Source organism: Phycodurus eques, chromosome 16 (assembly GCF_024500275.1).
Source record: "Phycodurus eques isolate BA_2022a chromosome 16, UOR_Pequ_1.1, whole genome shotgun sequence".
NCBI lineage: Eukaryota > Metazoa > Chordata > Actinopteri > Syngnathiformes > Syngnathidae > Phycodurus > Phycodurus eques.
Window position 1 is genome coordinate 21,401,278 of NC_084540.1, and position 209,577 is coordinate 21,610,854.

The 209,577-nt window shown below is 44.5% G+C and overlaps 3 protein-coding genes across 4 annotated transcripts; all 3 read right to left on the bottom strand.

The window, feature by feature from the left end:
* Positions 1-18,878: 18,878 nt before the first annotated feature.
* LOC133415156 (peripheral myelin protein 22-like) lies at positions 18,879-58,091 on the bottom strand. Of its 2 annotated transcripts, XM_061700993.1 has the most exons (7): positions 58,019-58,091; positions 39,564-39,744; positions 22,264-23,755; positions 21,612-21,701; positions 20,867-20,960; positions 20,645-20,785; positions 18,879-20,016 (listed from the first exon to the last, which is right to left on the bottom strand). In XM_061700993.1, exons 4-7 carry the CDS (start codon positions 21,687-21,689, stop codon positions 19,859-19,861), a joined length of 471 nt encoding a protein of 156 aa, XP_061556977.1. In that variant the 5' UTR covers positions 21,690-21,701; positions 22,264-23,755; positions 39,564-39,744; positions 58,019-58,091; the 3' UTR covers positions 18,879-19,858. The 2 variants fall into 2 exon arrangements, with proteins under 2 accessions (XP_061556977.1, XP_061556978.1); XM_061700994.1 differs by lacking the exons at positions 18,879-20,016; positions 20,645-20,785; positions 20,867-20,960; ... (1 more) ...; positions 39,564-39,744; positions 58,019-58,091 and adding an exon at positions 35,200-35,328 and having other exon boundaries at positions 22,270-23,755.
* On the bottom strand, positions 45,077-58,107 carry LOC133415155 (cdc42 effector protein 4-like). Its single transcript, XM_061700992.1, has 2 exons — positions 58,019-58,107; positions 45,077-46,943 (listed from the first exon to the last, which is right to left on the bottom strand). The coding sequence occupies exon 2, from the start codon at positions 46,857-46,859 to the stop codon at positions 45,870-45,872; it is 990 nt and encodes a 329-aa protein (XP_061556976.1). The 5' UTR covers positions 46,860-46,943; positions 58,019-58,107; the 3' UTR covers positions 45,077-45,869.
* Positions 58,108-62,884: 4,777 nt separating this feature from the next.
* LOC133415213 (protein sidekick-2-like) lies at positions 62,885-184,476 on the bottom strand. Its single transcript, XM_061701104.1, is given in 48 exon segments — positions 62,885-63,407; positions 65,703-65,832; positions 69,765-69,909; positions 71,422-71,562; positions 71,650-71,814; positions 72,079-72,204; positions 72,288-72,449; positions 73,648-73,714; positions 73,716-73,786; positions 76,709-76,895; positions 77,327-77,442; positions 77,533-77,634; positions 78,028-78,084; positions 79,192-79,231; positions 79,233-79,328; positions 79,424-79,494; positions 80,303-80,406; positions 81,357-81,558; positions 81,647-81,841; positions 82,892-82,990; positions 83,200-83,389; positions 83,593-83,708; positions 83,785-84,022; positions 84,122-84,272; positions 84,953-85,062; positions 85,151-85,272; positions 85,970-86,161; positions 86,260-86,358; positions 86,461-86,656; positions 87,966-88,081; positions 90,948-91,129; positions 92,904-93,044; positions 94,808-94,955; positions 96,045-96,181; positions 97,089-97,265; positions 98,359-98,461; positions 99,099-99,266; positions 99,791-99,907; positions 100,477-100,671; positions 100,756-100,839; positions 101,573-101,763; positions 101,949-102,060; positions 108,135-108,192; positions 108,194-108,269; positions 112,377-112,524; positions 113,300-113,406; positions 115,839-116,001; positions 184,158-184,476. Coding segments are annotated over 48 exon segments (6,744 nt in total). The 5' UTR covers positions 184,363-184,476; the 3' UTR covers positions 62,885-62,981.
* Between the last annotated feature and the right edge of the window lie 25,101 nt (positions 184,477-209,577).

The following is a 209,577-nucleotide window of genomic DNA, read 5'->3' on the forward strand; positions in this document are numbered from 1 at the left end:
TGGCCTTTGTTTTTGTTTTTTTGCGCCGTCCCTCTCATAATGGGAGTGTGTGACTTCACAAGTTTGGCAAAGGCTGCTCTAGATCGACCAAACAATTTTATTCCTCAAAGCACAATGTTGTTACGGGTATTTCAAGCTAGGACATTTAGATTTTTTTTTAGCCTTCATTTTCAGGTTTTGTGTCAGTTCTTTCCATTCCTTTTTTTAAAAGCTGCTTTTGGGCTCACTTCAACCTGACTGAGCTCCAACTAGTAATAATAATAAAATCCCCTTAACATCTGCTTGACCCTCAGTAAACCGTGGACTCACTTAGTAAGGTCGATGCGGGCCTCCGATGATCCAGTGTCACTCGGCTCGGTCGATCAATACGGTAATAGCTCTTCATCACGTCAATTAGAGCCGACGGATGGCGCAAGCGCAATCGCTGGAGCTCTGCAATAAAACACAGATCCATTAATGCTCGTCAGGTTATGGCTGACCTTTAAGCCCGATTCAATTTTAGATCATAATTTCACATTTCCTCCGCTTAGTTTTGGGCTCTCAAACATTTCCACAACACAATGCATTCGAGGCTCCGGTCCTCCCATGTTGGGACGATTCCACCTGTTTTCCAAAGAGCTGCATAACGCCCGTTTGGAAGCCAAACTGAATCAATGCTTTTATCACAGGTGACATCACATGTGACAGTTACGCCCTTGTGCATGATGCTTTATTTGATGGAGAATCCACCACGTAGTCTGCTAGGGGGCGGGGGGGAAATAAGCTTTTTGTATGGTTGAGTTTTATTCAACACACAAACATTTGCTCAAATAAATGCCATTCCCTGCTGTCGTAGAGGCACTATTTTGCTGTATGCATCGTTTGAACATTGGAATGAGGCAAGTTAAATGGTGTACTTTTTTATGACGAAATAAATATGTTTTACAAAAAGTGGTACAATTGCACTTTTAGTCTCTGTGTGAAACTTCAAATCAACTTCTTCCTATTTTTCTTCGCTGGATACCTGGTGAGAAGAAGGCGAACTGCTGTGTGTAATTGAACATCTTGCACATTATTGCGCTAACGAGCTAATTAGCACGTCGCCATTAGCTGTTTTTAGCAGGCGTCTGCTGCCGCCACTGATGACATGACCCCTGCTAAGTTCTACACAAAGTGTCGGGCTCCTCACTGGGGAATGGATTATAAAGTGTGGTATACAGTATTCTTGATCCTAAAGCAAAGCTGTTTCTTTTAAAAAAAAAAAAAAAAAAAAAAAAGGTTTCTACTGCCTGTTTTGGTTCCCATTCGGCTCACCACTGGTACACTGTGCTGCCAGAACAAATCTTTTTAAATATAATGAAACTCAATGGTAAATCTAGTCATGAGGTTCTACTGTATAACATGTTTCATTTGGACCCACAAAGATTTCAGAGCTGTTGCAGCCCATGACTGGCTTATTTTATTTTTAGTGTGCTCTGGAAATACGTATGTTCATGCACGATGCACCCCAGCTAGTCGTGCGGGCAAAAGGTCGCCGTGCAAATGAGACACCAACCTCCTCTATTAACAGGCAACCTTTATTTAATGCCTGGGCCAAACGCCCTCATTTACCTGGGGCTGCCACAACTGATGAAGCCGGTCTCCCTGGTGGTGGGCAAGCAAGCAGTCTGCTCAGTCAGGAAGCTGCCCCCACTGCAATTACATCCACGGAGGAGGCCCGCGTAATTGCCAGGCTCCTGACGGGGGAATTGTTGTTAGCACACATCGCCGCGGGCGCTTGTAATTGAGGCTGTTTTGTTTGAAGGGTTGGGAGAAGACAGGGAAACTAGACACCTGGCAGGCAGAGATTGCACAAATCCACTTGGCAGCCAACGGGACAGTTTAATAATAAAGTGACAATAAAACGTCAGGGCACACACTGGCTGCTTTTCGTCTAAAGAATGTGTGCGGGATCAAGTGTGATCTGAACAAAATCTCTTCTGTCAAAAAGTGAAATGCAGGCGTGTACGCAAAATATATGAGCATTTATACATTTTGTGCTCATGCTAGTGTGATTCAGAGAACTTTATTTATGATGTTAATGTTCAATGTGCAACTATCATTTGCCAGTTGAATCGCACACACATTCACACCTATGGGCAATTTAGAGTCTTCAATTCATTTTACGTTTTGGGAATGTGGAAGGAAGCCGGAGTACCCGGGGGGGGAAAAAAAAAAACCACTGGCAGAACACGTGGACGCCACACTGGAGGGCCTGAGCCCAGATTCCAGCCCAGAACTTCTTGAACGTGAGGCACATGTGCAAATTCAGTGCACTGTAATCTGTACATTTGTGTGATTTCAATGATGACCAAACCTTAAATAATTGATCCATTATTCGCTTCTGTGAGTGGCAGATGCTTCCATAAACCGTGATGGAACATTCCAACCTACAAGAAAAGAAAAGGGGAAAAGAACCTCACTTTGGTAAACTTTGTCTCACATGCTTAATAAAACAATTGTCTACTCTCTTAGTCTTTTATTCTGCATTGTCCCATCGGTCGCTAATCCTAATCCTTTAGAGAGGGCGCCCATTAATCTGAGTTGACATATATGTGCTGACAGAGCCATCGCAAATCCTCTTCTGAAAAAAAAAAAGAGGGGGCTACTTAGCGCTGCGTGAAACCAACTCAGTTCTAGATAACTTCAAATAAAACTTGCCAGGGAATTTAGGCTGGAAAGATGAAGGCACGTGTTTTTCGTGCGGGATTCTAACAGCATCCTGGCGACGTGCGCTCGCAATGATTTGAATCGTTCGGACAGAAAAGAAACATTTGGAATGAATGGATTTGGAAAAGTCAGGCCGGTGAAGTACATCATCATCACTGAATTAAAATCAAATTCTGAGGCTGAGCGTCAACAGAAAAGGAAAGCTGCAGGAAAGTGGAGACTGTGGAGTACAATATGAAAAACATTTTAGAATGACACACACACACATACTGTATATGACAAATGGCATGTACAGTTGTGGTGAGCAAAATAGGTACCAATCAGTGAAAAAGGTGCAAAAGATGAGAAGATCATGTGCTTTGAATAGAGGACGGCGTAAGATGTTAAAAATGGATTGTTTCATTGAAACTTTTTGTATTGAATGTTCCATTTGCACTATAGTAACTTTAATGGCATAAAAACCCCAAATGAATTCATCCAGATTCTCACCAACGTCTATGCCCCGCCTTTCTTATGACATTTATTATTTTATTAAGGCTACCAACTAACTAAAACCAACAAAGACAACAACAATCAATACATAATCTCGATAGAGTTAATGCTCAGTTTTGAGGGGTATTGTTTCAAAATCTGTGTATTAATGTGGTTGCTTTTTTCTTCATTTTGAAAATACTGTATTTAATGTTATACAGGTACGGCTATTGTGTTGGATCTCACGGCTATTGTGTTGGATCTCATTAGAAGGTAGGTATCCCTAATCTTGTAGCCAGTCGAAGTACATTCTAGAAAAAAAAAATCTCGTGTCCTCGTCCACCTCAGACATGGACAGAGATTTTCCTCTTCTTATCCTGCTTTCTCCCTAATGAGGTGTGTAGAGCCCCCGACTCTCCACACGCCGATGTCGGTGTCATAAACCACGATTCGGCCATGGAGGGGCAATGCGGGACCCTGGGTGGGATTAGCGAACCGGATTGTCTGTTGTCTGTCTGCGTTAGGCGAAGGCCGAGCGTGAGGTTGCGTTAACTTTTTAGTCGCGCCTAATCTGGAGTGCGTGGTCCTGTCTGAGCCGTGTACAGCTGGCCCGAAAGCACATACATACTGTATATCTACATAATGACTATCATAGATAAGGCAATTTTAAAAGTGTTGCTATGGGAAAGACGAGCCTGTATACAATACTACACTATAGTTCTTCAAATAGTGGTCGTCCCTCTGAAAACTCATTCACTGCCGTTGACGGCAGTTGAATTCAAATATCAATGTTAAGATGGAGAACAGGCAGTGAATGAGACTCACGGCCCGTTGCTCTTGCCACACACTAAGTTCGTAAACAAACACAGTGTAACTAAATTTAACAGACATCAAGGCTAGCCGTAGGTTTTGAAAAAAAATAATAATAATCTGCCGCTCCCAGGGTTAAGCATAGTAGTTCACACTGTTTAAACTGTTACTATATCACACCGTCCTTTCTTAAAATAAAGACAAACTATTGATGTTGCATTTTCCTAAAAACAAATGATTTAAGGTCTTATGTTTCCTTTTAAGCGGCATTAAAGTATGTCCCCCGTTTACACAAAAAAAGCCGTTTTTTCTCTTACTGTGCTGAATGTGAACTGAACTGTGAACTTGGAAAGTAAGATACCAAGCGAATTGTGATTTTTGGCATCCCGCTACGCCCCTGACAATTATACTTAATCATGTGCTTTCACTGTTATAACCGGCCCCCTGAGGGCAACCATAACTACGATGTGTCCCTCGATGAAAACTAGTTTGACACCCCTGCTCTCGTAGGTAGAATTAGCTGTCTTGTGAATACACACTTCCCAGGAACGAGAGTTTATTTGTTTTATAGTTCACACACGGACGTTAACGAGTCACCCGCTGAGCTCATTTGAAGTATCTGTCAACCAAAACAGCAGCACCTACCAAAACAAAGTCTTTCAAACTTATTTAAGTGTGGAGTCTCACCACAGCTTTTTAAGGCATTCCTTTCACAGTAATCTTCTATTATGTGGAGACGGCGTCTTTAATGGCGATTAACGGTCCAGTAGAGTCTGACGTGTGGTCGCTCCACAATCTTGTGTATGCCCATTTAAATTCTGACCCGCTGGCCCGCTCAAATCTTGCCAATTCTCTACATTTACGGCAATCTTTTTTTATTTTTGCCCCCCCAACCCTTCCATTTGCAGTTGAGTATATGAACATCCCGAGCCAGTATTTGTGTAAATACAGTAATTAGCAGGATTAAATAGTGGGAGACACTTTACTAAGCGGTCGTGGATATTCATGAATAAAGTTATGACGGGGACATTACAAAAACTAATAGGCCAAAAATAAATAAATACGTCAAAGAAAATACTCTGAGATCATTTCCAGTCTGTCAGGGATTCAATGTGATTTCCTGGTTAATTGCTTCGTTAAACTTTGGCTCTGGGGAGGTGGGCAGAAAAGAAGCAGGAAATTTCCCAAGTGTAGCCTTTCTCAACAGATTCTGTTTATTTACCATCCATACAAAACAACACTTATCTTTTATCTCCAGTATTTCTGACATCTGCCACTTACTTCCAAGGTGCTTTAAACCTTAATCCGCGCATCTGGGCTGAGCCGGTGTGGGGTACGCCGTACACGTCGTATCTTCTTTCTTAACAATACAATTGGTGTTTATTACTCATACAAAGGCATTTTTGTAATTACTTTTAATTATGTGACACGTATATTACACTGTATATCAAGTGAAACCGGGGTTAAAGTCCCCATGAAGTGAAAATAAATATCTTTTACATTTTCGGGGGGAAGGTGTAGCCGGCTAGCTAACTGCACGCTATAGTTGTTGAGCTTGCAATTGATGTGAACGAAGGCGTTCAAGTTCATATAGTGGACGAGGGAGGACTCGTGTTCGACGTCGAAGTGCGTCACTGCCGTTTTAGCCACAGCCCAAAAATACCAGGAAAGCTGAAATGGTGAAAGTCAGTTTAATTACTATATCGCCACACTTCAGTGCTACATACTGTAGTTCTCAGTCTTGCCAAGTTTTCAGCAATTATCTTCTAACATGCATAATGTAGGGTCTTTAAAACAAAATAAAGGGACTATTATGACGAAATTAAGACAAACTTGGACACACACACACGACTCTGTGGAGCGGTCGCACACCAGAGTCCACTGGAACGTATTATGTGCCTGGGTAGGTGCTGCTGTTTTGTTAAGCATCAGAGTAAATCTTTGGTTACCTGCCTATTTATAAAAAAAAAAAAAAAAAAAAACAAAAGTCCAACAGTGGGCCTGATTTACATAATAACCACCCCATATGTTTATGCCCTTGACTTAAGAGCTACACTGGGTGAAGATCCAGAGCCACTTTCAAGCAGCAACAGGACTAAATTGTCTGAACTGCTACACGAAAGCCAAATGGTAAGCAGAGGTTCACTCAGGTTTGTTGGCTGGACAGATTAGCATTACATGTTAGTTTATGATAAGCAACGCAACCTTGACAGCTCGGTGAAGTTGTTAACGTGGTGGCAGTGAGGTGGGGGGGTGGGGGGTATTTGTATTTGACAATGTTTGCCACATACACGGGTCATGGTCACAAAATCAATACTCACCATTGGCCCAGAAGTACATGGGCAGGGGGGAGGGGACGAGGGCTGGCTATGATTTTTGACCCTCGAGGTAGATGGCCTGAATTAAAGCATATCAGATATTTTACTGAAACACCTGGGAACTGTTCTAAATTGAGATTCTTTAAAAATATTTTTTCTCCACTAAACACCGACTAATTGGTAATAGTGTTTCGCATCACGACAGAAATCAAAACTGAGCATTATTCACTAGCTCTTGTAATGTGCCTAATTTTAAAGTCCGGGCAGCGAGGCATACCGGATGGATTTTAAACCATGTGGAAATCAGTTCTGCTATTAAAAGCAACCAAAAGTTGTTAATGAGTGTGTTACTTTCCAGGTGGAATTGAGTGATAATAGAGGTGACAGAGTGACATCTTATTTTCTCACTTAGGCCGTTTGTGTTTGCAGCAAATAAAGGTCTTCTATTTTTTATTTTCCGCATTGACGCTCCCTCCAAAATGAGTCAGATTGTCTCAAATTGATTTCCAACATGGCCACAATCTGCTCTTCCCATTTCCTGGCGTAGAAAAGTTGCAAACCATAGCTGACGTGAAGGAATTTTGTCCTTCATGTCCCTCCCCATGCCGTCCTTTGTTGCAAAAGCAGCTAACATCAAGAGCCCGATTCGTCTTGGGTGCGATTGAGTTTGCATTGCTTGTGTTGCCATGGCACCAGCGGGTGCTGTCACTTAGCAAGATGAGACTCTGTAGCTTCTTTTGCTGCCGCCATATCTGCTATTTTCAGAAGAGTTGTCGCACCAACTCGAAACAGACGGGAAGTCGAAAGGTGTCAGACGACGTCAGAGCCGCGTTGCCGACGGTGCATCTGTCTCTCGACTCTACCGAGCAGTATGAGCAGCCATGCTGACGACAAATGTAAAAGAAATAATCTTGTAATGAATAAAATGTTACATGGTTGCATTTGCAAGAGAAAAAAAGTCATAACGTAACAAAAAAGTTGTAAAGCACGTCCCGTTAGAAGGATAATGGCAAAATAATACAAGATAAAGATGGAATGTTATAATGTTACGAAACTGAAACCACATTTGGAAAATAGTCACAATAGTTTGAAAAAAAGTCATTGTAGTATAACACAAAAAGTCACGACATTTGTTGCCAGTTGCTTTTTTTAGGAGTGTTCTTTATCCTGTGTGTGTTTTGACAAGATTTTAGAGACCTTTTATAAAAACCTTACAGTTTACTTTAAGCCTTACAGTCTACTTTAAGTGTGGCGCTAATGCTCCTTTGTAGACTTGAGACACAGATCTTGTAATGCTAACGATTGTTTTTTGTAAGATCCTGACTATATTCCCTCAATGCTCATTATTATTGTGCGGAAAACGTGGGATATTCAAGTCACAAGACTTGACTCGAGTCAGACTTAAGCCGCCAATTTCAAGACTGGTTTGGCTAAAACGTATGACCGACTCAACTTCGACTTGAATGAGCTCACTCCACGAGTCTTGCGTCTTCACATTTGAAATTCTGTATTTTCCCGGTAGTGTGCCATTTTGTTTTTGGAAGAGGTTGTTTTTTTGTGTAGTGTGGGAATCCGGCAAGCCACCAGTACGCTACGGTATGGCGAAGTGAGGCCACCGCATTAGCAAGCATCACGGAGGGAGCGCTGAAATTTATGACATTTCGATTAAAGGTTTATGTTTTTGATCAAATCGGGAAAAATAATGGCAATATGTGAGGTTAGCAACTTAAAAAAAAACTAAACAAACAACAGTAACAACATTCAACTTCGGCCGTCACCATAAAACCCTCGACGACAGGTAAGCTAGTTTGACGTCACGTTAGGTCACCGATAGCTAGTCAGGCAAAATTAGCTAACCTTCATGTCGGTAATACATTAAATAGAGAAGAGAAAGTACTAGCTAAAACAGAGACTGGTTTGGACCCATTAAAAACATGTGTTAGTACAGCTAACTGACGCAAATACAGCTGAGCGCAAAGCAGCTAATGGATGCCATGGCTTGTGACCAGGTTAAGCCAGGTAATGACTTGACTGGACTTGCCTGAAATTTAGTGGGGACTCAACTTGACTTACTTGATTTTTGGTCGCAGTGAGTTGGGACGTTAAAAATTGAGACTCGCACATGTGACTGAGTCCCACCTCTGTTGAACGGCCCTCACGGGCCTTCACGAAAGACGTTGCCGTCAATACAGTCAAGTTAGCACCTGCAATATTGTTTGGCAGTGACGCACGTGAAGTGAAAGCATTCGCAGTCAAGATGCTGTGATTGTTTTTTCACAATTGGCACACGCCTACCGCCATCCAATTCCAGTTCCCAAAAAGAACTTCATCTAGGTCAAGAAGCTATTGAGCCTTTGTTCTCATCGCCACTTGTCGCCTTCTATTCAGCGTTCCTGCTAACTGTAACGTTTACATCATCGCCGGCGCACTGGGCGTTGCGTGCAATCTGCCACTTTCGCGAGGCGACGTCGACGAGCCATCAAGGTTCGTTCCCATCAAGTACTTGCGATGCGGTCCAACGCTGACTCGTGCGCAGTCCAGCGCAGCTTGCGAATATTCATCATGTTGGCGACAGTTTGGTTTTGAGCGAACGCAGCGAGTGGAGGAATTTGATGTCAAAATCAGCAGTGTCATAAATGAAATAATAAGAGAAAGCTTGAGAGTAGCAGTAGGTAGAAAAAAAAAAAACATGCACCAATTCAGGGTTGAACGACTAAAATTTTTCTGTAGTCGACTATAATGTGATAAAAGTTGAGTGAAGTTGATTAAACGTGGACGTCGTTGATATTTCAGTACAACTAACATTAAATGCCACCAGTCTCTTCCGTCAAGTGGCGTAATAATAAACAAAGAGGAAGACGTGGTTATGATTCACTTTTGAAAATCATGTCTTCATTGCTGCCCACGTACAAACACACACACACACTTTCTAGTTCATGTCATAACACATTTACAGCAGGGCATTATCGTTGCTAGGTCCACTTATTAGCGTTGCACAGTTAAACAATTCACGTCTCCTTCTCTGGTCGTCGGCAGCGAGCGGTGACCCGTGGCTCGGGTCTCCGTGACGTGCTCGATATCAGCGGAGACAGCGCAGGCTAATTCAATTATTCCCACGCTGATACGCTGAATCGTCGGCGAAAAGGCTGCACGTGCTTGTTTGGTCTACTTTACTCGCTCGTCTTAGCTTTTGTTTCCAGACTGCTGGAACACATTACAGTGGGTTTTTTTCACAATTTAAAATCGTTTCCAGGTGTCTTGATAACATGTCTCTGACATTTTATACCCCCTATTTTGATTATATTAGCCCGTTTTGAAGGGGCGGTGCTGTCTCATGCAGTGTTTTTTTGTTGTTGTTTTTTTTTTACAAGCAGCCAGCATGTAGTGCATTTTCCATCATGGAGTCAGCACTTGATATTCCCAAATTGTTGAATTACTTTTCAATTAGTGGACACATAACCAAACTCTCCCTTCTCCACTTTTTCCTTTGTCCTCGTCCTCCAAATGAACACACACACACACACACACACACACAAAATAACATGGCCTACAGTGTAAAAGCCTGTTACGAAGCAATTAGTCTTTCCCAAAGCTTCTTAAGACAGGCAGCAAGTGTGCCCACTCCAGTTTTCTTCATTTAGTTTAAAGGCAAATGTAACAGCACTGACTCATCCTCCAGCTTTGTCGAATACATTGACTGTGTTTTTAGTTGTTTGTATTTCATCAAGGATAGGGCGAACTATGCGTGCCGGGGTTCGGTCGACAAACCTGCGGCAGGTTTGCCGTGTAGCCACCTGGCTTCTGCACAAACAAACAGAAATTAGGCTGTAAATACAGAGGAAGCTTAAAATGTCCAAAATCTGCAGGAAAGCATGCCTCATGGGGAGTGACAGCATGCGACACATCAGCAAATATCATGAAGCTTCAATTCAATGCGCATCTTTTTGTTTTGTAATGTCCCATTACAGTAGGATGCCAGTAATGGCAAAGAGGATAAATATGTCGTCGACCATGGAACCACCCATGGAAATTTTGAAGACAAAGCAGTAGCATAGCAACAAAACAAGTACGTCTGTCCTGGTCACGCTGTATTAATTAATTCAGCTTCAATGATTTCCAATGGGGTTTTTAATTGGGAAGTCAATCAGCAGCCCAGAAGGGGTTTTGTAAATGACACGTACTCCATGTAACACAGCTTTCCCAAGACAAACATTGTCTCGTTTGAGACAATGTCCCATAGAATTTGTCTGTGAGCTCCTACGAAGAAACTAGCTCTCTCAAAGACTTTGGAAAGAAAAGCTCCGGGACAAAACGTACACACAATAAGTCCTGAATCATAAGAGAAAACAAACCAAAGGTCCAGAAAGAAGAAGTCTTAGATGTTGGACCTTACAGGTTCCACTGGAGTCCCAATAAGGAGACGTGGCTGAAAAGGCACATAGTAAAGGTGTGCCTTTGTTTACTCCTTCAGGTCCGCTGCGGGGGCGGTTTTACGGCACGCTCCCATTTACGAGGCCCAGGGTGCTCATGGGAAACGGGAGGCAGGGACGTGTGACTTACAGTCCTGTCGCTGCTTAATCAACCTGAGAACAAACTGACCTCTCTGATTAACCGGGGAGCACGATGAATGCCCTCCTCCCCCTTCAGTGTTTTACAGCCAGTCTATTCTCTCTGTGAGTTTGAGTGCTCAATGAGTAATTAGTGCTGTTGTATCAAAGAGATTTCAGTTCACAAAGTCCTCATTTGTACTGCGGAACCTTCAATGTCGACTTCAATCTGTTCTGTGACGACGTGCGCGTTCTAATTTGTTCAGATTTTAAAGCAACATTTTCCATTTCGATCAATATTTGGACTCATCCAAGTAAAGGGGGTCAGTTTACGACATGCGCCATTTCAAGGCTATGAATGGCACGCCATGAACTGGTTTGCACGCTAGCGTTACAACACTGTCATGCGGCATAAGAAGGACTATTTTCTATTTGTGGCTTAAAAGGGTACAAATAAATACAAACATTTATTGAAATTATGCATTTAGTGGTGCATTAGTGCAAGACTACGGCGCATTCCTAATTGTGTGCCAATTCAGGTTGCAACACAATCGTAGGAAGAAAATGCTTCCATAAACCGAGGAGCCCTGCATGCAAGCCTAACATGAAATTGAACCACAAATGTAATGTAAAATCAAGACATAACTCTTGAACCTCTATCACGCCACGTGAAAAGCTAGCTATCGGCTAGTGTGAGAAGCTAACTCAGCAGCCTATATCTTTATTCGTTATTGTAAAACAGTTTCAGAATGTGGTAATCAAAGTCCTTTGTTCGTAGAAGCAGTCTGTGGCTATCGAGCTTGCCGCTAGCACGTGAAGCTAATAAGTTCTTTATTCACAAAAGGAGTCAGTGGCTAGTGCGAGAACCCTCGTCGAACAACACAAATAGATGGGACTCAAAGTTCCGTCAAAGTACCATGTTCACAAAAAGCTGTCAGTGGCTAACTAGCTAGCAGGCGGCACAAGAAGCTAACTTAGCAGTCTGTATCTTCATTGCTAGTCAAACAGCACAAATACATGTGACTCAAAGCCTGACAATATCACAATCCAAGTCCTTTGTTGACAGAAGCAGTCAGTCAATGGCTAACTCGCCATATACTAGTTCGAGAAGCGAAAGTCGAAGTCTACATCGCCACTTCTTGTCAAACAGCACAAACAGATGAGACTAAAAGTAACAGAATATCCAGCTCAGACTTTTTTTTTTTTTAAACAAACGCAGTCATGGCTAACCAGCTTCCTAAACAAAGTGTTTTTGTTCAGAAAAATCTTTCTAGCATTTTGGCCACTCCCACACATCTAAATAAGGTAACCAAAATATTCGGAACCTTTGATTTTGGCTGCTTGCCATTGAAGTTTGAAGCCGTCACGCTTGACTTCACAGGCCAAACAGCGTCAGTGTGTGCGCATGCGTGCGTGTGCACGCGCAGGTTGAAAGGTTAACTGGCTCATTAGCCGTTACTCTTTATGATACAGCTAATGATCGCCATTGTTTGCCAGAAGGAATCCAAAGAACGCCCCACTTTCAAGCCCCCCGCTAACAATTGTGACATTAAAGAAGTCTTTTATTTTCCTGAGTTGTAAACAGTCATAGCTTGATAGGTAGTATAAACTGCTAGTCAGGTACATTCCAGACACTTAGGGCACACCCCTTTGGAGGACAAGAATTTGTTTTTTTGTTTTTTATTTTTTTGTGGTGAGGCGTTTGAAGTGTTTCGTGCTTAGCCGCAACTCACTCACAAGTTGAGACTTTTCCCAAACGCATTTGTAATGTCTGTAGCCTTGTGCGGGCCTGTGGCAATTGCTCTGAGGTATTAAATCAGACGACGTGCAAAGGGCGCTTGTTTTCACAGCCCGCTCTCACGACAGTTTACAAGGATTGCATGCCAAAACTAATACATTCTAATTAGTAGAAAAAAAATATTGATTAACGACTGTACTTGGGGGGGGGGGGGGGGCACTTTAAAATTAGGGCAAAATCTAGAATATTTGTGACAATTTAACAGTTTAGCTGACACTACATTATTTATAGTATTTCTACATGTGTTTTTTTTGTGTTAAAATACATTTCAAATGTGTTTAAAGACTGTTTTAATAAATTTACGTGTATTTCAATAAGTTTAAATGTGTTCAAAGTTGGGTTTTTTTAAATTTTGTTTCTCCATCGCTTGGATTTTCATCTCTTGAGGGCAGGACTGGAACATATCCCCCCATGCTAAATGGGGGATTACTTTACGTCACTACAAATGAGTAAATCACCAATTAATAAAGTATTTATAAAGCCTGCGTCAGGGTACCATTGTAAAGTGGAGCCATGTTTGCACAAGGACGGCTGGGGGTCAACCTTATGTGCTATTTAACGCGGATTCCATTACAACTAAAACACACGTCGTTACTGAGCGAGATGTGGCTAATCATTAGCGAGGAGGGTCAACAAGCGCTGACCATTCTGCCTTTACTAAGTAGCGAAGGGTCGGTGAACGCGTGTTTTCCACGTCGAGCGATGTGGCCGCACTGCGGCGTAGCTGGTTGGATGACAAGATGGCGTGACTGTCACTATTTGGGGAGGGTTGGAGCGGAGAGGTCTCCCTTCAACACTGTCAGCGATGGAGGTTAACAAGATGTATATGCAGGTGCTTACTACTGTTTATAAGTTTATGTCAGCACCTTTAGAAGGGCCGCCCACACTGCCTTGGCTTTAAAGTCTGAGCAGACATTTGATGATCTTTTAAATTTGGAATTTGTGAGGGGTAAATAAACTCAACGTAGCCCAAAACTTTGCCCCAGCAGAATAAATTGGAATTGAGTCCCTTGAACCACGGAGTGTAAATCCAGCCACCGTCCATGTTTGCCAAAGGTGTAATTGGAGCTTTCCTCACTCCACACTTGACGAGGCCTCTCTGTGATGATCAGTCACCGGTGAAGACAAACAAAGGACACCCACGTCTCCGCCGTGGGGAGACTGGGACCGTCGGCCCGGGGGTTTCGGCGAGGTTGAAGTAACACAGCTACTTCACTCTGACCTCTGATTGAGCCCCTGGCCGCCATCCTTCATTAGATCTAGCACTCACGCTTATTTAACCTCCTGACACATTAGAGGCTGTAAATACCACCCGGTGTCAAACTGAAGACAACATTTTAAAGAGACAAAGACTTCACCTGAATTTAACGTGGAAGATTTTGGATCAAGATGACGAACAACACCAAAAGAAGGTACCGCATCTGTACATGAACTATATGACGCACAGAGCGTAAAACGTTTACCCTGTGAGAAAAAAGCCCAACTTAGCTTAGACCCGATCGCAAATTAAATCATACTTCGTAAACCGAAGAGATTTGTTCTCAAATCTTGCTTGTAGACCGATTTCTTTTTCGATAAGAGGGTCGTTCATGTACCGAGGTTGCAGTGTACAGATTCCAGAGAATCATCTGATTGAGGCTGGAGAAAAAGGAGGGACGATTTGCATGAATGGAACCCACCATGTAGCAATTTTGCACACAGTCCAACCCTACCGGTCTTTCTTACATCATTCACTGTATCTGTTGGATCACGCTCCATCCACAGAAACACGTGGATGACACAATCGCATTCTCTTCGCATTTAACCGCATCATGTTTTCTAGTCCTGTTCAGTCCGCCGTGTAATCGCCCCCATGAGCCAGCGCCGTACGCGTGAGCCCCGGCGAATTATCTGTTCCATCTCAAACACAAGGAACGTGTTTGAAGCATGGTTGTTTCGACGCAGCTCTTTCATTTGACTCGGCCTTTGCTGAGGCCTGACAAACACGTTGTGTAATTAGAAGGAGAAACCTGAGCGCAAAAAGCCGAGGCTTCGTGAATAGAATGTGGCGAGCGCACCGTGGCGACGTCGAGTGTGTGACAGAAGGGCTAGCAAACACATGCAGGGAAGCGCCATATTGAGGCGCCAAGTGCGTTTCACATCAAATATTTGTTTGTCAAATGATATAGCGGAAGAAATCATCAGTAGGATTTTGGTCCCCCCTAAACATCTCTTCTGGCGACAAGTTGATGCACCCATAAATCCAAATGCCACTGTTAATACTTTTTGTGACATTCGTGTTCTGTGGTGTGCCGGGAGATTTTTCTGATGTAAAATACGGGTGAGGTTGGTATTTTAAAAAAGTGGCCAGTGACCCATCTCAAAGTGAGAACTGAATGCAGGAACGAGAGCTAGCAGATTCCTGCGCACGGCGGGGTTCTGAGGCAGACACTAGTAGCCGGATTTAACGGCAGGGGAGGCGGGTCAAAGGTGCCCTCAGGTTCCACATGTGCAACTTTGCCCGGATCCTGTCGGCGCTGGCGTCAAAGCGGGCAGCGGGCCGCGCGCTAATGTGTATTAGCAAGACAAAAAGTGCAGAGAGGGGCGGGCGGGGGACGGGCTTTAATTTCGCCTGAGATTTATAGGCGTGATGAAATCAGTGCTGAAAAAGCGGGCCCGCCCTTTTTCCCCATCGTTTCGCCACTTGCGAAGGCCGCCGGGTCTGTTCCAGGGGGAGACACGGACTCCTTCACAAACCACAAAGGCCCCACATCTGAAGAGGACACAAGTGAAGGGAAGAGGAGGGCGTGAACATTCTCTGAAGTCCTCACACGTCCCATTGGAAGGAGCCGTCAGCTGGCTCCATTGTGTGCGCCAACGCATCGCTCGGCTCCGGCAAGCACAAACCCCTTTCACGGCGTTGACGACGCCGGGCATTTTTCCGTCATTTTCCCGCGTTGCAGACGCGACGCTTTTCCACCTTCGGACGTAGTGTCGGAGGCGAGTTGCCACCTGCGTTGCCCCTTTCAAGCGCCCTGTAAAAGCGCACGTATTTCTGTATCAATGGCACTGACGGGTAAAAAGGTGAGTAGGAAAGTCAACGCACCTGGCGAATTTCCTGCTTCCTCTAACAGAGCTGTGCTGCTCCTTTCAAACTGTGTGTAAATGTCAACATCGTACCATGTTTCCTCCATGGGACTGTTGTGTATGAATAGCCCCGACGCAGAATGGAGGCGCAAAAGTCGAAGTCTTTGAATTTTCAAAGTTGACCAACTCTGCGTTAGTTGTTTTACTCCGGTGCTTTTTTTTTTTTTTTTACAGGAGCTAGGCTCTTTACACCTGCCAGTTTCATTAATGAAGGTTTTTAAGATGATTGAAATTGCCGGTTGTTTCCTTTACGGGCGGAGCAGCCTCCGGGAACGGATTGCGTTGTCGTTAAACGGAGCCGCCGACCGACGCGTCCTCTCCGTCCCCGCGGTGAAGACCGAGCGGCCCCCGGTGACCCTCCCGGCGATAAATAACTCTTAAGGTTAACTACGTTTGAAATGGAGCCGTGAGGCCATAATGGATTTCTGGAGTTTTGCCGACACGGCCAATATGTTATGCGTGCCTGTGTTTGAGGTGCACGCGCTGGGGAGATGAGGCGTGCAGGCAGCCTACAGCGAGCTTGTGTCAAATCAGGCGGCGTGTGTGCGCAGATGGCGGATGGGAAGTCGCCGTGTTTATCTTACGTCGCTCCTCTTTTATTTAGTCATGGTGTCGGAGACAGGAAGAGGGAATATTCCTGCCTGTGCCACAGCTTTATATGCAGTGAAGGCAACAACTATTTATTAGATCCCTCGTTGAATTTGTATGTTGGCTTACTCACAAAGAAAATAGCAGCCTTGTAATTATGATAATATATATTATGATCATTTCTTCAAATGTGTTGCAAACTCAAAGCTCCGGCTCCCCCCACAGGTTTTCTACCGGGTTCAGGTCTAGAGACTGGCCGGACTTGAATCCGTTTCTTCTTGAGGCGTTCGTTTCGGCCCTTCTTTATGTCTTGCGACGCTGGTCGAGCCATCTTCAAGGAGGATTTCATTCAAGATTTGTATTCGCGAACGTCTCCGTCCGTTGGCCGCTCAATGCGGTGAAGTCGTCCAATACCCGTGAAAGGAAATGTTTCCAATGCCACACTTTGACTGTGGGATGCCGATCTTTAGGTCATACTCACTTTGTTTTTCCCATAACTCCACTTTTTTTAGTTTCATCTGATGGAAGCGCTTTCCACCGAGCCTTCTCCGACATCATTTCAAACTTTGTATTTGTTGATTTCACTGACCCTTTACGTATCCGGGTCAGGCCATTGAGAACAGATTCTTGTTTCCAATGCCGAGCCGGCTGCAGGCGGGACTGTACACGACGTGCTGCCGCCACGAGATTGGTTTTCTTGGTGACCGAGGTCCCGACTGCTTCAGATTATTAACCAGTTCCAACTGTGTACTTTGAGGCGGCTCCCTTCCTTAGGGTCATCCCGAGGTGAGAGCTTGGAGTGCAGCTCCACGCGGACGGCAATCGAATCCACATTCGAAAAAATTGCACCGATAGTTTTGTGAGGCATTCCGGTCTCGGTCTACAATCTCGTTGCTGTCATCGTTTGACACCTCTCGAATCTTGCCCGTGTCGGTAGACATTGAAATGGTAAAAAACTGAATCTCAGAACGGCCGTATGCAAATGACCAGCTGAGATCAGAAGAATTGCTCATTGGTTGATTGTGGGCAACGGCCAATCTCAGAGTTGCAGTGGATTCAAATACTGATTTCACAATATTTAATAGGTTTTTGATAGTGTTTGATTTTGTTTATAAACAACCATAAAAAAATAGATATATATACATTTGTGTTGCAAGTGAGAAAACATACAAATCCAGTAGGGGATCAAATTTTTATATCTCCCACTGTATTCCTCACACTTGCTCCAATTTTAATTCAGCCTCGCGTCTAATTTTGGCCCACAGCTCAAAACTCTGCAAGTTTGTCTGTGATGCTCAAAAGTGTAACACATCTAAAAAGTGCTTTTGATCACAGGCACAATCCTCTTTTAATAATCCATGCTGGTGCCAACTTGTGAGCAGATTAATGCCATGTTACTTCACTGGCATTGTGTGTTTGGAACAGCAAACCCAATGTGGAAGAAAATGTGACCTTTTGCGCATGGATATGAGCGCTGCAAATGTGTCAAACATAAGTATCACGGAACAATCTAGTCATTGCATAGTTTAAAGAAAAAAAATACATTGCTATATAGTTATGGGGTTTAAAAAAAAACAAAAAAAAAAACGGGTAATTGTGTACACGTGTGTTGCTGGCACTCTCTAGTGGCAAGAACCGCTCATTACATTTAAAAAAAAACAAGTAGGTTGTTGAATTCACGATGGAGTCCTATGCTAAAGCAGTAGTAAAGTCATGATGACAGTAATATATTGAATTCCCCCCCCCCCCCCATTATCGCCTACTGCATTAGAAATTGTCATGGTCTTGGTGGTAAATAATAATAATAAAAAATACAATGAATATAGCCATGTGGAGTGAGGGGCACTGCTCCGAAATAAATGATATGCTTTATTGGCTGTATTACATTAAGCTCATTTGAACGTATTGGACATTGTGTTTGTGTCATAAAGTCGCTCACCAGCTGTGCGGTGCCTTCAGAACTCGTTAAATCAAGTGGCTTCTGCTTAAATCCCAACGTCGTCGTCCAAACGATCCACGTGCACAGAAAAAGGAAAATAATCGAAAAACGACACGTCCGTCCGCTCAAAAAAAATTGATGCTACCATGCTAGTCTTCAATTTGGAGGCCTTGTACAAAATACATCAACTAATCCCATTTATCATTATTCCTTTTACTATCAGATTTTATTTTACTTTTCAGTCACTCTAAAAAGAAAAATGAGAAACTATTAGCTAAGTTGTCCAAAGTTTTAATTAAGTACTCGGTCGCCTTCCTTTCAAGTGAGTCGCACAAGCTGGCACTTAATTGTTATGAAAACGTTCATTTTCACACCGTTTTTGAAACTTTTGCCACGTTTCAGACAGGCCGCGTTGTTCTTCGGATGGATGATTACCGTGATTGCATGTCTTGGCGGACAAACAGCGACACCCACAGTCGGAAGTGAGAAGTACAGCACAGTCAAGCACTTGCCAGGCTGAGACCCAAATAAGGACAAGGGAATTAACATATGAAATGAATTCAGTGTCAATGAAAAACAGAACATTATTTACATTGTGTTTTATTAATTACATGCATTTTGTACAATCAGCATTATAACAGCACTATTTGGAAAATCAAATTAATCAAATTAGGGATTTAAGAACAATTCTGACAATTTTTTATAAATTCAAATGACAAATTCGACTCATCCTTTATTTCTCAGCAGTGGAAACATTCCAACTTCACACAATTTTCATGTAATAATTGTCCGTTACTGAGCGATTGTACAAATTTACCTCGTGCTTCCACATTTCTACACCGATTCAAACATTAGCATCAAATATACATTTTGCAATGCGTGTTTTCAATCAAGTTAATGTTTATTGAGAAGAATATTGACAATACTTGAAACTTTGTGCTTACACAAAGCAAATTAATCACAGGACAAGATACCGCAAAGTAGATACACAAACATGAAAGAGGCTATACATTTCAAGAATAGTTATAAAAAAAAAAAAAAAAATTTTTTTAAAAAGCACCATTTTATCATAACTAAAATGCAACATTTTTATTTGGAGTAACAAGTAACACAAACACACAAAACGACGCTTCATGATGCAATTGCTATGAGTTCCTTCAGGAAGTACAACCTTTTCAAAGCCGAGGCACATTATTCAAAGCATTAAAAAAAAACAAAAAAAAAACAACCAATAAAACTAAATATCTGGCGGACTAAGCGACACTTCTTTGGCACAGCTGCATGACGTGTGCAAGACACACACACTCTTCGTAACAACGATGTTAACAACACTATGTACAACACGTAATGTCAAAATGCTATAAATATGTCTAAAAACCACAGACGCTATGTACACCTTTGTACTGTACGGAAGCGACGACAAGTTTGGGTCTTGTTGCGCACTAGTGATGTCAGTGTGTTTGTTGTTGGTCTGTGGGCAGTAGGCACAGTGCGACGCCTCCTCCTTTTCTTCTTCTTCTTCTTCTTCCTCCTCCACTACTTCTTCCCCCCCCCTCCTCCTCCACGCTCTCCCTCATTCCTTCTTCCTCAGCACGATGTAAATGAGGCCGCTGATAAGGCAGAGCGGGAACGCCACCCAGGCCAGCACGTAGGCGTATCCGAACTGCCACTCGGGCACGTCGTCCGTCCTCATCACCGTGTAGATGATGGCGCCGCACATCACGAACAGACCTGCGGTAAGGAAAGAGGCGAGAACATGTTAGCGTCTGCAGCGGTACCTCGCTCGGACGATTTTTTATTTTTTTTTGTCTCGAGTTGCAAGTAAAAGTGGCCCGAAGCGAATTACACGTTGTGTTATTTATCCAAACCGTATCTTTAAAATGTGCATTGGTTTAATGCAAAATTGAGTATTATATTATCTGTCTACATGTGCACCGTTTGTGTTCAAATATTCTTTGCTGAAATAGTTAAAACTACCACGTCGATACTAGTGTTGTTCGCCCACCTATGGCATTTCCATTTGTGTGAGCATTAATTTCGCAGAATTTAAAGTTATGTGGTTGTTTTCAATACATGACGTGTCTTTCAAGGTGCATTTCTCTGTTTTATGTTTAGATTGAAAAAACAATCCCCATTCTTTGCCTGAACCAATGTGTCCCTGACTTATAATTTTTTTATATATATATAATTTCATTCATCTCCCCTTCCGCTTATCCTCACTAGTAAACTGCTGTTTTACAATTTAGCCTTGTTAGGCTCACTTTGGCTGTGTACGGTGGCCTTAAGTGCTCAAAAATAAGTCATTTTACCCTGCTCAAGTAACAGCAGCGACCCCGCCCGGGCACGCGAGCGTACTCACTGGCCAAGATCTGGAAGATGGCGGTGAAGAAGAAGCGTCCGCCCTTCACCAGTTTGAACAGCTGGAAGACGAAGGCCACCAGCGAGAAGAAGCAGAAGAGCACGGCCAGGATCATCAGGGCCTGCACCGCCTGGATCCAATCTATAGCCATCGCATACACGCAAAATTACATAATCCCGCGTATGCACACATTTTGATTTGCATTGGAACTGGCAAAGGAACCTTCATTGCTGGCCGGAGTGCACTGGTAGACGACGTCATTGGTCAGGCAGTTGTACCACAGGTCCTTGCTGACGTCGCTCCCTACGGTCCAGGCCTGGTCAACACAACAACATGACGACATTGGAATTAGCCCACCACAAAAAAAAAAGGGCAGTCCACAACATCTGTTCCTTAGCAACAGTTGTCAACAACTTGTAGCAATATTAGGTTTGGAAAGGAAATGAAGATATAGAATGTGCACTAAAATATATTCGAAAAATAACAATTATGTACTAATTCTATTAAGAGTGTAAACAATAATGGATTTTTTTTTTTTTTTTTTTTTTTTTACAAATTTAAAAATAATAATTCATTAGAGAGAGCAGCAACACACGTTAGAGTACAATCAATTTTAAAAATTGTAAAATATGAAACACTAAAGAGTGTAAATAAAATATTTTTGAAGGATGCTAAAAACACAGTATAAGGCTTTTTTAAAGAACTACACTGCAATAAAATGAAATTATATATTTATAATTGATATATGTTATGAACATTATATAGTGAAGAGTGTAAATACAAATAGATTTTCATTTTAAAGGATTGTTTTATTGTGGAAATATTAACATCTCCATCGCAACACTGCATTTTACAAAATAAAACATATTGCAAAAAACACATCTAATACATAATAAACATGAGAGTAAATCAAATTTCCCTTTGAGTAAGCAAAAAGAGCAGAATAAATACATGAATCCGAACTTACACTTGCTGCCGTGGACACAATGAGAAGGATTAGGATGATGAGGTGCAAGATGAGCACTCCGAGCAGGATGAGCAGCATTTTCAAGTATTTCTACGAGGAAACAAACAAACAGAAAAAGAAATCAAAACACAGGAATTCAAAACAACTGTCACGCACTCGCAGGCCTCGGACGATAGAGGGCGACATTTCCTCACTTGTGGCCATCAACCGCAATGTTTACTTCTACGAGGAAGTATCTTCTTACATTTCCCAACGTCAAAAATGCAAACTACGGGGAAAATGTCGCCTTTCAAATGTTACTTTCTATCCTAGGGAAGGTAGCAAAATATAATAGTGCAACTATCCAAACAAAAAGGAGGTTTAAAGCACAGAAGGTCCAAGTAGTTTTGGAGCGGGAAAAAAAAAGTGATGGCACTCGCCAAAACCGACGATGAGAAACGCGAACAAACCGTCGTGATATTGATGACACGATCGCCCAAAAATCATCCGTTTAGTATTTAAAGATGTCCGGAAAAAAAGTTCGAGTTAAAGTCCAGCGAGAGGAGGGAAAGTTCCTGCTGCGTGGTTAGAAGACGGAGGAAAAACAACAACAACAAGAGGAAGAAGAAGAAGACGAACAAGTCAAAAGGTCCTAAAAGTAGTCCGAGCTTACACAAAGTCAAGGTTTCCGTGAAAAGTGCTCGACTTGTTGTTGGCTCCTCTCGTCGTCGTCGTCGTCGCTCGCTGCTATTCCAGATGTGGCTCTCACGCCCCAGTCGGACTTTTTCTGGGCCGGAGAACACCGCCCTGTTGGGGCCTGCACGTCACCCTGGAGCACAGCACACTCCACTCCGCTCCACTCCAATACACAATGCAACACTTTTTTTTTTTTTTTTTTTTTTTTCAACGCCTCTTTTTCAACTCAACTGGAAAGCACTCCAAAAAGGATTTGCGTGTTCCTCCATGAAAAACACATTTACATGAGTCAAACTGTCAAATTCCAGTGTTATCAGTCATGCATACGAGGTACTCACTGTGCCTTTTTGCTCCCTTGGGAAGAAGGAAAACGAGAAGAAAAACCAGCCCTGCACACCAGTTTGACCAATCGACAGGAAATTGAGTATGCAAATCTATCGTAACAAGTCTCAAGGACCCAAGCGTGAAATTCAACACAAAGTCGTGCATTTTGTTTGACGCAGCCATTTCGGGAGAAGATTCCAGGCCTCGTTCTTTGGCCGACTCGTACTAGGCACGCTAAGTGCGCCCGTGTCATCGGTGACGCATTATTCGACATATCGCTTACTAGGGAAAACGCTCCCAAACCTTGAAATGGCTTGAATTATGATACCTCATTGACAGCAAAATAATAACAATAATAAAGTGACACCCTCCCTTAACAGGTTTAGAATTGCCTACATTAGTTTCAACCACAAACTATCGTCCCGGAACTGTGTAATGTAACTTCTTAGCTCCCCCTCAACACACAAAACTCTGAGAGCAGTCGAGTCCATGTGCCTAGTTAACATACTTCCTTGACACCGATTGCTACTATGCTAATAGCCGGGAATAGCTGAGGATAGGTTCCGCGGAGACAAAGACACAAATAGTTCACTGTAGTAAAGCTTCAGGCTTTCTGGATGTACGTACAATATGTCAGTACTTGAATGTACGTGGGGCTAGCGGCGGCGAGTCCCGGGCCTTTATCAAGCGCACGTGTCCGACGGCGAGCCGGCCCTCCAGAGGCCCCTGCGGAATGCCTACAACGCCTTGTTGCTCCCCCCCCCCAAAAAAAAAGAAGCGGGTTGCGCCAGCTCGGGGGAGGTAACCCGGCGCATCGCGTTTCGGTCACGCTACGCCGACGGAGCCGAGCGACGTCATCCGTCCTCGGCGCATTCCTGCGTGACAAGGCCCAAAACGAAACAGGCGTCTTTGGAGCCTTGCCGCTCGCGTTCGTGCCTCTCCGCTTTGCGCCATCGGCTCATCGGGTGGATTCCTGCGGTGCGTGTGTGTTTGTATACAGGCGAGGAACGCGCGCAGCGCCGCCCGGACCTTCTGTGGGTTGTCGGGTCGAGACGGTGCCCTGCGCCCTGGTACAGCCGGAGGGGGCACGCGGCATGATGTAACGCTCTGCGCTTCTGCTCTGCTCCCACCGCACTGATGCAACACTGCGGACGCACAGAGAAGAGCGGAAGACTGTCAACGCGATTGGCGTGCAGGCGAATACTAACTTTTCTTTGTAGAATTTCATTTTATGATCACTATTGTGTAATGAATATATTGGGGCACCAACTCTTTGATTAGACTACATCCAAGGATAACATTTCCAGAAGGCATCCATTGCAGTCTGGCTTTCTGAAGTCAAGAAAATATAAGAGGGGAACAAGAAGTAAAGAAAATATAAGAGGCGAACAATCCTTTACGCACGCACACACACACACACACACACTCGAAAACCAAATTTCCCAAACTGTCTCGTTTTGTTGCAGCAGCTTTGGCGAACATGAGAATTGCCCGTATTGTTTTTCCTGGTTTACAGTGCCTTGTTGCTAGGCAGATTCTGTGGCTGTCCACTCAAGTTACCAAATCTGTTACTTGTCTAATAAAAGGTCTCGAAGTTATTTGTATTCATTTTGTAATCAAACAACCACTGCAAACTATGTCAATACATGAACTGTCAGTATAAATCAAAATCATGTTTAAAAAAAAAAAAAAAAAAAGATTGTGAAGGTGTACCTAATTAAATATCAGGTGAGAGGTGACATTTTATGCAAGCTGGATAACGTGATTTGTTGCCCATAAAGCTATTGTTAATGGTTTTGGTTACTTTTTTTATTGCCCAAAAAAAAAAAACCCAAAACAAACCCCCGACTGACAACAGAATCGCTCCAAAGCAAAACACGTCTGGAAGTAACTAAAGTCGGAGTCATTGTGCGGAGAAATCCGAAGCCGACACGCCTTAACTTATTGCGGGATTCAGGCAAACCGTTGAGCCAGTTGAACAAACTGCTTGTTTTATGTCACGCAGAGAGTAGTTTTGATTTCTCTCTCAGTTGTCCTTATTGCGTGTTAGTGCAAAATTGCTTTCAGTTCTGTTGAAAAGGTTGCCTTGAGCAAAACAGCTGACCCAAAACCCAGACTCATCGTCTGTATTATTTGATGAAAGTCCAAATTGTGGTGTGATAAAAACGCAGTGCCGGGCTCTTACTGGAATTGTTCTTTTTCGATGTGTATGAATTCTATCAGAAGGCAATTTGACACCTTGGGATTATTGTTGCTAATCTGAATCTGTTAACGTCACCTGACTGCACTCTGGGTTAATGCAATACCAATGCCGCCATGAAGTCAGCGGTGAGAATCCTGTCAAGTATGTGTAACCCGGGTCTGGCGTTGAGCCGACACGAGTCATAGCTTTAGCCTGGAGTCTCCACCCGCAGGAGGGTCCACGTGAGGTCACCGTATCTGCGGGATGGTTCGGGATTGGATTTCGGATGTAGGCCTAACCTGAGATACACGGAGGAAGTCTTTAGCAAAACAGCTGAACTGGAGTGGGACTAGCAAGGAATGGCAAAACACGCGAGTTAAGCGTCCACCTGTGGAAGGCCCCGGCAATAGGACCGTATCTCACCCACGGGTCATGGAGGCCCTCATGCAAATTGGTGGCTGTTTGACTAAATCCTAAAGAACTGTTGAAAGTAGTGACTCGGCTTGCTCCGTAGAGCAGAGATCTTCCAGATGTATATTTTTCAGACTCTCGGTTCAAGGCAAGGACGTCACAGGTAGAAATAATTTTCACATCTGTTGGACAGCGGCTCATTCAAAACCACCACCACTCGTAGTAAGAGTTTCAGAGCAGAAGAGTGGACGAGTGGTGAGCACTTCTGCCTCACAGTTGAGAGGTTCTCTATTCCAATTTGGACTCAGGCCTTCCTCTTGTGTGGAGTTTGCTGGTTCTCCCCATGCTTCAATGACTTTTTCGGGTACTCTGGCTTCCTGTCAGATTTCAAAACAACAAATTGCCCATAGATGCAGGAGGGTCATATGACTCGGGTTACTGCAGCAGGGTTAACATGCGAGGGGCTCGGGTAGCCTGCAGAACGTTCGCAGGTTTACCAAATTTGGACTCATGTCCGGTAGAGGTCAAAAGTGCAATTGCAATAAGGCCAATTGCTTCCATTTGAAATTCCTGTCAACTATTGTATTCTAGCGTACAGGGGGTCCTCGGTTTATAAAGGTACTAACATGCAACGTTTCATGCTTAGGAACAACATGCAATGAACTAGTTGAGTCATCACCCAGCACAAGAAGGCACGCTCGGCCTAAAAGTGTTTTTTTATTCAAATATTCACTGTAATTATGACTTTACTACTGCAATAGCGTAAATTAGTGATCAACTACGACACCTTCGGACTTGGACACAAATTCGGTTTACGCCATTTTGTAGCAAAGGAATCCCGTCTTCAAGTAAGGACCCCCTGCAGTGCGAGCAAGAATTCTCGCTTTGGCCATTACATATCTAACTATAGCTATCTGGGTTCCACCTGCGGGAGGATTACTGTGGCTGCGAGACCAGAGTAGACCGTTCAACTGGGCTTTGGGTGAAGGCCTAACTGAGCTCCACTGAACAGCTGGACTCGGCTGTATTACTTGAGGGAATACAAAGGAATGACGGAACGCCTCATGACCCTTCACCATTGGTTTCATAGTCAAAACAACTCAGACTTTTTCTCTGTTCCAACGCCTGACTGGATTCTCAGTTTAAGGCACATCAGTCATGGGTAGAGCCAGGTTTTCACTTGTGATGGGCAGCCAATCAAAACTTGTATCACACTTTAAGGCGATGTCAAGAGTTTGACTGTATTGCTGGGTCTCTATCTGCCGATTCCACATCCACATGAGTCTGAGTTTGCTAATATAGCCCTTGAGAGAACTGAGTAAACAATTTGGAATTACGCTGGAATTGTTTTAGCAGAACAGCAGGGAATAAAAAGAATGACGGAACGCCCCGGTGATCCTTCACCTGTGGAAACCCCCGCCAAAGCGTACTGCAGTCTTTCACGGGTCGCACAGACACGCTTCTGCTCAGTCGTTTACTGCGTCCGAGTGAAGTGTCGCATGCGTTCGCTCTGTGAGACAATCCAGACCCACTCCCTCTTACATCACCTGACTGGATTCTTAGTCAAAGTACAGCTAACGAAGGGTCCACACCTACCGATTGTTAACATCTGAACCCATTTTTCAAAAATGTGAGCGACACCACAAATGGCGAGGAAAAACAAACCTTAAAGTGTGTGGTGTACTCGAGATGACAACACAGCACGCTACACGCATAACCGTATCGCCGCCGACAATCGCGACTTTCCTCCCCCGAACCAGATGTCTGTCGTAGTACCGAGACCGAACTGTGAGAGGCAACAAGATGCCACGAGGCCAGACAAGAGTAGTAGTAGTAGATGAGGTAGAAGAAACATGGGCTAAGATTGCTAGCTTATCTGGTAACTACAACTTTTCGTCAATTTTACTGAGGTCTATGACTTTTGAGACACGTTAAACAAACACTAAACACAACCAGTTGCTCCACTATTTGTAGCTCTTAATTGGCTCTCATTACGTTTCACTTCACAATCACGCAGTCCGTGGCTCAGTCCAACAAGGAGGTCGCCATTGTAAATATGCCATCGGTCAATTTTGCTATACCACTCAGCCTTATTAGGCTTACGGGTGAGCTGGAGCCGATCCCAGCTGACTTTGGGCGAGAGGCGGGCTACACCCTGGACTGGAAGCCAGCCAATTGCAGATTGTGAATATTAAACAGGTTTAACATTTATTATTGTTGGCACGAGCAGATTAGTTTTCCAAGCAGATTAGGGAGGAAAAAAAATCACTCTTCACACATCTCACGTCACAGGATAATCACTCACGATAATCTTTTGTTGAGACTTCCGATAATCTGGCCTTTGCTGACTTTGATAAGAAAGAGGGGGGAAAAAATGTCAAATGTATAGTGCTTAGTTCGTGTAAATTATACCAAATAAATGTGAGAACTCCAAGTCTAGTCAAGAACTTCCAGCACACTTGTGGAGTCATATTACTCTGTTTCCAACTACAGGACAGTCCACATTATTCCGAGTTTGCCACAATTGCGATAGCCAGTGAGGGAATGGGGTAGACCGTTCGGAATTGGACTTTGGCCTCAGCTGCACGGTCATAACGGAACAGCTGAACTTGGCTGCACTAGCTTTGGGAATAGGAAAGAATGACGAAATGCCCCAGTGACCCTTCACCTGTGGAAGACTCTTGCTAAACTACAGTGCTGTCGTTGGCTGCAGCTCACTCAGGCACCAGCTAAACCGACAACTATTTTAATGGATTTAAATGGAGTTTTCCAATGCGTTCACTCAGTTTTCTCCACTGATGAAGACATTCCAGATGTGCTCTCAGTTTTCCAGTGTGTGTGTGAGAGAGGTTGGGCGTGTATATGTGTGGCTCTGTTGCGGCACAATCCTATCCCCGGGGCCCATGGCTTAGCCCTTGGGATCGGGCTTTGGACGTCGGCCTAACCTAGTTCCACTAAGATGTCTTAGATCTGAGGTCGAGTTCTCCAAAACTGGACTGGGCTGTGTCACCTTTGGGAATACAAAGGAATAACAGAACGCTTCGTGACTTTTCACCCGTAGAAGCCCCCCGCCAATGGTACAGTAGCCTCGTGTTGAATTAATGGCTGTCTTCATGGATCCGAGTGGAGTTTTTTTTAAACGTATTTCCTCGAGTTCCTCCATTGATGAAGACATTCAAAATGTGTTTGGCTCTGGTGTCGGTCAAAAGTATCCGTGAGGCCCGTGCCCTATCCCTTGAGAAATGGAGTAGATCACTGGGGATTGGGTTTTGGACGAAGCTGCACTCAGGATATCGAAGCAGGATATCAACTGCTGGACTGGGCTGTGTTACCTTTGGCAAGGTGCGGAAGCTCCAGTAAATTACACCAGAAACCAGAGTTTTCCAACGCATTCTATCGTTTTCCTTGCATGATGATGACATTTCAGATGTGTTCGGGTCTAGTTGTAGTTCTCAAAGCTGCACTGCACTGTGATCTTTGGGAATACAAAAGAAGGATGAAACACCTGTCGAAGACCCATCCCAATCGTACCGATAAAACACCCGTAATAGCCCCCCCCCAACAATCGTACTGGAGCCTCTTGCAGAAATGACGGCCATTTTCAGGGATCTGAATTGAGTTTTCCTCCGCATTCACCCATTTACCTTCATCGATGGAGAGATTCCAGATGTGTTCTCGGTTTTCCAGGACGCATGTGTGTGTGGTTCTTGTCTATCCCCAAGGGGCCGCGCAGCCTCGCCGTGCTAGTCTTTTTGTGTTTGTGTTTCGCCACTTAGCAGCTATCAGATAACATGCCGCAAAACCACGTCTGGGTGGGGGAGCGCAGCATTGGAACCCGTGCTCGAGGGGTTGGGCACTTCCCAAGTCCTGTTCCCGCTCAACAATACTGACACCGGAATGGCCAACCTGCAGATTCACACACCGCCGTTGGAGGCTTTAGAAGCAGAAAGGGTTTGAAGCTCACAAATGAGCCGTGACCGCAACGAAAGCTCCCGGGTGTTGAATCAGATGGTCAAGTCCGAGCGGGGAGTGGCTTTCATTTCTCTCCGCTGAGCAATGGCGGGCCCCTCCCTCCGAGGCCGCGACAACACAATAAATCAGACGCATACGCTGTGACCGCCTCTTACGTTATGTGGCACCGGGCTGATCTCGAACATGTGCTCGTCATTAGCCGCTGGCTTCCTGTACGGAGCGATGTCATCCCGACTGGGGCGGCCAGCCCGTGACCTCACGGCCCGAGTGGCTGCGAAGGAGTTCAAATGGAATCAAAGCAGCGCTCCTCTCCACTTCGATGCATTCCAGGCGGTTTGGAATTCCTCTCCTCACCCTAAACCCAACTACAACTTCCGGGGAAGAAAAATCCACTCTTGTCAGCTCGTTATCAGAAGTTTTTTCCCCCCACCCCCACCAGCGGCCTCTCCCAATCGTGTGCATGTCTCCTTTTGACAGCAAACAGCCGCGTGCGTGCCTATTAATTGACATTCACGCCTCTTTTACACTGAGATTCCTGTCCTTAACTCAAGTAAGTTAAAAAAAAAAAAAGTACAGACTGTAATGTACTGAGAGTAGTCAACTTCCTGGTTGAAAATGCACTCAGCATTGATGCATTTTTGCGGTAAACTGTAGAATTTTCCTGGTTATGCTGTGTTTCTGTAGCAAAATACGACGCTAGCACGGGCAAGCATGGAATCCTTGGAAATCTAACAATTTGTGGGCAAAATGTAGCATTTTTGAGAGAAAATCTTTGTTTTCATGGACAAACATGGCACTTCACTTTCTTTGTGCTAAAAAAAAAATTCCGGTAAAAAGTGTATTTTGCAGTAAAATGAAACATTTTTGTGGTCAAATAGAGCATTTTTCTTGATACAATCCAGTTATTTTTGCAACCTATGGTATGTTCCTCTATTGCTGGCAAAATATGATGCTTCCACACCAACAATGGCAATATCCTGGGAAATCTAATAAATAATGTTTTTCTGGTTTTAAAAAACAACAACAACAATTTGTTCGAGGAAATAAAGAACAGCACTTTGGGGCCAAATACAGAATTTCCTGTAAAAGTTGTGTTTTCCCAGCTAAATGTCTCTTTCGCATGCCGTAATTGACATTTGCACGTCTTTGAGAGCGAGATCGCACACGATTGGCTGAGCGTCCGGCCTCCCCACGCACAATGCCGCCCCAGTGTGCGCACTGACGCATTCCACCGTGGGGGTGCAACAACGGCATCAGTGTTTGTCAATGAGCTGCCACACCGCTACAGAGGCTTTTACTACCTCCTCATCCGGCTTATCAGCACAACATCTCTCTGTTTATATTAGACCACACACCATTCCTGACTTTTCCGCCAATTCCCTGACCTGTTGTTCGGGTAAAACAAGGTGCGTTCTCAAAATTCAGTGGCATTTTGGACACAAAAGTTATTTTTAAAAGCATTTCATGAAAACAATTGTTTCGCTGAAAGCTGTGTCGAATATTTTCCAACTAATTATGGCGTTTGACTGTAAATCCTCCTGAATTCTTTCGAAAAGACGATGATAGCGTTTCAGTTCTCTATTCCGACAAGCTGCCTGGTCAAGTTTTAAGAAGGTGTCTACTTCTTCGACTGTGGGCACGCTTGTGTTTTCACTCTAAACACGAAACTTACAAAATAACACGCAAAAGTATGGGAAAATGTTCCATATTGTCTTGAAACGTTTAAGCATAAACAAAGCAGCTGTCGACGTTCATCATTCAAGATTTGTCCGAAAGGGCCATAAAAGAGCAGATGTTGCACGTCGTCACCTACGATGAAAGAAAAAAAAGGAAAAGCATTTAAAAAAAAAAAAAAAAAAAAAAGGGAGTTCGCTCCCACCAGTTGACACGTCCAACGTACACAACGTGTATGTGAAGAAGATGCGACAGCTGGACGCATGAGTGTGTATAAGCTTTCGGAGGGCTCGCCACGCCCATCCCAGCCTGATGAGGGATGTCGGGATGCAATGTGACGCTTGATGCCTTCCAGATGGGACCTTAGCACCCCCACCCCCCCACCCACCACCACCCCCGCCCCCGCCCCACCATTCCCACCTCCACCCAACATGTGTCCTGCTTAAGTTCCTCAGAGGAAAAGGGTGTGGCCGCCTTGAACGCATCACGTTGCGAAAAAAAAAAAAAAAAAAGCGCTGAGAATTATGCCAATGGAATGCGGCCATCCTCCGACCTCAAAAATATCCGTCAAATCCCATTTATAAATTGAAATATGAATATAAATTGAGTGAGAGACGTTGGAGCCGGCCTGTTTGCAGACGTGTGGGGGATGGTATGGGGACATTTAATTGAAAGCAGCAGTTTCTCTTTTATATGTATTCTTCCAAGCTCAGGTTATACGCTCTGATGACAATTATAAATTCCAGCGCATAATCTCCCATTTTCTGTCAAAATACAGAGAAAAGTACTGAGAAAAACATTATTATGCAGAAAAAAACGCTTTGATGGACTCCCTGAGAAAATGTGAAAAGTTCAAATGCAAGAGCAGGTATTTTTTTATGAATGGAGCAAAAAAGAGGTTTTCTGGTTTAAGGTTAAAGCTAATAACTTTTATGTAGGATATTATGGGTTAATATTAAGTGCTTAAGAGACTTATTTGGGGGGGACTTATTGAAAAGGACTTCCAAAGAGGTCGTTGATGTCATTTAATTGCAAAAGCAGACAACTCCAAGAAAAGAAGTTAGTTCAAAAACAGAAAAGCCCAAAATTTTCACACAACTACAAAATTCCAATGAATTGCTAAGTATTCTGCTTTGTGAAGAAAAATGAATAACTAACCCTTCACCTTAACTGAAATGAACCCTTCAAAGGGAGACAGAAGTCACATTGATTGAGTCGCTTTTCTTCTTCCCACAAATCAATAAATTCTGGGGTTTGACTGCGAAATGTAGCAATTTGCCTCATGAAGTCTAGCATTTGTTGTCAAAATACAGAATAAATAAATGAATATTTTTTTGTTGGAAGAGAATCATCAGACTATAACGTCGCTTTAAGTACTAGCGTGGACGCTAACATAGCGGCAGTTGAATCAGAACCGGACACGTGTGTCAGATTACGTCAGGTTTTCTATTCAAGCGGCAGCCCGTGCGAGCGCGTAGCTCTTTATCCGGCGCCTCCATTTTTTCCGGGTTATTCAGGATTTCCAAGGGATCGGACGGTCTGGACGAGCGGCTAGCTTTAGCGCCGCGCTGCGCGTGAGATCCTTTAGACCGCACCCTGTCGCTTTCCAAGGGCGGGAAAGTTGCCGGATGACGACTAACGTGCTCAACAGTAACTCGCTTTCGGGGATAACCGACGGCTCGGCTTCCCTACTACACGGCACACTTGACAACTACATAAAGCACTTCACTGCTGCACGCCATTACGCTGCACTAGAACAGACCGCGACACGACTCAGGACCACACCACACCACACTACGCTACGCTTCAAAACACGACAGTACAACACACTTGCCAACTCACGACCGCACTCTACACAACACTACGACACGCTACTACACGTCACTTCTGCCCACCGCGCTTCACTACAACACTGCTACACACAGTGGCATTTATTTGCCTGTGAGTGTGGAAAAAAGGGTTTGTGCGCGTCTCTCCGACACGAGACAACACACACAGACACACAACGGGGTCCCGCCCGCCCGCCCGTCGGTCACACCCGAGGCATCCCGAGCACGCAGGGTCGCGGCGCTCTCTAAACCGTGGGCGCAAAATGGCCGACTCGTGTGTAGCCGCTTGTAAACGGTGTCGGGGATCTACGGAGCGAGAGCTGTGACCTCAAACCCCCGACCCCCGACCCCACCCCCTCCCGCCTATCCTCGCTTTCTGGCGGGGCCCCGGAGCTGCAGCCCAGCTGGAGAAAGAGACACGATTACCTAAGCATATCTCCTTGTGTTCCTCCCCTCCCGCTCTGAATTGTACATTTGATCCGTCCTCCTCAAACGCCTCACGTACAGTACGCTTTATGGGGAATGCACGTACGTGTGTGTGTGTGTGTGTGTTGTGCCCAAGCAATGTCAAGTTCTTGCTGTTTTGCTCGAGTCACTTTTTGCAGTCTAATTGCCAACAAGTCTCACTTCCTTAATCTAAACAAAAAAAACATAAATCAGTCTGATATTATATCGTGACACAAATTCCCCATATTCAAGTTGTCAGTGAAGCTATCATGGTTTTGGAATGTGGGAGGAAGCCGGAGAAAACCTACACAAGAGCGCGGGAGAACACGGGACGTACGCACAGGGAGGCCGGAGTGGAGATTCGAACCCCCGAGCTCACAAATGCGAGGCAGACGTGGCAACCGCTAGGACCGCCGTGCGAATAGCAACAGGTCGGCTCGCAGCCGCGCCTCCACGTCACACGCGGGTCGCCGCAAAGAAATCATTCGTCGTGGATTTGAAATCAATGGAATCACGCAGGCCCGTTTCAGTCTTGTGACAAGTGTGAGATGTTCCGATAATCGTTCCCGCCACTTTCAAATGGAGACTTATCGTGCATTTCTGACCCCAAAAAAAAAATTTTTTTTAATGAAAAACACTTTACGCAAAGCATCGAGAATGACACCACACTTCTCACCGGGGGTCACCAACCTGGTGCCCGCCCCCAAGGACCACGTAAGCAGCTCAGGGGCCTGTTCTAAAAATAGTTCACCAGTGAGGAGACATTGGGATTTCCTAGGAATGTTGTAAAAGTGATCATTAGAATGTGTTATTGGAATAAAATGTTTCCTATGGACATTTATCTGCTTGCTATCATGTTAATAAAAAGAAAGTCCTATTTTTTTTCGAGAACAAAAAGGAATATTTTTTCAAGAGTGAATTTGTCTTTTCTAGAATAAAAGGCGTAATATTACAAGTTGTAGTTTGGAAAATTGTAAAAATATGGCTCTCTTTCCTTGTTAGACTTTGAGTCTTAACATTTATCACGGACAAATACAACTTTATTCTGATAAAATACCGACTTTTTATCCCGACAAAATACATTTTGATTCTCTTGGAGATTACAGATTAAAAATAAATAAATGAAAATACGCCTCTGGTCTCATAACGTTACGATTTCTTTTCTCCCAAAAAATGATTTGTTATCATAACATTGTTAACATCTTTCCGAAAATTCGGCACCTTTTTAATCTCTATGGCTTGTAGCGGGAAACACCGAAGTTATTTTGAATTGCTGTTAGGATGATGAGGAAAATATAGATTAGTTTAGTTGGAGTCATTTGAGAACTTCCTCCTCTTCCAAGCTCCAACGCGCCCTCGGGTACCCCTTTCGGGCTCGCGATTGGACTTTCAGGTAACTGTTTGCACCTTTTTCCGCATCCACAAGGCTGTAAAAGTCAACTCGGGAGCGCACTGAAAGCGATGAACGACTGGGATGCACTTTGGGAGAGTGTCTTCCGCCTCCTTGAAGCGGTCCAGCTGCGTTATAAATCACATTCACGAGGGTGTGGCTGCCGAGAGAAAACAACAACCGGGTGAAGAAGTGCAGAGTTGCCTTGAATACGACGCCGGAGTGGGTGTTGGCCCCTCTTTTTCTTTTTCTTTTTTTTTTTTGAAAGAGTTCTGTCTTAAGCGCCCAAACGCCCCTCCCTCCAGTCATGGTTCCCTTTGGGCTGAGCTGGACGGGAGCGAGGGGGCAGGTCGGGTGGGGGGCGCGGAGTTCCGGCCGATCCTTCTAGTTTAGACAACCGGTCGGAGCAGGCGAGCATAAATAGGATGCCATGTGTGTTTGTGCTTGTGTTTGTTATTTGGGGTTTTGTTTGTCTGCTCCTTCATTGACTTAAAGCGGTTGAGTCGTGTGCTTTTCATGTTAGCACATTCGCGTGTTCGAGACCGCAGATGAACTTAAAGCTGAAAAGGAATCATTTTGGTTTGCTTCCGAACCACATTCGGCCCAAAGCGGAGCCGAAATTTGTATTGGGTCGCCAATAGTCAGCAGCGAATGAAGTCATGACTTGAAGTTGGGTAAACTCACCGAAAATCGGGCCGAACTGGAGCCATTGTAGGACAGCTGGTCCTCAAAAGCGCACACCCGGCACAACCGGCGCTCGGGTAGGAGTCGAAGAAACTTTGTCATTCACATCATGCAGACATCAATGCTTCTGAAACGCCATATTCTAAATGGAAATTAAGCATTTTTAAGTGAATTTGATTTTCAAGTTAGCAGTGATAAAATATAAATGAGCACTTACCTCGCTCAAAAAGTACTTTGTGTGTGTAGCGTGAGATTACATATGATTGTGATAAAAAAAATATTTTTTTAAAGTGACATTTTTGTGTGATTCTTAATGGAGTGTGAAACACTCATCTGTTATTTCAAATAAAGATTGATTTTTTTTTTCTTAACATATGTTGAATTTGTTTTAAAAATGTACATTTTTAAATGCATACGCTTAAAAAAAAGAAAAAGAAAATGTTCAATTTATTCCGAGGATTTATTCCCAGTTGTCCGTCCACCAATTCGCGCATCCCCCTTCCGATTAAAGTCAGCAAAGGCCCGATTAGCGGGTGCCTGGGAAAGATTTTCCTGAGTGATGCTTGTTAGAATTAAAACGACCTCATGAATACTGTATGCAGGAGCTCTCGATTTGCTTAAAGATGATTAAATATTCCGGCAAGAATGAGCAAGTTAAAGAGTGTTTTTCCTCCCCGATACCGTCGGGGCTGACAAACCTAAGGGCCGCATTTTGGTGACCGGCGTAAGTTCAGACCGACTTTCTGCCACCAAATTGTCAGCTTGGCGTAGACCGGTCTGCCAAATTGGCAAACGCGCAGCCGCTTGCCCAAAAATCAGGAAACGCCAGGATTTGCGCTGCATGTTAAACCTGTCCAATATTTACAATCATGTGTTTTTGTGGGTGTTCAACACAAAGTTGGACCGAGAAGACTCTTTGATTGTGACGCGAAACGCGACGATAGCCGCTAAGGAAGCTCACATTGTTAGCGGACACAAAAAAGCAAAAAGGAGGAGCAAGTGGTTGTGTCGAGTGTTTGTAGAACGGGTCTCACAAATCGTTCACCACGTTAAGAAAGGACGAGGAGAAGCGTTGACCAACCCACCTAGCACATAAGCTAACGGTTTCTTCTATCTCCGTCTCTCACATTTGAAAAATCTGCCAAGGTGTTGAAAATCGGAACGCCGATATTATCCCTCGGCCCGTTATCCGTCACCATGTCGCTCAGCCCTCGAAGAAAATAAAGTGGGAGAGGGTGTGAAAGTTCAACGCCGGCCTTACGGCATGTGACCCTTTGCGATCCCTCACTTCCTGGCAAGCGCCGCGGCGTGGCGCTCCGCAGTGGGCATGCGGTGTCTGTCTAAAACAACGAGGGCATTGTGAGCGCCGTTGGGGTGGCGCCAACATCCTCATTGGGCCGTTCGGAGCCTCGCAGCGGGGGACTAACTTCTTCTTCTTTTGTACTTTTACTGTCAAGTCTGCAGTTCCCACGAGCGCAGGCTTGTTCGAGGAGTTTTACTGGACAAGTCATATCTAGATTTTATGGTGGATCCACAGAGCGCATTATTATCAGCACCTGCTTAAAGTGTCCGTGACTACGACCTTTGTCCTATCAGGGGTTGTTTTGTTTGGCCCCGCCTCTGCCTGTAATACCTACTGCACAGGAAAATGTCGGGTTTCACGGGCAGTATGAAAGGGAACCCGTGGGCAGTGTCCCGCCTCTGTTCTGTTTCCTCCGAAGCCGGAAACATCCCAGGTCGATTTCATTCGCCCACTTTGTCGGTACAGAAATGTTACATGATCGAAGTACACTTAAAACAAAGAGAATTAGATGTTTTATGTTTCAAGTAAATGCACTACTTTGCTCTTGGAAGGTCTGCTAGCGTAATGCTAACACACATTGCGAACCACCATACGCAGGCTAACTAGCATTGATGTTGCAGGGTCATAACCCTTCAAGCAACAGATATCGCAACACAATTCATGCTGCGTAAAAAAAAAAAAAAAAAAAATTAAAAAAAAAAAAATATATATATATATATATATATATATTACTGAGCAGTCTTTAACGTGTACATCTGCATGTAATTTTTTTATATTGCCCCCTGGTGGCCAAGGCATGCACACCAAAAGGAGCACAACAGGGGGCTGGAACGGGTCAACGGCATTTCCATTCATTTCAACGGGGAAAGATGATTTAAGACCCGACAGGGTTGAGTTTGGGGGGCGTAAGAATTCAACTCGGAAGTCAAGGCGCCACTGCATCTATAAAAACTCAATATGAAACCAATTTATTAGTCGTAGTAATTGTGAGAGCTCTGTCAAATGTTATTTTCAGTATATGCCTCGGGCTACTTGAAAATTTAATAGACGCAGACTCGAGTGGAAATTGCAGAAGGGAGGACCTCCCTGCTGTGCAACTTTTGCCCCCATGCCATACACGTGGAGGTCTCCAGCGTGTTCTCCTCTTGTCAGCGTCAGCCGGGCGTGGATGACCCCTTGATTACCCCCCCCCCCCCCCACACACACACACACACGGGCCCCACCCCCCACTGGCAGTTCCTCGCAGGCCCGTGTGCGGTCACGGCCGAGTGGAAGTCAGGCCGGACCTCGGGAGGACGGGGGCGACGCCGAGGGTCGCTCCTCAAGCGGGGACGACGCAGACAGGCGGGCAGAATGGAAAAATGGAGCAAAGTGACTCATCGTTTCTGCGCTCAAGGCAAAAATGATAATCAGTCCTATCTGCTGAATGCCAAATATACAGCGAAATGCGTTAAAACATTGCACCTACTTGTTTAGGAAGGAAATGCCTTTTTGTCACAATTTTAAACTTTTGTTTTGCTTTTGTCAAAAAACCCCAAGGGTAAAAAATGATCGACCTATTTTCACTGCATATTTCTTGCCGTGGTGAAATTGGCTCGTTTTAGGGGCAGATCTAGCTCACTGAGGTTGCGAGTAATTGATGCCCCCTAAAAAAATTATATATATATAATTGTCTATATTGATGGTTTAAACTGTAAATATACCAAAATGGCTTAATATCATTTCAAACTCATCTTATTGCATACCTTAAAAACAAATGGCTTACCATTTTTTTTTTTTAAACGCAACAAAAGTGCACAATCTGCACATGTCCATGCACATATGGTGAGTTGGAAACTGTCCATAATCTCCGCTAACAACCCAGACTAAAGTTAGCTCCTCCCCGACAGGAAGATCTTAAAACAGACGAGATGCTTCACTTTAACAGTGTTTACCTTGACACCAACTACTACTTTCCCATTAGCCAGGGCTTTGGTGCCATGTTGTGGTATGTTAGGGCATTACATAAAGAGCACAAAAATATGCAAATTGGTGAGTATTTTGGTGAATATCTGACGATGGGTTCCTAAGAGAAACAACAAGAATAAGTAAATTTGTAAATAGCGAACCACGAGTAGGCGGGCGCTTACTGTAAACTACCGTTCTAAAGTCAATCAATTCAAAATCTCCTTTTTTTTTTTTTTTTTTTTTTTTTTTTAAATGGTAACTGTGTTTTTGTTCGTTTTCAATGAGCAAAACATGAAATTAATCAGAAGACCAGTGATCATCAGGTCCAAAAGTAAGGTATCTTTGTTTATCAATCTATGCCATTCTCATATAGTGACAGGCATCACGACGAAATGTTCTTCCATTGGATGGTACAAGGGTACATCATTAACCTCGATGTTAAATACTGTATGTGGCTCGGCTCAAAGTTTGGCCAACAGTGGCTGGACATCATCATGTGGGTTTTTAAAAAAAAAAAGCGCTTTTCTTTCAAAAATGTGGACATTTCGAAGTGACCCCCAAATTTCTTTTATCACTGCCATTGACGGCTTTAGAAGTCAAATATCCATGTCAACTGGGAAGGCTGGCAGTGAATCAGTTTTAATAGTAGACTATATATATAGTACAACGTTGTATTTTCAGAGAAAACATGAAATCGTCTGGGTGACCACAAACTTTTAAACAGTAGTGTATTTAACAAGTAATAGTGTGTATTCTTGTGTTTTCTGTAATTATATATTTGTGTTAGGCGGCACAGTACGGACATACGGTTAGGTCGGGGGTTCAAATCTCAGCAACAAAAGTTTTGGCATCCTTAAAACGAAACCAATGACACGTGAACATATCCAACATATATTCCCGTCTGTTCTGGCTGTACAATATTTATAGCCCATTTCCAGCGGTTAGCAGCTCTGGTTGTGCAGGATGGAAAAAGACATTTCAACACTTGCTTCGGGCCCGAGGAGGAAAGCGATGACACAATCCCGCCTAGATGATTAAGTCGGACTGTAAAGTGCGTATGAAATATTAGCAGTCGCTTCGTTGCGGCTATGATGACGTAAGCAAGCGCACATACCAACTTCGTTTTTCAGCAGGCATCTGCCGGGGCGTCCTCGCCCCTCCCCCGATCCACGTGTGCGTGCGCCCGCGTGTGTGGTCTACAGGCTTTCCGAGGTGAAGAGGACAACGAGGACAACACCGGGCACTTGAATGTTTCTCTTCTGTGCTGCCGGTGATCATGATCCTTGCGTCTTGCGCTGCGCAATGGAACACAGTACAAACAGTACCGTACGTGAAATTACAAAAAAAAAAGAACAAGACTATAAAATGAACAATGACAAGCGTTTCATGTGACATACAGTATAAGCGGTACAAATGTAATGAAACATATATAAAAAAATAAAAATAAAACGCTGAATTATTTGGCGATATTGACGCGCTTTCCCTTGCAGGAACGATCCAAATGTGTCCGATTCTTGTGAAGAGCCCCCTTCAGGTCACCCAGCAACTTGGCACGTGGATTTAGAGCTGGGCTCTGGTTGTAAAAAACAATTATTAAGGGGGGGGGGGGGGGGGGGGGGGAACATGTTTTAAGACTCATATTAAACCTTATTTCACAGCTCTGGACAACTTCAAAATTATCCAAATTTGGTCGTTGTCATCATTTTTCACAAATCTGGACTTTTGGTCTTTTTTCTCAGGTCGTCTGTTGTTTTTATATATTATTAAAAATGTAAAGTTTTGAGAACAAATCTTTGAAGTCTCTTGGACACTTGAACTGTCTGAGGAATGTCGTAAGACATCGTTATGTCACCTCAACATTCAAAGTTTGGATGTTTTTTAGACAATATCTAGTGAAAATAGTTAGGTTACATACATTTGAGTAAGTCTAAGTTTTTAAAATAATGGCTCACTATCATGCTTCAGTGCAGAAGGAACTAGTCAGCCACAAAGGTACGCTATTGCTGTGTTTTTTTTTTTTAAATACAACACAATACTGTTGAGTGCAATGTTTCTTACAAAGAAAAAACGTAAAACGTAAAAACGGATTAATTGCTTTTCTATTCATTTCAATGGGGAAAGGTGATTTGAGATACAGGTGTTCTGCGATAAGAGCGTGGTCACGGAATAAATTTAATTTGTAAATTTGTAATGACCCCATGTGCCAAAAACACACAGTATAATGCATGAAGTGCTGCATCCATGAGCGAAAATGCTATTTTTGGCTCGCTCCCCCCCCCTCCGCCCACCAACCCTGCTACGAGAAGCCCCTCGCCTTGTCGCTCGGCACCTAACTTTGCCCGCGTTTAGCAGCGATGCCGATTCCTTTCAAGGACGAGATCGGTTCATCGAGAACGACACGATCCGAAACGATTCGGTGGCTTGAAATCGATTCGGCAACTTTTTTGTCAAAACTTCAACCGGCGTGACCGTGAAATAAATACGTGGATACTCGACAGTGCCAGTGAAATGTCCTCAATTGATCGTGTTTCTTGTCAACGGTATCAGGTAAAAAAAAAAAAAAAAAAAACTAAACGACCATTAATGGCAAATGCAATCACACTTTATTTGAATACATTTCTTAAAATAACTTTTAGCTCTCGTGCTGTCGTGGGGGGGGGGGGGGGGGGGGGAATAAATAAATACAAATAAAATAAAAACTGCTTGGAATGTTTCACCAACTGATGTTTGGCCTAGCTTGCTTCTTGGAATCGTACATCAACTTAGCAACTTCTCATATTCTTAGCAATTTGCGTGTCCGTCGTGTTTTCTCCTCGATCGTTTTTGATTACCGCCAAACCAAAACGAATCCAAACTTTTGATGAAAAGCTTGGAAGGACCTTACAAAAAAAAAAAAAACATTTAAATTGAGCGCTCTGCTCATTGAGGCGTAAGAATGCCTGCACTGCGCATGCGCCCCTCCCATGAGCCCCTGCGCACTTTACAAGGAATGATGGGACATGTAGTTTGCTTCGCAGACCGGCTCACTCAATAGTGCCACAAAAAAAACAAAAAAATACACAGTTTGATACTCCCATGATCCTCTGCGACATCACCGACAGCAAAACTTAAATCGGGTAACACGTGACAACTTTATGGTTAAAAGTGCTCAACACACACAAACACACACACATATACACGCATTCATATACAATCTGCCGTGCTTAAATTCAATGTGTTATTTTCTAGCGTCGATACAATCGATTGATGACCTTTTAGAACGATTTAAATCGATATATTTTGATCCCGGAGGCAAAGTAGCCGAGGACAGATCGATCCAATTGGGTCGTAGGATTATAAATCAATATATCGACGTGTATGGATGCATCTTGCTCGTGTCGAAACGTTTTTGTTCCTCACGTGATAAACAAGAAACACACACACACACGAGTTCGTGCCCTTGTGTTACGGGGACCTGATTTGCCCCGAAGACATACTTGTGTAACCACATTTTTCTCCCCCAAGAGTGATGAAATAATAACAAAAACACAGACACTTTCCTTTTTTTTGTTTTGTTTTTTTTGCAGTTTGTTTTTGAGCTATTCAAATAAAGGCCTGGCAAACATGCTGCTGCAAACTTAAAAGAAATCAAATGCTGCAGTTGCCAGGGGAGTGGTCTCCATTTGTGTGCGTATACCGTGTGTGTGTGTGTTTGTGCACGTGGGAGGGTTTTTTAAAAAAAAAAAAAAAAAAAAAAAAAGAGAGAAAAGACTGTATGAGCAATCTTGGATGGAGTTTCTTTCCCCCCCCCAACGTTTTTACTCCCCGTTTCGTTGCTATTCCACCCCCACTCTTCCCCTCCGCCCACCTTCCACACCGCACCGGGCAGGTTGTTTAATTCTTTCCAGATTGCGGCATGCCGTCGGCCCCTGCAAGGGCTCGCAAGAAGTCTGCTGATGGAATTTAGCAGGGAAAAAAATAAAAAAACAAAAAGAGGTTTGGCAGCGTCCAGGCTCGGGGGCGCCTGACGCAACACAGCCGAAGGCAGACAGCGCCTCCCAATGGTGGCGCTGGCAAACTACAGACCACAAGTGAACACATTTGACTTGAGGGAGCCAGAAAACCTTTTTTTTTTGTTGGAAGGGGGGGGGGGGGGGGTGTAAATGTGAAGAACAAAATGTTGCCTCATACTTCACCCTTATGGCATCATTGGTGACTAACAACATTTTACAGTAAATGATGCAACACTTATTACAAAACCATTTGTGAGGCTATGAATGAAGACATACTACAAATCTATGCCCCCCCCCCCACACACACACACCAGGTGTGATCCTCCTGCGACCACTAGATGGCAGTAGACAACAGGCAGTCCTGTAACAAGTACTTTGAAGTCGGGAGGGGGGGGGGGTGAAAGGCCACACAATCCAACAATACTAAATTAAATGAGCAAACAAGACAATAAAACAAAAAGTAGCTATGCATAAAAAAGACTAACGGCGACCAAACGGAACGATTAATTGCGCAGCTGCTGTTATCACCGGGGTGAGAATAATGACATTTTTAGCCCCCGTTGACAAATTGGATGCTGGTGTAATGTGACATCAAGAAATGGAGGGCCTGCAAAAGTGGCCTTGAACGATTGAACAAGGGAACAAATCGGAGCTTTGCAAAAAGGGGGATTCCCTGACTGGACTGTGCAAAGCTCCGAGGTGTTGGATTACAAATCCACATTTATAGTCGTGAAATTTCTGGCCCACAAAATAAAAAGGCTAAATATGAATGTTCCCTCTCGAAAATAAGCTTTTCGAAAAAGGAATAATGACGAAAATGTGCATTTCATTGGATTTGAACCCACATTAAGCACAAATTGAACATCAAGACTGCGCTTAAATATAGAAAAAAACGAATGACCCAGTTCAAATGTATTGCATAAAAATTCGACACAAAAATGTTGAAAAACAAACAGTTCAGATAGATTAATTGCAAATGTATTGCACTTGAAAGTTAAATACAACCGAACTGTGTCGAGGTAGTGATTGTTATAGGTACCACTAGAGGGAGCCCGTGTAGCAAACCTTTCGAATCCCTGCTTGAAATGACCATTTCAACTTTGACACCATGTTCAACGCTATAAAGTAGACGACGTAGGCAAAATAGGTCTGTCGGGAAAGGAAATAACAGTCATGTAGTGAGCCCAAGTGTTCATAAAAAATGAGATGGATGTTTAGTACCCAAAATGTGCATTTGGTAACATTATGCAGTTTAAACATTAGTACTGCGCTTAAATGGCCGTCCATGCATTTTCTTTACTGCCTCTCCTCAAAAAAGGGACGCTGGGTCGCTGGAGCGTATCCGGCGAAAGAAACGAAAGAAAAACTGCACCTCGATAATGATTCAATTCAAATGTATTGCACATAAGTTAAAATAATTCTATAAGGCTAAATGTAACGGTTTTGAACTTCGGAGTTAAATACAACCCAACTGGACTTAAGTTGTGATTCTTTCACATACCACTAGATGGAACTCAGTGACCTAAGATATCATTTCCTAACGTGCCGAGACGATAACGAAACATACGGCGATGAATGATCACAAATTCTTTTATTGAAAAATAGACGTTATTTTGGCTAATACAGGGAACAAAAGCTGTAAATATACAGTCGAAACAACAACAGTAAGGCAAAAGACAAACGTCCCTCATTCACACACAAAACCGTAGAACAACCTGAATTATATACGAAAGTGTTGGTGTTATTTAGTGATTATCCTTTTTAAGCTAAAACATGTTTCGAAAGCGAGTCTCCCGATCATTCCCGACAAAACAAAATTTTCTGGAATAATAATAATGACATTTTGGCAGGTCCACCAGGTAACCGCAACCACAAGGAATCCTTTTTTTTTTTTTTTTGGGGAAAGATGAAGCAACAGTCAATCAGCGATGACTCCACAAGCTGCAACCAAATCTTTTCTGCTGCTGCTTCTGCTTTTTGCAAACTCACAAAACAAACACAGATAAGAACAAATACTGACAGATTTGGATTTAATTGGGTCTGTTAGTGACACTGAATAAAGCTAATTAATAAGACAGGAAGTGACAACGCAGCGCATCTCCCCAAATAGTCGCTTGGTGAGAAAATGTTACCGCTTGATTACAATTTTAGTGAACGTGGAGTTTAAAGCCAAGTCCAAATGACAATTGTGGAGAAATTCAGCAAAACGAGCGGGGACACCTCTTCATCATCGTCATCATTAATAGTGTGCAGGGCACTCGTTTACAAGATTCGTTTGAGACGTGCCTTGTGAGGTGTTGCTGTTTTGGTTAGCAACGGGGTCCAACTAGTCTCAGCAGTTAACTAATGTCTATGTTTGAACATAGTACAATTCAAGCGTGCACCCCAAGTCCGATACTACCATCCGCTGACGAAAAACAAATGCGTCCGTTTTGCCATTTCGCCGGTAGGCTGGAGAACATCCCAGCAGACTGGAGCAATGGCGGCATACGCGCTGGACTGGTCACCAGCCAATCACATGCAAACAACCATTCACACCTATGGACAACTTGGTCTTCAATAAAGCTAATATGCATGTTTTTACAATGTGGGAGGAAGTTAAGATGATTTGTTTACTATTAAAAAATATTCGTCAGTGTTGTCAATCATGTGTATTTATTGGCAACAAACTGAGTTTTTTTTTTTTTTTTTACATTTTTTTTTAATTGTACTTATTACTTAGAGAAAATGCACAAGAAGCCCTGGAAAACCATGAACGAGATTCAAACCCAGAACCAATCAACTGTCAGGCAGATATACGAACCACGCCAACACCGTGCTGCCCGCTGCCATTTTCCATCACAAAAAAAAAAAAAAAAAAAAAGTCAGCCCATGGAAGCTATTATTCACACACGGACGGATTTAAACGCTGTTGCTAACCAAAACTACAGCACCGTCTGTCAGATCATGTTTGGGTGTCACGCACACGGCATCGATTTGAGGAAATAGGATACTGTGGCCTTAAGACAAACCTTCCGCGCTTGCTCTCGCTATACACTTAATGCTCAACGTCCACCATTAGGCTCTCGTTTACTGTCAGAAATGTGCAGCTGGCGGGCAGGAAAAAAAACCAGAAGAATTCCACAGGAAGCGGCGACACGGGAGCCCGGCAGCACAGCGGCACTCGTCATTTATATTCTGATGGAGGAGGAGATACCCGAGTGCCGGTCCTGTGGTGATGAGAGGAGGGGGAGGAGGGGGGGGGCGGGTGGGGGAATGAGATGCTGGGAAGAAAAAAAACTTTTCCGTTCCAAGCGGTCCTCGGTGGCCCTCTTCTGGAATGTTCCATATTCAATGAGCGAGAAGAAATGAATTCCTCGCGATTCCCACAATCCAACTCCACTCTCAGGGGGTGCTACTTGCTTACGTAAACAACATTCCAGAGTTTCTCATACGCGGATCTCATCATCTTCGTCGTCGTCGTCGTCTAAGAAAGACGAGAAGTGGCTCTCCTCTTCCGGCGGAGCGCTGAAGGTGGCGCTGTCCGTGTCGGCCGCGTACGCCCGAGCCTTCTCGTCCAGGGCCGCCGAGCCCGAGCTGGACACGGAGCAGCTGTCCAGGTGCTGCAAGTGTTTGGGGAGGACCTCCGGGGTGTACTGGGGGGTGTAGGACGCCTCGGTTTCGCTGCTCTGAGGCACTTTCGCCACCGCCGCCGTCCTCCCGGCGTCGTCTTCTTCTTCTCCGTGGGCGCCGAGTGGCGGGGAGGCGCGGCCCTCGCTGCTCTTGCCTTCCTCGTAGCCGAGGTCGTCGTCCTCCTTTTCCATCACGCCCAGGATGTCCCCCAGCATGGACGGGCCCAGGTCCAGGTGGAAGGACATGACCGACTCGGCGTGCTTCATTCCGCTTCCGGGGGGGCTCCACTTCTCGGGGAGCTCGCCGGGTTCCCCGAAGCGGCGCTCCTCCAGCTCCAGGAAGTACGTTCCGGTGGCCGCGGCGTCCCCGCCATCGCCTTCGCTGAGCTGCTTTAAAGGACTCGGGGAGAGACTCTTGGCCGCCACGCCGTCGGCTCTGTCCTCGTCGTTGAGGAAGGGCAAAGACATGGCGTTTTTCACGTAAGTGGGAGAGCCTCCGGAGACCACCAGGGGGTGCTCTCGCTGCTGGTCCACTCGGGTGGTGGACTGCGAGCGCTTGCTGCTGCGGAAAGTGCGCGACAGGAGGCCCGGCCGAGGGGAGCTGGGGAAGGAGGCGGTCTGGGCGGGGGGTTCGCCCGAGCGCGTGCTGAGGAAGGAGGTGTCGCCGAAAGCGTCGCCGCTGCGGCCCACGTGCATGGTGTGGCGGAAGTCGCCCAGCGGCGCGCTGATCATCTCCCGGGTCAGGTCGGTGCGGGAGCGCCGGTTCTTCTGGGAGGAGCCGGACACCAGCTGCTTTAGGATGGGCATGACGGCGGATTTTTTTTCTCCTTTTTAGCTCGCGGGACGGTCAAAAATCCTGGATGAACAATCCTCAACAGTCAGCACGGGAACCTGAAAATAAAATAAAATGCTTTACACAAAATGCACTTTGAATGTAATGTAATGCAGAGTGATGTTTCAATTGGCACTCAAAAATTAAGATAACTTGAAGTCAGAGGCCACAATTTTAATCTCAATCTCCAATTACAGCTGCAAGCACAGTTGAAGACCACACGGCGCTGTTATTTTGGCGAGCAACCGAACTCTGCATGGCTCTCCAGTAAACTTTACCCATCCGTAAACTCAGATAATTACAGATTACAGAGTTCCTCGGTCTACATCCAACAACAAACGCAGTTTTGAGGTTACGAACAGTGCGCAATCAACTCATTTGCACAGCGGCGGAAGAATACGTTGTCACGTGACACAAGAAGGCGCACTTAGTTCCTACCATAATTATTGCTGTTAATTTGGATTGTTTTGCATTCATGGCCTCTGAGTGTTTTGCAAATGAATATTGACTGTAGTTTTGGTTTAAATACTGCGGTAGCAAAGGCTAGCAATTGAATTGAATTTGTCGCTACTGTACGAACACAACCATCTATACTACCGATTTTTTCCCAATGGGGAAGAAAGAAAGCGCTCCTTGTCTTGCAAGTCTTTTAGAGAAGTGGCCACTATTTGAGGAAACACAGAATTTAACCAAGTGTTATTTTACATTTCTGTCAAGTAAACGCAAATCATTCCGAGGAATTTCGTCTGAAAAGAATCCATCAATTATGCAAAAAGATCACGATGCTCGCACAGTGACGTGACCTCAACGCGGCACTAAAACTGTCAGGGAACCTCCACAGGAATGTGTTTTAAAAGAGAACGTGTGGTCGGGACCGTGGCGCCAAGCGCACGCACAGTACGGGACAAAAGTATTCATACACCGAGCCATTGCTTTGACACGTGTAATAAATGGGTAACGAGGATGGACCGGCTGCCTCTTCAACACGCCTCGGGAAGTTTTTGACAATCTCGCGTTATTGAAACATGGCATTCATTCCACACACAGGAAAACCTCGACGCAGCGAGAAGCCGTTCCCACTTCCTCAGGTGGCGCCCTGCAGGTCAGCCGTGGGGTGTCTCATTTAGGGCTCTGACATGTTGAGAAAACATGAAAAGAGTGCAGCAGCTGCCATGGTGGTCTACCAAGGGCAAAGCAGTTCCTGGCACCTTTTAATTGCAGATGGAAACTCGCCATGGTTGCACTTTCTTGCACTTTGGCTCAGATACTGTAAGAGTGAAGAACCATTCTTTGACTCCCGCATTGTTTACGCTACAACTTTGGATTTATCCAATGGAAGAAGACTTCCCAATCAGATTCAGTACTAAAAGTAAGATTCACATACTTTTTTTGGGCCATCCACTTCATGAGGTTGGCTTTGGTGTTTTTGGTGATGGAAAAAAATGGTGGCCCACCAAACACATAGGTGAGCTTTATACAGTGCCAGGAAGTTCTGATTAAAACTCAAAAACTAAATTGGATTCTCTTTCCTGGTCGTGCCACATTTTTCATGGTCACATGTTGCTAGATAGAATTCACGGGGCACAAAAAAACAAAGTCAATTTAGCCAAAAGTGAGTTACTTAAGACAGACGTACACAATTAATTGCAAATAAAGTCAACATTACACTAAAACATGTACAAATTAAATTATAATACGTAGAATAAAAGTATTCAAAAACAAGTTGAAAGATGGACTACAAAGATGTGTTTTTGAAGCAATATATATATATATATATATATATATATATATATATATATATATATATATATATATATATACACACACACATATATATATATATATATATATATATACACACACACACACATATATATATATATACACACACATATATATATATATATATATACACACACACACATATATATATATATACACACACATATATATATATATATATATACACACACACACATATATATATATACACACACACACACACACACATATATATATATACACACACACACACACACACACATATATATACACACACATATATATATATATATATATATATATATATATATATATATATATACACACACCACACACGCACACACACACACACAGAGACACACACACGGACATACAAGGATTCAATGTTATGAATGGTGTGCAATTGACTAGTTTGTGTAGCGTCTTAAGACCACGTTGTGACTCAGTGGTTTTTCATACAAATATTTACTGTAGTTGTGACTTTACTACTGCATTAGCGTCGGTTCATGATAGACTCTGGCGTGTTCCAACTTTTCCGAATTCGGGTTATGTCACCGCCGTTGAACGGAACCCTGACCGCCTTTATGCCATGAAGCTCTCAACGCTGTTTCCTTAGCGACCCACACAGCAGCAGGACGAGAGCCAAAGAAAGTCCGAATGACCCACTTGAAGGCAGCGGTTCCAAAACCAGCCGTTTATATGCATTGCATCTCGCGCTTGAAAATCACAAGAAACTTTCTCCACCACAGCGCCACCTGCTGGATGCCCCGAGTGCAAACTACCCACGAGCCCACCCGCTCGTTATCCCGTCACCTCACCGGCACGCGGCGCGAACCAGCTGAGCCTCGACTCCCTGATTAAATGCCCCCACCTGCCTCGTTTCCACGGAGACGCCCTCCATCACGCGACAGTGTTTTCTGTCAGCGACTGCAGAAGTCTTCAGGCGGCACGCAACACATATGGTCTCCTTATGCGTCAGGCTGCATCTTTGACTCGAATACATTTGGAGCCATCAATGTGGCTCGTTTCCTGCCAAAACGCACATTTTCTCACAGTCACAAGTTTATTATTACAGCTTCATGCGCTCCCCCGAAATGGAGAGTGGGTGGGCGGGCGGGGAGGGTGGGTACAGATACTTCACATCCAGCGAAAAGCTTCTGGGTGGCATAAACAGACTGCAGGGGAAAAAACAAGACACAAAAGTCCTAATTGTGAGTCTGGTTCCACTCCCTTCCTATCTCATCCCCCCAACCCCCACAGGCCCCGATCAAGCGACATGCTTGCTTCACGTTCGTTACACAGCGCGTTTGTTAAGCTGAATCAAAACCAGCAACAGCAAAGATGAAGCCAGCTTCAGCTCTGTTTTATTTATAGCTTTTTACATGCGAATGTGCATACATGTTGGTGAAGAAGGGGTAGGGAGGGAGGGGGGGGGGGGTGAGGGGAGGGGAGCCTGAGAAGGCAGCATTTGGCGTGGGAACAGCAAAGTCACAGCATGGGAGGCTTGACTTGGTAAACTCTCTTGAACAGCACTCATGGGCGGACTACAAACACGGACGACGCGCCGCAGAAACGCCAGTGCATGCGCTTTGTCTCACTTAAAAAATCTGATAACGTGGGGCAGATTTTGGGGCGACATTTGCAAGATCGGGTAAAAATAGCAGAAAATGCTGCAATAAGCATGCCAGGCCTGCAGTTGACGATTCCATTTTTGTCCTCCGGGGTCTCGTGCGAAATGGTTATCCAATTCACAAACGAGACTAATTCGGCCGATTTATGCACAGCTTTCATGAAAAATTAAGTGGTGTAACTGTCCTTTAAACTGACACTGAACACTGACGCCCCTTAATATTGCTTAATATTAAGACGTGAAGGACTAATTACGACACGAATGCATTCACTTGAGTTTACCGCAGTTTCTCAACTACATGCCCCAAGGGAACAGACTTTTTTGCACATTTAACAATTAATTAAATCTCTACCCTGTTTTGTTATGGATGGGGATAATCTCACTTTAAAGAGGATCCTGTTAACTTGATGGGAGGGCTGAGAGAAGAGCAGACCAAAACCAATATAAGTAAACACGGGGCCATAAATCACATGTTCACGTGGCAGCTCTCGAGGTAGTCTTCATGAACACACGCACGCGCACACACTGGCTGTAAGCCCAGGGCTCAAATCACTCGTAATGAATATGCTTCATAAAACATCCAAGCAATAGCTTCAATTTATGAGGACTGACAGGAAATTATTGACTTCCTGCATTCAACGTTTGACTTCCTGCTGATGCTCTTTTGCACTAAAAGGTGGCAATGCACAAGAGGCAGACCACGCACTCATGTACATTGCCCCAATAATATCGACATGCCTTCTTTGTACAGCGTGCATTCTGCTGACGGGGAGTGTGTGGAGGGGAGGGGGGTGGCGGGAACTTTGTGTCTGGGCCATTTGAAGTCATTGACCTGGATGGATAAGTGAATGACCTGAGGGGGAAATGACATGCGGGACGTTTAGTGGGCTGGACAGGGGGGGACAATTAGCTTGAAAGTCATTCGCAGACATGCCGTTTCTTAGTCTAGATTGCCCCCCCCCCCACACACACACACACACACACACACACAAAACACAAAAAAAAACTGTCAGTAACACGCTACAATCACAACGACGGCACACGCAAGATCCGGTAATTCAGCAGACAAAAAGGCCACCTCTTAGACAGACATCGGCCACCAAACTCAGTTAGCTGGCCTGAAGACCTCGTTTCGGCTCGGAAATCACATTAAATCTGGGAGGGAGGCAGGAAACCGCCGCACAGACACAACACAAGCATCTGATGGGCTTTTACAACAAAGGTCCAATTTAGCTGTGCGCTCAAAACGACCCATATGGGTCCTGAGAGCGTGTTGACGTACGGAGCGGCTTCAGTCCAAAATCCCACGCAAGGGACTCATTTGGAGCTAAAGTCCCATTCTCGCTCAGCAAAACAGCTCAGTTGAGTTAAAGTGGGTTACTGAAACTGAGTATTTCACACACAAAAAAAAACATACCAGGTTTTTTTTTTTTTTCCAGATAATTAATAATAATAATAATAATAATTTTAATTTAAAAAAAGAGCTCCCATTGTGCTTGCCACTCAGGTTGCTATTTTGCTAAATGTTAGCATTAAAAATATATAAATAAATAAAATTCTAGGCACGTCCTGACCACTTTTTTTGTACCTTGATTTTGTGTATCTGGCAAAACCGAGTCCCAGTCCGATACCTCGGCAATGCATAAGAAAAAAGAGACTCCATTACAAAAAAAAAAAAAATCTATTCGAATAAAGGTACTCCAACATGATACCTTTTTATTTCGACGCCTAGTGCGGCATTGGTTCAAACCAATTAAACAATCAGCGGTGCGGCACAAAATAATCGAAATCGGCCCGATTTACAACTAATACATTTGAAAAAATATCCAACTGCAGACCAACATGTAAAAATCCCCATCAATCTGCCTTAGTGCTTTTTGTCTCGGGTTGCCATCTTGCCATATGCTAGCATAACAAAAATTAAATGCCAACCCTTTACAAAGTAGCAATATTCATTTTGAATAGTACCTGACCATAGGACACAATGGAATATATAAATCCACAAGGCTTGGCGTTTTTTGGTACTCAGTTTGCCATTTTGCTACATGTTAGCACATTAGCATTTCATCAGTTCTCTGAAATAGCACCCAACTACAGGGGAAGATGTAAAATTTCGATCACTCTCCCTCTGTTCTTTTTGTACCCAGCTTGCTAGCTTGCTATACGTTAGCATACCAACTGTCAGAATTTTACAAAGTAGTACGACTAATTTGAAATTGCGTCACGATGCAAAATCCCCGTTGACCTACCTTAGCGTGTTTGCTACGTTAGCATGTTCCCATTTGATCAATTCTCATTTGATTCGGTAATCAACTGAACGTGGTCCAAATGTAACTGTGGCCAGACAGACTACTAGGAGTACAAATACTAAAAGTGCTGTTTCATGTTGTTGTTTTTTTTTTTTTAATGGCGCACGTATGTTCTTTAAATCTCGCCTCAGAGTATTTTACCGCCATTCGTGCCTGGCAAGCTGGTGTCACGTGACCTTTTTTCACCGAGCTGAGCAAAGACGTCCCGCTTAAATTTCCGCTGAATTTGCGGCGATATCACAAGAACTGTGCTGCATTCACAAATACGTCCCGCCGACATCACACCAAAGAGGAGACGAGCTTCCAAGAAGAAAAAGAAGAAGAAGAAGAAAAAAAAACTACGATTGACATCGCGTGAGTGGGGACTGCGTTGCCGAGATGCTTTTAAAGCTTTTAAAAGAGCAAATGAAAGCATTCTTGGCTGAGAGCGGGCCTGCAGCCAGTCAGCACATAGCGTGGCGGCTGATCCCCGATGCCCTGAGAGGAGATGACTTGTTTGTGCTACATTAACAGGCAAGCAGTCTCCACAAAACACACTCCATCTTCTTGCCTGACCTGCACTTTTCTCCATGACAGCAGAGAAGGCGAACAGACGACCGGTTCTGTACGCGACACATGACAGGAACGTCTTTGTATTGTGAAAACGACAAGAAAATCTAGCAGTCGCACTCATTTGCATTATACGGGGATCCTCGGTTTATGACGGTCCTGACGTGCCGTTTTTCGAGGGTACAAAAGGTATGCGCAGCAGCGGAGGAATATGCTGTCAACCGATAACACGTTCACGTATATCTACATTACGCTTACTGCTATTCATTTGATTGTAATATGGCACAGATGTGTTTTTCATACAAATATTTACTATAATTATGACCCGACTATTGCACGAGTGTAGGTTAGTAAAGGACAACAGTCGGGTTGCACGGTATACCGGAACTAGAAAAATACTACGGCAACTTGTCGTCACGGACAATACGAAACCGTGTGTTTACAGCAGCAGTACTTTGAAGAGTTACTATTCCGCCCAACCTGAACATGCTGTGGGCAGTACACCGAATCAGTAGCAAACAACTCCCCAAATGAGAAGAAAACTTAATTCCTTCAAGCTGTTTGTTGCTCCCAGCTGACGTTTATTGTAAAACTGACACATTAAACACAGAATTCAACAACAAAAGTCCACTAGCTTAATGCTACCTTACAATTTGAAATGCCCCATAAGTTAGCACGTGTATATTTTTGTTGTTCTAGCAACGTATCTTGACATTGTACACCAACTGACCAAGTACCAGATACTACCTCGTGGCAATATGACGCGTTCCTACTAGCATACAAAATTGGGCTAAGTCGTCACCGATGCTGGATGATGGTTACATATGGCGTGTAGGAGTGGGAACGGGGTGGGAGTGACGCCCAAAGGAAGGGCAAGGAGAAATCGACCGAGTGACGCCTCCCACCTCTCGGGAAAAATCGACCCCGCCTGCCCTCCCTGTGTAAACAAACCCAAGTAAACAAACACAGCTCATATCTCCATCAACACGTTATGACAGGCTAACGGATCGCGCCGCTGTTGCGTGCGTCCACACAACACGGATCATCGTCAGGACCACGTGATTGGAACCAGGTACACCAGAGCGATGCTAAATTGCCAAGTTAGACTTTTGTGTGCCCCTGGCGGGTGTGGCAATGTGAATTGCAATTGAGGCCACAAAGCAACACGCTCGCGGGAATGCCGACGAAAGCCGCCGGCCTTCGTCCCTGGTGACCATGTGGTCAACCACGACAACACGAGAGAGGCCTCTGGAGAACAGTCAACCTCGAAGACTGCTGGGGAAAACCTGTTCTTGCATTCTTGTCTGCGACGGAAGGAATGGGAGGGAGAATTTGTGGCATCCACAGAATGTTGCTTTAAAGTGACATAATTGCAGAGACTGAAACCAGCACGCTGCCAACAACTTGTTTTAACGCATACAAATGAAACCTTCACTGATGAGACAGCTGAAACTGGCTCCGGCATGAGAGCGGTTTAACATGAACCACGGGACGGTGCGACAGAATCGACGTTTCCTTTGAACTGATAGAGCCGGAGAGCGCTGGCTCACAATGACAACAGCAAAGAACAAAACAATGGCACCAAACAAAAGCACCAGTCAAAGCCTTTCACACAATGACATGAGAGACCAACAACACAGAAGGACAACAGCGTCATAAAAAGAAAAACGGAATTTTACAAAATTCATGACAAACTAAAGGTGTGTTTACACAACAATCATCTGGTACAAACTGGTAAGGTTTATTCAATGAAAGGGTTTGTGACCATGTTGTCAAAACAAACTCCTCTGCCACAGACATCCTGTTCTGTTTTCAAAGGTTCAAATTTGGTGGCATTCATCGATTTGAAAGTGGTGCCTTGACTTCGGAGCTTTTCCAGATACGAACCGATTATTTTTTTTGTCTTGAGTTGAGGCAACAGTTTGAGTATGATGCCAGTGAACTTCACAATAAACCTCAGTTTGGCAGTTTTCACTTTAAAACGAAACGTAAAACAAATTAAACAATTCAACAAACAATCAAACAAATTAAAAACATTTTGAATGTGGGATTAACCCAAATCATTAGGTTTGTCTTACGAGCCAGCTCAGCATTGCAAATGATCTGTTCACAATTGCCTTACCTAGATAAATAAAGGTTAAATAAAACAAATAAATAAAAACACTGTGGTAATTATGAACCTTAACATATCACAAGCAGTATCAATACATACAAACAGAGCCTAAAAAAACTACTCACAGGCGTATATTCTTTATCCTGTGCAAAAAATAACCAATATTATTGTAGTTTCGTTAAAAAAAAATGGTCAAGTCAATGTCCTGTTTTCAAATGTTAGCATTTTCAGGCTCCATATTAAGTTTGCTTTTCATCCGTTTTTTGTTTGTTTTTCATTAAACATTATGTCAATGATCGCTATGTTCCGTTTTCGAATATTAGCAAATTGTGGTTGAGCAACGCTGTTGTCATAGAAACAAACGACTGCTGTTTTGGTCATGAGCTTGAGCTAGTGACTTTTCTCACAGGAAGTTCGTATTTATGGTCAATGAGGCAAAATTCCAAGCACATGTTAAGCCGAGCATCCTTCGAGAGTAGTTTCACATCCTGGGAGGCGTTTATGGATAACGACAAACAGTTTATGTTGGTATTTCCTGGAACGTGAAAGCACCGGACACCACACAAACACACACGGCCTGCAACGAGAGCGCACACACATGTTCACGCGCGGAATGCCGCAAATAACACGCTGAGGGAACGTTTCAGATGCTTTTCTGAAAATCCTAAACTGCGACTAGCCAATTCTAGCGCATAAAACGCAAACAAAACCCACTGCAACTAGAGGCTAACGTTCACCTACAGTCTCTACGCTGAGCCGATTTGTAACCGAAGACGAGAAAACTTGTGCGGGCTCGTTAGCAGGCTAAAGCCATAGGTGGGGAAGTAAACAGGCTGAGCTGGTGACACACGAGGAGGCCGTGTCATCCCTTTCAAATCCATCACGGCGTCCAGTGACGTGTCACAAAAGCGCCCCCGCCCCCATGTGTGGTTTGGATAAGAGGGGTCGAAGGTAAACGCACTGGAAGTTGCAAAAACAAGGGAGACCCCACACGAAGATGCCTGATTACATTGTCTCCTGGTGAAAGGGTGAAGCGGTGACGGACTGATGAACCCCACAGGTGAAGTCCATCAGCTAATAAAACACTACTCAGCGACCACATGACGTCCCGTACTGAGCAACTGGCTAGCTTGTTAGCTGCTGTTGCTAAAGATGGCCGCACCATCTTACTAGTCAAATAAACAGGAATGACTCCCCAGATTTTGTGCGTGTCAAACAGTTTGTTCGCGAGTTACACTGTTAATGCTAAAGTTAGCTGTGGCACTTTGCCATCTAATTCAATTAAAAAATGGTTAACCAATATATTTTATTCATCTATCGACGCTCATTAGCTACATTGCTAATGCTAAAAAAAGCTGAGGTACCTTGCTAGCAGTAAAAAATAGAACCTGGGTCACCATTTTGTAGGTATCATCTGTCTGTCTATCTTTAGCTTGTTAGCTAGCAATACTGTTGATGCTAAAGTTAGCCGTGGTATCTTGCTCTCAACATTCATCACAAATGCCTAACTGATATATTTTATTCATCGACTGCAGTGGTTGTCAATTATTTTTACACCAAGTGAAGTAGCGCCTCGAAAAATATTTGCTTTTCCAAGTACAAAGAGTTCATTTAAAATGAGGCAGCGGTATTATTTCTGAAATGTATATTTCATTACACTGTGACATTACGCACAGTTTGAACATTAAAACTCCACTTAAATACAGGAAAATAGATGACAGTACATAAATTAGGATTCAATTCAAATGTGTTGCACATGAAAGTTAAATCGAAATTCTATCCAAATAAATTTCTGTAAACAGTTCTAAAGGATTAAATGCAAATATAATGTACTTCAAAGTTAAACAAATGAACTGTCCTTAACAAATGGATTGTACTGGAAAGTTTAAGCCACTGTAAAGTTATGCACAATTTGAACAGTTATTCCAATTGATTCGGTCACGTACCACTAATGGTATTCATACCACACGCTGAGAATCACCGATCTACAGTATTGGCTATCGAAGCTAATTACCTGTATACATTTACACTGCTAATGCAAAGATGAAAACATCTTTGCTGACATCACAACACCCGAACGTCACACACTCAAGAGTTACAGATACTACGGTATTTAACCGGCTTCCTTGATGGCAAAAAAAAAAAAGAAAAAAGAAAAATGCAAGATGGACTCCATCTGGTTGCTGAAGCGAACTAACAAAACAAATTGAAAAGAATAATAATATCTCTTGAACAAACAAAATGTAGATACAAGTTTAAAGGGTCTCCACTATGGCAGGATCCAAGCAGATTGCATTTGACACAATACAGAAAGGGATTCTACAAACACCTCAAAACAAGTCAGTGACATTAATATGAACATTTTAAAAACATTTAGAATTAAAGCACATTTCCTTGAGATGAAAGACACATTCAATATTAGCTAATAGGTTGTTTTTTTGCTTTGTTTGTTTTTCTAAAGGAGGGGGGATAAGTGACGGATTATAGCCGTGCTTGTATTTTATATATTATTTTTCCCATTAAAATGTGACACAAGCATAAATCAGCGCTTGCAGGGGTGTGTGCATGGCACGAGAACAATAAGTAGCTGCAACACAAAAGCATCAGCTGCCATATTACCCACCCACATCCGTCCATCCCCCCCACACACCCCAACCCCAACCCCAACTAAACATCTCCAAACAGCAGGACACAACATCATTTGTAAAGTCAAATGTGCTGTTTGGATCCCAAACGGTGAAGCACGCTTACCTTAGCATCCCATTCATAAAGCCGGTCCCACGTTGAGGTCCCCCAGCAGAATGACAATGGCGGGGGGGGACACACGCCTCCAATGAAATGAGACGCCCAAAAATAAATAAATGAATAAATAAATGGCCAGTTCGGAAGTGGAGGCCGAAGCCGCGTGGAAAGCGAGAGTGGCCTCCTCGGTGGATCTGTCACGGAGCCACGCAAAAGAGCACCGTCGTGTGCGAGCAGCGTCAAGTCCAACCGCGCGCCCGTGCGCGTGCGCGTGCGCGTACCTCCTGCAGGAGCGGCTCATTTGGCCACGCCCCCCGCTCACAGCGCCTTAAAGGCACACGAGCCCCGGAAGGAATGGAACGTCATATTTAGTCGACAAACAACACCTGTTTTTTTTTTTTTCCCCAAACCTTTCATTTGTTATGAGAAACACAGAACAATCGCCAAGGAGTGAAATGCAAACACAGGCAAAAAAAAGTCAGTTTCATTACAGAGGTACAGAAATATAGAGCAGATAAATCCAAAGTTGTATATGCTGCTTTCACATTTGTGAATATGCCATTTAACCAATAGTATAATACGATTAATGATTAATAATATGAAATAGTTTTTTTTTAATTAACAGGTGGACACTGAATGAAGCTAAACATTATATTTTCAAAGCAAAGAGAAAGATTTGGTGAAATTAAGTTATAAATACGTTTCCATAATTTGGTTGCGTTACAAATACGTTTCCATAATTTGGTTGCGGTTGCCATTCCAAAATGAAAAAAAAATATTTTCAGGGGATCCTTCACAAAAATTTGGATCAACGTCTTTTTTAAAATATTGTAGAAATGTGGGCAAAACCTATGAATTATTTTAAAAGGTACTTATTTTATTGTTAATTAACTATTTTGCAAGTAGATTCCAAATATTTACCCAGTGATTAATTCCAATAAGAAAACATATGGAACCGTTGCATGATCTTTGTGAATTGATGTGTGTAAATGAAAATTATTGTTGCGCCTCAAACAAAACCTGCATAGGAAGTATTATCCATCCGTCCATCCGTCCATCTGTTCTGTTCACCGCTTATCCTGATCAGAGTCGAGGGTGATGGAGCCGATCCTGGCTGACTTCGGGCGAAAGGCGGCGCACACCCTGAACTGGTCGCCAGCCATAAAGGAAGTATTAAAACAACATCAAATCCATGTTGTGTTGGTTGAATGTAATAAACTATATCAAATGTGCTCATCTGTCTGTCTGTTAACTGATATATCTTATCTAGCTAGCTACCTGCAGACGCGTCGTCAGACCTCAGTCTTATGCTGCGTTCACACCGGATGCGTATTGGGCGTTTCACGCGGCGCGATGACAAAGAAAGCCAACGCAGTTCGTGCGAATAGATGCGAATCTGTGCCGGGCGGCATTGCCAACACACACACACACACACTTGGACCTACTTGGAGTAGTGTGTCAAATATAGAGTGAAGAGGCGGCGTCTCTCTGCGCTGAACGTCCTCATCAACGCTGCGTCCTTCCGCTCAGATTGAAATGTTTGATTGAGGTGCTTTTCAAAAGCAAGTTGCATCACTTGGGCCTTGCATCTGGGCAGCCTTGTGCGCCGTGATACGAGGGTGGGGGGGGGAAGGAGTTTTCACACATTGCCATGGAAGCTCCTAAAGTTAGGGCAAAGTGAACGGGCTGTGACAAAGACGGTCGGCGTAGCTCGCAGGAACACACGACGAGCCGAACGGACGAAGGAATGTGCGAACGGTTGTTTGTCCTCAAAGGACACCCGTTGGTGGCTTCAAATGTCACGTGTTGATCACGGACTTAAGTGACCTCCCGTGACTAGAAAACTGGACCCTGGCTAATTACAATTTACAAAGTTACGGACAAAGCTCCGAGTGATGCAAATTGCATCGTTTTTAGTCCGATACAAATGCATGTTATGGCTTTTTAAGGGAGGAAGCTCCTTTTAAAATGTTACAATTCCGCTGTTAAATCAGGGACATTCAGGAAATATGTATTACAGATGGTTTCAATCAAAAGCATTTATTGAACTACACAGAGTGGCGGACTTAACAATAGATGCTAAACGTGTAATATTTATGCTATTACGCGATCATACATCAACATGCTTGAAACGGAATGAAATGGAATGTATCTAAGGACGGAGAACTATGTGTTGAGCAATTCTACGTATTTGCTTTCCACAGTGGTTATTCGATAGACTAAGAAAGTCATGATTAACTAAATTTCTAATAAGCCCAAAGGCAAAAAAGTGATGTTTTTTTTGTTTGTTTTTTTAAAATGATGCTTTATTTATTTTTGGTTATGAGCATGCCTGAAGCCAACTCCACCCCAGTGAATACAGAAGGAGTAGGGCCTTTGGGCAGCCATCTTTGGGTGTTACAGAAAGAGCACAGAGGTGTGAACAGGTGCAGTTTTCAGCGAACAGTTTTAATGATGTTCGAGTCTAGAGAAGAATTCTCCAGTAGGTGAGTTTGCAAATGGTTCGCATATTTTACAAGTGACCCCGCTACCGATCATATTTTTAGTTCAACATTTCCACACGCTTAAAGCACCGCAGCTAGTTTGCTGCGCCGACCGACCAACTGCTGATTTTAGTTGTTAAGGCCAAGAACGTGATTGGTGATTAATCGACTTCAAGTTATCGTCATTGCGCAGCGGTAAAGTGGACGTGTCAGCTCGTCGGTTCAGTCCCCAATTAAGTGGACCGCAATTCTTGATCCCCGGCATATTTTGACAAAGCATACCTCCGACATGTTATATGTTAAGACACCAGGGAACGGTTTTAAATTCTGGCACGAAAATGCACAATACGTCAGTCTCACAGCATTTGCTTAAAACCTTCCAGAGGCTCCCCCCGTCCACTCCCCCAACTCCCTCCCGCCCTCTTTCTGCCCTGCTTCAGATCGATGTTTTCCGGCCAGAAATAAGGCGATTATAACCTTGCGCTCTCTCCTCCTCGATTCCAACCCCCCCCCCCCCCCCCCCCCCCCAAAAAAAATCCCAAGTCCTCCTTTAGCTTCTGCGTGCCTGCACCACATCACCGTCTTCCGCATAAACATCCCTCGCAGGTCATTTAGAACATCGAACAGATGAAGTCTGATCCATCCCACAGATGGCAGCGAGGTATGAAGGAGAGACATGAAAAATAAAATAATTTATTTTTAGAGGGCTATCATAATCGAACCGTAATGTCTGACGACGTATACAGCAGTGGCGTTCACATTAGAATGACTTTGTAGATTACGAGTGGTGGAAAATCTTACAACTGTACAGTGGGACTCCCGAGTCCTCAGTGATGCTGCGTAGAAAATGTGTAAGCATACATGAACATCTTTTTTTTTTGTAACCTCGTTGTTACCAACACGACAAAATCTGCCTTGCCGGTTGTCATGGGAATGTAGTCAGATTTTGTACAAAGAAAAAGAAAAATCCCTTAACGTGACCCGTAACGATCTTTTTCAAGATGTGACCAACTTTTTCAGGTTATGAAACAGCTTTATTAACTGCACGTGCAATGTTTTAAGCCAATTTTCAACTTTTTTATCGAGGGATGGGCATAATAACATCTTAATCGCTCGTCAAGACTCGATTGTCGAGTGCAGTACTTGGTTGCAACAAGCAGAGGCGCTGTTGACTCAGTCTCGGCACGTCAACGTTAGGAAGTTGCGCGACAGTCTACACTGCCGCAACACGAGCATGGAAAAAGGAGTTCAGAACGTTCAGGGAGATGATGGAAATTCTTAATTGCCTTACAACGTATAACTACATGTACCAATAAATAATAATAATTAAATATTAAGAGTAAGTCTCATGACAACGGCGGAATGCATTGCAGATGCACCTCGTATGTCGAATTTTTTATTTACATTTTTTATTAAAAAATTACATTATCTAAGTACGCCGAGTACGGTACTAATTTTTCTCAAAATTATGGGCTGCATTTCAAATTGTACCAGCGAAGGAGCGTTCACCATTTAAGATTCCCCCCCAGAAAAATGCATTTTTATTGCAAATTTATAAGGTTTTTAAATTTGACTGACTGTGGGCGAGAAATGGCCGGAAGGCAATGGGGAGAAGATGCAAACTCCACATGGGGAGGTCTGAGATTCAAACCTCCAACATGAGAAATGCGAGGCAGACATGCTAACCACCGACCAACGATGCTGCCCGTTACGTTTTTGTTGTTTTTGTATTTTGCGCAGCATGGTGTTTCTTGAGCAGTCCTGTCACATTTTCCACGCAACATTTTGTACCATTTCCTACTAAATTCCCACAGCAGCTGCAATTTTGTAACATCGTCCGATCTGCCGTGACTTGTGCTTTTGCTCTTTCAGTCTGTGATGAAGATAACAGCAAAAAGACACACATTTCATTAAAAACAAAAAACAAAAAAAAGTTATAGTTCGTATAGCTATCTACTGCAGCAGCACACAAATCGGCACATCAAGCCCCCCCCCCCCCTCCCACCCCCCGCAAAAACCAGCAAAAGGTGCCACGATGCTTGACTGTGACGAGTCAGCTTGAAGCGTATTCATATAAACAGCCGGTAAACAGTATGAGACGAGTACATATCGTAAACACAACGATCAGGCCGAGTGAGGAAAAGGAGAAGGCAGTCGAGCGGGCCGCAGTCACTGTCGCTGCCTCTTTTTCAGTCTTTGTTTTTCAGTCGTTTGTTGTTCTTTCAGTTTTAGATGATTTTTCTTTACATCCATCCGAGCGGGTGGCCTCACCTATAAAGCTCTCATGTGAAACAATAACACGGTATTCAAATTGAAACGGCGTTCAACTGGAGTGACAAATAAAACCCTTGAAATGATTGTCTTTTTCATTAAATAAACATCACGTCGATGAACACGCGCACACTCGGCAGAGGAGAAAGACGCCGCTGATGCGGAATATTGAAAACAAAAAGAGAGTCGTCGAGAGGGCGTCGTTTTGAACGACCGCCTCAAACAAAAGAGGAGAAGCCCGCGGCGGGCGGCGGGACGGCGGCGGCGCAGCCCAGGCTGCTGGGGGGCCGGTAGAGGGCGCCGTGCTGGCTGGGGGTTTCCGACGACAGCAGGGACGGGGTGGGAGTCCGGCTTCCTTTGGGCCTGAACGGGGCGCCTTGGCCCTGGGCTTGCGGCTGCGGGGACGGGGCGCTCTGCGGGATGAGCGGCGGCAGAGGGGGCAGGGGTGGCACGGGGGGCGGATGCGGTCGCGACTCCTGCTCCGCGAGGGGCTCGGGCTGCGCGTAGCCGTACGCCGGCGGCCGGGATACGCCCTTGGGCTGCCGCCGCCACGAGTTGTAGTAGGTGGGGTCGCTGATGTAGTGGCTGACGAAGGAGTGCGTCTTCTGCCGGCTCTGGTCCATCTCGTACTCGCTGTCGCTGCCCTGCGGAGCCAACAACATCACACTGATTTGTTTCGGGCAGTCGAAATGTGTTGGGTTCTTGCCATTGGTTGAAAATCACAGGTAAAGTCTTGAAAAGAAACATAGATCTGATAACTCATTCACTGCTGCGCTCGCTTGTATTCGTCAACCGGAATCCAACCGTTTACTGCCACCGACGAATATATTCGTCAAGTACGTTTTTCAACGAGTAGATGTGGATGAGGGTCTCGCCCAGCTGGTCTGTGTAATACAGGTTTTTAAACCACTGTAAAGAATAACGGATCCCTGTAAATGGCACGTTTCATCGCTATGGATTTGAGATCAACACTGCGTTTGAGTCAAAAATAAAGATTCGTGCTGACAAACAGAAGCAAGTATTACTGTATCACTTGGAACACATCAAACACAGCCATTTTGTGTAGGATATGATTCAAAATATATAATGCTAATGTTCTTGCTCTGGCATGGTGCAATAATAGCTAAGTGTTTAAAATTGAACGTGAAAAATGTAAACGTGCTAAAAATAGAAGCTGATTTATGACTTTGAAAACATGACCATAACTAATACAATGATCTCGCTCTGACATTGCGCAATACTGCCTGAATGACTAAAGTTGATCAGGAAAAGGCTGAAAAGTAATTCAAAATGGATCCCCCGCTATTCGTGGCGGATAGCGGCACCCTTAAAAGGTTTAGAGTTGCCTATTGATGCCACAAGATGGCGGCAGAGTGCTACATGAAGCTCCCTAATGCACTTCAACATTGTTCTTTGGGACCAAGATGCCACAAGACAAAAGACAAAAGCACGAGTTGAAGCTCATAAACTCACTTCAACATGGCCCCAAGATGCATGCATGATTTTATCGCTTTGGCCTTCAAAATTATTTGAAGTTGTCAGCAAATAATGGAGGAGAGGTTAAAAAATAAATAAATCTGCAAATTTGCCAATGCTGACCGCGAATATGCGAGAGTGGACAACAATCCGTTTCCGCAGCACAATTATCCCAGATTGTTCGAGGACAACTCGTGACGTATGAATCCAACGATCTGTGGCGATCTATGGAGCAGAGATAATCGCTGCTGTTGGGCATATAACGTCCAATTCACAAATGCGTGCGAGACAACACGGAGGATTCATACGGGGAATCGTTGCCGCTTAACTGCACGCCGAGGTACGGCGCGCGCCGAGAAACGCAAACAGTTAAAGGAGAGCAATCAGGCTCCACCTTACACGTTTGCGAGCGCCTGACGAGCGGCTCGGCATTTTACTGCTGCGCGGCGCTAACTGATGTTGACGTGACATCTATTTGCACGAGTGGCGGGTAAACAGTGGGAGGAAAGACAACAACAAGTGGAACAAGCAGACAAGGCGGCCGACGCGCTCCGATCGCGTTCCTTCTTTCCCGTTTGGAAATGTCTCAAAAAGAATAAAAATGTCTCCCACATCCTGCCACAAACTCCTAACGTGGCGCCGAAAAGCTTGCTACATTTCCTGTTTGAAGTTAAATAATTAGAGATGATTTAATGTAAGTCGGCATGTGGGAATCGTCGTCACGGTTCGTTCCCGTGGGAGACATCTGCTCGCCATAACCGGGCCATTCTCACAGCACTCGAGTATGGTATGGCGCACGCTTGGAAGCGAAATGTTCACAATCAACTGTGCTGCGGCCACTCAAGCGCAGCGCACGCTTGAATGCGGTACAGAGGACTCAAGGAAGCGTGCCGTGCTTAGGAAATTGTACGGAGCGGCGACACGACTCAGACAATCCAGACTTCAGGTAACGTGTGCTGGGGCCGAGGAAGTATACAGCGCGCGCTGTGCTAGAGTATAGTACGGCACACTCATACTAGTCAACCAATGCGGAACTGAAAACAAATCAAATGTGCCGGAGCGTGCTACGGCGTCTTGACGCAAGTGAAAAAATACAGACTTAAGGGGACCAGTGAAGTGTATCCTTCTTCAGAATGGCACTGAGCTTTCACACGAGCAAAACGATCCAGACTTGAGGTATTGCTAGTGAGGTGTACCATGCTTACGCTTATGCTTATGGGGTGCTCGTGCTTCTCGAACAATCCGGAACGAAGACATCAACCGTGCTCGAGCACGGTACGGACGGCCTCGTGCTGTCCTCGGGCCCGCTCACACTGGGCCACGACTGTCGTTTGGGGCTCCAGCACGATTCGTCACGTCATAAAACAACACCGCATTACTGTAACTTTGCTGACTCGGTGGCAACGGTGCTCGAGCGCGGCACGGATTGCAGAGTTTGCGCGCGTTCTTTCTTCAGCGCTCACCTGAGAATCTGAGATCTCAGAGGGCTTCTCCGTCAGGCTGCTGCTCTCTGCGGGAATTAGGTCGTTGTATTTGGTGCTCACGTCCTCGTCGGAATAGTGCAGACTTCCAGGACTGGGCCTCGGCGGCGACCTGACATACGAGACAGAGAAACGACAGAAAGAGTGAGCCAAACACAAACCGAAAGACGCACGACGGCTGGATATGTAAGACGAGGTCTTTCTATAATCCTGTTTTCGCCCTTTGGGAGGTTTTCCTTCTGATGTCTCCGCTTTGATGCTCGAGTACACATAAATTGGCTCCGTCAATCTTGTGACAGACACCGCTCACAGATGATGGATGAAAGGCTTCCATATCTTCATAATCCAGAGGAGGTTCAGTGGGAATAACCAAGTACGACAAGCGGAGATGTTGCTGCTTGGAGTAGGTCCGGTTCTACACAGATGACAAGTCACGGGACTTTCCACCTATAGTTTAATTTCTCTCATCCAAATCAGTTCGATCGGTTTGGTTCACTTCCTTCCTGTTTCGCTTTCTTCTAGGCCGGCTTTACTTTTTACCTTTACTACCACTTCCAAATACGGATCAAATCTGCTCCAGATCGGATATGTGCCAATGTGGGTGCAGGGTAAACAAACAGATGGGATACACCCTGTCAATACGAACTTGATGTAATCGAAATACGACGCTTGATGACATATACACCCCCCCGCGTCTGGCCAAACAACACAAATAAACACTTTTTTAAAAAAGCACCTGCCAAATCTAAACTCCAGCAAAAGCAAAGACAATTCAAGATGCGATATTTAAGGTGTGGCCATCAACAACTTAGTAAAATCATTTTCTAACGGGCAGCAGAGAGAGGCTGGGTAACTCTCATTTAAATGAATCGTGAGAGCCCAGGGCAACTAAACGCTATGTGACGTTTAATATTTGAATTATTGATGTGTTTACTTTTGCGTTGACATTTGTAGAGTAATTTATGTGGGTAGTTTCATGTGTTCCATCAATGTAAACACTCCCATATTGAATATGTGTCACTTGAAATGCACATGGAAAAATAGACATTCCCCCCACCCCCACACAAAAAAACAAAAATATCTGATATATATTGGCATCGAATCAAATTTGTGCACAGCCGGTGTCAATCGTGATTTGTTCATTTGCATCGGTTGAGCTGACTTCACATCCTCACCAGAGTGCGTTTGGCACGACACCAAAAGCCAGTTGATTTGATCCTCAAAATAAAGTACTAAACTGTTCCGTTAAGCAGAAACAGCACATTTGATCCAAATGAGCCATTTGCGGTCATGTCCAAAGGGGATGCAGAGCGCTTTGAAATGCAAAAAAAAGAAGAAGAAGAAAATAAACAAATAAAAATACTAGAACCAAAGTCAACGAATGTTTCCCTGCTACCTCCTGAAGAAAAGCTGCGCAACTGAGCGTGGCCGCTGAACACAACATTATATTAGCTTCAAGTCCTTTCATGAACACCACTCAAGTAAAAGACTTTAAAGTGAAGATGAGAGGAGCGGTTCTTTTTCTTCTCCGTCCACTGGGATGATGATGCGTTCGAGGTCAGTAAACATTGACTCGGGACAACAAGGTCAGCGCTCTCGCGAGCGAGCTACATCAGGACGCGACACGCTTGGGATTTGTAACATCTTAACCGTTTTCTTCAACGTGAGCGACCTCACACATTACCGTATGTGGCGCGCACATCACGTTCGTAACGGTACGGAATCTCCACTGCCAATCGCGAGGCGTCTCCCTCAAACCGCGTCTGTCGTAGTAGTACCAAGACTGACCTGTGGGGGCGGGGGGTATGGTGCCACAGGGCATGCAGACTGCCAGAAAATCAAAAGAAGAAGAACGCAGCCAATCCCGGTGTTGGACGATTTGCCCTCGTAAACGTTGAACCGGTTTGACATTTGCAGTTGTCAGCCACGACCGTTTTCCGAACAGATCGGGGGAGGAAAAATATCTCTCGACACACCCCGCACCACACAACGATCCGTCGAGATAATCCTTTCGATACATTTGACAATGTGCCCTTTGCTGACGTGGGGGAAAACAAAAGGCTCAAATTCTGCCCGATTATCGTTACGTTTATACCTCGTTTTAGAGGAGGAGTGCTGGAAAAGAAGTAGCATTGTGATGAAAGTAGAAGGCAAAGTGTTGCATGATCAGGGGCAGAGCAGACGAGCATAAAAGGACGGCCACGTCAAGGGAAATATTCGTTCATGAAGCGGAGCAGCTTGACTATGACAAAAAATGAGGAGGAAAAAAAAAAAAAAAAAAAAAAAGAGTCCCGGTGTAATGTGAAATGAGACGCGTGCGGGGACTAAATCTTGTGGAGACGCAATCTGACAGCGACCGTGTGAAGCTTGACACAGCAAAGGGACATCTCCTTTTAGGTTAAAGGGGATTACTTGAGTGGGCGGACCCAAGGAAGGAAACACGTTAGGGGGGCCGGATGTTTCAAAGGAACAACGCCATTCGCGAGCTCACACTACAAAATACTCTCAGCGAGCTGTGAATTATTGAAACTTTTACTCTCGGCTCCACTGTGTAGGAAGTCGTGCCTCGGTGCCTCCCCCCTTTCATATATCCCACAGGGACCCCCTCCCTCCATCTCTCTCTTAAGGGTCCGCTCATTAGCAAGGAGTACAGTGGCAGGCTGGCGCGCTTCAAAGAGCGTCACGACGCGCTTTCATCGCCTCCTTGGTCAAGGAGAACGCTCTACAAACTCTCATCATTTTATAGCTGTTGTACATGAACGAGAGATATGCGGTCTTCCCTTGCCTTGCATCAAGTCAAAGTGTTCCGCAAAGTCGAATTGTTTATAATGGAGAAACGCTGATGGTACTGATAAGCCTACTGGAAGCGTGATGCCCTGCGGCCCGTGATGTCCCATGAGCACCGAGATGAACTTTTGTGGTTCAGATGGCGACGAGCGTGCGTGGCGGCAAACGGGGGCGAGAAGTACAAAAAACAAGTTTGTCTTGCCTCCAGTCAAGCATGGCGGTGCGAGTGTCTCGGCGCTGCGGGCACTGAGGCGGCGCACTTCATGGAGGGAACCGTGAATGCCAACGTGTGCTGTGCCATACTGAAGCAGAGCACGATGCCTTTTGGCTTCGCAAACTGGGCCGCAGGGCAGTATTTGAACGCGCCTTGCTCGAGAGCTCAACCCTAAATCCTACTGAGGAAGGCGGTGGAGCACAAAGGCTCTAACATCCACCAACTGCGTGATATCGTCGCAGAGGAGTGGAAGACTCCACTCAGGGGTGTACTCACTTTTGTTGCCAGCGGTTTAGATATTAATGACTGTGTGTTGAGTTATCTTGAAGGGAAAGTACTTCAGTTTTGTCCCATGAACAGATATCAATTATGAACAAAAATGTGAGGTGTTTACTCACTCAGCTGAGATACTGTGTATGTTTACTACGTTTAGTGTGATGGGCTAAAAAAAATAAAAATGTTGCAAACTGTGATCTAAAACAACAAGTGCTAACAAGTTTCTTCACAAGGATTTGGAAACAACTCTTATCTCATGTTTACCGAAACATGACCAAAGCTGACAATGTCCAGCTGGCAAGTGGAAGGATGCGCTCGCATACCAACGCTCGTCTGAATTCTTGCCGCATTGCAACACGGAGGAATTCCGGAAAATGTCTTCCTCAGAGCCCCAAGTGCGCACTTTGTCCAAAGCTGTGATGGACAGACAAAGAGGACACGGCGAAGCTTAGGAATGCTAATGAGCTGCCTATTGTGCTGCTCTCCTTATATGAATGATTGCTACATTCATATGCTGAATATCAACGATGGGAGAGGAAGAGGGAGGACCCAAATCGGCAGCTGGGCTCCTTCAGGCTCTCTGTTTGTTCTCTCCAGATCGAGGAAGTATTGGGAGGGACGAGAGGAAGACATAACAGCGTGTAATTCATCCCCCGTCAGAATCATATCTCGTCATTAGAAAAGAAAACAATACATTTGAGATGTTCCAGCCCGAGGCGGGGGGCGGGGATTTTTGTGAACGCAGGAAATGAATTCAGGCGACTGACCGTGTGTAGATGCCGTTCTTGCGACAAAAGGAGTTTTTCACCGAGAGCCGCCTGTTGTTGAGCTCCAGCGAGGGGAAGCGTCCCTCGTCCAGGCGCACCATCTCGCCGTGGGTCAGCGGCAGCGCCGTGCAGTTGGAGTGGTTGCCTGGGACGGGAGAGCGAGTGAGAAGGCTTGCAGGTCGACAGAGCAAATTCAATAGCCTATTCGCCATTCGTCACATGCAAATTCGCAACATTTCTCAAACACCTTAAGATGGCACCAAAGCCCTTTCTAATGGAAAGGTAGTGCTTTGGCGACATCTTCTGGCAGCCTGGTGCCAAAGAGCTATATTGACGTGAGGGGAGGAGCTTTTATTTACACAAGCCAGAGCCAATAGTCATAGAAAGAAATAATAGAAAAGTAGTGCTTTGGCACCACCTCGTGGCATACATAGGCAAACACAATCCTTGGGAGGCGGCAGTGTTTCACTGTTCGCGCCAGGGCTCGGGTCCAATCCCCCACAAATTACTGGAACTCATTTATGACCCAAAATGCGGCATTAAAACAGTTTTCAGACAATAAGCAGCATTCCATCGGTTCAAAATGTACAAAGCCTGAATTTTGTCACACTAAAACCAACTCGCGTGCGGTCGCTTTGAAATTGCAGTTCGTTATCAGAACTTCGGCGGGCACCGAACAAGCCAGTCAGCTCAAGTGGAAACAAAGAAAATGCTTTCATTTTGGAACCAGAGGACCAGAGGGCTAAACGACAGTACAAGTGTCAACACAGCCTAATATTCGTGGACTGAAAAGAAAAATGAACACAAAAGATTGAAGCCAACATTTGATGGGTTCTTCCTTGGCGACCCCTCCACAAAGTCTAAAGGACATTTTTTGTGTCAACTTGCTGACAAAATGACAGCCTAACCACCAAGGCGAGGATAATAACTTGAATTTGCACATTCCTGTGCGCAACTGGAATGAACCATTGTTAAACATTAGCGCCTCCAATGGGGTTAAGGACATGCTGTTTTTTTTTTATTTTTTTTTTAAATTTTGCTGGCAGGACAAAACAATTGTGAAGATTTTCAACTAAAACGATAATGGTCAAAGACGAAGTCATTTAACGTGAGGGCAGATTTGTTTAACTGTCTGAAAAATGTCCTTTAAAAATGATTGGGGGCACTATCAACAAATAGACCAAAGCAATGCATTGTGCGTTGGTCACGGAGGCCATAAAAGGCTCTGAAAAGTCTTCGAGTGTACTTTACAACGGTTGAAAAATGCCGCTTTCAGTGGACTTCAGTCTGTGCGCAGGCTTCGGGTAAAACAAACAGCGGGCGAATGCAGGCTGACGCTAGCCGGACCGGCCGGGGTCGACGGGGTCTAAAGTCCTCTTTATGGGCTCGCGCAAACCCGAGTCCCGCCGACGCCCGTTTGTTTGCCGACCTCGGTAGCCCAGGGACCGAGCTCAAACGCTGTTTTCAAAATGGAAGAATAGATCTGTCACACATCTGATGAGTCTTCTCTTGTGTCAGTTCTTTCCATTTTCAAAGATATGCCATCATCATTTCAACGTGTAATTTAACTGTACAAAACTAAATAACCATTTTGACAGGTAAACAAAAACAAGACAGAACAGGTCAGTCACAGATTTGTGGGGGTACAAATTCCTACCTGAATCAGTGTTTTTGGTGTATTTTTTACTCTGTCCGCGGATGATGAGGACAAAAATCAGCAGCAAGATGAAGATGAGGCCCACCAGCGCGACCACCACCAGGAACCACCACTCTTCGTAGAACGGCGACACTTTCTGGGCTGGAAACAAACAACAACGTCGAGCGACACATACGAAGACGACTTACGCGCCACTCGTCGGCCGTTTGGCTTTTTTACTCGGCTTGCCTGATATGGAGGGCGAGGGCAGGCTGGGCGAGCCGTAGCCGTAGTCGTTGACGGCGATGACGCGGAAGTCGTACGTGACGCCCTCTCGCAGCATGTCCAGGTTGAGCGTGTAGGACGTGACCTCTTTGGGGATGTCTTTGATGAAGATGTCCCACAATCCTTCATCTTGAACACAGCATGACAAAGGTCAAAATCAGTGGCGGAACCGTGCGGAAGCACTGGAAGCAGTGCGGCCAAAAGAAACCGGACCGAATGAATAGTATAGACTGTTGGGAATACATTTACACAATTTCATGGAACATACATTAGAATTTAGCATTTAGTGTTGTAAATGTTGCTCAGTGCTTGTATTCGTTCGCACGTTGGCCACCGTCGGTAGAAATCAGCAGGCCGGCCGACGGAGAAGGCTCGTTTTGTTCTTCGGCTTACCAGACGGTCTCGCTTCGATGACGTATCGCGTGATGGGCGCGCGGCCTCGGTCGCCGCTGGTCCAGTGCAGCGTGAGGGCGGAACCGTAGCGAGAAATGAAGGGCTCTCCCGGAGGGCCTGGCGCTCCTTGGGGGAGGTCATTCGGAGGTGAGAAAGTGTCGACAAGATGGACACTTTTGAAAATCTCAAAGCGTTACAAAGGGCCTCACCTTCTCCGGGCCCCGTGGTGATGTTGGCCTCCACCTCGGGCCCGTAGGTGAGCGTTTTGGCGCGGATGCGGAAGTTGTAGGTGACGCCGTCGGCCAGGTCCTTGATTTTCATCCACAGGGGGGCGCTGCCTTTCACGTCCACTGTCACTATCTTACTGACACCTGGAGTGCGAGCAGAGGAGTCTGTACAGAAGAGACTCTAGATGCTCCATTCTGCGAGAGATCGAGGTCTTACACACATTTTTAGACTAGAAGTGGACATTCAAAACCCGTAGCAATATCCGCTGTCGAATTTATGTGACATTTTCTCTAACGCTTGTGAGCAAGCATTGCAACTCACATTCACACCTATGCACAATTTGGAGTCTTCAATGAACCCAAAAATGCATGTTTCGGGAATGTGGGAGGAAGCCGGCGTATGGGCGATTCGGACCCGGGAACTTTTTGACTGTTAGCCTGAAATGATAACCACTTTTGCGTGCTCTCCCCGTGCTTGCGTGCGTTTTCTATGGCTTTCGCCAAAATCCCCGAAACATGCATGTCGGGTTTATTAGAGACTAAATTGTGCTTAGATGTGAATGTGAGCGTGAATGGTTGTTTTTCAATATGTGCCTTGCGATTGCCTAGCAACCCGTCCGGTGTGTACCAAGGTAAATCAGCTGGGATGTTCTCCAGCTCACCCGCAACCATAATGAGGACAAGCACAACAGAAAGTGGATGGTTATGCTCCTATAAATAATACGTGGAACCTTTTGACAAAAATGCACAAATTGCACTGAAAATAGCAACTTGTTTTTAGATAAAGATGAAAAAGTGTATACGTTTTTGGCTTTACAGTCATTCATTTGACTCACAGTATTGACATATTTTCTGCCATAAACAATAATATCAGAAGGCCCAAAAACACGGCCCACTTATTTCCTTGTTCATTTCCCCAAAACTTCAAGGAGCTTCATGAAAATGCCCATCGCTAATCAGGAAAACTACGCCTGAAAGATATTTCATGCTGAAACAATTAGTTGAGAGACCCTTAGCAACCTCAGCTCAGCATTCCACCTTTGGCCCCAATTACTTAACAATCTGGTTCCGGCACCTGCACTTAACTAGCTATTAGTCATGTTCTCCTTAAGGAGAGAGAGCGAGCCGCACACGATATATTACCGCACATACGTTTTTACGAGAATACGTCGTATATTCTCCGGCGTGTCATAAACGCCGCATATGCTGTCTGTCTGTAAAAAGACAGAGCGCGCGAGCGGGACTTTTAGAAGATGACGGTGACCCCGCGGGCTAGTGCGGCGCTAAATCACAGAAAAAAGTGTAGCGGGGAAAGCCCGGGCGCACTTAACGAGTTCCTCACCGTCGACCGGAGTGCACGGCTCGTAAACCAGCCGGTAGCCCTCCACGATGCCGTTGGCCCTGCTTGGGCTCGCCCCACGACACGTTGACGGAAGTGGTGGTCAGCTCGCCGAAGTGGATGAAGCCGGGAGCGCTGGGGGCTTTCAGAGGAGACATTCAATAATGGTCAGGCTTCAGAGTGTCAAGACAAAGCATCAGGGGTGGCAGAAGGCAGTAATCACAGTCTGAACTTAAGTACAAGTACTAATACTTGGGTAAGAAAAAAAGTATTGATTCAACTCCTGTAGTTCAAGTGAATTCAGAAATGATGAAAACATGCAAGGACTGAGAACTATGTAGTCTTCGATTGCGGAAATATACAATTAAACCGTCTTTCACCATTTCAATTGTCTTGATTTAGTTTTTTTTTGGGTGGGAGGGGGGGGGGGGCATGGCTAAAACAGGGCCCAGTGACGTAGTTGAGTTGCCCCTCCCCCACTGTATAAGGAGTTGAACCCCTTCGTTCACATCAGCAGTTATCCAGCGCAATTGCAACGTGCAGTTTCCTAGCTAGCGATGCCAACGCCCCGAAAATGCATCTTCTCTTCGTATAGTCCATTGGCGTGGTCGATTCAGAGCGCCTCGTTGTCCACCGTGAGTGTGCGTACGTCATGCAGAGAAAGGTGGAATAGCAAAGTGTGGGGGAATTTATTTTGGGGGGAAAAGTCTGACTTGACAGCTAGCGTGTGGACCGAGGCGTTGGGCTGGTGTGGCCTCCCTAGAGCGCCTTGTTGTTGGCCGCGAGTGCACGCATGTCACGGAGAGAAGCAAGCGAAGAGGAGGAAAAAAAGTCAGTCGTGACACCCAGCTTGTGCACCGGGACTTTGCGATGGCGTGGCCGCTTAAAAGTGCCTCGTTGTCGCGGCATGGAAAAGCCCCGCGACGATCCGGTGGGATATATTCCAGTCACTGGAGACTTTTAAGTTTAAGTGTGTCAAATTCACAAGACATTTATTTTCATCTCTTTTTCCCTTTTACATAAAGTAACTACTTTATGTAAAAGGAAAACTGCACTGCATATTTTACATTTGCGGTGTGCGAAAACACAAATACCTTCCGAATTTATTTTTTTATTTTTTTTCAAAGCAAAGTGAGCTTAAAGAACAAACTAACAGATCACGTGACCTTCAACGACACTCGTGCTTCAACGGTGAGTGTTGGGATTTGGGTGCATAAAAAGTTAACAAAAGCTTTGTTTTCTTTTGCATTGAATCTCGTCCCAGAGGCCCTGCGGTGGCGCGGCGAGCCAAAAACTGTTGATTGTGACGCAGCCCGATACACTAAATACTTTTTTATGTTCCTGTCTGTGTGTGTGTGTGTGTGTGTGCCAGCTAATAAAGAAAGATGCCTTTTTGCAATTTGGAGCCAAATGTTAATCAACATGGGTGTCTTCACCAATGCTTATGTCATTCGGTAGAACAGAGTGAAACAGGTGAGAATATCTCCAGTGAATAAGAGCACTTGAAATTTTGTAAAGGCTGAAGGTTGTTGTCCTGTTTTATTCATTTCTTTTCCTCACACACTGCGAAGTGACAACGGCGTAACCTTGAGCTCAGCAATCCGCGTGGCGTTTTTCACACAATGCCGCCAAGCTCGCCGTCGTGGAGAAAACGTTGGCCTGGCATTCCGACTCCGCGCCTGATTCATTGTTTTGATTTCCTCCCGAGGTTTCGACTTCTTCCACATTTTTAATCATTCGCATTAAGTCACGTCAGCGTCAGGATGCAGCAATGTAACGTGTGCTGTTTGGTTTGCACCGGGCTTGTTTTTAACTGGCCCGTGGGAATAATAAGTAACCTGCTTTTTCTCCATTTTGAGTCAAAAAAAAAAAAATACTGCGTACAGTGCTGCTTTGAGATACAACTTTAATATGTAACTGCACAACCCTCGTAACTTGAAACACGAGTATCGCAAATTATGTTTCTCCATTGAAAGGAAATGAAATCCCATGAATCCGTTGCAACCTTACCAAAAACATTTCTTGTAATGTTGTTTTTTACTAAGAAAAATAGCACCCTATATCATATTATACTTTATAAAGACATACAATAATGACGTAATTAAATAGACTTCAATTTTTGCTCCATTTTGGGGCAGTATAACAGATATTTGGACATAAATGGCTACGTCACAGCTTCTTAATAAGCTAAAGTAATTCTTGTTGATCTTCTCTGAGAATGAATCAAATATGACCCCACCATTTGTGATCAACGATCCGTTGCTTAAAGAGTTCTACAACGGCGAGAATGATGCTATGCTTTGCCGTTTTGCATTGTTTGTTAGCATTAGGCTAAACAGACTTTACTACTGTGAAGCTATGTGGTTGTTTTAGATACACAACAGGAATCAGTAGTTCTCTTTTATTTATGTTTAATTAGACAGAAAACTTTAACTGAGAGTTGCATTAAACTGCTTGAAGCCTCTTTTTTTTTTTTTTTTTTTTTTTTTTTTTTGGAAGAATAATAATAATTGTTGTTGTGAAGTAAGTTTGGTAGCATTCACTACAAATCAAGAAATGGTTTGTATCGTGAAAAAGTCAAAAGTTGAACCACTCGTATCTCAAGGCACCACATGAAGTGATATGAAGTTAAAAAAAAACAAGTTTTTTTTTAAACTTTTATTCTTGAGCAATTTTTAAAGTGGGTCTGGACAAAATATTGACGTATGTTGCGAGACAGTATCGACACATCGCATCAAATATCAATATTGGCGTTGTCTAATTATAAAAACAAGTTTGTTTTTTCGCACTCCCTAAAATATTAAGTTATATGGACATTATGAGCTTTTAAGAATTATAAGAGAACATTTTGGTCGTGGCTTTCCTTCCAATATATCAATTATTGCTTAAAGTGGACAATGGAAAAGCACATTTTTATCATAACCTCCTTTGGAGTATTTAGAGAGAATCATGTCAAAGACACCTGGGAACTCTTTGAAAGGGAGAGAAAAAATGCGTACTACGTGCCCTGTATTGCAACGACCAAACGCCGTTGTGGCCTGGTTGCTGTGCCCACGAGTCTCACCTGCTTGCTGAGTGCGTCCTCTGGCGGGCGGCGATCGGGGGCCGTCGCCGGCCGCGTTGAAGGCGGCCACGCTGATCATGTAGGTGGTGTAGCCCGTCAGGTTCTTCAGCTTCACGCCCAACTCGGGCAGGAACAGCGTACGCAGGCGCTCCGTCTCGTTCTGCAGCTTAAACTCCCAGAAGTAAATCTGTGGGAAAAACACCAACGTTTTCTTGATGCGTTGCAAAAGGCCGCAAAGTCTTCAGGAAATTCACGGAAAGTTTCCTGGAAATTTTCATTATGGAAGTTTAGATGGGGAATTTGGGACTTTTTTGAAATACAAATCATACATATAAATATTTCTTCTTTCTTAAGAAGTCATCCATGTTAAATAATACAATTAAAAAGCACGACATTGCAAGAGATTTACTTGAACTACCCATTGTTCACTTTTCCGCAACAATACTTAAGTTCCCTAATAAGAAAAAAAAAGATAAATTGCTGGTTTATTCCTGTTAATTCCCACGGAACGTTTCCATCCATTCATCCGTTCGTTAGCGCTTATAATCGCCACGCCCGGAAAACTTCCGATTGTTGACGCAAGTTTGGCCAATTTGGAGCGAGGTGAGGAGGTGATACCTTATAACCCTGAATGTCGCCGTTCTGCGCGTCCGGCGGCGGGGCGTCCCAAGCGACGTCTAGCTGGGTGGCGGTGGAGGACTGGACCACGACGTTCTGGGGCGGCGCAGTAGGCACTACAAACATGGCGGACGCAGCATTGCATTAGTAGTCACAATTGAAACAAACAAAAAAAAATTATCCTTGCGTAATGAGAGAAGACACACCTGCCTCGCCCACAAAGACCTCCTGTGGCGCACTGCTCGGACCCTCCCCCACTGCGTTGTACACGCTCAGTCGGATCTCGTAGCGCTTGTGTTTACTCAAATCTGAGAGAGGAGCAAGATAAAAGAAGTCTAGAGAGACGCGAGAGCGCCCGTGGCGCGACGACATCACACGCTGGTGGTGGGAATATATAAAGGCGGGCTGATGAAAGGATGGGGTTGTTGAGGGGACGAGATTTTTTATTTTTATTTCTTTCTTTTTTTTTTAGGGGTGGGTGATTAAAAAGGATGAAAACACTGGAATATAATGACAGGGAAGATTGTGCAGATTAAAGTCACATACATACATGAGAATCAACAACAGTGTGGGATGAGCTCTGTGGGCAATGAAATACGGTCGACGGCACGCAAACAGAGGAAGGCGGGGTGGGGGTGGGGGGGGTGGGGGGGGGGGTGGCGGGGGGTAGCGACGTCCATAAAAGGAGATTTAAAACTTACTGTCAAGTTCATACTGGGTGAGCGAGGATTCGCTCAAGTTCCTGATGCTGTAAGGAGCTGCGGGAAGAAGAAGTTGTGTTCAAGGCATCAGGGAACACACTTTGCGCACTTGCTCACATTAAACGAGGATGTGGAGCTAAAAACGTCAGACTATTTTATTGCCTAATTACAACGGAACCTCAGCACACGTACTGAGAATCGGGCGCAATTCGAGCAGTTTTACTTCCTGGCGATCAAAGTCAGCAAAAGCCGATTCTCGGCTGCCTCTGACACTTTCCTGAGCGATCATACTGTGTGGTGTGGTGTGGTGTGTGTAAAGAGAGATTTTTTTCCCTCCCTGATCTGCTCAGAAAACGGCTGGGTCCAGCAATTGTAAATGTTAAACCTGTTCTATATTTACAATTGCGATTCCTTAAGTGGAGTACTCATATAACGACAGTCAGAGTAACTTTGAGCATTTTGCTCTCTTCTGATCAAAGTCAATCAATGCCCAATTCTTGGGCGTCTCCGAAAGATTATCCTGAGCGATTATCCTATGGCGTGGGGTGTGTTAAGAGTTATTTTTCCTCCCTGATCGGCTCGGAAAAAGGCTGGGTCTGACAATCGTAAATGTTAAACCTGTTCAAAATATACGATTAAGCGAGGAACATACCAACAATTGAGCCAAATCTAACCATTTTACCTCCTTTCTGATCACAAAATCGGATTCTCGGATATCGCTGAAATATTATTCCGAATGACTATCCTGTGCTGTGGGATGTGTTATGAATGATTTTCTATTCGGTAAACGGTTGGGGCCGAAAATCGTAAATGTTTAATCTATTCAATAATTATGATCAGAAATCCTTAAATTGGGCACACAGATACCGACAATCGGACCAAACTTGAGCATTTTCTCTCCACTTTAGATCGAAATCAGCATAAGCCCGATTGTCTGAGGTCTCAAAAAGATTATCCTGTGGTGTGGGGTGTGTTCAAAGTGATTTTTCTTTTTCAAACTGCTTGGAAAACAATCTGGGCCGACAATCATAAATGTCCAACCTTTACCCAACCCGAACCTCATCTTATGCGACGCAATGCGTGACGTTCTTTCTTCATGTTTTTTGCTGAATTGCGAATTGTACGACTTTTAAGGTTCCATAGTGTTAGCAAATAAAGACTCACCGGTGAGGTCGGCCCAGCTGGGGGAGGGACTGTTCACGGACGCGGACGGTGAAGCTGCGCACTCGGTCGTAGTACAACTCTCTGTAGCGGACCCTGAAGCCCAACAGGACGCCGTTGATGTGATCCTCAGAGGGAGACTACACCCAAAAAAAATAATCATCATCATCAGCAGCAGCAGCAGCGTTTGACACAAAACAGCCTGTGGTAACGGCGTTATTATTACTCCCATTACCTGCCAGCAGACCAGCACGGACGTGGTGGTGTGCGGCGTTACAGACAGAATGGTGGGGGCTTTGTCCGGGGCTGTCAAAAAAATGATATTGTTACTATTATTATTATTATTATGAAAACATTACAGCAGGCAGCAATACAAGAGCATGTGGGTTTTGGAAGCAACTTCAAAGCAAACTGAGGCCCCGCAGGCATCAGGTATTCACTGTGAACGGCCAACATCAAAGCATCCATAAGCAGACGTGAGACTGAAACACGAAGAGCCCAGGTTGCTGCAGTCACAAACAACGGCGGTCTTCGGTCTTGGCGTCGTCAGATGGAGCCCATCCCAGCTGGCTTTGGGCGAGAGGCCGGTACAACCATTCACACCCACATCACACCTATGGGCACTTTATAGTCTTCAGCGACCGTTACGTGCGTGTTTGTGGAATGTGGGAAGAAGTTGGAAAACCCGGAGAAAACTCACGCAAGCACTTGGAGATGGCGCAAACTCAAAAATTCAGCACATGGACAAATGCCAAAATGCGAATATGCGGGGGTTCACTGCAGTGTAAAAAAACTATGACAAAAGGTGATTTATTTATTTATTTTTTTGTGGTCAGCACGCCTGCTTGAGGTTCTGGGTTCAAATCTCAGCAATGGCCTTCTTGTGTGGCGCTTGCAAGTTTCCCCTAATTGAACTAATTGACAAGTGCGAACGTGATATGTTAACCGTTGTTTGACGAGCAGTCCAGAGTGAACCAGCGGATTTGGCTCCAGCTTACCCACCGTCATAATGAGGACAAACGCGATAGAAAATGGACGGAAGGGCAGATAGGGCCATTATTAGTCCCATCGACTTGAGACGGACTACGATCACGTCTGCCGACAAGCGTCTCACCGTCTTGCAGCGTGGTGACGGCCTCGCTCTCCTGACTGTACTCGCTGTCGCCGATGTCATTGGTGGCCTTCACGCGGAACTGGTACGACGTGAAGGGCTTTAACCTTTAAAAGAGAGGGGGGCGGGGAATAAACGCTTTACTTGAACAAAAGTTGTTGTCAGTGTACGAATCATTTTGGGCCCCAATGTAGGTCAAAGCCAAATGATAAATGTCATACAGGTAGTTGCCTTTTGGTACCCTGTACCGTGGTGCCTTAAGATACGAGCCATCGTTCAGCTGATTTCTTTGCTGTACGGTGGCAGTGAACTCAACTCACTTCACAACAAGCAGCAGTTTGGCTAATACTGAACAAAAAAACTCGTCAAAAATGAGTCTTCAAACTAAACAAAAAACTGAGAATTACACGTTGTGTATTTAAAACCACATAACGTTGCCTTTAGGTCTGCTAGCCTAATGCTAACACATAATGGGAAACGCCATAGACGGGCTAAAGTACAGCATCGACGTGGCGGCGTTAAAGCATTTTACGCAACAGATATTTGAACACAAACACTGCATATATATATATATATATATATATATATACATATATATAATAAATACAATACTCACATTTATATACTCTTCATCCTGTGCAAAAAACAACTAATATTACTCCAGATTACCTCGTCACAATGTAGTTGAATGTAACTTTTTTTCATTTGTGAACAAGACTGCATTATACTGCCCCCGGTGGACAAGCTACACAGATCAGAAGGAATCACAATGAATTAATCGTCATGCACAAACTGTTTCATTTTTTAAATTCTACTTACTTATGCTATTACTATATGTTTTTATAAAGTACATCATTATAGTGCTAGTTTCTATATTAAAAAGATGCTAGAACGGATTAATGGGATTTCTAGTCCTTCAATGGGGGAAGATGATTCGAGATGATGAAACTCGTCTCTCAAGGCACCACCGTAATCCCTTCTGAGCATTATAATTCTTGTAAACAAATAATTATTGACTCTGCTGTGTACAGGATGTCATGGTGTAATGCCAACGTACCTGTCCACCGAGTAGGAGTTGATCTCGTGGCTGACCGACGTCGAGTGGACCATCCAGTTGTTGTCCGGGAGCTCTCGGTACTGCACCGTGTAGTAGCGCACCGGAGAGAGGCCGTCGCTGCCTGGTTCCCATGACAACAGCACCCGGCGAGCCCGCACTTCCTGCTGAAGCGCGACGGGCCGGCTGGTGGGTTGAGGTCGGACTGACGAGGGGGGCGGAAACGAGCGCTGATTCCTACAATTCGTTTTTGCTTTCCCTCGAGACATTTAACCACGAGGCCGGGCTCTCACCTCGCTTTTCTGTCGTGACCACCAAGGCCTCGGCGGCCTCGCCCCAACCCTTGCGCGTTTGCGCACTGAGGCGAAACATGTACACCGTTTCGGGCTTGAGTGCTGCCGCCGTGTACTGCCGCGCGCTGGGGCTCAAGACGTCAACGGTGGCGGCGCTACCGCTGGACGAGTTTCTTCTGTACGTGATCTGATAGGCTGCGAGGACGTCATATAGTCAAACATGAAGAGTGAAGCCACTATTCTACTGACAAATGCAACGACTGAAGTCAATGTGACATATGATTACCTATCAGTGGTCGTAAAACTGGGGTCCCTGAGCCGTAGCTTGAGGGTCCTCAATAAATTACATTGTATCATTTTAGAAAGTGCATCGACACACGGGGAACAGCGTGACGATGAAATAAACCATTCACACTTCCCTACCTTAGCTTTGGACCAATTTAAAACTCTGATATGATTCTGACATTTTAATAGCATAAGTCTGAAATCCTTGCATGAATAAAGAATGAAAGCACTTTTTTATTATTTTTTATTTTTTTAGAACAAAACTCGTATTTTTTCGAATATACAGTCCTATTTTTTAGAGATTAAAATATATTTTCCAGAATAAAAGGAGCATCATTACAGGAAACTACTTTATTTTGGAAAAATGCAACTTCATTCTTATAACATTACTTATGTTCTCTAAAAAATATAATTTTTGTTATGCTAAATGGCAATTTTTTTAATTCCTATGGCATTAAGGGGTGCACATGGTAGGTACGTTTAACTGGCATCCGGATGATGAAGGGTTCCTTGAAAAAATTGTCCTACCTGGACACAGAAAGTTTGTGAACCCATGTTGTAGAGTATAATGTAAAAATGTAAGGACCAAGAAGAGAGCCTTGTGGAACACCACCAGTATCTATCAAACAAGCAGCGCAGCCCAAATTTGTATGTAAATTTAAATGCCTCGTGGCTTCACTAACCTATGCAAATGCAGTAGTAAAGTCATAATAACAGAAAATGTTTGCATGAAAATCACTTCTAGGCCATAAATATAAAACAATCAAATGAAAAACAGTAGGTATGGCAGTAACTGAGCATGCCTTCTAATGCTGCGTGTTGACGTATTCTTACACCACCGCTTTGCGAACTGTGCAGTTCAGCCCGAAGTGCCTAACATGGATATGTTGCATGACGGGCCCATCAGAGATCGAGGACCCCCGATATGGAAGCGATGATGGCATACGCGTTATAACTCACCCAGGATGATGCCGTTGGGTTGGGATGGGGGTTGCCAGATGAGCCTGACGGAGGTGGTTCTCACTTCAGGGAACAGGATGCCAACTGGAGGGCCTGGCACTGTAACGCCACAAAGTTGTTAAGAATAATTACAGCCATTACTGTCATTAGCATCCTAATGAGCACACAAGCTGTGTAAAAAAAATTGAGAAAATGGGCCTTGATAAATATGCTTATGTACAATTTTGATTGGCGAGTTATTCCACTGAAAAAAATGCATCACAAGTCTCTTTTAAAACAAAACAGGGAGTGGAGGATTTACAAATTACCATCATCCAGGGTCCTTTCCAAGATGGACGGCGCACTGCTCCTCCCGTCGCCGATGCGGGTGAAGGCGAGTACCCGGATCTCATAGAGCACGTACTTGCCCAGACCCGTCAGCAGGACACTGTGGCTCGTGTTGCCCTCCACCGTCCAGAAGCTCGGAGCCGAATCTGAGTCCTTCTCTTTGTAGATGACCTGCCGCAGAACGGTAGAAGTGCTTTGGGGGTAAATACTACACGGCATGGAAAATGGGCACAAAGAGGACAAATCTTAACTAACTGCGCATACGGTAGTTAGATGTTGGCCAACATCAATACCGTGTGTGATAATGACGTCTCAATAACTGCATCATGAGGTATAATGATATGATATACAACGGAATGTCAATATTTACTGACATTGTATCCCAGGATGAGTCCGTTGCGGTCCGTCTCCGGGACCTGGCCCCAGCGCACCAGGATCCTGCTGGAGGTGGTGGCAAAGGCCGACACATTGGCGGGACCACTGGAAGGCACTAAAGCAACAAGAGGGACTTCAGGCACTAGACCCAAACGCTGTGCACGTGACACCGACGGGACTGTTTTCCTCACCGGACTCTCTGGTTCTCCCGTGGACCGGCTGGCTCCAGGGTCCGGACCCGATCCCGTTGACGGCTTGAAGTCGGACCTCGTACTCGGTCCACTCCTCCAGGTCCTCGATGGTGAACTCCCGCTCCAGCCGGTCCATGATGACGTGCGAGAGAACGCCTCCTTTGGAGCCGGATTTGGAGTACTGGATGCGGTAGCCGACCAGATCGGGATTTCCGTTGTACTCCCATTCGGGAAGAGGCTGAGACGAGGACGGTTTCGTGTTATTGCGTTATCACAAGTATATGCAAGAGGCTTTGTCGTCAAGAACAACAAAAACAGACAAACGGCGGAAACGTACCACCCAGCGGACCCACAGGCTGGTCTCGCTGGCCGTGCGTAGGGTGACGTTGGCGGGGGAGACGTCCGGAGGGGCCTGAAGGGTCTGGATCTTTCTAGAAGGTTGACTGGGGGGGCTGGTGCCCACGATGTTCACCTGCCGCATTCTGAACCTGGGACGAAGAAACCATGTGATGAGGTGACAAATGTTGAAGGAACGGAAGTGGCGCTACGCCCACTGGCCATATTATTAGGTACACCTATAAGACTTGAGCTGGAAATCTGCATGTACAAAGATAATAATGCAAAGTTTTGAATGATAAAGCTATGGGATCATCTGCATAGTCATTCGAGTACTTCAGAAATGGACAAAAAAAAAAAAAAACAGATAAATGTAGGCACTGGATGTAAATAAGGGCTTGTCTGCAAAGTCATTAGAATCTTCCGAATATCAACAAAAAAACTAAAAACCCATACGAACACAGCTCTGAATAAAGCTTTGTGATTGCTCGCATTGTAATTCGAATACCTCAAAAAATCGCCAAAAAGCAAAAGTAACCCAGATAAAGAAGAGATAAAACTATGCGGTCATCTGCACAGTCATTCGAACCCGCCCCCCAAACAAAATCCGAACCAAACCAAAAAAATGCCGGTCCTAGATCCACAGTCATTGGAATCCCTCATAAATGGACACACATTAAAACTAAGCCAGATACGTGCAGGATCGAAATAAAACTAAAACTGCCAAACGAAAGCCGCAAAATCAGTTGAATTCCTCAAAAACACTGGAAATTTTTTAAGTCAAACCGAATAAATGCAGGCTGGAGATAAAGCTATTCGCTGCGGTGTTCACCTGTAGAAGGTGTAAGGATTCAGTTCCAGGACCTCCATTGCTCGGGCGTCAGGCTCGTTAGCCAGCTGGTGAACCATCAGCCACTCCTCATTCTCCCCGATGATGCCGATCTGCAATGCGCGCGGACAAAGTTTTCCGCACGACGTCAGCATATCGGATTTGAGCGGAGGGTCCGCGGGTCGAAGGAGCGCAGCCTACCTGGGCTTCCACCTGCCAGCGGGAAATGGACGTCTTGCCGTCGTAGCCGGGCTTGAACTGCAGACTGACGGAGCGAGCGCCCACGTTGGAAATGGCCAAGTTGGTCGGGGGCCCGGGTAGCTCTGCGGGAAGAGACCAGAGATTTGTTTCTTTTTCTTGAAAAAAAAAAAAAAAGACTGTTTTTCGGAAGATTACTACTTTTTGCTTGAATTTTTTGGGGGGTATTTTATTGAGAAAAAGACTACTTTTTTTCTCTCAAAAATATCATTTTACTATACGATAACTACAACCTTCTGGAAAAATAACTTTCAAAAAAAAAAAAAAAAGCTATATTCACATCGCTTGCTTTCTGACAACAAAAACTTTAAAAAAAAAAAAAGAATGCTTTAGTAAGATTACTACATTTTTTCTTTTGAAAAAAAACTTTTTTTCTCAAAAAGAAGCCTTACAAAAAGGCTGTTATGGTAAGATTATTTTTGTCAAACTTTTTTTCTTAACTTATTTATTTTCTACGATGAAAGATTTTCTTAAAAAAAAGTTATTTTTTTTTCTAAAAACAAAATACTTTTTTTTTTTTTTTTTAGATGATGATACGTGGTAGCCTTCCAAGCATCTGTCGTCTCAAATCTGATGCCCTGGTTGTCATGGAAACGAAAGCCTGACTCACGATTGGGCCCAAATGAAAAGAAGGACCGGCGTTCTTGCATGAGACGCATGAAAACGGGCTCATTTCAGCGAGATCGGAACTGTGTTGCATTAAGAGGCCTGAGAAGTGTTTGAAATTGCGCGTGGCACTGCACGCCGCTTTAGGGCGCCGACCTGGCGGGACGCCCGAGGAGATGGTGGAGGCGGACAGCTGGCCTTGTCCCTTGGCGGTCATGGCGGCCACCTGGATGGTGTACGTGGTGAGCGCGGTCAGGCCCGTCACCTTGTACTCCTGCGTCAGGTTGGGCAGGTAGTGCGTCACCCGCGTGTTGGTCCTGTTGAACTCCTCCCACGAGATGCGATAGCCTGCGAAACAAACATAACATAACATCATCTTTACTCCACTCCACTTATGTTATTTCTTTAGGGGGGGAAAAAACAACAATAATAATAATAATAATCACCTGTGAGAAGCCCGTTTTTCTCCTGAGGCTCCTTCCAGCTGACTTTTAGGGAGGTATCCAAAATGTCGGTGAAGCTGAGGTGTCCCACAGCACCGGGGGCTGTGAAATAATAATAATAATAATAATAATAATAATAATGATAATTTCTAAAAAAAGCAAAAAAAACTTGGCATCCCATAATACTAGCGGGCGGCCACTTACTGTCCTCGTGGGTGCGCAGTCGCTGAGGGGGGCTGCGCGGGCCGTCCCCCGGCGTGGTGAAGCACAGCACCGACGTGTCGTACTCGGTGAACTTCTTCAGGCCCGAGATGAAGCCCACGTGGACGCTGTCCTGGAAATTGGGGCGCGCCGTCACCGCGGCGACCTCGCCGGCCCGGCCGGGCTCCCACGCCAACAGCTGCAACGAGGGGAAGGGGCACGCTGCGCGTTTTCATTTTGACTTCATTTGACTGGAGGCGATAAACCTCATACAAAAAACACAATGCCCACATTCATGCAAATGAGTATCAGGGCCACACTGAATAGAATAACAATAACAATTCAAATGTCTTCTTGTAATATTACATCTTTTTTTCCATTGAAAAAATGCAAGACTTTACCCTTGTAAGATAAAAACGTTTGATAGAAAATATATTATTTATTTTCTTGTATAAAACTAGTTTTATATTCCACTATTCTGAACAAATAAAACTTTTTCTTCTCAAAAGAGCACAGCTCTTTTCTTGAATAAATCCTACTATAGTCACATAAGAATTGTCTTTCTGACAATACAACCTTTTCTCAAAAGAATTTGACTTTTTACTCCCAAGATTACTCGTTTTGTCTTGAAAAACATCCAATTCATTTTCTTGGAAAAAGTAATTCATTTTTGTCAATAAATGTAACTTCATTAAAAAATAAATCTGACTTTGTTCAACAAATAAGACTTTCTTGAAAAAAACACAACGTTGTAAGCTAGTATTTTTCAACCAAAATAAGACTTTTCTTAGAAGATCACTTTGTCATTTCTTTAAAAAAAAATGTGACCCCAAAATTTCAACTTTTCTCTTGAAAAGATTTGACTTTTACCATGACATAATATGCCGTTTTCCACAACATTCATACTTTTTTAATCAATAATTATGACTTGGTTTCTGAAAAAAATACACAAAAATGAGGCTTTCCTACAAAATAATGCTTTCTTTTCTTTCTTTTTTTTTTAATACAGAAAAATATTATTTTCTTGCAAAATAAGTCATTAGTATTTGAGTAGATAATATTCGAAATCATTTTTTTCCTGGACAAACAAAAACAAGCCCCCTCTCATAAAACGACTGTACTTTTTTTCCCTCTCTGAAAAAAACCCAAAACAATTTTCTCCAAAAATATGACTGTATTCTGTAAAGATGACTACTTTTTTTCGAAGAAAAATTACTGCTCTTCTTAAAAAGAATGTCTTTTAGCTGTCAAAATAATAAAACAACCCCCCCCCCCCCCCAAATATTACTGCATCCTCCCTTGGAAAACGATAGCGTTATCAATGTATTCTTGTTAAACAATTATCTTCCCTCCCATGTGGCCTAACCGCACACACACACACACACACACACACAAGTACATGAAGATTGAAGTTTGCCAGCTCTCGGGTGATGGTTGCCCCCAAACTAGTGCATAGTCTGCCTCTTGGGCCACTGGCCCCCTCTAGTGGGCAGAGAGGGGCCGCTCACCTTGTAGCCCTGGTTGATTCCGTTGATGAACTGCGGACTGGGGGCGCGCCAGGTGAAGCGCACCGTGGTGGAGTTGACCGGCTCGGCTTGCACATTTCCCGGTGGCACCGTGGGCACTGAGGAAGGAAAAAGATGAGGAAGCACAAACTTGGTCGGAGGCGTTCAATCCGCTCGCTCGCGTGCGTGCGTGCGTGTTCTGGCCTCGGGCGCCTTCCAGGTGAACGCTCGCAGCGCGTTTCTTTGAAGCGAACGCGACCTTGTGACGCAAGGCCGCGAAAATTCATGAAGCCGAGAGACCGGTCATTACGGCTCCCCTTTCTGCATTTTGGATGGGGCACTGCCGACAAATTAATGAGAGGGCGAGCTGTGAAATACGTCTTTTGTGTTTCACTGACAGACAGCTGCATGATGAAATTAATATTTATACGCGGCAAGGGAATGGAGGGGAAACTATGACGTTGACGTCTTTTGTACCTTCCGGGTATCAAAAGGTTGACTGTGTGAATAAAACACAACAAAGGAGATACTTGGGTGGTGGTATTTGAATACACACATGAGAGCTTGTTATTACCAGGATTTAGTAGCCTTCTCTGCAAAAAAAAAAGTCATGCACAAAATATACACTTTGTTTGTGCATTTTAACATTTTGCACATTTATGAAATGTATGCAATTTTATGAAGAAAAACAAAACAAAAGCATGTTATTCTATTTTTTCATTTACTATTCTATATTGATGTATTTGTTCATGTAAATAGGATTTTTTTTTTCAAAATTATCCACAACATACAAGTATCAATACATAAAGAATTCAATATATAGTCTTCATTTTATATTGAATTCTAATCTTCATTTTTACATGGTTGTATTTGTTTGTGTTTATCATGAGGAAAAATTATCAACATACAAAACACTAAAAAGTAGTAAATGCACACTTTTTGGAACATTTTAACATTTTATGCATTATTTAAAAGACAAGTAAATCCAAAATGTTTCTTTTTTTTAAGCTTGGCTTTTCTTTTTTTCTACATTTATCTAATTTCATAAAAACACATCAAGAACAACACCCAAGTACAATACTACTTTATTTAACTTTCAATATGAGTACTGTATTGAATTATAATCTTATTATTATTACTATGATGATGACAATGATGATGATTATTATGGTTATTTATTATGAGCCCAAAATATCAAAATACCAGCTCCTTATTTTTCTTTTAATTGTATATTGAATTCGAATCAATGTATATCATTGATATTTCTCTTTTAATAATAAATACTTACTTTGACTATTTATATATTTTTATAATTTATCATGACATACCGGTGGAATCTACTTTTCTTTTAGTGTACTTTTTACATTTTCTGACCTGTGGTTATGATGATGACGATGATGATGATGATGACAGCGAAGCGTGTGGCGACTCAAGTTCAAGTGACCAAAAATGGTTACTTGCACGACAATAAGTGCTAGAAAATGATTTTTAAATGTGTCAATAAAAAATAAATTAAAAAAAATATGCCTATGACTTACACTTTCCCAACTTTCAAGTCGTTTTTTTCTAATAGCAAATTCTTTGTGCATTTTTATGAGAACGTCTTTGCGGTTTACGCTCCCTGGCATTATGATAATTTGTTGAGCGTCTTTGGTCTAAGTCGGTCGTTGAACGTCTAATACGGCAAACATTTCCATACATTTGTGTACAACTGCACTCTCAAAATTCAGCTGCTACTGTAATTGACGTCGGCCGCCCGCTAACCGTGTGCCGCTGATAAGTGAACGTGAGCGAGGTGTGGAACGGAACGGCAACTGGAATGACTCAGTTTCCTTTTGGGTGCGCTCTTGAGGATCTCGCTCCTCACGCAGTCAGGGAGTCGGCGGTGCTTATCATGACAGGAAATTGGGAGATGGGAAATAGTTTTAAGCCTTCCGAATGCCGACACGCGAGTCAAAGGAATTTCAAATCAAAGCGGCACAACATCAGCACCGGGAGCAAAGAAGTCCGCTCTAATGTATGCTTTACATTCAGCGCAATACCGAGAGTTGTTTCCGATAGTTTGACGCTGTCGTGTAGCTAAAATGTCACTGAATACGACATATTAACAGGACTGCACGATATTTCGGATGGATGGTTTTAAACCACAAATAATCCTAAAATGGAAAAGTAACATTCAGAGGCGGTCCATCTTCCCTTTTGGTTCCGGAGGTGGGGGGGGGATCGGCCCCTTGGCGGCTGGCCATAAAGGCCGGAGTCCACTTTGTTGCGGGCTCTCGTTCCACCAACTTGCCGAAGAGTGTCTCAGCCACGAAGCCCTACCTCGCACCACGAGGTGACGAGGACACGTCGGACCCTGCCAGCGCTCCGAGCTACCCTTTTTGGGTGCCTGGGCAAAGGAAGCGGGTAGCACACGTCCGCTCTGAACGTCTTGCGAACAGCGGACATACGGCTGCCCGAGAACCTTTTGTTTTTCCTGCCTAAATTGTGTTCCTCGCACGTAAGTCCAACTTGCGGTCTACAAAAAGTGCCGATTAGTGCATATTTGGGTTTAAATTAACGAGAACGGGAACCCCAGGTCACTGCGTTGTCAATACACGCTCCTTCCACCCTCATATCACAAGTTAGTCTCCTTTGCCAATGTTTGTCTGTCCTTTGTGTTTTCTTTCCTGCATTGTTCCCTTGTACATTCCCATGTTAGAGCACATTACATTTTCGATCAAAATTCACTACTTGTATCATGTTTGGGTTGGACAAAAGACCTCCGGTTATCGAGAACTCTAATCGAATTCATGTCGCAACCTTCAGATTACGAGACTGATAAAAGGTTTGTTGTCACTTTGTCGTCTAAAAAGTGACTTCGACTCTTAATTGTCCAAATATTTTGAAACGGAATGTGAACGCTTGTTTGTCCACACGTGCCCTGCGATTGGCTGGCTGGCAACCGGCCCAGAGTGTACTCCCCCCCGTCCGTGTGCCGCTCACCTCCTTGCAGCGTCCACTCGGTCACCTTGTGGCTGTAGACGCCCCTGCCCGCCCCGTTGTAGGCGGCCACCTCGATCTCGTAGTTGGTCCATATGATGAGGTCCTCCAGCAGCAGGCTGCTCTGATCCGGGCTGGTGATGTTCCTTATCTGACAGTCCACAGGAAGCCCGGACAAACAGTACCTGGCAATCGGTCAGTGCCGGGATAAAAAAAATAAAAACAAAACAAAAAGACATGAGGAAAAAAAACAAGTACAGCAATACCTCGACTTCGACATAAGCCGCCGCTCAACAATTTTTCTGTCTTGACTTACGAGCAGAAATTCTAGTCCTAAACGCGAACTATGGTGGCAGCGAACGTCACAACAGGCAGCAGATAGCGAACAATTCTTCAAAAAGTGGCCAAATGCTTGCTTTAAGCTGTTTAGTTCCACTCCCAGTTGAAGTTTACCGTCACTGATTACTAGCTTAATGCTAATACAGAATGTAAAATATCATTGATAGGCTAACGAAACCGGCATCAATGTTGTTATGAACCTTTGCACAACTTCTATTTGGCACCAACACATGCAGACAGAGTATACAATAATACGCACAGGCATATCGTCGATGTTGGGTGGAAACCCTGTATGTCCAAATATGGGCAATTTCATATTTTTTTCACAACTCGATACTATTGGTTTTCACCCAGGTCGTCTTGTTTTTTTTGGGCCTTATTGACTCATTTAAAGTGTAGAAATAGCTCGAGAGCAACTCTTAACTCTCTCGGACGATTGAAGTGTCTGAAAGTCTCGTAAAACTCCGCTTTCCTAACTCCGTGGGAGCCGTGTGGCCTTATGTCGCCTCCAGATTGAAAGTCTGGATGCTTTTCAGACAATAATGAGTGAAAATAGTTTGGTTAGATGCATTCGAGGAAGCCTGTTTTATGAAAAAAACCGGGTGGTGCGGAAAGGAGCACGTCAGCCATAAAGGTAAGCGAGCGTGCACATTCATTTCCACCTATTACACAGCTTAGTCAGCTAATTGTTTAATTACTGCATCTCTCATGACTATTAGAACTTTGGAAACAATGCGAGCGCAGACTCTGATGAGCACTGCTGGAAGAGGCGACGTGTCAAAAACATTTTAATCAAAGAAAGCGTAATCAATTGGCACTTGTTTTAGCTATTGAATTAGCAATTGAACATGATTTTGGGGTGGTGTTGTGTTGATGTTGGTGCGCAACAGTGATAGCAATATAAGGTATGATGCCAACTTGAACGATGCGGCAATTGCTAATTGAAGCAAGATGGCTTTTTTATTTTTTTTATTTTGGAAACCTTCCGCCCAACAGCGACGATATATTCTGTTTATATGAAAAAACAAATAATATGTTGCGGCTAAGTTGCGATGGTCTCCTTCTGCGTTTCAACATCAAATCGACATGTCGTATGTCTGTATGTATTATACTGCACCCTTGTGGCCAAGACGCACACTCCAGAATGAGCAGCACAATGCCCATTGAATTATCAGGATGCACTAACTGTTTCATTCTTTACATATTTCATGATGTTATTACTGTACGTTATTTTAAAAAAATATATAAAGTACATCATTGTAGTGTGCCATTTCTTTTTACGAAAAAAACACATTAGAAACATTTTGGTTTGTTGTTTTGTTTGGACCACTGGACCTGATTAACTACATCTCCATTCATTCCATTGGGGAAAGATTATTTGCGATGCAATGTTTCGAGTTGCCAGCGTGGTCACGGAACAAATTCAACGGCTCAGTCAGGGCAGCGCCGGAATAGAAAGACAGGTAATTGCGGCAGATAAAGAAGGCACAGAGGGGAGCGGCGGTGACAGGTGCCCAAAGGAGCTGCAGGTATCTAATTGGCGGCGGAGAGGAGCTGGCACACGGGTTATTATCGCGTTGAAATGGAAGCGGGCCGCCCGGGTGGCCACGGTTCTCCCACCTGATGACGTAACCCTGCAGGGGGCCGTTCTGGTGGCTCTCGGGGGGCGGCTGCCACTGAATCATAATGGACTGGTTGGTGCGGCCGCTGGCCATCACCGTCTGAGGGGGCGCGCTGGGGGGCTCCTCGGGAAGGGTTAGCCTGGAAAGAAAAAAAGTCCCACAAAAATAGCGCGCTTATGATTAACAAGTCTTGTAATATTTGTTGTTTTCGTTTAACTGTTTTTTTTTTTTTTTTTTTTTGGCGAACAAACCACGAGGCAGACATATGAACCACTAGGGCTCTATGCTGCCCAATCTTCCTTCTATTTGTTTATTTATTTTACACTTGAATTCATCCGCTTAAAACAATGTCCGAACAGTTATCAACGGCTCCTTTGAGGGTGACACATTTCGATGATTTCACTCATAATGGAGCTCGATGGGAAAGCAAGTGAATTAGAACAAAAGTGAAAGCGCAAATTGCTGCTGACTTTGGCGCTTCAAGGGTATTTCCATCACATTTCATCATCGGCGTCACCTGAAAGCGTGTTTCGTGTGTGCGCGCACACAGTCATCACGACGGCGAGACAATCGAAGCGGCGTCGATGAAAACGGAGCAACGCAATGGCGAGACATCACCAGAAAGAAAAGGAGCCGTCCGGCCTGAGTCAATTTAAGATGACATCTTGATTTCTTGTCCCCTCGACAAAAATCAAATCAAATTTGTCACCGCCGGGGTGCGTCGATGCCCGCGGCGAAAGGTGTGTTCATGGTGGGCCGCCAGTAAAGCCTGGCGGGCGTGCGGACGCACGGAATTGGTTTGTGCGCAAGATTAGTCTGACAGGTCCGGTACGTGCGTACTGGACATCCGGAGTTCCTTTCATGTGGCCGGGCAGGAGAATTGGCTCCACATCCCAGTCTGTGCGATGCGCTCCCTCCTTTCAAGCCCGCCGCGTGTTCGGCGGGCGAGTGCCCGGTTAATAGAAGGCAGCCGCGTGGAGCCGGGTCAGCGCTCCCATCAAGGCTTCATAAAGCCTGAATTCCGACTCAGCCACGGTTTTATCTTGAAAGGGACCGTCCGGCAGCTATTACTACTAGTACTACTACTACAATTTGGATCGGAAATGGGGGCGAAACTAACCTTACCGACCTCTGTTTATCAACCACAGCGGCAGACTCAGCGTAAAGCTACGGACGGGGTCGTCCGCATTGTCGTTTGAATTCTGCAAAAATCCAAATGAACCCAGACGCATGCAGCTTTTGGATTAAGCAATGCGGTCGTCCTCATCGTTATTGCAATTGAAAAAAATAAATACAAATATCAAAACTAAACCAAATAAATGTGGTTTTGTCTGCGCACTTAATTGAATCCCTCATCTGCATCGCATTTGAAATGAATCGTTCTTTGAGGACCTTTTTATATTCTATATAAGCTACAGTATGTGGTCGTCCACACAGATCCGGATAAAGCGATGCAGTCGGTCACATAGTCCGTTGAATCCCTCTAAAATTTACACACACACAAAAACATGGAAGAAATGCAGGTTTCGGGTAACGATACGCCGTTTGCCATAATAATTGACATACGATATGATTCATATATATGAATTATCTGTAAAATAACGGTAAGCTGTTGTTAGCGCTTTTCCCAAATTCCCGTTATGCTACCAGCGTGATGTCTCATTACTGTCCCAGGTGCTAACGGGTTTAGCCAGCTAAGCTAACGAGGCTAGTACTTGCAACCCCTGGTTGGTTCTCCCTACCTCGCTAGCTATTTAGTTAGGCTTACTGTTTTTTGGGTTTTTTTTTTTGGTTTAGAATGACTGGAACAGGAAATAGAGAGGTGGTCAGCTTTACAGGAAGATTATCGCTCTTTGGTTTGTTAGGAATCATTCCCCTTTGCGTCACGTGAGCCAAACTTACCGCTCGCTCTCTTTGCTGAACTGTCCTCGGCCGACGTCGTTGACGGCGCACAGGCGGAACTGATAGGAGCGTGCCGGGATGAGGCCGCCCACCGCTACCCCGTTGGACTCAGGGTCGATGTTGGCCAGGAGCACCGTCCACGGGGCGTCTGACACACACACACACACACACACACACACACACACACACACACACAAATGTGAACACTCGTCAATTGTGGCAAACTTCCTCACCGTGTCTGAAGCGAGTATGACACGAAGAGTCTTTCAAGTCCCCAAATGACGTGAGACCATCTCGAATACGTACGTAAGTCTCTACACTTAAATATGGCTGAGAAAGTGTTTACGTCTCGTGAGGTGCTGCTGTTTTGGTTTACAACAGACTTCAAGCTCAGCGGTTTGTCATTCGAGCGGAGAATGTTATGTTTAATAAACCACCACTAACCACGGGGTTCTCGGGCGCGTGAGGGAGTTGCCTGGATCCGGACTAGACGCGGCACGAAATGCGCTTCACTCACTGGACACTTCATTTGGTGCAACCTCCACTTTGTGGTTGCACAACTGTGCACACCCTCTCATAAGTGGGGATGTGGCTGTGTTCAGAATGAACCAATCACATTCAAACTCATGTTCAATGGCAGTCAGCACACACCTGCGGCCATTATCAGTGCCTCTCATTTAACCCCAAATCAAATTCAGATGTTCAAGTAGGCTTTTCCTGACATTCTCTGCTTACTTTGCTTGAGTTACTCAGTTACAGCTGCTTATTTACAGTAACTTAGTTCCATTTACAATGACTCAGTTAAGTTACAAACTGGGGATGTGGCTGTGATCAGAATGAATCAATCATATTCAAACTCATGTCAAATGGGAGCCAGCACACACATGCTTAAAGTGGATTTTATTTGGCTTTCAAAAGTAATATATACAAAATCAATGAATGCATAATTGGAATACATTGATATGACACACTTTTATTCTGGACTATTAACGGCACATTCCCTCAAATAGCATTTCCTTCTATTGTGTCTCCAGTGTTCCAGATATGCGATTGAAATTCAATTATACCCTCAAAAAAAAAAAAAAAAAAAAAAAAGAAAAGAAGAATAAGATTCATTATGCGTTCTGGCGTGATTCATTTTCCTGTTAATGTCTTGTCAGTTATCCTCATAGAGAAGCGTGCCTCGTCGGGGAAAGCAACGGAGCGCGTGCGGTGACTTTCAAAAGGATCCACTCACTGTTCTCGGACACTTCCAGGATGTAGCGGATGAGCGGGCTGTTGCCGTCAAAGGCCTGAGCCCACGTCAGGTTGATGGCGCGCTTCTCCGTCCTGCTCAGCGCCGCCACGGGGTTCTCGGGCGCGTGAGGGAGTTGCCTGGAGCCGGACAAGACGCGGCACGAAATGCGCTTCACTCACTGGACACTTCACTTGGTACAACCTCCGCTTTTTTTTTTTTTTTTATGAGATTTGATATAATTCATGTGGTTGAATGACCAAACTATTAGGGGGGAAAAAAGAAGATTATGTTAAAGTAAAATAATAAAAAGAAAAATGGAAGTCTCAATTTGTTCAAATATTTTGCCCCCTCGTGCAGTTAAATGTCTAAAATATTTGTAACAACAGAAGCATCAAATCTGCATCAATATAGCAAAAGTACACTAATAATAATAACAAATAATCGAATTTCCCTACTTAATAATGTCTTTCTATTATATTGCAACGTCATGTAGCTAAATGAGCAAAGTATATCAAGAAATACTTCTACTAATTCTAACAGTAACTCAAGAAATATGAGGCAGCAGCAGAAGGTTTATGTTAATAACGGCACGAAAAAACAACAACAACAACAAAACTAGCGTGCTTGTTATGCGTTTTTTCTTCTTCTTCCAAATCCTATCTCTGTCAAAGCTTCGTATAAAATACATCTCCCAAGAGCATGCCGGATCAGAAGCTGTAAAGTGAAATCAAATTTAATCCTGCACCGATTTAGATTGCGCGTTAGGCTGCAGTTAAAATGTAATATATGGAAAATCCCGAGGAGCGTGTTCACACACACTTACATACATTTCATCAGATCAGATCGTAACTGGATAAAACTTCCTTTTAGCGGTTCACTTATCTTCCACGGCATACGCTGATTTCCCAGTTGATGTTTAAGTGCTTTTTTTTTTTGTTTTTTTGAAAGTGGGCATTTTTGCTATTGTATTTCACGAGGATCGCAGCCCGCGTGCCTCATATTGTGGGCGCTGATGGAACATCCGTCATTGGAAGAGGCGCGCACCTGACTCGGAGGTGGGCGCTGCGGGAGTCGTTGCCGCCCACGGAGGCGACGCGGCAGGTGTACGTGCCGATGTCGCCGGACCACGTCTGGGAGATGTGCAGGGTGCCCTCGGCGTCCAGTCGCAGGCGGGGCGACGCGTTCACGTCCAGCGCAGAACCGCTTTTCTCCCACACGTAGCTGAAGGACAAAACAAACGAGCATACGCAGTTGGGGTCGTGGCACGTCAAGGGTAGGGGCCAAGAGGTGAGCCATAGAAGATGGAAATGGCATAGCGTGAGGGAGAGGTTTCATTCCTCAAAAGTAGATTTCATATTATTGCAAATCACGGGAGTAGTTATTGTTTGACAATGAATCGTTATAAAATGTAAAAACATATCATACAATGAAATACTGACATTTATATGAATAATAATAACATAAATAGTAATAAAATAAAAGCAAAATTAATATAACAATAATAATAAATTAATCAATATTTTATATCGATTAATTTGATGATAATAAAAGTGAATATAATGAATAATAATGCACTTGTTATTAATAATAATCTAGATAATATTGAAAATGATGTAATTATACAGAGAAAAAAAATATTGAATTATCAACGTAAATATATTATGTATAGTAAAATATGCAGCATCAATAGTGATTAGGCTCATACAATTGATGGTAACAACAGCAATAGAAAAATAACTTTGCATATTTTTTTAAATAAAATGTGGTATCTCAAGCTGAGATGGGCACTGTCAGGAAGGAGGTACCGTGATACATTTCCACTGTCAAATCCCCAAAAAGCTTCCGCGTGCCTCCTCCACATGAACACACACACACACACACACACACACACGCACACGCGCGCGCACACACGCACTCACACATGCGCACGCTCGTGCAGGCAGGAGATGCAGTGATTAATTGTGACTGTTGGGGCTCTCCAGCTAATCTCCTCGGCGTTGCGTTTAATTAAAGGCGCCGTCTGAAGTTATTACTCTGTTTACATATTCCACTGTTTACCGCCGGCACACGATCGATGCCACTGGGCCCACAGGTGACAGACACTCTAATCACTGGGCTCCGAAGACAGCAGCCCACACACACTCGCATCATATGCAATGCGACTGTAAGACTTGCATCCCACAGGAGGTCATCAGCGGGCGGATCGACGCTTGATGAGATCGAGCGCTGATTTCACAAACTCATTAAACGCGACCGTGATAAGCCGCGCTTGTTTCCCGCCCAAAATACGACGGCAAACTTTTTTCTCAGTTACCTGATGCTGACGCTGGGGTCGTGTGTAACGCCGCAGGCCATGACCGCCTTGGTTCCCTTGATGACGCTCTGGTCCTGCGGCGGCTTGGTGATGCGGGTGCGTGCTACTCGCACACACACACACAGACACACACACACACGAACAGCAGGTTATTGGCTTGGACTGCAACGCATTCCTGATTCAAAGTGTGTGTTTTTTTATTTTGCTTTTCAAGGACATTTCAAGATGAACCCAATAAAGTCTAAAACGCTTAATGTAAAAAAGCTTGACGTCGCTTCATGTCTGAAAACTGCGATCAATCGTCACCAGAATATATGTGGACATTGCTCCTTATGCCCACTTCAATCTCTGAAAATGTTAGGATTCCCAATATTTTTGATTTTACGGATGTTAAGCGTGTCCATAACAGATTATTGGATAACTCGTTTTCAAATCAGAAATCAAGTCAAACAGTTTGTTCAATTAGTTGTAAAAAGTGGTTTGGCAATAAAAAAATACTTGCAATATCTCAACATTATTAAAAGTGAAGACGATCTGCAACTTCAGTTCAGTTCTTAGCAAGAAACATGAAATAGATGGAAACGATTTGCTTTCGCGCGCTACTTAAAATGATTGGGCGGGCCGGATTTGGCCCTTAGGCCTTGAGTTTGACACGCTGACATTAGCTTCTTGTGCTAGCCGGCTCACCGCCGAGTGACGGGCTCGAAGAAAAACATTTTTTGTCACAGTGTCCCGCTCACCCCACACCACCAGGTCGGCAGAGGCTTCGTCGATGCCTCTGGAGTTGCTGGCCATGCAGGTGTACGTCCCCGCGTCGGACAGGTGGGACGGACTGATGAGCAGGCTGCCCGACTCCAGCAGGGTGAACCTGGGCAGCTGAACCGAGCCGCTGGCCAGGACGCGCTCACCTGGAAAAAGAAGTTACGGCGCTACCTTGACTTTCGTGTTTTGCCATCCACGAGCCGTTGCTTGTTTGATTTTTTTTGTTTTATGTTTCTTTTATGTATTCAGGACCTAAACCATTTTGTGATTTAGAGACCAGTAGCAGAAGTTGAAAGTACATTCTATAACTGACTAGGAGCCAGGTTAGAGACTTTACAATTGGCGTAATGTGTTCTCCTCTCTTTGTTCTGGTCAGAACCCGAGCTGCAGCTGTTTAACGCTCTGTTCAGTAGTCCAGTTAGAAGAGCGTTGCAATAGTCAAGTCTACTTGAGTATGGATGAGCTTCTCCTGGTCTGCTTGGAACATGCAAGCCTTTGCACTCTTCACTATGTTCTTCAGCAAGTAAAAGGATGATTTCGTGACAATGATTGGATATACGGATACATTGAGCAAATTCAACACGCAAGTCCAGGTAGCACTGTACTGTACTTAAAAAAACGGAGGGAAAATCTCACAGAAAAGTCAGAGGGCAGCGTTTGATTTGCCCACCTTTCTGCCAGGTGATGGCTGGCCGCGGGGCTCCGGACGTCTCGCAGTGCAGGATGACTGACATGCTGTCAATCACGGCGCTGTCAGCGGGGCCGGCGGTGATGTTGGGAGCGATGCCTGACACACACACACACACACACAAGTGAAAACACACACACGCGTACACACAATGAGTTAAAAGAGAGGTGATGATGACAATCCTAAAAGGAGTCCCCTCTTAACAGAGCAGCTTTAATAGACTTGACAAAAAATTTAAAAAACGAGGGCGGTGTATGTCAGTTCTCGTTCACTCCCGCACTTGTCAAGAGCGTCTTCATCGCACGTGCTCAGAAACACACAAGGATCGAAGACAAGGTCTTGCGCTGAGGAGATATATACTGTACTGTATGAAACATTACATAAATTAAGTCGGAGTTTCTAAGAATAAAGCCAGAATATTATAATTTATGGCAAAAGGTCCTCGTTTTATATCAATTCTTTTTGACAATATTACACAAAACTTAAAAAAAAAAACTTGTTCATGAGAACAAAGTAGGGTAATAACAAGAAGAAGTCCGAATTTTAGGATTTTTGTTGTTGTTGTTGAAATATTACGAGGAAAGGCCCTAAATACGGGTACCGATTCGCAGGTAGCGGGAATCGGTAACGTCTCGGTTCCAACGTGAAAGGCGCCCGTCCCGACTCACTGGTGACTGCGAGGTAGGTGTTGGTCTGGATCTCTCCGGCCAGATTGCGGGCGAAGCACTGGAACATTCCCGTGTCGTCGGGCAGCAGGCCGTTGATCTGCAGACTGCCTCCCGCCAGAATTTTGTACCTGGGGATCTTCACCGTGCTGATGGCCGCCGCGTCCTTGTACCACACGATGTCTGGCTGAGGCGTGCCTGCGAGTGCGCGCACAAAATAAGTCAACTTGGTTTTTCTTTTTATTCGTCTTGGCAGCAAAATGAGACACAAAAAGCACGGACCTCGAGCCTGGCACGGGATGTCCACCACCTTCTCCATCTCAGCAGTGATGTGAATGGGTGGCTCTTTCACAAACAGAGGGTATTCTGGATCAAGGAGGAAATATAAAAAAAAAAAAAAAAAAAAGCAAATGTTGAGCCATCAACAAATGGGAAAGATTGAAAAAGTAATGCTATGAGAAACAGTCAACTTTCTGTGAGAAGACAGTTGGATTTTCACAAGAATGAAGTCAGGTTGATTGGAGAAAAGAAATGTTCTGTTATGCAGAAATATATATGTTTACAAGAATAATGTATCGTAAAAATATTAATATTGTAAGAAAAAAAATATGGCATAGAGTAGTATCATTTCAAACTCATTTACAAAACATATCTGAACATTACGAGAAAAAGTTGTAATCTTACAAAAAAACGAATTTTATATCAAAAACATATTACTTGAAAAAGTGGTATTTTTACAAATGTAAAGTTGATTATCATGGAAAAAAAACAAATGTTATTCACAAGCTCGCTGGCCCGGAGAGGACGAATTTCAAATCTAAATGGATAAAGAAACAGTCCCAGTGCTAATACAATTTCATGATTCTGAAGGCACTGACATGGCAACACAAAGGCTGACATCTGATTGGGCGAAAAGAAAATCCTCTGTGAAAGCAGCGCAGTCAAGGGAAATGCTACCAAATGAAGAGAATAGACTGTTGGGAAAAATGCATTGGATTTCACAGCACAAATATGAGAATTTGGGTTGCGGATGAAGGTCAGTCCTTCTGACAGTGCGCCTTGCTGTCCCTGACCGACCGCCACACGGCGACCTACACACCGAGCACGTGCAGAAAGGCGCCGGTCGTGACCGGGGGCACGCCGCTGCCGCGGAGCGCCGCCTCGCACTCGTAGTAGCCGCCGTCGGCGACCGTCGGCTGGCCGATGACCAGTCGGCGGCCGAAATCTCGGATCCCCGCGCGGACGACCGCGCCGTCTTTCCTCCACGTGATGCTCATCTTGACCAGCGGCCTTCCAGAGACACAAAGATGATGAAGACATTTGAAACCACTTCCAAGGTTACGCAGCAAGCCGGGCAGCAAAGGGACAACATGTAGTTAAAAAAAGATTGCACTAAATTAAAATCGTATTTTCAATGCGATTAAAAGTGCCGTTTTTGTGCTAGAGTAGTTGTTGAAATATGTCGTTGACCGTACCTGGCGTTGGCGACGCACTCCAAGATGGCCTCGTTCCGCCCAACGGTCACGCTGGTGTTCTTCGGGGGGACGATGATGGAGGGGGCGACGGGGTCCGCGGGTCCTCCCACATCTATCACAAACAAACACACGCGCGCGCAGACACGCGCATGAAAAACAAAAAAATCCATAAAGCATTCAGCGGGTGGAATTAAACGCGTGTGTGTCGTTGAACGCGACTACATACAAGCAGCCTGACATTTAGTCGCTATTCCCAGCTGCTATTAACAAGGCCCGTCTTTACTTTGCACTTATTCCACCCTTCCTCCTCCTCCTCTCGGTGCAAACGGCGTTTCCTGCGCTGGCTGCTGGGCCAGGTGTTAGAAGCCATTATGTGGCATAATTGAAACAAACACACACGGCGATTAAATGCAGCGCCATCACTCAGCGCCTTTCAGCGCGCCTCCGACCGACCATCGATTCGCTGCCCTCAATCAGTGATCTCTCTCTCTCCCGATCTCATCTCATTTTCTGCCGCCTCTCCAGAGTGTGCCCCACCCCCCCAACGCCGTTTCAAGGGACTGAGTGCATGTGACTTGTCTGATGCCGGGGCTACCTCGGGTTAAGGCCGTCCATAAGCAGGTTTTTAATTTAAAAGCTTTACGTATCCTGTTGGCATTTGTAGGAAATTTGTAGAAACCCTAAGGAAATAAGATGGAATAAAATAAAGCATGACAAGAAAGTGCTGTCACTTAGCGCGGTCTTATGATGTATTGTGGATAATGAAACAAATGGGAGGAAAAAAGAAATTGAATAGAATGTAAATAAACAGTGAAATTGAAAAAACAAAAAGTCGTTGGATTAAACTTCTCGTGTATAATAGGCGCTCGAAGTATAATGCGCACCCCCAAAATTGACTCCAAAATCAGGAGAATCCTTTTTCCGAAGTAAATTGCGCACCCATGACTTTCTATCCATCAATATATTTACATGCAATAAATGTTAATTTGTTTCGCTTATCAATTCTGATCCGTAATATTATATACTCAGGTATGCTTGTCCTTTAATTACGTGTTTAGTGTTGTGTCGCACTCTAGTGTTTCGTTTTAACACTGTCGGACTAATTTTTCGAAAACACATACCGACTCATATCCCTCATTTCACTATGAAAGAATTTCCCAACTTTTACTATTCCTACGAATAGTATGCACTATTGACTTTTGAAGATTTTTTTTTGGGGGGGGAATTACACACGAGAAATTACAGTAATAAGTAATAAACAAATGAGTAAATGAAAGTAGTGTAAAAGGGTCTCATCTTGCGTTCCGTCATAACATAGCACGCGATAAGACAGAACGTCACAACTCGGCTCCAAAAAAATGAAGAATTTCTAAGTGTTACAACAACAACGCAGCAAGTGTCGCGATGTCGGTGTGCATTAATTACCCTTTGAATAAAGTTACAATTTTCAGTCCCGGTGGTCCCGCTGGTAGGAATATTTTCCGATTAGCAGCGATCGGAGTAGCAGATGCTAGCGAGGCTAAGCGCTACTGTCATCCAGAGCCATTTATTTTCCGTCCTCTCTGACCGGCGCAAACGTATGACGACCGTGTCGCCTCGTTGGCCGGACGTTTCGCCGCTCCAAGGAACGTTTACAACCACATCTCGTTTACGGTACAGGAAGGCTTCGGCATTTCGTCAGTTAAATGAGCTCAAAGTAAAGTTCTGGCTCCCGGGGAACAACAAGAAATAATATAATTACAAGCTGACCTGATGAAGTTTGACAGTCATCGACGCCGCTGCACATGTTCAATTGGAATTTCCACTCCAAATTTGAACGGCTGCCAAATGCGCGATGTGGATGCTATCCAGCAGAAACTTCCAGAAAACAAATTGCACTTTGAGCTTCTTATAAACTTGGCAGCAAGCTGTCTCTTTAAATAACATTGACTTTTTTAACGTAACAGCACACGAGAAGTGCTTCGTGACTTGATGGATCCAAGTGGGATAATTAGGTTATTTTGTACTACTGAAGCGTTTTAGCATCCCACTTAACTCCCCTCCTAAGTGTACCCATTCACTATTCACGAGCTTCAATAAGCACGGTTAAAGTCAATCAATCTGTTGGGAAACGTGCTTGCCGTCAAGTCGTCAGGAATTGTTAGAAATGGAAAATAAAACAGTTTGCGGTGATTCGTCCCGATTCGGAGAACAAAGCCCCGATCAAATGACGAGAAACTGATAATGCGACCGAGTACGAGTACTAGATGAAGAAAAACATCAACTCCTAATATTTTGTTTTTCTGGTAAAACAAACACTCTCATGATTTAGTTTTGAACCGGAAATGATGATTAATTCTTCTAAAATAAAAAAAAAACCATTGCTTGTCATTGTGATTTTTGACAAGCATTCCCTCCTCCTGAAGTTTTCTTTATCTACTAATCTATTACACTGTAGCGACCTTGCAGTGGCGTTCCGTGAATCGGCGTCGAGAGTTGCACGAGTTCCAACTGTCTGCGAGGCCGTGAAGGTATTTGAATATGATTGGATAAGCGAGTGTCTGAATGTGATTGGATGAATGAGTCAGCGGGTGCGGCCAGCGCAACTGAGGACGGCGCGGAAAGTCCGCAAGCTCACCTTAGCGTCGACTACAAAAATCTGCAGTTGTTCAAGCCCTGGTCCGCACGCAGCCCGTAGAATTCCTTGAAAATCAACAAAAATCAAAACCAACCCAGATAAATGCAGGTTTTTGATAAGGCCATGCGGCTGTCTCCGTCAACTCCTGCAAAAGCAATCTCTGTATAAAGTTATGCGGCCTACCGCATAGTCATCAGAATTCCTCTGAAATCGACAAAAAACAAATACCAACTGTGGTTAATGCTCTGGGTCCGTCCACATAGTCAGTTGAATTCCGCATAATTCAACAAAAATATGACAATGGAATGACAATGACGAGCATAGAAATAAGCCAGATGAACGCAGACGCCGGATCAAGCTATGCGGCCGTCCGCATAGTCATCAGACTCCCTGAGAAATCGACAAAAAACGAAAACTCACTCTGGATGAAGCTAAGGTCTGCCCACATAGTCAGTTGATTTCCTCATAATTCAACAAAACTATGACAATGTATTTCTGGCAGCACCACAAATGAGTAAAAAACTTCATCCAAAACATTTGAGATGAATTTTATTTATTTATTTTTCAAATAGATGGTTGTCTCGCTGTTTTTAAATATTGTGTGTGGTTTTTTTTGGGTGGGAAGGGGGGGGGGGGGGGGGGCTTTGCTCCTGTTTTTCTTGATGTGTTTTTTCATGCTGTGAAAGTCAAAGTATCCATAAGCGATTTCTTTGATTTCTGATTTGATACCAAATTTTTCTTCTCCCTCTCCTGCTGTTAAACAAACGCACCCAAATCTTCCCGACGGTCGCACACCACAGCTTCTCCCGACGCAACGTTTAACTCCTGAGGATTTACTTGATGTGCTGCCATGGCGTCACATTACCCTTACCGAAACGCATGGCACATTAACTAAAGAGTGAAGCCCCAAAGTGTTTGCGGGCGACACCAACAAAAGCCTCCGTTCAACTCGGGCTCCTTTTATTGCGACAGGCTGCCTGGCAGTAATGAACGCGGCGCAGTTCATAAAGTGTCGGTGTGGAGAAGAGCTCAAGTGTGTAATCGCCTAATTAAATGGGAGACAACAACGAGCTGACCCGCCAGGTAAATCTTGCTTATGAATGTCGGCGTATTGTTTACACTTGCCCGTGTCCAAGGGAGAGAAGTTTAGCTGTAATGTTTATCCACTTTCCCTTAGATATACAGCGGCGTCTCAATAAATTAGAATACTGAAGGAGAGTCCATCGTATTTCCGCGTTGCCATTTTAAAAGTGAGACTCGTCAATGACACAGATTCCTTCAGCACATGACACTCGTAAAATAGTTTACTCTGTGTAGTGAATCTACAAAATACACGAGTTTTTCAATTGAACGAGAGAAATGCAGGAAGTATTCGACGTAATTCTAATCAATTGAAATGCAACTGTGGTGGCATCAAAGTGCACAACCGGAAGTCTGATAGCCTAATGCTAACACAAAACAAAAAAGTATTCGGCAGGCTAAAAGAACCAGCGTCAATGTTGCTGTAATTATAAACCTTTAGACAATTGATATTTGAATCCATGCGAACAGACAATATCATATTCTTTATCCTCAGCGAGAAATGAATAATATTGAAGCTAAGTTGCGATGATCTTCTTCTGTGTTTGTGTTATAGCGCCCCCTGGTGACCAAAGCCCACACACCAGAAGGAGCAGCACAATGCCCACTGAATTATCATGATGCACAAACTGTTTCACTTTATATTATTACTGTATGTTTTAATTAAAAAGGTACAAGACGGTAGAGGGCTCTTGTCTTATGAAAACAAACAAACAAAAATGTCAGTGTTTTGCGTTTCAAGTGCGGTCACAGCATGAATTCAACTCATAAGGCAAGAAAATGAAATCAAAAAATGTTTTGCCTGTGCGGCCTGATTTGTATGCTCCCTTCAGATTATGCCACTCCCTGCAAACTGTACATTTGCATTCCATTCCTCCACAGAGCGGCTAAAAGGAACAAATGCTGCGGCAGGAACTAAAAAAATAAAATGAAATAAAGAAAAGAGCAAATGTATTGACTTTCAGACGTGCAACACGCTTGTGTGATCTGCAAGGTCAGGTCTGGTGACGTGCGCTGCGTCACGCACACACAAACGCCGACGTCAATCGCGGACTCGGGCTGAGAACGCAAGTCGGCCTCCGGCGTCACGACACCCGCTCATTAGGAACACGACGTCAAGCTGCGTCATTTGGAAGCCCTCGGAAATCTACAAAAATCCAAGCTAACTCAGACGAATGAAGGATTTTGCTAAATGTGTACGGTCATCCACATAGTCTTGTTGAATTCCTAAAAATAATAATCATAATTAATCTAAACTAACAGAGAGGCTCTGACTAAATCGCTACATCGTCGTTTAAATCCCTCCTAAAGGCACAGCCGCGCTTTCGTCTACCTCGATGTAAGCAACGTCCTTGCATGATATGTAAATATAACGTATGTAAATGACATTTTCACCAAGCTCGGGAGAAACTAAGCCGGCCGTAAACTGAAGAATAAGATGTCAATTTTGGCCCACGCTGTGCGATCCCGAGCACTGTTCCAAACGCTCCGAATAAAAGTTTGACCTGTCCGCAATAAAATCTTTAACAGAGGGCCAACGGCTATAAATCTAATGAAGAGATAAAATAATACTTGGCTTTTATTTTCACCGTCGGCGAGGCGTCGGTTTATTGCGGACGGACCGCAACTTTCGGGCTCACAAAACGTCTTGTAATTTCCCTGCGTTTATTATGGAGGAACTTCAATTACATGATGTCCGGAGCTGTTTCGAGCACGGTGTTACGTTCCCCACGAGAGGGGGCAACATCAAAAATAAATAGCAGTAGAATATACATATTGTTCAATGAATAAAGAAAACTTCACATTGAGGCAGATTTTTGTTTGTAATGGAGCTCCTGTCAACATAACGGCGTAGCGAATAAAGTGTCCAGAGCTGTTTGGTGTTTTCCATCAAGTTTAAGGGCCGGCAGCACTAAAGCGAGGTTAAAGATTTTGTTACATTGTTTTCCAAATGATGAAGCACAAGCTGTTTTTTGTTCATTTCCCCATCCATCCATCCATCCATCCATTTTCTGAGAGCTAGAGTAACAGTAAAAACGGGCTAATAATGATGATGCATTCAATGAATTGCTTTCTACAATGTTTCGGAGGTTTCGATATCCGCTGTTCACGTATTCATGAATGAAATATGTCTGCCTGCACCTCGATCATATTCACCAAAATCGCGTCTACCGACCGCGCCGGACGGAGACGGGGTCCCACTCTGTGAGGAGGCGGGCTAGACCAGGTTTGGATAATTTCGTCGAATGTTAGAATGGGACGTCTGCGCCGGTGTGGGCGTCGCCGCAGCCGACTTCAACCCTCCCCAATCCAAGCGGCTTCTTTCTTCCCCTTTAAAAGCGGCGCAAATAGTCTCGCATGATGACATCATAAACGCGGAAGAGGACTCAGCGATGCGTGCGTGGCCGGAGCACTAAACGTTATCATTCACAATGCAATTTCAAGTGGCGAGTGGGCGAAGCGGCGCCGGGCAGCGCGCGCGTACTTACTCTCCACGGCGAGCGTGACGGGCTGACTGGTTTTGTTCTCGCCGTTTTTGTCGTTGACAGGCCTGTGCGTAGTAGCGGCCGGCGTCGGGCGCCACAGTGGACAGGATGACCAGGGTGTTGTCGAGGGTGATGGCGCTGAGAGAAAAAAAAAAAAAAAAAAAAAAAAAAAAAAGGCAACAACACACGTACAGTCTATGCGTTAGCTTAGCATCTTTTGTTTACCCACTCCAAGCATGCGCAACACAAACAAACAAACAAACAAACAAACAAATAAAACAGCACTGTCGCTTCTCGTCAAAGTCGAGGCAATTTAGTTGCGGCTCGAAAAGTTGCGGGACGTCAAACTATTTACACATACAGTAGTTCTTCCGCACCAAATTCTTCCTTTTGACGAGTGTTTTCTCGTCATACAGTATTTCAAATTTCATTTGTTTCGTGAACATTAGTTTAGTCCTCATACAACTGACTTTTTTTCTTGTAACATACTTGCAAAATTACTAATGTATTGGCATCAGATGACATTTTCCATAACCCTCAGCCTTGGAAAACAGAATTACAACTTTATTCTTCCATTTACATTTTGTTTTCTCAAAAACAACATTATAGCGTAAAATTACAAAGTAAATGACACTAGATTAAATCATATTTCAACTTTTATTTTCTATTGTCCTAAAGTTGACTCTTTTGAATTGAGCATTGAATTATCACATTGTTTATATTTGAAATGATTTCCTCCTCCCAAAAATTCAAACATTTCCCCAAACCTTCTTCCCTTCATAACATGACAACCTTCTCCTCATGACGTCAATTCTGCTGAGATTCAGCGTTTTGTTTTTTTCTTGTGTATCGACGTCATTCTTCACATACATTGCGCATGAAGCAATTATTTCTCTTCTACTCATATCGCATGAGCCTACATCAATAGATGACTGCAACAGATGGCCGCTAATTGGCCCAGCAGATGAAGTTCCCAGTGAAGCAAACACACACACACACACAACCATAATGTATATAGTATTTTTGAAATGACTGCGACGGACGACATTACCAGCAGGCCCAACTGTCTTCTTATTGCTTTTTTTTTTTTTTCCATTCCATTGCAAATCATTAAGACACGAAGAGCAGGAGAAGAAATAACTATTGCAGTCGATCCCTTTATATTGCCTCTTGCGCGCGACTGTCGGCTCCGACACAAGGACGGCTGGATGCTGCCTCGGCTTGACGGTCTCATGTGAGAGGGGCCCATTAAATGAGAGCCGACGCTAAGCACACAGCCAGATTAGGCTCGACAAAACTGCCGGCATCTGCCTGATCGGTGCAGGATAAACAAACACAAACACGCGCGCGCGCACACACTCGCATCTACGCTTGTGCATATCAATGCGGCTTAACGGCAAAGCGAGCAAACGGGCAGTGAAATGTGTCTCGTCTGCACGCGTGATATTCAAAGTTCCGGCTGGGCGGCGAAAGGCCGTTTCAACTCGCTCCTCACTGACGTCCGGAAATCCGACGTTACTGATGGGACTCAAATAAAAGTCATTAAGTTCTAAAAAATACAAATAAAAAGCGGCTTCAGGTTGCTTCTTGCCACTCCCAGTGGAAGTTCACTGTCAAACTAAGCATCGAACAAAGGGCGAATTACACTTTGTGTATTTAAAACGACCACATACCTTTGCCCTTGACGCCGCTAGTTTAATGTTAGCAGACAATGGGAAACGCCATAGACTGACTATCTAATCTGTGTCGCGGTGTTCCAACCCTATCAGCAACGGTTATTGGAATTCAAGCAGTGGAGCAACACATGTAGACGGCTCATGTAACAATACACACAGTTGCTTATGAAAAACAGATGAGCGACATTTTCTTTCATTTAACGGGGAAAGACAATTTGACATTCGAGTGTTTTGAGCTGTGAGGATGGTCAGACTCATATCTCAAGGCACTCCTGTACTTAAAAGTAGATTTTTGTGTGTGTGTGAGTGAAAAAAACTACTCAAGTACTGAGCAACTGGCGAGTAACTTCCGATGTATTTATTTTTTTTTTTAGTCGGAGCATGAACGTCAAAAAGACAAAAATATAAAAATAGTCTAAAATCAAGTAATGCCCAGCAGTATCACTTAAATCTTAACTAAATCTTACTCGTGAACATTTTTACATTTTTAGGCAGAAAACGACAGCGCGTGAAACGCGGAGCGGCCCTTTTTCGATGGAAAGCCAGCCGAAAAAAGGGTGCCGCCCCTCTTCTGACGTCACGCCTGAAAACGAGGCGGAGGATTTGCGTGTGGTCATGTGACCGTGTGGCTCCGTTTGATTGGCCAAATGCTGTGGCGGAGTCATGTGACAGAAGTCTCTCTGGCAAATGAAAAGTAAAAGATTGCACAAGCAATACATAGATGAAGAAATTAAAGTTCTGTTTCCTCTTCGCAAAAATACTCAAGTAAAAGTAGTATTGCATTAAAACTACTATGACAAGTACAATTTACCCCCAAAAGTTACTGAAGTAAATGTAACAGAGTACATTTCTGGTAACATTTTCGTGGGAAATTATGATTTTTGGTTATTTTCTCATACTATTACAACGGATAAAAAAAACACTTTAATATTAGATATTTACAATTGTTTTCCAGGAAATTGACAAAAGAAATCATGAATTTAATCTGGTATCATGACAGATTTTGTCCTTCCTGATGTGTCTTTTCCGAAAAATTGCAAATTCATACTCCTAAAATTATATATTACATCTCATAAAATGATAAAATGGAAGTAAATCAAATTTTTGAAGTACTGATAAAATGTGTTTATCGTCATATTGTCTTTGAAAAAAATGATTTCAAAAAAAAAAAAAACCCATTACATGCTTAATTAATTTGAATAATATGACCAGTTCAGGGTGTACCCCGACTCTTGCCCGAAGATAGCGGAACGGAAGATGAATGAATGAATGAATGAATGAATGACAGATTGCGCACGTTTTCGACCAGCTGTGTCAGGCTCACAGTTGTCCCTCACTGTCGTCTTGCAGGCTAATCTGTTCCCCGTGAAAAAAGAGAAGATGGCTCAAACTGCTGGCGTCACTGAAGCGAGAGCCCACCTGCTGCCGGCTGAATAATGCACGAGGAGCTCCGAGAGTTGGCGCACCTTCGACTATTTGTGCGGACGGATAAATGAATCCCAGGTGATCGCTGCTCTCAGTAAGAAAGACTCGAGCACGCATGGAACCTCCAAACAAACTTTATTCTCGTAATATTATGAATTTATTCTGGTAACATTATAATTTTTTTTCCCTCGTGGAATTGCGATTTTCTTCTTGTGTTATTACACTTTTTTTTTTTTAATTATTCAAAGTAACCAAAACAAATTGTGGCTATTCCTGTAATATTAAGCATTTTTATCATAATTGTAACTTTTTAAGTGTAGAAAAAAAAAGTTGTTTTTTGTAATATTACAAAATATTCCCCCCCCTGAATTAATTTTGTGAAGTCAATTCTGGGAACATTTTAAAAAATTCCAATTCTTATTTTATTCTAGTAATGCTACACACTGTAATTGTTTCTCTTGAAATTGTGACTTTATTATCATAATACTGTACATTTGCTCATAGTATTGTGACTTAAAAAATGGTATTACAGGTTTTTTCTTACACGATTTTTTTCTTTTGCTTATATGATAGTGAAAATCGGATCATTGACAGCCATTGAAAAAATATATTATTTTCTTTAAAAACAGAAAATTCTTGAATAAGCGAGGATAAACCACCAACGAGTGTTTTTCAGCGTCGGTTCCCCCAAACAACAGAAAAAGAAAATTAAACAAAATGTTAAAAGAAAAGTGGGCATAGGTGAAAATGTGGGTGCCAAAGAAAAACTCATAAGGTACCACTTCTTAAAAATTACAAATTGTTCAATCCCCCTTTTTTTTTTCTTTTTTTTTACAAGAATAACTATTGCCACGGCTGAGACAGACATACAGAAATTCAGAGCACACACTCAAGACATGCACAAACCCAGCAGAGGGTGAGAGCTGTCAGTCAGCCGTAACGTCAATTGAGGCCCTTTTGCCCAATTGGCTCTAATTGGTTCCCCCGGCTACGTGTCGAGCCTTCAATCATTGCGCTTGCATGGTCAATAGGTGCGCTATAATAACCCACTTCATCGCTGCGCGACGCTTCTCCTCACAATGGGCGCAAAACCTTCCAGCGGAGCGACTACCGCGCACCACCAAGTTGCACTCGGCTGGCTTACATGCGGCCGCCGGAGGGGATCTTGCGTCCGTCGCGGAACCACGTGATCTGGGGCTTGGGGAAGCTGTGGATGCGCGGCGCGCGGACGAGGGCGCCGTCGCCCTGCGACACCGTCTGCGAGCGCTCGCCCTCCACGAAGCCGCTCATGTCTACCAGAAGTCACAAAGGCACAATCAGGAAGTGAAAAATGATTCCCCAGTCACATGCAGTAAGCTACAGTATATATGGACAGTCTGTATGAATCCAGTGTGTAGGTTTGGATGCACAGTACGTATGTATGTACAGTATGTATACAGTATATACACATACAACCCCAATTCCAATGAAGTTGGGACGTTGTGTTAAACATAAATCAAAACAGAATACAATGATTTGCAAATCACGTTCGACCGATATTTAATTGAATACACGACAAAGACAAGACATTTAATGTTCAAACTGATCAACTTGATTGTTTTGAGCAAATAATCATTAACTTTGAATTTTTATGACTGCAAGACGTTCCAAAAAAGCTGGGCCAGGGTCATGTTTACCACTGTGCTACGTCGCCTTTTCTTTCAACAACATTCAATAAACGTTTGGGAACTGAGGACACTCATTGTTGAAGCTTTGGAGGTGGAATTCTTTGCCATTCTTGCCGGATGTACAACTTCAGCCGTTCAACAGTCCGGGCGGGGTCTCCGTGGCCGTATTTTAAGCTTCATAATGCGCCACACATTTTCAATGGGAGACAAGTCTGGACTGCAGGCAGCCCAGTCTAGTAGCCGCACTCTTTAACTACGAAGCCACGCTGTTGTATTTAGAGTGTATAGTATGCCACGTCGAGTATGCATACGTGCATGTCATTTATGTATCGCCTGTATGCATTGCATAATATGTATGTATGTAGAGTACGAATGTAGGTAAGCGAAGCGGCGCACTTACAAGCGACCCTCACTTCAGTGCTGCACTGCATGATGGCCCCCACTCGATTCCGCACGATGCAGCGGTAGTGGCCGGCGTGGGATCGGTCCAGCGAGGGGATGAGATACCTACGCGGAGCAGAACGCAACACAATGTATCGTGCAATTACACGACGTCGCATATCACGAGCGCCACTCATCCATCACCGTTAGCCGCATTTGTGGCGGCGCTGCGTTGATATGCTAAGTGAATCCAGGGCACCCGAGCGCAACTTTGAGCGGCTCCACACTGGCAAATATGCGGTATATGCATTTTATAGATAATACAGAGCAGTAATTTGACTTCATCGGAGGTGTTCATTTCTGTTAAACGGCGTGTACGGAGGGTTTTGGTGACCTCGCAGCTGACTCCACTTTTGAATTGCTTTGCACTGGTCACACCTGCCATGGTGGATTTTTTGGGCCCACCCACTTGCACCGTCGCCCACCCGCCGCCGCTTTCGGTGCGGTTCAGCGTGATGGCGGGGTCTGATTAAATGGCTTCCAGTTGGCTCGTTTGATCGGGGCTGGGGAGGAATAACAAGCAGAGGGCAGAGAGCCACGTGAGCGCAGAGCCAAACGGCGAGGATCGGAGAAAGTCGGGGGAAGGAGGAGGGAAAGGTGTTGAATGCCAGGGGTGCCAACGAGGGCGAGGGCTTTGGGGCGCTCATTGCGTCCTGCCTCCCGACAGCCACGACCCGTGTTTTCATCATGACACACAGCAGGGAATTATTCACTGATGGGGGGGGGGGGAATCAAGCAAGAAAAAAAACACCATGACTAACTTTATTCTCAAAATAATAAAAAAATTTATTTGCTGTGAAGATAAAACTTTACCATTGCAATTTCAAATGTCAGTTTGGCAATATTACAAATGTTATCTTGTAATACAACATTAATCTCAAGTTTATATCTATATTCTACTGTATATATTTCTATATTTTTTCATTTTAAATTAGGACTTTTTTTGTAGATGAATTATTCTTAGTTATTTCCCCCCTAAATTGATGTCGATTATTACGATTTGCTTACGTGTGGAAATGGCAGAAAATGTCATGATACAATATCAGAATCAGAATCATCTTTATTTTGCCAAGTATGTCCAAAAAACACACAAGGAATTTGCCTCCGGGAGTTGGAGCCGCTCGAGTACGACAACCGACAGTCAATTGACAGAGAAACAAAAGTAATATAAAAACAAGTGTGTGTGTCCACAAGAACTCATTTGCTGGTGAACCAGTGTCTTACTGCTGACGGAGCGTAGAAGCACACCCACGCTCGCACTATGTAATTTAAAAAAAAAAACAAAAACAAAAAAAAAACGACGCCTTGTGTGATTGCTGTGGCGGGAGAGGAAACAGCTCATGCATGTCGAATGCAACGAGAGATACAAATTTGAATACGTTTGGCAATCCCCTGAACACGAGATGTTGGGTCTCAGGGGTGAAAGGCAAACGAATGCGCTCAGAAGACACGAGCTCAGAATGAGAGCTATTAGTTACAATTAAACGCCGGTGGAGGAAGATATTAATAGCAGCAGGCAAATAATAACAATTTCTCTTTGGTGAGGGTTGTGAAAATGCGTCTTTATTCTTGTAATTATAAATATTTTGACGAGTAAAACTATGACTTTATTGTCGTGATGTTCTGAGTTAATTCGGGCAACGTGACATCTTTTCCTGTAAAAAAAAAAAAATAATTCTTGTACAATTACAACATTATTTCTAAACGAATACATTTTTTTTCAGAGGAAAATACCACTTTATTGTCATAATATTACTAAATAATCCTGCTAAAACGAACTCAGGTTTTCCCCACAAAACTACCAATTAATCGTTATAAATATACATGCTTATTCCTGTAAAAATACACATTTCTTCTAAGAAAAATGTACCCAACTCACAATAAATTATTATTTTATGTTGGTCATATAATAATATTTTCAATATATATCTTCATCCCCTTGAAAAGAAATGTTTAATGTGGCTTTACTACGGTGGTGATCTCAGGTGATTCTGGCAACGTTATGAATATGTTAATCAGAAAATTGCAAATTTATTTTCACTCCATGACAATTTTTTCTCTCATATCAGAACATTTTCTCAGGAAAACGACAGTCACATAATATCAATTCGAAATTACTTCTTGTGGTAATAGTTTTGGATTTTTACGTGGAATTACGGGGTGGAATCAAAATGAATAAATTGCATTTATTAATAGCAAATGAATTAAAATAGCATTTTTCAAATCATTTTTAATTCTGCAGCCTTCAAAATCTTCTCTTATAAAATGACATTTCTTTTCCTGTAACATCACGACCAGGCTTCCTTTTAAAGTACAATTGAATAGTCATACTATAGCTAATTTGAGCGACATAAATCCATGGTGCGATGAGCTTGGAATGCGAGCTATCAGTTACAAGAGTTAGTTACAAGTTACAATGCCGCTGCAGCAGGCTAATAATGCTAGGCCGACAATGAAAGTTTGTTAACCGTGAGCTTTGTAATTGATGTGCTGCTCACCTGTATTCCAAGGAAAAGCGCGTGAGCTCGGTGCCGTTGTAGATCCACTTGAACTCCAGAGGCCAGCTGCCCTCCGCCATGCAGGTGAGGACGAGCCGGTTGCCCTCCAGGTGAACCTGGATCTGAGGGGGCTCCATCTTGAAGTAAGGTGGCACGTCATCTACTGGACACACAGAGCGGGTGCAGGCTAAGGAAGCAGACGGCCAGTTTAGTAAGCCCAACGCAATTCTCAGGAAATGAGGTCTCCGAGTGAGCCATTTCCATTTATTTCCCCTCCCTTTGCTGCACTGATTGAGACCTTGAAGGTCAGCAGAGGAGCACGCTGCCAAAAAAGGCGCTTGGAATAAGTTGTTACTGCAAAACGGGGAGAAAAAAAAAAAAAAAAAAAGCAGCTTATTCTTTTACTTCTAATGGATATGTTTGGTCCAAAGAGGCAGCGGAGGGCAATTTGCCCACAGAAGAGGAAAGTGTAAATGAAGCACACACGGACGGGCACGTACGCACGAGGACTTTGGCACGAGGAAGCGGAAAAGCTGAGGAAATAATGAAAAAGTAGAATGGCGCTCAGCAGAGCGCGAGAGCATCGCCAAGGCCCAGCAATTCTAATTTGGATTAGCACCAAATTCTACATCATCATTTTGATACCCACTTCCGGCATATGCATGAATTTGGTTGTGATACGGTGAAAAATGACACCCTTCTATGAGGTCGTATTAAAAGTTACTAATATGTACTGCGGTCTGGGCAACAATCCATCCAATCATCCATCCATTTTCGACAGTATTTATCCCGTTCAGACTAGTGGTTCCATAAGTGGTTAGCACGTCTGGCTCACAGCGCTGAGATTTGGGCTTGGATTTGCAGTTCTCGCCGTTCGACGGGCACTCCAGCTTCCTCCCGCACTCCAAAAACATTCAATGGAGACTCATATTCAACAAAGACTCCAAATTGTCCGTAGATGAGAATGTGAGTGTGGATGTTTGTTTGTCTGCAAAGTAGCCTGCGACCGGCTGCCAATCAATCCAGGGTGTACCGGCCTCTTGCCTAAAGTCAGCTGGGATTGGGACTCTCTACTACTTTCAAGTCTTAGCAAGGCCAACACGAGATAGAGCGAGATAGCTGCTAGCTAGCTATGAAAATAGATCATCGCTCGATAGATGATTGATCGAAATACTATTTTATGCTAGCCAGCATTTTTTTTTTAAACTTTCTTTTCATAGCTAGCAACTATAACGTGGAAAATAGAAAGCTATGTAGATAGACAGATCGCTAGATAATGAGAGCGATGATCGAGCGTTAGCTAGCTTTGTAGATAGATGACAGTCAGATAGATGATAGCTGACTAGATAGGTACCTAGATGGATAGATGGATAAAGATATTCCGTGTGGCCCTACTTAATAATGCTAAAAATATCCACTGCATGAGGAAAAAGAGGATGCAGGCAAGTGAAGAGGTGTCTGGAAGGGATTGGAGTGGTCGGGGCTGCTTAACAAAAACACAAAGTTTCCCAGTGTTAAAAGCTCCTTTTCTGACAGGATGACTTATGCCTCCTGTCTGCTGTTATTTATCTTCATAGTTCCCTAATGCAGCTACATTATATGCGCCCCCTTCCACACACACGCACGCACGCGCGCACACACACAGCCTTTAAGGTGAAGACAAAGCGCTTTCATTTCACTTGATGAAAAAGGGTTGATCAGACGTATTGATCCGTCTGCTTTGCCAGCCTCAGGCGACACCGAGCTGATCGTGCCGGTGTTTGGTCGTAGGGTGTATGTGTGTGTGTGTGTGTGTGTGTGTGCTAATTAGACCCCGTACAAATAGTGCGCCACCAAGGCTCGGGGCCCTGCCTGGTTGCGGGCACATGTGTGGCGCCCCGTTGCTGATTGCGGGAAACCTCCTCTTGCCCCGTCTCCACAAATAAGTTAGTGGCTTAAGATTTATGGTGGTGAAAGCAGAGGACGGTGTGGCGGAATTGGGGGTGCGCGAGGGCAGCCTCGCTGAGCAGGAACAAAAATTGAACCTGATTGCAACTGTAAATAAGAATGAATGTGCACCTCTGCATGTCACACCGGCAGTCATTCATGCACACAGATGCCCCAAAGCACTCCCCGACAAGAAACCGCATTCTGTCCCCATTTGTGGCCAAGCGCAAACACACCACTCACAAAATATGGTTATGACACAAAAGCCGCTTTCACAATGCATTCAGACCCATAACGTTAGAGCTGAGATTTATTCGCCTGTCTCGTTCAGGTAGACCTCACCAAAACGGGACACTGCTGCCCTGTCCGAAGTGTGCGTCCACACAGCTGACGCAGCTTGCCCCATCAACATATGCGTGGCGATGTCGCCAACAATATTTACTTTCCATATAGAGAAGGGCGGGCAGTCAGTCTCAAGTCGTGGATGGCACTGTTTTGCCTCTGATACTATGCAGCAAGCCAGTAAACTCCTGGGTAGACTTCAACTCCTAATCCGGAGGTTGCACCTCACGCACGGGACCATGAGTCGGCAAATAGGCAGAAAAAAAGCCATCTTCGATAGCCAGTGTGTGAGCCATCCTGTTGGTACCAAAGGATTTCCCTCAGGGATGTACCAAACAAGTCTTTGTCTAAGGTCACCGGTTAAAGTGCGGTTTGGCATCCGAAATGCAAGACAAAGCACCAGGACTCTCAAGACTTAGACTTGAATATCAGGAAACAGCAAACACTCCGTCTCCGGTTCAGTGACTCCATTACTCCCCAAGCTCTGCCCAGACATCTGTTGACTTCATGAGCACACTTGCCAGAAGTAGAATGTCGCACATCGGTGCCTAGCCTTGTTCTCTTTGGGGAACCTGTAAGAAAATGAGGCCCGGATGGAAATTGCAAACCGTACATACGAGCCGCACCAGAGATCCAGAAGTCCAAAATATCCAGAATGTCAGCTGCACTGCACAGATTAGTTTGGCAACTCGGGGGGGGGGGGGTCTCCCAGTGATGCTTCCATGGTTCTGAGCCTAATGAGCGGGTAGTGGCAGAAAGAAGCTCAGTCTCTCGGTCTGATGTCATTTGCAGTTTGTGCTCGTGCAACCCTCAGCAAGGAGAGATCAGATAACGCTACAGCTCCTGCCAGCGGCTATCAAGTCCCTAGAATAAATCCCGCCAACCCTTAGCGGGATATGCACTTAACCGCCACACCATTAGGAAGCACAGTCGAACGAAATACACGAGCTGGATCAAGAATGGACCTTTGCGATTATAATATCATTGACACTGTCAGAGAGATATTAATTCAACAATTACATTTTTTGTACAAATGTATAACCTGATCAACTTTGATATATGGTTGGGGTGCCCAACATGACCCCCCAAAACCTACTCAGTACCATTTTGTCCACGACACCAGTTTCACCAATCAACGTAAAATCGGGTGGACATGTCTCGAGGATTCATACCCGAAATTGAACCGGAACTCGGACGTTCGGTCATTTTGGACGAGTTCCAGGGTTTGTATTTAGACTACTAAGGCATTTCCCCAGTTGAGCCCCAATCAGAAGCAGGTACCCTCGACAGATATTTTGCCTATGGCATCTAATATGGGCGGAAAACGGTGTCAAAGTTTGACGATCATTATACGGTTTCGCCATGAAAAAGAAAACTCGAAAACCCCGTGTGTATGATGACGACGCCATTCGAAAGAAATCTATATGTCAACATCCTGAATTAATACCCTCTTGGGTTGTCAGGAAGTGCCATAAAATGAACTTTTTATACTTGAACCAAACCCCTCACAAGGAATTTGACCAATTGCATCCTTATCAGAACCAGATGTGTGACACTAAAATGCAAAGCTTTTTTGCCTACACTGACTAACAAATTTTGACCATCACTTTGAGGATTCACCAAGATAATCACTGCTTGCAAGCTTTAATGTGGATAGTTTTTGTCAGTAGACTAGAACTGCATTGTATTGGCCAGTGTAACCCACTAACCAAGAGCCGCTGGTTTGTTATCAGAATTATGCAAAAACGATACAACCAATCTCAACTTTTACATATATTTTGTGACTATCTGAACAAAAGTGTGATGATGGATGTTTGTTTCTGACAGACTTTTCCACATTGCTCGCTACTCACTCCCTACTGATGCATTTCCATCGGCAAAAGCAAGAACCACCAGATGCTATTTCTATTGCTTTTGTCATTTTAATCTTTGAGGATACACGGCTAGGAAAGCTTGTTGCCATTTGTCAGATGTCTCATTCCGACTGATGCGTTCAAGGTAGTTTCCGGCTGTAAAAGTAGCGTACTGTATGTCAACACTTAACCATACAGCGGGTTCAATATGTTGCTGTTTACTTACTAATGCTAGCCTCCATTGTAGACCACCCAGAAGCCTTTCTTGGCAAATTGAGTGTACGCTAATCTTTGTAGTTACCCGATTAAGTAGCATTTGCACTTTTATGGTCCTGTCAGGCAACAAATAAAAGGCACAGGATGGTAAATGACGAATGTCCCGACCCTGGCGAGGTGCACTTCTTGTGACCAATTTCAGCATCAGCGACGAAATCGACATAAATTCATAACCAACCCCCAAAGACAATGAAACACACTCCTGATCCAAATACATTGGGCTGTAATCAGTTTTGCTGTTGTCTGACACCCACCCTCCACTTCCTCGCACCATTTTATTGCCTCGGTGAACCGCTGACTGAGACGTCACCGCTACGTACTTACTGGTTTGCGGGAGTAAACAACAACTGCAGCATCTATTTTTGCTTATGCAGATGCGGGCGGGTCGCGGAGCGCTCTGCAAACTTTCAGATCTACGCTGTTTGTTTCGACATTATCACTGCAAATCTGAGCCGTCAATTGCCTTTGTAGCTACTACATACGGAATATACTGTAAGTGCGGCGTACACAACACTGACCTATATACGCGTCTATAGACACACAAGTACTATAAAAGAGGCTGTACTGTGTCGCCACAAAGACGAAATTGTTTGCGGACAAGACAAGCCGAGGAAAACGAAATGGAAGGACTGTCACGTCGTTCATTCCGGTGATGAATGAGAGGACGGCGGCGGCTTTGGCAGGTGCATGATGACCACTTCAGGCTTGGAAACGCATGGAAAATCTGGACGAACAGCCTGGAATTCCCGCCACAACTGATGGAAGCCAACGGATGCGGTTGAGCGGATCGGGAGCGGGAGGGGAAGCTTCCAGGGCCTCAGTGCAGAACAGGCCAAGGGAACACCCCCGCTGCACATTTGGCGTGAAGAATGGAAATCAGGACAGCACAGACCTCCACCAAGGCATAACAATGCTAATTTGGATCCTCCTGCATATGCCTGAAGTTGGCATTAAAATTCATGAATGGGAAGAGGAAAATATCCCCGATGTGGCTTTTGGCAAATTGGAAACGGGACTCCTTGTGACTTTTTTTTTTTTTTTTCCAACAATGGCTTTCTTCTTGCCACTCTTCCATAAAGACCAGATTTAAGAATTGCATGACTAATTGTTGTCCTGTGCGCAGATTCTCCCCCCTGAGCTGTGGATCTCTGCAGCTCGTCCAAAGTTACCGCAGGCCTCTTGGATGCTTCTCTGATCAATGCGCTCCTTGCCATGCCTGTCAGTTTAGGATGGCAGCCATTTCTTGGCAGGTTTGCAGTTGTGCCCTGCTTTTTCTATTTTCGTGGGCAAATAAAAAGCCTGTCGGGTTCCCCGTTGCTCCACACCGGCGTACAAACACAGCACGGCGTTCACGCTCTGCTTTTTGTCTTCCTCGACTGCCGCGGCACTCCTTCAGTGGGGGGCTGGCTGTTCATGCTGTCCGTTTAATCCTTAGGCACCTGTACTGGAGGAGCCTGCGGCATCGCATTATCGCTTTCCATGCCACCATAGCAGCTTTTGACCGAAATAATGCAACGGAGGTGGGGGGGGGGGGGGGGGGGGCACCGCTGCTGGCTGGTGAATCATTGCACAAGTTTCTTGTTATTCCTCTTATTTTTAACACAACTTTTGTCAAAGGCACCGATCCAAATACTCTAATAGGACAAAAGTGCTGGGACACTCCTCTTAATTGGGAGTTGGGCTTGAACCCTTGAACCCCACTTTTTCAAGGCACAGTACGTAATTGGCTGGCCACTTGTATTGGTGCATTTCAAATGGGAAAAGCAGTTACTACCAAGTACTTTCCGGTTCTATTTCCAGTACCTCAGCCAGGATTAGAAGCATGCTGACCGGATACCACTTGGACTAGAAATGATCAACACTTGTTTTTGTGTTTCAGCTCAGTGGATGTTGGCGCTTTATACTCCACAGTCTCCAAATGCGAGAGCTGAAGCTGCCCATTTTCTGGTTACTTGAAGACAAAGTTTGCTTCCTGACCATCCAGCCGTCAATTTTCTGTGGCGCTTGCCCTCATTAGGGTCACAGGTGATCTTGGAAGTTTTCTGCAACTTTCTTTGTCCGATTTGTACGACTTTAGGTTCCACACACGGCCAGAGTTAATTCTTTGATTCTTGCTAAACACAACTTCAGTGAGCTAGATGTCTTTCTAGCTCACTGAAGTTGTTGCCTAAGTTGCCTATTTAGAAGCATCCATCCATCCATCCATTTTCAACAGCGCTTATCCTGGTTAGGGTTGCGGGACGCTGGAGCCTATCCCAGCTGACTTCGGGCGAAAGGCGGACTACACCCTGAACTGGTCGCCAGTCAGTCACAGGGCACATACAGACACGGACAACCATTCGCACTCACATTCACACCGTCACTGAGTGGGAACTGAACCCACGCTGCCTGCACCAAAGTCAGGCGAGTGTACCACTACACCATCAGTGACTTATTTAGAAGCAGTTCGACCAAAATATCGGAGGGGCACGACCACAGGGGCATCCAAATGTATAGTTTCCATCCATCCATTTTCTTTTGAGCTTGTGCTCCCAGCCGACTTTGGAGACCCTGGACAGGTCACCGGCCAATCTTTGCATGCGAAACGAGCAATTACGAATAATTGTGATGTTCCTGTACTCCAATCTAGGGTGGAAATCTTGGCTGTCTATTGCGTTCCAAACATTTTCATCTGCATGGTGTGAGCCCTAATTATTCAGCACCTCAGCACTTCGCACAGCAACGTGTCTAGTGCCACAACATGGTCATGTGTGTGTTGTTTTCGGTCCCGCTCAATGGAGGGAAAGATGATTTAGGAGCTATAAATATAGGGAAGGGGGTGGGGCCATGATGGACTGCCACTTATACGGCGGCATGCAGATGCCGATCCGTGGGCCATTTGTGAAAATGAACATCAGGCCCGATGGAGGCTCTCCATCTTATTGCTACTCCTGCTTGTTTAGCTTCTGCTCTAACGGGTCACTTCCCCTTGGCAGGTAGAGGACGGACCCTCACCTCAGCTGCCCCTCCCTCGCCCCCCCGCATCTCTTGTTCTTTCTGTCGTTTCTCCTTTGTCCTCTTTTGTTATCTGTCGCGCCGTGTCCGAGCATTTCCCAGTGACGGGGCGTAAATCGAGGCGAGGCTGTTGTCACTGTGTCAGCGTGACGGAGCGTCCTGACCTTCAGACCCGCTCTCAGGTTCGGAGGTGCGAACGAGGCCGTGCGCACGTGCCCTCGAGTGCCAACCTCTTTATACTTTGTAATGCGTGTTTTTGCTTGCTATGCATTCATACCTGCGCCCATAAGTGAGGCGTTTAATCACCGTTTTGCGACGAAGGCCAAGGTCGCTGCCGTGACTGTTGCGTAACCCCCATCAAGGGGGGCTCGCCGTGACCCTTCTTGCATGTTAAAGTCAAAGTGGGGAGGCTAAATGAAAGTACTAAATCCTCCCGGGTGACATGACGCACATGAGGCTGGAGGTTATGCATCGAGGCCGCAAGTTATGTTCAGCTACACTGTACATAAGGTCCTCGGTGTACGGTGGAGTTCCATTCCTACAACGGGGACGTAACACGATTCGCTGTGCTGTCGACTATCCCTAAACTATGCTAACGAGGCAGTCGTAATTACAAGAAAGATTTGGATGGAAACCCCTTGAATAGAAAGAAATCTAATGACGATGACTTGTGCCAACATATTCTTACACCGTTGCTCAAACTAGCTCAGTGCGCCATTTGTATTACAATTTGTAATTGTGTTTGAGTCAAACTTACAAATGTTTTGTAGCTTGAGTTCCACAACGCGCCGCTGCTACATAAATGTCAGCTTTGCAGGTGCCACATCGACATCTAACGGTGACGTGACACGTCAGTATCCGTCATAGTTTCAGCGGACATATTCAGGGGAAATTGATTTTTTAACAGTTGGGTCTCTGGTGCGCCTAAATTAGCCAGCGGGTGGCTTTGTGCAAACACTTTTAATTTGCAGTCCGAACACTTGAGAGGTGAACATCTGCGTTGGAGGGAGAGGACCGTAAAAAAATGTATCCCAAAATATGATCTTTTGCATTTGATTGTTACACAAAATGTTGGCATATCGCGTGAGTACGTCACAAGAATTCGGTTGATCAAAGGATTATTGTTTTGCTTTTTCTTTGGCTTTTTGAGTGTGTTTGGCATTTGACAGGACATTTCTTTTTTTAAAAAGGAGCAGCCTCCCAGGCTAAAAAGAAATAGATCTACCGGACGTTACATGAAGTAAGCGGATGCACGTGTTTTATTGATTTTAAATTTTACAACCGATAAGATGCTTCTTTTTTTTCGATTGTATGGCAGTTCGCCTTAATCACCTGTACAATTAATAAAAGGATCAAAGATTTCGGGACGCATTGCTTTTCTTTCTGAGGTTTGTCTTTGAAATCTCGTCTTAGACCTTCCTGTGTGGCGTACGTTCTCCTGCTGCTTGCGTGGGCTTTCTTCGGGTAATTTGACTTCCTCCCACATTCCCCAAATAGTGAAATCAAACCCTATAGAAAATGGATGTATAGACTGCATTACGGTGACAATTCTTATTATTTATCGCATCTTGTCATATCGTATTACACATTTTTCTTTATTATATTTAGCTTTCTTCACCTATTGGGTGTGAAAACTCTCATGGCTCTCCTTCCTAATGGCGAGGTGTTCAGGGTCCAATTAGAACACCCGCTGAAGTTACCCCAAATTGCTTCCTTGCCTCGTAAGGTGTTGAGCTGACTGCATATTTGTGATGTCTCTTCTAAGGAAACAGAAACCCCCGCCTGGCTCCTCGCTGTCTTTAGCAGATCGCCACCGGTTTGTGGATGTGTAACTGATACGATTAATTGAAGTGTGGCGTGCAGCTCTGTGATTCTCACTCTGAGGCGTGTGTGTGTGTGCGCTGAGGTGTGCCTATCTGATGCGGCGGCAGCCCAATTAGAGGCAGTATCATCCAGCAGACAAATGAAGATTTAATTAGAAGTGAAGACGGGAGCGCAAGGCCAGTCAATGGGCAGCAGATTAAATTATCCGGACACAAACGTCACCCGGCGGCATGCTCAAAAGCCGCACGACGACGGCTTTTCCTGTGATGGAAATTCTTCTCCTGCCCCCTTCCGAGTATCTTTCTCAAACAGCCTGGTGATGCAAAACTACCCTAATGCTTGGAATTTTCTTTGTCTTTCTTGGTGGTAGAATAAGTTTTCTTTCCGTTACGGTTAGCTTCCTTCCTTCCTCTCATCATCTCCTCCATCCACTTGGCTTGTGAGTCACCGGCAGTCTATTGTACGGCGCACCGAGGGACGCCTCCGTGATAGGAGCGGTGGCGCAATTAGCGGTTCCGGGCTCCTGGACAGAGAACACGAGGACTCTCGTCGATTAATGAGTGCTCAGACAGACCTTGATGTGCACCGCCGTCAAACATCTGTAGCCGAGGATATCAGCTTTTGTCTGGGGGAGGCAAGATTTAAGGCCTTCTTAAAAGCAAACAATAGCAAATTGCTGGAATCGTTATCGACTGCTCAAGGCTGATTATTGTTTGAATGTTGAGTAGTGAGCTGCAAAATCCATCCATCCATTTTCTATAGCTCTTGTCCTCGTTAGGGTTGCTGGTGAGCTAAGTCTGCCCCAGCTGACTTTGGGCGAGAAGTTGGGAGCACTCTGGACTGGTTGCAGGCCAATCACCGGGTAAGAATGGACAAAGAACCATTCACACTCACTAGGACAATTGAGAGTCTTGGAAGAAGCTAACATGAATGTTTTTTGGAGATGTGGGAGGAAGCCAGAGTACCTGGAAAAAAAACCTCGCAAGGATAGGAAGAACATGCAAACTCCACACAGGAAGAGCCGAGGACCTCAAACCTAGGACCTCGCGACTGTGAGGCAGATGCGTAAACCACTACTCCAATGTGTTGTCATGATGGCCAAAACAATCGATGCAGTTCCACTTCACAACGGATTCAAACCGGAACATGTGCTACTTGTTCGGGACGGGAAAGCTCTTACTCTTTACTGCGTCTGAAATATCGAATTTTCTCCAAACGAAGATCAAATCAGGGCGGAAAAAGAAACAATTCGCTGTACTCAATCCCCGTTTCTGAGATCAGTTGTGCTCTTATGTCATTGTATGCTGTAGATGCAACAAAATTAGGATGGAACTCGAAGTTTCTCTTTCAAAAGCAAAAAATAGAGTAGAAGAATAAATAACATAGCAGCTATACTAAACAATACAGTACCAGTAGAGTTAGGAATGTTTTGAATGTAAAAAGGTCGCAGCAATTTAACATTTATGATACTGAGGCCCGACCCGAACCTTTTCCAAGCAGATCAGGATAGAATCACTCCTAAAACAAAGCCACACAACAGGATAATCGCTTTCATAGACGCCGACAATCAGTCTCCGTCACCGTCACCGCAATGTCTCCCGGAGACAAGCCGAGTCGCTAGGGAGTCATGGCGAATTCGAACATGTTGGATTCCATCAGAGATGTTTTGAGACTTTTTCAAGTCTCCAGCAGGTCGCGGAGACGTCGCGACTGGGGAGAAGTCTCCACGAGGTCTCCGAGACCAAAAGGGGCACCAAGGAGACCGAGGAGAAATCGCGGCGACGTCACCCTGGAGAGAGCGCAAGTAATATTATGGTCTACCTGAGCCGATTGAGTCGCAGCCACGTCTCCGCAAAATGCTCAGATTCGTCCCGATTGTTGGTATGTGCGTACCCGGTTCAAGATGGTGATTTAAAATGTTCACCTAATACCTTTGACATTGTTTGAAACTGAATCAAAATTGCGAGAAAGCAGTAGCTAAACGCCTGCAAGTAAGAAATAGCACATAAATAAAAAAGGGAGCGAAAGCAGCGTTGGGAATTAGTGTTGGGGGGCATGTTTTTCTTCAAGGCATCGGAAGGTTGGAAGTGGGCCTGGGTGAATTTAGAAAGTAGGGCAAAGACTAATGGAGGAAAATAAACAAACACGCTGAAATGTTAATTCCACAGGGCCCCGGGTCATTAGAGTTAATACCGCGTGCTATGCCATCTGCCGGGATTGTTTACACTAGGCGGGATAATGAGATCCTAATTAGTAGATGGTATAGTCGGGGAAACATTATTTCACACGCGCCGGGATGGAGATGATCACCTGCATGGTTGTCAGGCCGACTGAGGAGATGGCGTCGGCGGGCGTGTTCTTTATTCCCGCATCATCCCGCCGGCGTGAATGCGGCTTGTGGCTGTCTCTTTAAGCGAGAACGCATGGACTCAAAGTGCCATGTCCCGTCCGCTTTTCTCCTCTGCCAAATCCCTTTTGAATCTCCCAATTGGAGCGCTACCGCTGGCATGCTAATGTCATTCTTTATGTGTGTGTGTGTGCGCGCGCAGTATCAGGGAGGCTGCCATTGTAATATATGCGCCAGCGAGGGCTGCTGATTGTGATTCTTATCGGCGTGGCAGAGTGCACCGGCGCCAGAGCGGCGAGTGGCAAACGCGGGCAGTAAATGCTAATAGCGGAAAGCAGCTGACAGTGAGGAGGCGTATTATCTCCTTTTTATTACATTTACACAAGCTGACTGACTGTCTGCCTGCCCGACTCGGCCCAGGTGCGAACGGCGAATCAGCCCTGACAGTGCGTTATTTACCTTTTAACACGGGACCGACGTCTCCTGTGATGTGCATTATCCACTAAGCTGGACGGGGGGGGGGGGGGGGGGGGGGGGGGGGGGGGCTGAATGGGGTGTCTGCATACGGGTTTTAATAGAGCATCAGGCGCAGTGAGCGGCAGGAATGATTATAATTGAGTCGAAAGTGTACTCCGTGTGTATATAATACACAAACAGCAGAAGAATATGCCAAACAGAAGGCCTGTTTCATCGTGATTAAAGAGCATACAGCATTTTGACTGGGAGCAATTCGAGGCAGTGGTGAGAAGTAACCGAGTACAAATACATTGTTACTTACTGTACTTGCGTCGAATATTCAGCTATCTGTCATTGAGTTTTGTTTCTTTTCTGACGACATTTCAATTTTTCAATTTTTACTCCCTACGCTTGGAAACAGATACTGTTGACCCGACTTCAGGGTAACTTTGCCTTACGGCTGCCGCACGCCGAGCGATGCGGCCGAACCAGACTGTCGCGCAAGTGCGTTTGGTTTGGCAACTGCTTTCATGAGCGGCCGATCAATGGAAGCGAGTGAGCCTCTTTTAAAAATAGCCACACCCTCGCTTTTATTCTTGCCCACGTCCACTTTCTTTAGCAACTCGCTTCTCCCTTAACTATCATGTGATCAAGTACAATATATTGTATGTACAGCATCAAACGCCTATATAAGCTTGCTGTTCAGGGCGTCAATATATCCAAATCTCTCAACCTGAGTCGGCAACCAATTTTTATACGATGGTCTGGTCCAATCGGGTTCGACCGCATCGCGCAGTGTCTGGACGCTTATATTCGTCGGCTGTAATCCAATCGTTTATTGCCACCGACAAATCGAATTGTCAAGTCCCATTTTTCACCAGGTAGGCCGTGAAGAGGGTCTCGCTCAGCTTGTCTGTGAAATTCAGCTTTCAAAAAAATAACTATAATGACTAAAAGTTCCTGTAGAGGGAAACGTTGCATCACTTTAGATTTGAGATCAGCACAGCTTTTGAGTAGAAGATTAAGCGGTGAATCGAGGCTTGTCAATTATGAGGGAGAGAAATGCCACGTTGGACGTCGGACAAGTTTAGGCACCTCATACTCGAACGGACGATGTTTATGTATGGTTACACACAGCGTATGTGTCGCAGTAGGCAGTAGAAAGTGTGCGTCATGATGGCGAGAAGAGCTGACGCAGTTCGTGGAGTGAATGACGACCTGGAGCCATGCGTTGAGTCAGTGTCGTTCACAGTCCTTTTCTTTGATGTCTGTAAATAAAAGATGATTTTGCCATCAAAATCCCTTGCCAGTCTTGTTTGAGGTGTCTCAAAAGCAAAAGTGATTTGCGTCAAAGTCATCGTTCTGCTCGATGTGTTTCTTTTCACAAAGTTTTTGATTGGGAATCTGTGTTTTTGGTGAAACCAACCCAAAAGCCGGTTATGTATTTTATGAAAAAAGTATCTATCTGTCAGATTATTAAAAAATGGAAATAGCTAGAATTCCTTTTTTTTCCTGATGACGATAGTACACCTTTTTTGGGGATAGGTTAGGTGCCTATATTATACACACAATTTGAACGGTCTTTCGGATTGCTCTACAACGGCTGCTAGTAAATGAGTTCAAAATGTGATGTGAAGTCTTTCATACTTCATATATTTTCAGATCCTTGGGGTATTTTGACAAAAGCATGTCACAGAAACGTTATGAAGACACCTGGAAACTGTTTAAAACTATGAGAAAAGGTCATACGTCTCCAAGTAAAATGGAGGCAGAAGTGTTGCTCATCACCTGGACGGTCCCGTGGGAGCTGAAAGTCCTTGTTCCCAAAAGGCAAATTCTGGAGCGTGAGAGCTCCGGGAGAAAAAGGAGTGTGTCACGAGACTGCCCTTCTCCAAGGTGTCGCAGAGGGGGCCCTCTGACTGCGACTTCACCCTCCAACGAGTCCGGCCCCCGCGATGGGGTAACAGCGAGGTTGCCCGCCACCTGCGCTTGCCTCAAGGTGACGCATTTGCCCTCGAATCCGTTCGACGACAGCCCACCGGAGAATGCCGAGTGAGGGGCGTGCGAACCGAAAGGATTCCTAATATTCCGTGAAAGTGTGAAATCAAACACGAATAACGAGTGTGGATGACAGTCACACCGGGAGACGTTTTCCATGTTTCGACAAACGCAATCGATCTGTTTCTACCAGAGGCTGCGTTGACTCTTCAGCTCACAGACAATTTAATTAGCCACACGTACGTTTCCCCATATACTTCAGTCATTCATATTGATTTGCATCACTTTGTTAATGGTGCTGGCAATGTTTTTACTAAAGTTTTAACATTGTTATTATTTTTGAATCATCCAAGAATAAGCAGACGTTCACCAGTCCAATAGCCAACCATCCATTTTCGATACCGCTTGTCCTTTAGGGTCGTGTGTGAGCTGGAGACAATCCCAGCTGACTTTGCGTGAGAGGTGGGGCGCCACCTGGCCAGTCAATCACAGGACGCATATACATCTACGCACAATTTAGTCTTCAATAAACCTAATATGCAGGTTTTGGAAATGTTGGAGGAAGAGAAGTAGCTGGGGAATTTCAAATTGTGATCAAATTTCGATGGCATGTTCACCCACATTGGACAACGCAGGCAAAACAAAGTTTGCAATTTCGCTTGACCCATCTGTCTAGCATACCTGTGTCTGATTGGACCTCATTTGGGCAAATCTCTGAGTATTAATGCCAGCAAAATACGAGCTACGGAATTGGCCCCAAAATGGCTGCTTCAAACCAAAACGGTCACCTTCCTGTTCCATTTCAGACTTTTTTTGCTTGTGCTGTTATTCAAGACATGCCCACCCAATTTCGCGTCGATATGTGAAACATTTTCACCAGGATGGATGCGGTTGGAAAAATTGGTGACTTTTCAGGAACGCTGAGGCCCCAAAAAGGCCATTCGTTGGACGTAAGAATAATAGGAAATATTGATTCCAACAGGGCCTTTGTATCGCTTATTATTGAGGCCCTAATAATGAAATCCCCCGCCCCATCATAAATCAAAGAAACAAAAGCAATTTCTCTGTCCTGCAGGTCCCTAAAAAAAAAAAAAAATGCTCCTTGTTTGAGACTTGAAACACTGGCACCAACTCAAGCTGGCGCCAACAATGCTATCTAACGTGATGTTTTTCTAATTAACTTCTTAAACCTGCTCTCCAGCTAACGTCGACTGTTTCCCGCTACGACGTTGGCAGCGTTTCCATTCGTTCGAGTCGAGGGGAGGAAGATTAAGAAGCCCAAAGCTCTCCACGTCCATTCCAGAACTTTTCTAAGTACGTTAAAAAAGCCTAGGTTAGCTCTATTTTTGGAATCGCTCTTATAAATATGCACAAGCTCTTTTATATATTATATAATAAAAGAAATTACAAGCGTAGCAGTTTTAGTGTCAGGTGTATCCCAGAGGTTATCGTTAGACATTACATAAATTTAAATACAGGAACTCCATCTTCCATCAGGTTAATGTATTCAGCGCTATGTTATTGAAATGTCCCCGCCGCTTCTGCTGCTCCACTTAAGTGCAATGGGGAATAAAAAAAAAAAAAGGAAAAAAAAGTCAATTGTTGGTAATTCAGTGAACTTTCCCCGCCTCCGAGGACCTCCAAAGCACAGGAATTTGACTGTTGTTGCCTGCAATCAGTGGCTGAAATACGAGCAAGGGACTGAGCAAAATGTGCCATTATGGCAGCAAGCGGCGAGGGTAGTCATTGCTGAAGGCTTAATGCAGCCCTCCACAAAACAAGTCATATTAGAGCCTGTTATTTGCATCACAAACGCTAAATTCACACTTTTGCAAAAATGAATATCACTGAAAATGACAAGGTGGACGGGGTGCCAGAAAGCAAGGGAAGAGCGACATTTTTCTTTCCCTGCAACCCAATTCCGCATTACACCAATGTGTAAGCCACGCGTAAATACACATCCCCACCTCCCCTGCCCCCAAAACGCATAATCCCTGGATAATCTTCATCTACAATATGAGCAATGCTAAATTGGTTGGAAAGACTCACAAATGAACATATTTACATCGGTCCCATTAGCGAGACACTGAGGAAGATCCCGCTCACTGCCGCCTTTGAAGTGCCTGCAGGCACTTAGCGCTTTTATGAGAAGCACTTCCGCGCTCGCCACGCCAATGCAAAGTAATGTGCTTTAATACACATATAACGCACTGGATTACCACTCCGGATTTTCATAAATCATCTGTTTTATTTATTACCACTCTTTTAGCATGGCGAGCAAATGGCATCCTTAATCGTCTTTTTTTTTTTTTTTTTTTGCACTTTGCAGGGTATGGAGTATGTACAGTATGAATATATGAGTAGGAGCTGCCTACTCATTACTGACTTATTTACTTGTTTCAATGTTGTTGGTCATTAATAAAATGAAAAAATAAAATAAATCATGGTTTTTCTTTACAATTAATTTCAATACTCTTCTCTTGAAATTATCCAGAACAAATACTTTCATATCGCGAGCAGTGTCACGATTAGGGTTGTCGAAGGCGAGGAAGGCAAGGCAAAAACGTGGAGGGTCCCAAGTGCAGGGAAGCAAGGGAGGCGAGGCAGGAGTGCAGGAGTCTCAAAAAATGATATTTGATTTCCAAAAAAAGGGCAAACAAGGAACATGGATAAAGCAAACTAAACAAAGTCCCACAACAGATAACCAAAGTAACAAAGAAACACTGGAATAAACCAAAAATGGAAACAAAACATGACTGGTAACTAAGACGTGGCACAGACCGAGACAGAGACAATGAACCCACAAGAAGGGGAAGAAACCAGGGAACTAAATACAAACAGGTTGACGAGACAACGAGGAACACCTGGACAAGACACGAGTGGCTGGAGAGAGCTGATTGGTCGACACAAGGTGAAAGGTTGACGACAACAGGTGGAGACAATCACGAAATGAGTGCACGACGTGAACAACAAGGAACACAGGAAAACATAAAACGAAACGGAAAACAACCCAAACCGAAACGCAGACCATGACCAGCAGTTTTATGTATCAGCACGACCAATGACTGTCAAATAAAGCACACAATACAAAATACCCCCAATATTTAATTTTTCACTTGTGCTTGAAAATAAGAAATAAAATCAGCAATAATAGACCTTTGAATAGGGCATTCAAACTTTTTGGGGGTGAAATAATTAAATTAATATTAAAACAAAACTGGTGTCAGGACCCGAATACATTCTTGAATAATAATAATAATATCCATCCATCCATCCATTCATCCATTTTCTGAGCCGCTTCTCCTCACTAGGGTCGCAGGCGATATATAATAATACGGCACGGATCCAGCCGCCACGTTTGTAGATGAGCACGTGACGTCGATGCATGCTCATCTGAATTCCGCAGGAGATGAAAGAGTCTCTTAATGGCGGAGAGAGAGATATCAAAGTCAATCATGTAGCTGGTTAAAGGAACTCGTTAGCGATGGGCCAACAGGGCGTCATTAGCCATCCTGCTATCTGTGCAACGATTGCTGGCATGGCGTGTGTGTGCGTACGCACCTATGAACGTGTGAGTGCGCCATCAAACTCACTCTGCTCAGCGAGTGGGAGGAACACGGGTCCCCCGTGAGGCCCGTTTCCCAGCGGACCGCCGCCTGCCTCCATCCACTCGCTCTCCATCTATTGCGAGACCAGTCAGTCTCGTCCCCGCTACCCCCCAACCGGCCCACCCCCACCCAGCAACCGAGCTGCTTCAACTTGCTCCGGAGTCCTCTGATAATGACCAATTCACTCGTGACCATTGTTCATCACAAAACCCGACCCAGCTCGGCAATAAAATCCGCCACTCACCTCTCCCGCCTCTGTTTGTTATGCTGGAACAATCCATGACTTCCAAACGCGGCTTCGAAGCCCCCGCACACATAAACAGACACATCTGGTACAAGGAAGCAACTGTATTTCGTTCCAGAAATTGATATTTTGGTGCAGAGATGTAGCCTCCTTTATTCATTCTGCCTTTCATTCATTCACCCCCCCCCCCACGGCCACCTTCCATCATTCACTCTCCACGGCGCCAAACCGCTGTCTTCCTATGCCAAGTCTATTTTCCTCTCTCACCTTTTGATGCCACCCGTCCGCTGCCTCCATGCCTGACTGCTTTGACAGGCCGCAGATTCAAGCGGGGCGAGTTTGATTCCCCCCGCGATGCAGCGCTCTGGCAGCGTGGTCCACTCTGCAACCGCCGGCCGCAGAGCCCTGAGCCACCGATTAAAAAGTCATGAAGGCTTTTAGGGGGGGTTGGCACCCGCTATGCTGCATGAAAATAGCCTTTGTTTTCCCCTCTAGAATATTCAGGAGACTGGTGAGTTTGGAGGAGAGACTTCCACTTGGGTCAAGGCTTCATGTTGAGTGAGGGCCGGCAGATATTTTAAAGACCCTTTCCCGATGGATCATTCCAAAAAGAGGAGGTGAACACATCCCAAAGTTGGACTTTTCAAATACTCACAAACATAGCACATTAAAAAAGCGGCAGGAATTTCTAGCAAGTTGTGGCTGTGTCCTACCTGTGACAACAATCTCACATATCACCCATTTGTCAGAATTTGAATTATTCAAGGCCTCATTAGTGTTATTTTACAGACCCTCTTCCTAATGGCTCATTCCAAAGGTTGAAATCTTCGTATTCACAAAAGGAACATTAAAGGGGTTGGAGGAATTCCTGCCAAGTACTGGCTGTTTCCTGCACATGACAACAACCTCCCGTATTCTCCAGACGTCTGGGCGAGTCTCCCAAACGGACATGGGAAAACATTTTATAGGCCCGATGAAAAAGACAATGCAACGGACCATTTCCGTATGCATCATTCCAGGAAGGAGGATGTGATGACATCCAAGGCAACATTTAAGGACCTCCAGCAATTTATGGCAAGAACTGAGTGTGTCCTGCATGCGACAGCAATCACCTGTATCTTTGTAGGTCTGGGTACAGGAGAAGTGTGGTAAGACCTTTTCCTGTGAAGCAAAAACTACATCAAGTCTCTCCAAAGCACACGGGAATATGTTTTATGATTTGATGAAACCGAGCTTGAACTTTTTGGCCATAATTCATTCAGGGTTCCACCCCCGCCCGCCAACACGCACACACGCACGCACACACACAATCAGAGGTTCGATTTTATGACGGAAAATCGGTTTAGCAGTTATTCAGTTGTTGTTTTTTTTTTTTTTTTTTGCTTAATCTTCCTTGGCAGAGGTAAAATGAATCGAGGCTTTGATTTCCAGACAGGTCAAATACAACCCACCGCTTTTGACTTCCAATTGCTAAAAATACTCTCGCACTGTTTCAAACCCTTCGGCTTCAAGTGAGAAACATCAGTAGACTAATGATGCCTTCTTTGAAGAGAAATAAAATTCCTAATTCCAAATGGTGAGAGGTCTTTATCCCAGCCCCCACCCCAAAAACCGTGGCTGAGCGTAACTGTTCAAGGGCGCCATGTGGGCGGCTGTACGCATGTGAAACAAGACCTTCATGCAGTCTGAGAGGATGGGGGGCTACCTCCGGGCATTAATTTAGTCTGAAAAACAGCAGCCAGCCATACCATTGCCACATACCATATAGCACTGCCAGCCACTAATGGAATCAATAGAGCCTTGCAAATATTTACAGGACACGGGAGCCTCCGAGGCCATCAACTCCAATCCATAGGACCACGGAAGGTGCGACTCTGGCTGCGTGTCAGCTTAGAAAAATCAATAAAATCAGGGTTGGAAACAGAAGAAAAGCATAAATGACGGCCTTAACGTGGCGGTAACCGCTTTCACTCAAAAAGCTAGCCCTCACCCTCCCTTGCCATCCATCCATCTCCCTGAAACTTGCGTTCCCTTCCTTTTCTCTCCCCCTCTTCACAGATGTCCAGCTTTGACACCACCTGCAGACTCCCAACAGGCACTGGAAGCGGCAGCGAGCGGGAGACAGCTTTTTTGAAAAACGGCAGAGCTGCCAGCGGATGTGACAGGCTGTTGAAAAGCCGGCGAGATAACGGCGTCTGCTTCTGGTTAAGTCTTAACAGGTAGAAAGTTAAAGCAGGGACGGCTGAGAGGAGCAGGCAAATACTCCAGATAATAGGATATAAAAACAACTACGCTTGCCATTTTTCTCCCCCGCATACATTAGGTCCGTGTGCAACTCGCAGCTGAGTGACAGCAAGTGAAGAACTTTGAAACCGCTTCCACTTTGGACAGTTTGCGATCGCCACTCTGTGTTCTGTACATCACGGCTGCACACACAAGCTGCCACAAGTGCACGGGAAGCCGAATGTTAGCCATGTTAGCGTGAATAAACAGGCGGGAGTGTCTCAGAGAAAACACCGACTAACGAGCGGCTAGCGGCAGACAGACGCTTTGTCTGTCAGCCGGATGCCAGCCGCACTTTGTTATCGCGTGCAACACTCGCAGAAGGGATTACAAAAAACTTAACATCTTATGCCGACGGCTATCGCATCTCGAGAACAAAACGCAAATCCCTCCAAGAGCCACAACTTTACAGAAGGTATGCCTGCACCGTCTAATGAGATCCAATACAAGAGCTGTAGCAAAGGTGAATTGTGTATTGTTTTCATCGGGGATGGTGAGCAAGATTACGCAAAAAATTACAAAATTCCACGAATCTTACAACTTTTCTTTTTGCCAATTACAATGGAACTGCCCCCCCACCCCTATTCCTTGTCGCAATGCAAAACCTCGAGTTCGTAACAGCGTAAAGCACTGTAACGCAAGGCGACACAATGTGACATAGCATAGCGTAACGTATTGCAATGTAACATAACGCATTGCAACGTAACAAAACATAGTATAACATAACGTAGATTAGCGTAACACAGGATAGCGTAACGTAGTTTAGTGTAACAGAGTAACGGAATGCGATGTGTTGTCCAAAGTCACACAATGTTGTGAAAAGTAATGTAGCTCAATGTAGCATAGGGAAACCTAACACTGAGTAACGTAATACTGTTTCACAAAGTCATAATTGTAACATAGCATAACACAACATAGCGATGTTCTCTAATGTAATGTAGCTTAACATAGTGTAGCGCAGCGTAGCATAACGAAACGTGATTTACTGTCGTGAAAAAACATAGTGTAACGTATAGCGTATCACAACGCAGTGTAACACAACGTAGCATAACACAACATAACGTAACACAACATAGCGCTAATTAAATCAAGAAGTACTTTGCTAACTACCAAAGAAACTAACACACACATACACAGTTGTCACAGGCTTTAGAGGAATTTTGTTTTTCTAGTTTCAAGTTACAGTCAAACCGCATATCAGACTGCAGAATGCAAATGAAAGAGTACCGCCCCCTTTTTTTTCTCAAAAAAACATTACATTATTTCTCAAAAATGAGGAAGTATCATGCAAATTGGCGTACAAATGCACAACATGACCCGCCCTGATTCTGTCACTTTTATTAAACATGTTATGTTTAGTTGCTTGTTTAACCATTTGAGTCCTAAGGGCATTGTTCCCCCTGCCCCAGAATACATGTTTATGATTGTCTATTTCTGACACAATATCTTACACCATCCTCCAGAAACCAGGAAGCTTCCTGCTAACCTGCTAACAGACAAAAAAAATAAACACAAACTTGCTGCTCATTTTTGTTCTGCGCTCAACTGAGTTCCTGTCTTTTTTTTTTTTTTTTTTAATTAGCAAGATTGTCAATATCTCAGTCAATTATGCATGAATCTTAATGACAAAACCCAGGGTGATGCAGGAGGCGGGTTTCTCTCCAACAGCGTCAATCACAAACTGAAAATTATATTTTTAATTCAGCGCTCATATCGAACCTCATGAGATGATGTGCATATGTAACTAATGAAATTTCTGGTTAGTCACAAAGACCCACTGGTGACTACATTTACCAAAGGGCCATTTTAAAGGAGACTAATAGACAAAGCCATAGAGTAAAAGGTACGGTCAATGGGACATCACGCGACACAGCTTTTGTCATAGGCTGCTTCATCACCTAAAGTGCTCGCCTCCAAGTCGGCCGAGTACAAACGCGATATATTAAGACGACTGTTGCGCCGTGGTTTCTGCGTCATGCCGGCTCTCAAAACAACGACTGCATCTCGATTCTTATAGATATTTCACGACACGGCTCAATTCATTGAATGTTTCAACCGAGCTCTGAGAAAAATCCATACAGCGGTGCACGCAGATGGAAATTGCACTGGACAGTGCATGTGTGGGTGTGTGATGTGAGGGGGAGGCAGGGCAGAGGAGGGTTGGAGACAAAGAGGGGGAAGACGGGCCCACTTGACAAAGCGTACGCGCTTTACCACCAGCCAGCGTGCGAAAAATGTCAATTACTCCCTCTACATGTAAAACTTTTATGAAGCCCCCATTGACTATATCAAAGCCTTGCACCTCGCTGTCTCCCTCCCAAATGTTTTCTCTCGCTCAAAATCTGCTTTAATTATTGAAGACGCGGTTCCAATTTGATTAGAGTTTCCTTCCAATTCCCCCTCTCCCTTCATCTGAGGCGCTGGTATCGAAACGTCTCGGCGCAGTTAATCAGATGTGTAGAAGGCTGGAAATGAAAGCAAGCACTCGCCGGGCGCGATTAGGCAAGCTAGTATTGTGGATGTACCTTTTGAATTATACTGAGAAGGGTTTCTAATACAGTATTTTGCACTTCTCAAAGCGATGCGAAGTAATTAACGCACTAGCCACACCTCTCAGAATGATGCAGTACACTTCATATGCCACTGCAAACGACATCCACAGTCGTAAACACTGGATCCATACATCATGTATAAACATGTACTGTACATACATGTGTGAACTTAGTCATTTCTGCAGTTTTATGTTTGTTTTTTCTTTTTTAAAGAAAGTGCTCAATAAAGATTTTCTTAGCTCAATAAACTACCACTACTCCATATTGTTTACAGGGGGTTCCGCAGTTTACGACCCGCGACGGCAGCCAACGTAACCCAAATTTGTACCTAAGTCTGAACCCTAGACTGTCACTAACCTACACTAATGTATTAGTGTAAAGTCATACTGCATTTACAGTAAATATTTGACTAGAAACACTTTGGCCATAAATATAATACAATACAGTGAAAAAGAGTAAGTATGGCGGTTAACCGAGTCTGCCTTCTTGTGCCGCACGACGACTTATTCTCACTCCGCTGTGCAAACTAGTTCATTGAGTGCTTTTCCCAACCTCCAAATTAGAGTTATGTTAAACCATGGACCTCCTTTGAGTATTATCCAGTAGCAGGACTATCAGTCTTGCAGGGAAGCCCGGGCCTCCTCGTCTCCACCGGTATGCTAATGAGACATTCCCAGTGAGACATAACCTCTACACCACGGTCATTTATCGAGGGACCGAGTGCCCCTCGTAAGGTTTTTCAAGGCAAAAAGTGACAGTCAGACCAAGATTCAGAAGACTCCAATGACCAGGCAACACTTTACAATACCAGCGCTTCGAACATGAGACCAATCAATGAGACAAACACTGAGGCAGAAGAGTATCACCGCAATTCGTTCACTAAGGGACTGAGTGTCCCTGGTATAGTTTCATACCAAGGCAAAATGATCACAAGTGATGGCTCAGACCAAGATACCAAGATTCAGAAAACTGCTATGAACAAGCAACATTGAAGGAACTGAGAAAGATACATCGCCTGGGAGCCTTTGAAGAACACGGCCGAGGCTCAGACAAATGATCAACATGTGGTCCATGGTCCATCTGCCTGTGGAACCGCTAAAACTGGAAAACATAGGGGTCCAGTGCATTGAGAACTGGATGGTTCCCTGGGAAATATAGTCTTTGGTTGCTGAATCTAGTTCTTAGGAGACAAAACTGAATCCTCTGACAGTGTCCATCAAAACTTCAGTATCTTCAGCTTTGTTAAAGCAGCTCCAGTATCTGATCTGGCTTAGACGCTGAAGCTAAACAGAAAAGCCACACAGCCTTGCAAAAAAAGCAATAATGAGCAGACAGAAGTTGAGGAACATCTTTTAATATCTACAAAAGGAGTGAACAGTACTTGAAGATCCAGCGAATAAGAACCGCTGGCTCCACTACGAACTGACCCAGTCTCAGACTCCAAGTGCAGCGCAACTATATCTTTCCCAGCAGTATATCAGACGGAGAAACAGACAGCCCGGATCTTTCTTCTGCCATAAGCAACACTATTTTAATCCCGCATGGATCAAAGCGAGCAGCCGAGCTTCGCCTCCCTTTCATTAGTGAATCACAGGAGACTGCGTCGAAAACCCTCCTTCTTCTCCACGACTGAAAGGCCAGGTTTGATCAATCAATAGCAGTCCGCCGGCTCTGGCCTAAGTGCTCCTGTTCTAATCACACGGAAAAAAACAGATAGAAAGAAAACAAGGAGGTGGGACGAGGAACATACAAACCTTCATTAAAAGGCCCTTTGGTGCTGGGATGAAGCAAATTATACTGTTCTTTGTTCATGTTCAGTTTTAGCGTAGAAGACAAGAGGAGCGTAAAGTCCCATCTCTGCTAAACATGAAAGTGGGAACGCTGGTGAAAGGACAGAATGAGGATCAGGCGGGCTGACGGAGTGGCTGAGTACAAGCGGGTCCGCTGTCTGACTTTGCCATTGTTATTCACTGCTGGAACATAATCTTCTTAATCACACGCTAAACCCGCAGAACAATTGACCCATTTTTTTCCCCACATGTGGCTTCTTATCACGTAACGTGCGCCCATATCTGATTTCGACGCGTTAGGAAGCCCTCCTCCATCGAGGTGATCTCTTCTCACCGACATTCCTCTAATCCGCCACAGGAAGTCACGTTGACTGGATACACCGACTGCTTTGTGCCGCGCTGCCCTGAGTGTTTGTTTAACATGACGCATTATTATTCTGCTCTCTTTTATGTGCTTCACGTTTGATTCTGACATATATTATGCATCCTCCCTTGTTCTTAATGCATCTGACTGCAGAAGTGTATAAGGCAGGTTCAACACATTAGTGAGGATTAGTTTTGTGTGCCTCATAGCGCTCACACTCAAGCCAAATCCAACGGAACACTCACTTCTCATAGTTGCACAAAAAGCAGATTTGCGCTACCGAAATAGTCAAAAGCTGAAAAAATATTCTCAATTGAAACCCAAAACAGTTTCTGGAGTACTCATCAAACATTTAATGATAATAGTACTGTGTATTTTTTCATTTTTAATAGTCATAATAATAATAATAGTTTCATATTACTGTGATCTTGGATGGTATATTACTAAAATTGGAATATCTTCAATGATAATATGACTTGTTTTTTGTAGTATTTAATTACAATGGTATATCAGTATTTTCATACACCCTATTTAACTTTAATCATAAGTTTTTTGATATACTATATTTAATTTTAATTATAAAATGTTAAATATATTATAATTTTACAGTGATAAACTTTTAATCTGATATTATTTTGAATCTGTTTAACAGTGGTACATTATTAAAATGTTCACATATTCAATTTAATTATATGTTGGTCAATATCATATATCAGATATATTATATATACGTCACATCTTTATTTGTGTGACTTAATTCTGTTTAGAATAGAATTTTCAATTTATTCATACTATTTCATCACAATGGTATATTATAAAATTTTAATGTAAGATACAGTAGACCACAGGTGTCAAACTCAAGGCCCGGGGGTGGGGGGGGGCCAAATCTGGCCCGCCAACTCATTTTATGTGGCCCGCGAAAGCAAATCATCTGTGTCAACTTTGGAAGTTGACATAAATGATTCTTGCTCAAATTCTCATATACAATAAATAGTATTGTTGAGCCATTGCAAACATTTCCTGTTTACAGTAACTAAGTTGAACAAACTATTACCCTTCACTTCTGATTTCAAAACTAGGTATCCATAGACCATTCAAAATGATCATAATTATTCTTTCGAGACGTTAGTGCGCTGGGTCCATTGAATTGCAAAGTTACCAAATAAGGTTCTTTGGCTGCCACCATTTAGAGAGATTTAAAAGTGCAAAGCGAGTATAAAGAAAGATTACAAATATAATAATAGTAAGTTCAATTCAAAGTCGAAAGCCAGTAGCTTCAAAGTCTATCGGTGTGGCGAAGGTGTTGCTGACGGAGTAGCATCATGAGAAGGCGTGCACGTTTGTTTCCTTACGTCACTCCCCCCGTGCGTTCCCTCTCAGTGAATCACATCTGACGCATCAAGCGTAAGCACCAGAGGAATTACGATCAGCGTGAGACGCCTGTCGCCGCGACGTGTCTCGGGACGGACCACCCGCGCCGCCGCGCTGTCAACGCGGCTCAGCGATGTGAAAACTTCAGCAGATTTGTCACCGGCGGAGGCAAGCGATTCGACATCGCGACAGCTGAGTCGAACGCGACGCTCACCTGGACCCTTTAATAGGCACACCTTGCAAGTTCTGGGCTGGCCGATAATCAATCAGTCAGTTTCGAATTTAGGCACTTTTGAAAATGGGAGTCAACCCACACGCGATGAGGAAAAACTTGAGAGTTAAGAGTTACATTTACTAATTACAGGTGTTGACCACACACATATGTTTTTGCAACCAATTGATCAGGTTGAACATTTACGATTGGCGGTCCTGACAGCTACCAATGTACTTCCTGCTTTTCATTGGGTTGTTTTATATTTATGGCCCAAATCTGTTTTTCATACCAACATTCACTGCAATATTATGAGGGCTCATGGGTTCGTGTGACTGAAACACGCTTAGAGCAATTCGGGGTGTGCTGCCACTGTACGAACGGAACTCTATCATCGATGATTCCGCCGATACCTAGTTAGCTAAGCTAAACGTGACCTACGCAGCTGATTTCAAGCATGACAGAAGGCGCTCCATTAAGCACGAGCATTGCTTGTCATTCGTGCACACTCTGCCAGGTTTGGACATTGAAAATTACCCCTGCCAGAAAAAAAAACAAAGCTGAGAGGCACAGTTTGATTGAAAGATTGCGTTGTAAAGCGAAATAACATGGCACATTCCATTTGGCGTGTGTTTAAAGATGCTGTACATGTCACCCCGGGGTAAGTACACGCAGGCCTCGGCGTGACGCCACCGAGAGACATTCTTGAACTTTTCTTTCCCTGTCTTTCTTCCTCCCAGGGAGCGCTAAAAAGGGGAAAAAAAGTAGATGAAGACGAGGGGGAGCGATGCCACCAGCTGCTGACCTTTATCAGCGTCGCGCAGCAGCAGGGTGCGCCACGGTTTACCTGACTCACATCTTCCGAAGGCGGTAATCAAAAGGTCTCGAATAGCTCGCCACCTGCTACAGGGGGACTGCTGTGTTTTTCTGTTTACCGCCACTAAGTGTGTGCTATTTATCGCAGATAAAGTGAACGAGCCAAGGACAGTTTTGTCCATCCATCCACTTTCTATGATGCCTGTCGTCGTTCGGTTCACGGGTGAGCTGGAGCCTATTCCAGTTGACCTTGGGCAAGAGAATCAACGTACACCTTGGACTGTTCGCCAGGCAATCTGCGCCAATCAGGGCACAGGCTGCACACTGTCGACAAACAAGCATCACAACTTAGGACACTTTAGAGCAGGCATGCCCAAAGTCCGGCCCGCGGGCCAAATCCGGCCCGTGTCCAAATTTCCTCCGGCCCGAAGCACCGTGTCATAAAATCAATAATATGTGACCAGCACAGTTTACCACAGTAAACAATACACACATACAAAAAAAAGCCATTTTATATTTCACCAGAGGGCGGCAGTAGACCTGTGGCCGCACTCGCGTCGCGTGACCCCTGTGTGAACTTTTACCCCTGTGGTATGTTTTTAGCCCATTTCTAAAATGGCAACTGAAACTAAAAAGAGGAAAATTGCCAACGAGGGCCGCCGTGTCCAGGACAAGGGGATTTTTTCACTGAGAAAACAAAACAACTGTGTCTGCCTAATTTGCCAAGAGACTGTGGCTGTTTTCAAAGAATTTAATATTAAGAGGCACTACCAGACGAAACATGCTAACTACGACAAGCTAACGGCGAACAAACGCGCCGAAGCACTGGAAGCTGTTTTGATAGCACAGCGGCACTTTTTCACAAGAGCCCGTGACTCAAATGAAAATTCTACAAAGGCGAGCTACGAGTCTCAGTGAATTGATTTTTTGTCAGGATGAAACCACAGTTTTGTCAAATTTGTATATATATGAATTGTATAGTCACGATGCTATTCTTTGTCAAAATGCACTGGGATGTGATTTGTTAAAACAAAATCAAGAAATACATGTTTCTAAAGAATTTCAGTCAACTGTCAGGCCGAATGGTCGGCCCCCATACATTTTCATCTGACCAAATCTGGCCCTCTTTGCAAAAAGTTTGGACACCCCTGCTTTAGAGTCTTCAGTGAAAATAAAATGCTTATTTTTGGAGCGTAGGAGGAAGGAAATCCACTCAAGTATGGGGAGAACATGCAAAATCCACTAAGGAGGGCCAGAGCAAAGATTCAGACCGGAACCTCTCAATGGTGAGGCAGACATGATAGCCACAAATGTATCGTACTGCCAGCCAGTTTTGTTTCTTGAAACTAGCGATGGGGCATTGTTGACTACGTTACAACGATCTACTATGTGGAGGCATCAATGAATCCAGGGGTATCAAGCTCATTTTTTTGTCACGGGCCACATTGGAGTCACGGTTGCCCTCGGAGGCTCGGTATGACGGTGAAACCATATAAGGGGTCAAGATTTCTCCCAAAACGACAGTCAGTCCAAATGCAAAGTCTGTCTGGAACGCTCACTTCAACCTGAGTACAACGCACTAAGAATGTTGAAATCAGCTCATGCACATTAGTAATCAATTTTTTTTTTTTTTTTTCCTGAATTCATTTGTTGTGGAGGATTTTAGAGTTGGAAGCGCTTATTCCGTGATTTTGACAAAATTCCACAAAGATGCGACCACTTGTCACTTTGTTAATATAAATGTATAGTTTCGTTGCGTTTCTAACAAAAACAAAAATGCCACAAATATCTCAAGGTAATTAAAAGACAATTGTACTATGTAATGACTGAACAGTTTGTTGTCTATGTATTAGTATTTGCTTTTATTTTGCTTTGTTTGTCTACTGCCAGGTCGACATTGCCAATGCAATTGCCTTACCTGGATAAATTAAGGTTAAATAAATTCATACAAAATAATCTTCAGAATGGTCGGACTGTAGCGGAAACCAAATCGATGGTGGTGAAGCAGCATGTGGCTCATTAGCGACCCAAGGTTATTCCTGTACTCTTGTGTTCCAAGGACAGCTCAATGTATAGCTGTTTAACTTGCAAGGACTAAACTACGCTGGGGATTTCTTATTAGAGAAAATACAGAAAATATTGCCACCCACGCTAAAATGGAATTCTGAATATGCTGTAGAGTGGACTTCAATTTCGCTCGCAACAATCATATTTTTTAGTTAACGCTCCACAGCAGTTTGGAGAGCTTACTTCCCATAAATATTTAATGTTTCAACTCTAAGTTAGAGGTGATTCTTCAAGATCTATTTTTATTAAAAGCTTAAGCACAGCGAGAGACAAATTTATACAAAACTTTTCCCTTCCCTACATTGTAACCTACTTTTTGGAGCCGTTACCAGCAAAACCCTCACTCCCTCATGATGAATGCAAAAAAAAAAAGGAGAAGAAAACTTCACCCACTTCCTGCGACCACCCTCGCGTCAACGAGATGGGGTAACGCTTCACTTATTGATCAGATCGATAGCTGTCAGAGCTCCTTACTCCCGATGCGAGCAAAGCACCGTCGGGGTGGAAACAAGGAGAGCGCACGGAGAGCGGAGAGACCAGCCTACAGTCGGCGAGTGACAAATAGCGGCGGCGAAACAAAGCGAGGAGTCGAACAAGGAGTGCAAAAGCAGGGCTCGGCGGCCGTTACGGCTCGCCGAGGAGGAACTCAATCAGCGACCGGGTGAGAGGCCCATTGTGTCACGCTGTAATGGGAACTGTGAGATTTTATTAAGAGAGCGCAATTGCATTCGCGACTCATCAGGGCCGCCATTGTGGCATCGGTGGCCGCAATGACATCTGGGGGCGGGGGGGATAGAAACACGGTATTTGCTGCCTCACGAGTAGGAGAATGGAGAACTGGCAGAAAATAAGGTTCCACTCTGACACGGCGGACCCGCTCCCCCGTAATTGTCACGGCGAATCATCTCTGGCGGGATGGTTTTCCTCGCCTCGTCGTCGCACTCTCTCGCTTTCGCATCCTTGCGCTTATGTTTGTCTCGCACTTCCCGTGACGCGCCGGCTCTCCCATCATCCAAAAGAGCATCGAGTGCCTTTACTAAGCGAGTTCACGAGTGGTACGCAATCTGTTCTCTGACACCGCTTTGGTGCTTTCTCAAACCGAAATCTCCCATTGGGATCAAGAGTCCGAACCATCACCATCATGAAATCTTTAGGAACGCATTTAGTGCCAGCAGCTTCCAAAGCAGTTTGCCGCCGTCATGACAGCTGTTGAAGAGAATTTGGACCCACAGAATATTGTGTTCTGTGACAAAAGGAAGCGCCAGGACAAAATGAGCACCAGGCCGACCAAAAGAATGAGTAAACGTTCTTCTTTCAGAGAAAAATTTGATTGTAGCTTTTTCTGTTCTTTAGGAATCAAATTGACAAATTCTGGTCGAGACCCTCTTCCAGAACGACCCGCTGAAAAAACTTACTTGACGAACATTTACGTCGGGGGCAGCAAACGGTTGGATTCCAGCTGACGAATATAAACGTCCCCTGCAATGAGTTATCTGTACAGGCGATGTTTTGCGCAACCTAATAAAACACTCTTTAAGCACTCTCCTAATTTTATCGACAAATGAGGAGGGAGTAATAAAGGTCACATGACTACAAAATAAAAATCAACTACTGGTAACACAATAAAACTTAAAACACACACATAAAACACTCTACCTTGAAAAGCATATGGCAACTACGCAGCCGGCAGCGGAGTGCAAGAAGCTAACATAGCGGTCTACACTTTTACGTTGTGTTTTTTTTTCTTGCTAAACAATCAAATGAACGACGTCCGTCACAGAAGATCCAAACCAAGCCAACACCAATGGAACAAACACAGGAAGTAGAAAGCTCTCAAAAGACAACAAGAAAGAGTGCTAAACATCTGACACTGAAAAGAAGAAATCGACCCGAATTGCAACAAGTAACAGTGCTAAATATGGCTTCACATCTGACACTGAAATGCTCCCTGGACAAAAGTACTTGGACACCAACGGAGTATTCTCCTCGGATTCTGTTGACTTCAATAATCCGCGATAAGCACAACGGCAAGTGACCAACGGGAAACACGGGGTAGCTGACTTCCTGTCTATGCTACGCTGATTGATAACATGATTGTTTGACGGCATGTCTATCATTTATTTGTACGAATATGATGTACGTAAACACAAACAAAGCCTAAACATTGAATAAAAATCATCTTTGGTGGCTCTTTGGTGACACCTTGTGTTAAAAACGGTACAAGGGACTTTTATTGTCAATTGTAGTCAACTGTAGATTTTAGATGGGTATCTTGTGGATGAGCTTCTTTTTCTTGAAGTGGTAGAGAAAATGGATCCAGATTGTCGACTTTTAGGATGTTGGAACTTCTAGGTAGCACTGTAATTTGAAGAAAGCAATAAAGTACAAGGCAGAGGAGCGCTGAGGAGGAGGTGTGGGAGGACAGCGGTGCACAAGCGGACAACTGTGTGTCCAATCTCGGGCGGCACAGATAAGCGCCGGACGTGTTGCCGATTTCTGCCTTCGCGGGAGAGCAACAATAGATTTTCTGTCCTTGCAGATTAACGTAGAATTTCCTCACTGCTGAGATATGAAATGTCGACGGCCCCTCCTGCTGCAGGAAAGTGTTATGTTCGCTAATCTGCTTGAAAATAGTTCCACACTCAAGTAGATTTCATTGGAGCCAGGATTTCTCAGAAAAGTAATTTGCGGTAAATAGCAGGAAACAGACGCTCACTTTGAAAATCTAACAAAATATGATATGAAGTTGGGCCACAATGGTAGTTTACGTCTTCTTAAATTTGTGTCACAATGATGAATGCTCAAATCCATCAAGTTAGAAACTGTATTTGTGTTATGGTGATGGAAATGCACCTAATTTCTTCTAACCTGCACCCCCAAAAAACAACAACAATTGTTGTAATGTGTTTCTTAATCAGGAAAATAGCACTCTATAATATTGTACGTGTGCCTCATGATATAATGCTTCAATTCAGTTCATTGTGCTGCTCCTTCTGGAGTGCCCACCTTGTCCACCAGAGGGCAGCATAATACAGTCACGGAGACACAAATAGAAGATAAAGAATAGTTTCACAACTTCTGTGACTCAGTAAGCTGCTGTAGTATTAGTCGCTTTTCACAGAGGATAAAGTATATATGCCTGTGAGTATTGTGATATTGTCTGTCTACATGTGTTGCTCTACTGTTCGTGTTCAAATATGCTTGACGGGTTGTATCACTGCAACTAGTTGAGATATACCGAATGCAGAATTTCTTACACAAAATATAATGAACAAGCGCAAATGTTGTACTTATTTTTTAAAATACTGTTTTCGTAACATGTAACAAGAATGTTACAAAAAATGACAAGATGGACGAATCCCACAATAATCGCTTTTGTTCATGTAAAAAAAAAAAATATATCAATGTTTGTGTTTTTTTTTTTTTTTTTTAATACAATTTTATCCCAGTTAGGCATTTTAAAACGCTACTCAAGACATTGACTGTGGCGTTAATAAAGGTTTTATTATGGGGGCAGTTTGATCCAAGTTCAACATTACGTCCCACTTGCAGGGTAACATGGTAAGAAATGCTGAAAATGAACACATCAATGACTTGATGAGGATAAATGGTCTGGGGAACGCAACTAAGTCAAATTGCTGCATTACGCTACATTACCGTGACTTAATTAGAGGGAATTGTTGATCTGGCTCCACGGCAATTATTGTAATAGAAATGGCCTTTATATATGATTCTTTGACTTCCTTTTAGAGAGAAAGCATTAGCCTTCGAGGCAGCGTTGTTTGTCTCCGCGGGTCATGAGGTGCATTTGTCACTCGCGGCCGAGACGTGTGGAAATGAATCCAAACCCATTCCCCTTTCCTTTCCCGGTGGCAGTCGCCACTGCCTCTCCATCACGGCCAATCTGATAAAGGGATGAGAGAGGATATCATGTGTTCCTCACACAAATCCCGGCTGTAATCCGTACATTGTTGTTGATCTACTTCCATCGCTGTAATCCCCTCACAAGTCCATTTTGTCCCCACCCCACCTCCAGTGCACCAAATATAGTATAGGGACGACAATTTCTGAGAGACAAAGGGAGCTTGTTCCCCAGATAACTATTGTCGCAAAGTCCACAGCGCACGAAGGAAGGGTGTCGATAGTGCTGCTTAGCTGCATTAGCACTTGATAAAAAAGTCCGACAAGAAGCGGCGGTAGCAGGATTACATCCCAACTGGGTTGAGGCCATATGTGGGCCAGTGCTTCCCAATCCCATTTGACCACAATCCCTTCAAAGTAGAGGAAGAGAAGAAGGATGGACTGAAGTGTTTTAAAATAAACGGATGATATGGTGTTAACTTCGATCCCGAGATTAATTCTCCTCCTTAAACCCATCAATGTAGTCAAGCGGGCATCCCGGAACAAAGCCCTGCCTAATCTTGTTTTCTCCTTGACTTTTTTTCAACCCCCCAGCCCCCACTACCCCACTTCACCAGGAGCAGGGCTTAAGAATCACCCGCGTTCTACAGCGTGTTTATTTTGATGTACAGCACGCTCCATCTGCTCAGTTCGGGCAATGTAAAGTGATTGCTGTTGCCCGTAATTTCTCCGGCCCAAGTGGATATTTGTCAGGAGCGTGCCCCCCCCCCGCCTGCCCCCGGAATGCAGGAGCTGAAGCGAAGGTTATATTGAGCACACACATACGTGCGCACACAAACGCAGACATTACAGTTTTGTCCCCAGCCCTGCACACACGGTTGAAAGCCCAGACTCCCACCTGGCCTTTATTTGTAGCCTGAAGCTGAAGGCTGCAATCATGTACGCTCATCTGCATCAATAACATACTCGAACAACAAGTACTTTGGAGAATGCTCAGTCTAGTATAAATCCGAGGACATGAAGTAATAATAACTCCAGACTACAGGTACGCAATCTCACAAATCCATTTTGCTAAGCGTCAAGAATGATATGATTGCGGTTGACTGGATCAATCTGAGGACAGAAGCGGCGGGTTGTGGCTTGATTGTCCTAAAAGCAACTAAAGGCTTTTCGGTGGCAGCTTATGACGACCTCTGGATGGATGCTGTCATGTTAGCAGAACTGGACATGATGCACTGTATGGACGCCTCGAAACAGTATTTAGGCACACTGATGAATTCTATTCACCACAAAGGCAGGCTACACACACACGGAAAGAAACTAAAAGAACCACACGAGCACGGGAAAACTCCCCTCTAACAGGGGGACAAATTCACTGGTCCATGTTTCGCATTAAAGCACTCAGTGGCAAGACCTTCGCTCTCTGCTCACCGTGCATACCACCACCCGCATGCGCTACGTGTGTGTAGGGTGGCTGCCTGCCTTGCTCTTTAAGATGTGTGGCCTAAAATGTCCACAGACACGAAAATATTTGTTGAACGTCTTCCCAGAAGAATGAAAGGGAGCCGTTGTAGCATATGGGGTCTTTTCCTCAAATAGAAGACAAGAAGGCTTTTGGTGATTAAAAAGGATATTTGCGTTTTAAGCATGTGATTTGGTTTACTGCTTCACTAGGCGATCAGATTGTATTGGTTAGTTTTTAATCACGTGCAGCACAAACAAGGAATTTGCCAAATTCAATTACTAAATGCAATAACTGTTGTTATTTTTAATATTCAAAGTTGCGCTTTCAGCTTCTGCTCCTGTCAAGATGAAGTAGTGAACAAATAAAATGAAACAAACGTAGTGCCACCCTAGAAAATAACCTCCGCCTCGTGAATACAGTTCCAAATGCATCCTGTGATCGATCACAGCCAGATGCTGTCGAGTCCCAGGGCCAGTTTGGGGCCGTGCTGGCTGTTTCACTGGCAGTCAACCTGACCCTGTGCCACAGGATTCAATTTACAAGCTGCCCACCATTGGAAGCTTTTCCTTTGTTTACCAGCTAACGAGGACTCAAAGCGGGAGAGGTACTGTAATGGTCGATTACGGCTGTGATAATGGCCGACTCCTTTGTGCGGCCCTCACAATGGCGGCCGTGCCTGTCGTCACCGAGAGGAAGGAAAACAACAGAGAGTGGGGGGGACAGAATTAAGCCCCCAGTTTGCAATGCAATCCCGCAAAGCCTGCCGCTTTTGTGCGATGTGCTGACGGAAGGGGCTCGACGCCGCCTGCCCGTGGATGCGGATCGCAGTCATGCCCCAAAATCACACACACGCGCGTGGCCTCAAACGTCCCCCCAACACACAAAGCTGCTCTTTCAGCCCCATCAGGGCATTGGGATGCTGTTTTGTGTGATTTTTACGGTTATTTACATTCACAAACAAAGTTACCGGCCTTATTTTTTCTGTATTTCACAACATATTATCAACACACACATATATATATATATATATATATATATATATATACATGCACATATTAAATGGAAATTCTGATGCTAATGTTTCATTTTGAAGAAAGGGTGGAGAAAATATATAATAAACATCGGAGTTGGACCCAACAAAACAGCTGTCTCAACAGAACGCTATTAATTTTGGTTACTCTATTTGTCCCATGTACTGGCCGGCGGCATTGATGGAGTTGTGTCCAGGCATATGTTACGGGTAAGGAATTCACTTGTGACTGGGACTGCATTTTTACTATATTAAGTAATATTATATTATGCTGGTTACCATTTTCAAACTGGACTTGAAAACTAAATAAATGACCTATTACAGACAAAACACAGTCACACATTATCTTAATTACGATGCAGCGACTTGTTTACAACATCAGAGTGGCAGCCAGAAAGACTCTATATTTAAATTGGGAGACAGTTTTTATGGGCTTCGCTGTGTGTGTATAACCTGTACAACTCAGGCATTAAATGCACCGTGGAACACAATGAAGACAATCGTCATCAGGCGGAGGAAATATTGCACAACAGTGGCATTACCAGGAACTGGACGTTCCTCCAAAACCGACAGAAAGACGAGAAGAGGCTGCCAAGAGGCCGACAGCAACGTGGGAGGACGTGCATGGATTTCTAGCAAGTACTACTACATTAGACAACAATCTCTCGTCTTCTTCATATGTCTGGCTAGGGTTTAGCCAGTCCGCAATCCAAGCCCGACCACACCTTGCAAAAACACACTTGACATCTCCCACATGCAAGTGGGAAAACGGGTTACACTTAGTGCTGGACGATATTGTCGGAAATTTGAGTTCAGCATTTTTTTTTAACATTTTTTAATTATTTTGTTTTACCCTCGTCCATATGACTCGATATTCACTGGATTAATGTTTATAAATGTATAAAACTGGACAAGGCCAAACTGATTATTATAAAGCAGAAGGTTTATTGAACAATTATAAAGAAAGAAAATAATTTTCCCTGCAGGTATTTGATCTCAAAATTAGTGATGCACTGAAATGCAAATTCGTGACCTAAAAACAAAACAAACAAAAAAAACAAAACATGAAAATGAGAAACCCAAGGTCGAAAACTAAAACACCAGAAGACATTATTATGCCAATTATTAGCAAAATTGCATTTATGGCTTAGACTGCAGAGCTACCAACCAAAAGAAATGTACTTCCAGAACAATTTGTCTGAATTTCCAAATGTTTTAAATGATGTCAAAAACACTACCACGGGACAGTTATTGCATTATAGTATGTACACGTTTCGCAGACCGCAGTTGTTTCCAAATGATAGATGTGTCCTTTTTTGGAACTATCTATGGCTCGCTAGTCGCTAGCGTCTTCTCCTCCATGTTGGCGGGAGTCTTGCGGAGTAGCGAAGTTACAAAGGAATAAAATATTGATCGAATCGAGCTTCTCGATATATCGCCTACCGCCAGTTACAGTCTGACGAAAGTAAAGTTGATCATTTGGCCATACGGCCAAAAGGAATGTTTGGCGCAAACACAAAACTGCTCATCAGCAAAACAACACCATAGCTACGGTGACGCATGATTGTGGCAGCATCATGCTTTGGGGCTGTTTTTATTCAGCTGGAACTGGGGCCTTGATCAAGGTGGAGTGCATTATGAACATCTGTGGGGTGATGTGAAAAGTGGTTTGTCCTCAGCAACGCCTAAGCGTCGAGAGAGTGTGCGGGTGTCACGCAAGCGTCTCAGCCATGTGACAGAGGAAAAGAAATGTGGCAAGATTTGGACAATAAAATAGTGCTGCCTGACTCAATCATCGCCTCTCAGTAAGAGTTCATTATGGAAAAGGCCAAAGAGCAGCGCCTGAAGCATCTGCCGTTTTAGTCGACCGGTGGAGAAGAATTAAAGAGGACGAAAAATGATTGTTCTGTAATAGGACTCATTTATCCAGACACTCAAAAGGTCAGCACTCATCTCTTTTTTGTCATGACAGGGAAAATATGAGCATTTAAAATGTCTGACAGCTCGACAAGGACTTCTCCGAGGTGCTCCTCGCAAGTGCAGCGATGATTAAGGTAATACACGGGCTTGGAGAGCAGGAAAAGGCCTTTCGACTCAGATACGCTGATAGGCGCGTCAAAATGAGATGAAGTGGTGACGCACGAGAGCAAAAGTATCGGGACATCGGGCAATTGGATAGGAAAGGAAAGGAAAATGAAAGCCCGGGGACCGCTGGACTAAAACAAAATGTAGCTGTTCCCTGCTGATAACCGTCACCGCATGCGGTGTCAGTAACAGGTGTTTGACAACACGCAGCAGAGCAACAAGCCCATCTCGGCGCCGACCGCATTAAACAGATGTCCGGCGTCTCCCGCAGAGCGCGCGATGTCTCATTGAGCATGCAGAGCGTGGCCGAGCTCGCCACGCAATAAAGAGCTGCCGGAGCATTAGTGTCCGCGAAGTTCAGCGGAGACCCAGACACAAACAAGCACGAGAGCGGGTTTCGGGGGTGGCGGCGGGGTGCGAGGAATGCTGACTGACAGCGCTCCCTCCGTCGGCCGGATTAGAGACGTTGCTTTCGGCGTGAACTCAATTATATTTTACAAAGGCTGACATCCCCCAGTTAATTGCAGCCTTTCCACATGAGGGAATTATTTGCACTTCCCAATTTCGCCGGCCATGTGTACTTTGTTCCACGTGTGGAACCTTCATCAAATACGACGCCCGCGCCGCAACTTATTCTATTGCAAATGACATCGGTAATATATAAAAGGAATTCCGGCAGGAAAGAGTCAGAGGTAGAAAGGAGGAAAATTTGGCTTCAACTTGACGTCCGTAAAAGTAGTCTGCTGCGCTCTTTCAAGTGTGTCTGGATCGCAGCTCAGAGACAGCTTAGTTCGAGAGACATATCCAGAGTGACGGCGCCGGGATGATTGACACAGCGATGAAGAGGGGGAAAAGAGAGAGAGAGGAGGAGAGCAAAAGGTTGTGCGGCGCCACTGGCTCACAATAATGAAAATGTGAGTCTCGCCCGTGGTAGGATGTGACAAGAATCCCGGTCCTGGCTTGAGCCAAGGAGGTAATGTCACAGAGGTAATGTCAAGGAAGCCCACGGGCGCCGTGCATACGCAATACGGGCCCCCCTATGCGCATGAGCATCTTGCCAGGACTACCCCGCCGCGCCTAATTCACGCCGCTCTCCAGACATTGACATGCGTCAACACACACAGTCAGATTATCAAACCTCTAATCCACCTCGGAGGCCGACCGGGCGGGCGAGAGGGCTGCAGCTGAGCCGCCGAGCAACAAAATAATCCTGCATCTGCCACGTCCTTAGATAGAGGGGCCACATGTTGTTGCTTTCAGCGTGTCAAAGGTGCCGGGCACTTTGGGATTAGGTGCTGACATGCGGCTGGACAGCTGTCCGCAAGATGTCCTTAACGCAAAGAAGGGCTAAATAGGCAGACGTCTCTCTGCTAGCCTCAGGAATGCTCATCTTCATGGTTTCCTGCTCTCGTTTGCTACGTCGCTGACGCAACTGGTGATGATCGTCTCGCCAGCAAATAACACCGGTGTTTGTATTTGTCCATGAGATACAGTGTGGGGGGGAACACAGTCCCAGTTGCAAACTGGCTGCTGCCAATGAGATGCCAGAGTAAATAAATACACGGGCAATATTTACCAATAATAATCTCATCAAACAGATGAATAGCGGCTCCGGTTTTGCGATGGCCCGGTGGGAATAATATGTTCTGCATCCAAACTGCTGAAAGGAAGGTGACAAGAACACCATGCCAGAAAGGGAATGATTCACTCAGTTCTGGGGATAAAGTCATGATTCATTCCATGTTTGATGATGGGGCCCATCTTTGTGATTCAATCCGGGAACATTCCTGGGTTATGTCGTTGCTTCCGGCGACGCTTGACACCGATCTCTCATCCGGCCGCGGTGACGCGACTTCAAAGTAAGTCCAGATAAGACCGTGGTGTATTGCAATTGTTATTTTATCATTTGGTATCTCCAGCAAGGATTGGAGAGGGTAGAAATGAGAAGAAGATCTATAGCCAAAAGCGGGGCAGGAGTACGGATCAGGTGTCCCTGCCGGCGCTGGGCACCCTGCTGATTAGTACATGCCAATCACGCTCAGCCCGACTAAAGATGTAGCCCCTTTCTCACCTTACCGGGAGGAGAGTGGCTGGCCAGAGAAGCCGAAGGGCAACACCGGTTCATCAGTTGAAGTGAAACCTAACCTCGGAGGGCCCCCGACTCAATACGGGTCCAAAACCGCCAGCCCGTTAAGCTCAAGCGGCTTCAGGTTAGTCTAACGATGCAAACAATTCCAACCGGCAACGCGGCGGCTCGGCGTGTTAACTGCGAGTTCTCTTGCACAAGCTTGGTCTGGCATTGTTTTGAGTGTGGGTGTTGCGCTCCATCTGGGTGGTAAGACTTTAAGCGAGCACAGACGGCTTCCAATCACGGTTAAAAGTATTGGCGAAATGGCTGGAAATTATACAAAATGAGAGTCCATCAAAGTACTTGCGATTGCAGGGGCTTCCTTCCCATGTTGATTTAAGGTCAGATCTCATATGGAAGCCAGATATAAGGGCTCCGCGCTTTTTACAATGGTTCCGTCTAAAGTCATAATTGCAGTAATAGCAAATAGCGGGGGTCGAATCGGTGTAAAAGAAGAACTCCAACATAGTTTTTCATGCAGCTGTCTCTGAAAGTAAGAAAGCCAACTTCAACCCCCGATTTCGCAGCGGCACCTTTCACACAGAGCAGCGACACGGGGAAAATCCAGCTTTGACGAGCAGTTTGAAAAAGGTGTTATTTGGGTTTTGTTTTGTTGTTGCTTTACTTTACAAGACTGTTGTTGGATAAATGCACACGTAGTCAAAATGAAAGGATGAAAGGACAGGGAAGAGGAGCTCGCCCCCCTCGATGGAGACACCGAGTTTGGCGAAGTGGGCAGATGTAATGTATTCTCTGTGTGGCCGTGCCCAGTTGTTCACTCTCTTTATGGCCGGATGTGTCCGCGGGGGACAGCAATGCAGAGGTTAGACAGAGACCCAGTTGGACGACGGCTCGGGGGCCGGGCTGCGGCAACCTCGCAGAATTTGTAATGGCACACTAAAATGCCGCGTAAAGACTAAATTGCTGCTCTCGATGGGCAACAGATGATGGAATTAAAGAGATTTAGAGCTGCGCGGGGAGACGGATGGCATGTTTGATTCGGTCAACGACGGGGAAGGGAGGCGAAGAGCGGCGGCACGAGCAAACCCTGGCAGCATCTGGCGGTCGAGGGACGACGCAGCTCTCCGGAATGTCTCTGCGGAGCGAGAAAAGGCGCCGACTCATAGCTGTAACACCTGCTGCATCCATATGGCGCTACCGCCCATCGCTTAAACAGCATTACGCACATCACGGTGTTAAAAATCTGTGCGAGGCGGCGGGCGGAGGAAGGGGGGTAGAAAATAGAACTACAAAAATCTTCCCTCCAGCCGTTCCCTAAGGTAACTATAGCAACCGCTCACCTGTCATCTCCTTCAAAGGAGCAGGCAGACAGCCAGGTCGGAGTGACATGTTGCTCCGTCGGGAGGATTTTTCAAGCGCGACGCAAATCCCCATTGTCATCATACTCCCGCAAGCACACCCATTTATACACAATATAGATTTATAGATATTACATATGGCTGCATTCATTAGCTAATGATATCCATTACAAAAGCTGTATAAACCAAATCTGGCTTCAGAAAGGTTTTTTTTCCCACCTCATTACTGTGTTATTGACTAACACTGTCAAGCGGTATTAATACATCAATATGTTTTCGGATGTAGTTTGGAAGTGATGCAGAATTGGACTGCGTCATCTTGAGAGCTGTTTTGTCATTCACATTAGTGGTTAGCATGTCTGCCTCACAGCTCTGAGGTTCGGGGTTCGAATCTCGGCTCCGGGCCTCCTGCGTCGCCAAAAGTCAGCTGCGATAGGGTCCGACTCAACCGCGACTCCAATGTTAGAGGGCGAGCACTGTATAGAAAGTAGATGGACGAAACGTGTCATTCTTGTGTAGGTACTGTACATCGCAGGTGTCAAACCCACGGCCCGGGGGACAGATCTGGCACGACGCATCATTTTATGTGGCCCGCGAAAGCAAATCATGTGCGTTGATAATTTTGAGAAAAGATATTGCAACAATGTTTTTGTTACCAATCTCCTTTTTTAAAACAAAGTGAATAGTAGCTGAACAATCAATTTATTAACTTCTGATTTCAAAACTAGCTATCGAGCCATTGGTTGTGTATTTGTAATAATATGAGACGACTATGTATACAATGATATGGTTTCACAGTCACAAAGGCCATCTGAGGGAAACCATAACTCCGATTTGGCCCGAGATCAAAATAAGCTTGACACCCCTACAATAGTCCAAATGGTTACTGTCAGGTGTCAATCAAAAGCACTTTGAACTTTGGACCACAGAAGAATTCAAAGTGGCAATGGAATCGCATTTGAGCACCTACGATGCTAATGAAAAAATATATATATATATGTCAATATGACCCAAGTCTATAAACAGAGTAAAACTAGTAACAACATGACAGCAATTCTTGCCTTTTGTAATGTGAGGCAGTACCAACGGAAATTTCGGGAATAATATAGCTATTATAAAGTCAGTAACACGGGTTGCAATACATTTGGACCATGTGTTTATAATGCCACATTCAGGTGGCATTTTCAAATCATCCGTGACTCCGTTGACTCTGCATGTATTACTCCGCGCGCGCGCTGTGAACTGGGTTTCTGTTTAAGTCCCACCTTCCTGCAAAGTCCGACGGTGGAGTGGTAAATTGGCTTTGCAGTGACTGCTGGCGCATTACCGGATGAAACGGACGCCATCTGATGTGTTTGCAATGTCACTCAAATACATTGTACATGTTTTTGTTCGGGCCAGACATTGAATCGACTCAGTGAAGATGAATTGAACAAAATACATCTTGACATTCTATTAAAATGTGGGGCAAAAAAAACAAAAACTGTTGTGTTTGAGTGAGTGGGGGAAAATGTACACAACAATTAATTCTAAGTTAATGTTTGAGTCACTTTTCAGAATAAAAATGCGCACTTAATTTTCACAATTTTCATCATATTATGCTGTGAAATCGGATGTTGTGAATCCTAACGTGTCCTCTCTGTCATAAGGAAATATCCATTGATGTAATTAATAAATAAATCATTCTGATATTGGAAATATAATTGTTCAACAGCACACAGTCAGCTTGCTAACTGAATCATGTTGCGGAGTGAAATGCATTCATTAACATTAGCCAAAACGTGCAGCCTGTCAACGCATGTTTTGCTGTTTGCATGTAGACTGCTTCCAATTGTTTAAAAAGTGTGGGGCCAGAATGCATTTCGAACAGCATAATTTACTCCTTAATAAAGCGAATATGAAGTTCAACGGCAAACCTCAACTTTTCTTCGGGTGAAAAGGGAAAGTCTCAAAGGCACCTTATGGTGATATTGACTCATTTACAATGCTGGTATCAAGGTCTTGCTTAAGGCCATCAATGTATTAAAGTTAAATGTCATATTCGAGAATTCCACAGTAGTTCGCATGAATCATTACTCCAAAGTAATACTGAAGTATTGCACTGCATTACCATTCAGCGACAGTAATAGTACATTACAGTCATTTGAAAGTCATTACGATATTGTATGGCAGCTATTAATCATGAACAGTATCACAACCTTGCAATGCACAGATATTTTGCACAGTTGTACCTAATGAAGTATCTTAAGCGCCGTATCGATTCACTCCATTTCCTGCTCTCTTGTCATCTTTCATTCACACTCCGGAAGCCGCTGAGTCATGCGCCACATCCTGACTCCCGCCGCAGGAAGGTGGCAAAAAAAAAAAAAAAAAAAAAACACGGGCCGCCTGCCGCAAAGGTGACCGATAATCCTGACCCGGCACATCGGGAGGCAGAGTGAAAAGGCGTCCCGGTAGAAAAGGCCAGCCTCTCCGCCGACGCCGGACGAAAACCAGATCGGCGGCGTCGGCGCTGAATAGCGATCGGGCAAGCGAGCGACCTCGTTAACCCCGTGAGGCCGCCCGGCCGCTTGCGACACTGACGGAGAGGCGAGTGCTGCTGTGGTGTTACGGGGGGGGGGGGGGACTGCTGCTGACCCCTTGGAGCCTCGGCGAACCGGCTCTGCCGTCAGTCGACCTGCGTTGTCTCTTCTACTGTTTGCTGCATCTTTGGAGGTCTTCAATGAAGATGAGCAAAAAAAAAATAAAAAAAAATGTTTAAAAGCCTGCCAGCATCAAAGGATTCCTATTGATTAGCGTGTGTGTGTTTGCAGTAGCACCACAGTGCAAAAGAGAAGAGAGAATGAAAGACATAAAGTAAAAAAAAAAAAAAAAAAAAATTAAGTTAAATATTGCTCTAACCGGCCTGGTCTTGCTTGAGCAACCGCAAAATTCACACATACAATCATCCACACAAACACCAACCCAACGCATGGACGCACCCCTATTATCATGTACTGTACATACATATATATGCACATATTTAGACATGTAAACACACAGTCCGTCCATCCATTTTCATAATTTTGCAATAATTGTATGTGACTATACTATACTATAAATAAAGGCCTATTGGTTAGCACATCTGCTTCACTGTTCTGAGGTTCTGGATTTGAATTTCTTCCTGTGACGTTCTCCCCGTATTCGCACGGGTTTTCTCTGGGTGCTCCGACTGACTGCCACGGTCCAAAACCATTCAACTGATTTAACTGTCCATAGAGCCTCGTCAATGTGATTGATTGTTGACTGCAGATCAGCCCAGGGTGCACTCCGCCTTTCGCCCAAAGTCGGCTGGGACAGGCTTCATCTCACCCGTGACCCTAATGACTAAAATGGGTGGCTGGATGTGTGATTCGCTTCGTCCTTTTGCCGTTTTGTGGCGTACGATTTTGGTGTGGGAAGAATATCTCCCAGAAGTTACGGTGACTCACATTTCCCCAAAAAATAAATACTCTGGCAAATTACTCCCGCACTAAAAGGAGCCAACACTACTGCTTTCGTCTGATCCTGAGCGGGAACGGGAGTTAAAAATAATTCCGAGAAGAAACCCAGCCAAGCAAAGCGACACGTTCAAACGGGATGAGGCTGATAAATCCGGCTGGGACGGCGGACTGTGTCCCGGGTGATAAGAGGGCGAAAGGGTCCTCTCCACCTTGGCTCTAATTTTCACACCACTTTCATCTGGCTGCGGTGACTCACGGAGCGAGCAGCCAAAACCAATAGCCGCCAGATAGCATCTCTTACGCTAACAAGCTTTTCACTTGGGGATACCGTCCGCTCCCTCGTTTTCTCATGAAGCTAATTAGGGATGGACCGCGCAACAGACCCGCAGCTATCTATCTAGCCTTCTTTTTTTTCTGAAAGTGCGACTTTCTCGCCGGCTTGGAATCGAGCCCCATCTCACTTTCTCATCCCCGCACACCTTCAACTCCATCCACACTCCATTGGCGCAATGATTACTATCGGCCTCTCCGGGTCCGCTCGCGCCGCTGCTGCCACGGTGTCCGGCTCGAGGCCGCCGCTGCCTCTTAATCCCATTAGACCAAACGCAATCGATTATCCGTCCGGCCGTGAGGATCCCAGAGATTTAAAAAGGTTAGCTGGGAAAATTTAAGGCCATTGATGTGGATGACGAGAACGCCTCCCTTCTGCGAGGAGCCGGGCATGTATGTCAATGCGTGTTCATCAACGTTCTGCGGATCTTTAATCGTGTCCCCGCAAGTCCCGGCAAATTACTGCCGCGTGATGCTAATCGATAAAGCGATAAACGCAGCCGGGAGACCGCGGGCTGCCGGTGCGAAGAATTACGGCCGTGGTCACCGGTTGAGGATTTTCAGGGGTTTTTTTGCGCATTAAATCTGACCCCCTCCCCACATTCTTGTCAACATTGAAGGGCCGAACAGAACAATGCTTCCGACTGGAGAGTGCCGGCACTGAGCGATGGCGGCGTTGTGGACAACCGGGGTCAATCAATGCTGTCAGGCAGACAGATTGATATAATCATATTGTAATCCTCAGACTGACTCCCACAGAGTCTCCATCGACTTTCCGCGCCCCCTTTATCTAACCTTGCTTGCCCCAACTCTTGCTCGCTCTCAGGCGAGAAAATTAAATATGATCATTCCTCTTCAAAAGGCGCCACTATTAGCCGCGTAATGAATATTCAGTTAATGTAGCGGGGAGGGAGCGCCGAGGCGATGCCGGCGAAAAATCAGCAGTCCGGCGGCACAATTACCAAAAAACAAATGAAAGTGCAGCGGCCGTGTCGTTCTCGACGACAGATTTTACAGTCTGAGAACACGACGCATTAATTATTACAAATACCTTGTTACCGTGAATGAACAGCCTGGCGACATTTAACGATGCGATTGTAGATCTACCTCATCGCTTTCAAATACATCATTGATGACTCATTAATATTTCCGGTGATGAATCATTGATTACGGGGGCCCCATTATGAAATACTTCCTCAAAACCTCCCGTCCTCGCCGCGACCTTCGCCGGGAAACCATTTGGGCTGAGGCGTGGGGCGGAAAAGACTCGTGGCTTAAACTTTGAATGTTCTGCTTGGTGATTTGAACGGCTTCTCCCACGCAGACGCGCCGGCCACTTTCCAATTTCCACTTCATCTTAAAGGGCCAATTTCTCCTGCGGTGGCAGTGATTGAAATATGAAACCCTGCATATATACAGGCCATTACAGGGAATACAAGGAACCAGCTGCTGTCTGTTTGACGTCGGGAGACCGTACAACGGGGATCAGCCGCCACAGAAACACATTCCAATGTATTTATTATTCAATAATGTGGAAGTGGCCCCTGACCTCGACGCAGCAGCCCTCGGCAAACTCCTCATCCAGGCAACCGTGGCCTCGCTTAAATCTTAAGGATACAAGCGATTCTCCCGTGAAAGAGTGAAAGTCAAAAGCATCAACCCGCATTATGTACACACACACTGCGTGTCGCAGCGTATAAATAACACGCAAATGAGATCATGCGATCAAGTGGTTCTTCACCTAGCCACGCGTGCTTTCGGCAGGCTGATCTTGAAGCTCTCAAACTCTTCAAGGGCAACATGCTGCCCATTTGCCCATTCAGAATGCTACACAAATTTCCAACAAAGTACTTCTGAGCTGCTGAGGAAAAAAATCTTTGAAGAGACTCTTTTGAGCGCAATATTAATCGGCAAAATGCACAGCTGTTGAAGGACATTGGTGAATTCACATGGGAGTTTTGACGCTTACAGATTCCTGTCAGTAGTTAGCAGCAGCGAAACGATTGTCAACGCATCGTCGGTAGTGGGCCGGGACACTATCCCGTCGTATGAAATTTGAAGAAGATCTGATCTTCGGCTCACTTTCGAGCTCTGACGCCAATTGAGTTTAGATGTGCGGATGGGGTGGTAAGATGTCAAGAAAAGCCTACTCGAACAGCCAAACCTTATTTGGGTTTAATCAGAGACACTTTAAATGATGGCAGGTGTGTGCTGACCCCCATTAAATATGACTTGGATTTTAATTGGTTATTGCTGAACACAGTAACATCCCCAGTTACAGCATAAGAGGGTGTGCACACTTGTGCAACTACATAATCTCAGTCATCTGTTTTTACTTCCCCTGTCGAAAAGCAAGTGCACAGGTTATAAATCACATCGACGGTGGAAAAAGTTTTGAAACGATTCATCTTATCTTTTTTTTTTTTTCAGATCACAAAGACTGAGCATTTGAAGAGGGGTGTGTAGACTTTTGACATCCAGTGAATTTGTGTTTGGCGACGTGTGCACCGCATTCGTGCGTCCACACACTAATTGACAAGTGTCACTCGCTTGAGTAGCCGCCCCCTTAGCTCCTGGCTTGGTTGTCATGGAGACGCCGTATTCATATCGGCACAGCCCGCAGTAGAGGGTGGGCGGCGGCGTGAGCAGGGGCTCAATTGCACGAGAAAGGACAGCCGCCTCGAAATGGACTGGCAGATGCACCTGGGATTTGTTTTCATTTGTGATAAAAGTGCATCAAATATCCTCTTGAAAGGCGATTTGGTAAGAGGAGTTATCATGATAAAAACAAGCAACTAAATGATTCCAAGAAAAGGGAAGGGGGACGGGGGACGGTTAAGTGTTGCCACCGCCACTGTTGTTTTCAGCTCTCAAGGTTGTTTCGCCTGCTAATGAGTTCACTTTGATGGCTCGCGTCCACCGGCGCCGCCTAACCCAGTTAAGTCAGACGCGCCGCGCACGTTCTCGTCGCCGGCCGCTTTTAAATACCGAGCCGAACGCTCCGCAGGCGTTCCGCTCAAGGTTAGCGCCGCCGCCGCGTCCGTCACGGCCGGCGTCCGGACCCTTGCTCCTCTAGCGACTGCCGGAGAACGTCGGCCAAGGTTACGTCCGTCTGCATCGCGCTCATTAAAGCCTGCCGCAAATCTTTGAGGGATTGCTGCCGCCTGCACTTCAAACTTGAATAAATAAGAAGTTTGGGGGGAGGAAAAGTACGGAGGGAGGCGCGGGGGGACTGCGACACCGAAACTCAGCAGCCTGACAAATAACATCTTGGATTATTGAGCTGCAACCAATCAAATAAACAACTTCAATTAATCAATTAAAATCGTCGCCCGCCTAGGGAAACGGATGAAGACATTTGCATATTCTTGTTTGCCTCTCGCAAGTTTCTCTGATGCGTTTTCTTTCTTCCAAGGTCACACTTCCCGCCGTCGTTAAAAAGAAAAATGAAAGCGTCGACGTGAGAGCGTCCGCACGTGACGGATGACAAAGTGCTTGCTCGTCAAGAGGAAATGTACATTCCTAATGGAGAGAGGGGGGGGGGGGGGGCAAGAAAAAAAACATTTCAACGTACAGTACATTCCGAGCAATGTGAAGACTTTCACACATACACCGGTGTTCATTATGAGAGGGGCAATGTAAGGTGACGTCTGTGCTTAAATGTCAAACCGCAACCTCACAGGGATAAATTGGCATATTGTCCTGCCCCTGAGTTATTTGCAGAGTAATGAAATGGCGCCATAATTCAGCAGCGGAAGCAGAATCACTTAGCTGACAGGAGCATGGTAATGTGCCGCTTGTTTGGACTAAATTGAACACCACACTTGGCTATTTTATGCACGTGTGATTGGATGTCACACATTTCCGAGCAGGGAACATAAATGCGATGCTGGGTCACTCTCGGCTAAAAGCGCCCTGCGCACAAAACCCTTGCGGTGACGTAACCTAAAAAACTCAACGCAAGCACGGCCAGATCATGCAAACACCGCACATGAAAACTAAAAAACTTCGAGACAGATGCGCCAACCACTAGCGCGCCGTGCCGCCCAACTCGTCTGCATTATTTCAAAAGTGGGACCTCTAAGACCAACGCAATCCATTCCGATAACACAGCAGAAAGTATTAATAATTCAAAAGGTTTGTGGTATTTTAGAGGCATATTTTACAGAATCATATTTTAGGCGGGAGGCCGGGTGCACCCTGAACCGGTGGCCAGCCAATCGCAGGGCACATAAAAACAAACACATTCACACCTACGGGCAATTTAGAGTTGTCAATCAACCTAGTACGCATGTTCTTTTGGGATGTGGGAGGAAAGCGGAGTGCCCGGAGAGAACCCACGCAGGCACGGGGAGAACATGCAAACTCCACACAGGCGGGGCCGGGGATTGAACCCCGGGTCCTCAGAACTGTGAAGCAGACGCTCTAACCAGTCGCTCACCGTGCCGCCTCCCCGACGACTATTTTTTTTTCTTTTTTCTTTTTTTAATGTATGTATTTATACTCATTAAACCGGAGTGTCACTCACAGCGGCGTTTTTTAAGCGCGGGGAGGCCGGAGCATTCTGCCTCCTCTCATCTCCCAAATTACGAACACAGGCAATCACAGTAAAGGTGCCGACTGTCAAACAACAATGGCCTGTGATTTCTATCGACTGCACGTGTGTCCTCATTTCTTGACATATGAAAAGAAAAGAAGCAATCAGTGCTACAAGATGGCAAGCCTCCATTCTCTTGCCCTGAGGGACTCTGTGCAATAAATGCCAATGCACTGCTGTTTGACATATCAAAATCAGACCATTTCAGGGAAAATTAATTACGATTGTCTTTTGTCTCCTGGCCGACCGCAATATCGTGCCTCGTAACGTCTCATGTCAGCTGGTTAAGCGTGCCTGTGTATGTGGTGTGCACGCTGGTCGCTCACGTGTGCAATTACTCATCAACGCTTACATAGGATGCAACTTCGCCCACTCGCTACTTCGATTAGCCCGTTATGACAAACATGAGGAAGTACGCACAGTCCAGCGCTTATTCAGTGGATATAAAAAGTCTACACACCCCCGTTCAAATGCCAGGTGGTTTCGAGATAAAGAGAAACGACAACAAGATAAATCATTTTTCCGCCATTAATGTGACCTTTAACCTGGATGACTCAATTGAAAAAAAAATATATATATATATAGTTTACAGACAGGAAGTGAAAATAAATATATGTGAGATAACGTGGTTGCACAAGTGTGTTCAGAATTGTCCAATCGCATCCAAACGCATGTCGAACGAGTCAGCACACACCTGCCACCGTTCAAAGTGCCTCGGATTAACCACAAATAAAGTTCAGCTGTTCTGTTTTCCGAATAAGATTATTATGATTGTATGAACCTTGGTTTTATTCCTCGTTCGGTTCGCTTTGCGTAAACACACGTACCGATTTTTTTAAACGTAAGCGACATCACACACAAGATGTGAAAATCAGACCTTTGCTGACTTTGAGATTTTCTTTGCGTGTGTGACAAATGATTGACATCTCCAAAGTCACGCCTTCTGTCCCTGATCTCTGGTTTTCACAAATCATATTTATCATGGACTGCTGTCAAGTCACAATGACGGTTTTAACAAATATGACAAAAAGTGTTGTTGTTGGGGGTTTTTTTTTTTCAATCTTGATTCACTGCCCGATAACATGCACATTCGACATATACCTGGTATAGTTGTCAACGGCAGTGAATGAATTCAACTAGCCCCATCCAAATTCATAACAACCCTTGCTCGTACGGACTGTGTTGGACTTTCCTGATTTTTTTTTTTACAGCGACATTACCAACAAAGCGACGATTGCTTGCAGAGATTACACCCCAGGTTACAGAGTGTGTTTTGAATTTTGCAACTGTTTTGCTAAAACCAATGCATTTGTTGACAGTGGTCAGGAGCGCCCGCATGTTTTTCCCGCAGTGAGCATCCACTTTCCTGTACATCATTTTTGGCCTCGGCGCCTGTAAAATAAAACTAAAATAAAGCAAGTGGGCTGCTTCACACAGCCTTGCCATGTTTTTTTCATGGCCATTGTTTCTGCTCCACCCCACTTTAAATCAAGAGCACAATGCGTCTCCCCCCCCCCTCCGCCAAGCCCCACACCATCGGCACTACTCCACCATACTTCACTCTGGACAACATTAATAAAACAAGCCTTCAATGATGCAGAGTGCACTGCCACATTGGGGCTCGGAGCAGCGGTGTGATTAAAGCTTTTAAACACCACCACCATGCGAGTTTGCATGTCAGCACCGCTGTGTGCGTGCGTGTGTGGTGTGTGCGTGGGTGCGTGCCCGCATGCGTGCATTTGCATGGCCGGTGTTCTCGGCGTCACTTTTCCTCACTAATGCAGAACAGAAATGCTGCGTCCACTTTACAGCATTTATAGCAATAACAAGACCTTCAGCAGTGAAATGAGATCAAGTTTCGGAGCCCGGCGAGGAAAATTAAAAAGTAAATAAATAAATATATTAAATAAAATAGGTGGAGAAAGTAGCTGCTGTGCTTGAATGATTGTGGCCAAGCATAATGGTCCTACTTCTTTGTGGATTTTTATAAGCTACAAAACCACTCACCTGATTGTTTCCTCTTGAAAAACTAATTTCTGCACAGTAGACATTCAAAGATTTTTTTTTTCTCTTTATAATCTAATGATCTTGGCCCATTGAGTGGCTACACAAATTGAAGTCAACCTTTTTTTTTTTTTTTTTTTTTTTCTTTTTTCATTTTACAATTACATTCCATTAAATTGAACATCGGTCTGAGCAACTTCATTAAACCGAGAGAATCCCACCAATTCTTGGACTGAACCCGCAGGCGAAAATACATGTCCGGCATGCTTAGAATAAAAAAGTGTGCTGAAAATACTTCCTTTGATGGAGTGGAAATGATTATTTGACACCCTCCTGCTCTGTTCCAAATTGAAATAGCTTGACCAAGAAAATGGTGCAGCCCTTGAGGACGAGGATGCAGAATTATAGCCTGAGGTAGCACGTTAAAAATAATAATACAAAGGACAACACAATATTTTCTACTGTTTATCCAATTCTAAGCTAATGTCCCTATAGGAAATGATGTAAAGTGAATTAATTTGCTCCAAACGGTTCCCCAACACAAAACCTTTATTAAGTATCAACACATGTCATGCAAGTGTAAAAGCCAGTTAGTCACAGTATAATAAAAGTCAATTAAAATAACTGTTTGTGGTTTGCTATTCACAAATGAACAAATCCATATTTTTTTCCATGGAACACAATCTCTGCATATTTTTGGCCTCTTTCTATAATGCCCTAATATGTCACAATATGTCACCAAAGACTTGGCTAGTAGGAAAGTAGTTATTGATACTGACTAGTCGACTAGTCGGTGTGACTTTACCGCTCTGCAATGACGGTTGTAGCTCGACTTCGATTCATCGGCAATCACGTGTTTTGGCATTTATATATTGTTCCAACTATGAATATAGGCAAGTTCAAATATTTTGCAGGGGGGAGTCAATTAGTCGCATTTTTTGAGACTCAGTCCCTACGCCCGGCTAATAGGAAAGGTTTACTGTACTTACATGTTTTTATCGCAGGGAAGAGAAAAAAAATGCATGCAACGTTTGTTTGCAGCCATGAATTTCGGGATCTGTGGTAATCATTAACAAACTGCCATTCAGCTATGAAAAGTCGCTGTATAATGGAACCAAAAGGAAGTTATCATACCTGGAGTAACTTCCATTTCAGTTTCTATGCTTAACATTCGGCTTTGTACTTTACACCGACTGAACTCGAACTTGTTCGACTTTGGAGGTTCCGGCTCCTGCGACATTCTTGCCGCCTGTCTTGCTCCAAAGTCAAGCATCATAAATCATCATATGAATATGTCACATGTGACACATATCCGATCTGGCTTGACTCTCGCGGGGGGGGGGGGACGACGACAGTGCGTCGCTCCGGAGCGTGTTCACATGTCCGCCTCCTCTCCAGCGTAGGGAGTCAGTGGTAGTGGCGGGGCCTTGAGGGGTTACGGTTAGCATTGTCAGAGGTCTTCCTGGAGCATATACACACCAACAGGGGGACGCTAAGACTCGGGTTTGTTTAGGTAGACCAAGACGAGAGACGACAGAGGCCGCGGTATTCGGGACATGGCAGCCCCCTGCAGAATTCAAGAGGCTGCGTCTGGAGGGGCAGTGACAGGAAATCTCACTCAGATCACCAACGGCTGCACTGATTGTCTCTGACATTTAAATCCCCCGCACTCAGATGCAATGTCTCTTTTTTATTTATTATTGTTGTTGTTCGGTTGACTTGCGTTTGAATTTTTGTGTCGCACGTGTGTGTGTGCAAATGGCCTTCTGCTTGTTTCTCATCTTGAATGGGGACTATTGACGTTTTCTACGTGTCCTTATGAGCGCGTAAGAACCAAATCAATTGCGGTGAACAAGCTGAGCACATCTGTGAAATGGCATGTACCACTAAGGTCAAAGATAATTTGTTTGTTCAAATTTAGAAACTAGTTTCCTCATAGAAACATAGAGATAATACATTCCAGGGCCAAAGGTGTTCCAAAATTGATGAAACGAAGTGAATAAAGGAAGCTGCGAAGGAGCCTACAGGAACGGTGAAGAAGCTGCAGGAATTTCTAGGAAGTACTGGCTAGGTGCTACATGTGACAACAACCTTCTGTATTCCTTATACAGTACTGTATTACTTGTACAATCAAAGCAGCATCATACTTGTTTTCCTTGAGAATAGCGTCCTTAATTCAGGTGCACGTTAAAAGTTTGGAAGTTGGGTCGCAGTACTAAACATGAAGTTCGTGGAGCAGATCCAAACGCATTAATAAAGGAGCTGGGCTCCAGGAATATTTTCCTGGAGCCCAGCTTCATTAAATCAGACGCATTTATTTGCAAGTTTTGGGTCAGGCTGTGGTTCTGACAGGTCAAATGTGTGGGTTGCAGGGCAAATATTGAATATTATCGGGTCAGATCAGTTCTTGAAAAATACACTCGTGTAGGACCAAAACGAGTGACTTCATATGCATATTTCCACCCAAATTGCCTCATCTCAAGGGTTTTTGACGCGAGTGAAGTCTGGCAGTGTGCAAAGTCGAGTGGAGGGAGGGTGCGGGTACATGTTTGTGCTCAATACGGGTGCGCTAATCCCGTTGATCCCCCCCCATTTGACTGTCAGCTGTTTCCTAGCAGCCGTCCGATCCGCCCAGAATGTAGGATTTGTGTTACTGTTCGCCGCGTTGTCCATTACCCCACTCTCCTTTTTTTGACACCAGCACCACCCTGACACACGCCTGTGCTTCCTCACGGTGTCCCCCACAAAACCTGAGTGCAGTTGCCGGCCATTTTGACGAGACGGGGAGAGGGTTTGAATCGGGGGAGAAAAGAAGGAGCCGTCGCGTCACGCTGCTGGAAAAAGCTGATTTTGTCTTTTCGCGTGGCCTCACTTTGAGCGGCCGCGCGGCTGCTTTTTCCCGAAAAGCTCCATTTAACCGTAATGAAATAATCCACGGGCATGCACGCACTCCAAATGCATGTGTCAGACGCCGCCGAATGTATTAGCGTAGATGTGGCATTATAAATAAATAAATTCTTCTGTTATTGGGTTATTCCGTCAAGCTGACTTGCAAATGCAAACAAATGGGCTGTTTTCCACACAGGGCCGCTTCCATATTTGTCAGTATCGCTTGCATTCACATACGCATCGCAGGCTTCTCGTTGAACCTCCGAGGAGCTCTCGCCTAAAATCATTTGAGGCAGAAACCGTCACGGTTTTCTGCCTCGAATGATTTTGGTTCCAAATTTGGGTATTGGCAGATTTATGCATCATTGTCAAAACACGGGCTCTCCGTGGCTTTGCACCCATTAATTCTCGGAGAATGTTGAAACTGGTTGAACAGCAAGTTTCAAACAGGCGCTCCTGGGCTGTATTGATTTAAATATGTACCTGACACTTGAGTAATGTCGATCATTCGTGCTGTCAAGTAGCATTTCTGTATCACTGTGCTTTTTAATTAGGCTCGGTAAATCTCAGGACACCCTATTCGTTGGAAGACAATGCAATGTTTTGAAAGAGAGGCAAATTACCGAGCTAGTTACAGTACACACCATGACATGTTTGACTTCCATAAACATTTTTATTGTAGCCTCCTCTTAATGCAGTTTATATCCGCTGCCTGTTGAAGTTTACAGTCAAACTAAAGCGATAATAAACGATAATAACACCTAGTTGTATTTAAAACAACCACATCGTTTGCCTTTCAGTCTGCTAGCTCAATGCTAACACTAAATAGCATCTATGTTGCAGTGCTGCCAGCGTTTAAGCATTGTATTGAACAAACAGTGCAGCAACACGAAAACGAGCAATATCACAGTCGTCACAGTCATATATGCTTTATCCTCTGTGAAGAATGACTAACATTAGTGCCGTACTGATGAGCTGAGACGTCTCACTTAACAGTATATCCGTCTTTCTGACTTCCACACACACACACACACACACACACACACACACGAAAAGAGCAGCACAATGGCCATTCAATTAATGTAGTGTGAGAGAAAGTGTTCCATGATTTTAAATTCTATCATGTCAGTTGCTGTATGTTTTCATCAAGTACAATATGAAGGAGTGCTATTTTTCTCATTAAAACACACTGCAACATTTTTTGTTGAATTGTTTTTTGGGGGTGGGTGCTGGAATGGATTAACGCTCCCTACACTGTACATGTGTGCGAAAGTGAGTCTGAACATTTGTATTTTTGTCTCGAACATCTTTAGAACACTTGAAGAGAAACGATTCCACTTTATTCTGAGAGACTTAAAAAAAACGCCAACCTTTCTGACTTCAACAATCAGTCTGGACTATAGTATGTCACCTAGGAAGCACCATTTTAAAAACAGCCCTACTAAAATAATCTAATTTTAACAACAATTTAAAAACCCTTTGAAAAGAGCTATGTGAACTTCCAAGTCTAAGACTCTTTGAATATATCACAATAATTAAACGCTGCACCCCATTTATGGTATTCTTATTGGCATCTTGACCTTCAGCGTTTGTAAATCAAGTGCTCGGGTTAAAAAAATAAAATATTTTATGTCTCCCATCTATTGCCATACTAACAAAACATATTGAACAGGTTGAAAAATATGCTTTTCTTTTTCTCTAAAACTGTGAACACCACACCAGTGATTATTTCAGTGATGCAGAGACATACTGCATTTTATTGAAGAGGAGACTAAGGTCAGCAAGAAAATGGACTGCGGCAGGAAAGCGGAGACTGCGGAGTACAATACTGCAGCGTCCTGCGCTACGGCACAGCAACGGGAGAAGCTAACGTTAGCATCCGAGCGGCCGCCAGTGGTCTACGGCACCCGTGTCGACGCGGGCCCTCATAAGTTCGGCTACCACATTATTTTATTCAGTGTCGGGCCAATGCTTTGTGTGAGCTTTTTGAGTTCCTCCATATGCTTTCAACCGCATACCCCAAGCGCGTTTTCCCTCTCTTGCATGACTTGAACCCGCACGCGTCACGTGCCAGCGGACAGCGTCGCCGCTTCTGTCAGCTCCTGTCACTGTTACGCTTCTAAAATGACACGCCGTTGATGTTTGGGGCAAGGACACTGATCAAAAAGACACACTACGTGTATGTTCACAGAGGCACCGGCGATGCAGCGACAAACCGGCGACGGTACTTATCAGCAAAGTCAAACAAAACAAAACAAACAAACAAACAAAAAACAACACCCCAGTGGACGTGATTGTGCAAAGTTGTTTTTGAAAAGATCAGCACTTCAGTATCTCAAGCTCTTTGTTTACAGTGAAGGTGTGCACTCGAAATGTAATAAGGTAGTTTGATGTTTTGGGCATGGCAAATAAGGTGGGGGGGGGGGGGAACAAAAACCAGAAGCAATTATTTCCAGGTCATGAAAGGCAGCTTTTAAGATGAGAGAGCGCAAAACCACCCCGCATCCCCCATGGAACCGGTCAGCACAGAAAATCCTACAGACGGCGACCACGGACGCTCACGTGTTAAGCCATCCCAGAAGGGAATGTGCCCTTGGACGGGGCAACCGCCACAAATTCTCTTTGTTTATCTCGCCCTGCCAACTGTTGACCACCGTGCAGCACAGCTCTCCCATCTTTGTTCTTCACGCGGCACAAAACACCTGGTCGCGGTAACGGCTACAAAATAACTATTGCGCCGTGCAAAAGCCGTCTTCCACGCAAACAGCGTGCGTTTCGGATCCAAACCAGTGTGTCAATACCCAGACATTAGAGATCTCCAGTAACGTAACAAAACATAAAAAAAAACAGAACAACGCCAGTTGGGAAAAACCCGACCCCGAAGCTCATATGGCGCTACCGTTGTAAACAGAGTGCTGCCTGTAAATCAAAACAACATGTCCCTTTTTACTTTAACAATAATATTTGTTGCCTTTATTTTGCTGGTTGTATTTCGCCCCTAAAATGTTTGGGGCCGATACATTCGCCTATTTCAGTTTTTTGTTGCAGATACATTTCTGTTCACACTTCAGCCCAGTTGTTGGCAACTGAAAAACGAAGAAAGGCGGAAGATTGACACCACAGAAGAAGAAGGTGGCCCGATGTGTGTGGGAGTGGGGGCCAAAGGACCGCTGTGATTGGCTAATGTGTGAAAAGAGGCGAGACGGTTTCACATAACTCTTGTAAACAACGAACAATGGCAAAGAGGTTTATCGGTACTTCCTTTCTCCCCGGTAAACTTAATATGCGCCTGAGGAGACAAATCCTGATGAGTCCGACTCGTTTTGTGAGGAAACGGTCGCGGTGAAAAAAGGTACGAAATTCTATTTTCGGGACGAGTGGCTGTTCACCAGGCTGAGATACTCTTATTTCGGGCAGAAGAATTCAACTGAATTCACCCATCCATCCACTTTCTGAGCCGCCGGAGCCCATCCCGGCTATCATCGGGCAGGAGGCGGGGTACACCCTGAACTGGTCGCCAGCCAATCGCAGGGCACACATAAACAAACAACCAAACACACTCACATTCACACCTACGGGCAATTTAGAGTCTTCAATTCACCTACCATGCATGGTTTTGGGATGTGGGAGGAAAGCGGAGTGCCCGGAGAAAAGCCACGCAGGCACGGGGAGAACATGCAAACTCCACACAGGCGGGGTCGGGGATTGAACCCCGGTCCTCAGAACTGTGAGGCAGACGCTCTAACCAGTCGTCCACTGTGCCCAATTGAATTCAATGAACTGCAAATTCTGCATCAATAACCACAACAAATTGACTATTGCTAGAATTTAAGAAGGATAACTGTGTTTATCACGTTTATGTTGTGTCAAAGGTTGCACAACAAAATGTGAATTTCAAACATTGTACTTTCTTGCATTTGATATCAAAGTATTTACTGTATCATTAATATAGTTAAAATTGAGGAAATGTGGATATTTACTTTGATTTACTGTGTGCGCTCTGAAATGTTCTGCTTGCGCCCCCAAATTTTCAAGTTCGAGGCCACTGTGCTCCGGCTAATAAAACAAAAGTTAGTCAAGAATCAGGAGCCTTATATGAAGTCATTACTAATGAAATTTCCGTCATATTTTACGACCGCACAAATCGGGCTTTTGTTTCTGTTCGTAATCTATGATCATGTTACCAAAACTGAATGTTTGGAGTGGTCTCCTGTCCCTTCTTTTTTTTTTTTTTGTTCTTACACAAACTATACACCGACGTCAATGTGGAGTTTTACGTTGAGACAGTGTGGCTTCAAAACAGAGATAAGTGACATCTCACTTTGTCTGATAAAGGCCAAAGCGGTTCCTTGTTAGTGGGGATAAGACAAGCCGAGCATGAAGGCGCAAGCGGGAAGAGTCTTTTTGACAATGCGGACGGGCTTGCTTTTTCCGGGCTTGCTTTAAGGTCAGCATAAAAATGGAGAGGAAGCTCAAGATATGAGTTCAATCCTGCGACCGTACAAAGAAAACAGATTGCTACCGCCGGTTGTTTTTACTGGCAAAGAGAGATAAATTGGGCCCACAACAATTTCTTCCCCATATCTCTGCCTCTTTCGCCGTTTTATTCACAAGGCAAGAAGAATCTCGCCAGTCCCCACGAGGGGCAGGCTGAATGAAAGCAGAGATTCACGGCTCACGTTGTGCCGCATTGTTTCTCGGCGCACTTTTTTTTTACTCAAGTCGCCTTTGTGTTGTCTAAATGTTTACATGGAACAGCTTGAGGGGGTTTTGCAGACAGACGCACGGTCCAAGAACGCTGCCTCGGAAAACAACTCCTCCTCTCCCAGGACGAAAGTGATGACACCGTTTTCGGAGTGCTTTCAAATGGCTTCTTCAAGTGATGCATTGATGAAGCAGCGCAGCATCTCTACTCCCTTGTCGAGATGTTATTAGACAAATCAAATGAGCAGAGACACTTTGCATCGCGTCCTCCTCCCTTTTCCTCGACGTTCGAGGTAATTTCCTCCCTCTGTCACTGCTCGGCTGTGCTTTTCGGAGACTTTTGTTCTCGATAGCGGAAGAGTTGCAATCGTATTTGGTGTGAGACAGGTAGGACTTCCTTCAGACACCGAGAGGATTGATATGCGACCTGAAACCCCCACTGACCCTCCCGACCTCGGTGTTGTGCTCCTTCAGTAAACAGCACACATGGAAACAAAAATCACTCCCGGCGATGTGATTCAAATGAAATTCCTCGTTCAATAGCGCTGTACAGTGGTGCCTTGAGGTACAAGTTTAATTCGCTCCGTGTCCAAGCTTGGAAAGTAACGGGAAAAAAACAATAACATATTTTGGAATGTTTTCTTCATGAGGAAAAACGCACTCTATTATATTGTACTTGATAGAAGCATAGAGTAACAACTAAATGAAATAGAATTGATTAAACAGCGTGAGCATCACGATGTAATGCTTCAATTCAATAAATTGTGCTGCTCCTTCGGGTGTATCTGACTTGGCCATCGGGGGCAGTATAATACAGTCATACAGACAAATGCACAAAAGTCACTGCGATTCTTGGTGATTCAATAAGCTGCAATCATATTAGCCGTTTTTTTTTTTTGCAGAGGATAAAGAATATATGCTTGTGAGCATTGTGATAGTGTCTGCCTATATGCATTGCTCCACTGTTTGTGTTCAAATATCAGTTGCTTAAAGGGTCATAACACCCCAACATCAATGCTATCCATTAGCCCGTCAATGGCGTTTTGCCTCATGTGTTAGCATCAAGCTTGCGATGGCATTTTTGAAGCAATGTTTTACGGTTGCTTTAAATACACGTGTAGTTCTCTTTGGTTTTTGTTTAGTTTAACATTAAACGTCAAGTGGGAAAGGCATTAAACAGCTTCAAGCCTCTTTTTTGAAGAATTGTTCGCTCTTTACCAAACTGCTGATGATTGTGAAGTGAGTTGAGTTTATTGCCATCCTACAACGCTCGTATCTCACGTTTGCACTCACAGGTCACAGCAAAGGATCGGCCGAATGGCACCTCGCATCTCGAAGAAATCAAGTCCGGTGACCTGTATTTCAAGGCGCCGCTGCAATTGAAAAGTAAAGCCAAAAAGGTATTTTTCCAACGAGTATGTTACCGGCGGATGATGACTTCGGCCACACACGGCTGCTCGCACATTGTGTTTTTTTTCTCTCTGCTTAGCGTTGTGCCGTGATGGGTTCTTCTGTGAAAATTGACAAGAAAGGAATAAGGCAGCACAAGCAAACTCCTCCACGGCCACCACCACCCTTTGCCCCTCTCCTCGTTATCACAAGGCGTTGGGCGATTGTTCGGCAAAGGGCGAATGCCAAAACCCTACGGTTGAAGTTAATTTGATTACATTTCCATTATGAACTATGTACACAGTTTTACTGCTTGACTAAGCCAATTAAAGTCCTCCTAAAGCTAAGAAGTGTTGACAGCGCAGCAGCCGTATTGTTCTTCCACAATTAGGGAGATTGCAATCATTTGTCACCCTTAAACAGGTTGGAAGCGCCGGTTCCTTTTCGGATGCATTACAGCCGACTTTCATTCATTCATTTCCATTCTTGCTGCCAGTGTGGCTGGTATATATATATATATATATATATATATATATATATATATTTATGATTCTGCTGTGATCCGTTCCGTCCTGGTGAATAAAGCATCCCGTGGCAACATGAATAAACATATGGAGATGGCATTTTGACAGCGGGGGAGGGGGGGCCGAGAGAGAGAGAGAGAGAGAGAGAGCGATCGAAAGCAAGTAGCGAGCAGCCAGATGGGGGGAGGCGAGCACGGAAGACACACAAGCTGATTTGGAAAAGTCAAGCTGCCGCTGCGTTTCACCTGAGGCACCGCAAGCCGCTTGCTGCTCTTTGCCGCTGTGTGGAAAGGAGAATGCAAGCATTTCAGCCAAACTCCACCTGCGAGCTGTTCCTTGAGCAGTAAACATATACAATTAACTGCATTCTGCCACAGCGGCAGCGAGAGTAAATACTGCATGACAACGGGATTCAAGCAACCCCCCCGGCCCCTTAAAAAGTGTCGAAGGCTGGATTTCCAATGTATGGTTCAAGTGACACAAGTCAGACTGTTTGCTCCCAAGTGGCACAATTTGGATATACATCTTGGCAGCGTAAAGAGAAATAGAATAAAACAGGATGTCTTCAGAATTGAATTCGTGCAACAGGGTCAATTAAGCTCTTCTAAATAGTATCTTGTATTACATGTCATTGCTTGTATCATCATTACACGAAATATGTAAGTTTAAATAATGCCTCAAAATGTGAAACGTTAATTTCAGCGTGTACCCCTACTGCAGTAATTCATGTGACACGGCAGCCTACAAACGAGGCGCGCACCTTTATTTCTCCACTTTTGCTGTTGATCCCCATGGGAGAAGTAACGCGCCAATACGGCCGGGAAAATGTCCGTCCTTTACTTTCATGCACCAGTTAGCCGAACTTTTTCTGGTGTTATTTCAATACGTGTAGGGCATGCTGCATGGCCACTCTACGACCGGAGGAATTATTTTGTACTAACTTCGTTACGTATGCGATGTTTGTTTTGCTGCTAGCTTAATATGGTCACTGCTACCAAACAAGCAATCTGACCGTTTGGCAGCTCCTCAATTCATGAGCCATTTTTACCCACATTCGGAGCAGGCCCGATTATGATCTGAGAGTACCCGATTTCCCTATGCTGGCGAAAATCTGAAATGTTCTACTTAGTGGCGTGTAAATCCACGAGGCCAACACGAGCTTCCACGCTGAGCGCGCTTTGCCTTGCTATGATGCTACTCTAATTCAAGCAGCTTTTCTTGAAAATCACTCAGCCACACATCTAATGTGCACTGTGTGGCATCATTGCACCCAAGTTATAGCAGCACGCACTCACTCCTTAGTCACATGAGAGCTGTCACGTGATAAAAGTACTTCAAGTTGAAGGAAAAAAAAACCAAAACAATGATTTCATCACCTTTAGGGCTTTAGTATCATGTCTGAAATCCGATGCCGGGGGGCACTGTGCCACGGACGGATGTTCTATTTGTAGCATGCAAGCGCTTTCTACGACTTGAGATTGAGTCGGTGCGCGTGTGGGCGAGTTTGTCATCGGTCTTTGTTGGAACGAGGGGATGCCTTTGATTCTATTAAAACGGCATTATATTTCTCTTGATGGAGCTGTATAATTTGGTACCCATTGATTTTTCTATCTGTCTGTGGGTGTGTTTGCGAGCCCGTCAGTGTGTGTCGTCACGTGCAAGAATTATGATCCGCTGCCTGCATTAGACGCAGGCAGTTTTAATCACACGCGGATTGTGAGCGTTTTAAACAAATGCTTTTTTGTGTGTAAGCATGGTGGATTATCATAAGATTTACAGATTTGGAAATGGCTGACAGCTGTCAGGCTGCATAATAATGCGCGTCCAGAAAATGATGGCAGCAGCCGGTTGGCAGAATGTCAATGAGGCTATCTAGATTAAAGCTCAATAGACGGGAACATAAGCGCCGGCGAACATGCGCGCACACACTCGGCACTTGGCAAAGGGGTAGTGTTCACTCCGAGGAGGTTCGAGGGGAATAACGCACGCCGCTGAGATGTTGTGAAAGACAAGAAAAAACCATCACACGATTCTATGATCTGAACTTGGTATCATAAACCTGAGGCAAACACTCCTAAAATAGAAATCAATTAATAATTAATAAATAGTCACTCGCTACTGACTCTGACGACCGTGACAGCACGACAGGTGGCGCACAAATGACCCTAAAAGGCCAACATAGTCCCTGGTCGAGGCCTCTAGCCAAGTATCTTGATACAATTTGGTGACAATTATACATACATACTGTACTTATGGTCTTAATAATATGCATGATTTTAAAGAGCTACACTGCCAACAGAGAACTAAAGGACCAAAAATGAAAGATTATCTACAGTGGGGCCTTGAGATACGAGTGACCTGACTTGGGAAATTTTCGTCTGTTGGGTGATTTTTTTTTTTTGCATTTGACTCGCGAGCAAATATTTAATATACAAGCACTGTATCTTGGCAGTCAACTCAACTCACTTCGAAGTGAACAGTAGTTTGGCAGATAGTGAACAATTCTTCTTCTTCAAAAAAAAATAAGACACTTCAACTGTGTATTGACACTCTCAAGTCAAGTTTCCTGTCAAACTAAACAAAATAAAGAGCATTACACGCTGTGTATTTCAAACAAGCAGACAACTTTGCCTTCTGCTAGCTTAACGTTAATACACAATGCAAAAAGCCATAGTTGGTGAATAGTGCTTTTTTCCTCCTCAAAAAACACGTTGCAAATATTTGTGCTGTCATTTTTTTTTTTTTTTTGCTGTAATGGATGAATAGCATTTCCATTTATTTCAATGTTGACAGATGACAGCATCGTAGTGAAAGACGCCATCTCCGTATATCGCGTATCTTTAAAACTGCGTAGGCAACTCTTTTACAAAATGTGTTAAGAGTCCATGCTTTAATTCATCTGAGGGACTGTTAAATTGCTTTGGTGCTTCTTTTTCGGTTACCAACACAGTTCAAATGGGCTCAGCAGTTCAAACTTTACTGTGCTTGTGTGTATAAGAATAGTGTCTACAAACTGAGACAGACAGCCATTTTTTTTCCTGATGGGGAAAAGAGAGGCGTTTATTTATCTTAAGTGGATAATGCACTCGGCAACTAACTGGGGCATGGTGTCTATCAATGTGACAGCCACTATTTTCGGAAACACACTATTTCATTTCTGGGTTTTTTTTTTTTGTATGCTTAGTTTGAAAAGACTGTTTCAACAAGATTTCCCATCTTCAGTTGAGATATTGGGACGTATCGGAGAGGGTTCTCTTGCCAGACGTGTCGCAGGTGTACGATGATACAGACACTTGCTTTTCGCCATACTAACTGCTTTTATTTGCTTGTTTTACATTTATGGGATAAGAAGTGTTTTTCATACACATATTCACTGAAATGATGACTTTAAGTAGGAGGTTCTAATGTGTAGATTAGCTTTAATATTGCGCAGAGACCAAGTTAACAATATAAGGTAAGAAGCCACACTTGACTTGATCTTAGAAACTGCTTAAGTACTTCAGCGCTGCTGATTTGGTTAGCAACAGATTGCAAATGGGCTCAGCAGTTAGCTCTTTAGTGTCCTTGCGTGAGCGATGTCAATAAATTGCCACAGGCCTTTTTTCTGACAGGAAAGGGGATGCGTTTGTTCACAAGTGGAAGGCGCACTAATTGGGGCACATCTGTTGGGACAAACACTAACTTTGGACCATTTTTTGGAGTGCAAAAGCGCAAAAGAACTTTTTCAACAAGATTTCCCAATCTTCAGTTCAGGTTTTGTGACTTACAACGATACCCACAAAAAATGTTTTGAGGAAGAAGGCACGTTCAGTCTCCACCGTATCGGATTGTTTTACATTTATGGCCTCGAAGTGTTTTTTTTTTTTATTTTATTTTTTTATTTTTTTTTTACTGTAATTAGGATTTTACGACTGCGTTAGCGTAGATTTGTTCAGAATTACGTTCAAATTGTGATTAGGTGACTTCGCTTAGAACAGAATTCCATCATGGACTGAGAACCCCCGATTGATGATGAATAATCAAGTCTCCATTTCCCACCATCGGACCCACTACCCACGTGCCTTCACTTCTTTGAGCTGGCACGTGCGCGGGTGGCAGTGTGGCCCGAAATGAATTTTCACAATGGCCTACTGCGAGGTGCTTAAGGCCAGACAAACGCGGTGGACTCTATCGGGTGTCCTCCAGTGCGTCGATGCCGGCAGCAGCGTCGAGCGCAGGAGGAAGCTGCTCGAAAACAAGCACACGCCACCTCAGGCTCCCCAAGGGAGGGCGGCGGCATCCCCGTGCCTAGATTTTGACATCCTCCGCTCCACAGGAAGGCCGTATCGCTAACTTGATGCACCGGCGTTTTGCATTTGCAAACATACATTCCCCATGAGGAGCAGATCTGCACCCCACTTAAGCAGACAAGATCTCTGTGACTGTGAGACAGAATAGCGAGCGTTTCTTCACCAAAGTCGTGACTGTGTGAGCACAGAGGGAATCGTTCTACGAGGAAGGACTAGAAAGACAGGTGAATGGCAGGATGACATGCGGGTGAACTGAAAGGATGCGAAAGAGGTCTGTTTATGGGGGAGAAGGTAAAAACCCTGGGAAGTAGCCCAGAGGCACTCAGCAGTTCCTCTACTGACTCACTGGCGTGTTACCTTTAAAAAAAAAAAAAAAAAAAAAAGAGGAAGGAAAGGATGGTAATAACGGCAAGAGGAACTGTGTCCTGAATATTAAGAGACGCCTGAGACTCCTTTCAGATAAGGTTGGGAGCACTTTGAAGCAATGCAACCTGCTCGAAGACAAACAAGCAAAGGGATTATGCTGCTTTTAGCACTTTGGTGCGCTGAGGATGGCACAGGGAAGATTGGGGGGGGGGCACAGACAAGCCGCCTCTTGTATGAATTAACGAATAATATGTGTTCTGGCTAACCAATGAATTCAATGCATGTCTGTCTTGTTGGTCTTGGAGAATTCAGATCATCACATCGAATAGGAATGTACTGTGGAACGTCCAAAGTCGGATGTGATTTGTTCCATGATGTGGATTTCAGAACAAAATTGCCCATTGAGGTCAATTATATTCAGAATATTTAAGCAAGGTACACACATACCAACAATTGGGCCCAATTACATCAATTTCACTGCCTTGCGAGGAAAGCCCGCATAGGCCCGTCGAATGTCGAATGCCTGTGACGGAATATCCTGATCGATTATACTATGGTGTGCTATGTGTTAAGTAGGCTTCACATAAATAATTGGTGCTAACTTCCATCCATCCATTTTCTTCACTTGATTGTAATTAACTGACTTTAGAGCACGATTCAACAGAACGGCGGCATGTTTACGTACAACCGATAGTGGTAGCACTAGCTTGCTAGGGTACATAAAGTTTTGTTACCTGCTTGCGAGCCGTATCGTATTAAAAGTACGTGAAGATACCTCAAGCGAGCCTTAAACGAACGTCCTCTCCTGTGCTGAGCAACCGGTAAACACCAAAAGACGTTTTTCCCCATCGTTTCCTTATAATACAGTCGGCGCGATCCACTCTTGTTAACGTCGCCACGGTAACGAGTGTATCCGGTCGCATTTGAGTTGACAAGATAAAGCCCAATGAGCATAAATTGCTGATCGGCTTCTTCTACTGGAGCACTTCTCTTCTTCTGTGAATTTTCTGGCAGTCTGAATGCCCTGTGGCTCCAGGTTGCCTCTCACAGGTCAGTCTTGATACTACACCTGACATATGGTTTCGGGTAAGGAGACGAGCAATGAATTGTCAGGGGAGATATTCGACAGAGCCTGACCGTGAATAGCAAAAATCTGTGAAAACTCTGAACCCCCTAATAGTTGCCATTAAAAATGTGTTCAAAAAAAATCTATTTTTCAGCAAATATTGGCGGTTATGTTTCCCCCCAAATATCCGCAAATCGGTTCATTTGTGAATGCCAGACTGCAAATATGCCAGAATCCACTGCAGTAAAACGTTAAGTGGTGTGGAGTCTGTCACGTTTTAAAATTTGGCGAACATGTTAAAAAAAAAAAATGTTTGTCAAATAAAAATAAGTAGTATGTATAGTATGAGTATAGTTCTCACGTGATACGCTGACATGAAAATGACAATTTTAAAACATTTAATAACATTTGAAAAAAGATTCCCGCAAAATTGGTGTCTAATTCCAAATTTGCAAGTATTGAGGGTCCACTGTACGCCCAAACATGCCGAAAGACATAGCCTCAACAAACTTACCTCCACTTCTTGCAAACAATGTCCATTTGATTGTGTTTAACCTTTATTTTACCAGTCGTTGAGTTTTTTTTTACCATGACACGAGTGACCGAAATGACCCGACCGGCCGTCCATTTTATATCTCATTACCTCTCGGTGCTCACAGCGCACGTCTTACTGTGTATTAGAGCAGGTTCCTGTTCCACATCAACAAATACAGCCCACGTGTGCTGTACACGTACTCATTCATTGTGCCACGCCTGCATTAAAGAACGGTCATTAGGCAAAACGTAATATACTTTTCAAATAATAACCCCGCTTCATTCCCCCATCGTCGTGCTGGCTCAATATTATGACCGCTTCTGCGAGGCCATTAAGGTGGCCTCTGGGCAGAAAGCGAGGCTCCATCTACAGTTTATTGAGCTTTCGCACTGAGAAACGGCTTTCTGGGCTTTATAGATCTCACTTTGACCAAAACCATATGATTTGAGGCAATGAGGAAATCGTAAAACAGCTTGCGAGCATTTCTTTTTTCATTTTAGCATGATGCATTATACATACACAGTCACTGGCCACTTCATTAGGTACACCCCCTCCTCAAATGAGCCTTTAAATGTGACGTTAGCGCAATAATTCAGTTATGAAAGGGATTTAACGGCGATGGTCATTCTGTCACATATTCTAATATTTGCGCTCATGTTTAGTGGCATGGGAGGTGCAAAATATTAGGAACACCAGTGCACTCCACCACTACCTCATTAGTCAAAAGACCCCTTTTTAATACCCGTTCTGCGATGTGTAAAGGGACGAATTGCGCTCGATCCCATCTCATTTGATTGGGCATGTGTACCTAATGTTATGGCCAGTGACTATTGCGAGTCTTTCACTCGACTTCACGGGCACAAAATCATTCGGAACTTCATTGAAATCCTGCGAGACAACACTTTCCCTCGGAATGGTTAGTTGCGCATCTTACCTTGAGCCCGGGCACAGAAGCACGTCGCCGAGAGCAGAATCCAACAGGAGACCCACATCTTCCTGACCCGTCCAGACGCAGCCATGGTCCGCGGCCGCCGCTGCCGCTGCCGATGCCGATGCCGATGCCGATGCCGATGCTGCGGCTGCACCGCCGCCGTCGAGCTCCCGGAGCGCTTCTTTCCGCGTCCCCGCGCGGGGAACATGTTGCTCTGGGGCGGCCCACGCACGCACCCTCCCCCCGGGAGAGAGACGAGCGTCCTGGCTGCTGCTTTTGCCTTGTGTCGCTCGACGATGCTTTGCTGCTGCCTTGCTGCTCTTGTGCGTCAGACTGCTGATGAGGGAGGGAGAGAGACACCGGCCGCGCGCGCGCGCGCGCGCGCAAGGCTCCATCAGGGTCCGGCAGCGTGAAGTGAATCTGAATTTTCAAACACACGCTGGCTGACCACTGCAGTATGATGAAGTTATTTCAAGTGATGATTCCCAACCAGTAGGCCGAGAGAATTCATTCAATTTCGCTCGTTTGGTCTGGAAATTATTATTATTTATCTGTGTTCATCTATCAATGCCAGCAACGCATAGTGACAGGCAATTCAAATCTCTTCCAGGAGATGTGTTTCCACCTGTTGCCATTCAGACAACAAAAGAAGTCACACATTTCAGCTTTGGCTTTGACTAAACGGGGCCAGATTTCACAAAATTGAGCCCAGGTCAGCGCTCGTTCTTTCAGTGACATTTGAGTTTCATGGTGTTCCGTGAGGTTTTTCTCATGGCAAATATGCGCCTAAAGGTTGCGAAACAAGATCGAAAGGCGTCACCGTCAAATGAACTTCTCCTTAAGTCATTCAATTGTGCTTTTAAGTGCTTATTTCCAACTTTCCTTTAAATTTCCCTGTGCGCAGAATGCATCATCATGCACTTAAATGCACTAAAAGTGCCTTTTGTTATAGTTTCGTAGCCCCCAGAAGCTCTGTACGCTACTGCCACCATGCGGCATACAGAGGTATTCATTCCCCTCTTTCTGTTTGCTTGCTGTGATTGAGTTTTAGCCTGGATTTGAAGTTTAAAAAAAAAAAGAAAAAATACTCAATGAAGAAGTGAGTCCTCACAAACATTCTAAACGCCTCCGAGGATTAAACAATGATTGTGTGCGGCGGTGAGAGCTGTGCTGTATTTGCATAGAGGATCCCGGAGCAATGGCCGTCACTGCCAATGATGATTAAGCAAGCAGGAAATAAACTCAATTCAAAAGAGCCCGTCGGAATCCAAAAGATGGAGGGAATAACCTTTGCGTTTAAAATGTGTATGTTTTTCCATCGGGCAAGCACGCTGCACTCGTGCTTTCCACATCTGCCGAGCACTAACAGGCAAACAAAACGTGTCTGTACTTCTTTTGCCAATTAAGTCCAAACTAATGACTAATCAGTTAAGCCAGTGATTCTCAAAAGTGTGGTTCGAGTACCACGGGTGGGGCGTGGGCCCCCTCTTGTGGTACACGAATGAATCGGTGCCCAAGTACAGTTCAGCCGTATTTAACTTTTGAGTTCAACACATTTGAACTCAAATGCAGTGGCATACAATCATATTAAATATACGTTTTAGGGATAAAACCTCAGTTTTAATGAACTTGCAGCGAAGCTGGTAACTCACAAGTGAACAGAAAATATGCCTGAACGTTTTAGAATGAGTTGAGAACTCAAATATCGGAAAACGGAATCTGTCGGTCTCTTACCAAGCACGTGTCTGAATGTTTACTCGTTTAAGCAAAGAAATGTTGGCTTGTTAGTATCGTTAATATTGGCAACCGTATGTTAGCATTGTCAGCTCGCTGCCGACTCGCATCTTTCAAACAAACACAAAGCGTCTGTCCGTCTCTTACCAAAAAGTCGAAAAGTTTTCTTATTAGTTAAGCATTCAAATATTGGCACGGTAGCATTGTTAGTAAGCTGCCGACTAGCGGCTAAACAGCTAACCGACAAACGAGCTGTATCTATCTTTGAGCAATAAGTTTAGCATTCAAATGCCGGCAATTGTATGCTAGCGTTATCAAACGCTCAGGCATCGGGATCTTTTTACATGAATCCTTTTGAAAGCGGCACCCTCAATATACAGACTGACAGATGAGCCGTTGATCTAATCGACTGCAGGTCTGTAGAAAAAGGTCACAAATCTGGGCCGGGGTTCACCTATCGAAGACACCTGCCGTAGGCGGGCATACCGGCTGTAATATCGGCTTTGTCGCCCCTTTGAACTCACTGAAAAACACACGGAGGGCAGAGGACATGCACACACAAAATCCATTATATTTACTTATTAAGGAACATCAGGGTCAGCCAGCATGCTACGATCTGCTGCTGTTCAAAGTGTAAACAGGTGCGAGCTCTGCTGGTCGGATGTCAGCTCTCACTGTCCTTCTTCCCATTTTCCTTGTGGTGCTTTATTGTCTCATTACTTCTAGTGGCCGGTGTCACCCAAATGTTGCGTCCGTTCGCCACCCATAGCGCCAGCCGCCCCCCCTTTCCCGGTAATGATGTGCCGATTATAAGACTCTCGGGCCGGCAGATTGCTCTCCAGCCTCGTTGGTGTGCTGTGGAAAATTGGCGCCGTCTTGGAGGATTCGCCGCCGCCGCCGCCGCCGCCTCCCGCTGTGCATATCAGGCAGGTTGACATTAGCAAACTGCCAGGGGACGACGCCCTGGGGGCCGCCGGGGGCAGGTGTTCTGTCTCTGTGAGCGTTGTACTCCAGTGGAAACAGAGGTTGGGTGATGGGTGATGGGGGAGGGGGGGGGGGGGGGGGGGGGGGAAACGTATGCTGGTGTTGTCATGACAAGCTGAACAGATCTGGTATTAATATGTATCTGCATCTGTGAATACCCGCCGCTTTACGAGTGAGAGCGAGCGCATCGTCCTATCGTTCTTTAAAGGAGACATGCATTTCTTTCACAATTGAAAACAGTTCCCAGGTGTTTTAACAAAATGTCTGCGAGTCAGGCTTTGGCTCCGATGACGACTGGGAGCAGAGCTCGGGTGTTGTGACGAAGCAAGCGGCTTCTATTTGCGGGGGCAGAGCCCAGAGAGTGGAGGAAAAAAGCAAGCTTGTGTATGTTGTCGGGATTGAACGACGAAAGAAATTTGTTTTTCATCATTATGCTAATTGTGGGTAGGTTAATTGAGGACTCCAAATTGCCCGTAGGTGTGACTGTGAGTGCGAATGTTTTTTTTGTTTATATGTGCCCTGCGTTGGGCTGGCAACCAGTTCAGGGTGTACCCCGCCTCCTGCCCGATGACAGCTGGGATAGGCTCCGGGACTCCCGCGACCCGATTGAGGAGAAGCGGCTCAGAAAATGGACGGACGGACGGACGGACGGATGCTAATTGTAGATGTTGTCAATTGCGTGAATCCCGCACATTTGTAAGATGTGACATCATAGGCATACTCAACAAACACGTGATAAGCGGTTCGTCGACGTCAAGCGTTAAGACATCGATGCGGAGAAACATAGTCGATGTGTCGACTAGTCGACGAATCAGTCCAAAACTCTTAATATGTTGTGCGTGAACACTTCAACTTCACTAAACATAAATGCACCGCTGTCACCGCATCGACAACTTCACCAAGCAATCAAGTACGTGCCGCTAGTCAGAAGCTAACGAAGTCAGCTAAAGCTACTCTGAGCATCCAACAAAATAAATGAAACTCTGTTTAGCTTTTGGCGTCGCACCCTTGAGGATGTGGGTGTTTCTGCAAGATAGTGCCTCGACATGATCGCGTTTCCCGTCTGGTGGTCGGATCTCAAGACTAAACGGTGACTTGAAAGTGGCTCTGGATCTTTGCCTGGGGAAATTGATCAGGTCATGGGCAGAGAAAGTTGGTGTGGGGGCGGTTATTCTGTAAATTGGCAAGGAAGTCGTTCATAGACTCATTTTCACAAATTGGCAGCAAACACATTCACTTTGTTATTCAACTGCACATTTGATGGGTGGCAGGCAGCCAAGTGTTTGTGTGAAAACACGAAGAATACATTTACTGTAATATGCTCCCTTCCATTAAATGGTCGACACCCTTTGTATTCCAAAGCTGCCTTTAATGTCAATGCAAATGTATAAAGTGGAATTCAGGGAGAAGCAGTTGGTGGAAACGCGACAAAATCGGTGCTGTGGAGCTGGGGAACATGCATCGTGCCCTTTCACAAGCCGCCACATTTGCATCGGCTCCACTGATTTGATTGAAATGAGTTTCATTTGAGAGGCGCCTCACTTGTGTATGCAGAGTCTGCTTGAGTGAAAGCAAACAATAAGGACAGGAGATGCACGCCATTTGTCGCACGTGAGAGTACAACTGTTTCAAGTGTAAGATAAAAAGCAGCCGGCCCTTTCGCTTGAGCTTCCCAGTTAATTGTCCGCTCTCCTCTTGCTGACATTTGCACTGGCGCTGCCGTTGCGGCTCGCCTAATTGGACGCGCTCACCTCGGATGCCTCTCTAGTTGCTACGTCGGTCTTAACGCCTCATCGGCGGCGGCTTGCTCGCAGACCGAATCAGGTCCCTCCCGAGCAACAGATCAACTCGCAGGTCTTTGCTTGAGACAGTCGTAACTGCAAATGGAAACATGAAAAATACAACCAAACCGCTGCCAGAAGACGGAAAGATGAGACTCTGAAGAGAGCCGCTAAAAAGGAAATTCCACACTGCAGAAGCACACAGGATAGTAGTGGCCATCTTTACACACTTTGCCAAGCTTGATATACATCAACTCTACACTAAAGTGCACCTAACCTAGATACAGTAATGATACCCAATTTGAGACCTGCATCAAAGAAATGTGCCTTTATAAAGATGGTGTGGTTACATACATGAGAGGCATTGCTGCTTCACTATAAGAACTTCAAATCTGTCTAATTTCAAACAAAAATCATTTCTGCGATGTCCACACACAATTTTCCACATGACAAAAAAGACCACCCGGGGTCAAAATAGGCGCACTCATAAAATCTTTGTAAACACCATCCTGTATTAGAACCCTTTAAACACAAATGGCAACGCAACACATGTAGACAGACAGCACAGCAATACCGACAGGCATTTATTCTTTATCTTTTTTTGCGAAAAATGACATATTACTGCAGCTTACTGAGTCAGTTGTAATACTCTTCTTCATGTATGTCCATATGTTTGCATTATACTGTCTCTAGGTGGCCAAGGTGCACACACGAGAAGGAACAGTACAATGGCCATTGAAATGAAGCTAAAAAAAAACCAAAAGTGGCAAAAGACTGTTTACTCTTTACTTTCCAATTTATTAGGCCATTATTTTATTTTTCATTTGTCATTTTTTAAGATCCCACATTTGGCTATTGAGACCTCCATAGAGTGACTCTCTAACAGGGACTTGGTGTAAAAGTGTCAATTTCCTTTACAGAAACACCAGAAACATTCCCTCTGACAGCTACTTCTGTTTGACCCAGTTTTGCATCCGCTTTGTCGATATTTGGCTAAGACCACCCCATTTACCTCTGATTGGTTGCCTCCGTGTGGAAGACCCACTTGTTAGTTTGATGCATCTTCCTATTGAATGTCATTAGCCTTTACAGCCGTACCTAATAAAGTATAGCACCCTATCCAATACCTCTGGGGTCCCTTGAGTTTCTGCTTCTTCTGATTCAAAAAAACACTAACAATAATAATTTAAAAATATTAGGGCATCTTTTCCCAGGAGACAAGCCACTTAGGAATATTGCCTCGACTCACTGGCATAATTGGTTTCCTCCAGTCTCACTTTGATGTAAATAACATTAGCAATTTTCAAGTCATCTCGCATTGATCCGCCGGCCGCCGAGCGGTGCCCCCGAGAAAGCCGCTGCAAATTGAAAACCCTTAAAGCCGCAGACGCGCTGGCCGGGTTTCTTTCAAAACGTCACCTGAAAGATGCAACGTTACGACGATCGATCGGGTGCTTCGCTGCGGGGCCATTTCGGCAAGCACGCCGAGTGCTATTCCGACACACGCGCATTAACCGAGATGGACAATGCGAAGTCACGTAGGTGCATTTAGAGCTATACATTATGTGGCAAAGCGGCACTTCAGGGCCAATTTCTTTGTCTGTTTCGTCACCTTTCTTTTCATCAATCTAACACACAGCACTTGATGGAATGACATTTGTTTGCTGCTGGTTGTCTCTCTTCCTATTTTTTATAACTCTCTTCCTACGCGACTTTGATTTCTTATGAAAATGTTATTTTGAAGGTTCCCCCCCCCCCCCCACCCCCCTCTCCCATTTGTCCCTCTTATCTCTCCAGCATTGAATCATTTAGGTAGGTGGCTGTGAACATTTAGAGTGCAAAATAGATTCAAAACAGTCAGGGTTGTGCTTGCAGATTTGTCAAGAATAATAATAATAAAAGGTGTCCAAACTCCCGCTTTAATAAAACATCTCTGACATTCTTTAGTCAAAATACACAAAGGATAAAGAGTTCAAAAATACAATTAATATCAGCTTGTCACTCTGACTCAAATGCCAAGTACGGGTTTTATTTCCATGACGACCGGAAACGAGCTGCTACTCAATGTTGCCAGACTTTGCCGACCTCTTGAACAACTACTTTTTCAACGTGATGAGCAACAAATCTTGAGATCCTGAGACGCGCTCAACTGAAGATGTTCACACTCACCGTCAAACTGCAAAACGACGCAACGGCTAATTCAACTGCCGTAACGTAACTGTAACTGTTCGGACACAAACAATTAAAAAGCGACATTCCCATAATGTCCCCTCAAGAGAAATACACGCCTATCTTTCTCATCAGGTAAAAAATGTACCTGTAATTATCGAGACGCTGCAGTACCAACATGGACACTAAAGAGTTAACTACTAAACTCAGTCGCTAACCAAAATAGCAGCGCCTCCGGTAGCATATAAACAGTCTTTAGATGAATTCAAGTGTGGTGCCTCACCACATTTTGCAAACAAATTCCCTGCACAGTATTAAAGATGATCTTACGTTATGTTGCAACGTTCGTTGTTTAGAATTGGGACGTGACCGCTTTCGCAATTGACCAATCACAGTCAAAGACGTGTTAATTTGGAGTCAGCACACACCTGCCACCATTTCAGCCCTAAATGGTGTTGTTTTGGTGATGAGCATTGTTGTTTTGCACCGAACATACATTCCGGAATAACAGCCGAAAGGTTCAGCTTTGCTTTCGCCAGACCAAAGACCAAAAATCTCCCGAACACGTGGGAAAATGTGTTGCAATTACCAAAATATGGATGAATGAGTGCATCGTGAACAATTCACTGTGACAGTCCAGATAACAGTGAACCAAGCGGAAATAGGAACAGGAAAACGTGTTGGGGATCATTTTCGATTACCTTCTGAGAAAGGTCGTCTTTGTCATCTGTAATGTAATTCTTTCAGAAGGTAATTAAAAGCTGTTTTGCCCATGCAGAGCAAAAATCATTTTGCCTCATTACTTTCCAACTTGGCAGCCTTTTGGCTGATCACACCGGCAGGCTAAATGTTGAGCCCATAAAACCCCCTGCGATCCTCCCTCCTTCACTCCCCTGCACAAAATGGAATATGATGGCATTATAAAAAAAAAAAAAAAAAAAAAGACCCTGGGCACGCTAAAGATTAGGTGGGATAAAAGGAGATATATAAGCCAGAGGATTCTTACAATTTCACGCCGGTTTTAACTTGCGAATTCCTTCCCTGCAGAAATCAGCCATGCCTGAGTCACCTTTGTGTAAGATGCTGTTGCAGCGCACCCTAAAAACCCTCAACAGAAAAGATGACGAAATCCTGTTCGGGGGCTAGGGGGGGAGGGTCGGCGGGGGTCTCTGTGGACCTCCTGCTGCTGTTGTTTTGGGCGGCAGGGTTACCCTTTGAGGGCCAGATTTAAAAAGCAAATGACTTCCCCCAAACTTCAAATCAAATCATATGCGACCCAGTTGCAGAAACGTACCATAAATACTCTTCATAGATGAATGCAGTGGTTGTCGCTTGGGATATTCAGTAAATTACCTTGATCGGCTATGGCAAATTACTGATCAGTTAAAAAAAATGAAAAATCTTATTTTCCGTCAGATGAATGGTCACACACAAATTCAGGTTACGTTGCAGCTGTAAACCGAGGACCACCTGTACGCCATTTTGAATTCCAAAACATTCGATTCATCGATTGTCACTCTATGGCTATCTGTAATTTTGAGCAAAACAACTGAAATGGTTGGCCGAGACTTTGTGGCTGTGCTACAAAGTGAATAATGAATAATGAATGAAACACTAACACTAAATAATACTATATGAGTGCGTGGTCGCACATGTTGCACATGCCAGAAAGCGCCGCTGTGTCGAGGTTCACAACGGCGTGCGATGAATTGAAATGAAGTGCAAAAGACGGCTCAGTTACCGCGGTGTTTTTTTTTTTTTTTTATTTGATTGTTTTATATTTAAGTGTTTATTATATATTTACTGTGACAATCCGAAAACGGTCGGACGAGACGTGTGCCAAAAAGTGAATAATAATGAATGAAACGCTAACACACTAAATATAGTACTTGAATCGATATGAGGACTTTTTTTTTAGTCGCCAATGCCCTTTACATATATAACATCTAAGCAACTTCACCGTGGTCAACGAAAGCTGCTGTCAATTTAAATTTATGACAGTGGCTTGAAAAATAAATTACATGTCACTATAGGGGGAGCCCAGGAACAAATTGAAAAGAAAAAAAAACAAAATAAATCAGTTACTCCTGTTCTTATGGACACTGTTGCTTTAAGGTGTATTAAGGCGCACGCTGAATCACAATGCTGAGCACTTGCAATCAGATCAATGGCTTTGAATGATTACACTGTAAGGCTGCCATTATGCTATATTAGTTGAGTAAAAGTGCGCCAATTGAGTTGCCCGGCTAACTTTGCGGTGTCAGTGTGATTTATGAGGTTTTTAGGGGAGTGGGCTGCAGTACAATGTAAATAAATGTGGTGGATGCGGAACAAGTTAAAGAAAAATCACATAGCCAGAGCTTATCTTTTGATGAGCCCTTCGCTGAGGTTAAGCGCCAAAGCGGTTCGCGTCCCAAAGATTTGTGAGCCTTTCGGGTCATATTCTCGCAAACATTTTGGTTCAGAATTTTATGACATCAGGGGTGTTGCAATTACATTGCAAAAGCTTGACTGTGCTCTTGTTGTTGACATGATTACAAAATAAATTGGATGACTGTAAAACGAGCTCTGTCAGGTCGGATCGGCCGCACAGTGTTTTTCTGAAATGTACAACCGCAACGACTGGCATGTGCGACTAATTAGTCATCGACAAACACATAATGTCTCGCTCGTTTGGTGATGACATTCTAATGACGGCCATGAGAAAAATTACACGCGGTCTGGTGAGCGACATTAAAATACGAGCGACACGATCCTTCTTTGGCAATGGGGCTTGAAAAACGGACTCTTGTCAAAAATAAAAGGAGAACAGAGGAGCCATTAATGTTTTATTGACAGTATTTGTCAGGGTTTTTTTCCCCTCATAAAGTGACATATTGATTTTCATACGGCCACAGGAAAGTCGACTGTAAAGCACATGCGGCCATAACTTATTTACAGGAGCGTCGGTGCGGTAAGATAAAGGTTTATAGTGTTCTGCGTGCGACTCACGTCCGCCGCTATTTAACACCTGAGTGCCAAAGCCACACAAGGTTAACAAAGCAAGACATCATTTTCATGAGATAAGCCACTTGAGCTAATCACAGAGAGCTCTCGTGAAGTGATTATGTCAAAAACATAATGAGTGTCATTGTGACGTCAGACGGACGTGGAGGGCTTTGAAATTGCGGCAGCTGCAGGGACTTGGGCACTTTTGTCGTCAGGGGCGCACAGTCAGACCTTTTACCCGGCCACACTAATGCGGCTCCTGAATAAATTTGAGACAGCGCCAACAACAAGCAAGTCCACGAAACGCTAACGGCAGAGCAGGCCCGCGGTCGTCTTTGTCACAACCGCGGGCCGAGCGGTTGGGAGATGAAGCGAGCTCGATCGTGTTCCGGCTTCACACATGCGGGATTTGTCCCCTCGGGCAAGTAAAAGAACAAATTCTGATCTGATCCCTTCGTCAGGCGACATGTTAGGCGCACGCCCCAACCTGCGGGAAAACAGCCTGGAGGCTTCAGCTGCCTCGGAAGGTCTGCGCCTGAGCCCTCATCTGTTCTACTTGACGCAACCATTTTGAGATTTCGGATCAATTACATGAAGGGATCACAGTTAGACAAATAAATGTGTCATTCGACAAAATGTTCTCGATCAACTTTGGGGGGGGGGGGGATGAACTCATTAATTCTCAATTCGTTGTTATATTAAATAGAGTCTGTGCAATTGAAGGTAACTGCTGTCTGACTTCATTTCAAACTGCACAAATGTACATAGAATCTTTGATACATGCATTGTCGTCACGTATTCTGCCTATTCTTCCTTCTTTTGTTCATATTCACATATATATGATGTACAGTTCTGTATAGTATGATATTTCAGTTCCGTATTTTTTTTTTACTCGTGTATAGTTGTCACTGCACTTCAGATTGTTGGTGCACATTTCCTTCTCGACTGCTTACAAATGCGTGAACACTGCTGACTTCGTGCTGCCTTTGCTCACACTCAAAACCGAATGATATTATATATTGTATGCAGCATGGTGATATTGCTGGTGTGCTGCAGTTTTTGCCACATTCAACTCTGCTGACTATTTATTCTAGCTGCTCGTCGCATTCGCTTTTTTTACATTGAATAATTGTTTATCCACACAAACAGTTTTCTGTTCATCTGCCAATGTTTAGTATTTTAGCCTTCGTGTTAAGTGACCACGGATGCTCATTCTGCTTAGTCTCATTGCATGTGTTGCAAATATGTGTTGTATTCGCAACCATTTTTCATGTGGTGGGAGAATCTCTCTGGAAGCTCTGAACTGCTGTTTCAACCCAGTGTCACAATTGATTACTATGCCCATTCTTAATGGTGACTTATAGGTGAAAATCTAGTTCACATTTGTGTCACATGTAAAGTGGCGGACATTTGCCTTAAACTTGTGGTGGTAGTAATCCATCCCTACTTAACAGCCTGCGTTTTGAAGTGGATTAGCAATTTGTTGACGTTTTAGTTTGTGGTTGTTGTTCTGAGATGTTTTTGACTCCAGAGTGGAGTGGTGTGCTGGAAAAGCAGAAAGCCTCTGCAAATCTTTCAGCAAGGTGTCAAGAGTCACTCTCTTTTTGCTGGTCGGCTTTAGTGTGGGTATCTTCACAAAAAGGCTTCACTGTATTTCCGTCTTTCTGACCAACTGGCGTATCATCAAAAGGCGAAGGCCCACAACAAGCTCCCGAGCTGCTTCACCTCTGACCTCGTCTGCACAAAAAGCCCTTTTGACAGGAACACGCTCATTGTGAAAGCCCTTCCATCATGGCGAGGAAGGCCGGAATCGCCGCGGCGGCAGCAACAGGAGCTCAACCTGCCTGATATCGCCCCCCTTGTGTTAACGTCCTCAGAAGGCTAACAGGATGCGAGGGGGGGGCATCGCCATGGATGAAACGAGCGGAAAGGAGGGCACAGGCCAACTAATGGACACCGGAAGTTGTGAGTCGAATGCGGATCCATTGCGGACGGCTCGAGCGCCAAGAGCTGACTGTCCCTCCCCTGCCGATGAGTCACGAGTCAGTGATGGTAAACTGATGTACATATGATGGCCCAAAGGCCTGCTCATCTAGAGTTCTAAATTTAATTCAGGAGAAATTCATCCATTGATCCATCCAGTTTCTAGAGCACTTGCCCGTAGGGTCGCAGGTGATCTTGAGCACGGCCCAGATCACTTTGAGCAAGAGGCAGGGTAAATCTTCTTCTGGTTGCCAGCGGATTGCAGGCAAAGCGGCACATTCATTTGTGGTGAGGAAATATTTTCTTCAGTGGCTGAATGTTCACAACTCTTCTTTTGAGGCCAGTGTCATAATAAGCAGAGATTTTACCATTGCCAATTATTGTCTTTTTGCAGACAGCACGACTCAATCAATAGTGCTGGCGCCGGTTAAGATAAGTAATGCACGGCTGAGCTATAATCTCTCACACGACTGAAAGTCGGCTACGTGAACCGCAACATTACCAGTGATCAGTAACCGGGTGTCGATCCAAACAGAGCATTATTATCTTTGTAAATGCAGATTTTCCGGTGCGGTACAACTCTTGTATTGGATCTCATTAGATCACGGAAGCGGACCTAATATCGTGGCCCGTGATTATTAAAATTGGTCGGTCAGTTCGATTACAGTGAATCCATTCTGTCATTCAGCCAGAAATGACCCCACCTGAACTTTTTAAATTCCGGACTGTTTGTGCTCCGAGTCATTCCTCAGCCTTGTTGTTCCAATTTCCTGTTTCCAGCCATCTCCAATATTCTCTGTTCAAATGTCAAGTAGCAGCTGCTAGCGCCAGCCCACGCTCATAAATCTGAGCTAATTCTCCACCTATTTTCCGTGGTGTATAAATCTCCTCACTCACCAGAGGCGCTGGTCCCTTCTGATGAATGGGCGAGGGGACGGAGCGGATGCCGAGCAAGCTCCAGTAGGGCACGTCGCTCACACACAAATTCAGCCATGGCCCGTCTGCCGTTCCATTCATTTGGAACGTTTTAATAGCGCTGATACTGTAACGACTCAAATGATAGACACCCCGCTGACACTGAAACACTGCAGATTAGAGTTCTGGTTTCGTGTGTAATTTGTGTTTCTCATTTCAGCGAGCCAAAGTTCAAGTGGAATTACAATTTTCAAGGACTATATTGTGCACTCTGAGATAGGGTGGATAAACAGAAACAAATCTATATGAGAGGAATGTACAGAACCCCGTAACAATGTCTGATCAACACAAAGTCCTTGTTGGCGTATCAGCCAGGAGAATTTAATAAACTCAGGTGAGGTTCACAATAGCTAGCAAAAAAAAAAAAACACACACACACCTTACCACAAACCCAACTCACGTATTTAACACTATGTTTACCATCTAGTCGCAAGGTTAAGAGAATAGATTAGCGTGTGGAACGGGTAACAATGTACCAAAGATTTGATTCTTAAACGTATTCACGGTATTATTAAATGCATTTCATTGTATTGACGATAAGAATTGGGATAGAGCACAGAGGGGAAACCTTCACACTGGGGTCCAAGATAAAAAAAAAAAAAATCCTTTCTTTGAAATAATTTGCAGGGTTTGTAACACAGTAACAATGCAAGTAAAACAAGTAAAGCCAGGAATCTTGAAATGTCAGGTTCAGCCAATGAGGGGCCTGTTGGGAGTTAGTATCGTCATCCATCCATTTTTTTTGGTACTACTTATCCTTGTTAGGGTTGTGGGTGAGCTGGACCCTATGACTTCAGGTGAGAAGCACGGTACAGCCTTGACCGGGCTCAAGCCAATCACAGGGGATATGGCAAAAAAAAAAAAAAAGTCTTTACAATTGCCAATATTAGTATTTTCAATCATAAATACACCATAAACAATGATCCCAAAACACTATTACCCTTAAAAATAATGAGGTGATTTCGTAGAAATGCAATAGCCACTCAGTAGAGCAACAACATAGATGTGGTGAAGACTCTCCGTAACTCCCTTCACCAGCCCAAGCTAAACTTAACTTCTCCCCGACACAAAGAAGCCAGGGCTTTGGCGCCATCTTGTCGTATCTCAGGGCATTACAGAAAGAGAACACATTTACTTTTGACGAGAAAAAAAATTGGCGGATTTGTGATTCGCGGACCTTCACCGTGCGGTATTAGATTGATTCAGTGGTGGTATTTAACAACAGCATCTGATCATACAAGCCGATCTGACTCCTTATTCTGTTAATGAAGACACCCGGCACGCAGACGAGGCTAGTTGGTTGCCGTTACTGTGCTTCATAATAAGCGGGCTCAGGGACTGTGCTGCCACTAGCTAACAAACAGTTATCTTGTTCTTCATTACTAGCAGCTGCTCCAGTCGGCTCTCTTGATCGCCATGTCGACAGGCATTACCGAGTCTTTCCCGAGGCTTGACTGCTTGCGCACAAAACCAATCATAATCGATCTCTTCAGCTTCGACGCCGAAGCACGGCGGCGATGCCAGAGACACGCGGCAAGGTTGTCAAGCGCCAGAAACACTCCTTCAAAGAGATGTCTCGATGACACGGTCCCGTGATGCACTCTGGGCATTTGCCCATCACTTAGAAGAGCGCATCAAAGTGACAGATGACATCAGTGGCTATATAAAGCGTGCCGTGGCACCTTTCCATCGCAGCTTTCAGAGTCAATGCATGACAGGTGACGATGGAGTCTGTTTCGATCTGGCTCAAGGATCAGATAAAGGACGCAGCGTGACCTTTGCCACTTGAGGTGAACATACTGCTGCAGGGTCGGACAAATGAAGACGTTTCTTTGGTCCTTGACTGAAACTGACGATCAACTCGTTAGTTTTGAGCCCGAATCGTTATCCATCCATTTTCTATAGCGCTTATCCGAGGCTTAGGGTCACCGAGAGTCTGACTTCGGGCGTGAGGCGGGGTACATTCTGGCCTGTTTGCAGGACATATATAGTGGATATAAAAAGTCTACACACCCCTATTCAAATAGCAGGTTGGAGACCAAGATGAACCATTTCAAAACCTCGTCCATCTTTAATGTGGCCTGAAACCTGTACAACTCATTTGAAAAACAAAACAAAATCTTTTAAGGAGAACATTTTAAAATAAATGGACTTTGTATCGATCCGTTGTGGCAAAGAAGGAGCTAAGCCGAAAGGCGAAGCTCTCGATTTACCGGTCGATCTACGTCCCTACCCTCACCTATGGTCACGAGCTGTGGGTCGTGACCGAAAGAACGAGATCCCGGACACAAGCGGCCGAAATGAGTTTCCTCCGCAGGGTGTCCGGGCTCTCCCTTAGAGGACGGGTGAGAAGCTCGGTTATCCGGGAGGATCTCAGAGTAGAGCCGTTACTCCTTCACATCGAGAGGAGCCAGATGAGGTGGCTGGGGCATCTGATTCGGATGCCTCCCGGACGCCTCCCCGGTGAGGTGTTCCGGGCACGTCCCACCGGGAGGAGACCCCGGGGACGTCCCAGGACACGCTGGAGAAACTACGTCTCTCGGCTGGCCTGGGAACGCCTCGGGATCCCCCCGGAAGAGCTGGATGAAGTGGCTGGGGAAAGGGAAGTCTGGGCGTCCCTGCTAAAGCTACTGCCCCCGCGACCCGACCTCGGATAAGCGGTAGAAGATGGATGGATGGATGGATGGATGAATGGACAACAACCTGGTTGCATAAATATGCACACCCCCAAACTAACGCTTTGTTGCAGCACCTTTGGCTTTTATTGCAGCACTCAGCCTTTTGGGTGGGGATCTTATCAGTGTAGCACATTTTCATGTCATGTAATATTTACCCGCTCTTCTTCGCAAAAATGCTTCAAATCTGTCAGATTGCAAGGGCATCTACTGTGAACAGCCTTCTTCAGCTCACCCTTGAGATGTTCGACAAGATTCAGGTCTGGAGTCTATTGGGTCATTCCGAAATATTACTCATCTTCTGGTGAAGCTATTTTGTTGGGTTGTTGTTGATTAGGAAGTGTGCTTTGGGTCATAGTCATGCCGAAAGATGTAGTTCCTCTTCACCGTCAGCTTTCCAGCACAAGCGAACACTGAGTGGTAACACTGAGTGTATTTGAAAGTGTTCCTTGTCCCAATTTCAGCTGAAGAAAATATCACCGAAGCATGATGCTGCCGCCACCATGCTTCTCTGTACGTACGATGTCGTTTTGGTGACGAGCAGTGTTGTGTTTTCGCCAAACATACCTTTTGCAATTATGGCCAAAAAGTTCACATTTGGATTCGTCAGACGAGAACACATTTTTACGCGTGTTTGGGAGAATGTCTGTGCTTTTACCAAATGTAGACAAGACTTGGACGTTAACCCAGACATGAAGATGGGAGATTGTCGTTACATGTACTAAACACATTCATGTTGTTCATTGTTACTGCCATAACCTAACATATTGTGTGGCAATATGAGCTCACACTTACAATGCTGGAAAAAGTTTTGAAATGTCTTATATTGGTCTCATTTTTTTCATATCACAAATACCTGGCATTTGAACGGAGGTGTGTAGGCCTTTTTTTTTTAAAAAAAGACAAAGAAACATTTATGGTCACATTCACACTGGACAATTTAGTCTTCAATTAACTTAATATGCAAGTTTTGGAATTCGGGAGGAAGTCATACCAAGCACAGGGAGAACATGTAAAATTCACACAGGAACAAGGCATTCAAATTGTGGTTTGTTTGTTTTTAGTGAAACGCATCTGCCAAAGTTATTAATTTGGGATTTCATCACTGTTCCCGTGGTTTCTGGTGGCACTGCTATGGTTGGTCCCAAGACTGAATGAACAGCACCGCAGCTGGTTGCAGCCAAACGGTGCACTCCATTTTCCCTCGCCTGCTACGAGATATAATGAAGCAACAATCCGTCCGCACAAGCCAACGAAAACTGAACAAAGTCTTGATGCCACATGTCACAGGAACGTCCATACGGATGTTTTCATCAACACTTGAGATGGCACTCCAGAGATCTACATTGATGGCGTGTGCTCACATGTCTGTTCATCCAGACAGTCCAAGGCCAATATCAGGATAGCCAGCAAGCTGCTTGTTTACTTTCATGCAAGTGTCCCATGATACCGCCAAGGCCCGGCTGCACATGAATGACCGTCATCCAACAGGTTTAACAGGAACACTCGTGCTTGCATGTTACAAAATAATATGTAAATGTTTATGTGACAAAATTAAAGACAGAAATATTAACATTTCATGTTCAGCCCATAAGGAGCATGTTTGTAGCTGGTATCATCATCCATCCATTCTCGATACCGCTTATCCTCATGAGGCTGGACCCCATGATTTAGGGCGAGAGGCGGATTACAGGATTGCAGGGCACATACTGTTTAGATAACCACTCACATTTACACCTATGGACAATTTCTTCCATGAACCTAACATGTATACTTTTGGAATGTGGGAGGAAACCGTAGTATCCGCAGAAAACCGATTGAACATGCACATTCTGCGCAGGAACGCCGGAGCCAAGATTCGAACCCCGAACCTGAGAGCTGTGTTTGGCAGACCACTACAACATTGCGCTGCTACTTGTATCATTATTCGATACTAACTGTATGAGACAGTGGAAAAAGCTAATGTGCTAATATACACATCCCAATTGTCTTTGGTACACATGGATGTTGAAATATTGCATTGTTGTGCCAACATGGCAACGTAGATATAACATTTTGCGGTAGCTTGGAAGTCTGTGAAAATGATTTGCAATAAATAATGAAGTCGTATCATTCCTACTCCATATGGGGACCAGCACATCAATAAAGCAAAAATACTAAACCATTTACTTCTAGCAAACCTTATGTTTGGGCCAATTAAAAGCTCTGATTATGATTGTGACGTCGAACATCAATCTGACATACGTGCATGCAGACAGTCGTTCTTTGCCTTAATGGATAAATATTTAAATTGACTTTTAAGAGAAGTTTAGTTTCCTTCTATTTAACGGCTCATGAATGTTTAGGTTGAACCCTTCACAAAATAATCAATTCCTATTGCATTTAGAAGTAGACATGGTAGTTATATTTAATTGCTGTTGGGTTTTATAATTATTATTATTATTATTATTATTACTATTATATATAGGTTCTTTGTAAAAATGAGTTTGCGGTAAAGGGGTCCATGAATCCAACAAGTTTGAGAGCCCTTGATATTGTATATAGAGTAGCACTGCTTTAAATGATATCACAGCATTTTATTGCAAAGCTACGGAGCCCCCCTGGTGCCAAGGTATGAGAAAAATAAAAGTCATTGATAATCTTTTCCCTCAGTTTAGTAATCCGTACCCTCAGTTTAGTAACCCGTACCCTCAATTTAGTACTGTGTTTAGGAAACACGCAGGCTAATTGTAGCCAGTCCTGCTAGTACTGCTATATCATGATCAACCCCCTCGAACAACAGCAATATTGCCTTTCAGTTGAAAAAAATGGGATGTAGGATATATCACGACATGACAATTTAGACACAGAATTCACACGAGTAAGAATATAACATACAAATAGAATTTACTGCACTTGACAGATATACGTAGGTATACGGAGCCCCAGACATTTACTAAACTGAGGGTACATATTTTATTCGGGGTCTCCGTAGAAACACAGCTTCACTGTTGTACTCTAGATATTTTAATTTCACAATTGAGTTCACACATTCCAAATATTACTCCCTCTGATAAGCAGCAATTTACACAGTCAACTCGGTTTTGAGTCAAGGGTTTGCAAACCCCGCCCCCTGTTTACCCTCTTTGAAATCATATCAGTTTTTTATCCAATCAGATGTCAGACCCACAGTACGACATTGGAAGTAAACAACTATTCTGACCAATCCGATTTCGAGTAGGTCAAACCGGCAGGATATGAAGAGTGGCGTTTTAGTAGCTATAGCAGCCCGGCTAACCGAAGTGCCTATCTGGCGGCCATCTTGGAGAGGTCGACGTTCCCATCAAAGGCAATGCATGGACACTGAAATTAAGTCGTAACTTGCTCATTTCTGAACCGATTTCTTTTTTTTTTTTTTTTTGTCAACACCAAAGCGTTTGCTATCAATACAGAACGTTTTGGGTTTTTTTAAAGCCCAAAACATTTTTTTTCCTGCAAAAGGTTATTACCAGTTGCCTTGTTGACATTGTACAGCGTTGTGTGCAACCATCTGCAGCACATTGTGCCTACATGTGTGCTGTTTTGGTTTTCTTGATGTCCACTCACATGGAATGCGACCTAGTTTAGCCTCGCCGTAGGCACGCAGCTCAAAAAGGAGCTTGCCGTACCTACCTGTCATATCTGTGGGTGTGCCAGCTACATTCGAGGAGCTAAAGTTATGCTAAACGTCTTCGCGTAGAATTATTAAATGTTTAATTTTATTCAGTAGCCTGAAGCTGAAAGTTAAATATGAACTAGAAACACCACTGGACACAAATAGGCTGGCAATATGAACAAAAGCCTTACTGTTGGACAATAGATGCAAAGATAAACTCAACCCAATAAACTGTTTATTGACGTTAGGTTTAAAATCCTTCCTATCCAATGAAGAGTTTATTAAATTCTTCTTTGGAGTTGCAGGGATTTCCCCCTGCAAATAATGGCCGGTTTTGGTGAATTTAATGCATTTTATCTATTCTTCATTGCTTCCACTTGAAATTATACATAGTTAGGAATTCTGCCAATTAGGTTTTTATAGCATTACTTTATGAGGTATAACTGAGTTTAGTTAATGGTACCATAGGGGCCCGTATTTAGCATTACGTGCTTTAGCACATAATACTCTTAATATTGGATTAATCACTGTTATCAAGGGTTGGGCAATATGGCCTAGAAATAAAAGCTCTTTTTTTATTAATATTTTATTAAAGACAAAGCATATTGGCATTATTTAACACAAGCCCCCCTCAGATATCAAACAAGCAAGTGTAAATAATATGTATATATAATATAATATGTATATAAATAATATGCCCCTTATGCCAAAACATTTATTTAAACACAGTCCTTCATAAATTCCAATTTAAAATGCCCACCAATTGAACATTTTCAAATGAGCCGTCAAATCGCATGGCGCGGCTGCTCCAAAGGTCTGTGGACGAACGCCGCGCCCCCGCCAGTCTTGCACAGGTAAGGCAAAGCAATCTCGGCGAAATATTTACGGCCTGGAAGCACATAGCTTGAGCTTCCCAACCTGTCAATGTTGTCAACGAATAAATTGGCACCAGATCTTTGGCAAAGTTTGGCACGAGTGAGTCTGTGATTGCCTGCCACCGGGCTCCTTTCTTGGCATATGGAAAACGATGGGCAAGTGATTCTGCTCTTGTTGTCTGTGTCTTAACAGGAATCAATGCATTTTGGGGGGCAATTAGTCACGACAAGGGGCAGAAAAGCGGCTAAGTTTGCAACACTGAACTTCTCTGTTCACAGCCATGTTGTCAATTTAAGATGAACTACCGAGGCCCTTGAGCAATTTAACTCAAATCTACTGCTATCAACACAGCCAACATGGCTACAAACCTGAACCCAAAATAAATACATCTCGACAGAATTTGACACCGCAAGAGACAACATTAGTAAGATGGGAGCACCAACAAAAACCACGAGAGCACACATTTGACAACCATTAACTTGGTGAAATTACAGGTGACAATGTTTTCCGTTTGACAGTTTCCTGCTAATGAACCCTAACCCGCATTGCGGTGCGCCACCGGCCAAAATTGACACAAGTTGTTTCACTTCCATGCAGCGAGACGCTTTGTCTTCCCTCTGTCACCCCACGAATTTGACAAACTACCTGCCAATTAGTCCTTGCTTCCCTCTCCGTTGATAGGAATGATGTAGAGGTGCGGGGCGCTGAAGCCGAGCCCTCGGGGAGGGACGGTCCGGGATGAAATACGACCGTCTCGTCGTTTCCAATGAAATGTGGGAGTCGCCTGTAATGCAGTGCGTCCCTCTTATATCACACAGCCACACACTGCACATCTTCTCGCCGCGATCCAGTCAATCTCTCACTGTTTTATATTGTTTAAACTATATCGTTAAACTGTCATCGATTGTCTTGAGCTATCATCCCGAAGGAGGTTAAAGCAGAACGTCACAGATGTCATCGAAAGTGATGTGATTTTAATCATCCAACATGGGACTTCACGGGAACTTTTGTTCCTTAGAACAGCACTTCCAGTTTTCTGACCTCCTCAATCTTTTAACCTCGAGAGAACACGTGTGTTTAATTGTATTTTGGGGCATTTGGCAACTGGATAAATTGAGTTTGCAAAATAATGAAAAAGCAGCATCTTCCTCAGTTTGAGCAAAACTCATTCGGACAGCCTCAGACCAGATGTACATCAATTTGATGCGCAAGTTTGTATTCGTTTTGGATTTTGTCCAATCCAGTACTCAAAATTCAATATACAGTGGTGCCTTGAGATACGAGTGGCCCGACTTACTCAATGTATGAGACTTACTCAAATTTAAGATATGGTGCTGGGTATTGGCGATTACGCACATGTAATTACTTGTGCTTGTTCTGTACAGACTGGCATCGGTGCGTCCATATCGCGCACCAATGTATTGTTTGAAAAGCAATTGAAAATACGCATGTATAACCATTCCACTGTGGGAGAAGAAGAGTTCAAATAAATCATTCCAAGCCCCAAATTGATGAATGTAGGTAAACGTAACTGACCACAGCTGGATGTCGGAACTGGCATCTGCGGGCGAATGAAGTATCAGCGGCACTAATCCAATTATCCTGACACTAAGTGAAGGGCGCATTGGGATTATGGAGGTTAAGCACTATGTTCCGTGAACAAGACTGAGATTTATCACTGCCGTCAAATCATTTTTCAAAATGACACTGCGATTGGTTGAAAAGCACCAACGAATTAAACAGCGCTGCAGTAGAGGATACGTTAAAATGCCACAATCCCCTAAACAGCTTTCGACAATTTGGCCAGAATGCTCTGCAGCCGCAGAGTTAGCCGATAGTCATTGCCGTCCGTATCAGTGCTCGGTCGGGTATGACAGTCCCAGTCGGTGGGAAGTCCCGCGAGGTGCTGAACGGACCGCTTTTAGCATATGAATAATGTAATGAAATGGCGGGCGATGTATTCTAGCGTGAACACACCCTTCGCCAAAATGTCTTTGGGTGGCAAAGGCCCGGCGCGGTTGTGTGTTTTGACACCTCCCAACATTGCTCGTGCGCATTAGCGGGCGCAGGCAGGTGTGGGCATGCGCCATTAAGCGCATGTTTAAGAGTGAACCTTCTGCTCGCCCCTGAGGCTCATGCGTGGGCTGCTGTCACCTGTCCTCCATCATTTTTCCCCCCTCCTCCCTCCCTCTGCCTGTCCTGTTTCATGTCATTCATTAATGGATGCCCCAGGGCCAACAATAGCTCACTTCAGCCTTATATTACCGTCACTTCGATCTCGGAACTCGTCAAGGTCAAATCTGCTTCATTGTCACTCACCTGTCACGTCGGCGAGGCTGACATTTGTGTTTGGCTGTGTCAGAAAACGGAGCCCGAGTGCAAAAGGAGGAGCCCCGCGTGACAGTCAGAGCGGTGGAGGGGAAGAAATGATGAAACGTCAGAAGCGCTGCCGCGTGGACAGATGCGGTCCTTGATTGAGCGTAATGAGCACAGCTCCCGAGAGAAGGCCGGACAGCAAGTACGAATACCAAGGCAATCTTTTAGTGGTTATTGTTTGCTTTTTTTTTTTTCTTACTCTGGAGGATTTTTCATTGCAGGGACAATCAATCTGTTTTCAGAAAAATAACTCAATAGAATCCTCTGTTCCGTTAACTACAAGCTGAAACGGAGCAACAACGAGGAGTTGCTAACGAACTGAATGGCATCAGTGAGTGAAATTCTAAGAAGAGAATTAAAAAAAATAATAAAAAAACAGAGGTTAACAGAAAACAGACAAAGCGGGGTCATTGGAAATGAATGGCTTCCTGGAAGATCTGGGGGATTTCTCATACAAAGGCCTCAGTCTTCATCGGCCTTCACAAATCTTGAAAACTCTGACGGTTTCCGAAAATGATGTACTCATCGCTCTCTCTCATGTGGATTTCAGTGGCAGACATCCCATTTACTCGGTAAACAAACATAACATCATGAAATATAACTGCTACGCTCTACATGCTATGAAAACATTTGAAAAGACACACACTCTAAATCCAAGCAGCCCGTCCAAGACCACCGGTCGCTCCAATTTGGTTCAGTGTTGGGGCAGCTACTAATTTCTTTCAAATTCTTTTGCAAGGAGACGTTGTATGTGCCAGCACGAGTCAAAACGTGGTATTGTGATGAATATCGTGTTCGTGAAATAAGAATTCAACAGAATAACTCCTCAATCTTCATCCATCTGAGGTGGCCGCCACGTTGGGCACTATCACGCTCTGCTGTCGACCGGAATTAGCGTCTCAACTACTCTCGCGCGTTGCTTCCGCTATATGCGGAACGCCACATGACCAAACCCGGAAAACAGGTCGTCACACTGACTGCGTATGCTGTGATAACTACAGTTTCATGACATGATGGTTTGAACTGGAACTGGAAGTTTCAAAAAAAAAACAAAAAAAAAAAAACATTGTCTGATTTTCCAAATTCTTGTACTCGGGTTGTAGTGGCCAATTCCAACCAGACTCGGCATTTTGACGGACTGTCATTTTTGCGAAAAACACTTTTTAAAAACTGAAATATAATGACAAATTATAGTTACACAGTAGAATTGTGTATGCATTTCATAAAAAAATTCAATAGATGATACAGTTCTCCAAAGACACGAGAAGAAGATCCTTTGTCCCAAACCTGATTTCCCATCGTCACAAGCAATCCACTTCAAGAAAAGGAGAAAACGTTGCGCTGTGACGTCGTGTTCGTCGAGTTCATAAATTCATTAATCGTGGCCGCTGTCCTCTAGCTGTATTGATCCATGCTGTAAATGTAGACCTAAACAAGAGTTGCTTGCAGACGACCACCCTCCCAAGGCTTTCCCCTCATGCCGTACACCTCGTTCTTCCATCAACGTTTGTAGCTTGTCGCATCACTGACAGCCAATACAGCTCTGAAAAAGATTCCATTTTGGCTTTTAGCACGAGCAGGGACTTGGCTCGGACGCCCCTGCAGTAAGGAAGGAAGGAAAATGAGACAGAGGTAGGTTTATACAACAACTTCCTCTTAGGGTATTATTCCAAATGGAACTGCGAACGGGCATACGTCTAACGTGATTAACAATGCGGAATGACCCGCTTCATGAGATTTGTTTGGACCGCAAACCAAATCAGAGTTAACAAATTTTGCAGTTCCCCCCCAAGCGTAACTCAGACTTGATTTCACTTCTCTTGATCTCGACTTATTCATTCTTCTTACATCTAATACGTTAGTCATAGTCTTTAGTTTTGAAAAAGAAAAATGCTTACCCATGGCGTTTCCTTAAATCTCACCGCTCGCACTGTTGCAACGGCTGAGTTACGTTGAAAGAGTGTCTTTGTCTTGCCGGATAGGTCGGTTGGGTAACATAATTGATGTTAACATTTGCGGTTGTCGTGCCTTTACGAAAGGCTGAGTTTTTACTCGGAGCCGATCCTCAGTATCCGGTGAATGACGTCAAAGCAGACTGGAATAAGGCCTCAGGAGGCAAACATTGCAAACACAGTACATCCCAGTACTGTGTTTGCAGCCAATTGGACATTGCGCCATCACACTTCAGAGTCCATTTGCAATATGAGAAAACTTTGGCTGTTGTCAAGAAAGCCTGACAGCCAATTACGAACATTTTCTCTCGACTGAATTTCTTTATTCTCCACTGCGTTTCCGGACAGCCAAAGGATGGATTTTTCCAGATCGTGATTTTCTTCAATATCCCGTCCGCTGGTGTATAAAGAGTGTGTTTAACAGGCTGCAGCATGGGCTCGCAGATTTGTAAGCAACAAAGTGAGGAGGAATACAATGCGAATGGCTGCTGCCGCACGTACCACGACTGGAGGTTTTGCTCGGACCGCTGCTGTGACGTCTGCTGCCGGATGTGTGTCAACGTGTGTTCTGTCTTGTGCTCGGGAGACTGCAGCTACAACTTCTTCACTCGTTGCTTTGGAACGGCTCAAAACTGCATCTCAATTCTTACCAGTCAACAGACTGAAAGGTCAACATTACCATGTAAGTGTCCATATCGGCAGCTATAACCTGCTGCTGTGTTTTAGCCTTATTTACATCTAGGTCTGCAAGGTCGAGTGATTAGCTCATCTGCCTCACACTAGCGAGGCACACCGGCTTCCAATTGGGTTCTCCCCTTGCTTGTCATGTTTCACAGTAAAATGTATTATTTTGAAACGTTTGCGTTAATAACACATTTTTTCTTCGATTGAATGCAATTTATTTCATTATTAAACGACATAGTTTGGTACACTGATAAATCTGGGGGTAAAGAAATACAGTGGAATCTCAATTTAACAGCCTTCGGATTTAATGGGCATAAAACAGTGTCCGGTTGGAACATAAAATCCCCTCTCCCATGCACCCAGGAGCTAAGTTTGGATAAACTGTAACTTTTCAAACATTGGAAAGCTCTCTTATATTTACATACAATCATTTTGTACCGGGCACGGTGGACGACTTGTTCGCATATCCGCCTCGCAGTTCTGAGGACCGGGGCTCAAATCCCGGCCTCGCCTGTGTGGAGTTTGGATGTTCTCCCCGTGCCTGCGTGGCTTTTCTCCGGGCACTCCGGTTTCCTCCCACATCCCAAAAACGTGCATGGTAGGTAAACTGAA

Bases quoted from the DNA above. Each gene is read 5' to 3' on its own strand.
- LOC133415156 (XM_061700993.1), bottom strand. From the start codon at position 21,689: ATGCTGCTCATCCTGCTCGGAGTGCTCATCTTGCACCTCATCATCCTA. The intron at 20,961-21,611 runs GTAAGTTCGGAT...TGTGTTGACCAG, and splicing joins TTGTGTCCACGGCAGCAAGT to GCCTGGACCGTAGGGAGCGA. The intron at 20,017-20,644 runs GTGAGTACGCTC...TCCTTACCGCAG, and splicing joins CATCTTCCAGATCTTGGCCA to GTCTGTTCGTGATGTGCGGC.
- LOC133415155 (XM_061700992.1), bottom strand. From the start codon at position 46,859: ATGCCCATCCTAAAGCAGCTGGTGTCCGGCTCCTCCCAGAAGAACCGG.